General features: G+C 43.1%; 1 protein-coding gene and 1 long non-coding RNA gene across 3 annotated transcripts; one reads left to right on the plus strand and one right to left on the minus strand.

Moving 5' to 3' along the window:
* Positions 1 to 1,281: 1,281 nt before the first annotated feature.
* rbfox1 (RNA binding fox-1 homolog 1) lies at positions 1,282 to 239,518 on the minus strand. 2 transcript variants are annotated; one of them, XM_084036241.1, is made up of 12 exons: positions 239,369 to 239,518; positions 101,054 to 101,335; positions 79,945 to 80,091; positions 79,776 to 79,829; positions 79,072 to 79,164; positions 75,918 to 75,978; positions 51,785 to 51,838; positions 42,616 to 42,751; positions 20,182 to 20,221; positions 16,337 to 16,404; positions 8,681 to 8,756; positions 1,282 to 1,864 (listed from the first exon to the last, which is right to left on the minus strand). In XM_084036241.1, the coding sequence occupies exons 1-12, from the start codon at positions 239,462 to 239,464 to the stop codon at positions 1,742 to 1,744; spliced, it is 1,230 nt and encodes a 409-aa protein (XP_083892367.1). In that variant the 5' UTR covers positions 239,465 to 239,518; the 3' UTR covers positions 1,282 to 1,741. The 2 variants fall into 2 exon arrangements, with proteins under 2 accessions (XP_083892367.1, XP_083892368.1); XM_084036242.1 differs by lacking the exon at positions 1,282 to 1,864 and adding an exon at positions 1,991 to 2,074.
* LOC311030490 lies at positions 200,851 to 201,689 on the plus strand. Its single transcript, XR_014598995.1, has 3 exons — positions 200,851 to 200,969; positions 201,414 to 201,449; positions 201,594 to 201,689. It is a non-coding gene; the product is annotated as an uncharacterized lncRNA (long non-coding RNA).
* Positions 239,519 to 276,220: the final 36,702 nt, after the last annotated feature.

The raw sequence follows: 276,220 nt of genomic DNA on the forward strand, positions 1-276,220 counted from the left end.
TTACATGGAATTTCTTTTTTTGAATTCTGCATTACAAAACCCAATTTCTTCATGTTCCACTCAATGAAATTGGGCTACAATACATGCAGTTTTACGGTCCTATTGCATACAAAGTCAATGCAAAGACGCAAATAGATAAGATTGGTGGGGGGGTGAATGATGCCACCCGAATGGGGCAAAAATGCAACATTCAAATATGTCAGCTAGTGTGAGAAATTGGTGTGATGCTGTATCACAAAATCTTCTCAGCATTGACACCGTCTTCCTGTCGTCACTGATGTTCCTCAATCAGAAATTTAGAAAACAAATGTTGTCTCTTGTGTCTGTGGTCCCCCAGAGGTCTAGGATAGTAGCTCATATTAGTTCAGAAACCAGACCACACTATGTAGAGGAAGCAGAGACTGTCTGTTGTCCCCCAGAGGTCTTGATAGTAGCTCACATTAGTCCAGAGACCAGACCAGACTATGTGGAGAAACCAGAGACTGTCTGTGGTCCCCCAGAGGTCTACGATAGTAGCTCACATTAGTCCAGAGACCAGACCAGACTATGTGGAGAAACCAGAGACTGTCTGTGGTCCAAACAACAAGGTCTCTGCCATATTTAAGTCTAGATTACCTTATTAGGAGTGTTGATGGAGCAGCTACAATGTTAGCACAGCCTAGCTCCCATCAACCAGACTCCATTCAGAAAGCAAGCGTTTTAAAAGTAGTTATCTTGTGGTCTTGCAGACGGACCTAGCAAAGCATGACTTCACACTTTTAACTGATCACAATCATTATGGAGTTATTTCAGCATCATTTTCATCTGGTTATTAAAACACAGCTAAATAGTTTATTCTGGGGTCCTCCAGCTATGGTAAACCAGCTGACTTGTGTCTTGCTAGATCCATTGAATACAGCGTGGTACAAAGCAATAGTGGTGACTTTTGCCATGATGGATGGGACCTGTAGGTGTCGACATGGAAGTAAGCTCTGTCCTCCTAGCCTGAGTGACGTTAATAAAAACGAATCATCCCGTAGTCAAACCTTTGCAAGTAACACGAGTCAAAAATGTGTATTTGGCGTGAACACAGCATAAAGGAAGAAATTAAGTTATCTTGCTTTAGACAGACAGAATATAAGACACTTAAGTTGCAGTCACAAGAAAACAGAAAGTTGAGATCTCAAGACGATGGACTTAATATAGCAATAATGGCTGTTCTCAGCTTCTCTTGCCCGCGAAGGTTCGGAGAGGAACATGGAGAACCTCCCAAACCAAAGGGTGAAAGGTTTGCTAAACTGTCAGAAGTGCCAAAAGAAGACAAACAAAGCAACACCACATCTTACAGAGTTGGACTTGGATATTTTCTTTTTCTCCTAATCGTTACTCGAGCAGCTCTCTATTAGTACCATGGAAAGACCTCTACAGCTGATCATTTGAATTGAAATCTTTAGAAATTAAAAATCCACAATATCAAAATACACGGCACAAAATATCTGAGGTATAAGATGAAAAATATCAGCTGTCATTTTATTATTTTTTAATATACTTCTATCTTCGGAGATGCGGAAATGATGCACAAACTGCATGTATTGCAATACCCAGGCCTCAGTAACGTCTCTCTTCTCGTAACTACCTGTTGTTTTTATTCGCTCACACGCTTTCACGAACACACATACACACACACACACACACACACACACACACACACACACTTTCTTTCTGTCCTATTGGAAAGGGAGGGTATAGGTTGGAGGTGTGGCTAATAGGGTGCGAAGCGGCTGTAGCCTCCCCGGTATATACTAGCCTGCAGAGAGGACAGCACCAGCCCCACATCGTCAGCATGGCTCCGAGTTTTTGCATCTGTCAGTGGGGCAAACGCGTTCTGAAAAACACAGAAAAAACACAGAATGGACACATATATTCATAGAAACATGCAACATAAACCCTCATAAGCCCCCCCTTAGTCCTGCACAAACTAGAGTTTGAACATTACCGTTGTTCCAGTGCAAACCCATGGGGGATGAAAAGACCGGAGCAACCGTCATGCAGCAAGCACAGCGAGACGCTTCATGCCAGGGGAACATGCCAACTGCTATGTGAAAGGATGAAACAGTAGAGCAAAAGATGTATCACAGGAGTCAAGTCAAAAGGTGTTTTAAGCAGAATGTTAACCCTTAATCCTGATCTTTATCATGCTGGTTTTTACTGGGTGGGTGGAGATTTTGCAGCAGGTCAGCTTTCAGCAAAAGTCATTTTAGATACAGGTATAGTATGAGATGTTTCTGTGAAATGTACAATTGAAAGAGACACAGTCTCCTGAAACTGTATTTATGAATCTTTTTAAGAGATCATAAGCTTTTCAGAGTAGGAGTGAAGTTCTAACTGGCGAAACATTCTGAGTGATACCTCTTTTAGACTTAATTACATTTATTTCAATTACATTTATTGATATAGCCCAAAATCACAAATCCTGAGGGGACGATCACACGCGTCACTAGAAACACGCAGGGTGGATTCAAACCCGGGACCGCTGCAGGGAGACTCGGTACATGGGGCGGTAACTCTACCACTGAACTATCATCAATCAGATCTAGAAGGGCTCTTATGATGGGACAGTCACATTTTACGACTATCAACTTACGCATTCACACAGTCGGAGAGTTTTTGTGACTGGAGCAATGTTATTGATGTGAAATATTAATAAGGTCTCGTCCACCTGGTGTGCAATCCTCTCTTGCACTGCTCTTCACAGTTTTCGATAAAGATGCACAGATACCAGAATCGGGATTGGGTCCCATACTGTGTTCATATACTCCAATAAAGCCATACCAGTTACCACTAAGGCAACATGACCTTAACCAAATAAGCTGCAACCATAACCTAATGCACAAATGTTTAATCCATCCTTTATGTGTGCAAAAACAGACACATCACCACATCAGTTAATTTAGCTGTGAAGAATCTGTCAGGGTTTGTAATGTTTGCGAGTCTCCGGTGGAGGGAGTGTGTGTGCCATGAATCTGGTAGTGTAGGTATCGACTGTTTTAAATTACTACGTACAGTTAGATTTAGGCAAAAAAAAAGCAATGTGAGGTTTAGGCAACAACGTTTAGGCATAAAACCAAATTTAGGTTTAGACTACAAAAGCAATGTTAGCTTTAGACAACAAAACTAACGTAAGCTTTAGACAACAAAACCAACATTAGGTTATGACAACAAAACCATTGTTAGGTTTATGTGGCACTGTGTGTTTTAAAAGACAGATAACTATTTGCCCCCCCCCCCCCCCCCCCCTTTAAATATTGAACTGAATGTAGCTAAAGTCTAAGAACATAAACAAACTGTTTCTATAATATTATGCCACATGGTACTCAGAATGAATGTGTTTTGTGTGAGGGATATTATTCCAGTTTAAGTTAGCCTCATCAGCAGAGGGCGCTCTAAGCATTACACTTGACTACGGAAAAGTAGCTAAAGCCAGTACAGACGAAGTAGAAGTCAGTACGTGTGAGCGAGTTAAGTGTGTACGCTATAAAGAGAGCTCCTTGTCTGACCTGTGTTTTCATATTTCCAACAGGTAAGCTGACTATAAATGGCACTCGGGTAATAAATAACACTAGTGTGTTTTATTAGGTCTTCAGTTTGCAACTGTGACATTGGATTTGACCGTGTAACGAGTGTGTGTTAAGGGGCGTTCACACCGGACACGATAGACGCGAATTGAGCGGCGACTCTACATTGAAAATCAATGTAAATGGCGCGATGACACACGATTCAGGCGGAGGCGGCGCAAATGGAGCGTCAGGCGCGATGAGACGCGAATGACGCGAATGGCGCGTCTGAAGCGACGCGAATAAAGTTGAAAATATCGAACTTTTCAGGCGGCATCGCGCCGCGACATCCAATCAGCGACGAGTTCAAGCCGACAGACAGATGAGCTGAGATGGACGGGCTGCATTCCCAAACAACCCGACTCAGGAAGACCGTTACCGGCCTCACACCGTCCATGGGCTGAGCCTCGATCAGAAGGACTCAGGCCCCCGAGCGACACCGGGCAAGCGGTCTTCCGTACGCCACATTTCCCACGTCCGCCCGCCCGTCGGACGGGGATTCGGCACTGGGCTCTTCCCTCTTCGCTCGCCGCTACTGAGGGAATCCTAGATAGTTTATTTTCCTCCGCTTAGTAATATGCTTAAATTCAGCGGGTTGTCTCGTCTGATCTGAGGTCGTAGTCGAATGTGGCCCTGACTCTCCCTGGGGAGAGGTGCGAGGGACGTGGCTCCCGGAGGAGGCTCACGGACTCTGGCATCGGGTACCCCGAGGCGGAGGAGGAGGGTCCGCCGGCGCTGCCCTCGTTTCCCCCGCTAGAGCGGCACCGGTTCAAAAATGAGCGTCATGCGCGAATAGTCCAAAATGATCAAGCGGCGCGATACACGCGTCTCACGCGATTGTATTCGCGTCTATCGCGTCTGGTGTGAACGCTGCATTACGAGTGTACACGTGTGGCTAAGATGGCGGACGCCGTAGTAATGCTCCAGTCGCTAAAGACAAGCTAGTAACTTTCTGTGTGAGGTTAAAGTAGTGAAACACACGTTCATAGCTATATGTAATTTGGACATAGAAGAGAGAGCAAGCGGTGTGAAACGCGATGAACAGAGTTAATGTTTTAGAAAACTGTATTAACCATTTGTATTGTTTATTATTTCTATGCTGACAATACCATCATTTATTTCTGTTCATCATTCATTCATAGGGCTCCGTACGTTTCACTCTGGATGCAGGAACAATGTCACATGTAAAATATGTAAAGCCAAGCTCCGTATCACAGGAGCACGTCAGTAACCCACAAGCATTTGAAGAGTAGGCATGTTGGAGTTCTGGACGATGAGGACACGACTTGGTAAGATATTTAACTTGTTGGCTAACTAGCTAGCTATATGTAGACGCAGTTGGCTTGGCTTCTAACATTAATATGTTACTGTCGTGCTTAAGAAAAAACGATACGCTTGGACTTCACAGTCCCACGTTACAACCAAGCAGTAATCTTTTCAGTTGTTTACTTGGTGCATTACTGCCAGCAGAAACCACCATGTTAAGTCCCTCACCTACAAGTTTATGGTAAAAGTCAAGTATGTGTCTCTTTTCAATGTTTAGATTGTTTTGCATCTCTGGCATATTAAAGTTTAACGGGGTAATGTTAACTCTTGTCAAACTTTTTTTTTTTTTATCAAATGGATGCAGTCCTCCTGAGAAGAGTAAAGGATCCTCAGATGGTTTTCTGCAAAGGGAGCAGATGTGGACTCGGCAGCAAGCAACTGTCAATGATCAATGATCTTTTGTAGTAGTATCCTAAACAGCAGCAATGTATATTGAAATAAATACTTTGAATCAAGTATTTTTATTGTCTGTCTTTATTGTTATTTAGCACATGCCCAAAACAACCTCAAGGTAAAGAGGGAAATTGAAAAAGCTGGTAGCTAAAGAGAGCAATTGAGTAATTGTGTGATTTATTTTTACTGTAATGATTGATAGGTAAGATACAATATACAACACATCATGTGGGCTGTAATCTACCGTAACAAATTGCTGAATTTAATCAGCGAAGGTATCGGCTTATGTCATGCAATTCAGCAATTATGGAAATGATGGGTCATGCATGTTATCCTGCCTATTGTTGTTGATCATAACTATGTAAGAGGTATTAGATAATAAAGTAGAGCCGAAGTAGAAGTCAGTACGTGATGAGCAAGTTTAGAGTGTACGCTACAGAGAGAGAGATCCAGATCTGACCTGTGTTTTCATATTGGCAACAGGAAATAAATGTTATTCCAAGAGTGAGCGGCGCCTTGTTCTTATAAGTGAACTATTTACACAACAAAACCAACGTTAGCTTTACACAACAAAACCTACGTTAGGTTTAGGTAATACATGAAAGAAGATTCTAAATGTACCATCCAGAATGATTTGAGTGCTGAGAGAATCATGTCCCTGTATATGGAACCAAAGGTTCATGGGTTAAGCACAGAAACCTTATTTGAAGCTGTTTCCTTTGATTTAAAGCTGTTTTGTTAGCTCGCAGCTAACCAGTAACTTTTTTAACAATCTTTCCCTGCAGCTTTCATTGCTCACTTCTTTCCTCACCCACCTCCTCCCTGCGGCTGCTGCATCACCACAGATTTAATTATCAAAATGACTAATTATTTCATTACCAGGGAGTGCAGGCTGAGGTGGTATCCACCAAATTAGAAATATAATAACTAACATGGACTGGGCTCCCATGGCATGAAGACATTCATCACCTTTTACAGGTGAGATTAATGTGTCATTTGGACTGCCGTTAGCAGCATAGACAAATTCAATTTAGTTTAAGTGAGGAGATGTTAGCGCTGCAGAAAAGCTTATGCACAGCAACGAAGAAGAGAAGGATGTGGGGGGGGGGGGGGGGGGGGGGGGCAGTATGGAGGTGATGGAGTGTGTGAGGAGACTGGAGTCCAGTTGGTGGAATTAAATTCATACAGTAGCTAGCAATGCAATTGTTTCTGGCGCATGTGAACCAACTCCAGCAAAGCCTATTTATTGGACACACTTGTATACATAGTCAGTTCTAGTCGGCCATGACATCATCAAAGACATCCACGTGGCAGCTGATAGCATGCTTAGGGAGCTATGTTTGTATGGTGCTTTAAGGCTTTCATGATCATTAGGGATCCAGTAAGTACCAGTTTTAGTATTCAGTTATGTTCTAGGAATCCAAGAGATTGACAGCGGGAGATTCAGCAAAACAGTCTCAAGGCAGTTTGTAAAATAGTCACTGAATTCAAATCTAGTGATTATGTGTAGATGAATTTTCGTACTTTTCTCTATGTCAGCTAGCCCCGCTTTGTGACTTTGGGCCGACATTATGCTACAAAACCACTTTAGTTTGGACAAGAAAACCTCTTAGTTAGTTTAGGAGAAACATCATGGTTAGACCTAAAATAACTACCAACATTTTTAAAAACGCAATGTGAGGTTTAGGCAACAAAGTTTAGGCATAAAACCAATGTTAGGTTAGACAACAAAACAAACGTGAGCTGGTTTAGACAACAAAACCATGTTTGCTTTAGACAACAAAACCAACGTGAGCTGGTTTAGACAACAAAACCAACGTTAGATTTAGAAAACAAAACCAATGTTAGGTTTAGACAGCAAAACCAACGTTAGGTTGAGACAATAAAACCAACGTTAGCTTTAGACAACAAAACCAACGTAAGCTTTAGACAACAAAACCACCCGGAGTGTGGTGTGAGAGGGTGTGAAGTCAATCAAATGCGTCTGTTTCACAGACAATGCGTGAGAGTTGGCAGCCCTGTCTTGTGGTTGACAGTCCTGTGTTGTTGGGTCTATCCAGCTTCCTTCTCCCACCATAAGTAATCTTTGTCGATATTTAATACAAACTCTGGACGTTGCTTAGTCACATGGATGTGTTAATTCATATGTCCACCATGAAAAAGGATCCTGATTAACTTTACATTGGCATTTAATGCTGAGAGCCATGAAAAAAAAACGGACGATGGCATGCAGATGATATTAGGGAGATTTAATTAAGATTGACTATATATTTTTGACTTTTTCACAACGGTTACTAAAGCACAAAACAACATCCACACCTCTGCATAACCCTGCAGGAAGGTGCCGCGTTGCGAAGGAGCGGGTAAAACACAGTGATGCAACCCGTTGTCATTCAGCCTGTTGTCACTCCCACCTGATCAAATACAGATGTTGTCCCACCCCTCGGTGCTCGATGCCAACACAGGTCACCCTTAGCGTCTTTCAAGTACCTGCAACATGATCCCGCCCACATCGTTGTTAGGCGCTCTGAGAAAAACCCACACAGGGTGGGAGGGTCAAACAAACAGGACTTTGAACCAGGGCGCTCAGTATATGTGTATTTCTTTTTACATTTTCAGCATAAAGCTTCATTGTTTCAATATAAATATGGCCACAAAACAGTTGCTGTTACAACATCTTTGAAGTTAGATATGCAGAGGACTACTTTTTATGCAATTGCTGTTGTATTGGTCTAAATGACAATATATTCTTTTTTTTATTTATTAACCCTAACCCTTCATTAGCTTCCACTCTACATAAGTGGCCACCAGCCCATTATACTGATATTAATACACAAACATTTTGTTTGCTGCCTGTGATTGTCTTGAATATTGTCAATGCATACAATGTAATGGCAATTTAAAAAAGTGAGTCTTTGAGGTGAGCCTCCACAGTATTGTATTTATTACTCTGTAACAATATGTATTTAGCAAGTTTTAAATTTAGAAAGTTCTAATTCTAAATGCTCAACCCCAAAATAATACTTGATAATCATTATAATAACAAATGTTAATATATTTTTACAATTTTTCAAGAGGTACCACCACAGTTTCAAATTGAAGAACCTCCAAAGGTTCCTCAGGGATCTCCTTGTGTTTACAGTGTAATAAATGAATCTTCTTAACATCACTAAATGGTTAGTCAGGAAGGGTCACTCCTCTCAAAGCTGTTCACTTAGTGCACCTCTAAACAATGTCAGCACCAGCAGGTGACATGCACCACATGCAAGCTAAATTTTAATGTTCAACTTTCGATACTTTTCATCGTTGAGTGAGATAATGCACGATGTGAAGAGGACAGACATGTGTGGCAGGCGTTGTGGTCTTACCATGGCACCAACGCTGTATGTGGCTGCTGGAGTGAGTGTGTGGTTGTAGGGGTCGGCAGCATATACTCGTCCGTAACTGTAGACATACATCAAATAGATAGAATACAAAAGGATGGTTAAATCAGTCGACAAGAGACTGCAATCTGATTAATTAACCTTTCTTATATTATCCAGTGAGGTTAAATACAATGATAGTTTACATAGGAAGTGGACATAATCGTCACAACATCACCCATTAGTTTAGAAGCCTTGAGTTTTGTATTTTGGCTGTCGCCATCTTAGAATTTGGTAGTGAATGGAGATGACCATATTTGGACTGTGGAGGAGTGACAGCTGGATCTGAACATAAGCGGCAGAGTGGCACCCCGAATGGCAACCGTCACAACTAAGTAATCTTAGAAGGTAATTGTATTTGTAGCGGTAGCGTGATAGTGAGACCATTTGGGTTGCTGTGGTAGCGACCTGTCAATCACCATGGAGCCCCACCCTCCTAAAAGCATCCCCTGCTTTCTGGTCTTTTGGACTCGAAGGACCATAATGTACTAAATGAACATCATGCTGGATTGAAGAAGACTTGAAACTAGAGATTGAGACCATAAACTCATGTTTACAATGTTTACTGAGATAATACATCATCATCAAGAGAAGTAGGACCATTTTCTCATAGACTTATATACAACCAGAGAGGAGACCAGGTGGGTTTCACCTCGAACAAGGAGCTGCTGGAGATGCATTGCTCATATACACATCTTTGACTCATTTATTATAAAGTCCAGCAACACTGGGCTCTATTCCCATAATGACTTATTGTATTAGGAGACAGAAGGGTCTGGCCTGGCCTCCTGGTTGATGACATCATCACCAACCCTCAGACTCAACTGGAGGTACGGACATAGTCCCAACATGTACGCACAATCGGCACCTTGAAAAGATGCTAATGTGTTTGGAGACAGCATGTGGTGTTCTGCGTTAAAAACCGGAGAAGGTCGCTGGAATGGTTTTATTCATGCAAAAACATTACAGATATACACTCACCGGCCACTTTATTAGGTACACCTGTCCACCTGTCCAATCACATGGCAGCAACTCAATGCATTTAGGCATGTAGACATGGTCAAGACGATCTGCTGCAGTTCAAACCGAGCATCAGAATGGGGAAGAAAGGTGATTTAAGTGACTTTAAACGTGGCATGGTTGTTGGTGCCAGACCAACAACTGAGTATGTCTGAGTATTTCAGAAACTGCTGATCTACTGGGATTTTCCCGCACAACCATCTCTAGGGTTTACAGAGAATGGTCCGAAAAAAAGAAAATATCCAGTGAGCGGCAGTTCTGTGGGCGCAAATGCCTTGTTGATGCCAGAGGTCAGAGGAGAATGGCCAGACTGGTTCGAGCTGATAGAAAGGCAACAGTAACTCAAATAACCACTCGTTACAACCGAGGTATGCAGAAGAGCATCTCTGAACGCACAACACGTCGAACCTTGATGGGCTACAGCAGCAGAAGACCACACCGGGTGCCACTCCTGTCAGCTAAGAACAGGAAACAGGCTACAATTCGCACAGGCTCACCAAAATTGGACAATAGAAGATTGGAAAAACGTTGCCTGGTCTGATGAGTCTCGATTTCTGCTGCGACATTCGGATGGTAGGGTCAGAATTTGGCGTCAACAACATGAAAGCATGGATCCATCCTGCCTTGTATCAACGGTTCAGGCTGGTGGTGATGGTGTAATGGTGTGGGGGATATTTTCTTTTCATTAGTACCAATTGAGCATCGTGTCAATGCCACAGCCTACCTGAGTATTGTTGCTGACCATGTCCATCCCTTTATGACCACAGTGTACCCATCTTCTGATGGCTACTTCCAGCAGGATAACGCGCCATGTCATAAAGCGCGAATCATCTCAGACTGGTTTCTTGAACATGACAATGAGTTCACTGTACTCAAATGGCCTCCACAGTCACCAGATCTCAATCCAAAGTGGCATCCTTTGGGATGTGGTGGAACGGGAGATCCGCATCATGGATGTGCAGCCGACAAATCTGCAGCAACTGCATGATGCTATCATGTCAATATGGACCAAACTCTCTGAGGAATGTTTCCAGTACCTTGTTGAATATATGCCACAAAGGATTAAGGCAGTTCTGAAGGCAAAAGGGGGTCCAACCCGGTACTAGCAAGGTGTACCTAATAAAGTGGCCGGTGAGTGTACTGTGTATATATATATATACACACACACATGCACACAACAAAAGTGATCCATTGTCTACCGCTTATCCTGTATTTAGGGTCATCGGGGGGCTGGAGCTGATCCCAACTGATATTGGGAGAAGGTAGGGTTCACCCTGGACAGGTAACCAATAACAGGGGTGACATGTAGAGACAGACAGGTAGCCAGTCTATCACAGGGCTGACATGTAAAGACAGACAGGTAACCAGTCTATCACAGGGCTGACAAGTAGAGACAGACAGGTCTACATCCTGCATGTCTTTGGACTGTGTGAGGAAGCCAGAGAACCCGAAGAGAACCCAAACTAACACAGGGAGAACATGCAAACTCCACACAGAAGGAACCTGAACCGGGAATGTAACCCGGGACCCTCTTGCAGTGAGGCGACAGTGCTAGCCACTATATCGACATTCACTGACACATATCTGTCCTTACTTATGATTCATTCTGAGGTAAGTACAGAAGCACATTAACATATATTTGACATGTTGTGAAACTATTATTGCCAATTATTCAAATTGACAGTTATATAACAAATCATTTAAATTAAAATCTTTTTTATCATGTATTCTATGTTCTAGTAATTATTTGAATTACAGTGGAAAATGTGACAGTTAAGGCGGGTCCACACCGGACCGAAAATCGGCGTCTTTGAGAGAGTCGGTGTCCGTGACATAAGTCTCCTTGGTGTGGTCGCTCGAATCGGCCCACGTCGGCGTTCATTTCAGCCGATTCAAATGTGTAATCCGCCATTCGAGTCGGCCATATTAAGTAGCCCGACTTCATTTACTGACGCGAGTCGGGCAGTCAGTGTGGTTCTGGACCCGCCTTTACAGCGATCAAAAAGAAAGAATCACTCGGATCATGCTTATTACATAATTTACTTCACTAATAAGTCGTCTGCTTACAGTGTGCATTTTGAGTTTTTCACACATGAAAAAAACACGAGGCAAGGATGTCATCAGTCTGTGTCTTAGTGACGTTACTGCATTCATGAACATCACAATACTGTTTGAAGCTCCAGTGTAACTACAAACATGCACTTCACTACTATATTACAGTGTATTTGAATTATACACTGCATTGTATTATCATTTGAAAAGTTTTTAAAACTGTAAATTGTGTATCTGTCGGTTTAATTACATTATATTCATATAATAAAAGTCAATTGTGTTTTAATTATACACCTATGAATATAACAGATAAACGTGAATACTACCTTTACCAGTATTATCTATTAAAATAAATACACAGACACAACACTCAACACCATGTTATTTTAGATCCACTACTGGTGCTCATGTGGCATTCACTTCCTGCAGGAGAACCTCCACTTAAGAGCCATTGAATGTTGTTTTTACGCTTGTAATCTGGAGGCCGACTGTGAAGCCAGTTCAACATCCCCAGGAATCTTTAGGTAATCTGGTTTAGATAAACCGGATAAACAACTGTGATCCAGCTAAATGATCCTACGATGGCAGTGATCGATTGGTCAGTAAAATCAAAATTCACCAAATTGATGCATTAAAATTAAATCTATTCAAAATTTTCTCCCAGGGGGCATTCCCGCCGACCCCCAGAGAGGATCGCGAGCCCCCCCACCATAGTCTCCAAAAATCCTGTGGGAAACACTGCTAGGTGCTTACTTTTATGCACCTGTGGCCATGGAAGTGATTGAAACACCTGATTTCAATTATTTGGATGGTTGAGTGAATACTTTTGGCAATATAGGGTATTTATATAAAACCCCATGTGATCAAGTCTGGGAAACAGTGAGAGAAAATGAACCAATAAAGACACAAAACTCACATGATACAGAAAAAGAAATAAAAACCACAAAGCATCAAGGAAAAAGATTAATACAAACAATCAAGAACAGAGAATCAATGAGTTTTCTTATTTTTATTTTTAGATAGAAAAAGACAACAGCAGTGAGCAGCTAGTCTAGTTCACATACCCCTCCCCCAGCTTCCCTCTGTGTCCTAGCCCAGTCATGATAAGGGCCAATAAGGGCCAGGGCCTGAGCCCATAATTGAGCTGATTTGCATAGCGGCCCAGTGGTTGAAGCGATTAGAAGTTAATCCCGATTAGTTTTGGACATTGCTATTCACCATGCAGCACCCCCCAACCCCCACACTCAGCCCAGCACCGCTTTTGACCTATCTTATCTCACAGCACAGAGCCCTAACCCATCATCAGTGTGTGTGTGTGTGTGTGTGTGTGTGTGTGTGTGTTTGTGTGTGTGGTAAGCTGATAGTACAACACAAATTCAAATGCAATTTGAGTCAAATGCAATTTTCAAATGACCCTGAGGTGAGAAGATAAACATGGAAACAACATTTTCAACAGCTCTACAAAATGGTTGGAAGTCTGGTCAAATGCACAAGGTGTGTGGACAGAGTCAAGAAAGAAATCTTTGTAAAAACATGCACCGGTGCATCTTTTCACCAGCTTAAGTACTGCAATCTGATGACCTAAACTTGCAGTTATCATATTAATGTTCAGAATAATAATGCATTTGTTTCGATTCTAGATGAGCAAAAACCTCACATTTGTTGTTCACATAGACTGTATAATCAGAAGTGGATTTGGTCATTGTGATGTCACCCATTGGTTTGTGGACTACAGTCTTGAAGCCTCAGGTGAGGAGTGGGACTTTGGGTCAGTTGTTTCCCTGATAAATGTAACCTCATTACAAAAGGATGTCAACATGCATTTAGTACTTAATTATTGGATTCTGGAAGATTTCTTTCTCTCGTAAATGGCCAAAAAGTCTGTCCTCGGCATCATGCATGTGTGTAGTATAATGTAACTGCATTTGCATTGGTTAGTATGACATGTGAGCCAGGGTGGGTTCGGCCAACTGATGGGGCTTCCATCTGTAACTCTTGTGGCATGAACGTCGGCATGAACGTGACCATCCTGGGGTAGTATCCCGGGTTCCTCCAGTCCACATGTAGAAATCCATCAAATCTACCATCCATCTTCACCTTCCTGCACTTGTGCATCCCACACAAGGGCCCCCATCCAGTCCCTTCTCTGTCCCATTACCACCCATTTCCGCTTGCCCTTTTACATTTTAAAACGGTTAAATCTTGACAAGCTGCCTCTGTGTCTGCTTGGGGGTCTGATCAATAACAAAATTGTAAGAGTATAACCTGGCCACATGGACCCAGAAGAACCAGATCAGCTCCACCAAACCTTAGCCGCCCTGAGGAATCTTGTCTGTCACTACGACAAATCCCCCATTAAGTCATGGAGAACCTCCATTCCCTGAACAGCAGCGTGGCTTTGCTAAGCAGCCAGATGGACAGTGTTGCTACTCACGTCACTTCTCCCCCTGCCTCCAGAGCCAACGCTTCCTCCCTGGATTCATTGGCATCCCTTTCCGCGCTGTCCATGCTCGAACTAGCTTCACGGCTCCCGCCAAGCCACATTTTCCAATCCCTGAACATTACTCCGGTGAGGTAGGAGCTTGGTGCCACTTCCTCCTTCAATGTACTCTCAGTTTTCATCAGCGGCCAGTTATGCCTCTGACAATTTACGTGTTACTTTTATGTTTGGGACTCCACAGGCTTCTTGCAGTGGGCTACAGCCTTGGGATAGGGGCTCCTCTATATGCAATATTTATTACGTGTTTTCTTTGGAGAGGTGTTAAGTGTTTGACCGCCAGTCAACGTTTGCAGCTTTTCCTTTGTTTAAGGCCACAGTCTTTCCCTAAACTCGCTGGATGAGACACTGTTTTTCCCTCTTTTTCCTCTGGTCGTCTCTTTTTTTTTTTATCCTGAGAAGATCACCGCACCACGTGATCTTCCTTGTTTTACCTGCTGAAGGAAGATACACTCCGACCGTTTTGTTAATCTAAAGTCGAGCCAGAGACATCGCAATCCACAGCCCGTCACCCACGCCGCCATACGCACAGGACGGACTCATGCATATATCGACCAAGTAAGAGGCTGTTGTCTGGGCAGAGGCATAGGTTCAATAGTGTAGGATGTGATTGTAATTCTTGTTACCTTGTTTTAAGTTTTGACCATGGACCGCCGAGTCTACGTAATCAGGCCCTTCGAAGTAGGCTACGTAAGATAGCGTCCTCTAGAGGCCTCCCTCCTCCTTTGTTCAGCTGTTCCATCTCTGAACGCTGGGAGAATAGTGCCGCCTAGTAGCTGTAGTCCAACTGCCCCCCTCTCTTTCTCTTCCCTTCCACTCAGGATTGTTTCTTCCAGCAGGACAATGCCACACTGCCAGGTCCATCAAGGTGTGGATGGAGGACTGCCAGCCCAATCTCCAGACCTGAACCCCACTGAAAACCTCTGCAATGTGATCCAGAGGAAGATGGATGGTCATAAGCCATCAAACAAAAACAGGCTGATCTAATGTTTGCAACAGGCATACTGGCATAAAGTCACCCAGGAACAATGTGAGACTGGTGGAGAGATGCGAAGATGCATGAAAGCTGGGATTAAACATCAGCATTATTCCACCAAATATTGCCAAGATCAAGGTAACACAGAGAAGTAAGTCAGCTTTCAGAGCAGTTGTGGTAAGGAAAGAACTACATAGGAAGCAGACTCTCCATACCACTGAGCACTGTCACTCTGGAGACTGAAACATCCCACAGACCAACCTGTGCACACACATGGATTCTGGAATGCTTGGAATGGTACAACATCAAGAGGAAAGACCTTTAATCAACACTCAAGAGGCCAAGTTAAAGCCAATTACACACGTTACCAGCAAGTGTGGTATATACCAAGTATGTAGCATATCTGTCCCCACTGCTGTTCCTCATAAACCTGAACCCCCTTAGCCAGATCCTACCGGTCGGTGGTACAAGCCATGCAGGGACTTGTCCTTCCATGATGCTTCTTCCTTGCCTTAGCAAGTCAGCACTTAGGGCCATCTTCCTGATTTACTCCTGGATAGTGGCCATCTGATTAGTGTACAATCTCAGAGTGCTCCCCTCCATACATGGTGAGGAGCTTTCCTCTAGGATGTTTTTAGCAGCACGGGCAGACTAACAAACCCCAATTCAACCCCTTAAGGAGTCTTTGCAGTAGATCATGTGATGGATATCAGTGAGTCAATGTCACACTCATGCATACTAGCATACAGCTTGATGTCATCCACATACACAAGGTGACTGATGGTTACTTCACTTCATCTAGCAGCAAGTTCCATAATCTCAGTATAAGGAATGCATGAATCAGAAACCAACTTTGGTTTGAACACACAAACACACGATGCTCTGCATTTTTGTCTTGTGAATGCATTTCTAAAGTCACTGCTGTGTAAACAGAGCCAGTGCAACCTTGGTTAAATGACACTATGATTATTGAATAATCCATGGGGTTATGATATCCTATCTGGAACTTAAAACATAATAAGGAATTACCTAATGTGTGAGAGGGTTTATATCTTACCTGTCACTGTATGCAGCAGCTGTGGCAGCAGTAGTAGGCTGTGCATATCTGTAGGCAGTGTAACCACCCTAGAAAAACAAACACAGAGAGAGAGAGAGAGAGAGAGAGAGAGAGAGAGAGAGAGAGAGAGAGAGAGAGAGAGAGAGAGAGAGAGAATACAAATAAGAGTAAAGATTGTGAGTTCAGTTATGAATACCAACAGTTTTCTTTGCAGACACTAACACTATCCTGACAGTAGCACATGAGACAGATAATCTGAAATCAGAAAATCGGCTTCCTCTGCCTCCTGTTAGTGCTCCTTATGGCACTTGTATCTTCTAACAACTATTCAGAGTCAACTCTGACCAAACTAGGCAGCACAAATCAAATACTAATCAAGATTATGTTACTGCGTTGCCTTAATTGTTATCAGAACTTCATTTTAGTGAACTGCTTTAACATTAGGAAGTTTGTGACCTGCCCGCAATGTTGAAAACCATCAAGTAAAATGAAGCCTCGCCCACGAGCCAGCGCAACCTTGCGCCATTTTACATCAAAACTAAAATGTGGCTTGGGGTGTTCTCTCTCTTGCTCTGTCTCTCCGGGCCTTTTTTCAGCAAAAAAGCTAATGCTGTGTTCACACCAAACCTGAAGCAATTGCATAAAAAGTCAATAACAGACACCAATTGATGTGAACAGATGCAAATCGCCAGGTGGTGCAAATATTGGCAACGTGAAAGGGTTGAAATATTTCAGTGTTGAAAAAGCCTATCGGCGCTGAGATTCTCTTCCTGTGGTCACTGATGTCCTGATGTTGCTGAATGATAATCGAGTTAACAAATGTTGTCTCTTGTGTCTGTGGTTCCCCCAGAGGTCTACGATAGTGGCTCACAATAGTCCAGAGACCAGACCAGACTATGTGGAGGAACCAGAGACTTCAAAACATGATTTCAGACTTTTTACTGATCACCATCATTATGGAGTTATTTCAGGATCCTTTTCATCTGGTTATTGATAAAAAATCACAGCTAAATAGTTTATTCTGAGTTCCTCCAGATGTGGTAAACCAGCCCATGTGTGTCTTGCTAGATCCAGTGAATCCAGCTTGGTGAAATCCACCGAGCAGCTCTCGATGATGTCATGAACTCAGGCAGGACAGGGTATGGTTTCCTGGTGTATCTGGGACTTGATCATGTACAAAGCAGCAATAGTGGTGATTTCAGCCGTGATGGTGTAAACATGGTGGGGGTCTACGTGGAGGGAAGCTCCACCTCCTCTCTGGTGCATCAACTTATTTAGTGATATGAACAACCACAAAATATCTACAGACAGCACTGCACCAACACCGTCCTGCTCCAGCAACCAGCACTGTCCATGGTTCTGAAAAAACTGCTGAATGCAGGTCACATGTACTGTATCTCAGCCTTGTTATTATTGTAGTTTTGTGATTTTTCCTCTTATTTTTAAAGTCCCTAACATGTGTAATAAAAGGCAAAATGTACCTTATATTATGAACCGTAATGTACCAACTGAAATCTTATTTTCACTGCCTGTCTTCTAGTGTACGTGGGAGCTGGAAAGTTGACTGTAGTAGTGTTTGTCAGCACAGTACAGTATTGTTTAGGGTCAGCATCGTAGTGTAATCTAACATAATCCGTGAATCCTGCACCATCTCTAGACCTGCAGGATCACTTCCCTCCTGGCACGTCACAAGTACATAATAAACACACACCAACTGGCGTAGATCTATACTCACACATGATATGCCAGCAGCGATGATCACACACACAACAGTTCCATGTTCAACTAAATTTCAGAATACAGAAATAAATAAATAAGGACAAAAGTGGTTCCTAAGGTTTCAAAAATGTTCATATTGAAAACATTGTTTTGGCTTCACAGCCTCTGAACATTTTTTGTAGCTGGTGAACACATTTAACAGCTAACAAGCTCAGGAGTCAGACACCAAACCAGAGCTAAAAGGAAAGGACTCACAATTGCGATAACCACATTCATCATTTCCTCTTACATAGTTTATTTATTTTTTCCGTGTAGTGTCCATCAACACAGAGCCTTTGTGGTGTTTAGGTAACAAAACTACTTGTTAATGTTCAGGAATAGTGGTAGCGACCTCTCAATCACCAGGTAGCCCCACCCCTAAAGCATCCCCTGCTTTTTGGTCTGTTGGACTCTAAATTGACCATAATTGACTAAATGAACATCAGGCTGGATTGAAGAAGACTAATAGCTAAAGCTTTATATCACAAAGAGAAGTATATATATATATATAGCGGACAAGTTCTACAGAATTCAGACAGGACCACGTGGTGTTTCAGTTTATCCAGTGGCCATGTTAACTGGTGACCTCCTTACCCGGCCTCCATTTTCTGTTTAACCACTGAAGCATTTGGCTGAGTCACCAGTTAACATGTTCTCTGGTTAAACCCAAACACTAGCGGTGGTGGCGACAATTGTGTTGACCACCACTGGACTGTTTGTAGAAGTCATCCAGTCAAAGATCTGACTCTCTGTTCTGGTGTTTGACCTTCTCTACATGACAGCAGATAAGGAGTCCTCTAGATCCTCTCGTGATGTGACACTCCTAAGGTCTCAATGGTGGGACATATACAACAAAGACATGTGGCCACGGAATATATACAGGAAGTCTTTTGTTTCAGTTCATTCTCCATCTTTGGTGGTTCATGTTCTTACAGATCAACAACAATTTCTCTTGCCAAAATGCGTGAGACATTTATGGGCATCGTCATTGATGACAAACTATTTGCTCTTGTCATAATCTCTATGGCCAGTAGAGGTCAGCATTGTCTTCTACAGTGATCCACCATCGAATAGATGATAACAGCCTTGTGAAGCCGACCCTTCCACCATTTATCTATGAGGCTTATAACCACTGATTCACTCAGTTGACATTCTCAGTGGGTGTTTTATTACCTGTCTATAATAACCAGCCAAGCCCATCAGTTAAGCAACAGAGTCATGTTTAGTTCACATCAGTTCACTTCTTGCAGCGTTCCTCTCTGTAATGTTTCAAACTGATCTACTCTCATATTGTGTAGAAATATTCATATGGAAGTGTTACGCTGCTAACTGTGCATCGCATTTCCTAAAGCTGTATCACAAAATTCACCCAACATGCTTTTATGAAGCATATTGTTGCATATACTGTAGTAAGTGCATTAATCATTTAATGTGTTAATTCATAAAGACATTTCTCAACTAATATATATGGAAATATGTATACATGTACTCAAATAACTATTATATAATACTATTGATATTATTATTAATGATAATAATAATATTAATATATCATATAATGATAATAATAATAATAGAAAAAGAAGTACCAGTGTGATAACACAGCTAAACCATGTACCATACACCAAACATCAGTTTAGATTGTTACACAGTTTGTAAATTATTAATTAAACACATTAATAACCCCCCATTCACGTTCAGGTTATTATGCTTTACACAGCTATATAATCCTTTGGTTTTTGTATCAATTTTTCATCTTTTACTTTATTCTCTGACTTGGTTTTGCATGCTGTATTAAATAAATTGGGGGAAAAAACAAAAGAAACAGTAATTAATAAAACGTTACACAGTCTAAACTGAGTTGTGTTCAGATGATTTTGTCCAGTTCTTTTTAATTTATTGATGTAATTAGTTTGTTAAATCATCCATAATCTGACCTGCAGCCTCTGACATGACCAGCAATCGGCTGCCTTGGCTGGAGGTGAAACCAGCTGGGAGCATGGAGGCTTGCATTGAAGTAGCAACAGGGCAGAAACCACGGAGATGGCGGTGTAGCATGCCATATCATACCAGGAAATAATACTTACATAAATATCTGCACCATAAAATCCATCCTGGTAAACAACACTGCAGAGGATGCAAACACAAACAAACAGACAAACACAATAAAACAAAAACATCCATATTAGTGCATGTTCACATGCAGGCACTGGACTAGCTAGCAACCAACCCCCATCTCCACAATCCAGAGTAGTACCCGAAATAGAGACATAAGAGGAGAAGTAAAGGTAAAGGGGGGAGAAGCAGGCACCCCTCTGCTCTCCACTGGCTGGGTAGGGAGGCTGGGTAAGGAGGCTGGCTAAAGTTTGAACTGGGCAAATTTAATAATGGACTCCAAACTTTCATGGACAGGAGGATTCAGCACAACAGCACTGTTCTAAAACCCACATAATCAATGATTATGTAATCAATGATAATGTAGTCCATGTGATCATGAGCCAGGAAAAGTGACATAGTATGAAGAGTGAAAAAGTTTGCATAGCAAGGTGGTTCATGTCAGGATGTAACAACGCGTTGTCAACAGTGGCAGGTAGAGAAGGTTTAGAATAACATGACTCGAGAAGAAGTAACAGGTAGTCATCCAAATAGTTACTTGAGTAAGATTAAGAAAGAATTTAATGAAAAAAATACTCAAGTGCTTAGTAACTAATGATTTACTGTTTCAATAATCAGAGCATGAACGTAAAATAGTCCCTTTAACTAAACCAATAATAAATTAAATATTTAAAAAATAACACATATTCAGGCAAAGGGTCCTTCCTCAGAACATTGCACAGTGCATGTGTCATTTCCTGTATTCTGTTGCATTTTTTTTTTCATACATATCTTTATTGGGTTATCAAGACACAAAGTATGTACAATCAGTAAAGATACACTTCACCCGTTTTTTCCCCTTTTGGAACACGAACAGACACCCACCCACCCCCACACCCCCACAACAAAGAAAAACAAAAGTTACCTCGGTTTATCTTAATTAGAACCATCTATCTTAATCATCTAAAGAGGGATTGGAATTGATTAAGGAAAGAATGGGATGCCAAGTTTTATAAAATTTGTCGGCACATCCCCTAAGACTGTACTTGATTTTTTCTAAGTATAGAAATGACATTAAGTCCTTTAGCCAAGAGTTAGGGGAGGGTGGATTCTTATCCTTCCAATGAAGTAAAATACGTCTGCGGGCTATCAGAGATGCGAAAGCGATAGAGTTGCTTTCGCTGTTGGTGAAGAGTGTGGACTCTTCAGGCACACCAAAGATGGAGGTCAAAGGACTGCAAAGCACTGGTTTTTTTAGAGCTTTTGAAAAAGTATCGTAAAAAGAGGACCAGAATGAGCTTAATCTCGGACAGGAAAAAAACATGTGTGTATGACTGGCTGATGACAGAGAGCATCTGTCACATGCATCACTTGTATTAAAAAGTTTTTTAAGTTTAGCTTTCGAAAAATGTATCCTGTGTAAGACCTTGAACTGAATTAATGTCAGACTGGCACAAGATGAGGTGGAGTTAACCCTGTCAAGGGCCCTTTGCCACCATTCGTCTGATAAGGTAAGACCTAGCTCCTTTTCCCATGAATTCCTAGTTGCCAGTGGGGATGACAATGATGACAAGATTAATTTTACCACAATTGAAATGAATCCACGAACCGCAGGGAGAGAAAGAATAACATCAATGAGAGTACGAGGTGGTTTATGGGGGAAATTGGGGAAATTCCGACGAACAAAATCTCTGACTTGAAAATATCTAAATAAATGAGCTTGTGGGAGGGCGAATTTAGTTCGGAAGGTCTCAAAGGACATAAAAATGTCCTTATCAAACAGTTGATCAAAATTCACCAGCCCGTTCTCTTTCCACCGAATGTAAGTTGAGTCAAGTGCCGCGGGTGGAAATAAATGGTTTTCACAGAAGGGCATTAGTGGGGAAAGAGAGGTGATTTTGAAGTGCCGTTCAAACTGTTTCAGGATTTTTATAGTAGCCAAAACAATTGGATTGGAGGTGACTTTAGAAGGGTGTACATTTAAAGGGGCACATACTAAAGCTGATAAAGACATGGAGTTGCATGAGAAGGCTTCCATCTGACACCAGTCTGTGCTGGGGGAATTGTACCAGGTATAGACTTTTTGAATATTGGCTGCCCAATAATATGCCCTGAAATCCGGTAGAGCAAGGCCACCCTCATCCTTGGTTCTTTGCAAAATTGAGTACTTTGCCCTTGGAGTCTTTCCCGCCCAAATAAATTGTGAAATAATCTTATCCAATTCTTTGAAAAAAGTTTTAGGCAGGTAGATAGGTAGACACTGAAAAAGAAATAAAAATTTTGGTAGGACATTCATTTTGATAGAATTGATTCTACCTAGAAGTGACAGTGGGAGGGCATTCCAGCGTAGTAGATCTGATTTAACCTTACTGACCAGTTCCACAATGTTATGTTTATACATTAAAGAGAGACTATTCAAGATATTAATGCCTAAATATTGAAATCTAGAAGAGGCTAAGCGGAACGGTAGTGTTTGAGCCGGGATCTGTCTTGCTGCCTTATTAAGAGGAAAGCATTCACTTTTATTAATGTTCAATTTATAACCAGAAAAGGAACCAAATGTGTGTAAAATGTCCAGAATCTTGTCAATGCAGACAGTGGGGTTCGAGACATAGAGTAAGAGGTCATCGGCATAAAGTGATACTCTGTGCTCAGTCCCATTCCTGTAGACACCGGTAAAAAGCGGGGAGCTCCTAAGGGCAATGGACAGCGGTTCAATTGCAACGGCGAACAGCAATGGTGATAGCGGACAACCTTGGCGGCAGCCGCGTGTTAAAGGAAAGAAATTGGACTGAGTTGAGTTAGTCCTTACACTAGCAGTTGGGGCATTATAAAGCAATTTAATCCACGAGATAAAATTATGACCAAAACCGAACCTATTTAGAACTGAAAATAAATAATTCCACTCCACTCTGTCAAAAGCCTTTTCTGCATCCATAGTGATTACCATTTCAGGGTCTTGTGATTCTGGTTTGGAAAGTATTATGTTGAGCAGACGGCGTATATTTGAGGATAGCTGTCTGCCCCTTATAAAACCAGTCTGGTCTTTTGAGATGATGCTTAGTAGGCAGGGGTCAAGGCGGCCGGCAAGGGTCTTAGCCAACAGTTTAATGTCACTGTTGAGCAAACTGACAGGTCGCCAGCTGCTGCAATCTTCCAGGTCTTTATTTTTCTTTGGGATGAGTGATATTGACGCTTGAGTTAAGGACGGAGGAAGGGTGCCGAATTCAAAGGAGTCCTTAAACATATCCAGTAACAGGGGAGTTAGTTGATCAGAGAATTTCTGGTAAAATTCGGATGGGAAGCCGTCTGGACCTGGTGCCTTGCCGGTTTGCATTAATTTAAGGCTGGCTTTCACCTCTTCCAAGCGGAGAGGAGCATCTAGTGTATTTTTGGAGTTAGTATCAACTGAGGGGAAGACTAAGTTATTTAAGAATTTGTTCATTAAGGTAGTGTCTGAAGAGGCTTCTGATTTATATAAGTCAGAATAATATGAAGCAAAAATATTATTTATCTCGGTTGGGTCTGTAACTAAAGTTTGGGGGTCCTTACGAATTTGTGTTATGAATTGGGAAGAGGATTGTTGTTTAAGTTGCCTTGCTAGTAACCGGCTAGCCTTGTTTCCATATTCATAATAAGTGCCCTTTGTACGCCTTAAAAGAAACTCCGCTTTGTTTGTGGAAATTAGGTCAAATTCAGTCTGTAATTTAAGTCTCTCCGTCTGGAGAGTGGGATTGGCTGTAGTGGAGTGTTGTCTGTCAATTTGAAGAATTGCCTCCATCAGTTCAAGTTGTCTTTGTTTTTCAGCCTTTCGTATCCTGGCGCTGTATGAGATAATCTCTCCACGTATTACCGCTTTAAAGGTTTCCCACAGGAGAGAAGGTCATGTAGAGTCAGATTTGTTATTTTCAAGAAAGCTTGAAATCCTATCAGAGATAAATCTACAAAATTTGTCGGATGATAATAGCCCAGTGTTTAATCTCCATGTTGAGTGGCTTTTGGTTTTAGGGACTAGTTCCAAATCTAATAAGAGGGGGGCATGATCTGAAATAACTATCGATGAGTATTCACATTGTTTCACTGAGGGTAATAAAGTCTTATCAAGAAAAAAGTAGTCTATTCGAGAGTATGTTTGATGAACCTGGGAATAAAATGAAAAATCTTTTGTTGTTGGGTGGAAAAAACGCCACACATCCACACTGCCAATTTGATCTGTGAATACAGACACACATCTAGCTGCCTTGGATTGAGTTAGTTTTCTTAAACACGATCTATCAAGTGTGGGATTGACAGCCAAATTAAGATCCCCTCCAAAGATGAGGTGATGCGTATCTAGGCACGGAATGGATGAGAATAGAGAAGTCATAAAATTAGGGCAGTCCCAATTGGGGGCATAAACACAAACCATAATAACAGGAGTTTGGAACAACACACCAACGACAATAATATAACGGCCATTAGGATCAGATATGACCTGTTCTGATGAGAACTGTACTCGCTTGTGCAGTAAAATAGCTGTGCCTCTTGAACGACTATTGAAATTGGAGTGGAAAACCTGTCCAACCCAGGGTTTTCGTAGTCGGGTGTGGTCACATAAACGAAGGTGGGTTTCTTGTAGAAACGCAATATCTGTCTTCACACTCTTAAGGTGTGAAAGTACTTTGGTCCGTTTAATAGGTCCACCAAGTCCCCTGACATTCCAGCTCGTGAGCCTGATGGTTCGTAGCATGTCTTTCTGGTTTATGTCATAGCATCAGTGGCAAAATATCAAACCTCTAAGTGCTCTGATGGTATGGTGCCTTAGCCAGGTCAACTTAGTACTAGAACGTAAAATAGCAACAACATATACAGTGCCAACGTGAAAATCTAAGGAAAAAAAAAAACGCTCCTCTAATAAAGATATACAGAAAAAGAAAAAAAAGGTCCCAAACACAAAAACAGCAGATGTCCTTAATGACACCTTCAAGTTCAAAAGATACTTACATATTTGTCCTAGCCTCATCTTTAAAACCGATGAGCTTGCAGGAATTACTACTTTACACAACCGATTGAGTTGGTAGGAGTTTGCTTCCTTTTTGACAGTGAAAATGTGTACACCTCTGAAATTTACCATTTGACAGCGTAAAGACTTTAATGTACCAGTTTCCCATTCTTAACAGAAAACAATTGTGCTATTCATATGAAATCTTTGTTAATTAACAGCACAGTCAAATCTGTAATACTAATAATAAATGAATCTTACATATTAAGAGCTTAGTTATAAGTTTGTAGGGGATTTCAGCTGAAAAAACAGGGCTGAATCTTCCAGCTCCGTCTGTGTACCTTTTAATGATCCTTTGACTTCACACAGACATCTCCTTAAAAAAAAATCAGCTGCGTACTCAAAAGGGTAAATTACAGTGAGACACCGTCGGCCCACCAGGTAGACCGGCCTGTCTTTTACTTCAGTCCAGTTCTCATAGAGCACCAAAAAAGTTAAAGGAGATGTGTACAGAGACGTCATGTTATCACTTACTGCTGAGATCACGGTAGAAACGTTCCGCTTCATCCGCGGAGTCAAATATGTGAGACTGTCCGTTAACAGTGGCCCGTAACCGCGCCGGGTAGATCAGCCCGAAGCGTATCCCATCCTTATAGAGGAGAGACTTCACTTTGTTGAATGATGCCCCTTTCTTGGCGAGTGAGGCGCTGAAATCCTCAAAGATCCTTATGGGATAACCCTGGTATGCGATGCTGCGTGTTTTCTTCGCCCATAGCAGCACCCGCTCTTTCTGGATGTACCTGTGAAAGCGAACAAGAATGGGCCGGGAACCCTGTGCTGGCTTCGGTCCCAGACTGCGGTGAGCTCGGTCTAGTTCAAAGCTAGTATCCAGTAAAGCGTCTCCGGTCACCTCCCTGAACAGCGTAGTCATGAAGAGTCGAGCATCGGTCCCTTCCGCTCCCTCGGGGATGCTAATCACACGGAGATTCTGCCGTTTGGATCGTGAAACCAAGTCCTCGACAGCCAATTGCAGCTTTTCGTTCATCTGAGTGGTGGTCTCCACCTTGGACTTTAGTGTGGCCACTTCGTGCTGCAGAGTCGTCAGGTCATCTGATTGAGAAGTGAGGGCAGTTTCCATTGCGGAGATGGTAGCTGTGTGAGAGGCTACGGTGTCAGCGATCTTTTGGAGAGATGCTTGGATTGGAGCCATGGCAGTATTCAGGGAGGTGGCGAGTTCACCTGTTACATCTTTGCGGAGTTTCTCGAGTTCACCAACGAGCATGTCCAGTGTTAGCGGCTGGGCTTCACCTGTTGCTACACTGCTAGCTTCTGCCTTGCTAGCGTCTTTATCGTGCGGGCTGAAGTGTTGAGTCAGCTGAGGCTGGCTTTTGCCGCGGGTCCCGTGGGATTTACTCATTTCAGTTCCAAAATGTTACGCCGAGAAAATAATTAGAAAAGTCTGAGTGTAGATATGTTAAAGTTACAAACGGTCAGGAAGCAAACTCCAGGCGTGTGATCACTCTGCCGCCATTACCGGAAGTCATTCTGTTGCATTTTAACATGGTTTCATACTTTTATCTGGCTACATGAGACAGAAATATGGGTACATTTTGTAAAGTGGTTGGCTCCTGTCTGATCTGAAAATATATAAAAGTTATAATTTCTGTTGATGTTGTCAAATTAATGAGTTTGGTTGAGTAGGTGATTCTATTCAGAAACAATTTCTGTTATATTTGAAATCCTCGTAACATACCGATTGCAATGAATACAATAAATGCTTAAAAATGTCAACTGTGGCCATGGCAGGACTGTAAAAACCCCGTCCAATCAACCCCGTCTGGCCGGAGAAAATAATTAGACGTCCTGCCTGTCTGTCAGTGCTTACTTCCTGATTGCACTCTGCTGATCTCGAGCACTCATTTGGACTCATTTGAACAGAGGTCTGAACGAAGGGGGCAGGACTTTTTTAGCGATGCATTCCAAGTCAAAATCACTGTGGTTTTTCCAAATGACCTACTCAACATTTAAGAGGAGAGGACAACTATAATCAGAGTACTTTCTCCAATAAACTACATGCCTGTTATCCCTTGTGTATTATATTCTTTCCCATTGATAATAACGAATCCGAACAACGTGAGCTGAGCTTCTTTTTAGAGCTAATTTTCTCAAGTGAAATCAACATCCTGGTAACTAACTACAATTGATTCACAACTTAAAGTGAAACTGCAAATAGCACCGAGTGGACAGACTGATGCGCTGACTTTAGACACACTAAAAGTGGGCGGGTCCAAAGTAATGATTTTAAAGTTGCTATTGACAACATTGATAACATCCAGCCACTAGACGTTGCAGTTGCACTCCCCCCTTGCATTGCATTCACGTCACAACACAGCTGCTGCTTGAAGTGCATGTGCCCTCAATGGGTTGCCAGTTCACTGCATAACCTGCGTTTTCATGGTCGAGTGGAGTAACAACACATGGCGGCTGAGCATGTGTTGGAGTTTTCCCCAGTGAACGAGACGGTCGTTTCCCTGCGCCTTCGGGTCGGGGATAGGTCTCTCACTGTTGTTTCGGCCTACGGGCCAAACGGCAGTGCAGAGTACCCGGCCTTCTTGGAGTCCTTGGGAGGGGTACTGGAGAGTGCTCCAACCGGGGACTCCATTGTTCTACTGGGGGACTTCAACGCTCACCTGGGTAACGACAGTGTTACCTGGAGGGGCGTGATTGGGAGGAACGGCCTCCCCGATCTGAACCCCAGTGGGGTTCTGTTATTGGACTGTGCTAGTCACGGTTTGTCCATAACGAACACCATGTTCAAGCATAAGGGTGTTCATCAGTGCACGTGGCACCAGGACACCCTAGGCCGGAGGTCAATGATCGACTTCGTGGTTGTGTCATCTGACCTTCGGCCGTATGTCTTGGACACTCGGGTGAAGAGAGGGGCTGAGCTGTCAACTGATCACCACCTGGTGGTGAGTTGGATCCGCTGGCAGGGGAGGAAGCTGGACAGACTTGGCAGACCTAAACGTGTTGTGAGGGTCTGCTGGGAACGTCTGGTGAAACTCTCTGTCAGGGAGGTCTTCAACTCCCACCTCCGGGAGAGCTTTGACCAGATCCCGAGGGAAGCTGGGGACGTTGAGTCTTAATGGACCTTGTTCTCCACTTCCATTGTGGACGCGGCTGTTCGAAGCTGTGGCCGTAAGGCAATCCCCGAACCCGGTGGTGGACACTGAAAGTAAGGGATGCTGTCAAGCTGAAGAAGGATTCCTACCGAACCTGGTTGGCTCGGGGGACTCCTGAGGCAGCTGCAGGCCAAGCGTGCTGCAGCGCGGGTGGTCGCTGAAGCAAAGGTTCGGGTCTGGGAAGAGTTCGGGGAGGCCATGGAGGAGGACTATCAGTTGGCCTCGAGGAAATTCAGGCAAACCATCCGGCGCCTTAGGAAGGGGAAGCAGCCCTCCACCAACACTGTTTACGGTGGAGGTGGGGAGCTGTTGACTTCGACTGGGGATATCGTCGGGCGGTGGAAGGAATACTTCGAGGATCTCCTCAATCCCACTGACATGTCTTCCATTGAGGAAGCAGAGGCTGGAGTCTTGGAGGTTAATCCACCCATTACCCGGGCTGAAGTCACCGAGGTAGTTAAGAAGCTCCCCGGTGGCAAGGCACCGGGGGTGGATGAGATCCGCCCTGAGTACCTCAAGTCTCTGGATGTTGTGGGGCTGTCTTGGTTGACACGTCTCTGCACCATCACGTGGCAGTCGGGGACAGTGCCTCTGGACTGGCAGACCGGGGTGGTGGTCCCTCTATTCAAAAAGGGGGACCGGAGGGTGTGTTCCAACTATCGGGGGATCACACTGCTCAGCCTCCCTGGGAAAGTCTATTCCAGGGTACTGGAGAGGAGAATTCGGCCGATAGTCAAACATCGGATTCAGGAGGAACAATGCGGTTTTCGTCCTGGCCGTGGAACACTGGACCAGCTCTATACCCTCCGCAGGGTGCTCGAGGGTTCATGGGAGTTTGCCCAACCAGTCCACATGTGTTTTGTGGACTTGGAGAAGGCATTCGACCGTGTCCCTCGCGGCATTCTGTGGGAGGTACTTCGGGAGTACGGGGTCGGGGGCCTTCTGCTAAGGGCTGTTCGGTCCTTGTATGACCTGAGCAGGAGCTTGGTTCGCATTGCCGGCAGTAAGTCAGACCTGTTCCAGGTGCATGTTGGACTCCGGCAGGGCTGCCCTTTGTCACCGGTTCTGTTCATTATTTTTATGGACAGGATTTCTAGGCGCAGCCGTGGGCCAGAGGGGATCTGGTTCGGGAGCCACTGGATTTCATCCCTGCTCTTTGCGGACGATGTGGTCTTGTTGAGCCAGGACCTCCAGCATGTCCTGGGGCGGTTTGCAGCCGAGTGTGAAGCAGCCGGGATGAGGATTAGCACCTCCAAATCTGAGGCCATGGTTCTCGACCGGATAAAGGTGGCTTGCTCCCTCCAGGTCGGGGGGGAGTTCCTGCCTCAAGTGGATGAGTTTAATTATCTTGGGGTCTTGTTCACAAGTGAGGGAAGGATAGAACGTGAGATTGACAGGCGGATCGGTGCAGCGGCTGCAGTGATGCGGTCGTTGTATTGGTCCGTCGTGGTGAAGAGAGAGCTGAGCCGAAAAGGCGAAGCTGTCGATTTACCCGTCAATCTACGTTCCTACCCTCACCTATGGTCATGAACTTTGGGTCGTGACCGAAAGAATAAGATCCCGGATACAAGCGGCCGAAATTAGCTTCCTCCGCAGGGTGGCGGGGCGCTCCCTTAGAGATATGGTGAGGAGCTCCGTCACACGGGAGGAGCTCGGAGTAGAGGCGCTGCTCCTCCACATCGAGAGGAGCCAGTTGAGGTGGCTCGGGCATCTGTATCGGATGCCCCCTGGACGCCTCCCTCGGGAGGTGTTCCAGGCATGCCCCACCGGGAGGAGACCCCGAGGAAGACCCAGGACACGCTGGAGTGACTATGTCACCCGGCTCGCCGGAACACCTTGGGGTCCTCCCGGAGGAGCTAGGGGAAGTGTCCGGGGAGAGGGAAGTCTGGGCGTCCCTGCTCAGGCAGCTGCCCCCGCGACCCGGTCCCGGATAAGCGGAAGACAATGGATGGATGGATGGAGTGAAGTAACACTCATACAGACTCAGTCATGTCAAGTGATGAATCCAAACCAATATACCGTCTTCCGAAAAAAAATTGGGGAGGGGGGGGGATGAGCATGTCAACGAGCGAGTGAAACTGTGAACCTCAAAACCGTAGTCTATAGGATGTCTATGCTCAAAACTACACTCTAGTCCTATGACCTAGACCTATCACCGCCACTCTCTTCTCGTGACAACAAATGACTGACAAGAGTGACGTGGGACGGAAGCACAATTATCACCAATCAGCAATGAGGAGGGCGAACCCCTCTCCATCTCAGCTTCTCACCCGGACCCGGTGGAAATTGCGGCAAGGTAAGGGATTAATGTCAACAGTTGTTAACTTCTTAAAGCTAAAAATTTGAGTGATGGCCTAAAATAGTCTTCATAAATCACTCAATTGTGTCGTTCGATCAATTCCTGCGCTTGTAATGGTGTCTTTAACACAACTACACAAGTATTAGCTTAATTTCTTGATAACTGACTTCAAATAGTCCTCGATATTTCACCGCCTCGTAGAACGCAGTTACTCGAGGTAGCTCTAACTGTGGAGGGGCTAACTAGCGCCTTTCACACAGGGCTTTGCTAGTAAAGTTAGCGAACGTCAGTTGGGATCTGAATTGTCGCCAGTTGGCTTTGTGACGAGTTATTTAAGGCCCCTTTGTAAATTGCTTGTTAACGATAAAAAAATAAATCATGAGCAATGAGGTAACTGTAGAGTGGTGAACTAGTGCCTTCCATACAAGTCATGTTCAGGGCTTTGCTAGTAAAGTTCTGAATGGTCGCCAGTTATTTTTGACAACAAGTTATTTAAGGCCCCTCTATACTCTCCGATAATTGCGGAAAGGGAACAGTTTTGCCTTGTTGCGGAGGTCGTTTCATTTGACAGTTTACCCATCGAGAGTTTATCAATCCGGAGAGCTCCGCTACAGGTCGTATTTGAAAGTATCCCCGCGCTGTTCGTACACACCCCCGTTCATAATGACAGCCTACAGGTGTACTTCTGTTTATCCAGTATGATGCCCTATCAATCGAAGTTAAGGACCATGGGACTAATTGCTTTAGTTGAATGTAAATAAAGTTATGATCACTACAGTTAATGCTTTTGAAGACCTGTGATTTTTGATTATATATATAATCTATATATATATATATATATATATATATATATATCAAACACATAATAGTAAAGTGAATGGAATTGATACTGTACCTGTAAATTCATATTTTATGCTGTACAGCTGTTCTCTGCTTAATGCAAATAGGACATACTGTATATTTCATCATTTATATTTTGTATAATTTGCAACTTAATGCGTCTTATATGTTCTGATTTCGGGATGAGAGATTTAGGAGAGAAGGATGCTATTATAATAAAGCAGCTGGATGCAGGCCTCAGGTGTGCTTGGAACTTGGCCTGGCTTGATTTGGAATATCATGTGGAGGTGAAGGGAAAAGACAGGGCATTCCTGTTATCAGATGTGTTTAGGAAGATCGATAAAGTGGGTCATGCAAGGTGCATTCTGTGCCACAAAGAAATAAATTATGGAAACAAAGGGAGCCATGCTTTGTTGGCACATTGTAAAACAGAGATCCACAAAAAGAAAGTGTGTGACCTGTCAGGAACTCATAGTATAGCCAGCCTTCTGTCCAGTGAAGCAGGGCCATCTACATCAGCTCCAAACCAGGGACCAGAGAACATCAGACAGCAGTGCCAGGCAAAGCTTCCAACTCACATTGCGAATCGCATAGCAAATTCAGAGGTAGGGATAGAGCTTTCAGCTCAGCACAAGCAGCGCCACCAACATCACAAGCCATAACCTGATCCGTGTGTTGGTACACAATTGTCTTTTTTTGTTGTTGTTGTAGGCCATGGTTCTTAGAGTGCTAGCAGAGCGCTCTCTTCCCTTCTCTATTGCACCAGTGATTGTGGAGCTTGCTCAAACCCTTGCTCTGGACAAAGAGGCTTTGCAGGGGATGAAGCTTTCTAGGACCGCAGCAGCTTACAAGATGGTCCATGGACTTGGGCGGACCTACTCCGACAGAACTTTGTCCTACATGAGGAGTAGACCTTTTTCGTTAAATATAGATGAAAGTACAACAAACAACAACAAAAAGGTAATATTCTGAGTTGTTTTCAGTAATGTTTTGAGTTTCATAACACTTTAGCCTTAAATAATATGATGGGCTATATACAATAACCATTTTGCTTCAAAATGTATGATTTAAAATTTGATGATAATGATGTTTATCCACGATGCATTAGTGTTTATGTGTGTGTGTTGTGTTTTTGTTCTGATCCTCCTATAAAGCATCTTTGAGTACCATGAAAAGCGCTATAGAAAACTGATTTATTATTATTATTATTATAATTAAAGGTGCTGTCCATGCTTGTGAGCTACTACCACGATGGCCTGAAGAAAGTTCTTGTCGAGCATTTGGGAACATTGGAGATCTTTAAAGGTACTGCTGCCAGCTTGGAGAGAGAGCTCTGTCAGTTCTTCGACCAGAAAAAAATACCATGGAGAAACCTGGTAAGCATCTTGATGGATTCGTGTGCGGTCATGAGAGGAAGCAAGACTGGCTTGGAGATAAGAATCCATCAGCACTGTCCAGGCCTTCTCGACATCGATGGGGACTCCTGTCACCATATGCACAATTGTGCAAAGAAGTTTGCAGAGCCGTTTGAACGTCACCTGGAGCAGCTATTCAGCGCTCTTCAGATGGACCACCAGTGGTGCCCAGATCAGGTACAAATGAAACTAAATTTAATGTGTATTTTCTTCCTTTAGAGAATATGGAAGTCAATCATCCATCTTAGACAAACCAGAAAAGGGGCTGATATACTGAAAGATTGATTTTTATGTCTATATAACCAGAATATAGCTTTAAGTACTCAGACCTTGGTTCCATAGTTGGAGTAAATGGCAATACATTACTATGTATATTTCCACTTCATTTGGCAGGATGTACGAAACATATTTACAGAGGACTTTAATTGATATCTAAAAGGAACATGCTGGAATGGATATTGGGCCTTTAAATCAGAGAAATTTTAGGTATAGCAATTTAGTAATTTCACAAATTCTCTGTTGGTCAGGTGCAGTACTTTAAAGAGCTATGCCTTTTGATGAACATTCCTGCCTCCAGTCCTCAGAGGGGGTTTGTAAACCATCGCTGGCTCTCAGCGTATGATGCCAGCATGAGCACTTTCAGCATGCTACCAGCTTATAAAGTCCTTTATTATGGGTACTTAAGCGTGGAGGACCAGGAACTGTACCAAGAGCCCCTCGAAGCCTTATACACCCAATACAGTGTGAGTCAGGCAGGAAAGAGCAGGATCAGGTGGATACATGAAGACCTCAAGAGGAAAGGTGAGGAACACTGATCCCCAGTTGCATCTTTCAGACATGCTCATTAAACTTATAAGTTGTGGGTAGTTATCAACATACTACTTTCTTTTTTTATGCCTTTACTTAGGTATGACCCAGCAGGGCAAAGATCGTAAGAAGAGGGTCTGCCAAAAAATCTGGCATCAGGAGACAATCACAAAGCTGCAGCTCAGTGTTTACATTGGTGTCCTGGCCATTTTTAAGGAGTATGTCATGGTTTACTCCTTAAAAATGCTGCATATATGCAGGCAAAGCTTCCCTTGGACAGCCAGCCAGACCCTGAAGGCCCTCTCCGCTCTCGACCCACTTTTGAGAGGCCATTCTCAAGGACCCATCCAACTGAAGAGACTGAGTGGAATGTTGAATCACCTCCTTCCGACAGGCTGTGATGTCCACCAAGAAATCCTGAAGTTCAGTGTTGATCTGGCGTTGCCTGTCTTCAAGGAGGGAGATTGCTTCGTGGAGTGGTGGGATCATGTTTTTCAGAAGGAGAAATATCAGGCCCTCACTGCACTGGTGGAAAGTGCTCTGTCCATCTTCCATGGCCCCAGGGTGGAGTCAGCCTTCAGTCTAATGAATGAAGTGATTGACAGCAAAAGTGGCAATATGAAAATTTCGACCTGCAATGCCATTCAAACTGTAAAATACAACCACCTGGCTAGAGGGAAGTCTGCCGTGGAGTTGTTCAGAAGGGAGAATGTGCGTTATGGAGAGGTGGACCGTGTTCTGTGCAAAAACATCCGGACAGCTGGAACAACCGACAAATGCCAGCGACAACAGTGTTTGAAAAAGGCTGAATGTGGAGTGCTGCAAAGTGCGACAGCAAGTAAAGCCGAGATGGCTGACAAGGAGAAGCAGGCCAGGCTGAGGCACGCAGCTAAGCACAGGAAGAGGGCCTGTGAGACCTTAGTGCAGGCCAAAAAGAAAAAGAAATGAACTTTGTACTGATGTTGATGTTTTTCGTCTATAGTTGTCCAATAAAGACTTGTATATGTTAAGTTATTTTGTACTGTGTTTAATTCGTGATGTCTCTGGTTGCACTACGAAATGCACTTTTCCGCGCATGCCGTGTGTCCATGTTACCTTGTCACCTTTTTCACCCCTAACTAGTTTGCATGTCTGTGATCCGGACTGCACCGATGTTGTGGTCTTGTTTGCCTCTTACCGCCAGTATTTTTAATTAAAGTAATTGACTAAAATCGGCATCTCTACGGTCACTAACTTGACTACTCCCGGGAGTCTGGCTATGCTTTCTGGTCCAGCAGAGTCCACTGAGGTCCTGACCGATGCAGACTGCTAACTGGCCTGATGCTGGAAACACCACATTGTAGCTCCACCTGCCCGCTGTGTGACTGCTCAACTACTCCTGCTTTCTGGTCTACGGCGACGTGGTTGGTGGATGGATCCATCTCGGCGTGGCTGTGCCTGCTGTCATGGACTACTACTGTTGATACTATTGCTTCTGTTAATGCCACCACTACTGTTTCTCACCACTGTCGCTGTAACGCTTGCCCCTGGGTGATGTTGGGAATTTGAAATTGTGTTGACTCTTGCAATTTTGAGCGTATTCTAGTCCTGCTCAATGTGTTAAGTGTCCTGAGATGACTTCTGTTGTGATTTGACACTATAAATAAAATAAAATTGAATTGAATTACTTAGGTAACTTTATCCAAAGAGTCCATGTTACACGTTACTACCCACCTCTGGTTGTCAGGGTTGTGTTCCAATACTCACCTGTTAGAAAATAGAATCAGTAACAAAATCCAAGTATTGCGATAAAAAAATCATTGTAATCTGATTACTTCCCGTCACTTTTGGATAAATGAAATTAAAGCTGGGGTATGTAATGTTGGAAAGCTAGCAAGAGAGTGTCCCCCCCCCCCCCCCCCCCCCTCCCGTCAGTGAGTCGGTCCAAGCTGATTCTTCCGGCATCAGCGAGACGTGAAGGCTGTGCACTCACGGGGGAACACTCTCTTGCTAGCTTTCCAACATTACATACCCCAGCTTTAATTTCATTTATCCAAAAGTGAACAATAATACGTGAAAGGAAGCATATTGTCAGTTTTATGTATGTAAAGCAGAAAAGGGGAACACTTTCATACATAGTCTATATAGGGACTAGTTTTGTGGGCTAACTTCTTTTTAAATCTCAGTTCATTTATAACAAATAATGGTCACTATTGATGGTAGCTTGACCACTCAAAGGCAGTGGTGTCTGTGCAGGATGTCCTGGGTCAGCTGTGTGACCAATCAGTGAAGGTCTGCAGTGTCTTAACTCCACCTTCTAGTATGGACTCACTTGGAACCTGGACTGGAGCTCCAGAACTAAACTGGACTGCTGCTCCACATTTGATCACAATGTCATTACTGTGTGTTCTCCATGATCGGGTCCTGACCTGCAGATCCCAGATCCGACCAAACAAAATCACTGGACAAGTGTTATTGCTGAGATTAAAACGCTCCCTCTGTGTGCAGGTTAGCGTGAGAGACCAATGAAATAAGCAGGAACCAGCTGTTAGCGCTGCATTATCATTGCAGGAGCTTCTCAGAGCCGATGATTCTGATCAGCCTATATCACACTGCTGATAATAAATCCCTTCTCAGGTGTCAAAGTGGCCCAGAGAGCAGGTTCCCTCATTAAAGTGATGGTTCAGAGTGAAATGCACCCTAGGTAATTTCCACCATGACATCCAGCCAAATACCCCCTCAGAAGCATTTTTAGCGATGGTCAGCATTGGTCAAGATAGGGCTATCAGCCGAATGGCTTAGTACTGGCGCTATGGTACAGTGGGTATATCTCGTAAATTACCCCACTAATAATGCAAGGAATGTTACCAAACTTCTGCAGTAGTACACAAAGGGTCTGTACTCACAAAACGAGGCATTTGAAAGTTTGGAAGTACACCAGGGGCCCTAGTTTCGTGGCGCAGGGCGGCGCAGGGTGGCGGAGCCGGCGCAATGCAAGTTTCGACCCGCGCAGCCTTGCGCACCATCAGTTTGGCAGTTTGGTGGATCGCCTGCGCCAAGATGGGTGTGGCGGCGCAGCGGGGGGAGGCGTCACAGATTCAGCTTGGCGTAGCGGAAGTTTCGTGGCAAAAAGCCTCGCCGAGACTGCGCTGAAAGCTCGCCAGCTCCAACCTGGTCTACTTTCGGCGCAAGGCGTAAATAAAGTCCATTCATTCAATGCGAATCACAGCTGGCGGAGTGGAAGTTTGGCTGACGGCGCGCAGTGCGCACACGTCACCGAGACCTCACAGGCAGGTTTCCACAGTTCCAGGCACATTTAAATGCAATAAATAATCACAACAAACACTATTTAATGCAACTAATTGAATCAACACGTGAATTTATATCTATATAGATTGTCCCGTCACATCTGACGTCAGATCAAAGGCGGATGGCACGCGTAACGGAAACTCAGCCTCTTGGACCAAAACATCTCCCTCTCTCTCTCCTGTTTTTTATAATATGGGCATTGTTATAATTATGATACGCGCGCACAGCGTGATGCGCGTGGTGGGAGCAGCGGCGCTGCTTCTGTCATCGGGTTGTCAAGTGACGGATCTTGCACTGAACCTCCCCTAACGCATTAAAGGAGAGGAGAGGAGCTCATTTGATTGGTGAAGATCTGAATCGGCTGTATTAATCCCAGTCCACGCCTCGTCTCCTCCTCGTCTCCCACTCACGCCTTCTTCTCCTCCCTCTTTCCCACTTGCGCCGGTGGGCGAGACGGGAGGTGTGCCTGCGCGAGCCTGCGCGGTGCACGAAACTTGCAAAGTCCAGGCGGACACACCCCGTTGGCGCGGCGCAGGTGCGCTGAAAGCTGACTGCGCCTGGTCTACGAAACTAGGGCCCCAGGAGTTTATTTAAAAGAACACTTGCCTGATAGCTTCTATCCTCGGCTGCTATGCTACCGCAGCGTAGACGCCACTTCCGTGTTTACCCAGCCGATGCCGTGACGCGTGTTTCACGCGAGAGTATGAAAAAGTTTCGCTGAATTTTTATAAATGCTTGTATTATCAGGTCAACACATTTTTATAAATGCTTGTATTATCTGGTTAACAAGTGTTGACAAGTGTTGACCTGATAATACTCGCGTCACGGCATCGGCTGGGTAAACACGGAAGTAGCGTCTACACTGCGGTAGCGTTAGTTAGCGCTAGTAGCCAAGGATAGAAGCTATCAGCCAAGTGTTCTTTTAAATAAACTCCTGGTGTACTTACAAACTTTCAAATGTCTCGATTTGTGAGTACAGACCCTGGGCCCTAGTTTCGTGGCGCAGCGCAGGGCTGCGCAGGGTGGCAGAGCCGGCGCAATGCAAGTTTCGACCCGCGCAGCCTTGCGCACCGTCAGTTTGGCAGTTTGGTGGATCGCCTGCGCCAAGATGGGTGTGGCGGCGCAGCAGGGGGAGGCGTCACAGATTCAGCTTGGCGTAGCGGAAGTTTCGTGGCAAAAAGCCTCGCCGAGACTGCGCTGAAAGCTCGCCAGCTCCAACCTGGTCTACTTTCGGCGCAAGGCGCAAGGTGTAAATAAAGTCCATTCATTCAATGCGAATCACAGCTGGCGGAGTGGAAGTTTGGTTGACGGCGCGCAGTGCGTACACGTCACCGAGACCTCACAGGCAGGTTTCCACAGATCCAGGCACATTTAAATGCAATACATAATCACAACAAACACTATTTAATGCAACTAATTGAATCAACACGTGAATTTATATCTATATAGATTGTCCCGTCACATCTGACGTCAGATCAAAGGCGGATGGCACGCGTAACGGAAACTCAGCCTCTCGGACCAAAACATCTCCCTCTCTCTCTCCTGTTTTTTATAATATGGGCATTGTTATTATTATGATACGCACGCACAGCGCGTGATGAGCATGGTGGGAGCGGCGGTGCTGCTTCTGTCATCGGGTTGTCAAGTGACGGAACTTGCACTGAACCTCCCCTAACGCATTAAAGGTGAGGAGAGGAGCTCATTTGATTGGTGAAGATCTGAATCGGCTGTATTAATCCCAGTCCACGCCTCGTCTCCTCCTCGTCTCCCACTCACGCCTTCTTCTCCTCCCTCTTTCCCACTTGCGCCGGTGGGCGAGACGGGAGGAGTGCCTGCGCGAGCCTGCGCGGTGCACGAAACTTGCAAAGTCCAGGCGGACACACCCCGTCGGCGTGGCGCAGGTGCGCTGAGAGCTGACTGCGCCTGGTCTACGAAACTAGGGCCCCCTATGTGTACTACTGCAGAAGTTTGGTAACATTCCATGCATTATTAGTGGGGTAATTTACGAGATAATCAAGATGTACCATCGCGCTAGTACTAAGCCATTTGGCTGATAGCTCTATCTTGACCAATGCTGACCATCGCTAAAAATGATTCAGAGGGGGTATTTGGCTGGATGTCTTGGTGGAAATGACCTAGGTTGCATTTTACTCCAAACCATCACTTTAAGATGCAGCATCGCTACATGACCACATCGGCTTACTGTCATGTTAAGCCCCCTTAAAGACATGAAGGAACGTTTAATGAACACACACAGAAAGCAAACTTGCTTTCCTCGCTGTGTCACAGGATTTATTTGGAGCCGGCTCATCACTCCAGTTTTAATAAAAATACATCACGCTCCACATTAATAATTCACCGTCCGACTGCCACTGCGGCAATTAAGCAGAGCAGCAGATTAATGAAAGTACACTCTGTGGCACCTACAGTGTCTCTCTATGAAGACCAGGCCAGCTGCTTCACACACACACCCGTCTTCCTGACGCTGTGTGACGCCTCCTTGTGGATGGAGGTATTATTCATCCATCATCTCTGAAACGGCCGTACATCTGCTTTCATCTGTCTGTGTTGGATAGAGGGGGTTTTGTTTTGTGTTAATTCCATTTCTAATTTCCTTTTCAACTAATAAAAAATGTATCAATCTCAAATAGCAGCTTCTACAGGCTAAAGAACGCTTTGTTTGAAACATGAAAGACAATCATTTATTTCTAATACCCCCTGGTTTATATCTGTGTTCTATATATTTGACTTAGAAGGGTGGCATAGTAGTTAGAGGGGCCCGGGTTAGAATAAAGGTTCCTTTTGTGCGGAGTTTGCATGTTCTTATTTGCATGGCTTCTCTCCGGGTTTTCCAGGTTCCTCCCACAGTCCAAAGACAATGGTCTCAATTTCTAATTTCAAGTCTTCTTCAATCCAGCATGATGTTCATTTCGTACATTATAGTCGATTTGGAGTCAAACAGGGGCTGCACGGTGTTGTAGTGGGTAGCACTGTTCTTTCCTTTTGAGCACTGTGGAGTCTGCATTCTCCATGTTAACATGGGTTCTCTCCGGGTTCTCCGGCTTCCTCCCACAGTCCAAAGACATGCAGGGTGGAGACCTGTCTGTCTCTACATGTCAGCCCTGTGATAGACTGGTTACCTCTCTGTCTCTACATGTCGGCCCTGTGATAGACTGGTTATCTGTCTGTCTCTACATGTCAGCCCTGTGATAGACTGGTTACCTGTCTGTCTCTCCATGTCAGCCCTGTGATAGACTGGTTACCTGTCTGTCTCTACATGTCAGCCCTGTGATAGTCTGGTTATGGATGGGTGGATAGAGTCCAACAGACCAAAAAGCAGGGGATGCTTTAGGACGGGGCTACCTGCTGATTGACAGGTCACTTTAACTCTTTAACTGTGTGTTTTCAGTTCATCAAAGTAATCTGTAACATTTTCGATCACTGAAAAAAAGTCTTATTCCACATTGTGTTGTACTTAGCTCTGCCGTCTCAGGTCACTTCTGGTTGCAAAGAAATACCCAAAACCTAAAGCCAAAATGGTGACATCCAAAATGTCAAATTCAATGAGTGACTTGGTACATACAGTCTGTGGATCAAATGTATTTCCACTCCTAATTTCAAATTTTCCAAATTACTGTGCTGCATTAACATGTTTGTCACATGTGATATAACACAATGTACAGGTCCTGCCTTTCCTTAGAAGTATGATATCATTTAAACACTGCATTCATTTTTATAATTTACTGTAAACTCCAAGACTCACATGTGAAGTCCAAGCAGTGTGCATCAAATACAACTGGTATTACTTTAAATTCACAAAGAAATGTTTACAATAAGATTCATTCATATTCTTTTGAACCGTATAAGAAATACATGTTTTACTGGGATTGTTTGAAAAAATAGATTGTAAATCAAAGCAAATTTGCAGGTTTGGTGTTTTTTAAAATACAACTGTGAGGGTTGTTTGTGTGTGTGCCTGCTGTTTCTCCTTCCCCGCTTCTTTTTCTCCCCTACAGGGCGCGGCAGGCGGGGCTGACGAGGCACACCGGTTCTCAATCTCTCATCACCGCTTCACATATAACCTCTGGCTCACCCACTACTACTCTGCCAGATAATTCCGTCTCATCGGTAGAGCTGACACTTCCCGCTTTTCGTAGCAGCATCTCAGTGGTTATTCCTTCGTGAGTTTGACGTGCTCCTTTTTCTTGTTTTCAGTTTGTTCTCCCTCGCCTGCCTGCCTCGGTTGAGATTCCTGAGTTTGGTTTTTTCGCCTTCGTGCCTGAGTTCCTGAGTTTCGTTTTTTCGCCTTGGTGCCTGAGATTTTTGGTTGGTCCAGAGGACGCCGCGCTGTCGGACCGACGGCCTATATTTTTTGTTCTTGTTTTTTCAACTTTCGCTGTTTAATAAACTGTGTAAACTATACTCAGCCTGCTCAGCTGTGCTTCCGGGTCCAACCCCCCTCCAGCCTGCAACAACAACATTCAACAAACAACAACAAATGTATCCTTTCAGCTTGTGAATGTTGTTTTTCTTCGAACAACGATTTATTTAACGAGATAACATCCATTCAGAAGAATGTTGAAAAATGCTGATTTCAAATGTGAAAAAAAATAATTAAATCTTAAAATAACAATTTTGTGATATTCGGTTAGCTAGCTACAGCAATGCTACTTATTTTATTTGCTGCCATACTTTGTATTATATACCGATAAGAAATGCGTTGCTCATTTGTCACTTTCAAATAAATAAACGCTTAACGCCAGTGGAACATATGTTTGAATATTTGTTTCTACAAAGTGTAATGGAAAACACAAATATTGAATAAATATTGACGTAGATGAAGGATGTGACATAAAGCTTTACTTGAAAAGTTGCACATACAGTGTCACAGATCTATCAACCAGTTTTATTTGTCTTTGTCAAAATCAAGTGCTGAAACATGACTTCCTCAATCCATGAAAGTGGCTGTTCCTTTAAAGTAGACCATCGTGTTGTGCTTTCCTTCTCCTTTAATTACATATAACTAGAGAATCAGCGCCTTATATTCACATAACATTAAATCACATTTCCTGTTGCTATTTCATGTACAGTAACAGCAACAGTACGACATTTGAATTTGTAAATCTTGTGTGAGCAGGAACGAAACATCTGCTCCCATCCCTAAATAAACTCCCAACCAGCCTCCTTAGTGTCCATTTGTTTGCAGTCATAAAGAGCAAAACAAATAAACAGAAAAATAGCAAATCAGATCTGAATGCCCACAATGCACAGCTCAGCTTGGCATGTCTCAGAGGATCCAGCCATGGAGGGTCAGCCAGAGTTGCTGCTGGGTCTGGGAACATGCTCTCAGAAAGTGGGAACAAAGGACAGCACAGCCTCTCTGGATGGCACTGCAGTACAAGGCCAGATTGACAATCATTTCCCATGAGTCCGTGCAAAGGCACATGTCTTGAAACATGCCTGTTGGGTTGATTCAGCATGCAGCATGTGGAGTGTGTTATCGCTGGGAGGCGAGGCTGGCATGCACCGCTGACTCAGAGCACAGAGATTCAGGACTTGTCATTGGATAAAGGAAAGAGAGACGGAGAGGCTAAGAGCAAGAAAGAAAGGCTCACCCTCCATAGGCTGGAATGTGGGGAGGAGGAGCAGCAGCCCTGAATGTATTGTACACGGTCCGTCCCCGACCTCGTAGGTGGGCTCCTCTGTATGCTGCTGCTGCTGCACTGGCTGTTGGGTAGGGAAAACCTGGTACTGGAGACACAGAAGAGGACACGATGCACACCTTACCTCACAAAATCCCACAAAATAAAGCACAATTTCCATGTGAGGCAGATTATTTTAGAAGTAGTTAAGAAGTACATGGCATGAAATGAAGAGCTTTGATGCTGTGTTCACACCAAATGCAAAGCATTGAGGCAATATGGCGAAATTTGCTTCAATCGCGAATTAAATTCATGTGAAACTGCCAGCAGATTCTCCTGTTGTGATCAGTGACGTCCTCACGTTGTTGAATCAGAAATGGAGAAAACAATTATTTGATACGTCTGACCCTCCAGAGGTCTACGATAGTATCTATTATTCCAGAGACCAGACCAGACTGTGTGGAAATGTTTTTGTAGAAACCATTGCCACGAATCGCTGCCATATTTAAGTCTAGATTACCTTATTTGGAGTGTTGATGGAGCAGCTGCAATGTTAGCATAGCCTAGCACCCATCAACCAGACTTCAATCAGGAAACTAGCATTTTAAAAGTAGTTATATTGTGGTCTTGCAGACAGACTTACTTTTTACTGATCACCATCATTATGGAGTTATTTCAGCATCCTTTTCATTTGGTTATAGATATTAAATCACAGCTCAATAGTTTATTCTGAGTTCCTCCAGCTGTGGTAAACCAGCCCATGTGGGTCTTGCTAGATCCAGTGAATCCAGCTTGGTGAAATCTACCGAGCACCCCTGGATGATGTCATGAACCCAGACAGTGCGGGGTTTGGTTTCTTGGTGTATCTGGGACTTCAGTATGTACAAAGCAGCAATAGTGGTGATTTCAGCCGTGATGGAGGACACCTGGTTGGGGTCTACATGAAGGGAAGTTCCGCCTTCTCTCCGGGGTATGTGACATGAATAAACACAAATTATCATGTCGTCAAATTTGCGCGAGTTACGCAAATTAGCTTCACAATTGGTGTGAGCACGGCATTAGCATTTGAATTATAGAGAGAATGTGTGAAGTGTTCTCCTATTTCCAGTTGTGTGAAGAGAAATACAGGAGGAATAGAGAGTAGTAGCAGAGTGGAGCTATTGCAGCGGTATTGTTATTAATTTATCATTAATCTTAATTAGAGACAACTGACACAAAGCTTAATTTGAGAGCTTGGGTGAGTGAAGGTTGAGAAGGAGATCGAGGTGCCATATCCAACCCTAATTATACATCTCTCCAAAAAGGAGATCTAATAAAATGCTAATAGAAACAGTAAATCATTCAGTGAACTGCTGAAAAATGGAAAGTTGCAGCCAAAGGATAACAGTTTCTCAAAGGGAGACAAGGAGCTGAGTGAGGCTGGTAATTGTTCCTTTTCATCTTTTGTCACCTTGGTTTTAGGGCCAAGTGGCCGGTGACCCTTAAAGTCACAAAGATGACTCTTCCCAATGCTGCTCCACTCTGCTATTCACACGGCCTGAAAAGGAGTGTCTCATGTATACAGATAGAGAAAACTACAGCTCATGAGTATTTAACAATACTCAGTGATAATGCTGGTGAATGACAAGTATCTGCTACTTTAGCACCCAAGACAACATCATGTTTTCATAAGAACACAGCACAGGTAGGGGACACGATGCACACCTTACCTCACAAAATCCCACAAAATATTGTGATATTTAACTGAGTCTCATGGCAGGTTACGACATTGTCATGAATGGCAGGCTATTGGTTTCTTGTAAGGGATAGCAAATGTCTGGTTGGTTGTCTGTTGGTTTTGATGTCTCTAGCTATCGTTGGTTTTGTTGTCTTTAGCTATCTTTGGTTTTGGTGCTTCTAACAATAGTTGGTTTTGTTGTCTTGAGCTATCGTTGGCTTGTAGCCTCTTATAATAGTTGGTTTTGTTGCCTCTAATAATAGTTGGTTTTGTTGCCTTTAACAATAGTTGGTTTTGTTGTCTCTAGCTATCGTTGGTTTTGTTGTCTCTCGCTATCATTGGTTTTGTTGTCTTTAGCTATCGTTGGTTTTGTTATCTCTAGCTATCGTTGGTTTTGTTGCTTCTAATAATAGTTGATTTTGTTGTCTCTAGCTATCGTGGGTTTTGTTATCTCTAGCTATAGTTGGTTTCATTGTCTCTGTTTGTTTCATTCCATAGCTCTTACGGTGTGTTCAGAGTGTTCAAGGTCTAAAAGGTTTTAATGGAGCAACGGTGTCATAAATTCTGCTCAAAATAAACACTTGTGAACCATCAGTCAAAGAGTCCAACCATCAATCAGCCGGGGACGCGACAGTAAGAGCTTCACCTCATCAGTCCCACCACACTCATGTCCAAGGATGACTGCGGAGAGACTCGATGTGATGGTCTAAGGTTGTGGCGCTCACTCACAAAATGAAAGCATCAGATAACTCACCTCTGGACAGTAGAGACTCAGACCGGCAAACGGATATCTTTAAAGACAGCGAAGAGGAGGAGCTTTGCCGCTCTGGTTGCCAAAGGAACCCAACAGAGAAGATGCTTGCATTTCAGAGAGAGGAGGCTCACAAAAAGGAGAAAAGGCTCACTCACTTTTATGAACTATGGAAAACCCAGGCACGTAAGACTAGAGAGCAATTAAAGTCAAACATTCCTGAGAATGTGATTGCAGCTCTTATAGACACACTAGAGCAAGGAATGGAGGATGTTATTCGCATCTATGTGGAAATCAGAGATCACCTCACTCCATCCAGTGAGACAAGACGTCGTATTGATGCCTGTGAGGCAGTGACAAGGGACATTGTCAAGATTGCATATGAAATGATAGCAGGCATAGATGGAGAATTTGACAGTGAAGCACTAAAACAACGACTGTGTGAACTGCTTAACAGAGACTATGCTCGCTCCAGCTACGGATCCACGGCCTCACCTTCAAGTCAGCACTCCAGCCAACACTCTGTGAGCTCCATCGTAGCAGCTAAAAGGGCAGATGCTGCAGAAGACTTAGCAGCAAAGGAAAGACTAAAGGCAGAAAAGGATATAACAGCTGCCCGAGCTAGATTGGTAACCTATAACCAAGAAGTAATGCAGGGAGCTAGTATCTATTCCGCTGATCACAGCACGAGTGAACAACCGTATGTGTCCCTACAGCAACCTGTGTCTTAAGCTCCCATCCAGCAGTCCACATATGTCACAACGACATCATCAGCTCCAGAGACAGATGTGACCTACCTGGCTCAAGCAGTCCAAGATAGCATAACTCTGAACAGGCTCCCGATGCCAGAACTATCTTTATTCACCGGCGACCCTATCCAGTTCATGGAACGGAAAGCCTCATTCATATCACTAATAGACAAAAGGAATATTTCCTCAGCTGCATTATCTGAGAAAGTATGTGGGAGGTCCAGCCCGAAAGACACTTGATGGCATCTTTTAAAGAAGTGATGAAGATGCCTATAAAGATGCATGGAGCTATCATTGATTTTGTTGCTTCTATCAATAGTTTGTTTTGTTGCCTCTAACAATGGTTCCTTTTGTTGTCTCTTGTTAATGACCTTTAATATGGCACAGTATATTCCCATAAAGTGTTGTTTCAATAGGTATTAATTTCATAAGTAATCTCTTAAAATTAGTTTATTTTTGACTGTTATTTCTTTTAAAGAAGTGATGAAGATGCCTATAAAGATGCATGGAACCGTCTCAACGAAAGGTATGGTCAGCCCTTCATTATACAGAGAGCGTTTAGGGAAAAACTGGCAAAGTGGCCAAGGATCCAGCCAAAGGATGCTGAAGGACTGAGAACATTTGCTGATTTCCTACACTCATGTCTACAAGCCATACCGCATGTTAAAGGGCTTGATATTTTGAATGACTGTAAAGAAAATCAAAAACTGGTTCAAAAACTTCCAGACAGCATCTCAGTGGAACCGAAAAGTCACCCAATCCATGAAAGATAGGCAGGAGTTTCCTAACTTCCAGGATTTTGTCGGCTTCATGTTAATGGAGGCAGAGATCGCCTGTAATCCTATAACCTCATTCCACACCCTCCATTCATCACAGCCCAGTTTAGAGAAGCATTATCTGAAGGAAAGGAAGCCTAAATCCAGTGTTCTCCATACACAGACAGTTACAGAAACTGAAACCCCAGAGCAGTAAAAGCCGATTTAAAGCCACCATGCATGTTCTATCAAGACAATAAACATCGCCTGCAATGCTGTCCTGAGTTTAAAGGAAAATCTCTGGATGAAAGAAGAAAATATGTGAAGGAAAAGAGACTATGCTTTGGTTGTCTGAAGCCAGGACATATTGCAACAAAAGACTGTCGTCACCGACACTCATGTGACAGCTGCAAAGGAAGACATCCTACACTTCTCCGTGACGACGGCTACACTAAAACCAAAACCTTGTCAGTTCCTGATCAGAACAGCAGGGATGAAGCAGCAACCACACTGTCTCTCAGTGTGGAAACGAAGGAACCATCGGTTAACACTTCAATGATTGTGCCAGTGTGGGTTTCCTCCATCAGCAATCCAGGTACAGAAAGGCTTGTTTATGCTCTGCTGGACACTCAAAGTGATACAGTTTTAATTGAACAGGAAGTTAACAACAGCTTACAAACTGAGACACATCCTGTAAGACTGAAGCTAACTACAATGATTGGTAAGGATGCATTAATGCACAGTCAAAGAGTCTCAGGTCTTAGAGTGAGAGGTTACAACTCCACAATACTCATCGATCTCCCTCCTGCATACACGAAGGACTGCATACCAGTGAATAGAACACACATTCCTACCTGTGAAACGGCAAGGCACTGGGATCATCTCAAAACAATAACAGATGAAATCCCACCACAGCTAGAATGTGAATTGGTCTTTTAATAGGCTACAATTGCTCAAGGGCACTGGCACCACGGCAGGTAATAAATGGAGGAGATAGTGAACCATACGCAGTTCGCACAGACTTAGGATCGAGTATTGTAGGTTGTTCATTACCACACCATGACTCACCAAGGTGTTTTTAACCTTGTCACACTCTGTAGCACTTTGTGATTGTTTTTAATAATGAAAAGTGCTTTACAAATAAAATGTATTATTATTATTATTATTACCAACATGTGCCACAGAGTTGTTGTAAAAGAGTTTCCTCCAGTGACTCCAGCAGATGCAATCAGAGTTCTGGAGTCTGACTTTAAGGACACCAGTAAGGATGGAAAGGCTGTGTCTCAGGATGACATCCTCTTTCTGAATATGCTAAAAGAAGGAATTCAGATGAACACTCAAGGTCACTATGAGATGCCACTCTCCTTTAAAGAAAGACCATACCTCCCTGACAATAAACAACTAGCCATTGTCCGGCTCAGTCATGTTAAAAGAAAGCTGCTGAGAGATGAAAGTACAAGGAACATCATGTGAAGTTCATGAACGAGGTGATTGAAAGGGGCGAGGCAGAGGAAGTACATGATCAAGGAAAGGAAGGAGAGGAGTGGTACATTCCCCACCATGGAGTCTATCACTCCAAAAAACCTGACAAACTCTGTGTGGTTTTTGATTGCTCCGCTAAGTACAAGGGAACAAGTCCTGAATGACCATCTTCTGTCAGGCCCAGACCTGCTGAATCGGTGTACTCATCAGATTCAGACAGCCCAGTAGCCCTGATGTGTGATATTGAAAAGATGTTTCATCAGTTCCATGTGTGTGAAGCCGACAGAGACTACGTTTCCTCTGGTGGAAAAATGGCGACCTTAATGCAGACCCACAGGAGTTCCACATGAAAGTTCATCTATTTGTTGCTGCATCCTCACCAGGATATGCCAACTACAGACTAAAACAACTTGCTAAAGACCACAAGAGCCAGTTTTTCCTTGGCTCCCTTTCATCACGAAAGACTTTTATGTTGACGACGGTGTCAACAGCACAGCAAGCGTGGATGATGCTATTCAGCTTGCAAAGGAAGCTCAGGAGCTCTGTTCTATGGGTGGTCTGAGACTGCATACGTTTGTGTGCAACAACAGATCAGTGCTGGAGAGTATTCCACCATCGGAGCGTGCTACTGAAGTGAAGGCTCCGAACCTGGCCTTCAACGATTCAACGCTGGAAAGAGCCTTAGGTATCCATTGGCACATTGAATCAGATAGTTTCAGATTTCGTGTCTGCCTAAAAGACCAGCCAGCAACACGACGTGGCATACTATCCACAGTTGCCTCCCTCTATGATCCACTGGGCGTTGTTGCCCCTTTTGTGCTCACCGGGAAAAAGGTACTTCAGGAAATGTGCAGGCATGGCACAAGCTGGGATGACCCCCTCCCCAGTCAACTGCAACTAGTATGGGAACGCTGTAAGAACAATCTTGCAAACTTGGAGAAAATCACCATACCACGCTGCTATGTGCCTGCTGGCTTTGGACAAGTCCTGAAAAGGGAGCTACACGTCGTTTCCACACATTTTTGTCAAAGCAAGTACAGAAAATACACCTCAGCACAGCTCCCCAGCAGTGGAGACACGTCTCTACCAACAACCCTGCAGATCTTGCCTCCAGAGGTTCAAATGCAAGTGAGATTCTCATGTCAAGGTGGCTCTTAGGACCTCAGTTCTTATGGGAAAAGGAGATACCCCCAGCCAGAGATGTCATCACTGAAGTACAGATTGGAGATCCTGAAGTTAAAAGGATTCAGACACTACACACACCGACATCAGAGCAAGTGAGTCTTTCTGACCGCTTGTCAAAGTTTTCTTCATGGTCAAATGCAACTCAAGCCATCGCTCGTCTCATCCGTCGTGCCAGGGGTAATAAGTCAACAGATCACAGCACTGTACAGGAACGAGAGGATGCGTTGTGCATCATCATAAAAGACCTACAGAGACGATCTGTGTTGCGATCATACCAAAAGATCATCCCATCACAAAGATGATAATTGCACACTGTCATGAAAATGTTCAACGTCAAGGAAAATGTATGACCATCAATGAGATCAGATCAAATGGATACTGGATCCCAGGAATCAACAGAGCAGCGGCAGCACATCTGTATCAATGTGTTACATATTGGAAACTCAGGAGAGTTACAGAAGAACAGAGGATGGCGGATCTGCCTTCAGAGCGTGTCAACCCGTCACCTCCATTCACTTACTCTGGAATGGATTGCTTCGGTCCCTTCCTTACCAAACAAGGACGCAAAGTGCAAAAGCGATACGGTCTCCTTTTCACCTGCCTTTGCTGTCGAGCCATCCACATCGAAATGTTGGACGACATGTCAACAGATGCTTTCATTAATGGCCTCCGTTGTTTCATCGCTATAAGAGGAGCAATACATCAGATAAGATCTGATCAAGGATCTAATTTCATTGGGGCTAACAATGAGCTAAATGAAGCTCTTAAGCAAGTGGATGCAAATCGTCTGACCACGTTTTTGGCTGAGAGGCAGTGTGATTTCATCATGAATGCCCCTCATTCAAGCCATGTCAGAGGGGTATGGGAGAGGCAAATTAGAGCTATAGTGAAGGCTATAGTGAACAGTCGTCCTCTGACAGTCAACAACCTAAGTGATCCAAAGAGTCCAGAGCCACTAATGCTCAATCACCTGCTCACCATGAAACCTATCACAGCCCTACCACCTCCTGGCAGATTCATCAGAGAGGACATGTATGCTCGTAAGAGGTGGCGTCATGTTCAATATCTCGCAGAGCAATTCTGGAGTCGTTGGAGAAGAGAATACCTCTTTGATGTTGCCACCAGACAGCACTGGCATACTCCGAGAAGAAACCTCAAAGTGGGCGACATCGTCATGGAGAAGGCGGATGATCTGCCACGGAACGAGTGGAAGTTGGCAGTAATAGTAATAGAAACAGTGACTGATAAAGATGGACTTGTAAGAAAAGTAAAGGTTTGTGTTGGAGACCAGAAGATGGGAAAGGAGGGACAGCGTTCTACATCTCTAGCTAGCGTTCTACATCTATCGTTGGTTTTGTTGTTTCTAGCTATCGTTGGTTTTGTTGCTTCTAACAATAGTTGGTTTTGCTGTCTCTAGCTATTGTTGGTTTTGTTGTCTCTAGCTATTGTTGGTTTTGTTGTCACTAACTATTGTTGATAGTATCTGTTGCCCAAATTACTTTAATTTTGTAGTCTAATGTCGTGACTGAAATGGTGCAGGCATTAATCATACTTTCAACGGAAATCAATTATTTGTAAAGTTGCGCCGAGGGACAGGGGAAAAAAGTCAAATTCATGTCCATGTACACAAATCAGTAGATTTAATTTTGTAAATATTTCAGAACTGTGAACGTGAGACCTACGTTTGTAGGTGACAGTTATTAGTATTAACAGTTAGCTTAGCCACTGTCTCTGCACATTTCTGCATGTACATCCAGAGAATCAGATTATTTTCATGAGGAGGGTTTATCAATGTCACCTCACTTATTCTGAGACAGTTTAAAAGGACTCTTCAACACTGCCTTGTTAATCGTAATATGCTCTGCTATCAACACATCTGAACCAATTAACCCCAAGAACAGTTCCTGGCCTCTATCGTGAATGGCACAGAAGAGGCCTGAAAAGCTCCTACACTGCTCACGCATGAAAAGCCACACCGACACATGCTGCAATGGCATTCTGGGTACTCGAAAGGTGAAACACAGGTAAGAGGCTTTTTTGTAATTAAAAGAACCTGGGGTGAATTAGGCAAACCACTGTCTGGAGAAATTGAAAATATTGGTTTTAATTTACAAAATATGTTTCACAATGTCCTTGCAGAAATGAACAATCAGATTTCCTTCTCTCGTGCCCTTTCTTTCACTCCTGTCATCTGCCATACTATTTTTTATCTGTCTCTCTTCCTCTTATCAGAATATTCAGGTATTATTCACTGTAATGGCCACGGTTATAGACAGGGTGGGCAGCAGGTGGGGATTGGGCAGGTAACTTGTGAGTTGCAGAATGTGTGTTTGTTTTTCAGGAGTCTGTTTTTGCAAGTCAGCATAGTTGTGAAGAGGGTAGTGGGTGGGAGGAGTAAGGAGAAAAGGAAGATGTCGAAGAAAGTGAAGAACAAAATTAATGAGGAGGCGGAAGACAACACCAAAGAAGATGGTGACAGATGGAGAAGGGCATGTCCTCGTACCTGCATAGAATTCTGGGCTGTAGACAGCACTGACCACTGGATTTAACTTCCAGCCTGAAGCAAGACAAAGAAACAGAAAGTGACATAACAGTGAGCTATGGTCAAATGATACTGAATCTTCTTACTTTTGAGTTGAGAACTTCTTGACATGTCAGTTCCCAACAAATTTTACATTGATACAAATTACATTAATGTACTGTACAGTTCATTTAAATGTTTCCTTTGATTACATTATCAAAGGACACTATAATATTTAGATTTCTAAACTTTTTATGTGGGACACATCTGGAACATTTTCCCTGGCAACCAAAAACGTTCCTGAACATATCTGGAAGTCGAAGCAACTCAATTAACTCGGTCAAAAGGGTACACAGAATGAAACAATGTAGACATTTTAATCCCCACAAGTCAACATGGGACTGTAGCAAGCAGCACCTTCCAGGCACCTTCCTCTCTGATTGTATTGAAGTCTCAGAGAAAATACTTGTTGTCTACTTCTCTCTTGATTTATTATCTCAGTAAACATTGTAAACATTAATGTATGGTCTCATGTCTTCTTCAATCCAGCATGATGTTCATTTCATCAATTATGGTCCATTTGGAGTGAAACAGACCAGAAAGCAGGGGATGCTTTAGGGGCGGGGCTACCTGCTGATGATTGACAGACATCATGACAAGTTAACTAGATTTTGGTCCGTCCTCCTACCTTGATCGCCTCAGGCTGTTCTGAGCGACAGAAGATAGTGATGGTCATCCCTCGGTCTCACAGATTCATAGTTACGTTCGTAAATTACGATCTGTATCAACCTCACTCTGACCGTCACTATGGTCTAAAAAAGGGATGACTTATACCAAAGTGGTCACGAGTAGAGATGCACCGATCCAGTTTTTTCCGATCCAATCTGATACCAATACCTGGGCTGAGCATATCGGCCGATAGCTGATACCGATCCGATACTACTGTTGAATGAATGAACTGTATACCTTGCCATGTGAGTGAAGGCATCAGGCTTGACATAAACATTTAGCCTTGTTAAAAAAAGGTAACAAATTAACACAGATATAAATGTACTTAATATTATTTATTAACAAATAACAAAGTGTACATTAGCAGAAAAAATAAATAAATAACACTTGTAACCATGTAAAGTGCACTGCAAACAGTTATTTTAAAATGTAATATAAAATAGCAGGTGCCTGAAACCCAACAAACAATGGCTTAATTAACCGGCGCTTGCTCCATGTTGCTCTGTTTGCTCATCACTAGCTGCTGTGTGTGATGACTTAACCAGCATTGCAAACATAGAATTGAAGTGATTAGATCGCTGTAACTATATTGCTGTGTATGATATTAATAAAAATGAAATGACTGGATCGGAATGCTGGATCGTCCTCATTCATCCGATATCCGATTCAGCTAATTAGACAATATCGGAGCCGATATCCGATCCGGGCATCTCTAGTCGCGAGGAATGTAGAGCTAATTGTTAAAACCTCACTCTGTCATGGACATGAGGACGGTATCTTCGACCGAAGCTGGGCGAGTTACATCCACCCTATAAAATCTAGTGACCGTGCATGGTGTAGAACACAAGGCCGCTGCACAGATATTGTCTGCTGGCACTCCCCTGAGGTCAGCCCAGGAAGTTACCTTACTTCTGGTTGGAGCTCTTTCACCAGAGATGAGCTCATAAACATCAGGGCAACAACTCCAGCGGATTTAATCCCTACTTTTCTGGCTCCTTCCGTGGATTTATTGGACATTCTGGTAAAAGGTGCACTCACCTTTGCCAATGCATTGAAAACCCGGAGGAGAGGGAAACGAGCGTGCGCACTTGTTCGTCTCCGCAGACGCGGTCTTCGAACACTGTTACCTGGGATATTCCTTTCCAACGTGCGTTCACTGTGCAACAAACTGGACGAACTTCAACTACTGGTGGGGAAAAACAGAGACTTTTCTACATCCTCCGTTTTGTGCTTCACAGAGACATGGCTTAGTGGATTGATTCCAGACTCTGCGCTACAGTTGGCTGGGATCCAGCTACTCAGAGCGGACCGCGACACGGAGCTCTCCGGCAAATCGAAAGGTGGAGGAATCTGTTTTTATACTAACAGTGGTTGGTGCAACGATGTGTCAGTGATCCTACAGTACTGTTCTCCTGATCTGGAAACTTTTTTCATAAACTGCAAACCCTTCTACTCACCTCGTGAGTTTACTTCATTCATTCTGGTCGGAGTGTACATTCCGCCGCTAGCCAATATGCAAGAGGCTCAACGCACGTTAGCAGACCAAATACTGTGCGTGGAGCGGACAACCCCGGACTCCTTAGTTATCGTCCTCTGCGACTTTAACAAAGGTAACCTCAGTCACGAACTTCCCAAATACAGACAGTTTATTAAATGTCCAACCAGAGAGGAGAATATCTTGGATCACTGTTAAGCCCAAGTTATGCTTCCGCGTCGACACAACGGAAGGGGGCTTGCGGACCCCTTACGTCCTTGCGGACCCCTTACGTCCTTGCGGACCCCCCTTACGTCCAACGCAAGGGCCTGACGTGCACCTCCCAAAAATCCTAGACGCGCGTCAAGGCGACGCAACACCAACGCAACACCAACGCAGCGGCATCGGCTGTGATTGGTCCGCTAACTACATCCGCTGGAGACCGCTATCCGGTTTCCACTCATAAACACCGCCATTTAAACTTTTAAAAGGCTACTTTTATTGTTTGCACCTCGTGTTTGCAGCCGGAAAGTAAACAAATAGGCTATAACGAGGCTAACGAAGATATACATCAAGAGTCTCGGTCGGTCAGTCAGTCTTTACAAAAAACATAGCGCCCTTTACCGGTGTGGCATTGAATTGCATTTCAACACGTAAACCCAACGCAGAACCATCACGGTCTCCAAGCAACTGCATGGCCGTTGCGTGATCACTACGCGGAAGCATAATCAGGGCTTTACACTACAGTCAGCGGTGCCTATCACGCCGTGCCTCGTGCTGCACTGGGACACTCTGACCATGTCATGGTCCACCTGATTCCCTCATATAGGCAGAAACTAAAACTTTCTAAACCTATTGTGAGGACATCTAAGAAGTGGACCAGTGAAGCCATGGAGGATCTCCGGGTGTGCTTGGACTGTACAGATTGGGATGTTTTCAGGACTAATACCAACAGTCTGGACAAGTACACAGAGGCTGTGACGTCATACATCAGCTTCTGTGAGGACAGCTGTGTACCATCATGCACTAGGGTGTTTTACAACAACGACAAACCCTGGTTCACAGCCAAACTCGGACAGCTAAGAAGAGGAAAGAGGAAGAGGCGTTTAGGAGTGGGGACAGGGAGTGGTTTAAAGTGTCGAAGTACAGGTTTAGCAAGGCGGTGAGAGATGCTAAAAGACTGTACTCTGAGATACTCCAACAACAATTCTCAACTAACGACTCTGCTTCTGTCTGGAGAGGCCTCAGACAGATCACCAGCTACAAACCAAAAGCCCGCCACTCCATCAACGACCTGCGCCTGGCAAACGGCCTGAACGAGTTCTACTGTCGCTTTGAAAGACAATGGGAATGTCCTGACACCATCCCCCGTGACTCCATTCAACGGCTCTAGCCCTTCAGCCACACCTCAGCCTCTTATTAACTGCCCACCTCAGAGCCCCCCCTCCCCAACAACGGCCCTCACCATCCTGGAAAGAGATGTCAAACGGCTGTTTAAAAGTCAGAACCCCCGCAAAGCAGCCGGACCAGACTCCATCTCTCCTTCCACCCTGAAGCACTGTGCTGATCAGCTGTCTCCGGTGTTCACTGACATCTTTAACACCTCACTGGAGACATGCCACGTACCAGCCTGCCTCAAGACCTCCACCATCATCCCCGTCCCCAAAAAAACAAGGATCGAAGGACTGAATGACTACAGACCCATTGCTCTGACCTCTGTGGTTATGAAGTCCTTTGAGCGCCTTGTGCTGTCTCACCTCAAAACCCTCACTGACCCACTCCTGGACCCCCTGCAGTTCGCCTACAGAGCCAACAGATCTGTAGACGATGCAGTCAACATGGCCCTTCATTCCATCCTCCAGCACCTTGACTCCTCAGGAACCTACGCCAGGATCCTGTTTGTGGACTTCAGCTCTGCTTTCAACACCATCATCCCGGCTCTGCTGCAGTACAAGCTCTCCCAGCTGCACGTGCCTGACTCCACCTGCAGGTGGATCACAGACTTCCTGTCTGACAGGAAGCAGCACGTGAAACTGGGGAAACACGTCTCTGACTCTCGGACCATCAGTACTGGGTTCTCCTCAAGGCTGCGTTCTTTCCCCTCTGCTCTTCTCCCTGTACACCAACAGCTGCACCTCCAGTCATCAGTCCATCAAGCTCCTGAAGTTCGCGGACGACACCACCCTCATTGGACTCATCTCTGGTGGGGATGAGTCCACCTACAGGTGGGAGATTGACCATCTGATGACCTGGTGCAGCCAGAACAACCTGGAGCTAAATGCTCTGAAGACAGTGGAGATTAGGGGTGGGACGATACGGGTAACTCACGATTCGATACTGTGACGATATTTGGCCCACGATAACGATAATATCACAATACACGATATCTGCGATATTCGATATATTGCAAGAAATTTCATCAACGATATATCACGATATGTGACTGAAAAAGAAAAAATATGCATAAAAAATAAATTCCAAACCTTCGTACAATGTACAAATGAATAAACACTGTCCAGCTGGACACATTAAAGTGCATGAACATTAATAACATGTCTTATGTAAACCAGGACAGTGCTTTCTGATACTGAAAAGTCAGTAGCAACTTGTTTTATGTATACTTGGGCCCGTTTTAGTTTAACAATAGCTAAACAAGATAAGAATAACATCAGAATTAAATGAAATATTGGGCACATTTCAGTATGTAACCAATTATATGCAGAGTTATGTTCACCTATCCAGTACCTGGGACGTCGGGCCTCAAACCGCTTGGAGCTCACAGCAACACCGGGCAGCACACGGCGTCGCGGATCCACACATGCGAACCCTCCGGCGGACGGTAAACACGCGCCGCCCGGAATCCTGCCCGTAAATAGGCAATCGAGCCCGGCCGAAAAGTGGGTCCGCATGCTCTCAATGCTGTGTGAAAAGCGCTTGAAGCTCACAACAGCACCAGCCAGCACACGGCCACGCTTACAATTACGCACCGCAAACCCGCAGTTCTGCTCCGTCCGGAGAACCGTAAACTCTAGCGCGCCGCTCGGAATCCTGCCCGTAAATAGGCAATCAAACCCGGCTGAAAAGTCGGCACTCATGCCCTCAAGGCTGTGTGAAACCCGCTTGGAGCTCAGACCGACCCCCGGGCAGCGGGCGGCCCCCGCGGATCCGCTCCGGAGAACCGTAAACTCTTAGACGCACCGACGGGAGTCTAAAAAAACCCGTAGACCCAAAATATAGATATTTGCCGTCAGTGTATCGATTTATTTATTGCGACAGAGAGCACAACAATATATTGCAATATCGATTTTTTTTCCCACCCCTAGTGGAGATGGTTGTGGATTTCAGGAAGAACGCAGCCCCACCCGCCCCCATCACCCTGGCTGACTCCCCAGTCAACACTGTGGAGTCCTTCCGCTTCCTGGGCTCCATCATCTCCCAGGACCTCAAGTGGGAGCTGAACACCAGCTCCCTCACCAAAAAAGCACAACAGAGGATGTACTTCCTGCGGCAGCTGAAGAAGTTCAACCTGCCAAGAACAATGATGGTGCAATTCTACACTGCCATCATTGAGTCCATCCTCACCTCCTCCATCACCATCTGGTACGCTGCTGCCACCACCAAGGACAAGGGCAGACTGCAGCGTATCATCCGCTCTGCGGAGAAGGTGATTGGTTGCAATCTGCCGTTCCTCCAGGACCTGTACCGCTCCAGGACCTGTACCGCTCCAGGACCCTGAGGCGGGCAGGAAAGATAGTGGCCGATCCCTCCCACCCTGGTCACAAACTTTCTGAACCACTCCCCTCTGGCAGGAGGCTGCGGTCCATCAGGACCAAAACCTCACGCCACAAGAACAGCTTCTTCCCGACTGCAGTGGGCCTCATCAACAAGGTTCGGGACCCCCACTGACAGACTCTAACCCCCCACCCAGTAACTACATGTTACACTAACACACATCCTGGACTATTATCCCTGATCATTGCACATATCATCTCTTTATATATTGTATATGTACTGTGAACTTGCACATCCAGTTTTGTTATTTTTTGCACTCCCTGCACAAACTGCACTGCCTCAAAACAGTTATATTGTACGTACATGTTTATGTTATATGTTATAGTGTCTCTTATATATTTTTCAGTGTAAATTTTATTCCAGTACTTTTTCTCTTTTTTATTACATGTTTATTGTATGCACCATACACAACCAAGACAAATTCCTTGCAAGTGAAAACTTACTTTGGCAATAAACCTGATTCTGATTCTGATGAGCTCTTGTACCAGGCGGGACTTGCATCACCCTTGCTCTGTAGGCATGGGAAATAACTTCTACCAGCCAATGGGACAGCCTCTGCTTTAAAAGAGGTAAGCCCCTCTTTGCTGCCCCGTAAAAGACAAACATTTTGGAGTGTGCTCCCCTAAGTGGCTGTGTATGGGTCAGGTAAGCTCTCAAGGCCCTCACTGGGCACAAAGTGAGCAACTTCTCCTGCTCTGCCTGTGAGGCAGAGGCGGGCTGAAATGCATCCACCTCCAGAACCTGGTTGATGGACTGCCTATTAACAACCTTTGGCAGAAAAGCCGGATTTGGCCACAGTGACACACCGGTGCCACCTTCCCTCCACCTGAGGCAATCGTCACTGACAGAGAGGGCACACAGTTCCCCAACCTGTCTTGCTGTGCAGAGGGCTAAAAGGAATGCTGTCTTAAGTGACAAAGAGCATAGTTTGGCATCTGCAATAGGCTCGTACGAAGCTTCAGTGAGTGATGTTAAAACCATAGGGAGGTCCCAGTCTGGTGCCCGTAGGGTACGAGCTGGACGCAACGGCAGTGCAGGAGAACCGGCCCACCAAGGGATGCCTCCTGAGAGGCCTGTTGTCCGTGCCCTGGTGGAAAGCAGAAATGGCTGAAGCGTAGACTTTCACTGTAATAACCGCTTTTTCCTTGGTCCAGCTGGGACTGCAAGAAGCGCAGCACGGGAGGCACAGGGCAAGTGGTTGCTGGCTCAATATCCATATTATGGCACCAGCCTGAAAATTCTCCATCTGCATAGCCGGCTCTAGTAGATGGGGCCCTAGCGTTGTTGAGTGTCTCCTGAATGGACTCATCTAAATGCTCAGTGACAGGCTCTGCACTGGCCAAACCCAAAGGCGCAGGGCAACTGGGTTTGGATGCCATACCTGCCCGCCTACTTGTGCCAGTAGGTCTGCCCTGCTCGACAACTGCCATTGCTGACCTGCAGTAGCTGGAGCAGATCTGAAAACCAGGGTCTCGCTGGCCAACGTGGGGCAACCAGCAGGACTGTGTGTTGGCCCTCCTTGATCCTCTGCAGAACCTGAGGGATGAGAGGGATCGGAGGAAAAGCGTACAATAAGCATGTCAGCCACTCAACTGCCGGCCCAAACTGCCCCCTGAGGCGACCGACGGGTTTTAGGGTGCTGTTTGATTAACCACCTGTACTGTCTACCCAGGTGAAGACAGTAATTGTCTGAATAATGACAACGTGACCAACACTTATCGTAATTCAGTAAGCATAAACACTTACCTGAGCAATACAATTTTCTTTTTAAACAATAATCTCCACTCTTCCTGGCTACTTACCTGGAAATGCCAGTAGTGACAAGCAAAGAACAAGAAAGCAATGTTTTGACGACGGCCAAAATCCTGAACTCGAGGCTTCAAAACCGTAGTCCACAAACAAATTATTAGGACAAAGAGACACGAACACATCACTGTGCTGGCCTGCCTTATATTTTTCAAATTAATTTTAAAATTGTATTACTCACTTTTAAGACCCGAAGAACTGTAGCCCCTAAATACATCTCTGATTTATTGACCTGGTATATTCCCTGTCAACCAATAATGTTTGTGGATGGAGCAGTAAGAGTTTGTGACAAAAGGTGATCAGGTTTTTGCTGTTGGAGTCCCCAAGCTATGGTGCTTTCTATCCCCCTGGTGGCCAGCAGAGAGAATGATAGTTTAAGGCCCCTCAGATTTGCTTTACATTTCAGAAATTGGTCTCTCTACCTTTTAAATCTCATCTTAAAACTTTTCAATTCAATTCAATTCAATTTTATTTATAGTGTCAAATAACAACAGAAGTCATCTCAGGACACTTAACACATTGAGCAGGACTAGAATACGCTCAAAATTTCAAGTCAACACAATTTCAAAGTCCCAACAACACCCAGGGGCAAGTGTTACAGCGACAGTGGTGAGAAAAAACTGCCTTAATAGGCTTTTAGGCAGAAATCTCGTGCAGCCCAGGCCCTTGGGTTCCAACTGCATTTGGTGTTGGTAGTATGGTAGTAGTAGCATTAACAGTAGTGGTGGTATTAACAGAAGCAATAGTATCAACAGTAGTAGTCCATGGCAGCAGGCACAGCCACGCCGAGATGGATCCATCCCAACCACGTCGCCGTAGACCAAAAAGCTGGAGTAGTTGAGCAGTCACACAGCGGGCAGGTGGAGCTACAATGTGGTTTTTCTAGTATCAGGCCAGTTAGCAGTCTGCATCAGTCAGGACCTCAGTTGACTCTGCTGGACCAGAAAGCATAGCCAGACTCCCGGGAGTGATCCCGGGCGTAGTCAAGTTAGTGACAGTAGAGATGCCGATTTTAGTCAATTACTTTAATTAAAAATACTGGCGGTAAGAGGCAAACAAGACCACAACATTGGTGCAGTCCGGATCAGGTTCCACCACGGTCCAGGGAGACCTGCTAGGCAAGAGAGCACAGGGACTCCAGGGGAACATACACAGAGAGAGCGCGAGAGAGAGAGAGAGAGGCTCAGTGTGTCACTATAATCCCCCAGCAGTCTTGGCCTACAGCAGCTTAACCGAGAGCTGGCCAGCCCTAGCTATAAGCGGTGTCAAAGAGAAAGGTTTTAAGCCTACTCTTAAATGTGGGAACAGTGTCTGCCTCACGAACCAGAACCGGAAGACGGTTCCACAGAAGAGGAGCTTGATGGCTGAAAGCTCTGGCCCCTGTTCTAATTTTGGAGACTTTAGGAACTACAAGTAACCCTTTATTCTGAGAGCGTAGTGCTCTAGGAGGACAGTAGGGTTTAATGAGCTCTTGAAGATATGATGGTGCCTGTCCATTAAGAGCCTTGTAAGTGAGGAGAAGGATTTTAAATTCTATTCTGGATTTTACTGGGAGCCAGTGCAGAGAAGCTAATACAGGACAAATGTCATCCCTTCTTCTGGTTTTAGTCAGAACACGCGCTGCAGCATCATGGACCAGCTGGAGAGATTTAAGAGATTTATTAGAGCAGCCTGATAATAAAGAATTACAATAGTCCAGCCTTTAGTAGTCCAGTTTTTCTGCATCTTTTTGAGACAGCATTGGCCTAATTTTAGTAATGTTAAGCAGGTGAAAGTAGGCTTTCCTTGTAGTTTTTTTAATATGCGAGTCAAAGGACAGGTCCTGATCAAAGATAACTCCAAGGTTTCTTACAGTAGCATTTGGCGATGGCAATCCCATCAATAGTCACTATATCTTTAGACAGCGAGCTTCGGAGGAGTTTAGGCCCAAGTACAATAACTTCCGTTTTATCTGAGTTTAACATCAGGAAATTGCAGGTCATCCAGGATTTTATGTCATCAACACATGCCTGCAGTTTAACTAGCTGATTGGTTTCTTCAGGCTTGATCGATAGATATAACTGAGTATCATCAGCATAACAATGGAAGTTTATAGAGTGTCCTCTAATAATGTTGCCTAATGGAAGCATATATAAGTTGAAAAGAATTGGTACGAACACAGAACCTTGAGGAACACCGTATTTAACTTGAGTGTGCCTGGAGGATTTTTCACTGACATGCACAAACTGAGATTGATTGGATAAATAGGACTTAAACCAGCTTAATGCGGTTCCTTTGATGCCAATTGATTTTTCCAGTCTACATATTAGAATCTCATGGTTAATGGTGTCAAATGCAGCACTAAGATCTAGCAGAACAAGTACAGAAACCAGTCCTTTGTCAGAAGCAATAAGAAGGTAATTTGTAATTTTCACCAGAGCTGTCTCTGTGCTATGATGTACTCTAAATCCTGACTGGAAGTCCTCAAGTAGACTGTTATTGTTGAGAAAGTCACACAGCTGATTGGCGACTACTTTCTCAAGGATCTTAGAGAGAAAAGGAAGATTTGATATTGGTCTGTAGTTTGATACCCCTGGATCTAGAGTAGGCTTCTTAACAAGAGGTTTAATTACAGCTACTTTAAATGACTGTGGCACATAGCCTGTTAATAAAGACAAATTGATCATATCTAATAGCGACGCACTAACTAAGGGTAAGACTTCTTTTAGTAGCCTGGTTGGTATCGGGTCTAGGAGACAGGTTGAAGGTTTAGAAGAAGAGATCATTGACGTTAGTTGGTTTAGGTTGATTGGAGAAAAGCAGTCTAAATATATATCAGGTCTTAATGCTAGTTCTAAAACTCCTGAGTTTGAGGGTAACGCAGTTCCAATTGAAGGCAAGATGCAAGTAATTTTGTCGCGGATTGCTAGAATTTTATCATTAAAAAAGTTCATAAAGTCATTACTACTAAGATATCTAGGAATGCATGGCTCAGTAGAGCTGTGACTCTTTGTCAGCCTGGCTACAGTTCCTCTAATAAAGATGAGTAGTAGGCTGCTCTGGCATTACGGAGAGCCTTCTTATACGTTTTAAGACAGTCCTGCCAGACTAGGCGGGATTCTTCCAGTTTGGTGGAGCGCCAGATGGTTTCAAGTTTACGTAATTTTTGTTTTAATTTATGAGTTTGGGAGTTATACCAGGGAGCTAACTTCCTATGCTTTATAGTTTTCTGTTTCTGTTGTAGGCTTCCAGATTCATCTATAAGAGAATCGATCTGGGAGGGACTAAGATTAACTAAGATTAAGTCCTCCGTTTCTGTTGTAGGCTTCCAGATTCATTTATAAGAGAATCGATCTGGGAGGGACTAAGATTAACTAAGATTAAGTCCTCCGTTTCATTAAGACATGGAAGTGAACTCAAGACTGGCGGAATTACTTCCTTAAACTTAGCTACTGCTCTATCCGATAGACACCAAGAGTAGTAGCTTTTTCCTAGAGGAGCGAAGTCCAGCAGCAATAAGTCAAAGGTTATCAAGTAATGGTCAGATAAATAAGAATTTTGAGGAAAGATTATTACGTTTTCGATTTCAACGCCATAAGATAAGACGAGGTCGAGAGTGTGGCTATGACAGTGAGTTGGTTTCTGTACACTCTGACTGAAGCCAATAGAATCTATTAAGGAAGTAAATGTTACACTAAGGCTGTCATTTACAACGTCCACATGGACATTAAAATCCCCCACAATAATTACTTTATCTGATTTAAGGACTAAACTTGATAGCAACTCAGAGAATTCAGATAGGAATTCAGAGTATGGACCAGGAGCACGATACACAATAACAAACACAATTGGCTGCATTGTTTTCCAGTTTGGGTGCGAAAGGCTGAGAATCAGACTCTCAAATGAGTTATAATTTAGTTTTGGTTTCGGATTGATTGACAGGCTTGAATCAAAAATGGCTGCAACTCCTCCTCCACGTCTGCTGCCTCGAGATATATGAGTATTAATATGGCTGGGAGGACTAGCTTCGTTTAAGCAAACATAGTCTTCATCACGCAGCCAGGTTTCAGTCAGACAGAATAAATCAATATGATTATCTGATATTAAATCATTGACTAATACTGCTTTAGATGAGAGAGATCTAATGTTTAAGAGTCCACATTTAATTCTCTTATTTTGTTTTACTACATCGGAAGTGCTAATTTTTATTAGGTTTCATGTGAAATCTCTCTTCTGTTTGACCTAATTAATTTGGTTTGTCGGGGGACAGACACCGTTCTTATGTGGTTTTGGTTTTGGGTGGGTGACTGCTCTAAAGGAGGCGCAGAGAAGTGTGTAAGACTGCAGCTCTGCTTCCTGGTCTCAACACTGGTTTGTCATGTTCTAGGACTACCAATGAGATCAGCGATGTTTCTAGATAGGAGAGCAGCTCCATCCAAAGTGGGGTGGATGCCATCTCTCCTGATCAGACCAGGTTTTCCCCAGAAAGGCTGCCAATTATTAACAAAGCCCACATCGTTATCTGGACACCACCTCGACAGCCAGCGGTGGAAAGATGACATGTGGCTATACATGTCATCACTAGTAAAGTTTGGCAGGGGACAAGAGAAAACTACGGAGTCCAACATCGTTTTTGCATATTCGCACACCGAGCCAACATTCATTTTAGTGACCTCCGATTGGCGTAATCGGGTGTCATTAACGCCGAGGTGAATAACAATCTTGCTGTATTTACGTTTATCCTTAGCCAGCAGTTTCAATTGAGCTTTGATGTCGCCCGCTCTGGCCCCTGGGACACATTTGACTATGGTCGCTGGTGTCGCTATTTTCACGTGTCTCACTATGGAGCTGCCAATGACCAGAGTTGGCTTCTCCGCGGGTGTGTCGCTGAGTGGGGAAAAACGATTAGACACGTGAACATGGTGGTTAACCGTGGGCTTCTGTTTAGAACTATGCCTCCTTCGGACATTCACCCAGCCTCCCGGCTGCTCGGGGTTTGCCGGGGGACGGCTAGCTGCTACGCTATGTCGGTCCGCACCGTGTACAGCTAGCGTCAGCTGGCTGGTTACAGCGGCAGCCGACGGAGGATTGTTGGTGCGGAGCCGCGCTTCCAAATCATTTATCCTCGCCTCCAAAGCAAAAAGTGAACTACATGTATTACATGTACTGTTATCAGTAAAGGAGGCAGAGTAATAGCTGAACATCAGACACACCGGGCAGGAGAGAAGAGAAGGAGGACAGGGAAAGAGAGAAGCCATCGCAGCCACTAGGGTAGCTGTTGCGCTAAAGTAGCTAGCAGAGATAGCGCGTAAACAACAGCAAATTTAGCGAGGCAACTCAGAGAGTGAGCGATGTGTCTGCTTAAGCAGGGATAGCGTGTGCTTAGTTTAAACTTGGCGGTAGTAAGCCGCTGAACAGGGAAACTACGTTAAATTAACAGAGTTAGGCTAGAGAGAAAAACACAGCCTGTAGCGACTATCACGGAGAAACAGGAAATGACGCAAAGCGCTTACCGTCAGAGAAGCTCATAACCTACTGGTGGCGCTGCTCTGCTGGCGACCCGGACGCGTGCTGCTGCCGTTTTTATGCCTTTTTTAAGTGTTTTAACTGTTTGATCGTCTTACTTTTACTGGTCTGTGTCGTGTGACTGCAACAAGTGTATGTTGGACTGATCACCATGGCAAATTTTGCACAAGGAGTACTCTTGGCACTGATTGTTTGGGAACTGCTGACGACTTATCAAACAGCGGCTCAGACACACGAGGAGACGAAGCCGGCACCATCACTGTGCTACTCCAAACATGCACTGATGTCCCTCCGTCCCATGGGATCGATCCCACCGGCTGATCTGCCTGATGATCTGAAAATACAACCGGCCAGGGGCAGACAACGGCGGAGAGGCAGACGAGGCGGAATACGGCAGCGTCTTCGGAGAAGAGGAAATAGACCCCCGCTGCCCAGCCTGCTACTCAGCAACGTCAGATCGCTGAGGAGCAAAATGGAGGAGCTCCGTGTGAACAGCAAAATCTGCTTCGAGTACAGGGAATCGAGCGTGATGGTCTTCACAGAAACGTGGCTCCATCAAGATATTCCAGACTCCCTCATTCGGCTGGACGGGCTCTCGCTCATCCGAGCGGACAGAACAGAGCTGTCAGGGAAGAGCCGAGGGGGCGGGGTCTGTCTGTTTGTGAATGACAGCTGGTGTAAGAATTACACTGTGAGAGAGACTGTATGCACAGCTGACGTAGAGATGCTGTGCCTGTCTCTAAGACCCCATTACTTGCCGAGGGAGTTCGGAAATGTTTTAATATGTGCGGTGTATGTCCCCCCCAGTGGGAACGCAGCAAGAGCTGCTACTACTAATAGCAGACTGCGTTCACCAACTACTGCAACGTACACCGGGAGCCCCGATTGTGGTTCTCGGGGACTTCAATCACTGCAAATTGGAACTATCTCTCCCTGGATTTGAACAATATGTGACATGCGACACACGACAGAACAGATAAATGTCTTAGATAAATGTTACGGAAATATAAAAAATGCATACACTGCAAAACCACTGCCCCCACTGTCTAACTCTGACCATAACACTGTCCAGCTAATTCCAATCTATAAGACTGTCTTTAAAAGGAGCAAACCACAAACTAAGACAGTGACAGTGTGGGACAAGGACAGCATAGAAACACTTAAAGGGTCTTTTCTCTGCACAGACTGGGACATATTCTCTGATTTGGAGATTGATGAGGCTACAGAAGCAATTACAGACTACATTCATTTCTGTGCAGACAATGTGGTTACTAAAAAGGATATTGTTGTGTATCCCAACAACAAGCCTTATATCACCAAGAGTGTGAAGGATTGTATTAATAGGAAAAAGCTAGCTTTTAAAAATAATGACAGAGCAGGATTGAAAATGGTGCAAAGAGAACTCAACCAGAGGCTGAGGGAAGCCAGGAAGCATCACAAGGATATCATAGAGCAGACTTTTATGTCAATGGATTCAAAAAAGCTCTGGGACTCTATGAAAGCAATAACAAATATGAACACCACCAAGAAACGCCTCACTACGGATGATGATCTCGGGAAGGCAAATGAACTAAATGACTTCTTTCTCAGATTTGAAAACCACGACTTCTCTGTGAAATCTAATAATGTCATGGGAACTATCTTAACTGATGTAAACTGTAGGATTATAATTGATCCACTCAGGATTCAGTCTATATTTAAACATGTGTGCACTAAAAAATCCACTGGCCCGGACGGCATTTCTGCACTGCTTTTAAAGGCATGTGCAGAAGAGCTTATTCCAGCTTGGTGCCCCATCTTTCAGTGGTCTGTGGACTCGCACACTGTTCCTGCTTTGTGGAAAAAATCCACCATAGTTCCTGTAGCTAAGAAACCGTGCCCAGTTGATAATAATGATTTCAGACCTGTGGCCTTGACTTCAATTGTAATGAAAAGCTTTGAGAAATACATGCTATCTGTGCTTAAAGCGGAGGTCAACTTGGCACTTGACCCATACCAGTTTGCCTATAGGCAAGGGAGGGGCACTGATGATGCCATTAATAGCATCACTCACTTCACTGTCAAGCACTTGGAATGCCCAAAAGCATATGCACGGATCTTATTTATTGATTTTAGCTCGGCTTTTAATACACTTCAACCCCATCTGCTTATTTCTAAACTGAAGCAGATGAGTGTTAATCCTTTTTTAATCAAGTGGTATTTTTCCTTTTTAACCAATCGAAGTCAGCAGGTGAGAGTCAATAACACGCTCTCAGATTGCAAATCTATCAGCACAGGTGCCCCACAGGGTTGTGTGAGCTCCCCGGTCCTTTTTACATTGTACACTAATGACTGTACAAACAGCCACACAGGGAACCTTGTTTTTAAGTTTTCTGACGATACCGCCATCCTTAGTCTACTGCACAAAGACTCCAGCACTTTAGCCTATTTCTCTGAAATAGAAAACTTCGTGCAATGGTGTGATGCTCACTACCTCTCTCTGAATGTTAAAAAAACTAAAGAGTTGGTCCTGGACCCTAGATCAGTAGGGGACTATAGTCCTGTTGTCATACATGACTCCCCGATTGAGCAGGTCAGCTCTTACAAATACCTTGGAGTTCATTTAGATGACACCTTTAGTTGGTATGTGCATGTGGATAACTTGTGTTCTCGTCTACAGCAGAGATTGTACTTTCTACGCAGACTAAGAGTATATGGGGTAGACAAAAATATCGTGTTTTTATTCTACCAGGCAGTGCTTGAGAGCTTAATCAGATATGGGATGTCATCATGGTATGGCAACCTCTCCACAAAAGTAAAGACTAAGCTTGCTCGCCTAGTAAACACGGCCATGAAGGTCATTGGGAAAAGCGACAATCAGACTCTGCAGTCCATGTACGAGCAAACGGTTTTTAGACAAGCCCTGAGGATAGTGAATGACCCCTCCCACATCCTTCACTCAGAGTTTGACCTCCTACCCTCAGGTAGACGATACAGAGTCCCTCGCTGTAAACTCAACCGTTTTAAGAATTCTTTTATCCCAACTTCTATCAAATTTCTTAACGAGTCTGTGCAATAACTCTTATAGTGCTCTTACCATGGTGAATTTATGAGGTGTATGTATGTGCTATGTTGTGGGATGGGTCTTCCCAATTTTTAAATCAATCGTAATTTACTCGGTTAAAAGTTAATAGAAAAAAATAAGGGCAATTTAATTGGCAGGTACTTAGCATGTGCAGACTGCGACCCTGTGATTAAAGACCAGAAATAAATAATAAATATGGCTAACTTAGGAAATACACTCAACAAAAATATAAACGCAACACTTTTGTTTTTGCTCCCATTTTTCATGAGATGGACTTAAAGATCTAAAATTCATTCCAGATACACAATATTACCATTTCTCTCAAACATTGTTCACAAATCTGTCTAAATGTGTGATAGTGAGCACTTCTGCTTTGCTGAGATAATCCATCCCACCTCACAGGTGTGCCACATCAAGATGCTGATCTGACATCATGATTAGTGCACAGGTGTACCTTATACTGCCCACAATAAAAGGCCACTCTGAAATGTGCAGTTTTGTCTCACAGCAAAATGCCACAGATGCCACAAGCATTGAGGGAGCGTGCAATTGGCATGCTGACAGCAGGAATGTCAACCAGATCTGTTGCTCGTGCATTGAATGTTCATTTCTCCACCATAAGCCGTCTCCAAAGGCGTTTCAGAGAATATGGCAGTACATCCAACCGGCCTCACAACCGCAGACCACGTGTAACCACACCAGCCCAGGACCTCCACATTAGGGGTGTAAAGGTATACCGTATTTCGGTATACCGCGGTGGTGAAAAGCCACGGTGGTGATACCGTGAGATTTCCAAGCTCACGGTGACGGTAATTAATTAATTATTTATAATATTATGCGGCGCTGCAGCGCAACTCCACTTACACGAGTAGGGAACTCACAAATAAAACATTTCACTTCACGTTCACATTAAGATCAGTTGTCAGTTGTCACTCAGTCAGTCACATTATAATCTAATTTTACAGCTGCAGCAGTAGATTGAAAAAGCATTTCCTACCTGTGTGCTGTTCAAATGTATTCCGTTTAGTTCAGGGCGGGCTGCATGGTCAGCGTCTTTGATTCAGTGACAGTCCAATCAAAAAAAGTAGTTTTGGTAAACACACGCGAGACCCACATGATCCAGGAAGCTGGAAAAAAGCATGGCATGATGATGGCAGGCTCCGAACCAGAGGCAGATTTACCCGTGGCCGTGGGCCAGGTTGACCCGGTGTCCGCGACTTCACCACCTCTTTATCCTCCAGCCAAGCGTGTCCGTTCATTTGTTTGGGAGTTTTTTGGCTACCCAAAACAACCGGATGGATCCATAAAAGACGACGGAGAGCCGACTTGCAAACTATGTAACAGAAAAGTAGCTGCAAGATCGGCGAATACATCCAACATGATGTCCCATCTCCGCGAGTGGCATGAAAAAGAATATGCACAGCTCAAGTCCAAGCAGGTAAGATGAATCATTATAAATCCCACTGTAGCCGGTCTACCCTGTTTCATTCAAACAGCATGGTTATTGTTGTTGTACGTCGCTGTCATTCTCCGTGAACGGCATGGTCGTGTTGTCTACAGAATATGCAGATTTACAAGGCATCACTACGTCGCTTTGCAACGCTTTGTTCACTTGTAGATTAGTTGTTTGTTTGGCGCATGGCAGTGACGTCATGCCAGAGAAAAAAAAGATGAAAGAAAGAGAGAGATTGAAGGAAAGAAGGAGAGAGAGAAAGATGGACTATAATAGATATATGCACGGAGAGATGCATAATAGAGGGTGTGTGTGTGTGTGTGTGTGTGTGTGTGTGTGTGTGTGTGTGTGTGTGTGTAATATAAATATATATATATATATATGTGTCTGTGTGTGTAGGCTATTATATATAGAGAGAGACTTTAATGACTGAATATTAATAATTACATTTAGCTGACACTTAAGCATAAACCAAATGTAAGTTGTATTACTTTACATAGAGCATGTACTTAATTTTTTTGATCTCTTGTGTGGAAAAATGTTCTTTTAAAATATACTAATTCAACTGTTTTGTTTTTCTATTAGGAAGGGGATAGAGCTACTACGAGTAGGATGTCAGCGAGTCAGACCAAAATCCAAGAGTCTTTTGCCAAGGGTGGGAAGTGGGATCCAAAATCAAAGAAGGCAATTGAACTCAATCAAGCTGTGGCATATTTTATAGCAAAAGATATGTTACCTTTCCAAGTGGTCGAAAAACCTGGATTCCTAGCCCTGATGAAGAAAGTGGCCCCACAGTACAATGTACCAAGTAGAGTTCACTTTGGCAATAAAGAGATTGAGAAAATGTACAACGAATTACGAGCAACTGTGCAAGAGAAGGTGTCAGATGGGGTGTGGTTTGCAGCGACCACAGACCTGTGGACCAGCAGCTGTGGAGGCGGTGAACCATACATTAGTTTTACCATTCATTATCTCACCTCGGAATGGAAGCTGATGGCTCACTGCTTAGAAACCATGTACTTTCCTGAAGACCACACACATGCCAATATTATTGAGATGGTAGAGAATTTGCTCGGTGCTTGGAACATTAAGATGGAAAACATTGTCTGCTTCACAACAGATAGTGGCTCCAACATGAAGAAGGCGTTTGAAGAGAGCCCTGTGGAGTGGTTAAGCTGCTTTGGCCATAACCTCAACTTGGCCATTAATAAGACCATGAAAATCCGGAGAGTGGAGGATGCAGTCAGGTCCTGCAGAAAGGTGGTGGAAGCCTTTTCACGAAGTTGGAAAAAGAAACGGGAGTTCAAGCAAAAGCAGAAAGACCTGGGGCTGGGGGGCACTACTAGCCAATGTAGCCATTCTCTGATCCATGATGTGGTAACCAGGTGGGGCTCCACCTTTGAAATGCTGTCAAGATTCCTGGAGCAGAAGGAGGCTGTCTCCTCTGTTTTGACTGCAGACAGGAACTCACGCCATCTCATGCCCAGTACTGCAAACATAAATGCCATGGAGGACATCTGCCAGGTCTTTTCCCCCCTTCATGACTTCACAGATGCCCTTGCCTCAGAAAAAAGGGTCACCATATCAGCTCTGAAACCTGTCATGGACCACATCACCACAGAGATCCTGCTAGATTGTGATGAAGATTCTGCTCTCACCAAACAAATCAAGCTGGCAATCAAAAATGACTTGGAAGCACGGTATTCAGAAAATCATCTGCGAGTCATGGATCTCTGTTCTTTCCTCGATCCAAGATTCCAGGCTAGGTTCTCTGCCAATGTTGAAGACACAAAGAGGATCTGCATTGAAGAGGCCATGAAGCTCATTCCTCCCACAGCTGCACCACCAGGTATGTTCAAATGCCAAAGACACAATCAAATCAGTTAGTACAATTAAAACAATTAATTTTCAACAAATAATTTATGATTGTGAATTTGATTGTTACATCTCCAGAGCCTGCACCAGGAGAAGCTCCTATGGACAAGGCAGGGTCTTCAAGCAGTGAGAGACGAGCCAGCATGAAAACACTTTCTGGAATCCTGAAGCACATCACCACCACACGAGCAACAAGACAGGATGACAATCCTGCTGCAAGTGGATTCATGCCAGCATCCCAGAGCCCAGAGCAGAGGGTGACAATGGAAATCAACCTATACCTGTCCCTGCAACCCCTCAATGCAGATAATGATCCCCTGGAGTGGTGGAATTCCAACAAAAATCAGTTTCCACTTCTAGCTAATGTAGCAAAGAAATTCTTATGCATTCCCGCCACAAGTGTACCATCTGAGAGGGCATTTAGCACCAGCGGGCACATCCTCTCTCCCCTAAGGTCACGACTCAGAGTAGACAAGGTCAACATGCTGTCCTTCTTGCATCACAATCTGCCCTAATATGCTCATGATTGGTTTCTGTGTGTAACAGTTCTCTTACATCAGGTCATATTCTTATTTTGCTACAGTTAATGTGTACAGTGCAGTTCTTTAATAGCCTAACAGGGCTTAGTCTCAGGTTTAAGGGGTGTTATTTCAAGTTTTACTGTTGTGTAATGTACAGTAGCTTTTGGCCTGTAGCCCCCCAGGTTTACAATGTTTTATATTTATGTTCCTGATCCTGAGTCTGACTATTGCTTATTTATTCACCTGTGCAGAGCTCTCAGGTTTAAAATGTTTATGGCAGTCGAGTGACACCTCCAACTGTTGGTTGTTTACCTGTAAAAAGAATTCTTCTTCGATCATGATTCATGACCGTAATATTGGTTTCAGTTGAATAATTGTCTGGTGATTTCACACACACATTTTGCTTAAATAAAGCAGTTTTTCTTCTAAGAATGATACTTGTCTGTTTTGTTGGTTATTTCATGGCCCCTAGTACCAAAAAAAATCTTTAAAAAAATAAAATACCGTCACCGTGAAATACCGTGGTATACTGTACTAATACCGTCACCGTACCGTACTGCAAAATCCCATACCGTTACACCCCTACTCCACATCCAGCAGGTTCACCTCCAAGATCGTCTGAGACCAGCCACTCAGACAGCTGCTGAAACAATTGGTTTGCATAACCAAACAATTTCTGCACAAACTGTCAGAAACCGTCTCAGGGAAGCTCAACTGCATGCTCGTCGTCCTCATCGGGGTCTTGACCTGACTCCAGCTCGTCGCCGTAACAGACTTGAGTGGGCAAATGCTCACATTCGATGGCGTCTGGCACGTTGGAGAGGTGTTCTCTTCACGGATGAATCTCGGTTTACATTGTTCAGGGCAGATGGCAGACAGCGTGTGTGGCGTCGTGTGGGTGAGCGCTTTGCTGATGTCAATGTTTTGGATCGAGTGGCCCATGGTGGTGGTGGGGTTATGGTATGGGCAGGCATCTGTTATGGACGAAGAACACAGGTGCATTTTATTGATGGCATTTTGAATGCACAGAGATACCGTGATGAGATCCTGAGGCCCATTGTTGTGCCATACATCCATGAACATCACCTCATGTTTCAGCAAGATAATGCACGGACCCATGTTGCAAGGATCTGTACACAATTCTTGGAAGCTGAAAATGTCCCAGTTCTTGCATGGCCAGCATACTCATCGGACATGTCACCCATTGAGCATGTTTGGGATGTGCTTGACCGGCGTATACGACCGCGTGTACCAGTTCCCACTAATATCCAGCAACTTCGCACAGCCATTGAAGAGGAGTGGACCAACATTCCACAGGCCACAATTGACAATCTGATAAACTCTATGCGAAGAAGATGTGTTGCACTGCATGAGGCAAATGGTGGTCACACCAGATACTGACTGGTTCTGAGTCCCCAGACCCCCAATAAAGCAAAAAAATGCACATTTCAGGGTGGCCTTTTATTGTGGACAGTCTAAGGCACACCTGTGCACTAATCATGATGCCAGATCAGCATCTTGATGTGGCACACCTGTGAGGTGGGATGGATTATCTCAGCAAAGCAGAAGTGCTCACTATCACACATTTAGACTGATTTGTGAACAATGTTTGAGAGAAATGGTAATATTGTGTATCTGGAATGAATTTTAGATCTTTAAGTCCATCTCATGAAAAATGGGAGCAAAAACAAAAGTGTTGCGTTTATATTTTTGTTGAGTGTAGAAAATGTTTTAGATCTTTGAGTTCAGATCATGAAAAATGGGAGCAAAAACAAAAGTGTTAATATTTTTCTATAGCCAGGTTTTTTAACATTTTTAACATTTTGCATTTGTGTCAATCAATTGAATTTGATTGACACAAAATAATCTTAAAGCAACATTGTGATGTAATGATGAATAAGGTATGATAATTATATCTTTTTTTTAAATGTTCCTTTCCTCCCACACAGACAAAAGAAAATGCCAAAAACACCCGGGCAGAAGAATACCTTAGACCGATTTGTTAAAAGATGTAAGAACACAGAGGAGGACAGGGATGGACGAGAGGAGAACAGGAATGGAAGAGAGAACAAGGACAGAGGAGAGGAGAGCAGGAATGACAGACAGGACAGGGACGGAGGAGAGGAGGACAGGAATGACAGACAGGACAGGGACGGAGGAGAGGAGGACAGGAATGACAGACAGGACAGGATCAGAGGAGACGAGGACAGGAATGACAGACAGGACAGGATCAGAGGAGACGAGGACAGGAATGACGGACAGGACAGGGACGGACGATTAGACAGCCTTTGTAAATAAGAATTTGTCACATTTGCATTATCTGATCATAATTCTGTCTGCCTGTCTGTCTGTCTGTCCTTTTTATGTACTTTCAGTGAGTTGAACCCTCTGGAGACCAGCCAGGCCTCCAAAAGGTCAATATATACAGTCAACAACAACATCATGTGATTGTGTATTTGTGTAATTGCACAGTTTAAAACACTATTTATTTTACTTTTTATTCATAAATAAGTGCTCAAATTTTTTTCCTCGCGCTTTGCGCACTCGCATGGTTTTGTACCTCACCAGTTTCATAACCCTGGTTACAGCCCTGCTGGTCAGCGCTTAAGATGAAACTAAACAATCCCAATTTTACACCCTATGAGGACAGACATATCAAGACGGATGTTTTTTTGTCCTTTTTCCAAACCTTAGCGTGCTTAAGCTGCATTGTTCGGGCTTGTACGGGCTGCATTAGGACTGACGGCTGATCCCAAATTTAATGATGTCCACCTGACTGATTTTTCTCTTTTTCTTAAACTGAGCTCTATAATGCGTTTTGTGCTTAAGCTGCATTGCTTGCTTGCTTGTTTGAGGGCAAAAGTTTAAGTGAAATGTGAATACAAAACTGCTGTTTCACTTTTTCAGTGTTTGGTGCTAGTACAACAACACTGGTTTTCAACAAGTTGTACTTAACGTGACAAAATAAAGTGTTGAAAATATTTTGTTTGCTTTGTCTAATAATTAAATGATTATTAAATGTCATTAAAATGTTAAAAAAAACAAAAAAAAAACGAATTGAACGTAATTGTATTATACAAATAAGTTTATTTGTATTAACATAATTTAGTTTAGTTATTTGAAGCTAATAATTATTAGTAATTCTAACTAAAGTATGAGTAAACTATTCAAAATAGTTTAGTAAAATCAACGTAACATTTTTAATAAAGTAAATAAATACATTTTATGTAAAGAAAACTAAAAATATATCTGTATTTAGATGAATTTATTTCATGCAACCACTTATTTATTTGACACTTAATTATATGAAAAGTTAACTAGGATCTTTTTTCGTGGTGTACACATAAATTAAACACATCTTGTGACTATGAAATGCCAGAGTTAGTGATGTAGAATTAAATGTTTGGAAGGGCTACTGATGTTGGGGGGTGGGGCGGTGGCTTGGTCCAAGAACACCGGACTTTAACCACGAGAACAGTTGTTTTGTTGTCTGTACCTAACGTAGGTTTTGTTGTCTGAAGATAACTTTGATTTAAGAAAGAAACCTAAAGATTAAATTTCACAACTGCTTCATAAACTGCCACAATGACTGTTGGAAGTTTTACTTTTGAGGGGGATGTCAAATTATATTAGTGTGTGTGCTTCTAAAAATATGAAGCTTAACACTGCACACATTATAAAACACAACCTCCCCACCACAAACATAACAGCAATAGTAACATCCTGGTGGAAAACCTGATGCCTTTGGCAAGAAATCTGAACAGGTAGAATAGTAGTAGTAGAATAGTTTCCCACTAAACAATTAGCCCTGGCATAAAACCAAAGTCACACAGGAATGGAGTAATAACAACGTTGAGTCAGACTCCAGATCAACGTAAACATTGACTTATCCTTACCGTTTGCATATGGGTTGACAGTCTTCTTATTTGTCATTACTCTGGCTGTTGCATTGTTGACCTACAGTAGATAAAGAGAGATCACAGGTCACCATACTTCCATGTGAGTGCTTCTTAGAGTCACTCTGCATGCATGTTTGCTGATGTAGTCAACAAAGAAAGCAGTACACTGGATCATGGCATGTCATCTGAGTGTTTTTGGAATTGCATTCAGAAACACTTCAAACACATCCAAGACAAATCAGCTTCTTTCTCATTTGCATATTGTCCATCTTCTGATGTTGTGTGGCATGCTCCCCCCAGCTCTAGTGACATTTCAATAACATAAGTAAAGTAAAGAAAGAAGAGATGCAGTTGGCAAAATGATGTTTAGTAAATGTGTAGATGCATGCATTGGGGGTTGGGGGGGGGGGGGCAGTATCTTGGGAGCATTATGCAACATCCAGTCCACCTTCAAACAAACTGTTAAGATGAAAGCAACATGAAGCATTCACACTCAGATTCTCTAATTCATTGTAAGAATAATTCAAATAAAAAACAAAGAAGATAAACCAACCAAGTCAATCAGTCAACCAATCAAATCATTCCAATTTCAAACAACAGCTGACGGGGTAAACAAAAATCTGGGGTGCATTTTCTAATAAAGTCAAACAAAATAAATGAATAAATGGGTTTCCAACAATCTCAGATAGATGTGCAAACGAGTTCAAATGTCAGTCAGTGTGGCTGGCACACGCAGCTTCAGGAGAACACTTAGTGGATGGGAACGCACGCCGCCACGCAAGAACCATGTCAGGATACAGCATCAACCAACCACAACTCAAAAGGAAATGTCACATGAGCGTTAGCGTTGCAAACGTTCCAAAAAGAGAGTGGAAATGCTCCCAGGATGGCTGGTTGGCCCACACTTACCATTCCCAACTTGTTAGTGCACTGTTACCATGGTAACTGTGTTGGATGGGGCCCTAAACAAGCTACCGTTGAAAGGATGGTGGGGAGGAAGGGATGAAAAAGCAATAAGCAGCATCTTACTCAGGTGGCCAAAATTTTTTTGCAATCATTCCACTGCACAAACGCTCTCTTTCAGCAGTTAACTGGTTTCTTAAAGCGGAGGTCCGAGCATTTAGTCGGAACAAGCTGTCTTCGTCCATCACACTGATTTGGACAAAAACTTCTCATATTGGCTCAACTCTTCCATTGTCTCTTATACAACCAGTGAAGAACCTCTGAAGATACCATTTTTTTCAGTACATAATTTTAGGAATGAAACCAAAAATTATATAAATGACGGTCATCTTAACGCATATTGATCAACTACTCCACTGATAGTCGCTACTGGGGGATCTGCCGGTTTTGGTTCGAGGGGCAGACACACATTTAAGAGTAGGATTAAAACTTTCCTCTTTGACAACGCTTATAGTTAGGGCTGGCTCAGGTTTGGCTCTCAGTTATGCTGCTATAGGCCTAGACTGTGTATTTTCCTGTCCCTGTCCCTGTGTTTTCTCGTCTTGCAGGTCTCCCTGGATCATGGACGTGCACCGACGCTGTGGTCTTGTTTGACTCTGACTGCTAGTATTAAAGAGGCTGACTATTGATGAAAGAAATTGATTAAAATCTGTATTGTTACTAACTCAACTCCTCCCAGGATTCCGACGCAGACTGCTAAATGGTCAGTCAATAGTCAGGAGTCAAACAAGACCACAGCATCGGTGCAGTCAGGATCAGGTTCCAACAGCGACAAAATGGCAACAATTAACATAAAATGTCTGCCGTTCTGAACATCCTGCTATGCGGTTTTGAATAAGAATGTCCCTTCTTACTATTTTATTTCTTTGGAAGGAACTCTGGTGGAGAACCCAGGGAAGACCAAGACCAAGCTGGAGGGATTTTCATTTCTGGTTCCCTTAGGAAGAGCTGGAGGAAGTGAACTTGCTATGGTGCCTGGGCATTATAGCCATTATCAGGTACAACCATATAGATGGATGATATTATATCTGTAGGTGTCATAAATGGAGTTATGCTTCAATGCAGGTGGTGTTGGTTCTTCATCTCAGTGGACAAAACACATTGAGATAGCAGTTAACTATGAATCAGGTTAGTTTGGAACCTTGCCTTTCATCTTCAGATGTCTATATTATCCTAGTGACTTCCTCAATGAGTAAGATTAAAGTACATTTTAGGGGGAGAAAAGATCATTATTCATTAAACATTTTTCTTAAAGTCCCAGTCGGCAAATTTTTTTTATCATATTCACTGAAGCTGACACTATGCTCCGATAGAACAAAATAAATCATCCGGTTTTAGAAAAAAAAGCACACCTCTACGTGCACGTAGGGCCTGTTGTTTGTTTTGCAAAAATCCGACAGCGCCCGGATCATCCTGTCCAATCAGCACGCAGGGCTGTGTTTGTGCACACACAGAGCCCCTCCCCCCTCGGGTCGTACCACTATCACAGGGGGGAGGCGGAGGGAAGTAGCAGCAAGCTTCCAATTCCTCGGTTAAAAACCGAAACGAGGAAGTCCAAAACAACCAAGGAAAAGAAAACACCGGTGGAAAATAAGGAAAATAAGAAATATGCAACGGTGCCCATGATAAAACCAAAGTCAACATCGGACCAGCGTTTCAGAGGTGGATTGATCTAAGGGATTTCAAAGGGCACGGATTCGGGGGGAGGAGCGTGAGAGTTGTAAACATTCAAAATCTGACAGAGTGCCCTCGATCCGCCGGACTTGCCGACTGGGACTTTAACATTCATGGCCAAACTCCAAACAATCTTTGGACTTTCTTAAACACATCGATGTGTCTGTATAATGCTGGGTAGTGTCACTTTTAAACCTTTGCTAATGCCAACTGCCTTGCCATTACAAAATCAAGTCAAACAGGAAAAAGGAAAAGAAATGAAACAAACAAACAAACAAACAAACAAACAAAATTCACATACAATTGTGTTGTAGGGTGGTGACATATATTTGTGTTTGGGTTAATGAAAGTGCACAAGGAAAGGGAATTAATGAGTCTAGGATGACTTGACAGTTTGATGTCATGAGAAAGATAAAGAAATTGGATAAAGGCTCATACACACGCACACACACGCACACACACACACAGAGGAAAAGGAGGACAGGGAGAGTGATGGGTATTCGAGAACATGCACCTCTATTTTACGGCCTTCTACCACAGTGCCGTGGAGCTTCTCTCTGGCCCTGTCAGCGTCCACGCTATACTCGAACGTTACGAACCCAAAACCCTGAAAGAGGCAAGAAAAACGTCCACATTATTGTTCACAGATCAACAATTCAACCCCGTCTCTGTTCCCATACAACTAAACTACACTCTCTGTCACGTTAACCAAACACTCTCAGTTTGCAACACGTGGTTAATGAACTGAACCTGAATTTCCAATTGAAATACATTAGTTTGACTGTTAGGGGACACAAAAAATGGCAAATTCATGTCCATGTATGCAAACTGGCATCAGGCTGCGTTTCCTGGTTACATGGTGAAGAACATCAAATACAGAAATGTTATCACTTCTGCAAATTTCATCTTGTTCCCAAATCAATTTTAGATTTTTGACGACCATTTAGATTTCAGTCTATTTATCAACATCACAGCTCCGATGTAAACAGGCTTGTTGGTTTCCTCAAGAGCTGGTCTACATCAAGTGTACCACATTCACTTTGGTTTTACTGAAAATATACATAGTGATAACGGCTGTACAGTTATGTGAAAATGTAATCACCAGAGGCTGAAGCATGAATATATATTCCATTGACAATTTTAATTTAAAGCTGTGTGGTGATTGATTCTGGACCAGAACAGTCAAACAGAAATCAATCCAACAGAAACACCATGTACCTTAGAACCTCGCTCGTTGAAGATAATTTCCACATCCAAGATTTTGCCAAATTGCTGTAAAGACAAACAGAAGATGAAATTAATTATTTTTATTCTTGTCATCAATTCAACAGAAAATTCATTTTTATTCAAATGTTGAGTAAAACATAGTCCTGGGTGTTGTACTTACGCCAAACATTTGCCTGAGGTCTGGGTCTCTGAACCTGAAGGGGATGTTGGAGACGTGGAGTCTCTTGGGTTGGGCCTTGCTGTCTGTGCTTTCAGCTACAGTCTGTGTTGGTGGCTGACTGTCCGTCTGGGCGGCATCGTCTGTCTGCTGGAGACACAGAGGAAAAGACACTGAGACATACGGAATACAAACTATCAAGTTTTTTTGACAAGTGTATGCATTTCAGCAACAAGGAATTCTGTTTTGTCTTTAACTTCCTGTCAGTAGGAATGTGTCCTATTGTGTAGATTGACATCTGCTGTCCGTGATCACATTTTCCTGTATTTTGTCACATATGTTGGCAGGGGCGGTCCTAGACCATTTGGTGCCCTAGGCGAGCTTTACTGATAGTGCCCCATCCCCACGAAAAAAGACCTCATGTTCAAGGGATTGCACATTTATTTAAACAATGATTATCCAAACAATATAAAAATATGTGCAAATGAATACAACTGTTCAATAATAAATACACAAAAAATAAACTTTTAAACATTTTTTTAACAGTAGTGCAACATCTAAGAGCAAAAAGTGCACACTAAAGATTCAAAACAAAAAATGTAACTAACAATACAACATTCTGTGCAAATTAGATAATGTAAAATGTGATTCACCTATTGATCAAAATATAATATACAAAATAAACAAATATGGTTCAAATTCACCCCAAGTGAATAGAATAATAGAATAATATATTCTACTTCACACTTATATCACACTTCACACGCTCAGTGGTAAGAGGCAGGGTGAGGCTGGCAGGAGGAGCAGCATGCTCTTGTAGTGTCTCCTCTGGTGGTTCTTGGGTCCATAAACATAGAGAGAACACACAAGAGCAAATACATTGACTGGATGAGACATCAGACATTGCACAACATATTGTCATTTTCACATAAGTCAATACATTTTTATCATCACAAACATTCACTGACACATTAAACTCACCTGAGGAAACCGGAGCAGCTGAGGTGGATGGTTGTTCCTGGTCTGATGGTTCAGCTGCTGGTGGTCCTAGATATTTTAATAGTGAATCTAAAATGATATAAAAATAAATAAATAAACAAGTGTATTATCAACATGGAGTAAATCATTTCCATTTTTCAAGTGATATTATTATTTAAAGTTGCTAAGCATTTTAATTTTGACATTAATTTTATATAAATTAATTTAGTCCCATATGCTCACAGCTCTATGTGCATACCTCTCTGTATAAACATAACTCTACCTGATTATATAATTTATTATTATTATGCTCAACTTTTTTGATACAATATTCCATCAGTATACTTATCTCCGTTCATCAGTATATAACATGTGCTCATCTTTTGCACCTCTGTCTATAAAGTCCACATGTTGATATCCTCATCTGCATATGAGGCACTGACTCACTCAGTACTTTACTAGTTTGCACTCTGGTTAGATGTAAAACTGTATTTCACGGTATTTGAACTGGACAGTAAAGTTAAAACTAATCCAAAACTGAATCATATCTAATTTTCCTATATGGACAGTAATAATAGACTTTTCCTTTTTAATTTCACAAAACACAATGAGATGCAAAGTGCTATATACTGTAGCTAGTGTCAACTTGTACAGTGTTTTTCTTGAATAATAGCCAGCCAGTCAAGGCCAACTCGGGCCAGCAGTCTGAACCAGTCTTATGACAGTCTTATTATGACAACTTAGCGGCCGACTGCATGTTAATAACGACCAAACCGAGCCAAACGAAGCAGCGTCACACACCTTCATTGCTACTTACTGTTAGCTTACTAGTAAGATGACATTATGCTACTAGCTAGCTAGCATGATTATATCACGAATGCTCTGTGAATTTAAAAAGTGTCTCATCAAAATGACATACCTTTCTCCTTCGCACGTTTCTCCTGCTCTTCTTTTCGGCGCTTACGAAAGTGCGCCCCAGATGGCTTTTGCCGTTTCATTTTTCGTACAGTCTGTAAGCCCTGGACACACAGCCGACCGACCGATCAGTGACTCCATCAGCGCCCACTGATGCGCACACTGTGTGCGCGCTAACATGGTGTGACCGTGAAGTTTAAATTATTTCTTATGTCAAAGTATTGATGTAGATAGAGGGATGGCAAAACCGTTGAAAAATAAATATATTTATAAAATATATATATACAGTATTTTTTTTTCTCGCCGCATTTTTGGCGCCCCTCACTAGATGGCGCCCTCCTAGGCAACCGCCTATGTCGCCTGTAGGAAGGACCGCCACTGTATGTTGGGGTAGTAGCAGGAGCAGATTTGGTTATCAACAGCTAATTATTAATGTAAATATGATAATCGATATTAATAATTATATTTAATATATTATTATGATATAATCATGAATATACGGGACACCACCCTGGGATCAGGGAAAAGATAACCTAAAACTGTATTCAGTCTCAATATAAAGGTTTTATACTCACATGCCAATCACTGTGATCATTGGCATAGAAGTATAAAAACAATCGAACAATTAAAAAGGTGTGAAATTCGAGCACTAGCCTTCACAACCTGCTGTTATCCAGTGACATATACACAACAAGCACAAGAGACCGCTAGTTATAATATAATAAGATTGATTAAAATCAGTAATAATGATCACAATCAATAACACTGCAATTAACAAAGCCTTATTACCTAACTCCCTAACACACAAAGCTAAGCACATGTGTGCTAGCCGGAACAAAGAGAGAGAGAATGCGCGCGTGATACACAAAGGATCAGTAAGCTATTACCATCACACGGGAGCTCGTGAATGAACTGGCGTTCGTTCGGCGGGACCCCGATCCTTTAACTGATGGTAGATCACTTACTGAGCTTGTGAATGTGTCCGAGGTTGGACACACACTGATACCGAAATGAAACCCAGCGGCGTGGGTACATAATCAGCATTCAAATACAACAACACAGAAAGCAACGGACTCGGCGGTCCGTGATCAAAACCTAAAACACGTTAACAAGAATTACAAGCATATTCTACACTATCAAACTTATGTCTCTGCCCAGACAGCTAGCCTCTTACTTTGTCGATGCGCAAAAGTACGGCGGCGGCGGCGGGCTGTGGTTCGCGAGTCCTCGGCGGCAGCGGGGGATGCGACAGGTCGGTTGAGTCCGGACGAGAGCGGGGCGTAGCAGTTATCCTTCCCGTTGATCAACTCGAATGAAGAAAACAGTTTGTGTTCCTTCCTTTCGCAGGCAACAATAGAATCGCACGGCTTGGCGATTTAGTCAGCTGTTTTCAGACAGGAGCGGGGCGCAGAGGTTATCCTTCCTGCTGGTCGCTGAAATAAAGGAACCGTTCGTTCCTCTTCTGCAGGCAAACAAAGAATCGGGCGGTTGCGGCGATCTCAGGATCCAAAAAAAGAAAATAAGAATAAAAAGGCGTGTCGCGGAAAAGGGGAAAAACAGTCTGTTGCTCGTCCAGCGAGTTTGGGAAAAGACTGTGGCCTAAGACAAAGGAAAACGCTGCAGACGTTAAAAGTTCGTCTCCTGTTGCAGCGGTGTGCTGCGGTGGAGGAGCTCACCTCCTGTTGCAACGACGTGTTGCAATGGAAGAGAAAGTTCTTAAGGTGGCGCCAGGTTTTAGACCTCACGGCTGCTCCTGGGGACCCCCTGGGGTACCTGTGGTTGTCAGCCAATAGGGCACCAGTTGTGTGACGTTGCACTTCGCACCTCGGTGAGAAGTGAAATCAAAATGGCGGTTGTAGTTCTTTATCCCCTTTGTCCCTTTGTTCTGACCGCATGTGAAGGCTTTTGGTCTCTGTGTAGGCCGCATTGTAGTCTCAATGGTGAAGTCCCTACACATGTTTAATGACCTGAGGAGCAGCTTCCAAGACAGAGCTGGGAGGAAATAGGAGATTGTATCATGTTGTATCATGTTAGGATCAGATGTTTATGTTACTCACACAATAGCAAATGTGCGACTGTCGCCTACAAAATGACATCCACTTACAACAAAAATATCTATTACGTTTCCAGATTATATTTTTCTGGATCAAACATTCTCAGTTTCAAACAGTTTGAAAGATGTGGTTAATAATCAAACTACTTGGTTAGGTTTAGTTACAGACATCAGGGTTTGGCTTACAATTACAATGACATTGAAACAAAGCAAAAAGGAAACAGAACCACTTGGTTCTAACGGGACACCAACATCAGTTTCCTGTGTTTACTGGCCCATCACTACCCAGACCTCTTCCCTACGTGGTAAGTGTATTTTACCATGCAGGAGAGCAGGCTGCAAGGTGGCTGGTGAAGGAGTCATATCAGTACAAGCCTGAAACTCACACAAGCCCGAGTTGTAACTTTCAGCCAATCGTTGACCTCCTTTATACTTTGGCTCCGCGCTCTGAGCTGTCAATCACAACAGAACCAAGAAAGCCGTTGAACCAAATGTTATCACACCTGGGAAAATAGTTCCGTACAAGAACTGAACTTCTAACTGAATTTGAGCTAGAAGGAGGATTTTAATGATGAGTTGAGTTTGAATGAACCGTCACAAACATTTTCAGGAATAAAGCATAAAGCAACTTTGGTAAACAGTAGAGGTTTTTGTAAGCTAGGTGGCTGATGTTGATGGACGATGACATGTAGTAACTAGGGCCGGGACTCGATTAAAATTTTTTTTGAATTAATTAGAGGCTTTGTAATTAATTAATCAAAATTAATCACATTTTAATCGCATATAAATTTGACCTGAGAACAGTGAGAAGTAATTTTTTTCACATGGATTTTTAGTATACCATTGAATAATGACTGAATACATAATCTTAAGCAACAAAGTATTGTTTATTTTTGTTCAACCAAGTCCAACAGACCAGTGCAATTTTTGCCATTAAGTGTAGCAATAGCATCTGGTGGAGTGTGGGTTGGGTGTGGGTCCTTGTTCTTGGAGTTGGGCTAACGTTCACGCTAGCTACCAGGCTAGCGTCCACGCTAGCTGCTATATGTTTTGCATTGAGGTGATACTTGAGGCTCGATGTGCTGCGGTGATATGCAAATTCCTTGTTGCATAGCTTGTACACAACCATGCTCTTATCGACGCTTCCATCCGTTCGTTTTTTATAACAAAATTTCCCATCCACGGGGCCAACCAAAGCGGTCTCATCAGCTTCTTCTTCGTTCATGTTCGCTGTGGTTTGTTGTTGTCTGAAGTCATGAACGCTAGTTGGTGCTCCAGTATAATCGGTCCGCCTGAAACTCATCCAGTGAGAAACATTCCGCGGTGCAAAAATAAGTGCGATTAAAAATTAATTAATCTTAATTAACGTGTTAGTAGTAACACTTGTCTGGTCCTTTAAAGCGATGTGTGTTCCCAGCTTTGAGAAATCACTGATCCAACCAGTATAAAGAACCTGTTTCACACACACTCACTCACAGAATGTTCCTCGTGCCTTCCTTGCAAGACTCTCCAGCACTCTTTCCCACACTGTTGCTGATCCTGCCTGTCTCTGACCTTAACTCCGGTACTTCACGTCAGCATTCTAACCCTAATCCCATCACAAAATCTGCTTCTGCGTCTTTGTTGTTGCTGAGTACATCTTCATATCCTCTGTTGGTTTTTGGATTTCCAGCCTGGCCTCGACTTCGCTACTGCCTGCTCCCTGCTGGTTTCCGAATCTCTTCCTCCCCATCAATGTTATCTATCTGCCCCTTTAGGATACTGATACTTTCCATTGAACTCACCTGTTTTCCACTTTAGCTGTGGATTCTGGGCCTGCTTAAAGCCTCAAGAGACACTGCTCTGTTTTCTGGAACTGAACAGTTTTGTGATAAATCTGCTCTCACCGGTTTTTGTTGAACTTCTAAAAATTACTGACTGAATCGGTTGTACCGTGTGCTGCAACCAGAAGATCATACATGTATTTCTTATCGCCACCAATCACATCTGGATTAACATATTCTCACACTAATGTGTCAAATACCGACACTTGGTCAGTAACCCTACACTTCACACTATGACGCTCTAGGTTGCTCTCTAGTGTCAATTTTGGTCATGTCAGGGACGGGGTATCACTTTCCACAGGTTACATGTATAGTGTCTTAATAAAGGATGAGAACACGCTCATGATTTTCAAAGTCAATGAAGTCCCAACATCACCAGGAGCAAACCTTACAGTGCAACAGTGGCGAGAAGAAACTGCCTTAACAGACTTTTAGGCAGATATCTGGAGCAGACCAGTATCTTGGGTTCCATCTGCTGCAGTTCATATTTTGTTTTGAATGCAACTTGAACAACTGTCTCCTTGTGAAGTTCAATTTTGTTTGATCCATTTACCTCTCCTCTCACCCACCCTGAGTGCACCTCTCTCTTTACAGTTGCTGGGGCGATAGTCGTTTGGTGATAGCACTACATAGATTTGGGTGTCATCGGCATAGCAATGGTGGTCAATGTTATTATTTTGCATGATTTGTCTGAGGAGGAGCATGTAGATGTTGAATAAAGTCGGCCCCAAGATTGAACCTTGGGGGACTCCACACGTTACATTGGTTGGTTCTGATACAAAGTCGCCAATGGAAAGACTGTGCCTGAGAGCCCCACCCAGTTTTCCAACCTGTCCAAAAGTATTGAGTGGTCGACAGTGTCAAATGCAGCACTGAGGTCTAATAGCATTAATATTGAAGTTTTGCCAGATTCTGTGTTAAGACGGATGTCATTTGCAACTTTAATAAGGGCCATTTAGGTGCTATGAAAAGGTTGAAATCCTGACTGGAAGTTGTTGTGGCAGCCCGTTGAGGCCAGGAAGTGATTTCGTTTTTGGAGGACAACTTTCTCAATTATTTTACTTATGAAGGGTAGATTTGAAATTGTTCTGTAGTTTTTGATAAAAGAGGCATCTAGGCTCCGCTTTTTTAAAGGAGCCTAGATGGGAGGTCCAGACCAAGACCGCGACCAGTCCTGCTAGAGGGAGCTGAGGTGGAGGCTGTGGCATCATACAAATACCTTGGGCTGTGGATGGATAATAAACTGGACTGGACAACACACACCAGCCAACTGTACAGGAAGACACAGAGCAGGTTGTACTTCCTGAGGAGATTGAGGTCTTTTAACATCTGCAGCAAACTGCTGTGGATGTTTTACAAGTCTGTGGTCACCAGTGTCCTCTTTTACACTGTGGTGTGCTGGGGAGGCAGCATAACCAAGAAGGACACCTCCAGATTGGATAAACTGATCAGGTGGGCCGGCTCTGTGGTCGGCATGAAACTGGACTCATTGGTGACGTGGCAGAGAGGAGGACACTGGACAAACTGCTGGACATTATTGACAATGCCAGCCACCCCCTGCACACCGTCATCAGCAACCAGAGGAGCCTGTATAGTGGAAGGCTGAACAGGCTTGTGTAGGACCAGTAGTCTCAAAGAGACTCCTTTGTTCCTCGTGCCATCATACTCTACAACTCCTCACTAGGGGGGAGGAGGAAATAGGGTATAGAGGACAGAAGGGAAGGAGGAGTGGTAGCCACTCACTGTACATTTAAAAATGTAAAAATGTACACATTCTATTTCTATTTTATCTCTATTTATGTATATTTATCCTCTATACATTTTCTCTACATTATATATATTTGTATATATTTAGCTGAGAGTTTATTATTTACTGTCTACTGTTTTCCTTCTATATTTAGCTAGAGTTTTATTGTTTTACTGTTTATTGTTTACTTTCTATTTTTATTTGGCTAAGTTTTTCTGTAAGCTGCTGGAAATACAATTTCCTTACGGGAGTCATCCCAAAGGGATCAATAAAGATAAGTCTAAGTCTAAGTTTAATGACTGCAGTTTTGAAGTCCTTTGGGAAATTGCCTGATTGAATAGAGGTATTAACTATTTGCAATACGTCTATTGATAGGCAGTCAAAGACATTCTTAAAAAAGTTGGTAGGTAAAGCATCAAGGCAGCAGGTGGATGATTTTAGATTTGTCACCATTTCCACTAGAGTTTTAGAGTCTGTGGAATTAAAGCTTGCCATCATTGCTGTGTTACTTTTGCCTTAACAGGGTGGTGATCCAACATCCGATATTGATGGCGCGTCTGATGCCTTCAATTTTATCAGTATAAAAGAATGCAAACTCATTGCATTTCTGCGTGGAATGGAGTTTAGCTGTAATTTGTGTTGGGGGGTTGGTCAGTCTGTCAACAGTTGCAAATAGGGTTTTCGCCTTATTAGTGTTGTTGTTTATGATATTGGAGAAGAATGTTTCTCTCGCACTTTTTAAGACTAAATTGTCTAGACTAAGACTAAAATTCGTTCAGCCTTCCTGCACTCTCTTCGCTGGGCTGTTACAACAGCAGCTTTTCTCCAGGGTTCATTTTGCTTACCAGAAATCATTTTAACCGTAGCAGGTGCAATGACATCTATGACATTCAGAATTTTTTAATTAAAGATGTTTACAAGATCATCAGCATGACATGGGTTTAGAGGTGGTAACGAGGAGATGGCGTTTTTAAAGAGTACATTGGCATGTTCATTGATGTACCACTTTTTGACCTTATTTCATTCTGTTTGTGTGTCAGGAATGAAAGAAATATTAAAGAAAACACAGAAGTGATCAGACAATGAAGGATCAGTCACAAAAACATCAGAAACATTGAGACCTTTTGTGGTGATCAGGTCCAGGGTGTGTCCCTTACAATGAGTAGCCTCTTTCACAGATTGAGAAAGGTCAAATGTGTTTAGAATAGTAATACTCTGGGAGAACATTTCAACACAGCACAAAGGTATTTGAATGATGGAAAAACACCAAGTGACATCTGTTTCCCCTGAAATATATTTTTAATAAATATAGCAGCAACCCCACCAACTCTTCTCCTAGATCTACACTCACCGGCCACTTTATTAGGTACACCTTGCTAGTACCGGGTTGGACCCCCTTTTGCCTTCAGAACTGCCTTAATCCTTCGTGGCATAGATTCAACAAGGTACTGTAAACATTCCTCAGAGAGTTTGGTCCATATTGACATGATAGCATCACGCAGTTGCTGCAGATTTGTCGGCTGCACATCCATGATGCAAATCTCCTGTTCCACCACATCCCAAAGGTGCTCTATTGGATTGAGATCTGGTGACTGTGGAGGCCATTTGAGTGCAGTGAACTCATTGTCATGTTCAAGAAACCAGTCTGAGATGATTTGCGCTTTATGACATGGCGCGTTATCCTGCTGCAAGTAGCCATCAGAAGATGGGTACACTGTGGTCATAAAGGGATGGACTGGTCAGCAACAATACAGCAACAACAGGCTGTGGCGTTGACACGATGCTCAAATGGTACTAATGGGCCCAAAGTGTGCCAAGAAAATATCCCACACACCATTACACCACCACCACCAGCCTGAACCGTTGATAACAAGGCAGGATGGATCCATGCTTTCATGTTGTTGACGCCAAATTCTGACCCTATCATCCGAATGTCGCAGCAGAAATCGAGACTCATCAGACCAGGCAACGTTTTTCCAATCTTCTCTTGTCCAATTTTGGTGAGCCTGTGCGAATTGTAGCCTCAGTTTCCTGTTCTTAGCTGACAGGAGTGGCACCCGGTGTGGTCTTCTGCTGCTGTAGCCCATCCGCCTCAAGGTTCGATGTGTTGTGCGTTCAGAGATGCTCTTCTGCATACCTTGGTTGTAACGAGTGGTTATTTGAGTTGCTGTTTCCTTTCTATCAGCTCGAATCAGTCTGGCCATTCTCCTCTGACCTCTGGCATCAACAAGGCATTTGCGCCCACAGAACTGCTGCTCACTGGATATTTTCTCTTTTTCAGACCATTCTCTGTAAACCTTAGAGATGGTTGTGCGTGAAAATCCCAGTAGATCAGATGTTTCTGAAATACTCAGACCAGCCTGTTGGCACTTAAATCACCTTTCTTCCCCATTCTGATGCTCGGTTTGAACTGCAGCAGATCGTCTTGACCATGTCTACATGCCTAAATGCATTGAGTTGTTGCCATGTGATTGGCTGATTAGAAATTTGCGTGCAACAAGCACAAAAATTTGCTCCAACGAGCAGTTGGACAGGTGTACCTAATAAAGTGGCCGGTGAGTGTACATACATCAATAAAAATATAGTTGGGGGGAATGCTTACACTGTTATTTTGTCCTAGCCATGTTTCAGTTAAAAACATAAAATCAAGTTTAGAAGTGGTAAAAAAAATCATTGACTGCAATTGCGGCGGATCAAGGGCACTTTGTCAGATTTTGAATGTTTACAACTCTCAAGCTCCTCCCCCACGACCACCGAGCTCCTTCCCCTTGACTCTGTGCCCTTTGAAATCCCTTAGATCAGGCCACCTTTGAAACGCGGGTCCGATGTTGACTCTGGTTTTATCACGGGCATCGTCACATCTTTCTTTTTATCCTTATTTTCCACCGGTGTTTTCTTTTCCTTGGTTGTTTTGGACCTCCTCGTTTCTGTTTTTAACCGAGGAATTGGAAGCTTGCTGCTACTTCCCTCCGCCTCCCCCCTGTGATGGTGGAACGACCCGAGGGGGGAGGGGCTCTGTGTGTGCATGAACACAGCCCTGCATGCTGATTGGACAGGATGATCCGGGCACAAAACAAACAACAGGCTCTACGTGCACGTAGAGGCGTGCTTTTTTTTCTAAAACCGGATGATTTATGTTGTTCTTTGGGAGCATAGTGTCGACTTCATGAATATGATCAAAAAAACTGCTGACTGGGACTTTAAAGGGATAGTTCAGAATTTTGGAAATAAGACCTATTTTCCAACTCAGCCGGTGTGTTTGAGACGTCTGGAGACGTTTTCAAGACATTTCATTCAGTTCTTCTAGTTGCCGAGTTCACTTGTGCTATTGCTAGCGCAAGTCAATGGTTCTAGTTAGCATGGCATTAAAAACAGTCTTGCCCACTCCACAGTGCACCCGAGGCAAATCAATTAAAACACTAGACTGTCGATGTACATATCTGTGTTGATAGAATAATATTTGAAACAAAACTAACCTCGCATCGCATGAATCATCCATTTTTTGAGGGACTAGTTTCTCAGCAGCAGCGGAATTTTACTTTGCTCCGTCGGACTCAAAACTCTAAGACGCGCTGCTCGGAATCCATCCGGTAAATACACACCTGAACACCGCCGATTTGTCGGCCCTTAAGCCCCCAAGACTGTCTGAAAAGCCCTCGGAGCTCACTCAAACACCTGGCAGCACACGGCCCTGCGAACCCACAATTACGCACCGCAAACCCGAACCTCTGCTCCGTCCGGGGAACCGTAAACACTCGGACGCGTTGCGGGGGATTCCCTCCTGGTCTCCACAGACGCTTGTTCACGTTCTGCCCTTTGAGCATCCCTCTCGCGCAATTCATCCTCTGTATATTCAGGCTCGTACAGGTACGGTTGGGTTTGGGTGGAAAAAAACTCCTCATCAGAGTCTTCAAAAGTTTCAGTATATTCTCCAAAAGTGGCCATTTCTGTGAGATTGAAGAAACTAGCACTGCAGGCTACTCTGCGTCTGTAGCAATGACAGCAGGTAAACAAACTATTATAGAACCGGTAACTTATAAGTGCTAGGTGATATCAGTCCGCCGCTGCCATAGCCTACTAGGCTGTCATATAAGTATGACACGCTGCTGCTGAGACATAAATCCTTAAAAATGCAAGGTTGGTTTTATTTCAAACATTCTATCAACACAGATATGTACATCGATAGTCTGCCGTTACAATTGATTTGCCTCGGGTGCACTGTGGAGTCGGTATGAGTGTTTTTAATGCCATGCTAAGTAGAACAATTGACTTGCGCTAGCCATAGCACAAGCGAACTTGGCAACTAGAAGAACTGAATGAAATTTCTTGAAAATGTCTCCAGACGTCTCAAACACACCAGCTGAGTTGGAAAATAGGTCTTATGTCCAAAATTGATTGGGGGGAGTGAGCAGCATCACAGCTGGGATGAACCGCTGGAGGTGGACGTTGAGGGCGTGGAGCGGGGGTAGGAGGTAAGAGGGGGGAGTGACGCTGAGGGGGAGATCGTTGAGTAGGGCGGGGGGTTGGCTCTCGGAATCTCCCAAGGGGGAGGAGGGGGGAGAAAGGTTTATTGAAGGGAGGGAGAATGATGGAGACCTGGATGGGGACTTGGGGGGGATCCACATTCAGTCCTCCTTCGACGTTTCTGATAATCTGTGTTTTGTCTTCCTTCTTTGTTGGTTCCTCTTGTCTCTTGTCCTTGGCAGTGTTGACAGATGGATGACGCAGGTAGTAAGACGTGTTGGTAATGAATAGCTTTGCTCCCAGTTTATTTAGGCAAAGTCTGTTTGTTTAAAAAGATGCCTGCGGTCCCAGAAAAAGCTGAAAATGTAAATAAAATGCATTGAGCGAGCAAGAGATGCAGTTGAGAGCCATTTGTTGAGCCAAAACAGTCTACTGAATCTCTCAGCTCCTCTCCCAGTCGGGGGCAGAGGACCACTGATAAAAACCTTAGCATTCACTGAGCTGACTGTTTCAAAGAGTTTATTGAAGTCCTCTCTCAACTCTCTTGATTGTTGTTTTTCAATGTCATTAAAACCAATGTGCAGAATGATATTTGTCACAGTTGGGTATGCAGCCACAATTTCCAGGATTATTTTTTCAAAGTCAGACACCGTATCCTTCGGAAAGCATAGTACTTTGGTGTTATTACTGCTTTTCATATCTTTTACAGACAAGTCACCCACAATCAGATTTCCAGGCCCTGTCGTTTGCTTTCTCTGTGGCTTTAAGTTAGCAGGTCTTACCCTGCTGCGTGGTGGTGGGGGGTTATCCAGGCAATCAGAGGGGGATCCATGGTCCTGCAGCAGTGGAGCAAACCTGTTCTTTAGTTGAACAGTTGTTTGCTGGGGAGGTTTCTTGGTAGCTCTCCTCTTCCCAGCTATCTGCTGCTGTGTCCTACAAGGCAGTGGGGTTGAGGAAGCGCTGTGCCTGGATGGAGGTGGTAAGGCAGGCCAGCTGGTCAGATCACAGATATCGGGGCACTGGGTCCTGCCAGTTATCCGTTCTTCCTTGTCGCAGGGAGATGGTCTTCTCTTTGGCTTTGCACCAAGTGTGTTCCAGTGAGGATTATTGCTGGTAGATTTATTACCGTGTACAGGGTCCTCCTGTTTCTTCATAGCTTCATTATTGCTAGTTAGCTGGGTTCTAGCATGCTACAGTCCACTGTTTTGAGTCAGTGCTAGAGTGGTGCTGTTCCCACATAGTCCATTCACTTCTACATTTACTTTTAACCGATTCATTTTTGTTTCCAACAGTAAAATCTTCTGTAGAAGTTTGTGGTAATCTTCCGTAGAGAAGGGAGGCATCTTCTGCTAATTACCTTTAGCAATGTAGCACAGGCTCAGGCTTATCTTGTTTGGTAGGCCTCCTCGTGGAGTCGTAAAAATATTGAAAAATTCCTGTTTTATCTAAAAGAAAATATAATCCCACTGGATTTGTAAGTATCCAGGAGCTGCTGCTCTTTTTTTCTTAATGAGGAGAAGCAGATAGTAGCAAAAAATAGCAAAATATCGCAGGCAGAGTTGAGAGCAAAGAGGAAAAGTGTCTTCACTGTAGGAAAGCCGGAAGCAAGCAACCAGGCCCAAGAACCCTATAGGGTTCTAGATAGCACCTTTGTTTCACAATTAAAAGAACAGCCAGAATTATACAAAAAAGTCACAATGTATTCTCCCTGCCGTCCCTGCTGTAGTTGGATCGTTCTCCACTGATTCATGGTCTCTTCCCAGTGGATGCTGGGAAAGGTTCTAGACTGGTCCTCACTGGTGGTGTCTCTTGTTCTGGGTCCTTGATGTTTCACTCGTGTATTTTAAAGGGCAGACTGTGATGAGGTATACTCAGTACAATGATCCCCAGAGAATGAACAATTTGTTTTGTGTGTGAATGTGTGTATGAATGGGTGAATGTCAGTCATAACTGTAAAGCGCTTTGGATAACAGCGCTATATAAATGAGGCCATTTACCATTTATCTACATCCCAAATAATCTGTTGAAAATCTGCCATTGCCTTGAAGAATCGGTCCTGTTGAGTCAGATGTGGTGCAAATGGTGTGCAAAGTGCTATTTAATTTGCTGCCACCGTATTACATAATATCTCGGCTATAATTCATACAAGTATACTTGCATATGTTTCTCTCATTCTGAATTGTAATGTGAAAAGAGCTCGAGATTTGAATGTACTATGTGCTGTTTAGTTGATTTTATGAATATAGGATTGGTTCTAACAATAAAAACAACATATTATCAGACCTCAGGTCAGTTCTAAATGGTGTGAACTGGACAGAGTTAATTATGCAGACAGAGACAGAGTAGCAGCAGCAGTCTGTGTTTGTCCTTAGCTCTCAGTGTGAGTGAGATCGATGGCTGTTAAACACGGGAGGACGTTACAGTTTCCCTTTACACTGTGTATGTGCACGTTTGTGTTACACAAGCGGTTGGTATGTCTGTAATGTAATCTATTTATGTGGAAGTCAGAAATGAATAGTGCCATATAGAGATGCCGATAATCAAACATGACAAGACGCGACAATGAGGCTATGTATGTAATATGATTTATTGAGGATGATGCATCCAGTGAGTGACACAAATAAACACAAATGATCCTGTGGTCGAAATCCCGCTGTTGGGTAAAATTGATTGCATTGATTGAAAATGATTGCAACATAGGGGCTGCAAAGTCACAGAGGTGGTGAGGGGTTCTAATGATTGGGTTCCTAGGTTAAGTAATACATGTAGTGAACATGGAGACTGCTTCCATATCCATGTAGGAACATGAAAGACAATGGTTTGCATTCCTCTTCTGTCTTTTGCTCACGAAAACTTCCAGGCTGCTAAAAATACATGTGTATGTGTGTGTGTGTCTGTGTGGGTGTGAGCATAAAATAAGCAGCATAAGGCCAGCAGACTGCAAGTCCATGCAGCACCTAGGTATATACAGCACATATGGAAAGGAGTGTGTACACACACACACATACAGAAGCCATCTGTGCAGAGTCCGTTGTTGGTGGCGACGTCCACCTACAGTCGCAGTGAAGGAATAAGACAAACCGTGAGATAAAGCATCTCATCCTTTTGCTATCAGATTTTTATGTGAGGCTGAATCTAGCGTGGTGTCAGACATATGGGAGATACCACACAGGTCAGGTTCTCACAGAACAGACAATCATATGTAAACTAGAGGAGCAATATCGTGTAAAGCCTGTCTTTCATTAAAAAAAAAACTAAACATGTATCTTGAGAACCTGTTGTTAACAAACAGACCAAAGATAGAAGACCAGAGAACAATGTCATACTAAATCAATGCAAAACAGGAGTGGGCAAAAAATGTGCGGAGGGTGGTGTGAATTTACATTTGAAAAAACATTGAAATATTTCAACTTCAATCACAATTTAATGTGACTCTAAAGTGAAACAGTGTTCAGCATCCTTTTCCTTTTACCAGGGCCCAGTATTTCAAAACTTGTAATCCGGATCAGAATAATCCGGATAATGAAATCCTCCTTTTCTCAGTCATGGATCAAGGTGATCCTGCTGACTTTATCTGAGTATTTCAAAACACTGGCCAGGTAGATCACCGTGATCCCGACCTGGCTGGATACGGATTACTAAATCTTTCACGTCAAATATGTAAATTTACCGTAGTCTAATGTTTAGCGTTTTAAGGACCATATGAACGCCAACCAACCGTACTAGCTAACTGTATGAATTGTCACGTACTTAAAACCAGGCTGTAGCAATCTCTAATTGAGCCGCGACCGTGCTAACGGTAGCTAACGGTAGCTAGCTCCATTGACTTGCGTGTTAAGGGGCTCACACACCGGACCGAAAATCGGCGTCTTTGAGAGAGTCGGCGCCCGTGACATGAGTCTACTTGGTGTGGTCGCTCGAATCGGCCCACGTCGGCGTTCATTTCAGCCGATTCAAATGTGTAATCCGCCATTCGAGTCGGTCATTCTTTTACCATTCTGATTGGTGGAGGCTAGCAGCTTGACTAGCGAATCAGTGAAGCCCGGAAGTGACGATGGTAAACATACCAGATAACCAGTGGAATCGAAGAAGGCGGTCTAGAGAGGACCGCCTACTTCCGGTTTTCGTGTTTTTTGGCCCACAATACAGATTAGCGCCGCCTGTTGTTTTGGAGACATTACATCTCGCGCAAGCGCGGAACGTATGGCGTCGAATTTACCGACGCGAGTCGGGCAGTTCTTCCGGTGTGTGCACAGCTTTAAGCAGCTAGCGGGCTAGCGGTAGCTAGCTTTGTTTACGAATTTTGCGGTCCATGGTTTGATTTACAAGGTAATTAATCTGACGTACATTATACCATAACTGTTTAAACTAACATCAACCTGTGAGTTTATTAGCGTTACGTCATTGGCAACACAGCAGACTTAAAATAGGCTACATGTAAAAAAAACACCTGCTACATGTGTACAGACCAGACTGCTACAGTGCTTTGGAAACCTAACATCACACTGTGTATGTGTGTTGTGTATGAATAATGCAGTTCATTCAGAAGTGTCATGCTGTTATCATCATGCACACAATTTCTGTGACTATTGTGGATTCCAAATGAAGACAAAGATATTACTCATACTCCTTCCCTTTCTTCTACTTTCAGAACCCACTCAGCTATTAAGGACAGGGTCTGTATGAGTGCTGGAAATCCTTGGAAATGCTTCAATTGCAGTGATAAGTTGTTGGATTTTGAATTAAGTGCTGGAAAGTGTGTGAAATTGTAGTTGCATTATTTTCATGTATTATAGCTTGATCAGTGACACAATTAGATACAATTTTTTCCATCCTAATTTGTCTCCCTTTATGTAGAAGGCTCTCACTAAACATAATTGTGGTAATTTAAAGCAAAATAGCATCTGATTTGGTTAAGTAAAATAATCAGTTTGTACACAAACATAGCCAAACACTTTTGCTACATCTTAAATGTTCTTAAATTACTCCAATTTGTTTCAAGTAATGCACTGACAATTTAGATTAAGTGTAATGAACATCTTGAGTAACAATATCTAGGAGAAGCGGAGCTGAGACATTGTCAATCCAAGTCAAATCCACCTCTGAGGTGGGATCCAAATGATCCTGAAATTTTGGTATCAAGCTGATCCAGATCTCTGCCTTACGTTTTGAAATACCCAAATCCAGCCCTTTATCTGGATTCAAGGGAGGATTGGATTACCAAAGCTGAATCCTGATCTTCAGGATCGGGATTCTCTGGATCTGTGTTGAAATACCCAGTTTTCAGATCAGATCACGATTTAATCCAATCCGACCAGGATAATCCAGTCGGATCACTTTTGAAATACTGGGCCCTGGCGATCAAATGGGGATTGAAGCAGACGTGGAGCATCTTTCATCTTCTACATCTACCAGTATCAACACAGGAATGAAGAGGTTGAAAAAAAAAGTTGAATATATTTTAAAGGTCATCTAAAAACGACAAGAAAAATGCAATTCATAGCAATTTGAATTGAATGGAATTCTGTATCAGGATGTAGTCCGGAGGAAAGACTGGAGGCAGTGCGTCAGATGTTTGGCCCAAAACAGTTGAATTTATTTAATTTCAATATGCCATGTCAGGAGAAAAAGAAAATCAATGAAATCAAATAAACAAAAACTCCAAAACCATTCTCAATTAACACTCAAAGTTAGACTTCAAAATCAGAATCCTTCTGTCCATGGTCTAGATACTGGCTCGCTCACCTCAGACCCCTCTCTCCCATAGACCTGTTTAGGCCAAGCCTATATCACCTATGGCCTGACCCATTCCCATCAAAAATCAATTATTTCTAAAAACGTGCATGTCGGTTTTAAACATCACCAAACAGAGTCAACACCTTATCCCCCACATATTTATCCGCCTTACATCATTATACCCAATTTCTAGCCCCCTTAAATATTCCCCTAACACACAACGCCAAAAACACCCCTCTCATCCCACACACTTGAACCCCGCACATCTCTGACGTCACACCCCCCACTGCACAAAGTTCCTCCTGACTTCACGTCGGGTCCTTTCACCGCCTCCAGCACCCAGAAGCCAGCGCAACTGCAGCGTGAGTGTTTCACTGTCTTTGTCCATGCTTGGGAAATGTTTGCACCGTGTTTCCTCAACAGTTGTCCGTAATGTTGTGCCTTATGTTTGTGTTGCAGGCGGCGTCCTGAATGCGCTGGAACGTCATGTTCGTGTGTGCGCCGAGATGCTACGTCTGTGCTAATATAATAAAAATGTGTCCGCGAATCCCGGCATCAGTCCCGTCCAGCTCAGCTGCGCCAGTGGTAGCAGGCAGCCGCACCGTTACACAGGACAACCTCCTTTGTTTCAAGCAGATTGATTGTGAAATAGTGACAGAATTTAAATCTAGTGATTTGTGTACAGGGACACACGTTTTCCATGTTTTTCCAACCATGAATTTTTTCCTTAACCTATCCTTTGTTTTTTAGCATAATGTATTCACGACTCACCTAAAAAAAATGTGGTGTAGGCATGATCCTTACATCCACCTGAAAATATATCTGTTTGAAAGTCACCACAAAAATATGGAAAATTTGTGAAAGAGTAGATTTCAAATTCTTGACGAGTTTACAAAGTGCCATGGGACGTTGTTAATATATAATACACTTTTTGACATATAAAGTTATTTTAAGTAAGGTTAAGGAATAAGTCCACACTTCACTACCCCAGTAAGTTGGTCATCCCGTCATCCAACCCAAAACAACCCACACCCCATCATAACACCCAACACAACCCACACCCCATCATAACACCCAACACAACCCATACCCCATCATCCCACCCAAAACAAACCTCACCCCATCATCCCACACTATCATCTCACCCAAAACAACCCTCTCCCCATCATCCAACCCAAAACAACTCTCACCCCATCATCCCTCCCAACACAACCCTCAACCCATCATCCTATCTAACACAAACCTCAGCCCGTCATCCCAGCCAACACAACCCATTGTTTTAGTTAGAAAGAGTTGTTTGACTTTTGTTAACCTGTGTGAATGCTGCGTGAATCTTTTGCAGACTCATTTTTAGACTGTTAAGCAAGGTTGATCGAGTAATTATTTTTGGTGTTTTTTTTGTGTGTAATTAAATTAAAAATGTAAATACATTTTTTTGACTTAAAGGTTGTATCAGCGATTCTGGGCCGAAACATAAATGATCACATTCATCAGTTTTTACCTCACGATCCGCTAGCTGCCCGCCCCATAAGCAGGCCGTCAAAAAAACGCGTCTCTCTAGGCAGCTTAGGCTCCGAGATCGCACACAAAAACATATGGTACTACCAACACCTCAAAAGCAAAATAAACAGTGTTCCAACCAATCACAGACAAGGGGTGGGTGGCACGTTCATGAAAATGCGCATCCATGATCATTTTCAAAACACGGTTTTCAGAGAAGCATAGATTCAAATGGCCACAACTTCGTCAAATATTATCAGAATCTGTGAATAACTCAAAATGCCCCGAGGCCGACTTGTTCCTGGTTTTGCCGTGGCTGGTCACACACACACATATACACTCACCGGCCACTTTATTAGGTACACCTGTCCAACTGCTCGTTAGCGCACATTTCTAATCAGCCAATCACATGGCAGCAACTCCTGGTCAAGACGATCTGCTGCAGTTCAAACCGAGCATCAGAATGGGGAAGAAAGGTGATTTAAGTGACTTTGAACGTGGCATGGTTGTTGGTACCAGACGGGCTGGTCTGGGTATTTCAGAAACTGCTGATCTACTTGGATTTTCACGCACAACCATCTCTAGGGTTTACAGAGAATGGTCCGGCTACAATTCGCACAGGCTCACCAAAATTGGACAATAGAAGATTGGAAAAACGTTGCCTGGTCTGATGAGTCTCGATTTCTGCTGCGACATTGGTGTGGGGGATATTTTCTTGGCACACTTTGGGCCCATTAGTACCAATTGAGCATCGTGTCAATGCCTACCTGAGTATTGTTGCTGACCATGTCCATCCCTTTATGACCACAGTGTACCCATCTTCTGATGGCTACTTCCAGCAGGATAACGCGCCATGTCATAAAGCGCAAATCATCTCAGACTGGTTTCTTGAACATGACAATGAGTTCACTGTACTCAAATGGCCTCCACAGTCACCAGATCTCAATCCAATAGAGCACCTTTGGGATGTGGTGGAACGGGAGATTTGCATCATGGATGTGCAGCCGACAAATCTGCAGCAACTGCGTGATGCTATCATGTCAATATGGACCAAACTCTCTGAGGAATGTTTCCAGTACCTTGTTGAATCTATGCCATGAAGGATTAAGGCAGTTCTGAAGGCAAAAGGGGGTCCAACCTCCGGTGAGTGTGTATATATATATATATATATATATATATATATATATATATATATATATATAGTATAGCATATATAGCATATATACAGTATATATAGCATATATACAGCATATTTACTTACTATATACACTTAGATGAGTACTGGTATTGAATGGGGCATATTTCCAAAATGCATACCTTCAAAGGTGAATAAGATTTAACATAAATTAGTTGAGAAAATCAAGGAAAAATCCATCCATCGTGTACCGCTTTATCCTGTATTCAGGGTTGTGGAGGGGCTGCAGCCGATCCCAGCTGACATTGGGCGAAGGCAGGGTACACCCTGGACAGGACACCAGGACGTTTATTTTTAGGAGCCCCATATTGGTGGTCGGAGATCAGCATCACTGTGGAAGCTTTCACACCATCCAAACACACAAAATGTGGTGTGTTTGCTTGGAGTGGTGTCAAAGCTGTCAATCAAACCCTGGTGGGGAGCAAACCTCCAAAACCTAAAAAGGTGGGTCTCATTCCTCATTCCAGTCAGAATCTGATGCAGTTTGTTTGTGGCGTAAACAAATAGCCAACCACATTTAATTAGATATGTGATTTTAGCATTGAAAAATTCCCACAGGAAGGGGTAGGACTTAGCCTCTCTGTCGGACAGGATGTATTTGTTAAAATTACTAATAATTAAAAACATGGTACAGCACAGACATTCAATTATACAACCCCGTTACTGCCAATGAAACAGCAGCTTCCCCCGTAATGCCTTACTGTGGCTGTGCCGGTGATCGTCTGACTGCCGGAGTCTGACCCACTCTGCTCACTGTGGCTCTGTGAGGACTGGTACATGTTGAGTGGATGCTCGCTGATGGAGGTCTGGACACCGGGATAGTCCTGTGGTACTGCTGGGTGCTGATGTGGGTGGGAGTGTGGATGTGGGTGTGAGGCTGTGAACTCAGCTGGAATGCTGTTCTGGGGAGGGGGGGCAAACTGGGCTGATGGGTATGCCTGGGCCATGGATGGGTCCGGGGGTGCCGGTGTGTCCTGGTTACCCTGTATGGACAAAGAGATTCACTTTTTATATGAGAGGACCAGTGCTCACTTCATGCACTCCCTACTTTGGAATGCTTTTCGTATGGCTCGCCACCTTGGTCTAGACTGGTCTAACTTGGTCTAAAATGTTCCTCTGGACCAAACAGTCTCAGTTTGAAACACATGGTTAACGGAAAAAAACAAAAAAAAAACAGCTGCATTTAGACTATAAACACTACTTCATTTATAGTATAAACCCCTTAATATTGAGAGTCATGATTCAGTTATATTTTTTCATTTTAAAGGATGGTGCCCTGTTGTTATTAATTTGATTATTAATCATAATAATATCAAGAATTGTATTGATATGAATAATTATCTATTAATATACTAATCTGCTAGTGCCTCAACACTTGGCAACTCCGTCATTAAGTACTCAGCAGAGAAGACCACAGATTAACTTTAAGACATAAATACAATTTTAATAAGCTTTTATACCAACCTGTACTCATCAGAAAAGGACTCGTATCAAGAGGACATCAAGCCATGGCTCAACAGCATTGATTTCCCACAGCTTAATAAAGAACAAACCAATGTACTGGATTCACCACTTCCCTTAATCTGCTGAAAAACAAAGCACTAGGACCGATGACTTCCCTGCTGGGTTCCATAAACACTTCTAGCCCATTCTAGCTCCACTGCTCATTAAGATGACAACAAAAATCACACAAAATTCAAGATTACCAGCAAGCATGAACACGCTACCAATTTATCTCCTAAATGTAGATATTAAAATCATCAGTAAGACACTAGCTGTCAGGATTGAAAAAAGTTACTCCATCAATAATTCATCCAGATCAAACTGGCTTCATCAAAGGTACATCCAGGAACACACAACTATTTAATTTAATGCATTACTCATCATTATATCAAGCAGGAAGCATCATTGACAACTTAGATGCAGAAATATGCCTTTAACAGAGTAAACTGGACATTTTAACCACTTTACAGAAAGATTTGGCTTTGGGGAATAATTAATTAACTATATGCGGATTCACTTCACCTTCAGCCACTGTCATGGACTCACCTCAGTAAGTTTGACACTGCATAGGGAGACTAGGTAAGGATGCCCACTATCTCCCTCTTTTTTCACCATTGTCATTGAACTCCGAGAGGCAGCTATTCATCAGATCATCTACATAAAAGGAATCCAAACACAGAAACACATCATAGGATCAGTCTTTATGCAGATGATTTATTGCTGTTCCTACCTGCTTGTTAACACTCAGCTTCACTCCAATACTCAAAACAATAATTGATGGGAGCCTCCGTTGGATGAATCTACCGCTATCACTTATGGGCCCCTGTTACAATGACAATACATCCTGCAATAAACCATGTATTCACAATGATTCCAACTCAACCCACCCCATCTGGTTCAAATCTCTAGATTCAATGATCTCTACCACAAAATCAACACCAAGCACCACAAATTGATTCTGGGGTTTTTGTTTTTTTTCAACGTTTTTTTGAAATATGAATATTGTTCCGTTCATTCATCTCCGCATAGCACTCTCTCCCCGTTCTTCTCATTCACACACACACACACACACACACTGTGTCGGACCCATCTATGAATAGCCTCTCCTCTCCGTGCAGACTCAGGGGTAGATTTACTAAGAGTGGCGCAGTTTTTGCTGCGTTTGTTATAGCGAGATCGCAAACAGCGCACGCAGTGCTTCCTCATTTTGCATCGTATTTATCATACCTGACAGCCACCGGGCAAACAGCGCATACTCCAGCGTAATTAAGCGCACCTCTAAAAGCAATGAATGGACACGGATCTTGAAACGACAAAAAAGGAAGTGCTAAAAAGCACAGAAAGCGGCAATAGCAAGAGACGAACGATCTGCAGCGATGCAGAGGACCTCCAACGTTCCATCCAGACCTGAGACATGCAGACCTGAGACATCCAGACCTTAGACATGCAAAAGAAAAATACCTGAGCAAACAGTCTAAAATACACCATTCACTAAAAAATAATAAAGGAAGGAATTCTTCCAGGCTGCGTTGATTATTTATTTTCTCACTTTTAGTGTTAGTGGGTCATGCTATGTAGAGTCAAGGTGAAGTCTGAACAGGTGAGTCTTGAGCCTTTTTCGGAAGATGGCAAATGACTCTGCTGTCCTGACATTGGTCGGGAGTTCGTTCCACCACTGAGAAGAGTCTGGACTTTGCTGAGTGACATTTGTTTGATTTCAGCGATGATGGTACGAGCCGGCCAGCTGAAGTAGAGTAGCGTGTGGTTTGACCAGTGTTTGAAGGTAGATGGGTGCCGTTCCATTGATGGCCCTGAAGGCCAGTGCCATCGTCTTGAATTGGATGCGTGCTGCAACAGGAAGCCAGTGGAGGTCACGGAGGAGTGGGGTCACATGGGTTGCATCCTTTGTGAGGAAGGTCCGAATCCTGCGGATATTGTAGAGGGCAAATCTGCAGGATCGGGCCACAGCAGTTGGGGGTGCAGGAAAGTTGGTCATCGAGGATTACACCCAGGTTCCTCGCAGTTGAGGAAGGCAATACTGTGATGCCCTCGACAGTGACCGACAGGTGCATGTGAGGGCAGTCTTTCCCCAGGATGAAGAGGAGTTCAGTTTTATTCAGGTTAAGCTTGAGGTGATGTGCAGTTGTCCAGACAGAGATGTCAGCCAGACAGTCCGAGATACGAGTTGCAATGTGAGTGTCAGAGGTTGGGGGAAAAGAGAGGAACAGCTAGGTGTCATCTGCATAACAATGGTAGGAGAATCCATGTGATGTAATTACAGAACCTAGTGATCTGGTGTAGAGTGAGAACAGAAGCGGTCCCAATACTAAGCCTTGAGGGAAACCCATGTCCAGAGAACAGGGTTTGGACATAGAGCCATTCCATGTCAATGTCAATGTCAGTGCTTTATTTTTGGATAGGGACAGTGCACATTAATGAACATCGATAATTACATATCTCTGTAAATATGCCGGATTATAGCAAAGATGCTAATTTGCATCCGTAGTCCCTACTAAATAAATAGATAAAATACAAATAGAAGAGACAAGACACAGTGCAATACATTACATACTCAGAAGGACACCAGACCCAGACAGGATATAACAATGAAATAAAAAGTAATGTGTAATTTGATTCAAGTCGAGTCAGAGGTCGCACTTTTGATTTGATTTAAGGCACTGTTTCAGTTGTCCTTTAAAAGAGGAATATGTGGGGCGTTCCCTTATTGTAGAGGGAAGACTATTCCAGATTTCCCCCCCTACAACAGACAACACATTCTTCCCAAAACAGTGCGCCTGTGGGGGATCTCACAGTCTGCTCTAACACAAGCCCTGGTGCTCATACCTTCCAGAGTCCTTTTCTTTATGAATTCATTCAGTGGTGGTGGAGCAAGACCATGGAGACTTTTATACACACAACAAGAAAATCTAAATGTTTTAAAATTATGGAAACTTAAAAAATTATGTTTTTTAAGAGTCTTGCAGATGTGGTATGAGAAGGGTTTTTTATCCAGAGTCTTTAGGGCTCTTTTATAGAGAGAGTCTATTGGTTTGAGTGCTGTCGTACATGCCAGTGACCAGCTCGGTAAGCAGTAGTCTATATGTGAGAAGATCATACAATGTAAAAACATCAAAGCTGCACTGCTGGTTAATGAATTCCTAATCTGTTTGAAATTTGCCAGGTTGTATTTGACAGAGTTAGACACTTTTTTGATGTGTTTCCTGAATGAGAGTGTCGAGTCCAGAATAACTCCCAAGTATCTGAACTCGCTCACCAAAGCAAGCTCCTCCCCTCCCAGAAAGACACCAGAATGATCAGTATTTGGCGGCCTTTTAGCAAAATACATACAGACACTTTTTTTAACATTTAAAGAAAGGCATGAATCAGTGAGCCAGCCCTGAACATGAGCCATTGCTGTCGTGAGTATTTGAGCAGCCTCTGTCGTGTTTTTCGCAGGGGTGAAAATCACTGCATCATCCGCGTACAACTGTGCATTTACACCCTTACAGACATCAAAGAAATCATTAATGTAAAATGAAAACAAAATAGGTCCAAGTATGGAACCTTGAGGGACCCCTACTGGACAGTCCAGGTAAGGGGATTTGACACCGCTGACCACCACACACTGCTTTCTATCTGCAAGATATGATCTAAACCAATTGAGGGCCTGTCTAGAAAAATTTAATTTTGACAGCTTAGTTAACAGTACTCGGTGGTCAACGGTGTCAAAGGCCCTTTTAAGATCCAGGAAGACAGCTCCCACACAGCTGTTCCTATCCAGGAGACACTTGGTTTTTTCTACAAACATACTTATGGCCGACTCTGTGGAATGGTGACCTGAAAGGTGCGATTTGTCAGGTATGATGTGAACCAGGTGAGAGCAGAGTCAGTTATGCCAAGTTCAGCCAGGGTGGAGAGGAGGATTTGGTGGTTGACTGTGTCGAATGCAGCAGATAGGTCGAGGAGAATGAGAACGGAGGAGTGTGATGAGGCTCTGGCTTCTCGCAGGGACTCGGTCACTGTGAGGAGGGCCGTCTCAGTGGAGTGAGCAGTCCTGAATCCTGATTGATTAGGGTCAATGAGGTTGTTCTGCGAGAGATAGGATGACAGTTGGTTGTAGGCGGCACGCTCCAAGGTTTTAGAGAGGAATGAAAGAAGAGATACAGGTCTGTAGCTTTGGATGTCAGCAGCGTCTAGGGTGGGTTTTTTAAGGAGTGGCTTCACAGTTTTTGCAGGGTTTTATGTGTATTATTTTGACTGTCGCTGTTTTTTCCCCATACTTTTTGCTGTTATTTTAGTGAGGCCCTCTTGTGCGCTCATAGCTTGGTGGCAGTGTGTGGAAATCTGAATATAGTGTGTCGTGATTTGTGTGTGTGCAGTGATATCTTTTGCCCTTTTGGGTTTTTGTCTTTTTTTTGCCACGTGTGTTGGGTCCTAAATATAATAGCAGCCTCGAACTCCTGTTACTCCAGTACTATATACACCAGTTGTATTAGTGTTTAACTAAATGTCCAGCTTATTGTCTTAACTAGTCCATGTAGAGTATATAGCACAGGTTAGGTCTGCCAAGACTTTGACTAACTGTCCAGCTTATTGTCTTACTAGCCCACGTATATTGCACAGGTTAGGTCTGCCACGACTTTGACTAACTGTCCAGCTTATTGTCTCACTAGCCCACGTATATTGCACAGGTTAGGTCTGCCACGACTTTGACTAACTGTCCAGCTTAATGTCTTAACTAACAAGTGCCTCGTGATGCAGTTAGCTACTGTGTAATTTTAGACTATTTTAATTAGGATATATAAAATTGTGTTTTTATTGGTGATTGAAAATAAAATGTGTTATATTTTTGGAGCCATCAGGCTCTCGTCACGTTTATTCCGGACTGTACCTGGTGTTAAGTGGTGATCTAGAGTGTGAATCCATAACGGATAGCACTTTTTTCCATCACATCATAAGCAGCTAATGAACAATTGAGAGAGCAGCCGCAGGAACACTCACAGGTACCAGACCCAGCCGCAGGGTCGTCGACTGCACCACCTACGGTGGCCTCTATCAGCAGCCTGGCAAGTGGAGCCACAAATCCACGTTATGTTTATGTACCTAGAGAACGTAAATCTTCTAAGTTCACGGGGAAAATGTCAGTTGATCTGTTAACAGTGGAGCAATGGGTCGAAGAAGTATGCAGATGTCTGGAGGTTAGGCATTTGCCATTAGCGGAACAGCTGTTGTTTATCACTGACCATCTACATGGAGGGGCCAAATCTGAGGTTAATTTTCATCCAAGTGCCAACAGAGATACCCCTGAAAAAATCTTTGCCATTTTGACTGAAAACTATAGTTGCACTCAGTCCTATGTAGCAGCACAATTACAGTTTTTTTCAACATATTCAGAAAGAGAGGGAGTCCTTACGCGCTTATTCGCATGTCCTTAAGTCTTTAATGGATGTCGGCATACACAAAACGCCTAGGGGTATTCCAAACTCTGATGTGCTTTTGCGCGATCAATTTACTGAACATGTGCTGGATGACATGTTGTGCAGAGTTGAAGCAATTTGTCATCCAAGAACCAGCCATCTCATTTGTTGTTGTGCTGTTGCTATTAGGTGGGCAGAAACAAGTAAGCAGGAGGGTCAAATTAGGCCACGTGCTTATTTTTGTGATGCATTCTCCCAAGCAGTGGATAGTTTTGAGGCCTGCACAAATATAGTCACCAAGATGAAATAGCTGAAATAAAAGAGTGCCTCCGCAAACAGCAAGCTCAGTTAGATACTATTATGACGCATTTCACTGTTCAGTTCCCACAGCCTGCTCAGTTCCCACAACCTGTTAGTTCCCACAGCCTGTTCAGTTCCCAAAGCCCCCTCAGTTCCCAAAGCCCCCTCAAAATGATACAATCCCTAATTCAGCTCAGCCTTACCGTTTCCAAGCAGATTTTAATAGGGCTGGCCATATTGCCAGGTTCTGTAGGGTAAACCTCACCGCATCTGAAGTGGGGGTGCACAGTCAAATAGTGGGAGGGGGTCCTGACTCTCAGCCGTCGGGAAACTAGGCCCCTCTGGTGCAGAGAACCACCAGAGAACCATCACAAAAGAGTTTTTTGAGCTCACCGGAAGATGAAAGGGACGGCCCCTCTCGACTTATTGGAGACTGCCCTGTCGTCAAAATCAGCATGGGAGGTGTTACAGTACCCTGCCTTCTTGATACTGGGTCAATAGTCACCACAATCAGGGAAAGTTTCTTTGTGGAACACTTCGTGTCAAAAGGTGTCGGGTTGCTAAAAAGATGTCATTGGCTACGTCTGAAAGCTGCAAATGGACTTAAAATCCCTTATAAGGGGTATATGGAGCTGGACGTTACAGTTTTAGGTAGGACTCTGACAAGAATGGGTGTCTTGGTTGTAGAGGACCCCCAAGGTGAGCCCATGGAACAGCAGCAGGCCATGCCTGTTCTCTTAGGAATGAACATCATTGGCCGCTGTTATCGGCTGCTTTTTGAACAGTTGTCTTTTTGAGTCACCTGTCCTCCAAGCTGACAGTAAGGATTGGAAGGAATCTCTTTCCACGTGCCAGCGTATTGAAGCCTTGAACACACAGGGTTACTTGGGAAAAGCCAAAATTCATGGCCGAGCTGTCCGTGTTCCTGCTGGTTCCTTGAAGTGGATACACACTACCTGCCCCTCTGCGGCCAACCTAACATTGCCATCAATGCTTCTTGAACCTCTGGCAGCAGGAAATCACCTTCCAGCAGGTGTTCTTGTGTCATCAGCCCTTTTGTAGAAGTACAGCACAGTTTTCAGTCAGGGAGAAGGAGACCTGGGATGTACTATGCTGGTGGAGCATAAAATTCCTTTAGTGGATGACGCCCCGGTGCGGCAACGCTACCGCAGACTCCCACCATCACAGTATGAACAGGACAAAACCCACATTCAGGAGCTGTTGGACAGAAATGTGGTGCATCCAAGCTGTAGTCCATACTCTTCTCCAATTGTGGTAGTTTTTAAAAAGACTGGAGAAATCAGGTTGTGTGTAGACTACCGTCTGCTTAATGCCAAGACAAGGAAGGATGCATACCCTCTCCCTCGTAATGAGGAGTTGTTGGATGCCCTCACAGGCGCTCAGTGGTTTTCAACATTGGACCTTGCAAGTGGGTATAACCAAGTCCCTGTGGCAGAGAAGGACAAATCAAAGACACCTTTTGGCCTCTTCGAATTTAATCGAATGTCATTTGGCCTTTGTAATGCCCCCAGCACCTTTCAAAGGGTTAATGGAGTGGATCTTTGGAGACCAGAGCTTCCAGTCTTTATTGCTGTACTTGGACGACATTGTCATTTTTTCTTCATCCTTTGACCAGCATCTTCAACGTCTTGACCTGGTTCTGGCTCATCTCCAAGAACACAATCTGAAATTGAAACTGTAAACATTTTCACTTTTTCCAGTCAGAGGTTAAATACTTGGGCCATGTGATTTCAGCAGCTGGCGTTGCCACTGATCCCTCCAAGATCAGTGCAGTGGCTGAATGGGTACGACCTACTACATGCACTGAGCTACAGTCCTTCCTGGGGTTTGCTTCCTATTATCGTCATTTTGTGGAGGGAAAAATATGCCGCCCCACTCCACAGATTGGTAGCTTTAATGGAGGGCACCAAAAAGAAAAACAAAACCCGTGGTAAAAGTGTCATAGGCAACGGTTGGAGTGACGAGTGTGAAAGTGCATTTCAAACATGCTACTTGTGAGTGCACCAGTTCTTGGATATGCTGATTTCACTAAACCATTTGTCCCTCGAAATAGATGCCAGTCATGCTGGACTTGGAGCTGTGTTATCTCAGGATCAAGAGGGAAAAAGACGGCCTATTGTTTTTGCAAGCAGGGGCCTCCGACCCACAGAAAGAAATATGTTCAACTACAGCTCCAGGAAGCTGGAATTCCTAGCCTTGAAATGGGCAGTGACTCAAAAATTGATTGATTTTGAAATCAAGTACCGACCAGGACCAGCGAATCGTAATGCAGATGCTCTGTCACGCCAGTTGCACTCTCGGAGCCTATCTTCTGTATTCCTTGGCTTGTCTGTGCCAAATGAAGTCCATGAACAATAACGATAAACAGCTCTCTAGCTGCTGATGCTGCCAGCTGCCAAGCTATTGCTGCTTTTCCATCATAGCCCAAAGCTGACTTAATGGCTCTACAGGCAGGAGATTCAGTAATTGGTGCATTTTCAAAGTACTGGCGAAGAGGAAAGCCTCCAACAAAACAAGAACTGGCCAGCACTTGCAAAGGAGTGAAGAAATTTGTGCAGCAGTGGGCCCGAATAAGATCAGGAGATGGCGTCCTACACTCACCGGCCACTTTATTAGGTACACTGGTCCAACTGCTCGTTAACGCAAATTTCTAATCAGCCAATCACATGGCAGCAACTCTATGCATTTAGGCATGTAGACATGGTCAAGACGATCTGCTGCAGTTCAAACCGAGCATCAGAATGGGGAAGAAAGGTGATTTAAGTGACTTTGAACGTGGCATGGTTGTTGGTGCCAGACGGGCTGGTCTGAGTATTTCAGAAACTGCTGATCTACTGGGATTTTCACGCACAACCATCTCTAGGGTTTACAGAGAATGGTCCGAAAAAGAGAAAATATCCAGTGAGCGGCAGTTCTGTGGGCGCAAATGCCTTGTTGATGCCAGAGGTCAGAGGAGAATGGCCAGACTGGTTCGAGCTGATAGAAAGGCAACAGTAACTCAAATAACCACTCGTTACAACCGAGGTATGCAGAAGAGCATCTCTGAACGCACAACAAGTCGAACCTTGAGGCGGATGGACTACAGCAGCAGAAGACCACACCGGGTGCCACTCCTGTCAGCTAAGAACAGGAAACTGAGGCTACAATTCGCACAGGCTCACCAAAATTGGACAATAGAAGATTGGAAAAACGTTGCCTGGTCTGATGAGTCTCGATTTCTGCTGCGACATGGTGGTGTAACGGTGTGGGGGATATTTTCTTGGCACACTTTGGGCCCATTAGTACCAATTGAGCATCGTGTCAAGGCCACAGCCTACCTGAGTATTGTTGCTGACCATGTCCATCCCTTTATGACCACAGTGTACCCATCTTCTGATGGCTACTTCCAGCAGGATAACGCGCCATGTCATAAAGCGCGAATCATCTCGGACTGGTTTCTTGAACATGACAATGAGTTCACTGTACTCAAATGGCCTCCACAGTCACCAGATCTCAATCCAATAGAGCACCTTTGGGATGTGGTGGAACGGGAGATTTGCATCATGGATGTGCAGCTGACAAATCTGCAGCAACTGCGTGATGCTATCATGTCAATATGAACCAAACTCTCTGAGGAATGTTTCCAGTACCTTGTTGAATCTATGCCACGAAGTATTAAGGCAGTTCTGAAGGCAAAAGGGGGTCCAACCCGGTACTAGCAAGGTGTACCTAATAAAGTGGCCGGTGAGTGTATATTGCCAAGTGCAGTTCCCAGGAGAGGCTCAAGTTTTATTCCAACTGTTGTTGCCCCAGTGCTTGCAGTAAGAGGTCCTTAAAAGCCTTCATGACGATCATGGCCATCAAGGCATTAAACGAACTACAAGCCTTGTAAGGCAGAGATATTTTTGGCCGTTCATGACACGTGACATTGAACGATATTGTAAAGACTGTAACCGGTGTACGCTGGCAAAAGCAGTACAACCAAAAGTCCATACATTCAGGGGGAGTCTGTCAGCCTCAAAACCACATGAAGTTATCGCCATCGATTTCTCCACATTGGATAAGGCCAGTAATGGACAAGAGAATGTACTGGTAGTCACTGATGTGTTCTCAAAGTTTTCCTAAGCGTACCCAATATCAGATCAACGGGCTAGTACAGTGGCCAAAGTGCTGACAGAAAAGTGGTTCCACACCTATGCATAGCCGTGGGAAGTGGGGGTGCTGGGGGTGCGGCAGCCTGCAGGAAAGCACACGTATTTATGTGTCATACCACTCGCGATCAAAAAATAAATATTAAAAAAATGAATAAAAAGTCTCCGTCCCCCTGTCTATTATGCACTAATATAATGTTACATTAAACCTTGGAGATCTAAACAAAAAGAAAACAAATTAACAAAAAAAAAATCTGAGTGAGATATCCTATGACGCTAAGCCGCTAAGCTTTATGGTACGACAAATACGTCATATTAAGTAGCCGAATATTACAGTGAGTTACGCTCATGGCGGTTACCCTAGATATGTCAGTGAGATATGGCACAGAAAAGAATTTCCGATTTTTTTGATTTTTGAACAGACCCAACACCGATTACGTAATAAATCCATGAAGCTGTTATGTCCATATGTATGACTATGTTACAACATAGCAACGATTGTTTACAGCTAATAACGTGCCGGGTGCGTACTCGTCCCTCCCACTCATCGCAGAAACGAAAACGTTTTCCTCGTAGATTTTGGATCCATAAAGAAACGATCGAGCAGTGCAGTCGCCATGTCCGTCATAAATCCATGAAGCTGTTATGTCCATATGTATGACTGTGTTACAACATAGCAACTATTGCCCTCTGCCGTCTCTCGACTGCCATCTCCCGACTGCCGTCTGCCGTCTCCTGACGTCCTGAGCTGTTTTCAAGCCAGTACAGTGACAAACCTCTTTCTATTGAGCAGTGCCGTCATGTCCATATGACAGTGTAAGGCAAGGCAAGGCAAGGCAACTTTATTTGTATAGCACATTTCATACACAAGGCAGACTCAAAGTGCTTCACATCATAAAACAAAGTGAGAAGAAAAAAAAAATAGAAGAATTTAAAAGAAAATAATAAAAAATTTAAAAATGCATTACAGAAAGAAAAGAGAATAAAAACATATTTGCAATAATTAAAAACAGTGCAGACATTAAAAGATTTAGCAGAAAGCTATGGTGAACATAAAAGTTTTCAGTCTAGTTTTAAAAGTGGTCAGAGTTGGAGCAAGTCTTACATCTTCAGGAAGTTTATTCCAGCCATTTGTTGCATAGTGACTAAATGATGCTCTCCCGTGATTGTTGTTTACTCTGGGAATCACTAACAGATTGGCCTCAGAAGATCTTAGTGGTCTAGAAGGCTTATGTAGTGGGAGCATATCAGTGCATAGGTCTTGGAATTATTTTCCGAGTCCCAGAAAAGCAGATAAAACTTCCCCTATGGGTTAGCATTGGAGCGAGTCTGGAAGGCTGCCAGGCAGGTACAGATCTTGGGCTAGGCAACGTCAATTTTTGTTGGTTTTTTTGCTTCTAATAAGTCAGGATGACCCTGGGGACAACGAAAATGGGGTCAAAAATTACCGGATTTCTCCTTTAAAGTGTAAGACCGGCGAAAATGGACCCCATAATCTTTTTCGCCATGAAAAAACATCCAGACTTTTTTTTTCAGTGATCACCCATGTATCGAGAAAGCCTCGAAAGACGCTAACAGCCCCATAGTGCTAACACTGATTAGATTGGGGCGATGCGCCTAACGCATCCACAACGGCATATTCTAACCACTAATATTGCTCAAAATAGCACTAAACCTCTTCAGTAGCACGATAAGGGTCCTTACACATAAAACTAAGCACCAACAACGTAGTTAGCGAACCCGGAGTTTATTAAAAAAGACTAGTTTACAAGCCTGTGCCTTACCAGTAGGTCCATGTTGACAGGTAGTCCATACAAGTCGAATGCACTGGAGTTCAGTTCAATGAGGAAAGTCTTGGCATTCATAATTCCATGGAAAATGCATTACTTGGCTGTTTGTGATGATGTCTATCGAGTGTTGACACGGAAATGAAAGGAGTTGTACGCAACAAAAACAAATTTTTTCCCTCAAAGATGTGGTTACCGTGGCTAGTGGGTTGAGCTCGTGTTGACACTTTGTTACCGGAAGACGTACAGCACATATGAGTTCAAGCACCGGAAAACACGATTAGCCTACACACCTGGAAGTGCAGAGTGACAGAATGGTTCATGTTTGTGCTTTCCCTGGCTGTGAAACAAAAATGAAAACTTATAATCCAGAATCGTTTCATGGGCTGCCATTGCGGTACAATGACCGGGCTCTGGTGAACCAGTGGCTGATTGTTTTGAAGCTGGATATTGAGACTCCGATCGAGACGCTGAGGCATAAGGATTACCGTGTCTGCAGCAAACATTTCGAAAAGGACGACTTCGTATTTCCCAGAAGAGCTGCTGACCGAGAGAATCCAAAGAAGTCCTTGAAGAAGATTGCTATCCCACGAGTGCATCAACTGGCTACGGAAAGACTGGAGGTAAAGTTGTTTGCTCATTTGTTGTGTAATATACAATGGTTCAAAATTGGTGTGGGGGAGCATACATCACGACACAAAGTGTAGTGCTAGTCATACGTCCTGAAGCCCTAACTTTATTTGCATTGAGACAATCGTGTAAAAAGTGAACGTTTTATATAAAGTGATGACTTTTCTTCCATTACTCTGTTGTATCAATTTGAGAAAGTGAAAGATGATCTTGTGAGTTGTCCAGGGGTCCGTTTCACAAAGCAGGTTTAGTGAAAACCTTGAGTTAGTTAACCCTGAGATGAGGGAAACTCTGGTTTTTCGGTTTCACAAAACCAGTTCAGCATAAATCTGAGTCAGTTACCCGGGTAACATACTCCGTGGACCTAACCTGCTCGCTAGCAGGTTTGCTTCAACAAACCATGAGTTTTCTCCCTACATGTCTCCGCCTTTTTCCGGAATCTGAACCAACTCTGAAAAAATGTGCCGTCCTTTCATGGTCAACCTAATCGATATGGAAATAAAAGTGATTCTTTGCGTCAGGAGAGAATTTTGATTAGCCTACCTTTCCTTCCAATCACATTAGATATTATCTAAACAATATTTTCCGACATTTTCAACATTTCATATCGCGGACATAATCCGCTACCAGATTCTTTGCGGAGCTAGCGTTTTTGCGAACGGGAGATTTATGAAATGTTTAGGTACATTTCTGTGTTGAAATACCTGCTTATATTTACTGTTAAATATGTGAAATATGATTAAAATCATATGCCTTAGTCAACGTATTTGCGCAATATTCTTATGCTTAATTTTCAACTGACACCACTTTCTTTCTGTGCCTGGGGGGATTACACCCAATGAAAATGATCATTTATTTGATGCACTACTTTGTGAACTACGGGAGTTGAACCCCTGTCACCTGCACCGTGGGCGGCGTTGCTAACCATTACACCATAGTGTTGCTCTGCAAGGCCAAACATAAAGACTTATTACCTTTAGATCAATAGACTGTTTCATTCAGTTATACACATTAGATCAGGCAGTAATTGTCTGCCACACCAACTATCGCTACTTTGCTGCAGTTACGTTGCTCCGCTTTCTCAGGATGAGCTTGTTTTCTACATAAACACTCAGTAATATGTAATAACGCTCTCCCCGTTGCAATGGTGAATCGTAGTATCGGAGCTCCATTGATGATGGCTTTATAGAGTCAGCAGGCACGCGCGTAACTCAGAGTTTACATACTCAGAGTTGACTGAACTAATTCAAAACCGCTGTTCTGAAACCGAAAACTCAGAGTTGCCCATCTCAGAGTTGGTCAACTCAGAGTTCAGGGTTAGGTTCAGAGTTTGTTGAACCTGCTTTGTGAAACGGGCCCCAGGTAGGCTAACCTCGATTTATTGTGTAAGGAGTCATGCTGAGATGGATGGGGGATGGGTGCTGAATGATTGAGAGAGTTGTTATGAAGTAGCCTACATGTTGATCCCATTGCTAACAGTGGTCTGCTTAGTTTGCCAAAAGACAGTACACATTACGCATACTAAGTTTTCAGCATTTTACAGTGTAATGTTCAGATTTCCCATCATCAGATACAAGATTGCACTTCTGCATGGCATGGAAGTAGCAGTGGCATTAGTAGGCCTATCTGTTTGAAATGAATCCACTAATGTTATCTAAATAGGTAGTAGGCTACTGATTTCGGTATTGAATATTCTCCTTCAACATTTTAGGCTAGTGGTGTTCAGTCTTCTGGAACACACATGGATGTTTCAGAGCTTGCTGGAGCCACTCAGTCTACCCCAACGAAGACCACTATCCCTTTGGTATTCTCCCTAAAAAGTCCAGAACCAGCCGTGGTCAGGCCATGCACACAGCCCTCGCTATCTGGCATACCAGGCACGGCCTCCAACGTGGAACGTTCAGAGGTAAGCCTTGCATCAAAAGTGTTGCCGTCGATGTTTCAAGCCAACCGAATTGACATTCTGAAATGTTTTTTTGTTATTTTTATTATTGCAAGGTAATGGGTGCTACATCGGCATCATGGACACTCCCTCATGCTGCCCCGGGAGACGTTTCACCAGTGAGTGCATGGCTTGCTTCCCCCCTCTCTAACTGTATGCTTTGATGTCATTGTTGAAACTTCTTTTCATAAAACCACAAATGTACCCCTGTAGATTCGACAGGAAGATGAAGACGACCCTCTACACGAGATGAGAACAAGTTTTAGTGAATTTGGACTGGACAACACAGCTGATGATAGCTTCAAGCCATTGAGCGACACCTCCCCATCTAGTCCAGGATCGGGTTCAGGTTCTACATCCAGTAAAGGCTCTGGGAATAGCTCGGCAACCAGGAGGTGGTTGGTAGACGAACCTAAACTAATGGAACTTTTTAAAACCTGCAGCCAATGCGGAACGGCCATAGAAGAAAAGACAACAACAAAACATGGCAGCCAAATAAAAATTAATTGGACGTGCCTGTATGGACACAGCGGACAATGGGAATCGTGTCCGGACCAGAGGCAGATGGGACGTAACAACATACTGACCTGTGCTGCCATCTTGTATACAGGAGCCACCTTCACAGACATAAATGACTGGGCACAACTTATCAACCTACAACTCCCCAGTAAAACACAATTCTATGTCATCCAATCAAAATACCTTATTCCAGCTATAAACGACGCATACAAGGCTCAGCAAGATCACAACTTGGAGCATGTCAGACAACTGAGTTCTTCCAGACAGAGAGTTGACTTGGGAGGAGATGCCAGGTGTGTCAGCCCAGGTATGCATGATTATTACATCAACTTGAGTGTAATTTTAAACACAATAAGGTACAGCTATATTTATGTGTATGTATTTATTTTACAGGTTTCAGTGCCAAATTCTCCACATACTCCTTCCAGGACGATGCAACTAAAAAAAATCTCCATTTTGAGTGAGTCCAGGTAAATCTGCATGCAAAGATCATGGACAAAAATATATTACCAAGACAATCATGTTCTGTCAAATAAGACAATGTTATTCCATAGGTCACAGAGGCCTCCAGCTCTGTAGCCATGGAGGCAGTGGGATTTGAAAGAGGCCTGAACCATCTTCTTTCTATGGATGTGAATGTTGGTGTCATAACCACTGATCGAGCCCCATCTATATGCAAAATTATGAGGGAGAGCTATGGCCACATCAGTCATGAGTTGGACCCATGGCATGTCAGCAAGAGTAAGTGACACATCTACAACAACCCATATTTTCACACCATATATTTGTTATTTTTGCTGTTGGTAAAATCTACCCTTTTCACCCTTTTTGTTTTATCTAGACATAAAGAAAAAAGTTCTGTCCCTAGGCAACAAAAAAGAAAATAGGGATATACTGCCATGGCTAAAATCAATCTGCAATCACCTCTACTGGTCCTGTAGCTCAAGTCGTGGTGATGGAAAGGTAAGAAGGAACTTATGTATTGTCATTGGGCAGGGGCACAATATTGGAAGTGAAATGTTCCAATTGTGTAACGCAAAACATTCATTACTACTCTGTCTTGCAGGAATGTGTGCGTCGATGGACATCACTGCTGCACCACCTCTGTGGTGTGCATAGATGGGAGGAGGATGGTGTTGAATATACATGTCAGCATGCACCATTGACGGAGGAGGAACAACAAAAGAAGAGGTGGATCAAGGCTGATTCTCCAGCTTTCCGTGCTCTGAAAGGCATAGTCCTGGGAAAGAACCTCCTGCGTGACTTGCTGCAGATGGCCCTTTTCAAGCACACTGGTATGCCTTCAAAATAATTCACTTGAGATTTTGAGAAATGTGTTATTCCTATAACTCAAGTAAGTTTGAGTAAGTAAGTATGCATGACTATCAGTAGCAATGCTCTACTGTGTCACTCGAATAACCAGACACTGTAGTTCTAGAAGTAGTTGTGGTAAATCTAACTTTTCGAACTGTTTCTGAACACGTTATTACCTAATTTTGCCTAATATATATTGATGGGGTAAATTGAACATACACAGGGTCCCTTGAGGTGTATCATTCAGGGATGCTGAAGTACACCCAGAAAAGGCTACACTTCGGGTATGACTGCATGCTGGCCCGCACCCAGCTGGCAGTTATTGACCACAACGCCAATGTTGGCAGGCCACAGGCTAAAACAAGAGAAGGTAAAGAGAAGTCTTCTTCTTTAATCTGTCATAAAGATAATAAACATGTTCTAATACTTGAAAGATGTTGTCAACCTACAATCACCATTCTAGCACCATATAGTCCATAATTGTCCTGTGTAAACATGCTTTACTAACTACTAACTATGATATGTTGTGTGTGTGTGTGTGTGTGTGTGTGTGTGTGTGTGTGTGTGTGTGTGTGTGTGTGTGTGTTAGGACAACCCAGGTACTCATTTGCCTACTCAAGGCAAAGCAGTCGGTTGGTGGCCAGGCCCATATATGAGCCAACCACCCAGCACTTCCGACAAGGCCTGATGGAGAAAGCTTTGAAGCTGAGGGAGGAACACAACATCGGAGAATGGTCCCGACCCCCCGCTCGTCAAAAAAAACTCTTAGTAAACATTGCCCCGATGCCAAGGCCTGATAAATTTGAGCTAATAGCAAAGACTACGTCCCGGTTCAAGGATTTTTGAAGCTTTGATGACAATCACTTGTTTATATTTCTATTATTTTTTACATTTGTAGATTTTGTTTTTGTATATAGTTTGATAACTAACAATTTATTTAAAAAAACTTGGTTGCCGCACACTCAATGTCTTTGGTCTTGTTTATTTGATAACACCAACATTTCAGACTGTCAGCCTTTGTCAAGGTGTCGACATAGGCCCGAAACGTTGATGAGCCCAAGTAAACAATACCAATGGCATTGATTGTGCGGCTATCCAGTCTGTAATCATTTACCTTGCCAGCACCTCTGAGGGTGTGCATTTTATTCCTTATTTACACAATAAACAAGTTCTTGAAATACAACACAAATTACTTGTATTTATAGGTATTATACAAATATTTGCATGAGCATTACAATATGATACAAATGTACATAATACACATGAAATTCACATAGTTGTTATCAAAATGGTTAGAATATTCAGGTGATGTCTTCTGCCTCCTTGAAACCTTGGTACTCTCCAGTGGGGGAGGGGTACTTATTCCTAATGGCTTTCACCAAACAGCTAGGCAGCACTCTCCTTTGACTGCGGCCAAGGCGCTCTCCTCTCAGGGCCCACTCCAAGACTATGCGATAGGCCACCAGTCTGCACTGACTGGGGGTGGGTTGGAGAGGGGGAGGGAGACACAAACAAGGGTCAGAAATAAGCCACTGTAGTCATCTTGATTTACATAACAATAGGCCTGCCATCATAACCTCCTTGGATAAAAAAGGCAAAAGGGTGAGTAGCAGTAGTACCACTTTACCAGTACAAAACGAGCTATGATGAAAAACTAGATGACTAACCATTAGTCTTGACAAATATAAAGCAATCTCACTCATGAAAATGGCTGTGTTAGCTACTTACTTGTTTAATAACTGCCCGTCAGGTCCCTCCGGAATCGGTCCCTTCTTCCGATTGATTTTGGGGACATGGAAAAAAGTGTCCAGGACGGTGCGGTTGATGAAGACGGGGAAATCCTCTGTAGCAGTCACACAGCGTGTTGCGGTATTCAATGATTCCAGGCGACGATGAAAAATGTCACTCTCTTGGCAGCATAAACATTCTTCTTCGGTCCTCCGACTCATTTCATCCTGTTCCTGCAGCTCTTCCTCTGTGTACTCTGGCTCAAATAGGTATGGGCGCCCATCGAAATCGTAGAAGTCATCGGTCTGATTGAAATATGTAGACTCAGCCATTTCAGTTCCTGTGTGTGAGTGTTCAATCTTGCCTTCTAATGCTTGGACACTAACGCGACCCACTGACCCATAGTGACCTAACACTACCTGTAGCCCCTTCCATCAATAGACGGCCACACCCCCTGAGATCTTGTGTGGCATTTCAGTGCTGCAGAGAAAGCTGCTGTCTGGGACTTTTATCAAAGTTTTTTACAAACTATTCCAAACCTTTTACCATCTATTATTAACTAATATTTCAAAAAACTGCCACAAACCACAACGTTTACGTGTTTTGCTGGAACAAATCATCTCCTGTTGCATTGCATTCGATAATCGACTTGTACGGACTATACTACGAGAGTACCTGGAAGTTGGGCAGTGAGTAAGTCTTTAAGGCAGTGAGTAACAGTCCTTTTTAATAAACTCTGGGTTCGCTAACGACGTTGTTGGTGTTGGTTTTATGTGTAAGGACCCTTATCATGCTACTGAAGAGGTTTGGTGTTATTTTGAGCAATATCAGTGGTTAAAATATGCCGTTGTGGATGCGTTAGGTGCATCATCCTAATCTAATCAGTGTTAGCACTATGGGGCTGTTAACGTCTTTCGAGGCTTTCTCGATACATGGGTGATCACTGAAAAAAAATGTCTGGATGGCTTATTTGATGTTTTTTCATGGCGAAAAAGACTATGGGGTCCATTTTCGCTGGTCTTACACTTTAAAGTGTAGCAATGGAGCACTCACTGTCTACACTAGTTAGGGATATTGTGAGAGACTCAGTGGATTTCATACATACGGTGTTTGTTTCACTTCAGAGATTTTTGGGATAGGGAGGCAATTGTATTGGGGTGATAGACACACCTCATTTTGTGTTTTCCACGTAATGGTCTCACTGTGTACAGTGTGCCTTACATATTGGGGCCAATACCAAAAGACCAAAAGACAACCCTTTTCAATGTGGCATCAATTTCAACATTCTGTGGGTATAAAAAGCTGGTATTGTCAGTAAGTCATTCCAAGTTCATCATTCAAACAGCCATGAACACACGACGTCACTTAACGGACGAGCAGCGCCACCTGGCCATAGCACGCCTTTGGGTCGGTGGCAGGCAGTCAGATGTTGCTTGTGAACTTGGTGTGTCTCAAAGTGTCATCAGTAGACTTGCATCAAGACACAGAACTACTGGCAGAGTTCGTGACAGACCCAGGAGTGGAGCCCCACGAGTGACAGACCGCAACGATGACCAGTACCTAAGGACCTATGCACTCAGACATCGTTATGCAACTGCCAGACAGCTGCAGGCCCGTTTACGAGATGTGAGGGGTACTAGGGTTTCCAGACAAACCATTCGCAACCGACTCCACCGCTTTGGCTTGAATGCCAGACGACCGTTGCAGGTGACTCCACTGACACCAAGACACCGCCGTGAACGTTTGCAGTGGGCACAAGACCATGTGACCTGGACAATGCAGCAGTGGTCTACCGTCCTGTTCACTGATGAGTGTCGGGTCACCTTGCACAGAAATGATGGTCGTCAGCGTTGCTGGAGAAGGCGAGGTGAGCGATACGCCGAGGTCAACATGGTCCCCAGGGTTCGCTTTGGTGGAGGAGGTGCAACAGTCTGGGCAGGCATCACCAGTCAGCGCAAACAGATTTGGTTATTGTAGATGGCACAGTCACTGCACGTTCTTACCTCGGAGACATCATAGAACCCATCATCATCCCCCAATTCCACCAGCACACCCCCAACTTTCTGTTCATGGATGATAATGCTCCACCACATCGTGCCAGAATTGTCACAGCTCGACTTCAGGAAGTTGGAGTGCCTCATATGGTATAGCCAGCAATGTCCCCTGACCTGAACCCCATAGAGCACGTCTGCGACCAGCTGAAGCAGAGACTGGATGATCGTACCCCACCCCCATGTGACCTGGCAGAACTGCGTGTAGCACTTGTGGAAGAGTGGAACGCATTGCCTCAGAACAACATCATGAGGCTAGTGAGGAGCATGAGACGTCGCTGTAAAGCTGTCATTGCGGCAAAATGGTGGAAACACCCGCTACTGATATTGTAAATTTTTGTTATTTGGGGCTATCCTTGTTATTGTCTACATTTTTGGGGTAAATATTAAACTAATGAAAATGGTGTTTCTTCTCATTCATTATTAGTAATATCAAAGGGAACTTTTACTTATTTCATTAAAATTCAGACCAAACAGGAAAAGCACTCATGTAAATAACAATATCCCTAACTTATTGTGAGTAGTGTATATTCTTTCAGTTTTTTGACACAAACTGTTGGCAATGGAGCACTGTATATTTTTCAGTTATTTGAAAAAGTGTAGCAATGGAGCACTCACTGTATGTTTTTCACTTAGGCCGATGACACAAGGTGATGCAATGGAGCTGTATATATTGTTCAGTTATTTGTCACAAAGTTCTTGCCAATTAAAATATACAGTGGGTCACCTTATTATTTAATAATTGATTTAAGAAAGCGTGTGCACAACACTTTTGCACCATTCTGTTATGGCATACGCATAATTACCTTCACCCCTATGTTTTGGAAAGACATCACAGAGTCACTTCCTGTCCTCCTGCGCTGCCACATCCCACTATCACCCTCATTATGCTGACTCGGAGTCACAAATCAAGCCGTAGAATACTCCTCATAGCCCGAACTATCTCAAAGAAAACTATCCTCATGAACTGGAAATCAAAGGACACCACATTGCAGACTGGAAAAACATATAGATTACATCTCCATGGAAATGTATCCACCTCCCCCATAAACACAGATACAGAGCCCCACTCCATCTGGTCATCGCTCATGATACTTTTTAATAAAGCTGATTCTACCAACCATATCATTATCATTTTGATGATGTTACTTTTTACTTTTTTTGGAATCCAGCCTTCAATGGGTTGATGATATGGTTTCCATTCAATGTTGTTACATAATTTTGTTCTCAACATATATACATGTGTGAACTTGTACATATGCCTGTGTGTGTGTTTGTGTGTAAATGTTCGTGTGTATTTGAAAGGAAAATAACCCCTCCAAAAAAAAAGCACAGACCTGTGATTAGATGTCATTAACCAGATACACACTGCAAGTTAATATTAGTGACCTGGTGGGTCACGGGCTCAGGGGAAATCAGCGCTTCGACGCAAGATTTTCTTTTTCGATACAAACTAAAGGAATTAATGACTGCCACTCGGTCAGAGTCTTTCAGCATCTGACACTGACGCACCGAGGCCCCCTTTAGTATCTGTCTGAGACACAATGGGCTTTCAACTAATGTCAGTACACACCCATGTCATTTTAGATGCTCAGATCAACTGATGTATTATGAGGCGAGAAAAGGTGGGAGAGGAGGATGGACCGCATGTTCAACCAGGAGATCGCTGTTTTTTAAGGTTTTATGCAGAATTTTCTTTTGTGGGTAATCCGCCATGTTAATGACCAGGCTCGACGTTCCATCCAAACAAGTTTCCTCCCGACACTATTTTGCTGCCGCACCACAGCGGCTTCCGAAGCTTAGCACTACCCAAGACCATTGTGATTGGTTGAAAGAAATACAAACGAGCCAGAGTGTTTTTTTCCCTGATCCGGGAGATGCAATATACTGTAGCCAGACCTTTCTACTGTGGAGAAGGGGCTGGCAAAGCCAGACTAAGTGCTGAGTGACACAGAAAATGTGTGTCCCTGTACACAAAAGGATGTACCCGGTCCTTGACATTAAAGATGGTGAGTTGTGACCATCAGAACGTCACAATCCCTAAAACACCTTCGCAGTGACTGTTTCAGAAATGTGGAGTCAGCTGTAGATGTGATTCATAAAAGAAACACATCGAAGGAAAGGTAAGTCAACATGCCCCAAAAACAGTTAACAGTGTGGTGTGTGTGAGTGAGTGTGCATGTGAGAGATGTTAGTCCTGTGGGATATTTATATCTCAGCCATTACACAGAGTTAGAGAGAGAGAGAGAGAGAGAGAGGTGCAGCCATATGTAGGAAAAAGACGGAGATACAGACAGTGAGTCTTGGCTAAATGCTCTGCTGTGTAATGAGAACCACATTTAGAAGGCTGAAATATGCTTTACGTGGCAGAGCACTGCACACGCACACGCACACACACACACACACATATATACACACACACATGAGGCAACTGCACAAATACAATTAAAATTCTGAATGAACGCACAGAATGAAGAGGAATGTCTCTCCTTCAGAGTAGAAATCATCTTGGGTGTTACTCTACTCCACAACTTTCCCTACTATTTCTCAAAAGACAATTCTACTAAAAGTCTTCTGTATGATATTGTACTGTAACCATCTGTTCAGTCATTGTTCTCGCCAGGTGACTTAAGGAGCGTTACTTTCGTACAATGTGGGCTTCATTTTCACAGCTCTGGCGATCAGCTCCATAACACTGCAGTCAAAGTGATTGCTGAGATCTGCAATGTCACAAAAATTGGTCCAATTGGATGAGGATCACAAACCGTTTACCTGACCTGAAATTATTTTAATAATCCTCATTGCAAAGTTAAAGACTTTACCCAATGCACATCAATTATTTTGATAACTGTTGTTTTTATCATGACTTTCACACGGGTACATGAATATTCCTTACTTGTCTCATGATTTATTATCACAGTAAACATTGCAAACATGAGTTTATGGTCTCAATCGCTAGTTACAGGTTATGCTTTAGAAGGGTGACAGGTCACTACTGCGGCCTCACTACCACGCTACTAATGCAGTTAGCTAATAAGCTGCCTTTAACACTTAGCTGTGAAGTTGACCTTGAATTATGAAGCTAACTTTGTTAGCAGCTTCACACCAGAATCCAGATGGATCCAGATCCAGTAAGATTGCTACTCGGGGGGGCCGCTCTGCTGCTTGTGTTCATCAGATCCTGCCGAGTTATCTTGAGTTACGGGACGTACCCAACCTTCCATTTAATATAGGCTCCTCCCTCTATATGCTATCGCTATTCCTTTAAGGGTGGATCAGAATATAATCAATGTCTCTCCGAGTCCATCTGGTACCACAAGCACAAACACACACTATACAAATAATATGTGTACAAGTGATACAGAAAACGGTCAAGCCGATTGACTGGACCTTACTGGATCTGGATCCATGTGGATTCTAGTGTGTAGCTGCTAACAAAGTTATCTTCATAATTTAAGGTCAACTTTCCAGTTAAGTGTTAAAGTCATCTTAGTAGCAAACTGCATTGGTAGCGACCTGTCAATCAGCAGGTAGCCCCGCCCCTAAAGCATCCCCTGCTTCTTGGTCTGTTGGACTCTAAATGGACCATAATGTACTAAATGAACATCATGCTGGATTGAAGAATACTTGAAACTAGAGATTGAAACCATAAACTCATGTTTACAATGTTTACTGGTACAGATTGCAACAGCTAAACACTCCAAGAGTGTCAGAAAACTACGGTGGCCTACAGGTAATGTAAAAACATGAAAGGCTCTCTCTCAAGCCAGGTTAGTCTTTGCTGGGAAGAAACATGGTGGTGCAACACGATGGTTTCCATGAAGAGGACCTGCTCCCCATGTCTGTGATATGAAGAGCTACTTCAAAGCTAATGAAACTACAATGAATCTTAAGTTTCAGGATTATACACTAATGAAAACATAGTTATGAATATTACATTAAATTTCTGCAAACAGATGCCCCAAATAACAATATTAGATTCCTTGTCAAAAACTGCCCTCTTCATCTAAATATATGAAGCGAGCCACACAATATACTGTTGACATTGGGTGACTAGTCTAATAATGTTTTTCCTAAACTAAGCTAGCGTTGGTTTGGTTGTCTAAACCCAACCTTGGTTTTGTTGTCTAAAGCCAGTACTCGAGTTGAGGGGGGATGCAGGGGGATGGCATCCCCCTTGAAATAAAGATGGTCAAAATCATCCCCCTTCTGAAATGGCCATCCCCCCTTCCCATCCCCTGCATAATTTTATCAATGAATTCGGAAATATTACCACTATTTCAATTTTTATTTTTTGCGCATATTTGAGTAAGCTGAAAATACCGTGGACGAGGGGCACACGCACATATAGGGACTTTTCTTTTTTAATTAAAGTCACGTCAGTCAGCGACATAGCAGCGCCGGTGCTGGTGGTGATTTCAGCATCATGGCCAAGCGACAAGGACAGCTTGATCTACAGGACTTCGGATTTAAGAGGGAAAAAAGTAGCACTTAAGGTAAGTCAGGAGTCAGTTATACTTATATGTCACCAAAGGTGGACTCTCTGGACAGAGGTGATGACAACAGTTAACGATGTACGGTACGTGCATCTAGCTAGCTAACGTCAGGTTAGACTTTATGTAGCCGCCGCGGTCTGCACTTCGCCGATTACTGCGTTGTGTTCCGGTGCACTGAAGACAGGACACTGACGTTCTTTAGCACGTAGGCACTTTATTCTCGACAAATTCAATGAGACAAAAGTTCAGGATTCTATCTTCAGAAGCAGCCTCGCTCAATCAGGTAGAATGCAGAAAACTAAGAACGCGAAAATGCAGCCTATAGCCACCACTATCCAATAGAGGGTGCACTTACCATGAAATGGCTGAACATTTTGGTGAAATAAACTCACATACATAGCCACAAAATAGAAAGGGAAAGGTTACAAGGTTTCACCTGGAATATCTTACTGGAATACTAAGGATTGTTCTAATTGAATATGGGGTTAGGTGACTGCCCTCTTATTTTAACCAAAAAACATAACTATAATAATTACATAAATACAATATTTTGTAAGGTTTTGTTTCAACATTTAATAGATGTATTCCCAATAGATTTATATGTATCATGAGTATGAAGTTGCACTTCCTGTGGGAAAATGTGTCCTCCGCACAACTATGTAGGAGCAGTGGTAGCCATGCCAGCCTGGAGACCAAGCATCATATATCCATAGCATGCATGTTGTTTTAGAGTAATAGAATATAATAATTATCTTTGTGCTTAAACAATAATCAAAAGGGTACACTGTTGGTCTCCCACCATATGCGCCGTCATCAACACAAATGATCTGTCCCTAAACGTTAAAATCCACCATCCCCCCTGATTTTTTTTTACAACTCGAGTACTGTCTAAAGCTAACACTGGTTTTGTTGTCTAAATCTAACTTTGGTTTTGTTGTCTAAAGCTAACGTTGGTTTTGTTATCTAAAGCTAACATTGGTTTTGTTAACTAAACCTTTATGTTGGTTCTGTTGTCTAAAGGTAATGTTTGTTTTGTTGTCTAAAGTTAACGTTGGTGTTGTTATTTAAACCTATTGTTGGTTTGTTGTCTAAAGATAACATTGGTTCTGTTGTCTAAAGTTAACGTTGGTTTTGTCGTCTGAAGTCAAACTTGGTTTGTCGTCTAAACCTAATGTTGGTTTTGTCGTCTAAGCCTAACATTGGTTTTGTTGTCTCAACCTAATGTTGGTTTTGTTGTGTCAACCTAACATTGGTTTTGTTGTCTAAACCTAACATTGGTTTTGTTGTCTAGACCCAAGGTTGGTTTTGTTGAGCAATACAAAAAATGCATAATTTGTGTTGCCCAATAATACAATTTCATGACTAGTTCATGAAATCTTGAGACTCTTATAAATGCCCCTTAATGTAAAAGTAAATTAGATCAAATCAACAGAAATATTTCTCTTCCTCCAGGGGCCTGTACTACGAAGCAAATTCAACATACCCAGGGTATCTTTCAGAGATCCAGCTTAAGTAACCCTAACAAAAGCAATCAGAGATAAGCGGTCACACGAAGCTGGTTCTCAACTCGTTAAGTAAACCCAGGGTTTACCTGTCCAGCTATGAGCGCATGCACATGAAAGAGGTGGCGTTTGCAGCATTTGACCAATCACAAACATGGATCAGTCTACGGCAGTGGAGCGGCGTATTTCACGTACGAGGAACGAACCATAATCTTACAGAAATACGAAGAAGTTAAACATATAATACAAGCAAAAAGCGACAGTTTCATCTGCCAAATGCAGGAAGGACAGCTGGCAAAAACTCGCTGACTGTGTGAATGCGGAAGTCGTATAAATAGTATTAGTAGTAGTATAATCTGAATGCCCCATCATGAGGACACTATTAGATCTGACTGATTGAATGACAGCAGTAACTTCACTGATAGCTTAGTGGTCCCGGTTCGAATCCGCCCTGCCGCTGTCTTTTAAATTATGTCGTCACTCTCTCTCGTCCCTTTAACTCTTATGATGCCCTTCCGCAATAAAAGGCCAAACATATAACTTTAAAATAATTAATTTGTTGCTTGGATGTATTCTTTTAACGTGGTTTATGACAATATCAGCCTCATTATTTCAGCTGCAATCCCGGCGGTGTAAAATAGATTTGGGAGCAAATCAAATAAATATATAAACATAATTCAAAGTGGTAAGTAGGCTGTACGCTGACAAAGAAAAGTCTTTCCCTCCGATGAGAATCTGTATCTCTCATATAAAACATCTTCAGGGACAGAAAAAGGGTTTTGCCGGTCTCTGTCCACTCTATAGTTCTCCTACGAGACCCTCTCACGATCCACAAGCTTCTTTTTTTTTTCTTATTCGCGCACCAAGAGAGCTGATTGGTCAGTCGGCGGTGTGTTTCTCCACGTTGATCTCTTTTCAGGAACATAACCTGCTCCGGAGCAGGTTAGCTCCACAGCGTAAGTTACCATGGCGATCTACCCTGGTAAGAAGTGAACCAGCGTCGTAGGACGGAAAACCCAGAGTTAGCGCTTAAGTTACCTCGCTAAGCCCAAATCCTGCTTAGTAGTACAGGCCCCAGCTCTCTGTTCCTCTCACTGCTGAACATATAGTACATCTATCGCAGCTTGCAGGATTTCTTGGTGTCCTTACGAAAACAAAGCTGCTGCTGCCTCTCTCTCACCCTCTCCTCTCTCTCCTCTCTGCTCGCTTTCTCTTCCTCCCTCTTTGATGCATAAATCCTTTGAGCCTCTCTAGCCTCTACCACACACTAGGATGAAAGAAAAGGAGGTAGAAAAAAGGGGAGACCAAATCTGCCCTGTACATAAAGTAACCCGATACACCTCCACACACACAGACATGCAGCTCTGCAAACCCACATGAACCGCATAATGTACACACACACACACACACACACACACAAAAGGAGCATGCAGCACGCTGCCTTCTGCAGTCGCAGCACAAACCATGTGGAGTGAGTGAATGTGGAAGTACCTGCTCTACCATCTTGCCGTCCGCCGAGCACATCCAGCTGTAAACTCCAGCCGCCAGTGACTGCCTACAGCTAGCATCAATTATGGATGGCTTTGTGTGTTTGTGTGTGTAGTGGGGGAATGAGCAGGAGGAGGAGGAGGTGCCACTGTGAATGAAAGTAGCATTCCCCAAACATGTTTTCACCACGCTCTTCTATTTCCTTTCTCACAATCCTTCTCTCCTTCACTTCCACCATGTCACCCCGCTCACTTTTCTTTGCTTTCTCTTCTTCCACTGTTAAACCATATGTGAGGAAGTGGACATCCGCTACACTTTCGTCTGGCTGTTTTTACTGGTTTCACACCAACAAAGGGAAATGTTAAAGGAGAAATCCGGTCATTTTTGACCCCATTTCCGTTGTCCCCAGGGTCATCCCGACTTATTAGAAGCAAAAAACCAGACAAAAATTGACGTTGCCTAGCCCGAGATCTGTACCTGCCTGGCAGCCTTCCAGACTCGCTCCAATGCTAACCCATTGGGGCAACTTTTATCTGCTTTCCTGGGCCTCAGAAAACAATTCCAAGACCTATGCAACACAGGTTGGGTCCGTACGAGACACCTAGGCGCTCGTTTAGCTCAAATAGTGTGGCAAAACGACATAAATGTGTGTGTTTTTGCATGAAGTTACTCACCTCAAATCACCCTGTAGACATTAGCAGTAGATAGCCGAGCGCCTGTCGTCCCTCCCAGTCACCGCAGAAACGAAAACGTTTTCCAGAGGTTTTGATTTTGTATCCATAAAGAGACGAGCGAGCTGTGCAGTCGTCTTGTCCATAATAAATCCATGAAGCTGTTACGTCCATATGTATGACTATGTTACAACATAGCAACGATAGCTTACAGCTAGTAACGTGCCGGGTGCTCGTCCGTCCCAGTCACCGCAGAAACGAAAACGTTTTCCTCATAGATTTTGTATCCATAAAGAAACGATCGAGCAGTGCAGTCGTCATGTCCGTAATAAATCCATGAAGCTGTTATATCCATATGTATGACTATGTTACAACATAGCAACGACTGCTTACAGCATGGGTGTCAAACTCTGGCCCGCGGGCCAAATTCCGTGTTCTTGCGCAACGCTTCGGCTGAAAGCCGGCCGGCTCACCCCGCCTCCCCGTGCCTCTCTCCCAGACGTGCTGCGGCCTCATACTACAACTGTCAGTGTCACTGTGTTACCCCTACCAAAAATGGCGAAAAGGAAGGGAGAAAACAGAACTTTTCTGGACAGGTGGGAGACAGAATATCTGTTTATATATGTAAAAGACAGACCTGTTTGTCTCGTTTGTGGAGCCAACGTGACGGTAACTAAGGAGTACAACATTAGGCGACACTATGAAACGAAACACCAGGACAAGTACAAGGACCTGGACACGACTCAAAGGAGCCAGAAAGTAGAGGAGATGAAAAGAGGTTTGGTTTCACAACAGAATATGTTCAAAAAAGGCTGCAAATAGAAAAGAGGCATTCAATTTTTATTTAAATTTTATTTGATATGCCATTGATATTCTTTAATTATTATTATTATTATTATTTGAAACTCGATTTTGCATGTCACTATAAAGTTATATAAGCCTTGCTTGTTCAATATTCAATGCAAAACTTGTTTGGGTCCCTATTAAAAGGTTAATTTGTTCAACCTTGGCCCGCGGCTTTGTTCAGTTTTAAATTTTGGCCCACTCTGTATTTGAGTTTGACACCCCTGGCTTACAGCTAAACAGTAGCCGGGAGCCAAAACAATGCAAGTCTTGCGCAAGTTCCCGTCTGCCGTCCTCACTCTGGAGCTGTTTTCAAGCACAGTGACAAACCTTGGACATACGCGCGAGGGTCACTTTGATCTCACTCTGTTGATGAGAGACTGCAGTCTGCACACGCGACTCCCACTCGTGCTGTCAACACAACTAGCCTACTGAGACTGCGCAAGATTTGTTGTCGCTGTAGCAGGTTCAACCGTCACAAAGGCTAAGCAATCTTACTATGTAGGCTAGCGCTAGTTACACTGTCATATGGACATGACGGCACTGCTCGATGGAAAGAAGTTTGTCACTGTATTGGCTTGAAAACAGCTCCAGAGTGAGGACGTCGGGAGACGGGAACTTGCGCAAGACTTTTGGCTCCCGGCTACTGTTTAGCTGTAAGCAGTCTTTGCTATGTTGTAACATAGTCATACATATGGACATAACGGTTTCATGGATTTATTACGGACATGACGACTGCACTGCTCGATCGTTTCTTTATGGATACAAAATCTACGAGGAAAACGTTTTCGTTTCTGCGGTGACTGGGACGGACGAGTGCCCGGCACGTTACTAGCTGAAGCTATCGTTGCTATGTTGTAACATAGTCATACATATGGACATAACAGCTTCATGGATTTATTACGGACATGACCACTGCACTGCTCGGTCGTTTCTTTATGGATACAAAATCAAACTACGAGGAAAACGTTTTCGTTTCTGCGGTGACTGGGACGGACGAGCACCCGGCACGTTACTAGCTGTAAGCTATCGTTGCTATGTTGTAACATAGTCATACATATGGACATAACAGCTTCATGGATTTATTACGGACATGACGACTGCACAGCTCGGTCGTTTCTTTATGGATACAAAATCAAAACTACGTGGAAAACGTTTTCGTTTCTGCGGTGACTGGGAGGGACAACAGGCGCTCGGCTATCTACTGCTAATGTCTACGGGTTGATTTGAGGTGAGTAACTCCATGCAAAAACACACATTTATGTCGTTTTGCCACACTATTTGAGCTAAACGAGCGCCGTTGTGTCTCGTACGGACCCAACCTGTGTTGCATAGGTCTTGGAATTGTTTTCTGAGGCCCAGGAAAGCAGACAAAAGTTGCCCCAATGGGTTAGCATTGGAGCGAGACTGGAAGGATTCCAGGCAGGTACAGATCTCGGACTAGGCAACATCAATTTTTGTCGGGTTTTTTGCTTCGAATAAGTCGGGATGACCCTGGGGACAATGAAAATGGGGTCAAAAATGACCGGATTTCTCCTTTCTCCGCATACAATGGTATTTTAGATGACATGTTTCCTGTTTCAGCCTGAATTTCTATTTCTAGTTTTACTGATATTATTAATTACCCATGGAATTTGGGTGCAAAAGGGTATAATTTTTGTTTTTGTGTCATTTATTTTTTGACGGAAGTCTTTGATTGAAGGAACTTAACAGGAAAGGTACTGGTGATATCCTACAGTTTATTAGCCATAAGACAAAGATACCGTTTCCGAAAGGCTTATTTGTTTGAAAGGAACATGTAGGAAAATCCTGTCATCAGGATACAAAGACTTGCTGCCACAGAGTTATTGAGTGCAACCGCCACTTTCACTGTTCACACAGTGACAATCCTGTCAGGTGAAACCACCTACATCTCTTTGTTATATGTCCTGTAATATGTAATATACCAGGACCGCTACCACAGACACTTCTTTTAAACCTTGTCTGTGGTACAGAGGACATCCTGCACATCAACAGATTTTCCATTTTAGCTTTGAAAGAAATATCTGGAAAATTAATGGAACATTTCTGCCAGGACATTATCTGTTTTACTACAGATCTATTTCTTACAATTTGACCCTCTGCACAAATCCAGCTCCATAATCTTCATCTCCTATTGTTGTTGATGATGGTGATGATAATCATATAATGATGATGATAATTAGCGTGACGGCTATAAACTACATTATACACTGTAAGAAAAAATACAGACTTTTCCGCTAAAACACTATAATGGAAAATTATCTATTTACAGTAAGTGTTCCGTACAATTCAGTTACGCTTCCATAAAAACGACATTACACCATCAAACATTCCTTTGCGTCCAAAAAATGTGTCTTATAAATATTCCTATCATATGTGGTAAAGTCAATAGTACACACAACTCCTTCTAACTAAAATCATACTGAGCTAACTTTAACTCTGTAACACAAATCATTTTGAAAAGATAATTTCTCCTAACCCGAAAATCAATAAAATGTTATGGGATGGCTGCTGCTTCTGGTAACTTTTGAACCAGCAAAGGTTCTTGCTTTCACAATTCAATAAGTAATTAATTAATCGATACAGAAAATTCCTTCATATTCAAATGGTACATTGGCCCATATTTTTCAGTGCACAACTGAAAAAAAATCCCATAATTACTAAATTATGTGGTGTGATAATAAGTGCTATAAGCCACAGTAGCAGGAATGGCTGATTAGAAAGTCAATACTCTCACCACTATAACCTATACCCACATCAACAGAAATCAACTCAGTGTTTTCCTAGTTTCCTACACACACACACCCACACACTGCATGCACAAGCACCAAAGGAAGTTTGCTTCCTGCAGCTACTTGGTCAACGAGTTAACACCAGCAACACAGGCGGACTGGCCATCGGTAATATTTCTATTTCGGATGTCAGATCCAATCATGGACGTATTAAAGCTCTAATCTACGATTTTTCATTTGAGCCAAACTTTACCCAATAGTAGTCATCCGGTCCGCATGGCTACTATTGGCTAAATGTTCTGATCCAATCCTCGCTCACTCTCCTGCTCCTGCTCACGTCTCGTCCCGACTCACTTCCGCGTTTGAAACTACGAGCGGACAAGGCGCTTTTTGCCCTGAGCAGTTCAGGTATGGAGCAGGGCTCTCACGTGATTTTGGCTGAGGCTGCGGCGTCAGCGGGGAGGGGGGGTGGGGGGGATTGTGGCGAGCGATCGCCGAGCAGTTTGGGATCGGGAACGTACTGCAGTCGGGGTGAAAGAGAAATCCGACCGGCACCCGCTGCATTTACACCGATAGTGTTTCATCATTCATGGCCGTAATAAACACAATTACTGCTTTGTACATGTTGTGGAAGTCCCGGACACACCGGGAAACTAAATGGCGTCCTTACGCCATTTAGGTATGAGTTCATACCTGGAGTGAATGTTCCCATTCATTGTCTATGTAAGAAGCCGTGCAATGCTGTCGCAGAGCGGCGAGTTTTGAGAGACGGCGCCGCCGACCGCAAGCTCTCGATAATCTTTCAAACTGACCGTTGTCGATCTAAAATAAAGACAGATTCAGCAACTGCATAGCTTATTTCTCGCCTAAAATGTTTTCAGAAACACATTTCGGTGAACTATTTTCATAAAATAAGAGGGAGGTGAGAGGCTGCAAGGGGAGAACAATACGAGCTTGGAGGAGCACAGAGGGGAGGGGTGGGTGTGTGTGTGTGGGGGGGGGGGGGGTGCTTTTTCAAATCGTAGACTCGAGCTTTAAAGCAGGTGACGGTACAGCCCTCCGCTGCAACACTGACGTTTAACGCATCCGCAGACAACATTTAACACCGGAGGTCTGGCCCGGCAGTCAGACTGGGCCAGTTTAATACTGTCAATTAGAGAGGGGGATGCGACCGGCCCCTCCCTACTTGGACTGCTCCACTATTGTTCAATCTGATTGGCTCAGTCAGACCCTTGGCCGGGTCACTGACTTCCCTCTGGAGTTACACAGAGAAAACGAAACCAACAACATGGGGAGAAGTGGACGATTATTTTTGTAGTCCATTATCGTAGTTTCTCCAGTGCAGACCCACGTCAATCGCCAGTGTGGATCATCAGCTGTCAATCATCAGCAGCATTATAATGACGTAGCTTAGTGAAAGTCCGGTCGGATTCTTCATCTTTTCCTAAATCCTGATGAGTTCTCCTTCCACCTTTCCTTAACCCCATGATGTTTTCCCCCGAGGTCAAGGAAAAGGCTTTAGGAGATGGGACCTCATTTTTTGACTATTTGACCACAGCCATGTTGAAAGGAGAAAAAAAAGGTGGTGGAGATGAGAAAGAAATGGGCGGTGCGGATCATTTAAGTATCTGAAAAAAAACCTTGTGCAAATTAACGATGCACTCTCAGATTAATATTTGGGCTATAATGAATGTATATGCAACTATGTGATATACACTGTGCAAAAGCTTGTTTTGATTCTGTAGTCAGTTGTATAACTACTATTGCAAAGGCATTATAAATGTCAGTATAACAATGATAGGCCTATTTAATTCTCATTTTCATTTCTAGGAACAAGAGACATTAGATAGGGGAGAGACATCTTCTAAAAACATGTTAGAATGCACCAGAATGTGGAAAATTGCGTTAATTCAAAATTTTCTTGGGGACGATCCCCAGACCCCTCGCCTAAACACGACCCCACACATATCAAATGCTGCTGACCCCCCTGATTAAAACTGAATGGCACGTAACATCAACGATAGAAGAAGAATATTTCCGCCTAACTTTTACATATTATCTTGCTGACCTCTCACAGGCACCACCAGGTGGCAAAACCACGTAGCACATTCCCAAATATCAGTACAGTAACACTGCAACCCAATAAGTATATTAATTCCATTGTTTTGCTTTGCATTGTTTGGACAACTTGATAAACTGATTTGTATGTTAGTTCCTTCATCAGTTAGCTACAAACATATAACTGAATTGTTGTTCATACCTAAATATAGTTTTTACTCTGTTCAGTAATTAAATACATAATACTCTCAGGAAAGCTTTACTTTGGTTCTGACTTAGCAAGAAGATTTCTCAGTATCAGAAGGTTCCATCTGAAATTTAACAGATTTAATAAAACATCCTAAAGACAATTCTTTAAAGATTCATTCTCCATCTTTGGTGGTTAATGTTCATATATATCTTGACAAGCTGTTAGACTCCGTCATACTTCTGTTGTTAAACAATGTAAACCCAATAACACACGTCATCATCGGTTAAACACTGTTAAAGGGTCAATAGCTGCAGACAAAAACATCCAATCTGTATGGAGAGATGACAATCACAATATAAGACGACACTGGACTTGACACTGCCTCCAGCTGTTTATCTAATGTCCCCGACACCAAGTTAATTTTCCCGATATATGATTGACAACAGTCATAATTTAGCACCAATAAATACATCCGTAAGATGCTTTATGGGGGACAAAGGCAGGTGTGTGTAATTCTGTGTTCGCGCCAAACATGAAGCAGATTTTCGATATGCTTCTATTTATTTTACGTTTCGGCTTACGCCTTCATCAAGGCCAAATAAATAGAAGCATTTTGAAGTTCTGACTTTACTTTTGATTGCATTGTCTACCGCCGTGATCACCGCACAAGGTTAAAATAAATTAATTGCAATTAATTGCGTTTTGAACACCGTAATTCCCCACCAGTCCATGCGAGGGCGCGCTTGACGCTAGACGTACTTGACGCACATGCGCGAACACAAGCGAAGCAGGGCTCTGACGACGGGTGGTGATTGTCTGGGAGGATGAGGGTTATGGCTGAAAAATCCATCACAAAGGTGACCAACATCATTCCTTTGTAACATGTTTGTTTTGAGCTTTCCTGCTGGTTTGAATGCAATGCTACTGATAACATGTTTACTGTCATACATATTCTTATCATTTCATTGCCTAATTTTCACCCTATGCCTACTTTTTGTTTGTGGGACCATTTAAGTATAACTATAGGTATGGTACGTATAAGATGGCAGGTGTGTGTTGTTAACTCTAAAGCACTGGGGGAAACACTGTATGATTTTGCTTTAATTTGTTGTATGATTTTGCTTTTCATTGCAACAGGTAAGCATTGTTTGCATTATATTAGCATATAATGAGTTCACAGAGTTTGGCCAGACAGGTGGCCTGCAGCACAGGCAGAGCAGGCTGCACAAGAAGCAGCGCGGCTACATCAACATCAGGAACAGCTACAACTGGCAGAGGAGATTGTGGGACACACCTATGGATGATACCAGTGACCCCTACAGCGAGGAAAACAACCCACAATGCTCAGTTAGAAACGTATTACTACATCTGTGACTGTTTTCATTAGTGCAATCTATGGTGCTCTACTTGCCATTCTAATGATGCCTTTATTTATTTATTTATTTATTTCGATCATGTTTACAGTGTACCAACCACTACAACGACCATTTACATCAGGTTGACCGAAAAAAAAAGGTTTAGGCTGAAGCTAATTAGCTTATACATGCCTAACCTTTGTACTTTACAACCTTGTTGCTAAAAACAAAAAAGATTAAACAAACAAAACGCTAACAAACAACCAACAGATATTTAAATATCCAAAAAAGAACTGAACATTCCGTAACATTCAATCCAGTCTGTATTTTTGACGAATCAAGTGCTTTAACTTTTTCTTAAAGTGTCCGACATTCTTACTTTGTTTGATAACCTCAGGCAAACTGTTCCACAGCTTCACCCCACAGACAGAAATACACATTTAGAGTGGTATGTACACTAGGTTGTTTTAAGTTAAATTTGCCTCTCAAGTCATAACCTCCTTTTCTCTCCCTGAACATTTTTTGTATGTTGCCAGGAAGTAAATTATTGATTACTTTGTACATTATTTGTGCCGTTTTAAATTCAACTATGTCCATGAACTTCAATGTCCATAAATTTAAAAACAGTTCATTTGTGTGTTCACGATAACCTACATTACTAACTACTCGTATTGTTCTTTTTTGTATTGTGCATAACGTCTGTAAGTTGCTTTTGTAAGTGTTTCTCCACACCTCCACACAATAAGTCAGATAAGGTAGTATAAGAGTACAGTACAAAGTGAAAAGTGATTTCTGGTTCAGGATATGCCTTGCTTTACCTAGGATTCCAATACTTCTTGCTAACTTTGATCGAACATACTTTATATGGGGTTTCCAGCTGAAACTGCGGTCAATGATTACTCCCAAGAAAGGATTCTCCAAAACCCTTTCTAATCCCACATTATCAATTGTTATCTCAACTTGTGTATTTAAATGTATTTTCCTTTTGTCAAATATGATGAATTTGGTTTTTTTGAGAATTAATGATAACTTATTTGTGTCAAACCACAATTTCAGCTTACACAATTCTGCTTAAACTACTTCCAACAGCTGCTGTAAATTCTCCCCAGAACAAAAAATATTGGTGTCATCGGCAAAAACAACCAGTTTAACAATACTGGAAACTTTACAAATATCATTGATATATAAAATAAATAATTTTGGTCCCAATATAGAACCTTGCGGCACACCACATGTAATGTCTAGGCTAGTTGATCTATATTCACCCATTTGAACAAACTGTTGCCGGTTTCCAATGTAGCTACGTAACCAATCATACCCCACCCCTCTAATTCCAAACCTGTTCATCTTTTGCAATAAAATATCGTGATCGATTGTATCAAATGCTTTCTTCAAGTCAATAAAAACCCCTACAGCATATTTCTTATTGTCAAGTGAACTTGTTAATTCTTCAACTAATTCCATTAAAGCCATTGAAGTTGATCGGTTTGTTCTAAAACCATACTGGCAATCCATTAGTAACTGATGCTTTTCAATGAAACTGTCCAAACGTACAACAAATAATTTCTCCAGAATTTTTGAGAACTGAGAAAGCAAGGAAACTGGCCTGTAATTGGTGAAAAGATGTTTGTCTCCAGCTTTGTATAATGAGATCACCTTAGCGGTTTTCATTTTGCTAGGGAATGAGCCTGATTTAAAAGATAAGTTACAAATGTATGTTAAATGATCTGCAATAGCAATAATTACATTCTTGATCACCATCATATCAATGTCATTCCAATCTTTTGATGTCTTGTTCTTGAACATGTTAACAATATTAATTATTTCGTTTCTATCCGTAGCCCTCAAAAAAATTGTCTCTGGATTTGTTTCACCAAAATATTGAGAGACATCTCCCCCTTGTGGAGGCTTTATTTCTCTTGCTAGTCCGGGTCCCAAGTTCACAAAGAAATTGTTAAACCCCTCAACCACATCATTCATGTTGGTGATTGACTTATCATTATCAATAAAGAGGTCTGGGTAGCTTGAGTTAGTTGTTCTACTTCTAATGATTTTATTTAATATATTCCGTGTACCCTTGATGTTATTTATGTTCTTTTCTAATATATCATTATAATAATCTTTCTTACATTTCCTAATAATATCAGTTAATATATTTTTATATATTTTATATTTGGTTTCTTTATCTCTAGTTCTGTGTTTCATACAATCTCTATATAGGGTATTCTTTTTTTTACAGGCGTTTGACAATCCCCTTGTGAACCAGGGCTTATCTGGACACTTCGGTTTCTTCCTGCATTGTCGTAAAGGACAGTTTTTGTCATATAGGAAAAGGAATGAGTTTAAAAAAGCATCATATGCTGCTTTCAGCAGAGGATGTTGAATCAGCATATGATGCTTTTTTTTTTGTGATCAATTTTTTTTATTTATTTATTCAATCATTATTTGCACATCTTGGAGGGGGAAGCATATTTACAGTCAAAAAGAAACAAAGTGAAAGCAAAATTATAAGAGCATCCTTAGCAGTGATAACGGCAAAGTGAAATATTGCTTGTTCCGATGCCTGCTCCCCCTCTCCTCCCCGCAGTCCCTCCAACCCACCCAATCTATCCCCACCCTCTAAGCCTTAGCATGATGAAATCAGAGTGTTGAGGGAAAAAAAAAAGGGAAACCACACACGCACACATACCACTCTCAACCTTTTCCCCTTGCCACCCCGGAATCTCAGAAGAGAATATATATATATATATATATATATATATATATATATATATATATATATATATATATATATATACATACAGTACATATACACTCATACATACATACATATACATACATCCACATACACAAATACATATATACACACACACATATGTATATACACATACATGCACATACATACATACATACCTACACACATACATACATATATACATCTTCCAGACATAGAAATGTCAAACGAGTGTTAGATTCTTCCATCATATAATGATGATGCTACTTTCCTCCATCATATGATGATATCCACGGAAGTAGCATGAACGTAGAGTGGAATACCCAAGTGATAAACATAGTATACCATGTACATTATGGAGTCCGAACGATATATGGAAAACACAGACCAAATGTAGACAAAAGCTGAGAAGGACAGTTTGACCATAGATATTTAGAACATTTCATTTATTTTCTCTAATAACTTTGACCAGCAATCAATATTAGATGTTTTGGCATAATGTAAACGTGCTGTAGAGAGCTCCAGCTGGGCAATATCCCGATAAGAGGAAAGCCACTCCCTCATCGACAATGCATGTGGTGGTTTCCAGCGGCAGGCTATCATTCTTTGATATGATGCTTTCATATGATGCTTTTTTGAAAGCTTGTTAGGATTAAGCAAGTCTATATTAAAATCACCACAAATGAACATGACCCTTTGCTCCATCTTTGTAAACATGTCTTCCATCACATTCTTAAATATGTCAATATTGGAGCTGGGAGCTCTGTAAACACAGCTGACAATAATATTTTTCTTTTTTTCCATGACAATCTCTATGGTTATACATTCACACACATCCTCAATAGTAGTAGTCATACCCTCTACAATGTTATATGTTAACCTTCTGTCCACATAAAGAGCTGTCCCCCCTCCTATTTTGTTTACTCTGTTCATGAAATTAAAATCATATCCTTCCAACTGAAAGTCGACTCCTTTCTCCAAGTTGAGCCATGTCTCTGAAATTGCAATCACATTGAATGGCGTGCTGAACTGACTTAAATAATCCTTAATACTTTGGAAATTAGCATATAGACTTCTGCTGTTGAAGTGAATAATTGATATACTATTATCTAATTTGATGTTTTTATTTAACTGTTCGTCAGTATAATAACAGCAGTTTTCTGTATTACCATACTTGAAGAAGTTGCTCTCCGGGTCAATATCTTCATCCAAACGCATGTTGAAAGGCCACTGTTCTTCAGTAAGTGTTTTTTGTTCACTAGTCATTGTTCAAGTGTCCTAATTTCACACATGATATGTAAACTCTCCCACCCACCCGCACGAATGCACGCGCACATACACAAACACACACGCACGCGCACACTCAGGAACAAAAAAGAGAAGAAAAAAGCCGGAAGAGGAGCAAGGATCAAAAAAGCAAAACTAGTCCATGCAAAAACATTTCGCCAGGCACCTTTGTCCAGGAGATGTAACAACCCCACTACAAAAAAGACAAAAAAGTCCATGCAAAAAACCTTAGCCGCCAGACTCCTTAAAAGAGCCATATGCCATAACGACAAAAAATAGTCCATACAAAAACCTTTAGCCAGACTCCTTGAACCACGAGATGTAAAAAACATGCCATAACTAAAGCAATCTCCCGTTTTTGAGAAAAACACCAGAAAAACACCAGATGTATTAGATGGTGTTTTTGAGAAAAACACCATCTAATACATCCATTATCCGGCTTACTCATTTATATTTCTCCAAGTCGCTGAGATATCTTACCGCAATGGCTTTAGCTTCCTCGGAAGATCCATTCAACTTAATCCACACCTTACAGTTCCTTGTCCAAGTGGCTTGGATTTTGCCTTGCTTTTTTAAGATACGTGCTTGCATTGCAATTTCGGCGTTTTTTTTCCGTAAGGTGGTCGTTCAGGAACACGTTCGTCCCCTTCAGCTTTCGGGCCTGTCTCAGTAAATCCATTTTGGCTTTTCGGTTCACAAAGCGCATAATGATGACTTGTTTGTTGTTTCTGTCCTTCCTTGGGAGAGTATAACATGCTGAGATCTCGTTTGCTTGTAAGCTCATGTTATGGCTGGCAAAGAACTGGATCACCTGCTTTTCCAAGGAGAGCTGTTCACTTGGTAGAGCGTCTTCTCCTTTCTCTCTGGCTACCACGCGGTAGTAGGTTTGATGTTTTGTCGCCAGTCCGCTTATCAGCAGGTCGTCTATTCGCAAATATTGCTCGAGATCATCCACACGTCTCTCCAGGTCAGATATCTTTTGGTCTTTCTCTTTGATCGTAAGCTTGAGCTGCTGTACTTCCTCCATTAGCCCAAGCAACTTTGTTTGTTGATTTGCCACCTTGCTAACTTCCTCCGACATGAAATTCAGAGACTTCCTAATCTCCTCCATTTCTTCTTCATGTATGTTTTTCTTTGGTGGCATTCTTGTTTGAAAATGACTCAGCAGTGTAAATCTGTGAAGAGACTCTGCTGCTCTGTTAACAGATGGACTTCAGTGTTGTTGAGTTCAACGACAATGCTATTGAGGTTGTGCCAACTACATGGCTCGAAAACCCTGCTGAGGTGTGTGGTTTTGTGTTGACACAATTTGTTTTTCTATTCTAAGTGTCTTTTCACCACATTGTAAGAAAGAAAGGATCTGAAATGAGTTGCATTTTTTTAAACAGCAGGGCTTCCTTTGCTACTGGACACTACTTAACGTGCGAAAGCACGTTATTAGCTGCAGCGAGCCAAACAGAAGCTGGGCTAAACATCCACTGAAGAAAGTATGGTACAGAACAGGTGAGCTATCTTTGCTATGCACTATATAGAATATATTGATAAAGTTTTCTCTGTATGGTAATACTGCTTTGTTCTGCTACTGGCTCATGAAAATGTTTCTCCTTACATAGATTCCTACACCAAAGCAGACCGGATGTGTCTGAAACTGATGGACTCTTCAAGTGTGGAGACGGAAGATGATGCAACTGTTAATCAAACGAGGCAGCGAAGACGCCCAAGGAAGTATTCTTTCGCCTCTAGTGATGGTAAGATCTCTTCAGTGCAGACTACATTATTTTCACAATTCAATGTTGGTTTCCCAATCGGTACACGTTCTTTCTCTCCAGATGATTCCGCTCCACCAGCAGCAAAGCAGCCCAGGACTGTGGGTATGTCTGGAAACCCTGTGGGTAAGTTAACAGTTATCAAGTCATCTTTCATAGCTTCGAGCTAACGTTCATGAGGAATAACCTAATGTATGTTATGTGACTGATCTGATGTGTCAGTACAGACTACATTATGACACAATTCAAAGTTCGTTTCCCAATCGGTACACTGTCTTTCTTTCCAGATGATGCCACTCCAACGGCAAGAAAGCCTTTTTTAGGTCAGCAGAGCCTTTTTTAGGTCAGCAGAGTTCTCTGCCTACACCACCGTAATAATTGTCTGATGTATTAGCATAGGTTCATGTTTTGCAAATACCATGTATAAGAAGCCCACCATATATTAACTGACATTCATGTTCACTTTCTCTACACCACTCAGACATATAGCCAGCACCTCGACCAGACATGTAGCCAGTCCAACACTTCACACCCCAACACGTCAACCAGCCGGATTGGAAGGGTCTTTTACACAACTGGATACATCTCTGAACCCAGTTCAAGGTACAGTGGCTTTGAATTTTCCATTTACAGTCTGAATACAAATTCCTAACAAAGAAGCCGAAAACTAACATTTTCTTTTCTTCTCAAAAACTTCAGCAATGACTCATGACGGAGAGGAAGGGGCCTTAGTCGCGGCCCCGATTGAGAGAAGTAAGTACTTTATACACAATTAAGATGTTCACATAGGAAAATATATTATGGATCAAACTAAAATTAATTCCATCACAAATGTCCCCGTAGTCATGGAAGCACACATTGGCCACCTGATGAGGAGGCTTGATGCTTTGGAGGATACGGTCAAAGCCCTGAACTCAAGAACACACTCGCCTCAGCCTCCTCTGCTTCAGGAAGATCTCTTGTTGGCACCCTGCAGAACACTAAACGAGCTAGAGGAGTTGGACAGGAGTCTGGCTCAACAAGACCGGAGGAACAAAATGGTAATTGGCCATAATCCTGTATAAAATAAATTCTCATTATAACCGTACTGATTTGGCTTATAAAATTAGATTGTATAAGCTCTCCACAAGCATTTTAATTATGTTTTTTTTACAGCAACATTTCCTTGGAACAGTTGGAGGGGCAAGTGCAGGGGATGCCATTCGACGTATATTACGGCGAGTGGCCACAAACAATGTCCTGTCCCAGTACAGCCTGAAGGGGAGAAGGGCCAAAAAGTCCTTCCAGGAACTGGCGCTGTGCAAGATTATAACAGATAAGTGTTTATATATTGTTCACATCAGCTTTGCCAAGCTTGACTGATGAGATTTAGATGTGTAACTTTTTTACTTCTACCTGTAGCGGCCTGTGTGAAGAACTTCCCTGGCCAGACAGAAGCCGAGGTCGAGGAGTGCATTGGGCAAGCGCTCAAGTTTGCTCCACACAGACGGTAAACGGTAAATGCCCTGCAACATTCTGCTCAGATCTGGACACTTTTGCACACTTTCTGCATACATTTACAAAATAACATACTACAGACATTACAACGTTAGGGGAACTTTGATAGAACCAACATTATAAACAACAAGGTTAGGGGAACGTTAGGAGAACATTGAGGGAACCAAACATCTAACAGACAAGGTTAGGGGAACGTTAGGGGAACATTGAGGGAACCAACATTATAAGCAACAAGGTTGGGGGAACGTTAGGAGAACATTGAGGGAACCAAACATGTAACCGACAAGGTTAGGGGCACGTTAGGGGAACATTGAGGGAACCAACATTATAACCAACAAGGTTAGGGGAACATTAGGAGAACATTGAGGGAACCAAACATGTAACCGACAAGGTTAGGGGAACGTTAGGAGAACATTGAGGGAACCAAACATGTAACCAACAGCTAACGTTTAGAGAATGTAACAAAAACTTTCTCTCGCAAGACACATGTGGGCTGGTTTACCACAGATGGAGGAACCCAGAATAAACTATTTAGCTGCAATTTAATATCAATAACCAGATGAAAAGAATGCTGAAATAACATAAAGATGGTGATCCGTAAAACGTTTGAAGTCATGCTTTGTTAGGTCTGTCTGCAAGACCACAAGCTAACTACTTTTAAAATGCTGCTTTTCTGAATGGATTGATGGATAGTCTGCTCTGGTCTCTGGACTAATGTGAGCTACTATCGTAGACCTCTGGGGGACCACAGACAGTCTCTGGTTCCTACAATCTCAACACAGCATCACGTGAATTTTGAGTTTGCAATTGTGCCGCGCAAAAGTTCCCATCGAGGAGAAATCCCCAAGCTGCCACAGAGTTCCTCTTTATTATTCCAGTCAAGTTTTCCACAATAAGTGAAGGTTGTAATTAAGGCTTAATGAGCGTGTTTGTGTGAGGTGTGTCAGAAGAACAATGTGTGTCATTCTTGACTCGTACATAAATTGCTCTGTACGTGTGTGTGTGTGTGTGTACAGCTTCTCTTCTCTTGTGTGTTAACACTTGTTCATTTGCCTAACAAGTTCACAGATGTTGTTCTGCTGTCAGGATCAATGTTTGCACTTTGTTGGAAGTGAAAGCCATTACAGTGGCACATCCAGCGAGCTGAGAGAGCGAGTGGCTGTGAAAACGCTGATGATGGCTCGGTAATACAGAGCCATCTGTTGAGAAGAAATGTTTGTTTATCACAAACCAAACTGTGAACAGTCCTGATAAATAATCTCCTGTAATCGTTTTATTTGCATATGGATATATTTTATCGCCAAGCAATATGTTAATGTAATATTTTGTGATTCAACATTACTTCCCAGTAATGCAGAAATATGTACTGCACAACATTTTTATTCCCATCATCAAAAAACACGACATTATTCAGAGTTTGATTCCAAATGATAATGAGTTATATTGAATCCGTGTATCATTCGTTCATTCGTTTTTCAAAATAAAACCAAAAATAAAAAAAACGAAAAAACGACTCTTATTCTCAGTATTTGTTTCCAAAACCAAAATGAAAAAAACGGATAACGACTCGTTTTTTCGATTTCCGATTTTGTGCTCACATGAAAAATGTAAAAATTGGATTATGGTCGTTATCCGTTTTCGACCAGCTATCCATAGCTATCCGGTTGCTATGGACTCCTCTCCGACCAGAGACCGGCCCTACTCTGCCCCTGATTGGCTAATACCTGCTGTCGGTCGAGGCTGGGGAAGACACAGAGCAGACAGCAAAATAAACCAACGTGGCTAGTATCATGGCCGGACTGGAGGATCATTGTGACATTATCGGACAGCTTTTTGAGGATGGCAAAACGCATGCCGAGATTTCCACCGCGCTGCAGCAGTTAGGTGTTCAGAGATGCTCGGAAATGTCAGTGAGAAGATTCTGTGCTCAACACCAACTCAGGCGAAAAAGACTTGTGTCAGACGCAGAACTGGAATCGGCAATCCTATCATCAATAGAAGAGGTAAGTGTTCACATTTTTAACATGGACAAAAATATATGATTTTCATAGTCATTATTTTATGAAAATAGTTTTATTTTGTTAACACTTGAAGTGCGAAGAAATATGATCGCCAAAAAGTTTGACAAGCGCAGTTTAATGCTGCATTCATGTGGTGTCGGAAGATCTGAGTTCCCAAGTTGGCAAGTCGTTGTGTTCGTTGTGTAAAGGCACAGGTGTGTGTGTGTGTGTGTGTGCGTGCGTGCGTGTGTGTATGTGTGTGTAAGTGTGAGTGTGTTACTCATCAATGACATATCCAAGACTAATAATTCCGATTTGCATTTAGTATATTGGAATTAATCCCCTTTCATGCTTTTTTAACCATTTTTTTTTTACCAGGGACTCTATTTTCTGTCATTGAAGGGGTTAAAAGTCTGAAATTAATTAAATCAATGGTTTGGATCAATGGAGGAGAAGTGGATTAGAGGATGCATGCAAAAAAAAACGGATTTTTTTTTTCTTTTCTTTTTTCTCAAATATGCCTTTTTTATGCCATCAAACGCATTGCACTTTTGTCCAATAACTTACATGACAGCTTTTGTTATAACACTTTTAATGTTAATCTTTAATTAGTCTTAGTTACATGGCTAGGCAGAAGGCTTTTGAATTACTTAATTTAACTTGTTTTTGTCTTGACAGACAGGTCCAACATATGGACGAAAATTCATGACAGGATACCTGTCATCAGTTGGACCTAGGGCAGGTGAACCTCGAGTGGGAAGGATTCTTAGAGAGGTGCACAAGCCATATAATGAGCTGCGTCGCCAGGTAAGTCATCTACATTAATTATATTCGTGAACAAAAAGATGATTTTTGACCTCATGAAAAGTTAAATTTAGACTTAAAGTATGCATATTAGCAGTACATGCATGTATTAGATTTGTAAATATTTTGAATATCTTAGCTGATTTAATGTTATTGCACTTTTCATTTATTGAATTTTACTTGTTTTAGGGAGCACGTAATCTAAATCCAGTTCCTTACCACGCGGAATACATGGGCCACAAACTCCACCTAGACCAAAATGAGAAGCTGGGAATGTTTGGAGTGACACATGTCTTGGCCATTGATGGTTTCAGCAGCAAAATTGTTGCTGAATCCACAATGCCAGTGAAGAACAACCTTATTATTTATGAGGAAGTTTACAGGCAAGTACAGTCAAGGTTTGAAATAAAGTATAATAAGCACTACATAAGGTTATTGTACTGTGTTTACTTTGTGCATTTGAATGTGAAATAAATAAGTAAACAAGGGATTGTATCACCTAGTCCTAAACAGAACTGAACTGAATCTATCATATATCCATATAATTTACACATTTTTCTATTACAGGAAAGCAGTTGCCAACAATGGAATGTGGGACCAGATCAGAGTGGATCATGGCAGGGAGTTTTATTTGACCCTGTACATGCAAGAAAATCTGTCTCAACACAGACATAATGTCAACAAGCTACCTTATGTGCAGACAACTTCTTCAAGGGTGAATTTTGTCCTATTGATTACATATAAAGATAATAAGTATTTTCCATTTCATTTCATTTGTGTATGAAACAAGGACCATGCACAAATACATTAATCTCAAATGAGAATAGATGATGTATGCCAGATCATCGATTAATTGAAAAAATAACCGACCAATTAATCGATTATTAAAATAATCGTTAGTCCCAGGCCTACACAGCAGCCATGATAAAGATTTGATTGCAGGTGATGTTAACTTTTATCACTGCTGACATCAGCTGTTTACCCATTACTTCATTATTCTATTTCACCTCATCATTTGTCCTTAATTATCCCATCCGTCCCAAAATTTTCGGTTGAGGTGCACACTTGCATGGCAGGAATTGATAGATATTTACACATCAATTGAAGCTCAGATATTTGGACTTCACACTGTCTACAACAAAATTCAAGATCAAAGGACATTTACAAATCACTGCTGTCTGCTACCTGTGTTTTACATACCAGAGCAACTTTTTCAGATTTTTTTTTTTTCTAAAAAACATTTTTTGATTTTAAGTGTTTTCAAACAGTCCTTAAGTTTTTCTTGTGTTTAAACAGAACCTGAGAGTGGAGAGAATTTGGCCAGAGGTCAACAATCGGGTAAACTACCCCCTAAAACAGGCCCTGGTTTACCTGCTGGATCAGGAGTTACTCGACATGCAGGATAATCTGACCAAATTCTGTGTCTCCAACCTGGCATGTCAAGTGAGTCAGATAGGACTTGGCAGAGTTGTGCAGTCCTGGAATGCCCATAGGATACCAGGTAAGTCATGACAATATTTGTATGTATGTAGTTTTAAAACAACTGACAACATTTGGTCCAAATCCAAACAAAAATCTTCACACCAATTTTAGGCAGAGGGATCCCAAACCAACTTGCAGCTGCTAGTTGTCCAGCAAGAATTCCCACAGATCTGCTGGCCAGTGCTGCTGAGGCAGCACACATGTACGAGCAGGAGTTGGGGTCCTCCCTGACATGGGTATCTGCCTTTGGCTCTGACCCATTTTCATCAGAGGAAGACCGATGTCGTGCTGAGCAGCTGTTTGGAGAGAGGTTCCCAGACATGTCTCTTATTTTTGGAACAGCGGTTAACCATGACTATAGCATGTTTCAGGAGGCACTGTTCTACCTGATAAATGTTACTGAAAGACATGCAAGATAAAAGTAAATAGTAAATGGAGATGAATAAATAAGAAGTTTGTTCAGAACACTGCATATTCTTTAATGTCCAAATACAAGCACAACAATTGCAAAATCTCATAAAACCTGTACTTACTGAAAAAAAGTGCTTTTTAAGCTTTAACATTAGACACTATTACATTATAACAAACAATTCCCTGAAGAACTGGTATTTGTATCATACCAAGTGCAAAATCTCATAAGAACTCAATACTCAATACTGTATAAAACCGTATAAAAACTTGATATTAAACTATATAAACAAACATTTGTTGCCACTATAACAGACAGAAATTATGGCAGGAATAACTTATCCAGTGCTGCCAGTGCCTCAGAGAGTCCAGCCACTTCATGGATGCTGCCCTCCAAATCCACAGCACGACACTTTGGGCAGTAACTGCATCCTTTGTTCCACTCCATAATACATGCCTTACACCCGATAAGGCTTCTGCAGCAGGTTGAGAACATTGGCTTATCTACAGGACCTGTAGATCAAAAGAAAAACTTTGGCATTTATTTTCATTGTGTTAGAAGAGGGGAAGGAGGAAGGAACTCCTGACAGGAGGGAGGAAGAAAAGAAGGAAGGAGGGAATGAAGCAAGGAAGGGAGGAAAGAAGGAGGGGGGGAGGAAGGAGTAAAAAAGAGGGAAGGAGGGGAAGAAGGAAAGAAAAAAGAAAGTGAGGAATGAAGGAAGGAAGGGAGGAAAAAAGGAAGGAAAGGAGGGAGAGAGGAAGGAAGGACAGAGGAAATGAGGAAGAAAGGGAGGAAAGATGGAAGGAAGAGGGACAGAGGGGAAGAAGGGAGGAAGGAAGAAAGGAGGATGGAGCAAGGAAGGCAGGAAGGAGGGAAAGAGGGACGGAGGGGAGGAAGGAAGGGAGGAGGGAGAGAGGAAAGAAGGAAGGAAGAGGGACAGAGGGGAAGGAAGGACGGAAAGGAGGGAGGAAGGAGGAAAGGGGGACAGTGGGGAAGAAGGAAGTAGTAAAACAGTGCCCACCTTTGCAGACAAGACAGGCGAAGACCATTCTTAAAGAAGCTACTTCAGCCTCTGAAAGAAACAGGGTTGTTGTCATTGCGGAATGTGCAGATCCACTTAAATCCCTGATTATCTCCGATACTTCTTGTAGTCCCTGGGCTGCTTCAACAACCTCCTCGATGTTGGCTATAACCTCTTGAAGGCCAGTATCTTCTTTTCGACTGAAAAACACAAACATTTAAATTTTTTACAATGTAACATTTAGTTAGACTTTAATAATTAGTTCACACATAATGCATACAGTAGTAAGAACCATTGTAGCTTTGCTGACATGTTGTCCAAAAGAAACCACATGGTGTGCAAAAATTTAGAAAGTGATCAAATAATAATATTCAGTTCAGTTACCCCAGCCTCCTTCTTTTGTTGGCTTGTAGCAGCTCCATCTGTGGTTCAGGCACTGCAAATACCTTTCTGGAGTTTTGCTTCCAGTATGCTGACCCTGCCATTGGAAAATTGGACATGATGACTTTCTTATCTTTCAACCAAATATTTTCTGTGTTGTTGAAAATGTATATCCTATAGGTTGTTTAAGAACTTAAAAACAGGACACTAAAAAGATTTGAAGTGCCCAAGCTAGCTATGAATGCAAAATGTACTTTAATGTGAGAATTACACTTAGGTGTATGCACCTCATTTAGCTGTGAACTCTTTGTGCAGAAAATAGCATTTACACAGAAATAATTTCAAACATACCCCTGGTTCCATCAGAATCAACTATTTCGTTGCCCTGACTATCTGTCAAAATAATTGACTCCTGCTGTCCAAGGGCTTCCGTCACTTTAGCAACGATTGACTGCACACAAGCCTCAAACTCTGAGAAGCGGACTGTCACCATCTTGTTGGTCTCCAGCTTTCCATTCACAACTCCAGCAATGAAGACATTCCTGAATATTGATGAGAACACACTTTTTTTTATACATACACAGCCAAGTATATATCAAATAACCAATATGAAACATATGAAACAATATGTCATCTGATGCAAGGTACAATGTCACATGCTGTTTTCATACTAGGAAAGACTATGTATTACAAGTAATTAATCTGTATAATGAAGCAGGTAAGGCTTTTATTTATTTACTGATGTTATTTTTAATACTACTCTGTCAGAGGGTGTACAATCCTGCTCGCTGACATCATCCCACTGAAAATAGCCATGATTTTAGAATGTTAAATTCATGATGGTAATTGAAATGAAAGGTCATTTTTACATTTATTTTTACTGAATGAAATACAAAACTGATGATTATGACGTTGTTGGCCTCATGTTCCTTCATATCTTTAGGATAATCATCTTCAAAGCAGTGTAATGCTTCACTTAGAATGTGATGCTGTGACACATTTTACCTTCATCCAAAAACTAAAGCTCCTGTGATTTGGATATTGCACTTAGCCATATAACAACTACGATAATATTTGGATTAACTATTGAACCATAATATACAGCAATAACAATAACTCCTTAATGTAGGGTTGGTGCCATCAAGCCCTTGGCTTAAGAAGCTTAATTTGGCTGATAAATTGTAAGTGGAGCAGTGAGAGATTATTAATATGCAGGAGATTACCAGCAAACAGAATTGGACACACCTCTGCAAATAATGTAGCACAAAAAAGTAAAAGAAGTAAAAGTTTTCTTTCATCACCTCACAAAAGGTTTAGTGGTGGTGCTCCTTGGAATTGGACAGGAGGAGCTTGTGGCTGTGCTGGTTGGGGCGGTGAAAAGAAAAGCGGGCAGACTGGCCAGTGGGAAGTGCCCCAGCCAATTTCTCTACAGTGGTGCTGTCCCCATGCACTTCATAGTGACTTCTGGTGTTGAGATCAAAGGAGCAGAAGTCACCATCAGGGCGCGGAAATATGGCCACGTTGGTGTCGTCTGTCAAATAGACAGTTTCCTTTTGGACCTATGACAGGTGTGTAGGTTAGAAGAGGCACTGTTCTTATTCATATGAACAAACATGCAACCACGCATTGATATTGCCAGTTTATAAGTTATATAAGGTCATAATGTAACTTTTTAAATACATCATCAAAGTCATGTAACCTAGCTTAAAATGACTGTAAAGACGGCAAAAGTAATACCTCAATAATAACTCAATAATCAGTCCATGAAAAAAGTGTGTTTTCCACCGAATTAGTTACAACACGATTGAGCTAGCAAAGCAGTTGTGTGTTGCTATGTGTGGTATTTATTCAGCTTTGGGAAATCACGATGTCTAGAAAGCTAACTTCTAAGCTCAAGTTGGCCTGACCGCATCACTGTCGTGACAATAATGACGGTAAAGCACACCCTCGAGTGTAATAATGCTTAAATACATACCTGGAAAATGACACTTATTTTTCCCGTGGTCATGTCTTCTGACTTTAGCATGACCCTCTTATTTCCGTAGAAGAGGATGTAAACGTCCATTTCAGTCATCTTGAGCCACGTTGGTTTATTTTGCTGTCTGCTCTGTGTCTTCCTCAGCCTCGACCGACAGCAGGTATTAGCCAATCAGGGGCAGAGTAGGGCCGGTCTCTGCGCGGAGAGGAGTCCATAGCAACCGGATAGCAACGGTCTGGTCGAAAACGGATAACGACCATTATCCAATTTTTACATTTTTCATGTGAGCACAAAATCGGAAATCGAAAAAACGAGTCGTTATCCGTTTTTTTCATTTTGGTTTTGGAAACAAATACTGAGAATAAGAGTAGTTTTTTTATTTTTGGTTTTATTTTGAAAAACGAATGAACGAATGATACACGGATTATATTGCCTTCCAGACCTTCCCATACGGGTTGTTTGCTCAATCTTACTGAATAATACTGTCAGGGACAATACTTTTGTGTCATTGTTCCCATTGTTTCCTTTAAAGTTATCAGCAGAAGTTTGGTCATGTTACCCTTTTACCAATTGTACATTTTTTGAAAATACAAAGGCCAGATGAATGTTATGAGGAAATGTAATTAAATGAGTGGTTATGCACAAAATGTAATAATGATGACATGGAAGGGCTGGACGGTGGTGTAGTGGTTAGTCCTCTACCGGGTTCCTATTGATTTCATCACAGATTTGAGGTTCACAATATGGACTGCAACAAGAAAGTTTTGCAGCTGATTTTCCGCATATTTATACTGAATCGATCCACGGCAGATCAAGTGGACTTGAAGCGAACCGTACTCAGACCAGCCCCTGAGGAGGTCTGAGTACAGCTCATTAAGTTCTTTTAGGGCAGGGGTTCACAAATTTGCAGCCTGCGACCCCCAAAATAATGGTGCCAAAGACCCTGAATGTGTGCGCACAGGACACACTCACTTATAGGCGTATCCAAGCACGGGCGTAATGACAACACAAAGAGAACAGTCTGACAACCATGATATGATTTTACATTTCATTGCCACCATGATCACTGGAGGATGATTGCGTCATAATTTATATGATGAGCTTGTCACCTCTCAATCTGACGGAAGATCCTCACAGATAACATACCATGATACAAGTACATTCCGTGTCCGCCCAGCTGGTCTGATTCTGAGTCGAAAAGACAAAAAACAAAACAAACTTCTCCATATTCAGAGAAAAGGTCACATAAGAAAGGTGGAGTGCTCAGAAAAAAAGAAGCAGGGTGCGAGGTGGCCACACCTCTCCTTATTGGGAAGAACTGTAAAAAGACGCTTGCACTCAGAAAAAGGTGCTGAGTGGATCCAGAACCACTGTGATGTGTGGAGGAGAGCTCAACTGCATTTAGTTGCTATAACTCCACCCCCAACACCAGCTCCAGTTCATTTGACATTCCACGTCCCAAAAGCCGGTGTGCTATGCCAGGGATTGGAAGGCTTAGGTCGCCGCCCGGCTCACAACCCGACCCCAATGCCTGGAGGGGTCCATGTCGATTCTTTGGGCTGAGCCCCATGTGCTAAGGCCACCAGACACATGCCCAAGGCTCCAGACTAACGTTTTCACTGGTGCAACATCAGCACATTATACGTTCGTACCCTTTTTTTGGTTATGGCATGATATGGATCTACACACAATCAATCTTGCATGCTGAAAATTCTCCTAATTTTTTCTTAAATTAGTCTGTGATAGACCATCTTTGAAAACATGATGGTAACTGGATTGTTAAATGGAATGTTTCGCACGTTTCATCAACAGTGTATGTAGACACAGAGAGAGGCCAGACAGGTACACTCTTAGAAATAAGGGTTCCAATAGGGTTCTTCTACAAGGGCTGAGGTTCTACCTGGAACCATTTGCTTCTGAAAAACCCTTTCCCAAAGAAAGGGTTTTAAAAAGGTTCTTGGTAACACTAAGGGTTCCAGTAAGAACTATTTTGATCCAGAGAACCGTTTTTGGAAGGAAGAGTTCTTCAGGGATTGTTGAAAGCATGGGTATAAGATCCTGTGTCACCAGGGACATCTTTCCTGATAACACCTAGCAATAATGGTGCTAAATACAATTCCTTGTGACTACTGATACAAATACTTTTCATATCCATTTTTTTTTGGTTTATTTGTTTTTTCTTCTTCTCCAGATCCTGTTGATCAAATTGTAACATAATTGCCTATCTTGGGATTTGAACACCTGCAGCTAGCTGCATTGAGTCATCAGGTCCACCATACTAGTCTATTACCTTACACCTTCTGATCAGACATACAAATTATGGCAGTCCTATAACTGAAATGTTCTATTACCAATTTATTTTCACAACCATTAATTATAAGAAAGCAAGACCTTCATCAGCAAATCTTGTTGACCCAGGCAAAGATTAGCTGGGCCTGGGATTTTAACCCCCACCCTCCAAATCTAAGGCTGTACCATTACCCACTGAGCTATCCAGCAGAATGTGTAGATCAGGGACTCCTCTGACTCCCCACACTCACTCACAAAGCCAGGTTGACAGCTCCTTCATGTCAGTGGTCAGACAGAGTGAGCTGATCATGTGTCTGTTTAGCTCTGTCTGTACAATGTGTGACTTCTGCTTTTAGGTCACAGGTTCAATTCCCATGTTGAGAGATATCATACCTTGCTGATGGCACTTCCAGACAATAAGCTCAGTTGGCTAGGAGCTGGTTCTTGGTGCCAGAAGATGTGAGTTCAAGCCCCAGAAAGGGTGATAATGGTAATACATCAAAATACCTGGGAGTCTTTGTGAAACAAATGTCCCAAACTTTTAGAGTCATGGTAGATGATGACAAAAACCTATCAGAATTTTACCTCAAAAACAGATTTTTTTTTTTACAGTGGTTTCAAATCTGCCTGCGCGACAGTGAATGGCTTACTCAATTTGAAGCCACAGTTGAGTTGCCACTTGTCAATTAGCTCAGTGCAATAGACAATGGTCTTTGGTTCCAGAAATTGTGGATTTCAGCCTCAACTGGTGCAAAATGAATATTATAATGTCAACTGTCTTGCCTTCCTATTCTCCTGTTTGTTGCTCAGAATTGCCTAAATTTGCCAAAAATAGCCCGAACCTGACCCATCGCTGCGCAGCAGCTATAATTGTGTTTATTTTTTAAAGTTTAGTTACACTACTCCAGGGGTGCCCAACCCCAGTCCTGGAGAGCCCCTGTCCTGCATGTTTTAGGTTTCTCCCTCCTCTGACACACCTGATTCAAATAATTTTCAAACCTGTGACAAGCTTCAGTTGCTTGATAACGAGCACATCATTAGAATTCCTGCACTACTCCCTTCTCCAGGAGGAAAGGACACACAGCAAAGAAGCAGCCAGGGGAATTAAACCCTGGGTCCCTGCAGCAAGGATATAACCCCTCATTCTGTGGCATCTAAGTGAGCTATAGGACTCACTGGACAAAGGCTTTTGAAAGTTTGTTACAAGTCACGTGATCTACAGATACAGTTTGAGGTTGTGAGTTCAAGGCCTGGTTGATGCAGAGTGACCATGTTAATGCCTACTGAGGTGATGTGTGGATTAGTGACAGACAATTTGAAAAATATTAAACACTTATTTTACAGACAATTTTACTCATGTATTTGTCTCCTCCTCATACTTTTCCATGATCAGCCTCATCCCATGGCTGCTGTACCCTGCTGACTGGCTTAGTGAAGTTGTGAAGCTGCACATAAGTTCAGTGATAAAGGAAGGTCTTTGATGTCAGAGGCCAAGCCTTAACTGATGCAAAAATCATATTGTAACACTGACTTTGGGGCTACCGCATCAGGGTTTGTTGATGCTGGGAATTTAACTTTAATCTCCCAGGGGAAGGGCTGAGGTTTGGTGTGTTGGGCCTGGGAGCTGGCCCCATGGTGGCTGTCATGTGTGATGGTTACCCCATGGATTGCACCACATGGTCTGGTCTTCCCCCTCTACAAACCAGGTGTGAAATACCAATAGTGATTACTGTGAACAGAACAGAACAAAGAAGAACAGAAGAAACTCAAGGTGAGCTAAATATAATATCTTATTTCAGCATGCTTGACCCTAGCTGAGGACTTTTATGGTGAAAGTTGGACTAAGCATTTGTTTCTTGTTATGTTTTGTTCGTTTGCTTGTTTGTTTGTTTTCTTGTAGAGATGACTTACACAGCTTGGACAAAAGCCGAAGTGTGCCATTGGCTTGAAAAGGAGGGTTTTGCAGAGATTTCCATTATTGTTACAATACGTAACATTTTGAGTACTTGTTACATAACACTGAAAAGTATTTCAACATTATTTAAATCAATGTGAGAACTTTGTGGGGTTCCCTCGATTTCTCATGATTCTGTTCCACTGTCACAATTAGTACGTACAGTATGTACTCTGATTCCTTTCATTGGACCATGCATTATTTTATTGTTTGTAGATAACTTACAATAAGGCGCAGTAAATGCAATAAGTGCACCTTGGATTGATAGAACTAAAACTCTTTTTTGTCTCCCCTTTCTGCCATGTCACCGTTGCTGGAGATTACACAAATTCACCTACTGAGGACAGCATGTTGTGTCTGGCCTGTCATGTTGCTGATTCCACCGGACCTATGCTGACTTTTGATCTGTTCTCCCTTGGGACCTACACAGCCTGTTCTGTTGGACTATCTTTAAATAAATGTTTTTCTCATTAAAATCTTTTGAATGTTTGTTCAATGTCAACATGATAAGATATGAACTAAACTGATCTGTATAATACATTATACAACAGGTAGTTCCGACCGGTCCCAACCGAGCAATTTGATTGGACAAGAGACGTTCCATGAGTGCTGATATACAGTATAACAGCACTGCGACTTTTTACAGACATAATCACTCCGCTGTACGGGCGTTCTAATAACCGTTATTAGCTAACGTTACATCAGCTGTTAAATAGCCTATCTTACGGACCTCAAACCTGACTCATTCATACTGAAAAGTGACGACAACGGAGCAAAATATTTCACAATGTCGTTCAATGAGGAAACAAAAAATCATAAAGACCCGCTGGAGAGAGACAAGAGAAAACCGGAGGGGCGCTATGTACGAGGAGCGAGGAAATGCGCTCTGCCCGATACAAAGTAGCGGCGGACACAGAGCAGAGCCTATCTCTCTGACACAGAGTAGCGAGCTTGTGTCTAGGAATGTTTATGTACTGTATATGTGTTGCCTGGCAACAGCCTTGTCTCCCTTCAGTTGCGGAACTATTTGTGTTGGCGGAGCCGAATAAATGATTACTAAACAAACAAATCATAATCTCTTGTTTCTTATTACTGTTAACTAATAAAATGTGCTCGTAGCACTGTTGTATAAAAGCAATATCACACTCGAGGTCGTGCTGTTGTACTGTATATCAGCACGGTGTGATTATCTGCGGCACTCGGCCTGCGGCCTCGTGCCTACGACCGAATCACAGCCGTGCTGATATACAGTACAACAGCACTCCCTCTCGTGTGATATTGCTTAAATATGGTTCTTTATAGAACCCTCAGAAGACAAGACGGTTATTTGTGAAAACCTTTGAAAAAGGATTTTTTTTAGAACATGAAACATGAAAGGGTTCTTGGTGGAACTCCTTTTGTGGGTTCTAGATGAAACCCTTGAAACATGAAAGGGTTCTTGGTGGAACCCCCAGTATGGGTTCTTTGTAGAACCTCTCATGGAGGGTTCTGGATGGAATCTTACACACACAGTTCTAGGAATAACCCTTTATGTGGGGTTCTCTACTGAGAACCCCACATTTATAAAAGGGTTTATAAAAGGTTCTACCTGGAGCCAAAAAGGGTTCTCCTATGAGGACAAGCTGAAGAACCTTATATGGTTCTACTCAGCACTTTTATTTCTAAGAGTGTAGTGACGAAAGAACAGTTGAGGAGAGAGCGGAGGGAGTGAGGGATTTCAGGTTGTGGCAGGTGGTGAAAGTTCAAGGCATAGAGGGAGGGACATGGTGGACTTCAAGGGGAGAGAGAAAGTTAGAAACTGGTGGTCGGACACGGTGAGCGGGGTAACAGAGAGTGCCGAGATACCAGAGGACCTTGTGAAGACAAGGTCAAGTTGGTTCCCAGCCCGGTGGGAAACTAGGTAATAACCAAAGCCAGCTTACCAAACATGATGCTGCAGTTGAGCAGCCAGAGCCCTCCAACTCTCCAAAGACATTGGGAGACCGGCCAGGTGCTCCCCTGTACACTAATTTGCCCCGCCTACCAGGAACCTATAACACACACACACACACAAATAATCCCTGCAAAGGAGGGATCTTATTTCATTATGACCCCATGAAACTGGTCTCCTACAAAATGACGTTTCCATACAACTAAACATTACATGTTTAGTTGTAAACATGTAATGTAGTGTACATGTAATGTAAGTAGTGGACGGGTGTTTCTAGGGAAACACCCTAGTAGTGGACGGGTGTTTCCCTAGAAACACCCGTCCACTACCCAGGTTTCATTTGAAAGTAAAGCCCCTTTCGGTGCCTTTTTGTTGCAGGAGCATCGTGCCTTTTTTCTGCTAACTGAGATGGGAAAGGGTGACAGAATGTTACGCTTCTGAGACGCCAAGGTCGTCACAGAGCCGCAACAGAGGCGAAACAAGGCGAAACAAGGCAAGCCAGCGTTCTTTGTAAACGGAGCGAGCCGGCAAGGTGGAAGTGACATGTTGAAGATGTGTTACCAGGGCAACATTCGGATTTAACAAGCTCAAAGCGTAGATCCAAAGAAGATAAAAAGCCGGTAGTTCGTACGAGGCCGCCATTGTACGCATCAACATGTTTATGATGCACAGCAACTTCACTTGCAGTTGAAGAGTTATGTAAATATGTGAGACGAGTAAAAGTTCACCTTTCATTGTTGTTTTGATGCATGTCACACGGGCAGCGGTGCTCTCGTCTGTGAGGTCTCCCTCATTCTGTAACGCCGGGATGCTACGCTGCAAAGCAAAGTTCTTTATGAACGGTTTTCCTCCAAATGTAAGAGAGAATTAGAATTGTGTGGGAAGGTGATCTTTAGGAGAGCTGATTGATGGAATGCACCGAACGGGTCCCCCATTAAGCAAGAATATGGAATTTACATTTCTCCCTTCAGGACATGGAACTCACAGGGCAGATCTGTAGACTGGAGCAGGAAAAAACATGCAAGTGAATTAGTTGTTGGACTAAAAGTTTCAAGGACCTCACTGTGATTTATCACAGAATATAGTTAGAAATATGTAACAGAATAAATCTACCTAATACACCTCGCTGACAGATACATACATCCATTCATGTACATAAACACACACACTCACACACGCATACATTACACATCCTGCAAGGACATAGTACACTTTCTTCCGTTTCCAAGGCAACATGAAGATGAGCTTCCACCTGCTCTGCTCAAAAACATCAGAGCTAACCCATTTGACTTTTCCAAAATCTGATACTTGTTGTTGTTCTGGGGGGAAACAACATTTCATGGAGGTCAGCGTTAACATTTACATGTTATAAAGTAGACCGCTTTTTCATAACCTTTAATTTAAAGACAATAACTCCTCATAAAATTACTGTTAGTAAACAGACGGTGTCATGACAACAAACAACTTTGTGTTAAAGCTGCTGATAAACAGCATATCTCTATTCATAAAACATACTTACTACTCATCACTTCCGATTTACTGAATCACCATACTGTTTGTGTAAAAAATGGGAAACATTTTTTTACTCTTTTTGTATTTTTTCCAGACAGGTAAACAGGTGTGTACAGCAAAAATAATCAAATAACTCAACAAAGATAACAGCAAAGTGAGGATGTGTCTTCATTTGGTTGCACAATCTTAAGTCTTCTTGTTCGTTTAATGCATTAAAGGGATAGTTCGTAATTTTGGACATAAGACCTATTTTCCAACTCAGCCGGTGTGTTCGAGACGTCTGGAGACGTTTTCAAGACATTTCATTCAGTTCTTCTAGTTGCCGAGTTCACTTGAGCTATGGCTAGTGCAAGTCCATGGTTCCCGTTAGCATGGCATTAAAAACAGTCTTGCCCACTCCACAGTGCACCCGAGGCAAATCAATGAAAACACTAGACTGTCGATGTAGATATCTGTGTTGATAGAATAATATTCGAAACAAAACTAACCTTGCATCGCATGAATCATCCATTTTTTGAGGGACTAGTTTCTCAGCAGCAGCAGAATTTTACTTTGCTCCGTCGGACTCAAAACGAGACACGCTGCTCGGAATCCAGCAGGTAAATACACACCTGAACACCGCCGATTTGTCGGCCCTTAAGCCCCCAAGGCTGTCTGAAAAGCCCTCGGAGCTCACTCAAACACCTGGCAGCACACGGCCCCGCGAACCCACAATTACGCACCGCGAACCCGAACCTCTGCTCCGTCAGGAGAACCGTAAACCCTCGGACGCGTTGCGGGGGATTCCCTCCTGGCACCACCAGTCTGGGGCTATCTTGGTCTCCACAGACGCTCGTTCATGTTCTGCCCTTTGAGCATCCCTCTCACGCAATTCTTCCTCTGTATATTCAGGCTCGTACAGGTACAGTTGGGTGGAAAAAAACTCCTCATCAGAGTCCTCAAAAGTTTCAGTATATTCTCCAAAAGTGGCCATTTCTGTGAGATTGAAGAAACTAGCACTGCAGGCTACTCTGCGTCTGTAGCAATGACAGCAGGTAAACAAACTATTATAGAACCGGTAACTTATAAGTGCTAGGTGATATCAGTCCACCGCTGCCATAGCCTACTCGGAAGTATGACACGCTGCTGCTGCTGCTGAGACATAAATCCTTAAAAATGTGTTGGTTTTATTTCAAACATTCTATCAACACAGATATGTACATCGATAGTCTGCCGTTACAATTGATTTGCCTCGGGTGCACTGTGGAGTCGGTATGAGTGTTTTTAATGCCATGCTAACTAGAACGATTGACTTGCGCTAGCCATAGCACAAGCGAACTCGGCAACTAGAAGAACTGAATGAAATTTATTGAAAACGTCTCCAGATGTCTCGAACACACCGGCTGAGTTGGAAAATAGGTCTTATGTCCAAAATTCCGAACTATCCCTTTAATGTTTTGCTAAAAGAATCCGTTAAATCCCTTCAAGGGATTCGTCAGAACCAGATGATGCTGACTTTAATCTAAACCTGTACTCAGACCTGTATGTGATCCTGAACCCTTATCTCTGCTTTTGTCTACCTCTTACCTGCCCTGTTCTTGATCCCCTGTGGAGTCTCACATGTTTGCATTCATGATCCCCAGAGAATGAATCCCAAATATTTTTCTCTAACCTTGCAGTTGTGTCGGTCAGTAAACAGTGTTCAAACCATAAAACATAGAGAGAGACACACACACACACACTATCAAAAAGGCCTGTAATTTATGTACACAACTGTAAAATGTGATGAAGGTGTGTGTGTGTGTGTGTGTGTGTGTGTTGGGGGTTGTCCTACAGTACAGTATGCTAATGCTACATCAGAAATTTGCTTCATTTCCATCACATCTGCTGCAGGCATTAATTCTAATACATGGCTTTGGGGCTTGTAATTGCATGATTTGCATTTTTCTCCTTTATACATAATCCATGCTACACACACACACACACACACACACACACACACACACACACACACGTTCTATGTTGCCTTGATCTGATGTGAACACCACTCACACAGACAACGTACATGTTCATACAAGCAGGCAAAGTGACCAGGAACACGTGTATTTGTTCACATGCACGGACACACATTGTTACGTGCTAATATAAACACACATGCATATACAAAGCTGACATTCTGGCACACAGTCAGCTAGCCACTGTGTAACAGCCACTTGCTTCATTGGGAACTGCTTTGTCAACACACCCCAGCTTGTATGCAGGAGAAACACACACACACACACACACACACACAGACTTCATCTCCATGCAGTAATTTCCATAATCTACAAAAACAGGCTTTTCTTTCCACCACAGCAGGTCTGCCATGAAGACGAGGGATATTCCCTCACCGGAACAGTGACTGTGTGTGTGTGTGGGTGCACGTGTGTGTGTGTGTGTGTTTGTTCAAAGGCAGCTGAGGTATGTGTGTGTGTACGTTCTTCAGGTTTTTCTCGGTTTGTATAATAGACAGTATACTATAAGAAGTACAAGTTGTCATGGTGACATCACCCATTTATTTGTGGACTACCATTTATAAGCCTCCAGTCAGGGCTGTAAACTAGCGGTCGCCACTCGCCAAATGCGACTAAAATAATCCCCTGGCAACTTAATTTTGGAGGGATACATGCCACTGGGGCGGGTAAATGTTTGTCCCGATGGTCGTGCTCTTGCAATAAATTATGCATGATATAACAAAACATTGTAGTAGCTGTAAACGGATAAATTAGGACCGTAGCAAACGTCAACCTAAACCGGTGATTTGTTGTGTGTCACACTGAAGTAGCTCCCCGGTCACCGCTGTAGAAAAAGTTCCCCCGAAGCAACGTAGCGTGCTCGTCACTGCTCGCAGTGAGTGTGATTCACACCGGCCGCGGAAGCGCCGCGAATAGGCGCGGCCGTCCCGTGCCGTGAAGCGATCGTTTCGGCGTCTGCTCTATTTTTTACGCGTGCCGCGAGCGAACGCGTCAATTCTGGCAGTAAATCACACAAAGAAACACGAAACAATCCGGTCAATTTTCAAAATAAAATACCGCGATTGACAAATGCGATCATATTTGTGTATCTAAACTCGCGCTGGGAAACAGGAAGAGAAAATACATTTAATAAATGTGAAGAGTAGATAAATATGCGTATTTCAACCTTATATCCTCTCTCTCTCTCTCTCTCTCTCTCTCTCTCTCTCTCTCTCTCTCTCTCTCTCTCTCTCAGTTCTGATGAGTAATTAATGAGTGTTTCCTTTGTCACAGTTTTGCACTGTTAAAGTTTTCAATTTGCAATGTTTGAGATGAAATGAATGAAATTCAATTAATAATATTAAAATGTATTGCTAAATAATACTTTGGCCTCTTTTTTAAGCATGTACTGCTCTATAATACTGTTATCTCAATGAAAAGTACTGAAACAGATATATATGCAACAAAAGGCAATTTATTATTTGGCCGGTAAAAAATTTACTTGGCCAGTAGATTCTTTCATCTACCGGTCCCCTTGGCAGGTGAGCCAAAAAGTTAGTTTACAGCCCTGCCTCCAGTTCAACATGTTGGCTGTTTTGCAACCAGTGAAGGATGTGACCATATTTTACAGCTGAGTGTTAAGGTCATCTTAGTAGTTAACTGCATTGGTAGCATGGTAGTCAATCAGCAGGTAGCCCCGTCCCTAAAGCATCCCCTGCTTTCTGGTCTGTTGGACTCTACTAAATGGACCATAATTGATGAAATGAAGATCATGCTGGATACAAGAAGACTTGAAACTAGAGATTGAGACCATAAACTCATGTTTACAATGTTTACTGCGATAATAAATAGAGATAAGTAGGCTAATTTTCTCATAGACTATCATTGCCCCCTGATGGCCAGTAGGGAGACTGACAGTTTAAGGCACTTTTGCTTTAGCTTCACTTTTCAGAACCGGAGAATGGATCCTTGGTGAAGCCTTGCTGACAGGTGGAGCTGAGGCAGCACAGCAACCATCACACTGCCAACCAAGGAAACACTCCACAGACATTAAGGAATCACCACCAGTACATGAACTACCTTGAACACAGCTGGCTTTGCAAAAAAAGTTGACTTTGTATCTCAGCATCTAGTGGCCATTTGAATCCACCACCATGGTCTTCCAATAATTTCATCTGAATAACATACACTACACAGGCAGAGTCAGACATCGGGAGGATTTGTGCTGCAGTGTTGGCTCCACTCAGCCCTGAAGTCACACAGGACTGGAAACATTATGCAACGCTCGCTCTACACTTAACACCCACGGAAAATAGCAGGGTTCCCATGCAGGCAGGCTGTTAATAATGCATGTATGGGTAATAACACACACACACTCACTCACACACACACACACACACACACACACTCACTTAAATATTTGTCTTCAACTACCCAACAGAGGCTGGTGTTCCGGCTTTGTACAGTATTTATACCTGTATATTATACGCTTTGTTAAAATTAGTCATCTTGGAAACAAAACCATATAATTTAGGATACAGTTCTTGACTGACTCAGCTTCTCTTACAGGCAGAGCCCAGTCAAACATGATTTACTATTCCTCCACCATTCACATGTACTGAAGCCCCAATGAGACAGGGGGAGGCAAAATAGATTAATTTAATTTTTTTTTTTTATATATATATATCAGACTGCTCATGTGCCGTTTGAAACAAGTAGGTTTGTCTTTTGGTTTTGTTTCAATTTCATAGTTGTTCACAGTTATTCAAACCATATTTTTACTAAACACAATCAAGTAAATGTTTCCAACCCTAACCCTGTAATTCTCCAGCATGTTTTATTTAAATATGTTAAGTAACTTCATGGTTCAAACTGTTTAAATCTGAGACTGTTCCATCTTACATCTCTCATCTCTCATCAGAATCAGCTTTATTGGCCAAGTATGCACACATACAAGGAATTTGACTTTCTCAGACAGTAGACAATAGACATAAATAAAAACATACAAACATACACATACATACGCACAACAATAAAGACATTTTCCACATAGGGAAGATAGACAAATCTTATGTACAAAATATACACAATATATTAATTATGCATATGAAATATGTGACCCGCCACTGCAAAACCAGCAACAAGTCGGGTGGGACGAATTCGGGTAAAAGACGAAATAAGCTTCTTCTTTTTTTCAAAATTAGTGATTTTTTTTGCAGAATATACAAGTTGAGATCATGAAGAAGCCACTCCATGTTTCAGATAACAGTATTGGTTGTCTTAAAAGTAACATTTTGTATTTGTAGTTTCGGAAAAAATCTGCGTTGTCTGTGTCTCTGCAGGGCCGTGTACGGTGATGCAGTTAATTTCCATACTGATCACCGTTGGCCATTCACGCGCTGTTGTTATTTTTTTGGCAAATCAGCTGCACCTTAGAAGCACATGGCTATTTATTCATCGCCGTGTCCCTCGCAGCAGAGGAGTTGGAGCGTAAAAAATCAGACGCTATATCTACGGTTACATTTCAACGGGATAAAGACAGCGAAATGGAGGGAATCCGTAACTTAGACTGCAAATGTTACGGAAGAAGAAAGGAGAACTCTCTCCTTGAAGACATTCATGTAGCGAAAAACTTTCTCAAGAGCTTATGTACAGCATACAGATGGATTCTTTAGCTGCCGAAAGAGAGCAAACAGTCATACAGTAGCTACGTCGGAGATGACTGCATCCACCAAAAAGCCACAGACGAAAAGAAAGTCTGCCCGGACCTCTTATTTCATCTGAGCCAACGAAGTCTGCAGGAATACTTTTCAGGAATACTTTTCTGTTTCTTATGGGGTGAGTTTCCGTTATTATCCAAGTTATCTACTTTGCTTTGCTAGCTAAGCTAGCTCAGTACTGTCGTTTTAAAAGTATATGCACTTCGAAACTAAGCTGTAATGGGAGGTTTTTGGCTCGTAATGTGGGCATCTGATTTAAAAGTAAGGTGCCAACAGGACTGTTGGCATTGCTTGAGTCACAGGGCCAACATGTAGAGACAGACAACCATTCACCCTCACATTCACACCTACGGGCAATTTAGAGTCATCAATTAACCTATCCCCATCCTGCATGTCTTTGGACTGTGGGAGGAAGCCAGAGAACCCAGAGAGAACCCACGCTTACACGGGGAGAACATGCAAACTCCACACAGAAGGAAACCGGGGCCGATCCGGGAATCGAACCTGGGACCCTCTCGCTGTGAGGCGACAGTGCTACTCACTACACCACCGTGCAGCCCGATGTTTATTTAATTTTGTGAAAATGCCACATGCAAAACTGAAAAAAAATTACTTGCTAGGTTACTATTATTATTTTGAAATGCTTACTTTCCCTTTAAGGGACCACCTGATGGAGCAGCGGGGGAGTGGTGAGATTATCTATAAGGGGAGGTGATACAGGTGGGAGGTGAATGGGGAGAGCAGACAGTTGTTTACCGCAAAAAGTTTGAAAGTCTGTATCAAAGTTTGAAAGTCTGTATCGCAAAAGTGACCATTAAATGAGCGAATGATTTTTTCCCTTACGTGGTGATCACCTCTTTCCTTTTGGATCCGTGGATGCACGTAGGCTGAGCTACTCCCGGAGTGGAAGTGGTGTTTCGAATTGTTTGCCAGTATACTAAGTAGACAACTCGCGCATCGGAGCTGAGTCGTCTTGCATGAAGGATATAATCGCTTCAACAAAGACCCAAAGAACACCCCGGCTGCAAGATTTCATCACAAACCATCCAGATTCTATAGCCAATCTACGGGGTCGTGAGTAAATGAATGTATTGCGCAACACCCAGCTGTATGTTTGAATCCCGCGGGGATATTGTGTATGAATGAAACCTGGAACCGGAGTGATTGTGGAAAGCGCAGGCTACCGTGCGTTTAACTCCGATGTGTTTCATATTCTCCACGGTGGCTGCATTTGGTTTTCCGGAGCGCACGGATTGAGAAGCATCCAAGCGCAAATTGAGACATTGTGGCTGGTGAACTGTGGCGTGTTCATGGGAAAACGGAGACAACGTTGCGAGTGGATTGTGGACATGGAAGCTGCTCTTTGTCACACGTTATTGTTAAATTGCAACTGGAATTGACATGACTGAGGATGGTGATGGTGACATTGCAGCTGAGATTAAAATGGCTGATGGTGGACATGCAGAAGGGGCCGAAGATGCCGAGAGAGCCCTGGTGAAAGAAGAAGGGAACAGCTGGAAATGCAAGCAGCAATTGCTGAATCCGATGCAAAATTGAAAGTTCTCGATAAATTTGACAGAATGCATGAGACTGAAAATGAACCCAGAATGCATGAACCCCAAGCTGAGGCCATAAGACTTGAACCCAAGACCCCAAGAGACGCCATGAATCAATACTACGAAGAAATGCGGAAAAGGCAGGAGCAACCCCCTCTGACAATGGACATTTTTGATCCAGGAAGCTTACCCCCTCTGCATGATGGAGATGATGGCTCATGTGGTGATGATGATGATGATGATGATGATGATTGTGGCATACTACAGACCCCCTACCCAGGAGCTAGGTCCAAGGCTTCACATGATCACTCCATGCAAATGATTTACAGTCAACCACTGTCACGGGGCCAACAGTCTAGGCCATCACGTTTTCAACGTCCCAGTAGGAGCCCCAGGGGGAGACATTCAGTCAGGAGGCACCCAGTCATCAGGTGTTCAGCTGGGCAGACCTACATCACATCTGCCCAGACCATCACATCTGCCCAGACCATCACGTGCTGCTAATATCCAAGGAGAGTCACAAGGGGGAGCCATTCAGCCAGGAGGCCTCCACGCAGCAACGTGCAACGTCCAGTCAAGCTCAACTGAATGCTTTAACTGCTGTTATGCACAGACAGTATCAAATGACTGACCTTCTGGTGCACCAACAAAAACAGTACTTGCTACCCGCCAGAAAAATCATGACTTTCGGGGGAGATCCAATGGAATACCAGTCATTTATCAGTGCATTCAAACACGGAATTGAATCCAACACGGATATCAGTAGGGACAGATTCTATTACCTGGAGCAATATACAACTGGCCAACCGAGAGAGCTGGTACGCAGCTGCCAGCACATGGATCCCACAAGAGGATATAATGAAGCAAGGTGACTACTGGAACTGCACTTCAGAGATGAAATAAAAATCTCAACTGCTTATATACAGAAAGCACTAAGCTGGGCTGCTATTAAACCTTAAGACGGTGCAGCATTACAGGCCTACTCATTATTCTTACATGTCTGCAGCAACGCTATGCAAGACCTTCAATACATGTATGAACTAAACAATCCCTCAAACATGAGAATGATCATTTCCAAATTACCCTACAAACTCAGAGATAAGTGGAGATCTGTAGCATGCAGCTATTACGAGCGAACACAGAGAAGGGCAATATTCACAAACCTGGTCGATTTTGTGGAACGACAAGTCAAAGTTTTCCTCGATCCAGTATTAGGGAATATCCAAGATCAGACGCCCAAGGCACAAGTCCCGAAAGCTAAGATGGTCAACAACCATATAATAAGCAATTCCTGAATGTTGCAGCCAAGTCCATAAGAAAAAAAGGTGGTCACTATCATGTGTATGTGTAAATGTAATATATCAGGCTCCTCTTTATTTACCTGTCTAATTCATCTGGGCAAGTGAGCATAAAGGGCTCAAAATGTCTGCGATAGATTCCTCAAGCACTCGTTGATTTGACAGTGGGACAGAACTAAACCCTCATGGACTTTGCGGGACCGCTCCTCAAAGTCTACGAGTCCACAAGTGGGGGATTAGGATTGGGCCATTTTGTCACCAATTCTCTTTATGAATGGACTGCATGTATTATTTTGATCGTTCTGGTAGGCAACGTCATGGTGGACATGTTGCTTTTCTAATGTAAACATCCATCAGCTTGCACCTTTTGTCAGTGCTGAAGTTCGTTGATGAATTGATTTTCATTTGAAGTGAAAATAAATCAAGAAGCAAGCATTTGCCTCTTACAGCTCTCAGTGTGATGTGGAACACCACCGGCCCAGCTGCCTTCTTTAATTTAGGGATGACCCTCTTCAAGAAAGGGCCCCATATTTCTCTTCCTTCAACCCGAATTGTCTGCAACATTCACAGACACTTCTTGGGTACAGAAAATTATACAAATTATCTGCATGCTTTTTGTGCTGTTTGCTTAAGAGGCATATTTACAATGCAAATGTCATTATCATAATTAGAACCAGTCATCAATGGAAGCAAGCAACCAATGGCAACAACAGGAGGTGTACGGCTGCTCCGGTTAGCCGTTATTAAGTCCAGTGTCGCCATGCTATCAGCCTTTCTCAACACACACACACACACACACACACACACACACACACACACACAGTATTGAAAACTAACAGTATTGTTGAAATGATATGACATTTATTAGACGTAATTGGAGGCTATAGGGCGCAGTTTGGACATCATGAAGTTCAGACCGTTTGCTGGAAGGAAATCTTATTAACTTTGGAGTCTTCATTAAATACCCCTTCACGACTGCATAAATCATCTGACATGACAAGGGTCTTATGTGGCAACTCATTTGTGTCTTATCAAAATAGCACAGAGAAAACCTGGGACCAGGTAGTGGGAGCTGCAAGTGGTTGCTTCTTAATTTATCATCATTTATTATGAACAGTGATTTTTTTTCTGCAGATCATACAAATTAATTAATCAAACTGAGTAAAGGTGCAAGTAGATGGATGTAGATGGATGTTTACTTTAGTAAACAAACATGTCTGCCATGACAAAATACAGCTGTCATCGCCAAACAAAAGGATCCAAATAATACATAAAGAGAATTAACAGTATGAGTGAACACAGTGAAAACAAAGCACTTGAGACGGGTTTGGTGGTGTCTCCACGACACCACGCTGCTACTGGCTCATTATTCTGACAGACACGAGTCTCAAACACACGACAGATGCTGACATGATTTGAAGCTTCCAAGTGTCATTAGTCAAATCATAACAGACCATCATTAAGATGTCTTAGTCAGTTTTACCGGCTGATAAAAAAGAGTTGCTGTATAAAATCACATCAGCTAAGATAACGTTACATTAATGATGGAATGGAGCTAAGTTAGCTAGCTATCTAGCAAAACAAGCTAACGCCTGTGTTAATGACGTACCTATCTAAGTTAGCTAGCTATCAATCAAGACGACCTGATGGCCATGGCTGTGTCCGAAATCACTCCCTACTCCCTATATAGTGCACTATATAGGGAGTTCGCCATTTTGTAGGGGTGTCCGAATGTGTAGTGAGCATTACTATTCCCTATATAGTCCACTCAAAGTTTCCCACAATGCATCGTGAAAAGTAGTGTACAGCCGATGGTCACTAGCCGAGCAAATTTTACCATCATGCATTGCGCTGAAAGACAAATCGCGAAGGGACGAGAGGAGAGAGAGCAGGAAAAAGCGGAAGAAATATGAATAATCGTACAATAATAAATGTTAATATTTAATATATGTATTGCAGAGCAGAACAAGACGACACAAACGGCCAAAGTGTGATGTTTTCCTTTATTTACTTACTACGTTACTAAAAAACGCGATATATATTAATTATTTATATGAGACGTTGGGCGAGTGGCGGCCGGCCGGCCGGTGACAGGCGGCAGGGGCCGGCGACAGTTGGCTGGTGGCCGGCGATAGGCGGCGGTTGGCGGCGACAGTTGGCGGTGGCCTTGGCGGATAAGTTGCAGTGGCTGGCGACAGGCTGCGGTGGCCGGCCGGCCGACGAGAGGCGGCGGCGGGGTCTTCGTCCGTCAAAAACCGTCACTCAAACCAAAGCGCCGTATGACAGTCTGAAAACTATAAAGATGCAGGGATGAGGGACAGATTGTGGCAAGCGATCGCCGAGGAGTTTGGGATCGGGGACGGACTGCAGCCTGTTCAGGTCTGGTGGATCGCAGAGATGTAGTGATCGTCTTATTATTGAAAATATTTTTTTTCTCAAGAAATGAGACGGCCACGGAATCCCCCTCTTGCTGGAGGACTCGTTCTTTTGGTTTTGTAAATTTTCGCAACGAATATGTATTAAAAAAATAATTAAAACTGCGAGCAGTGATAACGGGCCCTCGCATGGCACGTAATTCGGTTAGTGCTACGGCCGCCTGACGTGTCGGACCGCCTGGCCTGGCCACCGCCACGGGGCGGGTCGTCCCCGGCCACCGCCACGTTGCCAGTCGTCCCCGGTCGTTCCCGGCCACCGCCACGGCGCGGGTCGTCACCGGCCACCGCCACGGCTGGCGTCTGGCGTCCCCGGCCACCGCCACGGCACGGGTCGTCCCCGGCCACCGCCACGGCGCGGGTTGTCCCCGGCCATCGGCACGCCACTGGTCGTCCCTTGCCTGAATCGTCCCGTCCATCACTGTGTCAGATGAGTGAAGTTTTCATACTCGACTGGGGTGCAAAGTTCCACGACACTGGGACCTTATACGGGTGTAAAAACATGACATTTTATGTCGCCAATAGGTGGCGCTCTGATTGTGAGTCAATATTGCAGTGCAGACATGTTCAGGATGGGACTCTCATCAAACTTGAGAAGTTTGAACCAGATCGGACGATGGACACCGAAGTTATAACAGTTTAGAGTATTGTGGCGAAGCATGAAATTCGTCCATGTTCAGGGCGCCGTAATTGCGCTACCGTAGGACTTTTGGTAAACCTTTCGATGATTTTGCATCGTTGAGGCCTCTAGAACAGTCTCAGCGAGTTTGGCAGGAATCGGATCAACGGTGTAGGAGGAGTTCGTTAAAATACAAAGCCTTCAATTGGCTAAAATGGCCTAAAATGGCTGATTTACTGTAGCGCCCCCGAGTGGTCAATTTTAATAAAACTTTCAGGATATGTTCCAGGGACATATGTCAACATACACTGCAAGTTTCGTGATGATTGGGTTAAATATTGTGGAGTTATGTCTATTGATTTCTAGAGCCCCGCCCCTCTAATGTTCATTGGCCTATAACTGATACGTTCAGGGTGGGACTCTTATCAAACTTGAGAAGTTTGAACCAGATCAGACAATGGACACTGAAGTTATAACAGTTTAGAGTTTTGTGAAGCATGACATTCGTCCGCACTCGTGGCGCCGTCCTGGCCACGCCCTTTGACTTATGTAAGACCTTTTGATGATTTTTAATCATTGCGGCATCAAGAACAGTCTCACAAAGTTTGGTAGGAATCAGATCAACGGTCTAGGAGGAGTTCGTTGAAATACTGCATACAAAAGGCGAAAGATCGGTTAAAATTTCACATTAAATTCAAAATGGCTGGCTTCCTGTACATTTTAGGCTATGGGTCCAAGAGGCTTTTTTGTACATCTCTACATGTTCTATGTACCTACAAAGTTTCATGCGGGTACGTCAAAGCTAAAGGTGATCTTTCTCTTCAGAGGAGCGGTAAAAGTGTAAAAACATGATAGTTCCAGGTACCATCAGGTGGCGCTCTGAACTCATGTCAATATTGCAGTGCACACGTGTTCAGGGTGGGACTCTCATCAACCGTGAGAAGTTTGAACCAGATTGGATTATGGACACTGAAGTTATAACAGTTTAGAGTATTGTGGCGAAGCATGAAATTCGTCCATGTTCATGGCGCTGCCCTGGCCACGCCCTTCGACTTTTGTAAGACCGTTCGATGATTTTGCATCGTTGAGGCCTCTAGAACAGGCTCATAAAGTTTGGTAGGAATCAGATCAGCGGTCTAGGAGGAGTTCGTTAAAATATACTGCATGAAAGAGGCGAAAAATCGCTTAAAATTTCACATTAAATGCAACATGGCTGACTTCCTGTTGGGTTTAGGACATGGGTCCAAGAGGCTTTTTTGTACATCTCTACATGTTCTATGTACCTACAAAGTTTCATGCAGGTACGTGAAAGTTAAAGGTGTTCAATATCCAAAAAGGAGCCGTAAAAGTGTAAAAACATGATATTTCCAGGTACCATCAGGTGGCGCTCTGACCTAAGGTCAATATCACAGTGCATACGTGTTCAGGGTGAGACTCTAATCAAATATGTCAAGTTTTGAGCAGATTGGACATTGTATCCTGAAGTTACAACAACTTCCTGTACACTGGCCAAAACGCAAGCCCTGGCCACGCCCTTTGACTTATATAAGACCTTTCGATGATTTTTCATCATTGAAGTCTTGAGTACATGATGACCAAGTTTGACGTTAATCTGATAAAGCTGCTAGGAAGAGTTCGCTGAAGTATAATATTTAACACTTTCTATCGCCAGTAGGTGGCGCTCTGAATATGAGTCAATATTGCAGTGCTCATGTGTTCAGGGTGGTACTCTTGACAAACATGTGAAGTTTTGATCATATCAGACAATGCACATTGAAGTTATAATAGTTTAGATTTTTGTTGTCGAAGCATGAAATTTGTCCAAGTTCAGGACGCCGTCCTGGCCACGCCCTTAGACTTTTGTAAGACCTTTCGATGATTTTGCATTGTTGAGGCCTCTAGAACAGTCTCAGCGAGTTTGGCATGAATCGGATCAACGGTGTAGGAGGAGTTCGTTAAAATATAAAGCCTACAATTAGCTAAAATGGCCTAAAATGGCCTAAAATAGCTGATTTACTGTAGCGCCCCCGAGTGGTCAATTTTAATAAAACTTTCAGGATATGTTCCAGGGACATATCTCAACATATCCTGCAAGTTTCGTGACAATTGGGTTAAATATTGTGGAGTTATGTGTATTGATTTCTAGAGCCCCGCCCCTCTGATGTTCATTGGCTAATAACTTCAGAACGCAACGACATTTTACAAAGCTTTTGGTGAAACTTGCCCAACGTGTTCTAATGATGACGCACAGCAAATTTGGTGAGAATCGGATTCACGGTTTAGGAGGAATTAGCAAAAACGTGTTTTTCACAAAATTCAAAATGGCGGAAAATGTCGGTAGGCGGACTTTAGTACTCCAAGAGGCTTTTTTGTAGAGCAAACTTGCCTGCACATGTGTCCCAAATTTTGTGTCAATTGGAGTTACGGTGTGCGGGGGCCGACCTAAGACGCGTTAGGTGGCGCTAGAGAGCCACATTTTTGTGGCCGACTATGAAACCTTTAAAATATCAAATTTTTCACCAGTCCCCATGTGCACACCAATTCTTTTAAGCTAATTTTGATGCTAAGGCCTCCAAAATGGCAGCAGAAGTCGTGAAATAATAAAAAACAATACAGTTTCAATAGGGCTTCGCAGCCCGACGTTGTCGGCGCTCGGGCCCTAATAATAAAAAACATTTCAATAAAAACATTTCAATTTCAATAGGGCTTCGCTGCCCGACGTTGTCGGCGCTCGGGCCCTAATTATCCTGGTAATTTCTCTGCGTGAGACTTAAAAGCCGTTGGTGGAATCTGACACGTATTAATTATGCGTCAGGACAACGTCATCAACGGCGCCGAAAGAAATCCCCCAAGTAGTGTCCGAAAGTGTTTTTTCATTTTGCCTTTGAGTTCACTATATAGTGCCCTCCATAGAACTACCCTATATAGGGAGTAGGGAGTAGGGAATGATTTCGGACACAGCCCATGTTGGAAACATACCTAGCTAAGTTAGCTAGCTAGCTAGCAGGCCAAGCTAATGGCCATGTTGGTGTCGTAAGTGGGTTTGTTATCAGATTTATATATCCCACATGCCACGTAACATACGCCCACACACGACCTACCGCTGTCATTGACAGGTTGCTACCGTTGCTTAACCAAAACACTACCATGCTCCCACGCGACCTTGCTACGCTATCACGCTACCTCGCTCACCAAAATGGTGAACTCAAAGCCGTCATCACTGTCACACAAACACACATGATTGTCAACAGCAAGATGCAGCACATCAGAGTTTATGGTTGACAGATTAAAACTCCAAGCCCAGCTGCATCTCTGTCACAAACCTGTCTGTCTGACAGTATATCACTCCTCCAGCTGCCATCACACAATAACATCACCATTAACCTGTCAGCCAATCAATACGTCGTATGACAGACAACATGGACGCCCAGTAGTGACGCCATACAAGAAGGTGAAAAATAATTATACTTTAGTGTATTTCAAATTGATTTGCATATTCAGTATTATGTTGCAAAGAATTGTATTATCTGGAAATATATTGATAGTAAAATAACATCATACTTTTAACTATTTTTCAAAAGAACATGTTTGACACATTTTAAAATGATTGTACAATAGAACACTTTCTACTGATATTTTAGGAGAATATAATTTATGTGAAACTTGCATGAAATCACTAGTGTAGTGTAGGTCAACTTTGTATATTTTTTTCAATATATATTCATAATTATTATTGTAAAAATATACTGTACACACATACACATAAAAAAAAAAAATTGGAATGAGCCAGAAGAATAACTGAGCATAATATTACGACAAGTATAGATTAATGGAAATATTGCTTGTGTATTAGCAAGACACTCAATAATGTTTGATATACTTGTATGACAGACAAAGCAAATTTACATTTCAAGGTTCAATGGAGAGGCGGAGCAGCAGCAACTTATTTAGAGCATCAGGGTGGAAGTGAGAAATATCCACTCATCTGTTAAGATTGTACGTTACTTCGATGCACGCTGATCACAGTCATCTCCGTCCCATTCTCCACCAGACTCATCAAGACAACTCTCCTGACTTCATCCTAAAGGTTTCCCTCAGATTTGGTCCCCCATTTGAAACCGTACCGGGCAGAGGAGCAGAGTTATTTATTACCCTATGTTTTATAGATATTATTAGATTACATTATATGTGTAACATCTGGAGTATATGTCAGAAGCTGTAACGCATTACAGTTTTTTTTCCCATTGCTAAACGACAGTGGGCACATCTGGATTCACATGTGTAAAACTCTAACACAGTCTGCATCATCAACACTCACCTGAGCTAAACAGTTCACGTCACCAGTTTGAACAATCGTCATGGTGACGACACACTGTCTCAGAAAATACTGAGGAAAAACACTAACAGACACGAATACACAAGTTAGACACTGTGAATACTTTGAGTGACTTCACACTAACCATTATTTTCTTGAAAGAAAAGAGTGAAATTCTTTCACATGAACATGTGTGTGTATATATATATTGTCTGTAGTCATCTAGTAATGCTATTGTTGAACAACTATGTCAACAGCATTTCCTGCACATCTGAACATACCCTTCCTCCTGTTTGGTACAATTGTAAAAATAGGTTTTATAGTAAAAAATGTTTGTATATATCAGTGTAAATATTCTATAATTGTAATACAGAAATCAGTTCCTGTAATGTTTTCATTTCCTGTAAGGATGCAACTCTCACCCTCAACCCCCCTCTCTCAATGAGAGACCAGGATCCACAACATGGTCTAGAAGTGTGGTCCTTATTTCATCAGAAGTTACAACTCTAAATGTATTTCTTCTCTTTCCCTATATCTATGCATGTTCACTACCAAGTCTAAAACCACCTGCTGAGGTTTTCAGCTGAAGTTACAACCATCAGTGTTTGAAAGTCACCAGGCTGAAATCATCCTGTGTTGAATGTGAGGTTTACAGTTTGACAGCGGTGTGTTAACATTTGAACAAAGTACTGTAAATCCACAGTGTTGTGCAGGTTGTGGTTAAAGTCAGGAGAGAAGTGTGGAGAGTTTTGAAAACTGTGTTCAAACAATGAAAAGGGAACTAGAGTTTGGTCCACATGAACTGCTGCTGTGCAGATTGTAGTTAAGAGTTTTATACATGTGAATCCAGTTGTGCACGCTAACGTTTAGCAACCGAAAAAACAGAAGGGGTGGAGTCCCCTAGCCCTACTAGTTGTCTGAAGATGTGGCTTGCTGCCCGTCTGACCCTCGTCTATAGCAGTTTTTATTGAAGTTACGTCAGTGGTGTTTTGTTGACAGGATGAGTGGATTGAAATCATGTGACTCAGTCTAACATTAGGACATGTAAGGTCTCTCTCTCTCTCTCTCTCTCTCTCTCTCTCTCTCTCAGTGTTAGTGTATAGTAGTGTCAGTGATGCAGTGTGTGTGCGTGTGTGTGCATGTGTGTTTGTGAGTGAAAGAAAGCCTTCATGATGACACGCCTCCTTGACTGGCTGACACACCTCCTTGACCAGACAGAGAGAGAGAGAGAGAGATTCCAGAAATTACAAAAACAGGAAGGAAAAATATTTTTGATTTTAAGAGCTTGTCCTTTGATTAGAGTAAATTATCACGATGGGATTGCTGCTACAACCCAGCTCACTGTAGATCATGAAACAGTCATTTGTTTTGTTTTATTGTTCAAATTATTGGAAAATAACAATAAATACCTTTTCAACCTCATTCAGACGCTGTTGCCCAATTACATCAAATGTGAAAAATTGGGATTTTAATTTGGGATTTCAGTTTTTTAAATAATACAAAGTGATCCCTTTATCCTGGATATTAGAGGGTCACGCATTGGTTCTTGCTGTGGGGACACATGGAGGTCTTCCTTAGTCCCTGTCTCTTAATGTGCTGTTATGGAAGATCATTTTCATTCATTCTTGAGAAGTAAAAAATTGTTGAATTTAGCACCAAGTCAGTGTAATAAATGGTATCAACCCAAAAAAGGCCACAACACCTCATGTGACCATTACGTCTGATTTAACTCCACACTCTGCTGAGCTGCATCTCAAATCCATCTTCAGATTCTCAGTTTCTCATTACTTCTACAGTTGACCTGATGTCTCCCCCTAAAGACCCTTTGACACCCTGATTTTAAATTGATGAGACACAATCCCCAGACGTGGTGAATATTTAACAATGTAAAGCTGAATAATGACGTATCTGCTACACACACACACACACACACACACACACACACACACACACACTTGCAGAGTATTTAGCATATTGTGGTGCCTGCAGCCAGAAAATTAGTCACATCTGAAACAGCCTAATTAACCCAGAGGAGCTTAACCCACTTATCAGAGTGAGCAGAGGGCGAGAGACATAGACACAAACAAAGAGACTATCTCCTTCACTGATTGATTTCTCTCATCAACAACGTCTGTGTGTATTTATTTTCTTCAGTCTGATTTATTGGCTTGTACAAACCTGCCCTTCCTGTCCAATACATACTAACACACACACACACACACACTGTGGCAAACCGGGGGAACCCGACGAGCCAAACCAGCACAGGGGGCGGATCCCCAAGATCCGGTTAGGGGAGGTTCTGCAGCCGCTGGGCACATGGCACTGGACACACCTACAAACACGCTCACACACACCTTCCTTCATTGCATATTTTCTGTCTGCAGGAACCACATTACATGACATCGTGTTACAACCAAGCCTCTGGGTTGAGGAAACTTCATAACACTTTAGGCCTTGTGGCGTCCAACACCGTCTCAGCTGTCTCTCAATATTTATAGTTTGAGGGCCACACTTCTAGACCATGTTGTGGATCCTGGTCTCTCATTGAGAGAGGGGGGTTGAGGTTAAGAGTTGCATCCTTGCAGTAAATGAAAATATTACAGGAACAGATTTCTGTATTGCAATCATAGAATAGTTTTTACTGTAAAATATATTTTTTACAATTTGACCCAAAGGCCCAACAGGAGGGAGAGGAAGGATATGTTCAAATGTGCAGGAAATTGCTGTTGACATGGTTTTTGTCAACAATAGCATTAGTAGACGACGAGAGATTATACAGGTAAAAGCCAGTAAATTAGAATATTTTGAAAAACTTGATTTATTTCAGTAATTGCATTCAAAAGGTGTAACTTGTACATTATATTTATTCATTGCACACAGACTGATGCATTCAAATGTTTATTTCATTTAATTTTGGTGATTTGAAGTGGCAACAAATGAAAATCCAAAATTCCGTGTGTCACAAAATTAGAATATTACTTAAGGCTAATACAAAAAAGGGATTTTTAGAAATGTTGGCCAACTGAAAAGTATGAAAATGAAAAATATGAGCATGTACAATACTCAATACTTGGTTGGAGCTCCTTTTGCCTCAATTACTGCGTTAATGCGGCGTGGCATGGAGTCGATGAGTTTCTGGCACTGCTCAGGTGTTATGAGAGCCCAGGTTGCTCTGATAGTGGCCTTCAACTCTTCTGCGTTTTTGGGTCTGGCATTCTGCATCTTCCTTTTCACAATACCCCACAGATTTTCTATGGGGCTAAGGTCAGGGGAGTTGGCTGGCCAATTTAGAACAGAAATACCATGGTCCGTAAACCAGGCACGGGTAGATTTTGCGCTGTGTGCAGGCGCCAAGTCCTGTTGGAACTTGAAATCTCCATCTCCATAGAGCAGGTCAGCAGCAGGAAGCATGAAGTGCTCTAAAACTTGCTGGTATACGGCTGCGTTGACCCTGGATCTCAGGAAACAGAGTGGACCGACACCAGCAGATGACATGGCACCCCAAACCATCACTGATGGTGGAAACTTTACACTAGACTTCAGGCAACGTGGATCCTGTGCCTCTCCTGTCCTCCTCCAGACTCTGGGACCTCGATTTCCAAAGGAAATGCAAAATTTGCTTTCGTCAGAAAACATGACTTTGGACCACTCAGCAGCAGTCCAGCTCTTTTTTTCCTTAGCCCAGGTGAGACGCTTTTCGCGCTGTTTCTTGGTCAACAGTGGCTTGACACGAGGTATGCGGCAGTTGAAACCCATGTCTTTCAAGCGTCTCTTGGTGGTGGATCTTGAAGCACTGACTCCAGCAGCTGTCCACTCCTTGTGAATCTCCCCCACATTTTTGAATGGGTTTTTTTTCACAATCTTGACCAGGGCGCGGTGATCCCTATTGCTTGTACACTTTTTCTGACCACAGTTTTCCCTTCCCTTTGCCTCTCCATTAATGTGTTTGGACACAGAGCTCTGAGAACAGCCAGCCTCTTCAGCAATAACCTTTTGTGTCTTTCCCTCCTTGTGCAATGTGTCGATGGTCGCCTTTTGGACAGCTGTCAAATCTGAAGTCTTCCCCATGTTTGTGTAGGCTTCAGAACTGGACTGAGAGACCATTTAAAGCCCTTTGCAGGTGTTTTGAGTTAATCAGCTGATTAGTTTGTGGCACCAGGTATCTTCAAAATTTAACCCTAACACAATATTCTAATTTTGTGACACACGGAATTTTGGATTTTCATTTGTTGCCACTTCAAATCATCAAAATTAAATGAAATAAACATTTGAATGCATCAGTCTGTGTGCAATGAATAAATATAATGTACAAGTTACACCTTTTGAATGCAATTACTGAAATAAATCAAGTTTTTCAAAATATTCTAATTTACTGGCTTTTACCTGTATATACACTCAACAAAAATATAAACGCAACACTTTTGTTTTTGCTCCCATTTTTCATGAGATGGACTTAAAGATCTAAAATTCATTCCAGATACACAATATTACCATTTCTCTCAAACATTGTTCACAAACCAGTCTAAATGTGTGATAGTGAGCACTTCTGCTTTGCTGAGATAATCCATCCCACCTCACAGGTGTGCCACATCAAGATGCTGATCTAACATCATGATTAGTGCACAGGTGTGCCTTAGACTGTCCACAATAAAAGGCCACCCTGAAATGTGCATTTTTTTTGCTTTATTGGGGGTCTGGGGACTCAGAACCAGTCAGTATCTGGTGTGACCACCATTTGCCTCATGCAGTGCAACACATCTTCTTCGCATAGAGTTTATCAGATTGTCAATTGTGGCCTGTGGAATGTTGGTCCACTCCTCTTCAATGGCTGTGCGAAGTTGCTGGATATTAGTGGGAACTGGTACACGCTGTCGTATACGCCGGTCAAGCACATCCCAAACATGCTCAATGGGTGACATGTCCGGTGAGTATGCTGGCCATGCAAGAACTGGGACATTTTCAGCTTCCAAGAATTGTGTACAGATCCTTGCAACATGGGGCCGTGCATTATCTTGCTGAAACATGAGGTGATGTTCATGGATGTATGGCACAACAATGGGCCTCAGGATCTCATCACGGTATCTCTGTGCATTCAAAATGCCATCAATAAAATGCACCTGTGTTCTTCGTCCATAACAGATGCCTGCCCATACCATAACCCCACCACCACCATGGGCCACTCGATCCACAACATTGACATCAGCAAAGCGCTCACCCACACGACGCCACACACGCTGTCTGCCATCTGCCCTGAACAATGTAAACCGAGATTCATCCGTGAAGAGAACACCTCTCCAACGTGTCAGACGCCATCGAATGTGAGCATTTGCCCACTCGAGTCTGTTACGGCGACGAGCTGGAGTCAGGTCAAGACCCCGATGAGGACGACGAGCATGCAGTTGAGCTTCCCTGAGACGGTTTCTGACAGTTTGTGCAGAAATTGTTTGGTTATGCAAACCAATTGTTTCAGCAGCTGTCTGAGTGGCTGGTCTCAGACAATCTTGGAGGTGAACCTGCTGGATGTGGAGGTCCTGGGCTGGTGTGGTTACATGTGGTCTGCGGTTGTGAGGCTGGTTGGATGTACTGCCATATTCTCTGAAAAGCCTTTGGAGACGGCTTATGGTGGAGAAATGAACATGCACGAGAAATTGTGGATTTCAGCCTCAACTGGTGCAAAATGTGCAACATTACAATGTCAACTGTCTTGCCTTCCTATTCTCCTGTTTGTTGCTCAGAATTGCCTAAAGTTGCCAAAAATAGTCCGGACCCGACCCATTGCTGCGCAGCAGCTATAATTGTGTTCATTTTTTAAAGTTTAGTTACACTACTCCCTTCTTCAGGAGGAAATGACACACAGCAAAGAAGCAGCAAGGGGAATCGAACCCTGGGTCCCTACAGCAAGGATATAACCCCTCTTTCTGGGGCATCTAAGTGAGCTATTCTACTCACTGGACAAAGGCTTTTGAAAGTTTGTTACAAGTCAGGTGATCTCATACTTTTCCATGATCGGCCTCATCCCATGGCTGCTGTACCCTGCTGACTGGCTTAGTCAAGTTGTGAAGCTGCCCAAAAGTTCAGTGATAAAGGAAGGTCTTTGATGTCAGAGGCCAAGCCTTAACTGATGTTAAAAAAAAAAATCATATTGTAATGCTGACTTTGGGGCTACTACATCAGGGTTTGTTGATGCCGGGGATTGAACCTTGATCTCCCAGGGGAAAGGGCGAGGTTTGGTGTGTTGGGCCTGGGAGCAGGCCCCATGGTGGCTGTCATGTGTGAGTTAAGAGCTGGTTGCCCCATGGATTGCACCATATAGTCTGGTCTTCACCCTCTACAAACCAGGTGTGACGTACCAATAGTGATTACTGCGAACAGAACAGAACAAAGAAGAACAGAAGAGAGAGAGACCAGAAGAAACTTCAGAGAATCAAGGTAAGCTAAATATAATATTTTATTTCAGTATGCTTGACCCTAGCTGAGGACTTTTATGGTGAAAGGTGAACTAAGCATTTGTTTCTTGTTATGTTTTGTTCGTTTGCTTGTTTGTTTGTTTTCTTGTAGAAATGACTTACACAGCTTGGACGAAAGCCGAAGTGTGCCATTGGCTTGAAAAAGAGGGTTTTGCTGAGATTTCCATTATTGTTACAATACGTAACATTTTGAGTACTTGTTACATAACACTGAAAAGTATTTTAACATTATTTAAATCAATGTGAAAACTTTGTGGGGTTCCCTCACTTTCTCTTGATTCTGTTCCACTGTCACGATTACTACGTAGAGTATGTACTCTGATTCCTTTCATTGGACCATGCATTATTTTATTGTTTGTAGATAGCTTACAATAAGGCGAAGTAAGTGCACCTTGGATTGATGGAACTAAAACTCTTTTTTGTCTCCCCTTTCTGCCATGTCACCATTGCTGGAGATTACACAAGTTCACCTACTGAGGACAGCATGATGGCCTGTCATGTTGCTGATTCCACCGGACCTATGATGACTTTTGACCTGTTCTACACAGCCTGTTCTGTTGGACTATCTTTAAATAAATGTTTTTGTCATTAAAATGTTTTGAATGTTTGTTTAATGTCAACATGATAAATGACCACAATATAATATGAACTAAACTGATCTGTAGAATACAATATGGTTCTTTATAGAACCCTCAGAGGACAAGACAGTTATTTGTGAAAACCTTTGAAAAGGGATGTTTTTAGAACCCCCTGTGTGAGGTCTAGATGAAAACCTTGAAACATGAAAGGGTTCTTGGCGGAACTCCTTTGTAGGTTCTAGATGAAACCCTTGAAAAACGAAAGGGTTCTTAGTGGAACTCCCTGTGTGGGTTCTAGATGAAACCCTTGAAATATGAAAGGGTTCTTAGTGGAACTCCCTGTGTGGGTTCTAGATGAAACCCTTGAAACATGAAAGGGTTCTTGGTGGAACTCCTTTTTGGGTTCTAGATGAAACCCTTGAAATATGAAAGGGTTCTTAGTGGAACTCCTTGTGTGGGTTCTAGATGAAACCCTTGAAATACGAAAGGGTTCTTAGTGGAACTCCCTGTGTGGGTTCTAGATGAAACCCTTGAAATATGAAAGGGTTCTTGGTGGAACCCCCAGTATGAGTTCTTTGTAGAACCTCTCATTGAGGGTTCTGGATGGAACCTTACACACACAGTTCTAGGTATAACCCTTTATGTGGGGTTCTCGGTAGAACCCTCTAAAAGGGTTCCAGGTGGAACCTTTATAAAAGGTTCTACCTGCAGCCAAAAAGGGTTCTCCTATGAGGACAAGCCGAAGAACCTTAGATGCCCCCAAAAAAGAGTTTTAGTTCCATCAATCCAAGGTGCACTTACTGCGCTGTAGGGGCCACAGCCCCACGATTCTCGGATGTGACTTCTCAACGAACGAAAGATGAACTATTCACCTTTAAAAGATATACAGACAAAGGTCCCTCGCAGCAGATGAGTAAACATTCTCCTTCAGGTCACTGGACCGACCTGGAGGAAATGGAGGCCACTTTATGGCTCGGTTAAAGGATTTACGAACCCCGAAGTCAGAGCATCAACGAGTTCCCCACGCACCCCGGATGAGAAGAGGGGGGGGCAAAACCTTCAGAAACACCAGACTTTGTGGCACCATTAACACATTAGTGGTTGATTTAACACCTTGATTCCACAGAGAAACCTGGTCAGGTTTACAGATTACGACCTCCTGTCCCCCTCTCCGGACCTTCTCAGAGATATAAGGTCTGGTTAGAATCCAGTGGGAGTCTGCTGTGTGGGTCATATAAATACCTTTGACACTTGAAGCCACTTATGTAGATAAGGAACACCATATGTTGTTCCTTTGAAGTAATGGTAGACATTTCCTCAGTCGAGACCACTTTTAGAGCAAGGCTACGAAATGCTCATGGACACTCCGAATTACAGTCTAGATTCATTATGGTTACGTATCAGTTGATAATTGTGACTGTCTGTTCAAACCCTAAGTTTCTGCGACGCAGAAGTACGCAGCTCAGAAACTGTGATTCATCCACAAAATGTATGTAGACCTCTACTGCCCTCAAGTGGCCAGAGGTGAAATGGATCATCTCCCAGTCATCGTTAAGGAGATCAGAAAGAAAATCAATAGGTGTTGAATTCCGATGTATACCTATCAATATACGAGAATGTGTAAACTAGCTTCCATGGAACTATAGTGACTCCAGCGTATTATGTTAATCCATATCAATGCCATTTTATTTTAGGAAAATGTGAGGACATTCATTTAATAATATGGTAAAGGATCTTGGACGTACTTTCAGTTTCATTACAAATGTGCCATGTTACGTAATGACGCGAAATGTAGCCTACTATTGGAGTATATCAGTTTGACCATAACGGCGAGATGGTGTTCACATGTATAGTTATAGGATCGCATGTATTTTTATAGTCTAATCGTATAAATCTCCGACCGCCACCCGAGAGGGTTGCCCCGAACACGACCCCTTTCAGACAACATAAAACGGCGCGTTCTTCCCTCCCGGGCGCTTCTTGCCTCCCGGGGCTCCCCTCCCGGCTCTGGCCTCCCCGCTCGTACCACCAGGCGCTGGCCATCCGGCCTTCGCCTCTCTTCTCTCTTTTTACCCTCTTCAAGTTTCGTACTTTTCTTAGTTCCCAATTTTTACTCCTTTTAGTAGAATAGTTCGTTGGACGTTAGATTCTTCAATTTTGCATTTTTAGCTTTTCTTTTTCCGCAAGCCTTTTTGATCAATGCTAATTCAACCAGCGGCCGCAAGATTTGGAATATTGACTAATGCTTATACCTAAGCCACCCAAGGCCGAATTCAAGGAGAAGACAGCTGTTTAACTAAGACGGATTACGGCAAAGACGGACGCCCGCTACGAAACTATCACAGATCGGCGCTAACGGTTCCCTCGGTCCACGGCAAGGAAGATCCCTTCGGGTCTACGTCACCGACGGAAGAGCGACCGATTGGAGTTTCAGTCAGCCGAGAAGAAGCATCCCAAAGTAAGACCGAATCCGCATTCAACAGTAATGACCGAGTTGCAGGGTGAAACTAAGTATAGCGTCTGTTAATATCTAATATCTGTGAGGTCATTTATCCCATTATTCACTTTTTCCTCTTACTAAGGAGTCCAAATTCTTAGGAAGAACCCACTTGCCTTTATCGCCAAACGTGCTAGATGAGCTGTTAATCACATTTCCAGTTATATTTCTGGCGTTGTATTGGTGTTTTGTTTATTAGGGCCACGGGGCAATCGCACCGAGCACTGGTCCCCTCAGCTATTACTATTGTTATTCATAGGATTTCTTCCTAGTTTTTATTATTTTTCCTACGGAATTTCGAGGGCCTAAAACTTCTACAGCTATAAGAGTTGTAGGACAAATTATATATCAAAACGTGCGGTTCGATCGGGATCAGCGTGCCATTACTTTTCTTAGCCGGACACGAAAAACCACCGAAATTTTCCCATTAAAATGAATGGGACGAGTGAAAAAAAAAAAGCAGAAATCGTAGCTTTTCAAACGCCTGCTGCTCAGGCATACTTTCACCTAGAAAGTCCATTTAAACTTTAAAACGTAGACACAAGTCTTGTGTCCTGGTGTGTCAATCCACGTTTTAATAGGTCATATAGTTTTTGATCAATCACTGTTCAATGACCATGATCGTTTTGGGAGAAATCATGAGATTATAATGGGTGTGTATTGCGCGGAACCTTCTGGGCTAGAGTGGATGACATCATCGCTTAGAGTGTGAGGGCTTCTCAGATTTTTTTCCTGTCCAAACTCCTCCCGGCCACAATCTTCACTCTACAGACGTGATATTTTCCAATTTTGTAGACAAACTTGTCCTGTCTCTCTGTGAGATTTACAGAATTTGAACTAGCAACCTCTAAGCGCGGCCAAGTCTGTTTTTCTCCTCATCCGCTCCAATGTTAATTGAGAAGCAGATTTTCAAAGAAACCTGAAATGAACAGCATTTCTAACTCGCCCTAGCGTCCACATTTCTGACACTAGGAAAAAATAAAAGTCATCAGTGTCTTCAGCCGAGTCTTGTGGCGCTAACGGTGCGAAAATCTTGGCGATAGGAAAGGGGGAATGGAGCGATAGAGAGAAGCAGAGAGAGGCTCCAAAGCAGTCATACACATGCAGCAAGGGCCGTTGCTATGGTGACAGCACTGTGGGGCTCTGATCTTCATAACTGACAGCAGGTGTGCTCTGATTGGTGGACAGGAAGGAGCAGTCCGTGGGAAATGTAGTCCATCGTCAACTCAGCCATACTTTCACCTAGACACTACATTTAAACTTTAAAATGGAGACTATCACCGTTTCTCAATATGCGTTCTTCTCTTCTCTGTACTTGAGAAACTCTCTGGACTTGAGAAACGTCATCAGCGTCGGACCGAGTACTGTTCCAATTCAAAGTTCGCATCTGGCCAAGTACGGTCAAATACCCCGGATGTGTTCTTGCCCCGCCCATTTCACCGAGGATGCATCGGAGGAGACTTGTGTGGACTTTGGGCAGTTACGTATCCCAGAATGCATTTCAATAAAGCAATGGCGGAGGAGAAGACGCACAATTGTAAGTTAACGTTAGAAGTTTTGAAAAAACATCATATTATATCCTCATATAATATATAATAAAATATACAAATGAAACGGAGTTGTTTTTTATAGTGTTTATTTTATTTAAACCAGTGAAAATAACCGGAAGTTGAACGCCGTCAACCGGCAAAAACAATGACGTCATCAAGTACGTTCCTGTTCCAAATGCAGAAAAAACACCGTCCTCCCGTTCTCCCGTCCTCCCGTACCCCGGGAGTTCGTTCTTCCAACTGAACTCCGCAAGTCTAGACTCCCGGAGTTCACGAGTTCGAACTTGGCGTACTGGGTATTGAGAAACGGCCTATCTGTCTCTGTCTCACTCAGAAGTGATAGCAGGTGCGCTCTGATTGGCAGAGTTGTAGTTTTTCAAACAATACATAGTACGTACTTGTCAGTACTTGAGTCTTGGTAGTATTCGGTAGTACTCGGTAGTACTCGGTAGTACTTGGTAGTACTTGGTAGTACTCTGTAGTACTTGAGTGACAGCTGAGCCTGGTGACATGTACTGGCAAACAGTTGAGTGCAAAGCACTCAACTGTTTGACAATACATAGTACCTAGTAGTTCTCAGTACTTGAGTCTCAGTAGTACTCGGTAGTACTCGGTAGTACTTGGTAGTACTTGGTAGTACTTGAGTGACAGCTGACCATGATGACATGTACTGCAAACAGTTGAGTGCGAAGCACTCAACTGTTTGACAATACATAGTACTTAGTAGTTCTCGGTATTTGAGTCTCAGAAGTACTTGGTAGTACTCAGTAGTATTCGGTAGTACTTGAGTGACAGCTGAGCTCAGTGTCTGTTTTTCTCCCAATCGACTGCAATCGAAGCACTCAACTGTACAACAATACATAGTACCTAGTAGTTCTCAGTACTTGAGTCTCAGTAGTACTCGGTAGTAGTCGGTAGTACTCGGTAGTACTTGAGTGACAGCTGAGCTCAGTGACATAGTACCTAGTAGTATTCCAAAATGGAGCGATAGAGAGAGGCTTGAAGGCATTCATACACACGCGCTCAGGGCCGTTGCTACGGTGACGGCCCTCTGTGGGTTTGATCTTGAGAAGTGACAGCAGGTGTTCTCTGATTGGTGGACAGGAATGTACTAAAAACTACATTTAGTAGTGGGAAATGTAGTTTTTTTTAGTCAAACGTCTTCTGCTCGGCAATACTTTCACCTAGAAACTCCATTTAAACTTTAAAATGGAGACACGAGTGGTGTGCTCTGATTGGTGGACAGGAATGTTCTAAAAACTACATTTAGTCGTGGGAAATGTAGTTTTTTTAGTCAAACGTCTTCTGCTCGGGCATACTTTCACCTAGAAATTCCATTTAAACTTTAAAATGGAGACACGAGTGGTGTGCTCTGATTGGTGGACAGGAATGTACTAAAAACTACATTTAGTAGTGGGAAATGTAGTTTTTTCAGTCAACGTCTTCTGCTCGGGCATACTTTCACCTAGAAAGTCCGTTTAAACTTTAAACTTTTCCAGACACACCCCCGGGCGGCGTCCCACTGCTTCCCTCTCAAAATTTCCCGGCGGATATACAAATTTTAATATCGTAATTTCCTTACATACACAGTTTACGTAGGTACCATTAGGTATTAACCCTTATCTTCCTACAGCGCCTTATTGTAAGCTATCTACAAACAATAAAATAATGCATGGTCCAACGAAAGGAATCAGAGTACATACTGTACTTACTAATTCTGACAGTGGAACAGAATCATGAGAAAGTGAGGGAACCCCACAAAGTTTTCACATTGATTTAAATCATGTTAAAATACTTTTCAGTGTTATGTAACAAGTACTCCAAATGTTACGTATTGTAACAATAATAGAAATCTCGGCAAAACCCTCTTTTTCAAGCCAATGGCACACTTCGGCTTTCGTCCAAGCTGTGTAAGTCATTTCTACAAGAAAACAAACAAACAAGCAAACGAACAAAACATAACAAGAAACAAATGCTTAGTCCACCTTTCACCATAAAAGTCCTCAGCTAGGGTCAAGCATGCTAAAATAAGATATTATATTTAGCTCACCTTGATTCTCTGAAGTTTCTTCTGTTCTTCTTTGTTCTGTTCTGTTTGCAGTAATCACTATTGGTATGTCACACCTGGTTTGTAGAGGGTGAACCAGACCATATGGTGCAATCCATGGGGCAACCAGATCTTTACTCTCACATGACAGCCACCATGGGGCCAGCTCCCAGGCCCAACACACCAAACCTCGCCCTTTTCCCTGGGAGATTAAGGTTCAATTCCCGGCATCAACAAACCCTGATGCGGTAGCCCCAAAGTCAGTGTTACAATATGATTTTTGCATCAGTTAAGGCTTGGCCTCTGACGTCAAATACCTTCCTTTATCACTGAACTTTTGTGCAGCTTCACAACTTGACTAAGCCCGTCAGCAGGGTACAGCAGCCATGGGATGAGGCCGATCATGGAAAAGTATGAGGAGACAAATACATGATTAAAATTGTCTGTAAAAGAATATTTTTCAAATTGTCTGTCTTTAATCCACACATGACCTCAGTAGGCATTAACATGGTCACTCTGCATCAACCAGGCCTTGAACTCACAACCTCAAACTGTATCTGTAGATCACGTGACTTGTTACAAACTTTCAAAAGCCTTTGTCCAGCAAGCCGTACAGCTCACTTAGATGCCCCAGAAAGAGGGGTTATATCCTTGCTGTAGGTACCCAGGGTTCAATTCCCCCAGCAACTTCTTTGCTGTGTGTCAATTCCCTCCTGAAGAAGGGAGTAGTGCAGGGGTGCCCAACTCCGGTCCTGGAGAGCCCCTGTCCTGCATGTTTTAGGTTTCTCCCTGCTCCTACACACCTGATTCTAATGATGCGCTCGTTATCAAGCAACTGAAGCTTGTCACAGGTTTGAAAATCGTTCGAATCAGGTGTGTTAGAGTAGGGAGAAACCTAAAACATGCAGGACAGGGGCTCTCCAGGACCGGGGTTGGGCACCCCTGGTGTAACTAAACTTTAAAAAATAAACACAATTATAGCTGCTGCGCAGCGATGGGTCGGGTCCGGGCTATTTTTAGCATATTTTGGCAATTCTGAGCAACAAATAAGAGAATAGGAAGGCAAGACAGTTGACATTATAATGTTCATTTTGCACCAGTTGAGGCTGAAATCCACAATTTTTGGAACCAAAGACCATTGTCTATCGCACTGAGCTAATTGGCAAGTGGCATTTCACCTGTGGCTACACAAATTGAGTAAGCCATTCACTGTCAAGCAGGTAGATTTGAAACCACTGTAAAAGAAAAATCTGTTTTTGTGGTAAAATTCTGATATGTTTTTGTCAAACATCATCTACCATGACTCTAAAGTTTTGTACATTTGTTTCACAACGACTAGAAGGTATTTTGATGTATTACCATTATCACCTTTTCTGGGGCTTGAACACACACCATCTGGCTCTAAGAACCAGCTCCTAGCCAACTGAGCTAATTGTCTGGAAGTGCAAGTAGCAAGGTATGATATCTGTCAACATGGGAATTGAACCTGTGACCTAAATGCAGAAGTCACACATTGTAAGGTAATAGACTAGTATGGTGGACCTGATAACTCAATGCAGCTAGCTGGTTAGCTACTGTCTACAGTCACTACTGCCAGTGACTGTAGACTGGGTGGCAGGTGTTCAAATCCCAAGAGGGGCAATTATATTACAGTTTGATCAACAGGATCTGGACAAGAAGAAAAAAACAAATGAACAAAAGAAATGGAAATGAAAATTATTTGTATCAGTAGTCACAAGGAATTGTATTTTAAACCATTATTGGTAAGTGTTATCAGGAAGTATGTCCCTGGTGACACAGGATCCATGTTTTCAACTATCCCTGAAGAACTCTTTCTTCCAAAAACGGTTCTCTGGATAAAAATAGTTCTTACTGGAACCCTTAGTGATACCAAGAACCCTTTTAAAACCCTTTATTCAGGAAAGGGGTTTAAAGGGTTCTCTGGATCAAAATGGTTCTTACTGGAACCATGAGTGTTTCTTCGGGAAACGGTTTTTCAGAAGCAAATGGTTCCAGGTAGAACCTCAGCCCTTGTAGAAGAACCCTATTGGAACCCTTATTTCTAAGAGTGTAGAACAGACAGTTTGCATGCTCACTAATCCAACTTTCCTAATGGCTCTAATTATACACATATATAGAAACCTGTACTCCAGACAGGGCCACATGGCCTCCCACAAAGAACAACCCCACTCCACATGGCTGACTGGTCGACACCCACAGCCACCATCTTGTAACACACACACACACACACACACACACACACACACACACACACACACACACACACACACACACACACACACGTATAGTATTTAGTTAGACAGGCTTCGACTTAGTGCATGCTTCTTTGTTTATTGTTACTCCTTTTGAACATACTGATGTGTTTATTAATGCTGTATAAGAATGAATGATATCAACTTCTTCTCTGCAAAGAATTCACAAATCCTTCAACTGTTTGTACTCATATGCTAATAGTTATTATTAGTTATTGATATTTGAGTACAAACCCCTTTATATTGAGACTGAGTGCAGGTTCGGTCATCTTTTCCCTGATTTCAGAGTGGTTCCCCTGTTTATTATTTATTTAAAATGACTAAAACCCACAAACAAAGCCAGAAACTTAGGTGTAGTCATGGACTCAGACCTGAACTTCAACAGCCACATTAAAGCAGTTACGAAGTCAGCCTACTATCACCTAAATAATATATCAAGGATTAAAGGCCTTATGTTCCAGCAGGATTTGGAAAAAATTGTCCATGCTTTTATCTTCAGCAGGCTCGACCACTACAGTAACGGTGTCTTTACAGGTCTCCCTAAAAAGTCGATCAGACAGCTGCAGTTAATTCAGAATGCTGCTGCTCGAGTCCTGACTAAGACCAAAAAAGTGGATCATATTACTCCGGTTCTCAGATCTTTACACTGGCTTCCTGTCTGTGAAAAAATGTATTTCAAAATACTACTGCTGGTTTACAAAGCATTGAATAATTTAGGGCCAAGATACATTTCTAATCTTCTGCTTAGCTACGAACCATCCAGACCTCTCAGATGGTCTGTGACAGGTCTGCTCTGTGTCCCCACAGTCAGAACCAAACATGGAGAGGCAGCCTTCCGTTTTTATGCACCACATATCTGGAACCAACTTCCAGAAAGCTGCAGGTCTGCTGCAAATCTCAGCTCTTTTAGATCAAGACTGAAGACTTCTCTGTTTGCCGCTGCTTTTTTTTTTAAATTTCTATTCCTTGATATTCTTGTTTTTATTTATTTATAATCTTAATTTTTTTTTTCTTGGATTGTTTATATATATTTTTCTCAAGTGATTTTAATGTTTTATGTCAAGCACTTTGAATTGCCCTGTTGTTGAAAGGAGGATACAAATATACAGAGAGCAGACCAGACTATGTGGAGAAACCAGAGACCGTCTGTGGTCCCCCAGAGGTCTAGATAGTAGCTCACATTAGTCCAGAGACCAGATAAGACTATGTGGAGAAACCAGAGACTCGGTCCCCCAGAGGTCTAGGATAGTAGCTCACATTAGTCCAGAGACCAGACCAGGTGGAGAAACCGACAGAGAGACTGTCTGTGGTCCAAACAACAAGGTCTCTGCCATATTTATATCTTGATGACCTTATTTGGAGTGTTGATGGAGCAGCTGCATTGTTAGCGTAGCCTAGCAACCACCAACAAGACTCTATTCAGAAAACAAGCATTTTAAAAGTAGTTAGCTTGTAGCTTAGCATCCTTTTTATTTTGTGTTTTATTTTTGGTATTTGTGGTTTCCCAGTTTCACATAAAGCAGCAATAGTGGTGATTTCAGCCGTCATGGAGGAAACAATGCCTTTTTTCCATTAAATTGTTTTTCCAACTCTACATTTCCTTATCATGATCACCAGTGAGTGTCATGCTGGAGTACACACAAGGCCCTGTATGAATACGTCCATCAGTGGATTTTACACATAGATGGGGATTATACACCGCAGGGACCAAAGGAAGAGGGAAAGACCGAGAGATGAATGCGGAATGGAAAGGGAAAAATGCCAGAAATACATACAAAAATACAAACAGGACCAGGTGTGTGTGTGCGTGTGTGTGTATGTGTGTGTAGTATTGCTGACCTCAGCATTTTCCTTCACATTATTCTTGGTCATTTGATTTGAGAGGCTCTTCGGATGAACCTGCCGATGCAAGCACTCTTGCAGCCAAGCCACGCAGACACACACACACACACACACACACGCACAAATTCTTATACAACAGTCAGTACTGTACTGCAGAAAACTGATCACTGCGTTTCCTATGTAGCTGGAATCAACTCGACATCCACTGCAAAAACCTTGTAACCCCATTTGATCTTATTGATTCAAACAAAAATCATGATAAAACTATTTAATAAATTCCATTTTTGAAAAGCAAAAAAATATATACATTTTGATCTGTGTTTTAAATATTTATATATTATATTAAGAAAAGTCCCTAAAATAGGTCGCCAGTCCATCACAGGGCTGACATATAGAGACAAACAACCATCCATGCTCACATTCACACCTACGGGCAATTTAGAGTCATCAATTAACCTATCCCCATCCTGCATGTCTTTGGACTGTGGGAGGAAGTCGGAGAACCCGGGGAGATCCCACGCTTACACGGGGAGAACATGCAAACTCCACACAGAAGGAACCCGAACCGACCCGGGAATCGAACCCAGGACCCTCTTGCTGTGAGGCGACAGTGCTACCCACTACACCACCGTGCAGCCCCCACTTCAAAATATGAATTATTAATTAACGGTATCATTTATGGAAGTCTGTTTTTTTGTGTGTGTAAGTTATAGCATAAATACATACCTATAGAAACTGAGAAAATCGTAATAATACAATAAGTAATAATAAGTATGGAAAATGACACACACAAAGACATAGTGAGTTATATAATATATGAAATGAATAAAGTCTAATTCATCTCATTGTTTTATTTCATATTTTCCTGTGACATAATAGTATTGATGGAAATGTATGGCCTTCATACTCAGTAGACAAGGCATCTTCATTTGTATCACACATTTCATACACAAGGTCAATTTAATGTGCTTTACAGTGTAACAAAATACAGTCAAAGTTTATAATTTGAAGTGTAAAAGTGCAGGCAAGAGACACAACCAGTTAAAGTAACTAAAGTACCACTACTAAACTAAACCATCAAATAAACCATAGCGTCATCGCACCTTCTTCAACACCAATGATGCACGAAGGTGTTCTTTTTGACATCAGAAAGACTCATTCATATACTTTTTAATGTTTTCTTAAATGTCATCAACCTGCCAGAGACTGCAGATGAAAATTAGCCTGTATGGCTAAATCTGGCACATTTACGTGTGTGACTTTGTTGCTCCTGTTAATTAATGTGCATTGTCCCTTTTTAAATAAATAAATCAAATCAAATTCTTTTGTGCTCCTCCCTCACAGAACACCCCTCTGCTCAGTTCACCTCACAGCTGATGAACTCTGCCTTTCAGTTTCATTATGCAATGAGAAGCAACATTTTTCAGTACAGTTATACAACTGAGCAAACAGAGAGCAGAGAGCCTGGAGGAAAAGAAGGCCATCAACGTGCACACATGTACACTAGGCCACATGACTGAGAAGATCACACAGTGAGGTCCCTGAAAACAACTGTAACCCAGGTCAGCACCACGGACAGAGGCTTCTCTCAAACAACAGTAACCCATTTCAACACTTGAATCAAATCAACTACAACAGAAATAACACAGCTGGATATTATACATTCTCTCATTCCCTGTGTGTGTGTATGTGTGTGTGTGTGTGTGTGTGTGTGTGTGTGTGTGTGACAGACTTACGTACTGGTGTTATGACATTATAGATAGATATATGTCCCCAAATAGGTATGAGTAGCGTGTGTGTGTGTTTGGAACGACCCCAAATGTAATAAAAATATATATATTTTTTTTTTCCCTTTTCCAACAGCAATTGGCACCTGATGTTAGCCAGCCGATTGTGGAAGAAAGCGACAGACCTCAGGTAGGGGCCAGTTTATAAAGTACTTAAAGAACTGAATTTCTTCATTGAAAAGGCAGACAATTCTCCAAAAATGGTCCTACTCATTCATTCCTGTGTGACAGTGTGTGTGTCCACAGAGAGCCTGCCTTCCACTTGTATTTTCTTATTTCTTAGTGTTGGGGGTGTATGCCTGCCACCTAAACCACTGCTGAATCCTTTTATATTAGTATGTATTATTGCTGCCTTTATGAAGCACTTTATGAAGCACTTTGTAACATGGATTTAGAAGAGTGCTCTAAAAATACAGATAATAATAATTATAATAATAATAATTATTATTATTATTATTATTATTATTATTATTATTATTATTATTATTATTATTATCATATTACTTTTGGGCCCTGTTTTCTTTGTTTTTACAAATTCCTTGCTGAATCAGAGATCACCTTTAAGTCCCTTCTTAAAACATACTTTCTATTTCATCCTTACTGACCGCCAGAGGCAGTGCTTAACACTGGATATCTTCTGTCTCGTGCATGCGCAGGTCGAGTATTAATATCAACAAAGTCACCTGTGACCTCGGATGACCCCCGGCTCAGGTATAAGTTCCGGTGTCATCCGCGAGATCGCTTCCTTTTCATCTTCTCGCTTTGCAGGTTACCGCTTGTTTCTGCGGTATCATTAGCTTTAGCTAAAGCCCTATATTATATACTATTCGGCTCGTAGCCTCGTGGTCTCTAGATCGGAGTTGCGTATTCTTCGCCCTCCAGAGGCTGCGACAAGCCACCCTTATAGGAGGATCGGTGAGTACAGGCCGTTCGGCCTCTGCCGGGACGGACGGATCCTCCGCTCATCACTCATCACTATCTCCACCAGCCGGTAAGGTCGATTGGTTTATGGTGTTGTGTTATGCTAGCGGGAGCTAGGAAATGCTGATATGGCGTCAGTGAAGTGAGTGCCCTCGCTCCCCTCTCCTTGCCCGTATCGTTTTTCGGCTTATTTCATGGCGTGTTTCGCTAATGAAGCAAGCTAACTTAATGTGGAGAAGACGGAGAGTATTGTCTGCTCTCCTCTCACTGGCATTTATTTCATAAGTGACACGTCCTGCGTTCACGGTTAGCGGAGTGCTCTCGCTCTGGCTGCCCTGAAAGGACGCTAGCAGGAGCGCGTGCCCCGCGCTAGCTTTAGATCGATAACTGCCATATCAGTGAAGGTGGGTGTCCTCGCTCCCCTCTCTCGGTAGTATTGATCACCGTTTTTCGGGTCCTGTGTTCACGGTTAGCGGAGTGCTCTCGATCTGGCTGCCCTGAAGTGTGCCTCGGCGCTAGCTTATGCGAAGGGGTGTGTCCCCCCTTGTCCGAAACCTGTAGGAGGACCTTTCGCAAGTTTCCAGTGGAACCAGGGGAATTGTTCGGCGCAGCCGCTCTGCAGGCACTCGAGCGGACGGTCCAGGCTGATCGTACCAGGCAGCAGTTCTCGGGTCTTAGCAGGGGCATGCCCCCCCCCCTCCGGCAGGGCTGGGGGCTCGGCATCTGCCCCAAGGGGCGACCCCCGGCCACCGTCTCACCCCAGGGGCTACTATGGGCCTCTGCAATCTGCCGAGAGGCCTGTCCGCTGCCATCAGGAGCTTGCCCACTTTACCTCCGGACAACCTCGGGCCACGGTGCATAACCGTCGCCCCCCCAAGGCCCCTAAAGGCCGGGGGGGCAGGAATTGAAGTTTCAGGGCCGGCTGTCGGACATTTCTCCCAGCAGCAGCTGGACTGCTGGGCAGCGCAAACTCTGGATCCCTGGGTTTCCACCCTAGCCCAGGGTTACACACTTCAGTTCCGACGCCGGCCCCCTGCCTTTGGCCGGGTCAAGGTGACCGTCATCCACGACCCGGCAAAAAACCTAGCCCTAGATCGGGAGTTATCCGCCCTCCTGACCAAGGGGGCAATCGAGCCAGTGGATCCCCGGCTTCAGCCCGGGGGGTTCTACTCGACTTACTTCCTGGTCACAAAGAAATGCGGCGGGCTGCAGCCAGTCCTCGATCTAAGGGGCCTCAACAAGTTTTTAAAAGTCTTGCCATTCCACATGCTGCGCACAGCAGATGTCCTTCATGCCGTCGCCGAAGGAGACTGGTTCACCTCAGTCGACTTGAAGGACGCCTACTTTCATGTTCCTATTGTGCCTCATCACAGGAAGTTTCTTCGTTTTGCTTTCCAAGGCCGTCATTTTCAGTTCAGGGTGCTCCCGTTTGGGCTCTCCCTCTCCCCACGGGTATTCACCAGGTGCGTCGAGGCAGCTCTCTCGCCTCTGCAGTCGCAGGGCTTGAAGATCCTACCATACCTGGACGATTGGCTAATTTGTGCCCCGACCCGGCTTCAGGCCGCAGAGGACACGGCTCGCCTTCTCTTTCACGTGTCTCAGCTCGGTCTGAGGGTGCACTTGGAGAAGAGCTCTCTATATTGAGCTATATTGATATCCTATTGCCATGGAGGGAGGAGTCATACCTGACGAGAGGTGTGCCCATGGGCTCTGTTCCATTTCGTCGCGAACTCGTCGCGACGGATGCCTGCCTCTCCGGATGGGGTGCGGTGTGGCAGAACAGGGCGGTTCAGGGGCAATGGTCTGCTTGGGACGGCACAGAGCATGTCAATGTGCTCGAGCTACGGGCCGTGCACCTAGCACTCAAGCACTTCCTGCCATATCTGAAAGGCAAACGTGCTTGTCCGGTCGGACAACACTGCGACGGTCTTCCACATAAACCATCAAGGGGGCACCAGGTCCACACGGCTACTGCAGGTGTCCCAGGCTCTCCTAACGTGGGCAGCCCCTCGCCTGACCAGCCTACGGGCGGCGTATTTACCGGGGGATCGGAATCAGGTCGCAGACTTTCTCTCCCGTCACAGGCCTCCACCAGGAGAGTGGCGGCTCCACCCAGAGGTGGTGCACAACATTTGGGGTCTCTTCGGCAGAGCAGAGGTGGACCTCTTTGCCTCGGAAGAGTCAGCCCACTGCCCACTCTGGTTCTCCTTAATGGAGATGACCAGCCCTCTGGGTCAGGATGCTCTGGCCCACGCATGGCCAGACAGCCTTCTCTATGCCTTCCCGCCACTTCCCCTGATCCTCCAAACGCTTCTCAGGGTGCTTCACCAGGGGCACAGCCTGCTCCTGGTGGCCCCCTTCTGGCCTGCCAGGACCTGGTTTCCCCTACTGCACAAACTCTGCTGCGGGACACCCTGGCGCCTTCCAGAGAGGACAGACCTCTTGTCCCAGCTGGGGGGTCGGATTTGGCATCCCAACCCTGGCCGCCTTCGGTTGTGGGTTTGGCCGCTGCAGGGCCCAACCCGCTGCTGAGCGATCGCATAGAACCCGTCAGGAGAACTATTGCTAGAGCACCTTCTACCCGCCCGCAGTATCAGAACAGGTGGAAACTATTTTCCAACTGGTGTTCAGTGGTGAACGTTGATCCAGTGCACTGCTCCGTGCCTACCATCCTTAAGTTTCTGCAATCGCTCCTAGACAGTGATCGGCCTGTTATTTCATCGCAGCACTTCAGAGTCGACAATGACACAGTGGGGAGCCACAGGCTGGTGTCCCTCTTCTTGAAAGGGGCGCTGAGATTGTACCCTCCTAGCGCCCCTAGAGCTCCTGCATGGGACCTGCCCTTGGACACCCTATGCTCACCACCCTTTGAACCCTTGGCACAGGCAGAGCTGAGGTGGCTGTCTGCCAAAACTGCGTTTCTCCTTGCCATCACTTCAGCAAAACGTGTAGGTGAGCTGCACGCCCTGTCCGTGAGCAATTCATGCCTGAGATGGAACTCGGATGGCTCTGGCGTTACCTTGTGGCCGAACACGGCTTTTCTTCCTAAGGTGCTGGCGTGCTCGCACCTCAACCAGCCTATACAACTGGCATGGTCTGAACCCCCATTAGGGGAGGGGGGTGATAACCCTGAGCTGTTGTGCCCGGTACGGGCCCTTAGAGCCTACGTAGACGCTACTGCAGGCATAAGGCTGTCCGACCAGCTCTTTGTCAGTCACGGTGGACCCAGGAGGGGTCGTGCTCTGTCCAGATAGCGCCTGTCCCACTGGATTGTTGACGTCATAGCCTCGGCATATGGGGCGAGTGGCCTCTCTTTACCATCTGGAGTAAAATGCCACTCTACTAGGAGTGTCCACATCATGGGCTGTCCTGAGAGGAGTGCCCTTGGAGCTCATATGTGCTGCAGCCTCATGGGCATCACCAAGCACATTCTCCAGATATTACAGCGTGAATGTGGCTACCCCCCATCCATTGGGCGTGGTTCTCCGCCGGACTCCCTCCACCTCATCCCGTATAGGTGGGTATTCCGGATTCCTTGTGACTCTGTTGGTATGAGTCATCCAGTGTTAAGCACTGCCTCTGGCGGTCGGTAAGGATGAAATAGAACGAAAGTTACGACTGTAACTACGGTTCTATGAATCCTGGATGACCGCCAGAAATCCAGGTCACTCAGAATCTCGTGAGCCGCAAGAAGATTCTGTAGGAAGCGATCTCGCGGATGACACCGGAACTTATACCTGAGCCGGGGGTCATCCGAGGTCACGGGTGACTTTGTTGATATTAATACTCGACCTGCGTATGCGCGAGACAGAAGATATCCAGTGTTAAGCACTGCCTCTGGCGGTCATCCAGGATTCATAGAACCGTAGTTACAGTCGTAACTTTCGTTCCTGATTTTACTTAAGTTTTAATTTCCTTTGAACTGTTTTTTATTTTCTTGACATGTATTGTTTTTTACACACTATATTTTCTTTTTTCTTTTGAAACTTGATTCGATGATTTTATGACTTTTATGTTGATGCCTTCATGAACCACTTTCTGACATGGATTTAGAAAAGTGCTCCTTATGTAAAGATTATTATTATTATTACTATACTATTACTTTTGTGGTTGTTCCAAACACACACACACACAAGCTATTCATGCCTCAATGGGGTCATGCAGCACCTTTATCTCAATGTGTCTTGAGATTGAGCTGTATCAAGGAGGTTGATCATATATTTATTTTATCCGGTTTCCTTTTCCAGCAGAAAATGGCACCTGATGTCAGCGAGCAACTGACACTTGATGTCAGGGACAAACCTCTGGTAGGTGGTCACGGGGTCATCACACTAGTCTCTGAAGTCTCCAGTTCAGTGTGCCCTCCCGTTTAATCTGAAAAACACTTGGGGAAAAAAACCATGAGGTTTTGTCTCACTGTGACGACATTAACACAATATAATTTTGTATGATCAATTTAGCCAATCCTTGCCACCATAAACACCACGATTCTTCAGCATTAACGGTTGGTGTTAGTATGTAGCTAATGTTTGCTTTTCCCTAGGATAACAACTGAATGACATCAGTTGGTGTTGGTGTTAACATTAAACAAAAATCATGTGGGCCGCACACACAATTTCAATTACTTTTTTTTTCTAGCTGTCATCTAGTCCTGTGGATGCATCTCAGGTGTATGATGAGATCAACATAAACAGCAGCAATCCAGCAGCAGATACAGCAAGAGCCCATTTTCATCTTTAAATGTGATCACTATTGCTCATTTTTGGCTGTGAAGTGTTATAATTTGTAGTTGTATTCACAAACTGTCTTTGAAACAATCAGTTATTTATTAAATTGCTGTCATTACAGTCTCAAATGGCCAAATATAGACAGCACCATGAGAAATGCTTCAATCGTCACAAAATTACAGAAGAGAAGCGAAATGCTAAAGAAAGACAGCATACAATTAATTTGTTTAAGCGTGCACAACTGGTTCAACAATTGGCACAACTGGATATACTAGTGAGTAATATACTTGAACATCTTGCAGAAATTACTCTCTGTTCCCAACCTCTTTTCGTTCATTACTAGGAGCTTGATTGCGTGATTGTGTTTTTTTTATTACTTGTTATTCAATGCAGCAGTCAAAGCAGGGTTCTTCAACTGACGGCCAGTGGGGCGTATATGGCCCTCTGAATAATTCCCATGAACCCAGAGAAAAACTTTTGGCCTATTATATTTCATCTGTATGCACTTGGACTTTTACTGCAAAAGTCCATTTGTCCTGAAATTTTGTTATCTTGCTAACTTTTAGACATTAGAAAGGCAATGATGAGTAGTCTACATTTCTATGCCAAATGACCATTTGTCTAATTTTATTTTGTTTTTGTGCTGGAGTCAACTATCTTGTTTCCTTTTATCACTTTCTCAGCTTTTGACATGCCTTTCTTTCCTTTCCTCTCTTAGCTAACTTCGCAATCCCCATTGCATGATGATATTCAGGTATGTCTACAACTTCAAACAAGTTTTAAAAGGGAAGCTACTGTGTACATCAAGCAGTGATAACGGGGCAATTATTTGGCATGTTTTTTTAAATGCAAATTAAATTTGAATATTGCACATAATACGTTGGATTCGTCTTTGTAGTCACTAGCCTCATCAGATACCTCGTCCCCGGATGAATCAACGATAACCAGTGATCCGTTGGAAGATGGAGAGCCAGCAACAAAAACACAGGTAACACTGCATTGCTTGATGCATTTGAACAATAGCCCATTATTTACTTTTCAATTGTACAAGTATATTCAGTGTGGATAATATCGCTATTATTATTTGGCATCATTAAGTAAACCATCATTAATCCAATCATTTTCATGATGCTCTTCAAAAATACACCTCATATAGTTTGTTAATTTACCAATTTATTATCCCTGAAAAAGAGTGAAGTTGATTAATCCTTGATCATTATAGTGAGTGGAATTTGTCATAAATCACATCCTCAAAACATCAGTATATTTTTCAATCATAACAGTGTTTATTATTTATTATGTTATTTAATATAAGGTCAAAATTGCATGTGAATGAACTTTTTTTGCTGAGTAATTTGTACTTAATGGAATGCTTTTATCTTTTTGTCCTTTTTTGTCATGACTGTGGGGTTTTGTTGTTTTTGTTTCTGGGGTTATTTTGTAGTCATTCTGAGAACTTGGGCGACTATTACTTGTGGCTAAGAAGAATACTCCCATCTGGAAGGCAGAGGAACTCATCTATCCTGCAAACTTCAATTGTGTGATATCTACAGTGAAAGAGTTGGCTGGGTACAATCCAGAGAATTACACATTCTGCACACATTCCTTAGCCCTCAAAAGTAGAGAGTGATAATTTGTCCACAGTTGACTCGAGAATTCAAGACCATTAAACAATTCATATGGAAGGGATTGATTACCAGAGGAGCAACAACCTCTCTGAGAGAGTCAAAGTGGAATGCACCACAGATTATACCTCTCACTGAAGATGTCAAACTTTTGGACTTGAAGTTGTTGCTGAAAGAATGCTGAGACTGTGTCCCTCTGCAAAGAACTATGCAACACTTGCTAAAGTGACACTTCACATCATTTTCAACTGAAGAAGAGAAGGAGAGGTGTCAAGAATGGAGTTGGCCACTTTCAAAGCAAGGAGAAAGTCAAAACTCAATGAGAACATGGGAAGGAGTCCCTGTGCTGCTAAAACCATCATTAGTGTCAGCTATGGAGCTTCTAGCTGACACTCGTGAGTTGTGTGGAGTCTCCAAAGAGAACATCTATATGTTTGCTAGACCAGGAGCATCATCAGCTTACAGAGGGCGAGAATGCATTCAAACATTTGCAAGGGAGAGTGGTGCCAAACATCCCAAGGTCTTAACCTCAACAAGGCTCCGGAAGCACATAGCAACAATGTCTCAAGTTCTCAATCTTCAAGAAACTGAAGGAGACCAGCCAACTTTAGTTCAGATGCTGGGGCAACCCATGGTTATTGCCTCATGAGAAATGCATCATCAGTACTCTTTAACAGTAAGGTAATGTTTATGCTGTATTTGGCAATTCCATCCATCCATCCATTGTCTATCCTGTAAGCAATCATTGGGCGAAGGCAGGGCACACCCTGGACAGGTCGCCAGTCTATCGCAGGGCTGAGACATGTAGAGACAGACAACTATTCACACTCACATTCACACCTACGGGCAATTTAACCTATCCCCATCCTGCATGTCTTTGGACTGTGGGAGGAAGCCAGAGAACTCAGAGATAACCCACGCTTACACGGGTAGAACATGCAAACCCCACACAGAAGGAACCCGGGAATCGAACCCGGGACCCTCTTGCTGTGAGGCGAGAGTGCTACCCACTACACCACCGTGCAGCCCCTGTATTTCGTCAGGAGCAATTGGGGTGAGGTATCTTGCTCAGGGACACCAGGCACTCAGCTATGAGGAACCGGGGATCGAACCGGCAATCTTGCGGTTGCCAGCCAAACGCTCTACCTCCTGAGCTAAACCCCCTCAAACACTTTAAAATACAACGTTCTATAAATCTGAAGCAGTGCAGTGTGTTTACATAATAATAATAATCCTATTCATCAGTGGATGGCAGAAGTCCCCAAGTCCAACCCATTCTCCATCGCAAGATGAGGGAAAATGACACCAGCCAAAACAGACAGCAATGTAGCAATTGCTCATCTCTCATATACAGGAAATTCAGGAACAATTTAACTTATTTCTGCAAAAGATTTTAATTAAATAATTGTACCAAATTATAGAGAGTAGTATCAACTAGAAAATTCCCCCGCCGGGAAATTTTGAAAGGGCCACGGGGGCTACTGCCGGAGTGTATATACATTACGATGAGATTCTTCGAGATTTCAAACGAGACGGAGTTGTTTTAGAGGCAAATACAGAGACTGCTTGCTGACTGAGCTGTCAGAGTAGTCCGTTTTGAGTATTGTGATGTACTTCAAAAACTGTCCACCAATCAGAGCACACCACTCGTGTCTCCATTTTAAAGTTTAAATGGAGTTTCTAGGTGAAAGTATGACTGAGCAGAAGACGTTTGACTAAAAAAACTACATTTCCCACCGACTGCTCCTTCCTGTCCACCAATCAGAGCCCACCACTCGTGTCTCCATTTTAAAGTTTAAATGGGGTTTCTAGGTGAAAGTATGGCTGAGCTGAAGATGTTTGACTAAAAAAACTACATTTCCCACTGACTGCTCATTCCTGTCCACCAATCAGAGCCCACCATTCGTGTCTCCATTTTAAAGTTTAAATGGAGTTTCTAGGTGAAAGTATGACTGAGCAGAAGACGTTTGACTAAAAAAACTACATTTCCCATTACTCAATGTAGTTTTTAGTACATTCCTGTCCACCAATCAGAGCACACCACTCGTGTCTCCATTTTAAAGTTTAAATGGAGTTTCTAGGTGAAAGTATGCGGCCGTAACATAGTGATTTTCGTTTTTTTGCAGAATATGCAAGTTGAGATCATGAAGAAGCCACTCCATGTTTCAGATAACAGTATTAGTTGCCTTAAAAGTATACATTTGGTATTTGTAGTTTCGAAAAAAATCTGCATTGTCTGTGTCTCTGCAGGGCCGTGTACGGCAATGCAGTTAATTTCCACACTGATCACCGTTGGCCATTCACGCGCTGTTGTTATTTTTTCGGCAAATCAGCTGCATGTTAGAAGCGAAACACATGGCTACTTATTCATCGCCTGTGTCCCTTGCAGCGCATCAGCTGGAGCGTAATATATCAGAGGCTACATCTATGGTTATATTTTCAACGGGATAAAGACAGTGAAATGGAGGAAATCCATAACTTTGACTGCAAATGCTATGGAAGAAGAAAGGAGAACTCTCTCCTTGAAAGACATGCATGTAGCGACAAACTTTCTCAAGAGCTTATGTACAGCATACGGATGGATTCTTTAGCTGCTGAAAGAGAGCAAACGGACATACAGTAGTTACGTCGGAGATGACTGCATCCACCAAAAAGCTGCAGACGAAAAGAAAGTACGCCCGGACCTCTTATTTCATCGGAGCCAACAAAGTCTGCAGGAATTCTTTTCAGGAATACTTTTCAGTTTCTTATGGGGTGAGTTTCCGTTAACATCCAAGTTATCTACTTTGCTTAGCTAGCTAAGCTAGCTCAGTACTGTCGTTTTAAAAGTATATGCACATCGAAACTAAGCTGTAATGGGAGGTTTTTGGCTCGTAATGTGGGCATCCGATTTAACAGTAAGGAGCAAAGGGGCCTGTTGGCATTGCTTGAATTGACTGTGATGCTAATAGTTTAGCAACTAGCCTACCTGAGGACAATAGGCTAGTTGCTAAATCATTAGCACTAGCTACTTAGACGGTGCCTGCCGGCTAACAGATACCAGATATCACTGAGTGACATCTGTAGGGGGGAGGGCTTATCTGATTCACTGTAACGCTTGCCCCTGGGTGATGTTGGGAATTTGAAATTGTGTTGACTCTTGAAATTTTGAGCGTATTCTAGTCCTGCTCAATGTGTTAAGTGTCCTGAGATGACTTCTGTTGTGATTTGACACTATAAATAAAATAAAATTGAATTGAATTGAATTGAATAGATGCAAATGAGCACCATTGTGTTTCCTTTCTGGCCAGGTTTCTCAGTGAACGGTTTTCAGAGAAGCATACATTCAAATGGCCACAACTTCGTCAAATATTATCAGATTCCATGTGTTAGACATCATTGGAAAGCTTAGAAACTACACTTTCAGAATCTATGAATAACTCAAAATGACCCGAGGTCGACTTGTCCCTGGTTTTGCAGTGGCTGGTCACATATGTTAACTTCTTTTAGAGGCTAATCTTAAATTTGTTTGCGCACAAAAGGTTGTAGTTTGGAGCACCACATGCTATTATCATGTTGTGAGCGAGCCCAAGAAATTGTTTCTCTGAACATTCTCTAGTCTATGTTAACTGACTGCTGTCCAGATGCATTCATTTGAAAGCTAGCCAAGTTTGTGGCGACCTGTAATTTTCAAGGAAATTCCATTTGAGCTGTGTGGTGTGTACATGATGATGTTCATGCAATGTTACTAATACACAAGTCAACAGCAAACGCAAGTCTGTTTGGTGAATTATTATTTCATGCAGAATTTGGTTGTGGTGCAACTACGACATGTTCAGTCAACCTCTTAATCTGCATTATTCTATGGTCTGGGTGAGTACTCATTTCTGATTGGCCGACAGGTGTGTGTTAATTAAGCAACAGCTCACAAAATTCTGTATGGGCAAAATATGTTTAAAACTAAAATCTCAAGTGATTTTCATAATCTGGAGACTCCCAGTAAAATATTCTACTTGCCAGCATCTCTCTAAACCATTCAGAAAGTGGTGTTGAAATGTGCACCCCCAAAGAGGACATAAGTAAGTGTGTGTGTGTGTGTGTGTGTGTGTGAGAGAGAGAGAGAGAAAGAGAGAGGCAGGGTGAACAGCACATGAAAGGAAGGGCCAGAACCATATGTTAATTATGTAAATGATTGGCTTTAATCAGGCTCAGCCATGTAGCGAGTTAGTGGGTAAGGAGAATGTCTATCCAGCACAATCCCAATTAATATTCATCTGGAAGTCTCTTGTTGCGGAGCTGTGGACTGAGTGAGGATGAATTAATATGTTGATGAGCGATGAAAGACTTTGAGTGGCTCGGTTCTGCTCCCTATCTGTCTTCACCTCAGCTGCCTTTGAACACACACACACACACACACAAACACACACACACACAGCCATACAGAGGGGTGTTTATGTCCAGTCAGAGGTGACTATATATATAGGGTGAAGTAAACATCAAAGATGCTTTACCACAAGCTACAACAAGGAACTACGCTAACTACAATGATGCAGATCTTCTTCCAAAATGGAATTCCTTTGAGCATCCTTTGAGCAGGAAGTAGCCTAGTTCACCGATTTTGCTGGGAACCCACTGCAGCCAACTTCAATGGGATAGCTGGTTGCATGCCGCCCCTTTAACACAGCTTTGTCGACTAGGTCCAGGTATTTGGCTTTCTTCAGTTGGTGGGATGTGGCCAGCCTCTCTTCCCAGGGTACCGTGAGCTCAGAAACAATGATTGTTTATGTGCTCCTGGATAGCAAGACCATATCTGGTCGAAGGGAGGTCACTGCCCCATCCTGTGGGAAGACAAGTTTTCTCTTCAGGTCCACACTCAACAATTTCTGTAAGGACCTTGTAATGCCTCCATTTATAGCGCCCTTCTGCCAATGCCTTTGGACAGCCGGTCCGGATATGGTTCAGTGTGCATGAAGCTGCGCCACACTGCTTGCAAAATGGGTCTTCCTCTCTGCCCCAGATCTTCAGGTTTCTTGGGGTTGGCAGCAGGCCAGCCACAGAGTGCAAGAAAAAGCCCAACTTCCCTTAGTCGGTCTGCCACAACTCCTTCCAAAATAGTGGTCGCTCCTGGTCTCATTGCGTCCATCGGCTCTGGGGGGCAAGTCCAATGGCTTTGACCTGGTGCTCCTCCTCTACTGCCTCTCGGACTCTTTGCACCACAAGACCTCTTCTGGCTCTGGCATTAGCCCTGCTCCACCTCTTCTCGCTGTAATGACCCAGGCCCAGTTGTCCCTTACATACCACACCCATGATTTCCTGGTGTTTCCAGTGAGATTCCGCTTCCCTTACGGCTTGTTGGGGCTTCCACTTTCTGCCGCATTTGATGGTCTTGCTTGTGTGTCTTACTTTCCCATCCCCAGACGAAAGGAGTGTACTAACTGCCCTTTCCTTGGTAGCTTTAAACTCCTCCACCACCGATGAGACTGGCAGAGGAAGCTTGGAGGTCTTGCTGTACAGGTTAATTGTACTGAAGGATGGGGGGGCTGCAAATCATTTCTGCAACTGGCTGCACAGTCTTTCCATTCCTTCCACTTGGGACATGGTAAATGGTCCTCATTTATATAGCGCTTTTATCCAAAGTGCTTTACAGTGTTGACTGACATTCACCCATTCATACACACATTCACACACAGACGGCAGAGTCAACCACGCAGCCTCGAGCCAGGTGTTCAGCTGGGCTTTGGTGCTAGCAAGATTGTCGCTGTCATTGAGGGAGCTGTTGTACTGCTTTTTCAAGGACCAAATCAAGGCTAGAGTCTCCTTTTCAATTACTGAATAATTCAGCTGATGACAGTTAAACTTACGTGAAAAATAGCACACCGGATGGTCAACTCCCCCCTCCCCTTCTTTCAGGAGCACGGCCCCAGCACCAATGTCGCTTGCATCCACCTGGATTTTGAAAGGTTTGTAGAAGACTGGAGCAGACAGGAGCAGAGCATGTAAAACCTTTTACACACTCAATGATTCGATCCGATTTCGATCCTAAGGGTCACAATTCAAAATCGATTCTTGATTCAACTGATTCTCGATTCAACCGATTCTCGATTAAAAAATTGATACAATGCATAGTGTGTGAAGGCAAATTATTATTATTATTATTATTATTATTATTATTATTATTATATAAAAACAATACAGTTTGTATAAGATAATGTGACTTTTAAATAAACTGATTCCAGTGATGTTATCACACATAACAAAGGAAACTTAAGACAAAAGGTAACATTTATTCATGCTGAACAAATAATAAACAAATTAGGCTGGCTGCCTTTCTCTCTCATAAAAGGTGCCCATTTCAGAATACACAACATTGAAACTGGTGTTTTCTCCGATATTTCAAAAACAATATTGTACAAATAACACTGCAAACTTTAACTGCTATTTTGTGTGATTTCTCAACAAATCACGTAACAAGGGTGGACACATCTTGGGCTTGGTGTGTAGGATTACACAGTCCATAATTGTCCATGTGGGATTACTGTCCATCAGGAACATCTAGGTTCTTTTGCAGAAAAAGAAGCTGATCTACGTGTTCTGGACTGAAATTGCTTCGCTGTGCTGTCACAATATATTCAGCGGTGGAGAATACTCTTTTCGCTGCAACACTAGTACCAGGGATGCATAGGTAGTGTTTAGCTAATTTGGCTTGTAGAGGGAAAGCTGTCTCATGGTCCCTCCACCAATGAAGGGGGTCTTCTGAGAGAGACAGTGGATCAGCCACCAGGTACTTATTCAGCTCCTCCTCAGCTCTGGTGCTGGCAGATTTAGGTGCAACTCTTACCTCAGTAAATGTCTTGCCCAACAGATTAAACAGCGCACATTATTTTTTAGAAGCAGGGCCTTCTTCGGGATCTGACTCTGGATCCTTCTCAGGATTGTACTCAGCCTCGCCTGGTATCACCTCTTTTTGCCTTAAAAGTCTGCTAAGGGACTAGATGCAAATTAACTTGAAGATGCAATCTGGTGTGGTGCATCAAATGCTTACATTTATGTGTGAGCTGTACTCTGTCCCTTTTTAAATAAAATGAAATGAAAATGAAAGCTATATGCACCTTCATGCACCTGCACCTTCGCCTAATCCTCCCAAGCAGCCACGACACCGACACTTCAGAGCTTGCTGAGCGGCGAGGTTTAGAGTATGTGCGAAACACTTGCTGTGTGTCAAATTGTCCATCTGTGCCGCAGCAAGCATATTGTTGTGACAATCACCAAATTAGCCAAGCTAACGTTAGCTTCCATTCCTCGGTGACAGAGTGAAACAACTAATTCATGTTCACAGCCGTGTGGCTTTCATGCATCACCCTCGTTTGTAAAACACGAGACCCAAGCTGCCAGGCATCCATGATAAAATGAGAGGTGAATGTAACGAAAGCCTGGGTCGCTCTGGATGTCCAGGCATCACAGGTCAGAGTTACTCTGGTTGCTTTGGCCAGGGCTTCCGCCACTTTTGCCTTTGTATCATTGTAAAGCTCAGGTACTGCTTGCTCTGTAACAAGCTGACATGATGGTATGACATACTTTGGCTCAATAGTCTTGATCAGGAATCTAAAGCCTGCGTTCTCGACGATGCTGTAGGGACGCAGGTCCTTCGACATAAAACAGCCGATGGATTTCGTTTTTTTTTCTGGCCCGTTCAGAGTTGGCTGGGAGCTTGTTGAGAATTTGGTGTAATGTACGTTGGCTGGCTGCTGGAGGTGGCTGTTCCGCTGTCGCTCCTTTTAACTCTGGGTGGTGACGTGCTATGTGTACCCAGGCATTTGTAGTGTTTCAAAAGTATTTCACTTTAGTTTTGGAAACCTTGCAAACAGAATGTTTGTTGTCATTGTCGAGCTGCTGTCTCCCAGGGAGATAACAAAACCCAAAATGAGCCCAAACTCCTGCCATCATTGAAGATGGGACTGGATGCTCCTTCATAGCTCCTGCCCCTCTTCACAGTAGAGTCGTGACGCGTCCTTTTTCAAGCTTACTGCAACGCTGTGTACGGAAGCCCGTGGGGGCGCACAGAGTAGAGGTAAGATCGGGCCTAAAAAATCCAGCCCGACCCGACCCAGGCCCGCGGGATTAAAGCCCGACCCGGCCCGAACCCGAGCAATTAACTTGATTTGCAGGCCCGAGCCCGAACCAAACCCGAAATTTCATATTTTATTTGTGAGGACTCAGAGTACGTCCTTAAGAATCTAGCGCGGCACTTTAAGAGAGAGAGAGAGAGAGAGAGAGAGAGAGAGAGAGAGCGCAGAGAGAGAGACGGGGAGAGGGAGAGAGAGAGAGCGCAGAGAGAGAGACGGGGAGAGGGAGAGAAAGAGAGCGCGCAGAGAGAGAGAGCGCGCAGAGAGACAAAGAAGAGCAATGACGGGGTGGATAATAGACATTTAAATAGAATAATGCAAATAAATGTGAATATAAAAAAAAAAAAAAAAAAGTCAGCGAGAGAGAAGCCCGGCCCGACCCGACCCGAACGTAATGATTGACATTTTATACCCGACCCGACCCGAAATTCGGGTCGGGTCGGGCTCGGGCTCGGGCTCGGGCTTAAGATCTTACCTCTAGCACAGAGAGACGGGGGAACGTTAAGAAAAAAATCTATTTTTGCAGTTTATGCATCGATGATGATTAGAATCGCGATTCTTATGCGAATCAATTTTTCCCCCACCCCTACTGAACACGGGTGGCGGAGCCGGCGCAATGCAAGTTTCGACCAGCGCAGCCTTGCGCATGGTCAGTTTGGTAGTTTGGTGGATCGCCTGCACCGAGATGGGTGTGGCAGCGCAGCAGGGGGAGGCGTCACAGATTCAGCTTGGCGTAGTGGAAGTTTCGTGCCAAAAAGCCACACCAAGACTGCTCCGAAAGCCCGCCAGCTCCAACCTGGTCTACTCTTGGCGCAAGGGGAATTACAGCTGGCGGAGTGGATCACCGGCGCGCAGTGCGCACACGTCACCAAGACCTCACAGGCAGGTTTACACAGTTCCAGGCATATTAAAATGCAATAAATAATCACAACAAACACTATTTAATGCAACTAATTGAATCAACATGTGAATTTATATCTATATAAATTGTCCCGTCACATCTGACGTCAGATCAAAGGCACGCGTAACGGAAACTCAGCCTGACTGAATTAACACAGCTGAAACTGTGATGCAAACTAACGAGTTCACATCTCTCTCAGCCATCTGGCGCTGCTGCTGCTGTCTTCTGTCATTGGGTTGTCAAGTGACGAAACTTGCACTGCACCTCACCTCGGCGCATTAAAGGTGAGGAGAGGAGCTCATTTGATTGGTGAAGATCTGATTCGGCTGTGTTAATCCCACTCCACGCCTTCTCTCCTCCTCGTCTCCCACTCACGCCTTCTCGGGAGGAGTGCCTGCGCCGGACTGTGCCATGCACGAATCTTGCAAAGTCCAGGCGGACACACCCCGTCGGCGCAGCGCAAGCCCCGACTGCACCTGGTGTACGAAACTAGGGCCCCAAAAGGCATCACAGAATAGGAAAACAAGCCCCACAGGGTAACAAAATGAAATTTCTTTGGCCCTGGCTGTCAATGGCACCTGCCAATAACCTTTCAAAAGATCCAGTTTTGTCACAAACTTTGCCCCACCCACTTGATCAATGCAGTACTCAATGCGAGGGAGGGGATAACAGTCAGGCTTGGTGACTGCATTGACCGGTCTGAAATCTGTGCAAAATCTGTGCAAAACCTGTCCGACCCATCGGCCTTATCTACCAACAGACATGGAGAGGACCAGCCTGAGCATGATGGTTCTGCTAACCCGTGTTGCAGCAAATACTCAACCTCCTTCTCCATACGGCCATGCTTTTCCACTGGCAGCCTGTTAGCACGCTGCCTCACAGGCGGAGCATCCCCCACCTCTATATCGTGCTTGATCATGTTCGTGCGTTATGGTACATCTTACTCTTCGGAAGCGGGCCCACTGAGTCAAGCAACAGATATTCAAAAGGCTTATCCACCACACAAATTGGGTACAGGGGAGCTGGCTTCAGGTTGGGCTTTCCTGTTAATTGACATGTTTTACAGGTGTTGGGACCTCACCATTAGGACTACACAATGTGGCCTACACAAGCCCTCACATGCAGTCAGAATAAAGGAACAAAGGAGATAAAAACTACAACCACCATTTTAGTGTCACCTCGCACCTAGGTGCGAAGTGCAACGTCACACAACTGGTGCCCTATTGGCTGACAACCACAGGTACCCCAGGGGGTCCCCGGGAGCAGCCGTGAGCTATATCAACCGGCGCCGCCTGAAGAACTTCCTCTCTCCACCGTAACACACGTTACAACAGGAGGTGAACGTTACGTCTGCAGCATTTTCCTTTGTCCTAGGCCTAGGCTTTGTCTTTTCCCCAAGCTCGCTGGACGAGCAACAGACTGTTTTCCCTCTCTTTTTCTCTACTCGCTTTATTTTTCTTTTTGTTTATCATTTTGGATCCTGAGGACACCGCCGCGACTGCACGACTCCCCTGTTTACCCGCGGAAGGAAGAAAAACACTTTCTTCGTCCCAGCTGCCACCAGAACGGATAACTTCTAACGACCCGTTTTTGTCTGAAGTCAGCTGACTAAATCGCCGAGCCCTGCGATTGTATTGTTGCCTGCAGAAGGGAGAAAACACTAACTGTTTTCTTCAACTAATTTGATCCGCGAGGAGGATAACTTCTACGACCCAAACTCGCCTGGATTCAGCCGCTCGTCTGCACCCTCCGGCGCTGAACGAGCGCTCGCGAACCACCGTCCGTCGCCGGCGTCAAGAAACACCATTACCGCACGGGACGGAAACCTCACATCGACACACCTCACATCGACAAAAGTAAGAGGCTATTTGTCTGGGCAGAAGCAGAGATTCGATAGTGTAGGACATGCTTGTAATTCTTGTTAACGAGTTTTAAGTTTGTTCACGGACCGCCGAGTCCGTGGCTTTCTGTATTGTTGTATTCGAAGGCTGATTGTGTACCCACGCCGCTGGGTTGATTTCTGTAACGGTGTTTTGACTAACCTCAGCCATATTCGCGAGCTCAATAAGCGTCTACTATCAGTTAAAAGGCCGGGGTCCCGCTGAACGAACGCCAGTTCATTCACAAGCTCCCGTGTGATAGTAACTTAGAATATTGTGCGCGCATTCTCCCCCTCTCTTTGTTTGTGTCCCGCTAACACACACACGCACACATACACCGCCCCCCACACGTAACCTCCACCAGCTGTTTCCGTCTCCGGACGCTGAGGACATAGCTCCATCTGGTGGCTGTACCCGGCCATCTCTAGCTCGCTCTCTCTCTCTCGCGATCCTATCGGACGTCAGTGGCTCCGCCCTTGAACGCTGTGAGGAATAGCTCCATCTGGTGGTCGCGCCCGGCCATATCTCTCTCTCTCTCTCGCTCTCTCTACACACACATGCACACACACACACACACACACCCGCACTCCACGTGTGTCTCTTCCTTTGTTTAGCTTAGCTTTGTGTGTTAGGTAGTTAGGTAATAAGGTTTTGTTAATTGCAGTGTTATTGATTGTGATAATTATTACTGATTTTAATAAATCGTATTATATTATAACTAGCGGTCTCTTGTGCTTGTTGTGTATATGTCACTGGATAACAGCAGGTTGTGAAGGCTAGTGCTCGAATTTCACGCCTTTATAAATGTTCGATTGTTTTATACTTCTATGCCAATGATCACGATGATTGGCATGTGAGTGTAAAACCTTTTATTTTGAGACTGAATACAGTTTTAGGTTATCTTTTCCCTGATCCCAGGGTGGTGCCCCGTTTATTCATGATTATATCATGATAATATATTAAATATAATTATTAATATCGATAATCATATTGAAATTAATAATTAGCTGTTGATAACCAAATCTGCTCCTGCTACTACCCCAACACAGGTATTACAATATTTAGCAACATCCTTTTTCGATCGAAGCCAAAAAATGGCAAAGCACTTTATCATAAGTTTTCTTTACACCAAGATGGCCTGCCACCCAATCATGTGAAGTGCTCAACACCACATCTCTGAACTTGGAAGGAACCTCAACCTGTACCCCACTCACCACACAAGCCTACTTCCTCAACAGTAAACCATCACTGAGAAAATAACCACTAGAGAGGCCCTCTTGACATCACTCTCTGGATCAACCATCGCAAACACAGGTCTCAGTGTAGGATCCACAGCCTGTTCTTTAACACACTCCTCCCTAGAAAACACAGGCAAAGGCATGGAAAAAAAATTACACAATTCCTGTCCCTCAGAAAGACCTGCCTGAGAAGACTGTCCCTGTTCAGAAAGCTCAAACTGTTCTGACAGAGCCTTACTCCTAGCCCGGGTCACAACACAGGAAGAAAACAATGTAGGGCTCCCTTAAGCCCCTCACTCAGGCTTTTTAGGCAGCTGCAAGACTGAACCCACATACACACATGGTGCACCATCCTTCCAGATCTTTGACCCTGCCAAATCATTGCCCAAGATGACATCAACCCCCTGAATTAGCAGCTGGGGACGGATGGCCATGTCAACTTCACCACACACCAAATCAGAATCAAGATGGAAACGATGCACAGGAACCAAGAGTGTAACCATCCCAACACCCAGTACAGGAGCTTTCCCACCAGTAGCTGTATGGGCTGAAAAGGGCAGGACACTATTTTTGATGTGTATTTTGTCATCCTAAGGACCTTAACGAGGCGTTGTCACGTGATGGATTCATTAGAAAAATAAATGCGTTGGTTGTTTGTTAGCATCGGGAAAAAGTATTATGCAACTTTTTCCCGGAATATCGCCCCCCTCTCTCGGCCCCGTTTTTTTCATACAGTGGCCCTAATATGTACAGATATAGCCGTACAGAGGAGCAGAATATCTGCTGCAGCACGTTCACGAGCACGTAGGCAGCTGTTGTTGTTGCGAGACGTCACAGGGGAAGAAGTCATGCTCAAGGGTCGAGGAGCGGGGCGATGACGTCATCGTATGTGTTTTTGCCGTCTACATGAAAACGAACACTAAATGGAGGGGTGCCGTTTCTTCCTTTTTTACCCTGGGAACTGGTTTCAAAAAAGTGTGTTTTCAGGCCCCAAAAACGCTGGATCCGTAAGGACGGCCGACCGAAACGTACAAGACAAAAAACATTTCCGTGTGGACGGTGTCTAAAAACAGTTCCGTAATTAATTCGCACGGCTGTTTTATTTATTTTTATATATATTATTCTCCGTGTAAATCCACGCACCGAACCATGACCCCCGTACCGTTTTGGTTCAATACGAATACATGTATCGTTACACCCCTAATGTTTATATATATATTAGTGCTGTCAATCAATTAAAAACAAATGATTAATTGCACAATTTGCCGTAATTAATCGCAATTAATCGCTTTCTTTCTTCTTAAGAATAAAGTATGTTATAATGGATATTTAAATGTAAAATGATGGAATTTATGTAGAATCAACACAAAGGAAGTATTTAAATTAAAATACTATTGTTAAATAGCAGCTTTTTTTTAACTTTAAGCACAGATTCTCTCATGTGAACTACAGATTTCCAAAGAAACCATCAAGGCCATCAAAATTAACTGTCAGCTTGGAGAGGCATATTTCTTATATGCACTAACAGAATATTTCAAAAAGGAAAGACCATCTGCTGCAGTTCAAACCGAGCATCAGAATGGGGAAGAAAGGTGATTTATGACCACAGTGTACCGATCTTCTGATGGCTACTTCCAGCAGGATAACGTGCCATGTCATAAAGCGCAAATCATCTCAGACTGGTTTCTTGAACATGACAATGAGTTCACTGAACTCAAATGGCCTCCACAGTCACCAGATCTCAATCCAATAGAGCACCTTTGGGATGTGGTGGAACGGGAGATTCATGTCATGGATGTGCAGCCGACAAATCTGCAGCAACTGCGTGATGCTATCATGTCAATATGGACCAAACTCTCTGAGGAATGTTTCCAGTACCTTGTTGAATCTATGCCACGAAGGACTAAGGCAGTTCTGAAGGCAAAAGGGGGTCCAACCCAGTACTAGCAAGGTGTACCTAATAAAGTAAACCACGATTCGATTCAGTTACTTGTAACCAAAATTCTATATCCATGAAATAAACATGCAATAATGCAAGTGAGACTATCTGTATTCTTCTGGAATGTGAAAAATAACATATTTATACATTTATAGTCCTGCATAATATTTTATGCTGAATACAAAAATGTAATTAAACATTGCTCAGTTATTTTGAACATTATTCAATAGACTACATGCTGGCAGGGGAGAGTGTGTCTTAAACGTATTAAAATATTAATCAAAAGTAAGAATCACGATTCATCCGATTAAATGCATTTATATCGATTATTGGTGAAGCCAAAACGATTCATTCTATTTATTTATTTGAGCAGATCGATTTAGTAGAATCTATAGGACTGACTATCGACACACATTGATTAATCGAATGAATCGTTACACCTCTATATATATATATATATATATATATATATATATATATAAAGTTCACACCAGTGGCGCCGCCAGCCGGAATCCTGTACGCACTGTGCATACTTTTTTTGAAGGTGAAAAAAAAATTGAAGCAATATTTTTTTTTTTCTTCAGCGGGCTAGATATTTAAATTATGCAAATCAGCGGGTGACACCAAACAACGTCTGCCCAAGCAAGTCAGAGCTTTTCTTTCTCTCACACAGTGACCTGGAGAGACGCAGCCGCATTTGAGAGGACGATCGCGCGTGTGTGCGCAATTGCGCATAGCCTGTGTTGGCCCCTCTCCACTACACAATACAGCTCGGCTCTAGTCTCGTCACCTCTCTGCTGCTGAGCACTGTGGGCCGAGCCGATGCATGTCTCTCTCCCCGGGCCGGGAGAGTTATCATACCGTACTGTGCGTGTGTGTCCAAGCGTGCGTGGAGTGCTCACAAGCGTGCGCTTGTGTTTAGGGCGGGGATGGAGGGCACAAAAAAAATATTTGCACCGGGGCCTATCACCATGATATACACTATTGATTTCACTGATACTGAAAACTTTAGATTTTGTCTTAAAAAAGTATTTTTCCATTTGTTGTTGTATTTGCCGTTTCTGTGCGTACATTGAAATTGAATCCTGGCGGCGCCACTGGTTCAGACAAATCAAGAGTGAACAGACCAGTTTTTTAGGTTAACAGGAAGAAATAAAATGCATCAACAGATATGTTTCTTTTTTCTGTAGTCATGTTTGAAAAAAGGTTACAAACTAAAGGTAAAAATTAGTAACAAAGCATTGCATGTAAATAGCTATATATGTGGAATGTTCATTTTCATCAGCCATGTAAACAGATGAATATTGTGAGTATTGTCTTAATCTAAAATCAGTACTATATGTGGTGCATGTAAACATAGTCATTGATGTGTTTCTGTGGAGCTCTGTGACTCAGAGGAAGAAGCGCTATCAGCCACAATCTCTCCTTCCACCCAACAGGAGCGTCAGTGACACACTTGTAATCATAGAGCAGCATTATTGTTATCATCTCAACATAAGCATTATATTGCATCAACAAACACATCTTCAATATCACCAGCCCGGTTTAGTTCCTAGTGTGTGTTGGTGTGTGTATGTGTGAGAGAGAGAGAGAGAGAGAGAGAGATAATATCCCTGTGCTCTATTGCTCGCCCAGGTGAGGCCGCAGATGGAATGTTAAACAGTTTTCAGATCGATGTCAGTGAACGCAACTCAACTGCGCCATTTGTTCAGCCGTGAGAGATGTCAATAAACCCATGGGGGTCATCCGTCTCTGTGATTTCCCACAGAGACACACACCACACACAATGTGTGTGTGGTGTGTGTGTGTGTGTGTGTGTGTGTGTGTGTGTGTGTGTGTGTGTGTGTGTGTGTGTGTGTGTGCGCAGAGATGAGTGTAACTCAAGCTGCCGTTGATCGATTGTGAAACAGGAATTCGATTGGAAGCTTCAGAGCTCTGGATTCTTTTAAATAATATCAAGCAATTATGTGAACAGCATTGATTTTCTTTCTGTCTTCGCAGGGATGTCAAAGGTGAGACTGAGCCTCCAAACTGCACCTGGAGCCAACGCAATATTTCAATAAATAATTGATATGATATTCATATAACAGACACCAGTCTCTTTTCTTCAAACTGCCATCTGACTGTAGTCTTAACATGTACATTTACATGTACATTAAGCAGACGCTTTTATCCAAAGTGACTTAAATAAGTACATTAGTGTGAAGAAACTGCAAAAGTATATCAGTATACAGTATATGTAGTGGGTAGCAAGGTCGCCTCACAGCGAGAGGGTCCCGGGTTCGATTCCCAAACACGGACCAGGAATCGAACTCAGGACCAGTGTGGGTTCTCTCCGGGTTCCACGGCTTCCTTCCACAGTCTAAAGACATGCAGGATGGAGACCTGTCTGTCTCTACATCTCGGCACTGTGATAGACAGGTTACCTGTCCGTCTCTACATGTCAGCCCTCTGATAGACTGGTTATCTGTCCAGGGGGTACCCTGCCTTCGCCTAATGGCAGCTGGAATCGCCTTAAAGTGTTCCGGCACCGTGCTGGATTTCCTGTGTACGCCATTTGGCTGCGGGATAAAAAAAAATCCTATATTTAAAAAAAATCTAACTTTCGAGTTCATGAGTTCGCCTGCCAATGATATTAAAGGAACGCAACTCTCCCTCGCTCAAACTAACATTATTAGCCAATCAGAAGTAGAATGGGGCAAGTCTTGGAAAAATGTGCTTCAACCAAGTTCTGCATAGATGCTTGACTGCCCGAGCAGAGACGTCAGACATAGGAAAGTAGGATATGTGGAAACAGCCACGCACCTCCACAGGGGGTCTTTTCCCCTCCCCCATCTGCCTGCAGGTCTGTGTCACTGAAAGTGACACGTACCTGTGAACTCTAGATTCCATTCTGATTGGTCAACTGCAGTGGAAGTGTTGCTTCCTACCAAGCAGACCAAGTTGGAATCTTTCTCTTTCTACTGAGATGTCGACCTGAACAGGTCTCCTCTTTCTCCTGGTATTCCGCCCGGACAAGTGGTCTCCCCTCCTCCTTCTTTCTCCTGGGATTTGGACCACAGGCCTCAAGTGTCGTGAACGAGGCTACAGATGTGCTGGACAAATGCAGGACACAGGACTGGAGACAAGCAGGGTGTATTCCAAAACAAGCAGAGGTCCGTACACAGGAGATCAGTCAGCACAGGCAGAGGTATCCAAAAATGTGAGGCAAAAAGATAAGGTCGAAAAAAGACAAGCAAGGTTCAAACACGGCCTTACAATGACTATGACTATGAGAAAAACGCTGGGACAAGGACTTGACATACAACAAACTGGCGACAAAACAGACGGAGACATGAGGTTAAATACAAGAGGTAATGAGGGTGATGGAAAACAGGTGGGAATGAATAATCAGGGCGGAGCAGACAATCAGACCAAGGGAAGCACACGAGGAAGGGGGTGTGACCTGAAAAGAGACGAGAGGTAAGTAACACAAACAGAAAATTACATACAACATTCATTAAATAAAGTAACAGGGGCAGCACAACAGACCGAGAGATGACATCAAGTCCCCAAGCAGCACCCTCAAAACAGCCAACAAGCTGGCTACTGTGGAAGAAAACTCTTCAGGTCCAATTCTGTGGCTGGTTCAAATGAGGTTTAATTACTGACAGTGGAGAAAGGACAATGTCGCGTTGCCACACAGTCCATTCTAAATTATGTGAGGTGAGGGATTACTTTATACACAGAACCAAAGGGGCAGGTCTAAACAGTGGATTTACATAGATTCATTACACATCTCTCCCAAGAGGAAGAGACGTCCTGAGACAACATAAAGGTGTGACTTCCCTCGGAACAGCTGGGTTCTTTCTACATAGTGTCACAACAGGGGCCATTCATGAAGGCCTTGATCAAGTATGTGAGATGAAGGTGTTTCGGAGACGGTCCAGGAAGGGGGACAGATCAAAGGGTCTTTTCATCAACATGGCAAGGGTTACATACAATGAATGCAGCTCAGCAGGACATTTGATGTTCCCGAGAGAAAGGAACATTATATGGGATACAAATAAGAAATGTAAGGTAACACATTTTCTTCTACACTACCTACGTCTCTAAGTAATCAGGCCCTTCGAAGTCGGTTATGTAAGATAGCCCCCGCTAGGGGCCTCCCTCCTCCTTTGTTCAGCTGTTCCGTCAGAAGAATAGCGCCACCTAGTCGCTGTAGTCCAACTGGTCCTCTCTCTCTCTCGCCTTTTATCACACACGGACACACACAAACACACACTTGTATAGTGTTTAGTTTGATAGGCTACTTAGACTTAGTGTATGTTTATTTTTTTATTGTTAATAAATACTTTTGAATATACTGTTTTTATTAATGTTGTATAAGAGTGAATGATATCCTCTTCTCTGCAAAGAATTCACAAATCATTCAACTGTTTGTACTGTATGCTAATAGTTATTAATTATTGGCATTTGAGTACAAACCACTTTATATTGAGACTGAGTACAGGTTATCTTTTCCCTGTGCCCCGTTTTTAATAATTATATTAATAATCCTATTAAAATCAATAATTAAATTGACATTAATAATTATTAATAACCGAATCTGCTCCTGCTAGTACCCCAACAGTATGATCTTCTTTCTTTCTCCAGTATATTCCCATAGAGTACAGGTAGTATATTCGCAATATACCATTGAAAATGTAAATCTATATGAATTTGCGTGAGACTGGGCTGTGAGCAGATAATGTAGAGGAAGCTGAGCTGGAATGTTGTGAACCCCCCCCCCCCCCAGCTGATGAAGGCTGCTTTGGGAGAAGTGGATCCTCGTGGTACGAGTTCTCCGAGTGTCGGTGCTGCGTTCAGGTGTCCACGTAGGTTCTTCTGCTGTTCACGTGGCCGTGTTGCATTCAGGGTGCTGTCGGGAAGATGGTTCTGCTCAAAGGAAGCTGCAGTGCTGGACAGGTAGTCTGTCTACACAATGCATCCCATAACCTCCTGCAGCACAAACTGAGATGAACGAATGAAGAAACCAGCAGGTTGTGTGTGTGTGTGTGTGTTCGTGTGTGTGTGCGCGTGTGCGTTTGTTTCTTCAGCCTCGAAGGCACACTGTGACCCAGATAGCATAAAGGATTTCACGCATTCGGGATCCCTCTAAATTAAAGACACTCACTTCTCTTTCTTCTCTTCACTGTCATGGAGGGGGGGGGGAGGGGGGCGATTGGAATGGAGGAGAGAACACATCTCCCCTCCTCCTCCATCCCCCCCTTTTTACTAAATCCTCAAAAGGAGTTAAAATGCCAACAGACATAATGAGGTTGTAGAATCCCCCCCCCCCCCCCTTATTCCTCTCTCACCTCCTTGCTCTCTCTCTCTCTCTCTCTCTCTCTTTACCACTTCATTCTTCATGCATCTTCTCTTTCTCTGGTCGGTAAAACATTGAAACAAACATTTAAACAGACATACCGTAAATCCTCTAACATAGGCCGGTTCTATTACCCGGTCTCTAACATTGGCTGGTCTCGCTGTCGGCGGAGGTAAATAAAGGCCGGTCTCTAATGGAGGCCGGGGCTATTAATAGAACCAACGTTTTTCTGGGCAGGCCTCAACATTATGCTTGTGATTGTAACATGCAAGTACCACAAGGGCGCAATGTTTGCTAACGAATCCAAGCCATTGTTATGGTGGGGCTCTCAAGTTTTTAACTTAGTTCAGCGTGAGATTTTGGCTGAAGGTACGTGTTCACAGGCAGCGTTATTTCCACGCTTCCCATACATCGTCAGCCATGCAATGCCTTCACTTTGCGGAGATTTTGGCTGAAGGTACGTGTCCACAGGCAGCGTTATATCCATGCTTCCCATTCATTGTCTATGGAAGAAGCCGTACAATGCCGTCGTGGCTAGTTTCGAGAGATGGGGCGCCACGAGCTGTCGAAAATCTTTTAAACTGACTTGTCGATCTAAAATGAAGACAGATTCAGCAACTGCATAGCTTATTTCTGGCATAAAATGTTTTCAGAAACACATTTCGGTGAACTATTTTCGTAAAAATAAGAAGCTGATCCCAGATCAGTCTGATGGCAGCTTGTGAGATAGAAACACAATTAAAATCAAGTGATTTGTGTACAGGGAAATGCATCCAGAATATGTGTGTGTGTGTGTGTGTGTGTTGGGGGGGGGGGGGGGGTGCAATCCGACCGGCAGCCCTTTCTGCATGTCCTCCCACTCTTTCTCCCCCTTTCACTCTCACGCTGTCCTATCTAAATAAAGGCCCAAAATAAAAAAATTGTGTCTAAAGCTAACGGTTTTGATGTCTAAAGCTAACAAAAAAGTGCTTTTGTTGAACATTCATTTTGTAGTGTCCCAACTGACAGAAAAATAACTTGTTGCAGTTATGGGTGATACATTAGAATTTAATGTCTAAATCAATAAAAAAAAGCGACTATTTCATAAAAGCTGCTGCTCCTGTGTTTGGGGCTTGGGGGGCTGGAGCCGATCCCAGCTGACAAATAATACATAATTGAATGAATAAACAAATACAGAGAGATTGTGTAAAAATATTCAGCTCAGCTCAGGCACCAGGACCTTTTTTATGGTGGAGCCAGTTTCTCCCAGCACCATAGAACGTTACAGCACAGCGTTCTTCCAACACATGCTGCATGTTCTTCACCCACGCAGCCGCCTGGCCTCTTTATTCATTAGTCTTACAATGATCTCCATCAGTGCAACTGGGTTTTCTGTTGAGTATTTATTTTTTCTATTTAAAGTCCCAAGACCTGGCAGGTAGAAAAAGTACCCTCTTCCCATGATGCATCACTGCTGACTGAACATCTTGGAATAATAAAGATATAACTCATGTGTCTCATAAGATACTCAGAGAAGCATAGCTTTACCAAACAGCAATTAAACACATTTGCAAAAGAACTGCTTTGGTCAGCAACAGTTTAGAGGAGCTGTCCATTCAGCACCACAACAACATGAGGCAAAACAGAAGTTTCAAAACCGTGTTTCCCGTTCCCTCCTTCCTGAATGTAAATAGCAAATAGCTAACGCATGAATCAATGCTTTGCACTATATATATATATATATATATATATATATATATATGAAGCCTAACTGAAGCCTAACCGAGAACTAACTGTACACTAGCATCTCTGAGGACGCTGACAGCGGCTGCCAACAGGAAGTGAGTGTCCTTCCTGTCCACAGCGGCCTACCTGACGCTTTAAACACAGATGACTGAAGTTGTTTGTCCTACTTCACTATTCTTTCTCTTTTCTAATCCTCTCTCATCCCACCCTCCACTAATCCATGCAGCGCTGGCATGTCATTACATGAACACAACCCTGAACTGTGTGTGTGAGGGGGAGAGAGAGAGAGAGAGAGAGAGAGAGAGAGAGAGAGAGAGCAAGTGCAATGATCAGCAAACGGCACAGCACCTCAGTACAGGAAATACATTTAGCCGTATCCATGACACACATGCACACACACACACACTTTCATTTGGAGGAACGAATCTCCGGTTAATATTATAAAATTGCTTCATGTCATGTCAGATTTGAAAACACACCAGTAAGTTTGCACACTTATTTTAAATATTCAATATTTTATTCTACTGTCGTTGTTGTAGTTTGGTATGTTTATAGTTTATTCTATTATCATTTTTATATTGTCTATTCTAGGTATATATGTGATAGTAGATATGTAGACCATCCATCCATCATCCATTCATCCACCCATCATCCATGGGTTCAGGTCTGAAGAGGGACCCTTATGGCATCCCGGTTCAGGTCCAGCCAAGGACCTTTGTGGCGTCCCGGTACAGGTCTGGCCATGGACCTTTGTGGCATCCCGGTTCAGGTCTGGCTCCCTTATTTCCATTCAGTGGTTCACTCGTTGCTTCCTACTCAGCTTTTCTCAGGTGATTAACACAACGGCAGGTCATCCATCCATCATCCATCCACCATCCATCCATCCATCTGCCATCCATCCATCCATCATACATCCATCCAGCCGTCATCCATCCATCCACCATCCATCCATCCATCCATCTGCCATCCATCCATCCATCCATCCATCTATCCATCATACATCCATCCAGCCGTCATACATCCATCCATCCACCTTCCATCCATCATCCATGGGTACAGGTCTGAAGAGGGACCTTTGTGGTGTCCTGGTTCAGGTCCAGCCAGGGACCTTTGTGGCATCCCAGTTCAGGTCCAGCCTGGGACCTTTGTGGTGTGCCCGGTTCAGGTCTGGCCATGGACCTTTGTGGTGTCACTCTCCCTTATTTCCATTCAGTGCTTCACTCGTTGCTTCCTACTCAGCTTTACTCAGGTGATTAACACAACGGCTCTTTTCTTCTTCTGTGTTTCCATAATATCTTGATGGAGCATTCTAACTGAAGGGCTTTATTAATCTTGGTTCTTTTTCTCCCCTCCTACAGCTGTACACAGCCAGCCAGTTCAAGAACAAGTGGCTCTTCAACCACTCTCTTTACTGCAAGTGGGCTGTGTTTGCTTTTCAAAGAGCCGCGTGTTATTGGAGGGAAGCGAGTACTTGTTGAGAGGCAGCTCTTGTTCAGGTCCATTTTACAATTTTTTTTTTCGTTATTTATTTTAAGACTCACCGGAGGGATTTTCGGACCTCTGATCACTTTATGCATAACCCCCCCCTCTCCCCCCCCCCCCGGCAATATATTTTATTTTAACTTGACCCTGCAATCGACATGGCAGAAATAATATGACCACCCCCCACCCCGGACAATTTATCAACCCAATATGTCACATTACAAATATTGAGTGACAAATGGTCAGTTATTAATATTTCACATCAATAATATTGTGTGACGAACAGGGTGGGAATTTCACGATGGCCACGACAGCCAAATTCTTTGTGCCCCTGTCAAAGTTCCAGTGTAAACAACGCTAGTGACACATGGTGGGCTTTTATGGAATTACAGCCACTAGTGCGCACAGTAGGCTCGACGTGTGTCAACTGTTCAGAGCGATTGCTCTGCTGTGATTGTTCCAATATTCAACTTCCGCAACTTCGAGAGTAACGCAGGTGAAGTATCAACATCACATGTAAGAAGAACGTCAACCGTTCGTCAGCTTAATTACAGCCACCCGAGTGGAGCTGAGTGAGCAGGCAGTGAAAGCACACAGCTGCATTTTTATTCGAAAAGTACTGGTCCAGTTCCCGTCCAGTTCCCGTCCGGTTCTGCTCCGGCGTCATATTTCTAGTCAACCACAAGCGGGAAGCGAATTTTGCAGCGGTATTTTTATTATAAAAGTACCGACCGGTTCCACTCCAGTCCCGCTCACACCACGAGTCTGAAGCCCAAGCCCGACCCAGAATCACGCTGTGTCCTACACAGTCATCAACAGTATTTTCAGTCATAAAACGTTTCGATGGCGAACACTGAGCGATAATGAGAGGGACTGCCTATCAATGAAAGTCATGTCCACATTGCGTACCCGTGTATGTGCTTGTGCATCTTTGTATATATATAAAGATTTCATACAGAATGTTTTATTGGACCCCACAATATCCACCCACAATAAAAGGCCAAAAATATAACTTTAAAAATGAATGTGTTGCTGAGATGTATTTTTATATTATTTGAAATGTTGCTGTTTTCATGACAAAAGCTGAGGAAACCCCCTTAGACTAAAAATTGTTGGGTGACCCACCCCTCAACAAAGAATATTAAGACATACCCCCCCCCCCATTCATTTTCCTCCGGTGGTCCATTCCATAAATACCCAACAGTTCGTAATAACCTGCATTTGTAGTTGAAAGAAGAATATTAGATCTCCACATTAAAAGCCTTACATCAGCTCAGAGCAAGCTGTCCACCCTCTAGGCTCTTATTGTGAGCAACAGGAAGGGTTGGCTTTGATATGCAATGACTGTACATACATAGAGAGGGAACGATCATTCCTATTGAATAGAGAGCTCAAGTGACCCCTTTGTGAACAGCATATGGAACAATAACAGCTACAATGCAGTGCAGTTACGCTCATGACACCAGCACTAATATTTCACAAAGGTCACACTTCTTCTTTACTCTTGGCTCAGTGCATAATTGATTTTCCCCAACAACATTCACACACTAACACACACACACACACACACACACACACACACACACAGGAGCAGCAGACCACAATGTGTACATGATTAAACCTGGCTGCATTGACTCTTGTACAGAATGATTTCTGTGATGGACTGACATATGACGATGAAAAATGTATCTGAGTAATCATTGAGGGGTGAATCAAAATGTAGATCAGAAACCAATGCATGTGCAGCGCGGTCTGAAAACGTATCCACACACACAATCCCTGAAGGCCTTCAGATGTATTCAAAATGTCTTACATGGCTCGCCTATATATAGCTTCAAAGACCCAGCTTCCCCACACACACACCTACTCACACGCACACACACGCACCTATACACACACGCACGCACCTACACACACGCACACACACACGCATACACACACACACACACCTACACGCACGCTCGGGCATAACATGCCAACACATTAGCACAATCTGGAATCCTCCAACGTTGCGCCGTGAAAACAAAAGCTCTTGCAGCAGCGAGGGATGAAAGCGCCAGATAAAGGAACGAGACTAATGGAGTAAAGTTGCTTAATGACGAATTGTCAGATTGCAGAAGTAATATTCTCTGCTCGTCATTTTGCCATTTCATCCTAAAACACCATTCCAATATTCCCCTGCTTCAGGCTTTTGCTCGGTCACACTTTCATTTTCCTCTTGCATCTTCTTCCTCCCTCGCTGCTTCCAGATGTGGCAACGGCCCACAATGCCGATGTGGTGGAGAAGTGGGTCACAGAAACAATGTACGATGGAAATAGAATTCATTGCAAGGTTGGGATATTAACAGCAGCTCATAAAAGCTATTTCACTTTCTTCTTGTAACGCTTGTCTGATTGTATTAGCCATTATTATATTTAGGTATGGCCTTTGCATTTGCATGTATGTGACAGAAAGTGCACTTTCAATTACGTTTCAAGACAAAACAGCTTTTTTAAACTGTTTAGAACACCTGGTTCAAACAAAACAACAACGTTGTAGGTTTATTAAAAATAAAAAAATATCATGGTTTGATTTAAAATGGTTATGAAATTGAAACAAAACATAAACGCAATAAAACTTGCGGTACTAAAAGGGACACTAACATCAGTCTGCTGGTTTACGAGACATAAAAATGAAACAAGATTCATAGTGCACTTTAGTCGTAGAAAGTACTATGTTTTAGGAGAGCTTTCTGAACTGCCGTTCCATATTTGGGTTTGCCAGGAGACAAATCTAAAAGACATTCAAATCTGTTTTGCGAAAAATATTTTGAACATGATTAAAGCTGCAGTCGGCAAGTCTGGCAGATCGAGTTGACTCAGTCAAATTTGGAATGTTTCCAACACTCAGGCCCCTCCCACTCTACCACCAAGCTCCTCCCTCCCTCCCATCGAGTGCTCGTCAGTGCGAGTGCACCAGATTCTGTGAACACGGCCGTGTCGTCTCTCATCGATAAACGGCAAGGAGTACACGCTACACAGTGGTAGGCTGGCTAACTTACTCATAGATAGCAACTGCTAACGTCATTTAGCGTGTGCCTAGCTTGAGGCGTGTGCCTGTGATATTGTTCGCAACTGCTTCGCCTGCTTGTGGATTCTGCCTGCACGCTGTCTCAATCTCCTGTGTTTCCCTGCAAAGAGAGTACGCACGAGAGGACGGACCTCACCACGCCTCGCCGCACCACAACACCTTCACCCTCGTCACTGGTGAACGTACAAGTCACGTCAGGACCTAGGACCTCGCACTATTTCCACTTGCTGTTCATTTAAAGACTTCCTATTCACTGTCATCAGTGGTTTGAGTTGTGCTTTTGGGGCTGGATCAAATCCAGTTCATAACATGAACACTGACAATAACTGAGGCAAGTGAGGCCTGCAGTTCTTTAGATGTTATTCCGGGCTCTTTTGGGACCTCCTGGATAAGTTGCCGATGTGGTGTGGTGGAGTTTTGGTGGCTGGTGGATCCTGAGAAGGTTCACCTCTGTTCCATGTTGTCTCCATTTGTTAATAATGGCTCTCACTAGGGCTGGGTATTGTTTAGAATCTCACGATTCGATTCGATTTCGATTCGTTGGGTCACGATTTGATTCAATATCGATTCGATTCGATATTGATTGAAATGCTTCGATATCAGCAGACGCCGAAACGATCGCTTCACGGCGCGGGACGGCCGCGCGTATTCGCGGCGCTCCGTGTCTGGTGTGAACTACACTATCGCTTAACAAGGGAGCCGAAAGGAAGCGGGCTCCGCTACGCGCCTATTCGCGGCGCTTCCGCGGCCGGTGTGAACGCTGTACTCACTCCGGTCGCCATATTGTAATGGTTTGGTCTAGTGCGGCCCCCGTCCGTACAGCGCGAATCACACGAGGGTGTCGGTCACAGCGTCCCCACTGGCCAGGGGCTTGAATCGATTCAGAAGATGGCTGAATCAATATTGAATTGCGGGGAAAAGAATCGCAATGCATTGCTGAATCGATATTTTTACCCATCCCTAGCTCTCACTGTGGTTCGCTGGAGTCCAGAGCCGGAGAAATGACTTTGTAACCCATTCCAGATAAATGGAATGATTTCTTTCCTCATTTGTACTTTTGCATCATGTGCTGCGTTTTGAGACCTTTTAGCTTCACATTGCCAGACAGGTTCTATTTAAGTGGTCAGATAGGACAGGTCTGGCAGGAATCATTCCTGGTGTGTTTTGTGTAATTTAACCCAATTATCAATTCAATTTGGTCTTTGGGTTGATTGAAGGGCTGCAGCTATCGAATCTTTTTATAATCGAGTAATCTACCAATTATTCCATCGATTAATCAATTAATCGGATAAAAATTAACATTGTATATAGTTCCCATATACACTGTTAATTTCTTAACGCATTCGGTCAATGACAGGAATAAAGATACGAAAAAAAGAGGGGGGAAAAAAGCTAAAGATAAATGAGGATTTTTTTCTTTATTTAAATATCACACAAACAAATAATAGTTTAAAAATAAACTTAAATGCTTGTGTAACCGGATGATATATGGCGTCTATTCATTTCGGTTCTTTGATGTCCTCGTTTGTCTGTTTTGCGACAGGCAGGGCGATCGCGGCAGGTGTGACACGCCCCTTTCCGGCACCTGTAGTGCCGCCGTGGCCTCGGCCGCTAATGCGGGGTGGTTTATATACCCCCCGGTTATTTAGTCTCTCTCTCCCTTCTGCCGAAGCGGGTGCTGCGTGTTGGCAGCTCCGCCGAGCCATCATATCCCGGCGTCTGTGCGGTTTTCCGCAGGTATGTAGCGCAGTCTCACGACGTGACGAGGTAATAAGATGCTGCGCTGACGGTCCTTTGTTGTAGGTTGGCGCGGTGGGCCGGGATGGTGTGGGTGTGTGTGTCCCCCTGTCCGGTTAGCTCTCCGCTGCTGCCGCCGTAGCTGCTAACGGCTATTAGCGCTGATGCGTGCTCGATGCAGGTAACCCGTGCTATGAGCTAAGTGCTATTTTTCTCTGCTAAGTGTGTTTAGGTGTTGTCACTAACGATTGCTTTTGTTTTTGAAGCTTGTCTGGCGTTGGGCTGCTGTGTGCCCTGTCTTGCCTCCAAACTCTTGCCTCCAAACTTTTGCCTTTAATGCCTAGCCTCTCCTTTTACTAGCCTTGCTCTGTGTATTTAGCCTCTGTTTTATTAGTGTTGCTCTGGGTAGTTAGCCTCTGTTTTATTAGCCTCGCTTTGATTAATTAGCGTTGCTCTGTTTAGTTGTAACCAGTCGCGTTGCTCTGCGTACTTAGCGTAACCAGTCCATAGACAAGCTTTGAAGCTACTGGAGTTAAATCTTGTCTGACATTAAAGAAAAGAACTATATAAATGTTTTAGAGCTAACTTAATAAAATTGTTTACTGCAAGAAATAAAGATTGTTAACTTATACATCATACGTGCCTGTATTCATTTGTGTGCGGACCTGTGTATGGGATGTTTTCGGGAAACCCCCCTCTGAGATATTAAAGTTAAAGGAGTATACTCTTTAGGTGAAAGTCCTAAGGTGCCGTTGTCGGTGTTATATAGATTCTCTAGATCTGCTGCTCACAGTTAGACGGGCCACACTCGTCTTTGGTGATATTATCATGTTAAATGTTGTTATCATGTCTGACTCCTCACTGCTCCGGTTTGTGCCTGCCTGACGCTGAGATGAGGCAGAGTTTTTGCCTCAAGCATTTTTGGAATCGAGTTACTCCAATAACTCGAGTAATCGTTTCAGCCCTAGTTGATTGAGTAACCGAGGGGGCAATTGTTGTTTCACAGAGGGCCCGGTAGGGTTGGATAGTTTTTTCCTTCAATAAATAAAATTATTTTGTGTTCACTCTGTCTTTATCTTGTATGTAAAATGAGTTTGATGATCTGAAACATTTAAGTGTGTTAAATATGCAGAAAACTATCAACTATTTTGTCTATATTAACTATTCAATAATTCAATAGGAATTTCTAGTCAAATTCCTTATTGACTAGAAAATCCTCCTTTACTGCCAAATCTCAGAGTTCAGTTACATGTCTCTAATATGAATTGGTCTTATACTTTTACTCCTAATTTGCTTGACTCACTTAGATGTTGTTTTTAATTTACATCACATATTTTCTTTCATTGCAGGACATCCAGTTACATTTTCAGTGTTGCTGTTCAGTCTGCCTGATGTCTGCACTTAATGATACCATATAGAATGCACAGTGTAACAATGTAGCCCCACCTACTGGGACTGATCACAACTGATGATTGATCTGTGGGTTGTGTAATGATCAAGGAATATGAGGACAGTGTAGGGAAGCAGCCTGCAACACGTGATTGTGTTTCCTTCCACAGCTTCTTTATTCACACAGACACACACACACAAACACACACACACAGTATCATAGTATGCTGTACACTATGTAGTCTACAAACACTATCACACTACGCCTTACACTATGTAGACTATAAACACTATCACACTACAACTTAGTCTACAAACACTATCACACTATGCCTTACACCAGGGATGCCAGGGTTACGGCCCGCGAGCCGGACCCGGCCCGACTGTACGCAGGGCTTGAAGACCTCCGGCACGGTGCCGGAAATCCGGCGTAGCAATATTTTGGTGAAGTGTTTTTTGTTTTTTTTTTAACTGTAACCAGTCGTTTAAAGTGATAGTTCCAACTACCAATGGTACTCAAGGTAACCAAGGAGTTCTAGCCAATCAGAGCAGAGTAGGGCGGGCCTTAAGTTTCCAGGCACCTCGGACCGGGACAACGTAGCCAGAGCGATTGATAACATCAGCCCAAAGGCAGCCCTGCACACTTTTCATTCAGACAAACTAATGCGACTGCCACAGTTGTTAGATTTCATCAATGAGACCAACATTAATCTAATAAAAATAATTTAACCAGCCAGCGGCAAACCTCTAAAAGCGTGCGGATAAGTTACTTGGCTCGTTTTTCTCCCCCGGGATGACGACAGAGGTTGGCCCTGGGCGATCAGATCAGTAGACCGGCGCTGCCGCCGCTGTGACAGCCGTTGCCCTGGTCACCGGTCGCGGCTCCCACAGACTCTGCACTGGATTAAACTGTGACTTTCTCGCATGAAAAATATTAAAACTGTGACGTGTTAACAGCGCTAAAGCCAGAATTAAAACAGCTTTTAGCAGCTTTACTGCTATCGCTGTCGATTGCCGCGAACTAGCGATAGCGATGCTCATAGGCGTAATTTATGGGGGGGATGGGTGGGTTGCAACCCACCCAATAATCCAAACCAGCCACCACAACCCACCCAATATGATATCACAATTATTGATATTGAATGTTCAGCATTATAATCACAACAGTGTGGTAGATTTTCTCAATTTACCAGTAAAAAATAGTGACGTTTGTCTGTGCCCCCTCCCGCTCTGAGATTTGGTTTCGCCCACCTTGCCGGACCTGCGCTTCTCTACTGTCTCTCCCGGTCTCTCCCGGTCTCTCCCCGCATCAGCGGTGGTATGAAGAAAGCACGCGAAAAAAAGCAAAAGAATAAAAGTATCTTCCCAACAGGAGGTAGCTACTGCTAGGGCTCCAGTGCCACCACTCACGGTTGCCCCCCCCCCCAGCTGGCGAGTTCGACAGTGCGTGCGCGTATAGCCCCGTTCACATACGTCGCTACTCGCCCGTCACTCGCTTTCTCGCTGAATTGTACTCGCTGGCAAAAAAAACTCACTGCCACCGGCGGCGACTTCAAGCGACAACTCTCTGTGGAACTCTCTGTTGACGGCAACTGTCGATCATCTCTATTCTACATTGTGATTGGTACTCGCTTCACTCGCATCGCAGAAAGTTAAAATTATTTTATCTCCGATCGACCACATCACATCGCCTGTCCTGGTCCACATTCCGCTAGAACACATTCACATTCATTGACAGTTGTCTCTCAGAGATGGGCGAGTGACGACGTATGTGAACGAGGCTTCAGTCAAAACCAAAACACCAAGGAAGGCTGAGGAATAGTCACCCACTTTTATTATTATTATTATTATTATTATCATTAATAATAATAATAATAATAAACGAATTGTGTTTTAGTCATTTTTGTTCTCATCTTTTCTTGAATGCTTAAACTCCTCAACCCCATTTAGTATGTCAACATTTGTATCAGTACCAGCAGTTTGTAAGAAATTGGTCAGTAATTGATATGTCATATTTTGTTTCTCAGAATTCACCAAATTGATGCATTAAAATGAAATTATTCAAAATTTTCTCCTGGGGGGGCATGCCCCCGGACCCCCCTAGAGGATCGCAATCCCCCCACCATAGTCTCCAAAGATCCTGTGGGAAACACTACAAACCCATTTGTAATCGGGACAAAATACTTAAAGTTAGAGACAATTAAGGACCATGAGTCCTAACAAGAACACTTGCACACACTTTAATGTGTATTTTGTACACGTTCAAGAAACATTTTTATGCATTTTCTGAGTCGGTCAACTTTATTTTAGGCACAAACTATATATCTGGGCTGGTAAACCCAAACCTGCCGCAGTGGCTGGTGGCCAAAGAATATATATATATATATATATATATATATACCTGCTTCACAGGTGGAAATCTCAACCACCCCAATGTTCAACTCAAAGTTACGCCCTTGGTGATGCTAATTTCTGAGGTATTATACGTTAGCATTAAGCTAGCGGACTTTATGCTTAGTGATACTGGCTGTGTGTGTTTTGAATGTTGTTTCAAACTATAATGTGGGTTTACTCTCAAAGTGCACCAGGGGCCCGTTTCACAAAGCAGGTTCAACAAACTCTGAACCTAACACTGAACTCTGAGTTGATCAACTCTGAGATGGGCAACTCTGAGTTTTCAGTTTCAGAACAGCGGATTTGAATTAGTTCAGTCAACTCTGAGTATGTAAACTCTGAGTTACACGCGTGCCTGCCGACTCTATAAAGCCATCATCAATGGAGCTCCGATACTACGATTCACCATGGCAACCGGGAGAGCGTTATTAGATATTACTGAGTGTTTATGTAGAAAATGAGCTCATCCTGAGAAAGCGACACTGTGGTGTAATGGTTAGCAACGCTGCCCACAGCGCAGGCGACAGAGGTTCAACTCCCGTAGTTCACAAAGTAGCGCACTGAATGAATTATCATTTTCATTGGGTGTAATCCCAATCTCAGTTGAAAATTAAGCGTAAGAATATTGCGCAAATACGTTGACTAAGGCATATGATTTGAATCATATTTCACTTAAACAGTAAATATAAGCAGGTATTTCAACACAGAAATGTACTTAAACATTTCATAAATCTCCCGTTCGCAAAAACACTACCTCCGCAAAGAATCTGGTTGCGGATTATGTCCGCAATATGAAATGTTGAAAATGTCGGAGAATATTGTGTAGATAATATCTAATGTGATTGGAAGGAAAGGTAATCAAAATTGTCTCCCAACGCAAAGCTGCTAGAATCACTTTTATTTCCATATCGATTAGGTTGACGATGAAAGGACGGCACATTTTTTTCAGAGTTGGTTCAGATTCCGGAAAAAGGCGGAGACATGTAGGGAGAAACTCAGGGTTTGTTGAAGCAAACCTGCTAGCGAGCAGGTTAGGTTCACAGAGTATGTTACCCGGGTAACTGACTCAGATTTATGCTGAACTGGCTTTGTGAAACCGAAAAAACAGAGTTTCCCTCATCTCAGGGTTAACTAACTCAAGGTTTTCACTAAACCTGCTTTGTGAAACGGACCCCAGATTAATTCATTTAGATTGCAAATGTTCAGAATTTTCTTCTCCCCAATGCATAAAAAAATTTCAGGCACAGGATTTTTTCCTGCTTCAAGCCCTGTGTACGTCACATCCGGCCCGCGGGTGATAAGGGGAGAATATTTTTTTTAATTATTATTTTATCTATTTAAAAAAATATATATATACTGTAAATCCTCTAATACTGGCCTGTATTCTATTACCGGCCAGTCACATTGGCCGGGGCAAGTGTCGACAGGCAGCGTTATTTCCACCCTTCCCATTCATTCAGTCAGGTTCGCGTCGCGAAGATTTTGGCTGAGTTCTATATTAAAGGATTTACGGTATGCCCTGCAATGCATTCGACTCACGGAGAGTGTGGAGAGACGGTGTGCCGCTGCCTCCCGCAAGCTCTCGAAAATCTTTTAAACTGAATGTTGTCGATCTAATATAAAGACAGCAACTGCATAGCTTATTTCTCGCTTAAAATGTTTTCAGAAACACATTTTCGGTGAACTATTGTCATAAAATAAGACGTTTTCAAACGAGCCGCCATGTTGGTCGGTTTGAAATCCGGGAGCAGACAGGACAGCTGTGAAAGCAATAGTCCAATCAGGTGCAGCCATGTAGTGTGCATGTGATTGTATGAAGGAGAGCGCCTGTCAATCATCGTCCTTTGTAATGTATGTAATTTAGGCCTCACTGTGAGGCTATTTTGGTGCCAATGCAATTTCTTTTTGATGTGTAGGCCTACCTATCCATGTGTTGAGTCAATGTTTGGCCTTTTCAGTCCGAAAGTGTAATCCGGCCCCCTGAGGTCTCACTTGAAAAAAATCTGGCCCCCTGTCCAATTTGACCCTGGCATCCCTGCCTTACACTATGTACTCTTCAAACACTATCACACTACGCCTTACACTATGTAGTCTACAAACACTATCACACTACGCCTTACACTATGTAGTCTACAAACACTATCACACTACACCTTACACTATGTAGTCTACAAACACTATCACACTACACCTTACACTATGTAGTCTACAAACACTATCACGCTACACCTTACACTATGGAGTCTACAAACACTATCACGCTACACCTTACACTATGTAGTCTACAAACACTATCACACTACGCCTTACACTATGTAGTCTACAAACACTATCACACTACGCCTTACACTGTGTAGTCTACTAACAATATCACAGTACGCCTTACACTATGTAGTCTACAAACTATCACACTACACCTTACACTATGTAGACTGTAAACACTATCGCACTACACCTTACACTATGTAGTCTACAAACACTATCGCACTACATCATACACAACATGGTCTATAAACACTATCATACTACAACGTAGTCTATAAACATTATCACACTGCGTTGTACACTATGTAGTATACAAACACTATCATACTACGACATAATCTAAACATTATCACACTACGTTGTACACTACGTAGTCTACAATCACTATCACACTACGACGTAGTCTATAAACAGTATCACACTAAATTGTACACTATGTAGTCTACAAACACTATCACACTACAATGTAGTCTATAAACATTATCACACTACGTTGTACACTATGTAGTCTATAAACACTATCACACTACGTTGTACATTATAAAGTCTATAAACACTATCACACTACAACGTAGTCTATAAACACTATCACACTACGTTATACACTATGTTGTCTACAAACACTATCACACTACGACGTAGTCTATAAACACTATCACACTACGTTGTACACTACGACGTAGTCTATAAACACTATCACACTACGTTGTACACTATGTTGTCTACAAACACTATCACACTACAACGTAGTCTATAAACACTATCACACTACGTTGTACACTATGTAGTCTATACACTATCACACTACGTTGTACACTGTTGTCTACAAACACTATCACACTACGTTGTACACTATGTTGTCTACAGACACTATCACACTACAACAGTCTATAAACACTATCACACTACGTTGTACACTATGTTGTCTACAAACACGATCACACTACGATGTAGTCTATAAACATTATCACACTACGTTGTACACTATGTAGTCTATAAACACTATCACACTAGGTTGTACACTATGTAGTCTACAAACACTATCACCCTACGATATACACGATGTAGTCTACGCACACTATCCCTATGCTGTACACTGTAGTCTACACACACTATGACACTACGCTGTACACTTTGTAAATGAATGTATTCATGAATCACTTTATTGATCTGACTTTCTCTGTGACAATTGTGGAACATTGCAAAGTATAAAAAGGATAATTGGATAGTCATCACAAAAGTACACATACAATACTTGTATACTTTTTAATCAGGCTTTTAACTGAATTGTTTTATTCATTCTAATTCCTTTTATGCTTCTTACATTTTTTATTATGATTCTATTTTACATTATTTATTTTAGCTTATCCTGTTTTACTGTTTTATATATTATATTTATTTATTTATTTTTATTGTTTCATTTATTGGGTCTATTTTATAGATTTTGATGCATTTTACTGTTTTTATTCCCTCAGTTTTTAGCTTCTACCTTTTTATCTTATTTTACTGTTTTAGCCCCTCGGTTTTCCAGTGTTTTCCTCCTGGGGGCCGACCGCCTCTGGTCCACCGTTGGGGGTGCTGTCCCGTGGACGGCCCTGGCCCGGGTGGCTGGAGAGCTCTACACCTTGGTGTGGAGCCTCCTGTCTGCCTAGGCTGGGGTGGTCCCTGTGGTGGCGCCCCCTGCAGTCATGGACCATGATTCCTCTCGGTGTGCGTCGGCCCCCAAAGGTAGCTTCTTCCTCACCTCAGATCTTGGTGCCCAGCCATGTCTCTTCAGTGACAGATAGTGTATGTCTGTGCATTTGGCAATATGTGTGCGTGAGTGTGTATGTCTCTGTGTATCTCTGTGTATATTTGTGGGGGTGGGAGGTTTGGGTTTCATGGTGTTTCTTTGTTGTTCACATTTTGTTTTGTTTTTTGTTTTGTTCACTCTTATTTTCTGTAGGGCACTTTGTGTTACTGCAGAGTATGAAAGGTGCCATATAAATAAAGCTTGATTTGATTTGATTTGAATACATATTAATATACTGGAAGGAAGGAAGATACAATAAAATAATACATTAACAAATAAATACATTTATGTGATATACATGTGTTAATTATGCATAATATAAGTCTGTGTATGTGTATTAATTAATATATTTATATATATATTACTGATAAAGCATTTTATTTTTCAAAATATGTACAATTTAAACTTGAAATTCTAAAGTAATTTCTGCATTACCATTTAAAATATTTGTTGATTTGATTTAAATTCTGGTTGAAAACAAATCAAAACAAAAATCACAGTGTTAGTATTCTCTCATCTCTTCTGAGTAATATGACTAGTCCATCCATCACTCCATTTTCAATCAGCGCATATCCAGGTTCACCTGGATCAGTCTCCAGACCATCACAGGGCTACAGACATGTAGAGACAGATAACCATTCACACTCACAACTACAGGACATTTAGAGTAATCCATTAACCTGCGGTAACGAGGACATGCAAACTCCACACAGAAGGAACCCAGACTCAAACCTGGGACCCTCTTGCTGTGAGGCACCCTATTACTCCAGTGATTCTCTAATCAACATATTTTTTTTAATTATCATAAAGTAACAGCTACATTCATTTAATGTTCATGTAATACACAAAGTAAATCAAATGAGCCCACAATTGAAATTCAAAGGTTAAAGTCCAGTTCAAAGAGCATCCAGCACCACAACACTGACTGACATACTGGGCTGACTGGACAGCAAACAACCCAACAACAAAGTCAACAATAATAATAATAATTTGCATGATGATGATGATGATGATGATGATACAATACTGATACGCCTTTAAAAAAAAAACTCTAGTTTAAACTTCTCAAAGATAACATTCTTAGTAGAGGATCATTCCTCACAAAAAGAATATGTAATAATAATAATAATAATAATAATCCCTTTGGTTGTTATTATAAGTGTCATTTTTTCTATTAATATATTAGTCCTATAAAAAAAACTTTCCAAAAAGTCTAAAAAATAAAAGACTTTGTTGCAGCACGAAGGTTATCCACATAAAAAGAAGTGCAGGTGCTGACCTCGAACTCATCAATTTCATCGTTCTTTTGCAAAAGATTTCCCTTTTTATGATTGAAGACACATTATTTAAGTCACAGCACAATAACACAACGCGTTTGGAGTTGTGAACCCGGCAATAATGGGTTGAACGTAATGAAATGAAGGCAAAGCATTCTGCTAATATGATGTTTTTAATGGGACAGAAACCAACTGTAATGTCGCTGAGGCAAGTCCTGACCCCGACCCTCGGGAGAACACCAAACCTTCCCCACACCTGCCTTACATTCACAGGAGTGGAGCAGAGCCCAGGATCAGCTCCCCACAGTTCAACCATACTCTTAAAACTGGTACAAACTGATGCTACGCATTTACAGATGCTACATTCACTCTTCGTATTTCTCTTTTGCCCTGCGAGTCAGAGCATGCAGTCATTCTGTTCCATGCTGCTTCCCAGCAGCAGCAGACAATGGCATGTGCACAAGATTTATGTGCAAACACACATGCGCGCACGCACACACACACACTCACCTGCTGTAAATACATGAAGGTGAGGGCGGCGCAGGACAGCTGAGGACAGGCGTCCACATTGGGTAATGCCACGCATGTTCCTCCAGGATGCTGCATGTTCTCCTCCTCGAGCTGACAACACAAACCCCCCCGACAATAGACAATCCGGATCTTAACTGGGAGGCAGCAGCAGCAGGATGAGCAGAGAGAGAGAGAGAGGAAAGAAAAAGAGAAAGAATAATTGGTAGAGAGTGAGCTGAGAGATGGAGCTTCAAAGGAAGCAGCAGCCGGTCCCGTACGATGGAGACCCGAGTGTTTCTGCTCGCAAGAAGGCGGGATGAGAGAGAGAGATAGAGAGAGAGAGAGAGGGAGCGAGCGAGAGAGAGAGAGACGGGGGATGCTGCAGTGTGTGTGACTCAGAATGTGTGTGAGAGACAATAAGTGTGAGTCAGTGTGTGTGTGTGTGTGTGTGTGTGTGTGTGTGAAAGCAAGCCAGCAGTCACTGTGACTGCAATCGCTGGAGCGTGAGGGAGCCAGAAAATTGTCTGTTTCCAATGTGGTGTGTGTGTGTCCGTGTGTTAGAGCGAGAACTGTGTGTAGGTGCATTTTTTTCTTACACAAAACGCTGATCTCTCTCTCCCTCTCCCTCCTCCTGATGAATTGAAGTTCTCTGACATGTGTTCCTGGGGCGATCGAGGATGCTGACTGCAGCCACAATAAAAGTGCCATCATTTGCTGGCAAAACTTTTTGACTCATGCAAAATACAAAACTGTAAATAATTAAACAAAATGAATCTACAGGACATAGACATTTTTGTTACTGTATAAAATATCAAATGAAAGCTTATGAAAAATAAAAATGCCCACAGTTAGGATGAAAAAACTATCAATTTAACATGCCATATAGATATAGCGACCCTGAATACAGGATAAGCGGTAGACGATGGATGGATATGTATATATATATATATTGTACTTATTTTAATGCTTACTTACTTACTTATTGTAACTGTTTTATGTAAACGTGTTCTGTTTTGCCTTGTTACACACCTTGCTGCAGTAATTCCCCTCCATGGGACTAATAAAGGATTATTTATTTAACTTGAAATAATCTTAACTTTGCTCAAGCATATACAGTATATATAAGGGCCGGGACTCGATTAAAAAAAATAATCAAATTAATAAGAGGCCTTGTAATTAATTAATCGAAATTAATCGCATTTTAATCGCATATAAATATTTGAACTGAGAACAGTGAGAAGTAATTTTTTTCACATGGATTTTTTAGTATACCATTGAATAATGACTGTGAGATTTTTGCCATTAAGTGTAGCAATAGCATAGAAATATAGTACATTTCAGAAATTCAGGTAGCCTATAGGTAGGTAGACCTGTAAACTATAACACTTTGTTTTTTTAATTAAAACACAATACTTTCAAGTACATTCAGAACATTGGAAACCCTGACTATTGGAAAACATCTCTGTTGGCGAGGGTTTAACCCTCTGACGCTAGCTACCAGGCTAGCGTCCACGCTAGCTGCTATATGTTTTGCATTGAGGTGATACTTGAAGCTCGATGTGCTGCGGTGATATGCGAATTCCTTGTTGCATAGCTTGCACACAACCATGCTCTTACCGACGCTTAAATCTGTTCGTTTTTTATGACAAAATTTCCCATCCACGGGGCTAACCAAAGCAGTCTCATTAGCTTCTTCGTTCATGTTCACTGTGGTTTGTTGTTGTCTGAAGTCATGAACGCTAGTTGGTGCTCCAGTATAATCAGTCCGCCTGAAACTCCTCCAGTGAGAAACGTTCCGCGGTGCAAAAATAAGTGCAATTAAAATGCGTCAATTTTTTTAACGCGTTAATGTTTGTGTAATTAATTAATCTTAATTAATGCGTTAAAGTCCCGGCCCTAATATATATATATATATATACTACATTTTGTCTGAAGAAAGGAAGGAAGCTGCTTTGTATCTTGTTGGTAAATCAGAAACTAATTGTAGATTTGGGTTTAGGCATATACAGTATATTAGGCATTCTGTGAGTAGAACTAGTTGAAATTTAGTCTTGTCTAGATAGCTTGTTGTTTAAAGTCTTGTAAAGCTGTTCATACTGAGTGGGCAATTAACTAGTTTCAGCCATCTCAGCTGTAGTGAATAGACTTGATTGGAGGGAGGGGCTAACCCTGCATGAGGTAAACCAAGTACTTAAGAGCTCGTCACTACAGCATCAGCTGCAGCGTCAGGACAGCCGAACGAAGACAAGAGAGTCTATCTGTGGGAGTCTAGACAGCTGAACAAAGACAAGAGAGTCTATCTGTGAGAGTCAGGACAGCTGAATAAAGACAAGGGAGTCTATCTGTGTGAGTCCATCGAGGAAGTCCATTGAGGTAGGCATAACATCTCAACCACCACCCATCGCAGTGTAGGGGCCACAGCCCCACGATTCTCGGATATGACCTCTCAATGAACTGAAGGTGAATTATTCACCCTTAATGGATATGCAAATAAGGTCCCACCGCAACAGATGAGTAAACATTCTCCTTCAAGTCACTGGACCGACCTGAAGGAAATGTGAGGCCGCTTTATGGCTCGGTTAGAGGATTTACGAACCCTTAAATCAGAGCATCTACAAGTTCTCCTCGCACCCCCGAACGAGGAGGACCAGACCTTCAGAGTCACCAGACTTTGAGGCACCTAAACACAGCTGGAAATTGATTAACACCTTTGTTTGACAGAGAGCCTGATTGAATTATGAAGGATAACACCTTATCTCTTCCTCACCATTTGCTCCTAAGTCATGGTGAAGACCCCTTCCTCCCCTCTTGGAGTCATAAACTAATGACCTGGTCTGCTGGCATGCAGAGAGAGGTCACATGAACTCTGCAGGAAATCATGTTCACATTTTGACCAATCCAAGAAAAGGATGAGATATGTGTTCAACATTAGTTTAAAACCACCCATAATAATCATTGAGGAATTATAAGCAGAGAAGTTACCAAAATTGCTAAAAATTAACATTGTCATTGTAATGGACTTAACTACTGCACTCACGCAGTCAGACGAAAATATGTTTGCTCATTAATCTGCCCGCATCACCAAGGACAAAATGCTTACTAAGTTACCCAAACTTGTTTGGGCTAGCTTGATAGGTTTGCATTGTATGTGTTGGATCAAAGTTCCTTTCAACTCTACCAAAAATGATTTGTACAGAGAAATGTTTACAGTTCATGTTTCATTTGTTTTGACCTATCATTCTATGTGCCAACTTTGACCATAACGGCGAGATGGTGTTCAAACGTTCTAGTCATATGATTGCATTTCGTTTTGTTTAACAGTGTAAATCACAAAGATTTCGGACTGTAACTCGAACGGGTCCCTCCTGGACACGCCCCCTCGGTCAGCATAAAAGACATAAAAGACACCCGCAGCGCTCTTCCCTCCCAGAGTCTGGCCTCCTGGCTCTTGCCTCCCCGCTCGTGCCACCAGGCGCTGGCCATCCGGCCTTCGTCTTTGCTCTTACCCTCTTCAAGTTTCGTACTTTTCTTAGTTCCCAATTTTTACACCTTTTATTAGAATAGTTTGTTCGACGTTAGATTCTCCATTTTTGCATTTTTAGCTTTTCTCTTCCGCAAGAATTTTTGATCAATGCTAACTCAACCGGCGGCCGCAAAGATTTGGCATATTGACTAACGCTTATACCTAAGTCACCCAAGGCCGAATTCAAGGAGAAGACAGCTGTTTAACTAAGACGGATTATGGCAAAGACGGACGCCCGCTACTAAACTACCGCAGATCGGCGCTAACGGTTCCCTCGGACCACGGCAAGGAAGATCCCCTCGGGTCTACGTCACCAACGGAAGAGCAACCGTTTGGAGTTTCAGTAAGCCTAAGTGAGGAAATAAAATCTAAAATGTACAAATCTTAGTCAATTTAAAAAAATGTTTAAAAAATACATAATGAGTATGTATCAGGAAGAGATTTGAGAGCGTGATGCCCTAATAAACGGGCACATGCACACTGCATGTGTATGGGTCTGGGTATGTGTGATAAACCAATTTGATAACTGTATTCATAATGTAGAAATGTTGTATTTATTACTTTGTATTTGTGTTTAGTGGATTTCATATGTCCATTTAACTGTACAGGTACAAATGAATGAATATTGTAAATATAAATGTATGCGCAATTTTGAACAGTGAGCCAGTGGAGCTACACACTTGAGTTCTGTTTACTGTTTATCATGTATTTTCATGGGGCAGAGGGGTGTATGGTCAGAGTGTTTGGGGCCTGTCTTTGTCTTGTGTTTCTGTTTATTGTATGTTTTGTATAGTGTGGTGTGAGTGGGGGTTTGGAATCGAATAAGCGCAAGCTTCTTCCATCTCCCTTTCAAGTGACATGATTGTAATTGACTGTGAATGTTATTCCTGTTTTCCCTTGAAATAAACAAACAAACAAACAAGAAGCGTCCCAAAGTAAGACAGAATCCGCATTCAACAGTAATGAACGAGTTGCAGGGTGAAACTGGGTATAGCGTCTGTTAAGATCTAATATCTGTGAGGTCATTTATCCCATTATTCACTTTTTCCTCTTACTAAGGAGTCCAAACTCTTAGGAAGAACACACTCGCCTTTATCGCCAAACGTGCTAGATGAGCTGTTAATCACATTTCCAGTTATATTTCTAGCGTTGTATTGGTGTTTTGTTTATCACATCTGTTATTGTTTTATTCACTTTTGTTTAATCCCTAGTTAATCAATAAATAACCTTATAGCATAAAGTCGTTGTCCGTGGATATTTCTTCTGTGCAGAGTACAAAGATCCCTATTTCAAGAACTTATGATCTAAGGAAATGAAACTGATTTATTAAATATATTGATTAATTGTTAATTAATAAGTGGTCATTAGAGTCATTAACGTGAATTCTATAAAGTTCTGTCTGACCAACAGATGGTGCCCCTTTTACAAGAGCAGGTATTAAAATTGTAGATTAATACACATTGATATACATATTTTGATATCGTCCTTAGTTTCCTTACATACACAGTTTACGTAGGTACCATTGGGTATTACCCTTGTTGTCCTACAGCAGCCATGTGTCCTATCCCAGTCAGGACATCAAGCCGGAGAAGATTTCGCCAGAGACCCATCGGTCGAGGCTGTAACCCATCCAATCTCTGCTACCCACCACTCTCCACCGGTACCGAACTTGAAGTACTAGGGGGGCTATGGAACTGCCAGTCTGCAAGAAAGCGCCATTTCAACGTATGACTCCCTGCAGACTCTGCACGTCCTGGCCCTTACTGAGACCCGGATCACCACAGAAAAAACTGCCACTTCAGCTGCCCTCTCAACTGCCTACTCATTTTCACACTCCCCAAGACGAAAAGGTCAAGGAAGAGGAACTGGACTCCTTCCCTGGACCACCTACCCCGATCTGCACTTGAATTCCACGCCGTCCCTGTCACCCTTCCTTTCAAGCTCAACATCATAATGATCTATCGCCCACCTGGTCCTCTCCGTGACTTTTTAGATGAGATGGATGCCCTCCTTAGCTGTTCCCCTGATGATGGCACACCACTTGTCATCCTCGACTTGAACATCCCCCCGGGAAAGCTGCACTCATCTGAATTCGTTGACGTCTTCTCCACATTTGACGTCACACTCTCCCCCTCTCCACCCACCGGGCCGGGAACCAACTTGACCTTGTCTTCACAAGATCTTGTGGCATCTCGGCATTCTCTGTTACCCCACCATGTCCAACCACCACTTTGTGACTTTCTTCCTCCCCATGAAGTCCGCCATGTCTGTTCCCTCGAACTGTCACCACCTGCCGCAACCTGAAATCCCTCACTCCCTCACCTCAACTGTTCTTTCCTCACTACCATCCACAAAACAATTCTCCCTAATGCCTACTGAGGAAGCTTCCTCCATCCTGATGTCCTCACTCTCCTCTTCTTTGGACACTCTCTGTCCCCCTACCTGATGACCAGCGCGATCATCTCCCGCCCCCCCCCCCCCCCCCCCTCCCTGGCTGTCCGAATCTCTGCGAACCAAAAGATCAGCGTTGCAAGCGGCAGAGAGTAAATGGAAGAAATCAGGCCAGGATGAAGACCTTGTTCACTACTCTGACTTCACCTCAACTGTTTCGGCGGCTAAATCTGCCTTCTACCTGTCAAGCATCAACTCACATCATACCTGACAAATCACACCTTTCAGGGCACATGGAATGGCTCTATGTCCAAACCCTATTCTCTTGACACGGGTGTCCCTCAAGGCTCAGTATTAGGGCCACTTCTGTTCTCATTATACACCAGATCACTGGGCTCTGTAATCACATCATATGGATTCTCTTACCATTGTTATGCAGATGACACCCAGCTATTCCTTTCTTTTCCCCCAACCTTCGACACTCACATTGCAACTTGCATCTCGGAATGTCTGGCTGACATCTCTGTCTGGACAACTGCGCATCACCTCAAGCTTAACCTGAATAAAACCAAACTCCTCTTCATCCCGGGGAACTGTGACCTGTGGGGCATCACAGTATATCAACTGCAAGGAACCTGGGTGTAATCCTCGATGATCAACTATCCTGCACCCCCAACATCACTGCTGTGGCCTGATCCGGCAGATTTGCCCTCTACAATATCCGCAGGATTCACACTTTGCTCATAAAGGATGCAACGCAACTCCTGGTCCAAGCACTGGTCATCTCCCGCCTTGACTACTGCAACTCTCTCCTGGCCGGACTCCCGGCCTGGCCGACTAAACCATTGCAGCGTATCCAGAACGCTGCAGCACGCCTTGTCTTCAATCTACCCAAATTCTCCCATGTGACCACTCTCCTCCGTGACCTCCACTGGCTCCCTGTTGCAGCACACATCCAATTCAAGACGAGGGCACTGGCCTTCAAGGCCATCAATGGAACTGCACCCATCTACCTCCAAACACAGGTCAAACCACACGCCCCGACGCAAGCACTTCGCTCCTCTACTTCAGCTGGTCGGCTGGTACCACCATCGCTGAAATCAAACAAATGTCGCTCAGCAAAGTCCAGACTCTTCTCTGTTCTGGCGCCTCAGTGGTGGAACGAACTCCCGACCAATGTCAGGACAGCAGAGTAATTTGCCATCTTCCGAAAAAGACTCAAGACTCACCTGTTCAGACTTCACCTCGACTCTGCATAGCATGACCCACTAACAACACCCCCCCCCCCCCAAAAAATAGCACTTCCATGCTCTTACCTATAGGACTTTGATCATAGCACTGTTGTTCTTAAGGTATGTTTGCTGAACAGCTACTACTTTACTCAGACGAGGACCTAACACTTAGAGGTTTCGGGCGCACATGCGACCAAAAAGTGCGGCTAAATATGTTCCTTGGTCACATTGGTGGTCCATTCAGCAGGTCTGTTTAATGTGTGTCGCGTAATATTTTTTTCCCCACAGCATATGGTGATGAATCACCACAGTCTGAGCCAATCAGAGGCTGAGTAGGGGTGGGCCTTCGTCTCTGATTGGCTATGACCCCAGTCTCTTCTTTTGTGAATGTTTGTGAGGAAAAGTAATCGGGCGGAGTGAGTTGAGCGTCAAAAATGAAGACAACTGTCGAACGTTTTTTTCGTACAGAAAGTTGCTGTGCCCGTAACACTTGTCTCCCCTCCGGTAAGATGCCAGTCCTGTCTCACTGTCTCCCCTAGCACTGTAAGATACCAGTCCTGTCTCACTGCCTCCCCTCGCACCGTAAGATACCGGTCCTCTCTCACTGTCTCCGTCCGAGCTGGTGTCGAGAACCAGGCAGTCCGGTCCAGTTTTAAGAACCGGTCGTTTGATTCGGTCTCCAATTCGCTGCAGGCGGGCCGGCATTGTGCAGTATTGCCAGAGCCAGGCTGGGAACGCTGCCTTTACTGTCGGAGCGTTGTCATTCTGAATCGTCACAAACCGGAGTAGCGAGGAGTCGAAATGATAATAACATTTAACAGTGCTTATAATATCACCAAAGACGAGCATTTTAAGTTGATTTATAAACAATTAAGGTTATTTTGATTTCTTGTTTGTGTTGAGATTTAAATTTAAAAAGCTTTTTTTTTTCCCCTTTCTTTTTTTCTTATATTTATTCCTGTTTCTAGTCATTGACGGAATGTGTTAAGGAATAAACAGTGTATATGAGAACTATATACAATGTTAATTTTTTATCCGATTACTCGATTAATCGATGGAATAATCAGTAGGTTGCTCGATGATATATATAGCAGTGTTTCCCACACCGCCATAGTCTAATTCAGGCCGCCATAGTCTCAATAATCGCCCAAAATTATTTTATCAAGGCAAATGGGCTTAACTAGCGGCTCTAATGATAGGCCTAAACAGGAGGGCAGCAGCGCTTATTATAAGTGGAAATATTCGTGGCTGGTTTGGCTCATCAACGTTCTGTTTCCCCCATGCCATGGCAAGGTGTCCCCTGCACCTACCCGTCCACAGCTGCGCAAGTTTGACAGCGCATGCACACATAGCCCCGTTTACATACGTTGCTACTCACCCGTCGCCCCTCGCTTTCTCGCTGAATTCTACTCGCTGGCGAAAAAAATCACTGCGGCAACTCACTGTGGAACTCTCTGTTGACGTCAACTGTCAATCATCTCTATTCTACATTCTGATTGGTACTCGCTTGGTACTCACTTGACTCGCATCACAGACAGTTAAAATGATTGTATCTCCGTACCCGCCCACGTCGCATCGCCTGTCCTGGCCACATTCCGCTACGACATACGTCGCTAGATGGGCGAGTGGCGACGTATGTGAACGGGGCTTGAGTCAAAACCAAAACACCAAGGAAGGCTGAGGAATAGTCACCCACTTATATTATAATTATTAATAATAATAATAATAATAATAATAATAATAATAATAATAGTCATAATAAACTAATATTATAATTAATAATAATAATAATAATAATAATAATAGTCATAATAAACTAATAGTATAAAGGCTCAGCACTTAATGCTTAAACTCCTCAGCCCCATTCAGTATGTCAACATTTGTATCAGAACCAGCAGTTTGTAGAAATTGGTCAGTAATTGATATGTCATATTTTGGTTCTCAAAATTCACCAAATTGATGCATTAAAATTAAATCTATTCAAAATGTTCTCCCGTCTCTAGTTCTCTAGTCTCCTATCCTATGGGATACACTGTCTACACTATATTGCCAAAAGTATTCACTCACCATCCAAATAATATAAATCAGGTGTTCCAATCACTTCCACGGCCACAGGTTTATTAAAGCAAGCACCAAGGCATGCAGACTGTTTCTACAAACATTTGTGAAAGAATGGGTCGCTCTCAGGAGCTCAGTGAATTCCAGCGTGGTACTGTGATAGGATGCCACCTGTGCAACAAGTCCAGTCATGAAATTTCCTCACTCCTAAATATTCCACAGTCAACTCTCAGTGGGATTATAACAAAGTGGAAGCAATTGGGAACAACAGCAACTCAGCCAAGAAGTGGTAGGCCACGTAAAATGACAGACCAGGTGGTAGCCAGCTGCGGTGTTGACCGTAGTGAAGCAGCTGTGGACAACGAGAACCAGCGTGCTCAGCTTAAAGCAGGGATCTCAAACTCAAATGAGCTGGGGGCCACTGCTGGCACTGCCATCTCAGTGGGGGGCCACTTGTTCGAGACGAGTATAAAAAAAAATCACAAATATTTCAGAAAACAGGGTTTATTTTCAAATATTATATGATAATATTACAAAACTATTAAATTCACAGTAAATGCAAATGTATTTGGCCTCATTCTTAAATAACTAATCAAAGCCTTTCATGAACTGACAGCACTTATGTTCATGTTTAATTGTTGTGTTATATCCACAAGGAATGCCAAATCCATTATCCATTCTGGATCATCTAGTTCAGGAACAGCCAGTCTGCCATCTTCCATGAATCTTTTTACTTCAGCTCTTAGCTCAAAAAATATCTTCAGCACGTTCCCCCTGCTGAGCCACCACACCTCAGTAAAATACAGTACATCACCATACAAGGCTTCGATTTCTTCCAAAAAGGCACGGAACTGGCGGTGTTGCAATCCTCTGGACCTGGGGCCCGTTTCACAAAGCAGGTTCAACAAACTCTGAACCTAACCCTGAACTCTGAGTTGACCAACTCTGAGATGGGCAACTCTGAGTTTTCAGTTTCAGAACAGTGGTTTTGAATTAGTTCAGTCAACTCTGAGTATGTAAACCCTGAGTTACGCGCCTGCCTGCCGACTCTATAAAGCCATCATCAATGGAGCTCCGATACTACGATTCACCATGGCAACCGGGAGAGCGTCATTAGATATTACTGAGTGTTTATGTAGAAAACGAGCTCATCCTGAGACATGTCCAAAACCTACACTAATAAATAAATATATATATATATATATATATATATATATATATATATATATAAAATCAGCTGGATAGTACAGTGGTTATGATCACTGAATTGAACACGGGAGACCGGGGTTCGAATCCCGGTCAGGACAAAAAAACATCATCCAGTAAGGGTCCTTAGGCAAGACCCCTCATGAAATACCGGCCTACCTCAAGCATGAGTGAACACAAAAATGATAGAGTCATACTGGCTCAGACGTCGCCCGGGTCAACAAGGTCTGCGTCAGTTGCTAGGGGACCAGGGCAAACTGATGAAAAATGGGCTGAAAACACAGATGGACGAGGGCAGAAAATACGGAGTTGTTGGAGTGCTACTATACAAGCAATCCCAGAGAGAGGGGTTACATGCAGCGAATGTGGGACCATTGGATACTTGGTCTAACAAAGAAACAACTGTTAGACCAGTGTTCCAAAATCCGTAACCGAAATCTACTATCACGACTAGAGATTAATGAAATGCAACAACGATGCTGCCGCAAGGGGGAGCCAGGACGACAGGTTAGCGGGGGGGGACCTGAGAAGGAAGATCGTGACCCAACTAAAAACCTGGAGCCCCCGACGAATACCGAAGCTGAGTTGCCAAATACCTTCAGAAGATCTACTAGTGGATGTGAACGCTGCTCTGAAGACAATCCCCACAGGAACCATCACTGAGACCAACAAGCTGATACACAGTACAGCAATAGTAATCATGGAGATGCTCGGGACATAACAAACAGTGCCCACCATGGAAGAGACGGTTAGAGGCCAAGATAAAGGCAACACGGAGAGAAGTTAGCCAGCTCGCTAAACTGCAGAAGGGGAACAAATAAAGGGGCACCCAGGAAGTACAACTCACTCTCCATACCAGAGGCACTTGAAACTGCCAAACAACAACTAACAGCTCTGGCCACCCAGTTGAAGAGATACACCAAGGAGGGAGAGGCCAGGAGATAAACAAGCTGTTCTCCACTGAACCAGCCAAGGTGTACTCTCAGTGGCAGGGAACAACCAGTCAGACCCACCAAGAGCTGAGATGGAAAAGTACTGGAAAGACATGGGAAAAAGAAGCATCACACAACACCAATGCCCAATGATTAGTGGACCTAAGAGCTGACCACAGCAACCTCCCAGAACAAGAACCAGTAACCATCTCAATGGCAGACATCCAAGAAAGAGTGTCAAAGATGAAGAGCTGGACAGCACCAGGCCCAGATATGATCCATACGTACTGGCTGAAGAAGCTAACTGCACTCCATGAACGCCTAGCAGCACAGATGAACCAGCTGCTGAAGGATGGGACCCACCCAGAGTGGCTCACCCAGGGCAGGACAGTCCTAATCCTGAAAGACCCCCAGAAGGGACCCGTCCCATCCAACTACCAGCCAATTACCTGTCTCTGCACAACATGGAAGGCCCTGTCAGGCATCATTGCGGCAGAGATGAGTAAGCATATGGCTCAATACATGAGCGAGGCACAGAAAGGAATTGGCAGTAACACCAGAGGAGCCAAGCACCAGCTACTGGTTGATAGAACAGTCGCCCGAGAAGAGACAAACCAACCTGTGCACTGCCTGGATTGACTTCAAGAAAGCCTACGACTCAATGCCGCACACATGGATACTGGAATGTCTGGAACTATATAAGATCAGGAACAGGAACCTAAGGGCCTTCATCCAGAACTCGATGGAAATGTGGAAGACAACCCTAGAGGCCAATTCAAAGCCGATTGCCCAAGTCAACATCAAGTGTGGCATATATCAGGGAGATGCACTATCACCACTGCTGTTCTGCATAGGCCTGAACCCCCTCAGTCAGATCATCACGAAGAGTGGCTACAGGTGAATTCTGTAGTGGGGCAACAATCAGCCACCTGCTCTACATTGATGACATCAAGCTGTACGCCAGGAGCGAGCGAGAAATAGACTCACTGATCCACAGGATCTACAGCAATGACATAGGGATGTCATTCGGATCGGACAAGTGTGGCCGGATGGTCTCAAAGAGAGGCAAGATGATCAGGACTGAGGGGATCGACCTACCAGAGGGCAACATAGGTGATATCCAAGACAGCTACAAGTACCTTGGCATCCCACAGGCTAATGGAAACCATGAAGAGGCCACAATGAAATCAACCTCAGCCAAATACCTCCAGAGAGTAAGGCAGGTCCTGAAAAGTCAGCTGAATGGTAAGAACAAGGTCCGAGCCATCAACATGTACGCACTACCAGTCATCAGATACCCTGCTGGTATCATAAGCTGGCCAAAGGAGGAGATAGAAGCCACAGATATCAGGACTAGAAAGCTCCTCACCATGCACGGAGGGTTCCACCCCAAGTCCAGCACCCTGAGGCTATACACTAAGCGGATAGAGGGAGGCCGAGGGCTAGTGAGCGTCAAGGCCACGGTCCAGGATGAAACATCGAAAAAATGTCCCAGAAGGATGAACTGCTAAGTGAATGTCTCAGGCAGCAGAAACCTGATGAGAGTGCAGAGGAGGAGGAGCAGACAACCTGGAGAGACAAGCCCCCTACATGGCATGTCCCACTGTCAGATAGAGGAAGTGGCTGATATCAAGGAATCCTACCAGTGGCTGGAAAATGCAGGACTGACAGACAGCACAGAGGCACTAATCATGGCAGCACAAGAAAATACATTTAGGGCATTTAGCAGACGCTTTTGTCCAAAGCGACTTACAATAAGTACATTTGTCAAAAGAAAGAAACAACAACATATCATTGCAGATAAAGTAAGTGCGAAAAAAATAGAAACAAGTGTTCGGTCCTCGTCTGAGTAAAGTAGTAGCTGTTCAGCAAACATACCTTAAGAACAACAGTGCTATGATCGAAGTGCTATAGGTAAGAACATAAAAGTGCTTTATGTGTTTTTGTTTTTATTTTTTGTTGTTTTATTTGTGAATACTGAAATCTCTCACAGCACCCACTGGGAAGAGGTCAAAAGTCAATGTACATAGGCTATGTCACAGACATGCCACCTGCCCCATATTCAACCATTTTTTATCCTTAGACGTTGGTAACGCCAACTTAAACCACCTCCTTAACCCTCTATGGTACGCATTATGATGCGAGTTGGGAAAAAAATGTTTGAAGTGTTTTTATGTCTTAAAATAGACTAAATAAACATAATCCAAAGAAATTTTATATATTTTTTTATTTTTGGAAGTCTTTGGGGTTTGTTGCCTGTAGGCAACATTGTAGCCTACCATAATGGTAATAAATGAAAAAGAGTTTTATTTTCAATTTGAACATAATTTATTTCATTGACATGTGTAAAATATATAAAAACATCAACAGGTTACATTAATTTCATTTTAAACACAAAAGCAACATGAAAATAACTCATTTAAATGGTTTCTGGTCTAAATGTTGCCTAAAGGCAATGAATGCCCCTCACTGCTTATGGTACTGCACAAAGCAGTTTTTTTCTGGTGTGAAGCACATGTAGCTCACACACTTGAGCTTTCACAATACCTTTACAGCCAGGGTTTTTGCAGCGGCCCTTCTTCTCCACCCAAATAGGCCAATGGCCAGTATTGTCCTGATGCACAGGTGGTGCAGGCACTGGTGTAGTAGGGCCTCTTAGCCTCTTTTCAGCCAGGTCGACGTTGTTGGATGGTCTTCCCCTCTTCCTTGTGACCTTCCTTTCATTGCAAAGGCAATCTGCAACTTCAGCTTTGAATTTCAGCAAGCTGTACTGAACTCTCTTCTTGATGCCGCAGTCAATGCAATCCCTGCGGTACAACAGCCATGCATTCACTAGAGTGAAATCCAGCATGTGGAACACGATCCTGTGATACCACTTCTTGGACCTGATCTTTGTTCTGTAGAGAGCAATGAGTGAGTCCAGAAGATCCACTCCACCCATACTTTTGTTGTATGTCTGGACAATGGCTGGGCAGGTAACCTGGCAAGGCAAACCAAGGCAAGTTTAGTTGAATAGCACATTTCAGACATGGAGGCAATTCAAGGTGCAGAAAAATACAGAAAAGGAAAGCACAGAGAGAGTGATTATTAGAATAAAATAAAATTACCTGCACTGCTGCTTTTTTGCTCTTATCCCATCTTTGGAAAGAGGTTGTTGGGTTGGCTGAGGCAAATGTAGACAGGAGGTGGACAGCACGATTATCATGCCATTTCACAGCCCTGAGTTGCACTCCATCATGGCTTGCAGCTTTCTCTTCAAAGGTTCCCCGGCCCTTCTTCTTCATGTCTTTGTCAGTGGAGAAGTTGCACCCTGCTAGCCGATTTGGGCGTACAGTGCCGACACATTGGATCTTCTTCTTTTCGAGAATCGTCTGGAGATCCACACTGGTGAACCAGTTATCGAAGAAGAGCTTGTGGTACTGGTTGTCTGGGACAATGCTTGTAAGTCGCAAAACAATGTTGCCACTTGCCCCTATATCTGGCATGCCATTCATTGGTAAGATTGGGCCAGTGTGGACCTCAAAGTTGTAGGCAATCCCACTGCTGTCAGTCAAGACATATATCTTGTAACCCCAGCGCTTTGGTTTTCTCGGGTTGTACTGCTTCAGGCCACTTTTCCCTTTGAATGGCACAATTTGCTCATCGACACAGAGCTGCTCCTTCATTGGAATCCTTTTAAAGCTTTCCAGGAGTGATGACAGGAGGGGACGCACCTTGTAAAGCCTGTCATGGCCAGGTGTCCCAAGAGGAATTTGCTGCGAATTATCTGAGAAGTGGATGTTGCGTTTTATCGCCTCCCAACGATGCATCGGCATGACATCAGCCACACAGTCAACCCTAGTGGTTGAATTCCAATACATGCGGGTACCTGGCAGCCCATAAATGGACATATAGAAACAGATGCCAATGAACTGCTCCATTTCCTGGCAGGTAACATTTAATGGCTTGTGTGGATCACATTGAATGGCGTAGAGATACAGTCGTGGGTTAATAGATCATCCAAAAAGTATTCAATTGGAGTCTTCACTTTTGTGGCTTTCGGGAGGCTGCCTTTCCATTGCTGGATTGGAAGGATCTGCCTGCATTTTCTCCATCCCAGATCCTTGGCTTTCTTTATTACTTCAGTCTTACACACCTCTCTGTGCCTCCTTTAGAGCAGTCACCCACCCAAAACCAAAACCACATAAGAACGGTGTCTGTCCCCCGACCAACCAAATTAATCAGGTCAAACAGAAGAGAGTTTTCACATGAAAACCTAATAAAAATTAGCACTTCCGATGTAGTAAAACAAAATAAGAGAATTACATGTGGACTCTTAAACATTAGATCTCTCTCATCCAAAGCAGTATTAGTCAACGACTTAATATCAGATAATCATATTGATTTATTCTGCCTGACTGAAACCTGGCTGCGTGATGAAGACTATGTTTGCTTAAACGAAGCTAGTCCTCCCAGCCATATTAATACTCATATATCTCGAGGCAGCAGACGTGGAGGAGGAGTTGCAGCCATTTTTGATTCAAGCCTGTCAATCAATCCTAAGCCAAAACTAAACTATAACTCATTTGAGAGTCTGATTCTCAGCCTTTCGCACTCAAACTGGAAAACAATGCAGCCAATTCTGTTTGTTATTGTGTATCGTGCTCCTGGTCTCTACTCTGAATTCCTATCTGAATTCTCTGAGTTGCTATCAAGTTTAGTCCTTAAATCAGATAAAGTAATGATTGTGGGGGATTTTAATGTCCATGTGGACGTTGTAAATGACAGCCTTAGTGTAGCATTTACTTCCTTAATAGATTCTATTGGCTTCAGTCAGAGTGTACATAAACCGACTCACTGTCATAGCCACACTCTCGAACTCGTCTTATCTTATGGTGTTGAAATCGAAAACTTAATAATCTTTCCTCAAAATTCTTCTTTATCTGACCATTACTTGATAACCTTTGAATTATTGTTGCTGGACTTCACTCTAGGGATGAGCGAGTACAACATTATCTGTATCTGTATCTGTTAACCATATGAATTATCTGTATCTGTATCTGTACTCGGAGTGGGCGGGGCCTAACCAGGAAATGGGCGGGGCCTTAACCCGGAAGTGGGTCTGGTTGTCTTGAAATGAGCGAGGTTTTAACTGGTATGTTATTTTAAGCATGCAATTGATATGGGCTGATCAGAAATTGTTATTTATTGCTGATTAGAAAACTATTTACAGGACAGCATCAGCATTGAGCTTCAGATCAATGGTTTTGATCACGATAGCAAACGAACTATTTACAGAACAAGTTTTGCAACAATGAATACAACACATGCGGTTGCAATTATCAAGTAAAATGTAATGAACAAGAGTTTTCATACTCAACAATAACTTTTTTCTTTTAACTTTAATTTTTTTTATGATCAGTGTGATCTTTTTTTTTTTTATACCGGTATATATATATATATATATATATATTTTTTTTTTTCCCACACCAGGTGTGTGTGTGTGTGTGTGTGTGTGTAGCTTGATTTCCAATATTTATACCACTACTAGCTTTATTTTTTCACGAAATACAGCAAGAAAGTGTTAGAGCCAGGCAGCCAGATGACGGTTAAAAAAAGAAAAAGAAAAATCTCCGACAGGCAGAGACGCAACGCGAATCGGCACCACGTCTGAACGAAGTACCAGAACTCTACTAGTTCATAAGTAAGTACCAACCTAAGTAATAACAAACTTGAAGCTGAAGAAAGAAACCCTAAACATTAACGGAAAACGACCCGCGAACCTGAGTGACTGAGGGAGAGACAGAGAGCTGTTCTGTGTGTGATTGATCAGAGCGGACACAACAACACATCTGTGAGTGTGTAGGGGAGGGGCTGTAGCATATCACAGGACGCAGACACAGTCAGCTACCCAATGAGGATTTTTATTTAATCCGAGCACAGATATTGACTCGTATTACTCGTATAATACTCGTACTCGGCAAAAGTGCTTTATCCGTACCGGATACTCGTTTCAGCCGAGTATCCGGCTCAACTCTACTTCACTCCTCTAGGAAAAAGCTACCCTAGATTTCTTTTCAGTACTGTAGCCAGGCTGACAAAGAGTCACAGCTCTACTGAGCCATGCATTCCTAGAGATCTTAGTAGTAACGACTTTATGAACTTTTTTAATGATAAAATTCTTGCAATCCGCAACAAAATTACTTGCATCTTGCCTTCAATTGGAACCGCGTTACCCTCAAACTCAGGAGTTTTAGAACTAGCATTAAGACCTGATATATATTTAGACTGCTTTTCTCCAATCAACCTAAACCAACTAACGTCAATGATCTCTTCTTCTAAACCTTCAACCTGTCTCCTAGACCCGATACCAACCAGGCTACTGAAAGAAGTCTTACCCTTAGTTAGCGCGTCGCTATTAGATATGATCAATGTGTCTTTATTAAAAGGCATTTAAAGTAGCTGTAATTAAACCTCTTCTTAAGAAGCCTACTCTAGATCCAGGGGTTTTATCAAACTACAGACCAATATCAAATCTTCCTTTTCTCTCTAAGATCCTTGAGAAAGTAGTCGCCAATCAACTGTGTGACTTTCTCAACAATAACAGTCTACTTGAGGACTTCCAGTCAGGATTTAGAGTACATCATAGCACAGAGACAGCTCTGGTAAAAATTACAAATGACCTTCTTATTGCTTCTGACAAAGGACTGGTTTCTGTACTTGTTCTGCTAGATCTTAGTGCTGCATTTGACACCATTAACCATGAGATTCTAATATGTAGACTGGAAAAATTAATTGGCATCAAAGGAAACGCATTAAGGTGGTTTAAGTCCTATTTATCCAATCGATCTCAGTTTGTGCATGTCAATGAAAAATCCTCCAGGCACACTGAAGTTAAATACGGTGTTCCTCAAGGTTCTGTGCTCGGACCAATTCTTTTCAACTTATATATGCTTCCTCTAGGCAACATTATTAGAGGACACTCTATAAACTTCCATTGTTATGCTGATGATACTCAGTTATATCTATCGATCAAGCCTGAAGAAACCAATCAGCTAGTTAAACTCCAGGCATGTGTGGATGACATAAAATCCTGGATGACCTGCAATTTCCTGATGTTAAACTCCGATAAAACGGAAGTTATTGTACTTGGGCCTAAACTCCTCCAAAGCTCGCTGTCTAAAGATATAGTGACTATTGATGGGATTGCCATCACCTCAAATACTACTGTAAGAAACCTTGGAGTTATCTTTGATCAGGACCTGTCCTTTGACTCGCATATTAAACAAACCACGAGGACAACCTACTTTCACCTGCGTAACATTACTAAAATTAGGCCAATGCTGTCTCAAAAAGATGCAGAAAAACTCGTCCATGCATTTGTTACCTCAAGGCTGGACTATTGTAATTCTTTATTATCAGGCTGCTCTAATAAATCTCTTAAATCTCTCCAGCTGGTCCAGAATGCTGCAGCTCGTGTTCTGACTAAAACCAGAAGAAGGGATCACATTTCTCCTGTATTAGCTTCTCTGCACTGGCTGCCAGTAAAATCCAGAATAGAATTTAAAATCCTTCTCCTCACTTACAAGGCTCTTAATGGACTGGCACCATCATATCTTAAAGAGCTCATTAAACCCTACTGTCCTCCTAGAGCACTACGCTCTCACAATAAAGGGTTACTTAAAGTCTCCAAAATTAGAACAGGGGCCAGAGCTTTCAGCCATCAAGCTCCTCTTCTGTGGAACCGTCTTCCGGTTCTGGTTCGTGAGGCAGACACTGTTCCCACATTTAAGAGTAGGCTTAAAACCTTTATCTTTGACACCGCTTATAGCTAGGGCTTCTTCCGGGATCACTCCCGGGAGTCTGGCTATACTTTCTGGTCCAGCAGAGTCCACTGAGGTCCTGACCGATGCAGACTGCTAACTGGCCTGATGCTGGAAACACCACATTGTAGTTCCACCTGCCCGCTGTGTGACTGCTCAACTACTCCTGCTTTCTGGTCTACGGCGACGTGGTTGGGATGGATCCATCTCGGCGTGGCTGTGCCTGCTGCCATGGACTACTACTGTTGATACTATTGCTTCTGTTAATACCACCACTACTGTTAATGCTACAACTACCATACTACCAACACCAAATGCAGTTGGAACCCAAGGGCCTGGGCTGCATGAGATTTCTGCCTAAAAGCCTATTAAGGCAGTTTTTTCTCGCCACTGTCGCTGTAACGCTTGCCCCTGGGTGATGTTGGGAATTTGAAATTGTGTTGACTCTTGAAATTTTGAGCGTATTCTAGTCCTGCTCAATGTGTTAAGTGTCCTGAGATGACTTCTGTTGTGATTTGACACTATAAATAAAATTGAGTTGAATTGAATTCTCTCTGTTACGTCTCGGTCACTTGAGCGCCAAAGTTTAACCCACAAGCTAGCAAAATGAGTAAGAAACAGACATCTATGGAAAATTTCTTTGCGAAGGGGAAAAGGCCCAGTGAAGAGACAGGAGAAGAGCCTACGACTTCCAAGAAAAAAAAAGCTTTTAACAGACAATACCACGAGTCCTATTTGAAATGTGGATTTATCGCGGTAGGTGATTCCCACGCCCCAAGCCCGCTCTGCATAATATGCGGCGACCGGCTCTCTAATGAGGCAATGAAACCTTCAAAACTGCTTCGCCACTTGGAGTCCAAGAATCCTGGATTAAAAGACAAGCCCCTTGAGTATTTTGAAACAAAAAAACAGGAACACGAAGGACAGAAGAAATTACTGAGGGCCACCACATCAGTAAATGCTAATGCACTGAGAGCATTGTACTTGGTGGCTAACCGGATTGCTAAGGCTAAAAAGCCATTCACTATTGGTGAAGAATTGATCTTGCCCGCCACTAAAGACATTTGCCGTGATCTTCTAGGAGAGAATGCTGTTAAAAAGATAGCACAGGTGCCTCTGTCGGCGAGCACTGTGACTCGGCGCATTGAGGAAATAGCCGAAGACATTGAGACACAATTGTTGGAGAGGATTAATACATCACCATGGTACGCCTCCAGGTTGACGAATCTACAGATGTTGACAACTAGGCAATACTACCTGTTTATGTGCGATATCTTTATCAGGAGGATGTGCATGAGGATATGTTGTGTGCACTATCGTTGCCAAACAACACCACAACCGCAGAACTGTTCAAGGCGCTGGATGGCTATATATCAGGAAAACTGAAATGGTCCTTTTGTGTCTGCATATGCACAGACGGAGCTGCTGCCATGACCGGACGGCTGTCCGGTTTAACTGCTCGGATTAATGATGTTGCACCTGAGTGTGAATCTACGCATGGTATCATTCACAGGGAAATGCTGGCAAGCCAAAAAATGCCACGTCAAAGCACATGCCCTTAGCTCACGCCTGTTTGAGCAGCTTTGCGAGGAGATGGACGCAGAGCACAGACGCCTTCTCTTATACACTCGCTGACCAGAGTGTTTGAACTACGAGAGCCGCTGCAAAGATTTCTCTCAGAAAAGAAGTCACCGCTGGCAGCATTTCAGTGACGAGGAATGGGTCACAAAACTGGCTTACCTGTGCGACATATTCAACCTGCTCAATTAACTAAATCTGTCACTTCAAGGAAAAATGATAACTGTCTTCAAGTTGGCAGATAAAGTAGCTGCATTTAAAGCCAAACTGGATTTGTGGGGACGGCACGTGAAGAGAGGCATATTGGACATGTTTCAAACAGGCGGGGATTTTGGGTGAGAGCGAGCCTGAGCCTTCATTCTCCCAGCTGGTGCACGATCACCTGTCTTTGCTTTTAAAGGAGTTAGAGCGCTACTTCCCAACCACAAAGGACCCACGAACTGGCAAGGACTGGATCCGCGACCCATTTGTCAACAAACCAGGTGAATCTAACATGTCTGTGAAAGAAGAAGATGAACTGCTGGAGATCGCAAATGACGGCGGCCTTAAAAGTATGTTCGAAACAACAACTCTGCCGGTATTCTGGATTAAAGTCATGGCAGAATACCCTGAGATCGCCACCACAGCACTGAAAACTCATCCCATTTCCGACATCCTATCTGTGTGAAATGGGGTTTTCTGCAGTGACTGCAACCAAAACAAAACAACGGAGTAGACTGGACATAAGTAACACACTTCGGGTGTCACTGTCTCCCATCACTCCCAGATGGCACCGTCTCGTTGCAGAGAAACAAGCTCAGGGCTCCCATTGATTTGGCGTTATTGTGAGTTAAAATTTTCTTTCACTTTCACTTTCACCCCCCCCCCCCGGCCGCGGTAAAATTGTCAAGCGTTGACCGGTCCGCGGTGATAAAAAGGTTGGGGACCACTGGTCTAAACCCAACTTTAATTTTGTTGACGAAACCTAACGTTAGTTTTGTTGTCTAAAAATAATAAATAAAAATAATAACCTAATGTTGGTTTTATTGTCTAAAGCTAATGTCGGTTTTGATGTCTTAAGCTAAAAATGGATTTGTTGTCCATATCTAATGTTGGTTTTGTATTCTAAACCTAACATCAGTTTTGTTTTCTAAACCTAACATTGGTTTTGTTGTCTACAGTGTAGGGACCTCACCATTGAGACTACACAATGCGGCCTACACAGAGACCAAAAGCCTTCACATGCGGTCAGAATAAAGGGACAAAGGGGACAAAAGAACTACAACCTCCATTTTGTTTTACTTCTCACCGAGGTGCGAAGTGCAACGTCATACAACTGGTGCCCTATTGGCTGACAACCACAGGTACCCCAGGGGGGTCCCCGGGAGCAGCTGTGAGGTATAAAACCCGGCGCCGCCTTAAGAACTTCCTCTCTCCACCGTGACACGCGGTTACAACAGGAGGTAAACTTTTAACGTCTGCAGCATTTTCTTTTGTCTTAGGCCGCAGTCTTTCCCCCAAACTCGCTGGATTTTTTGTTTTCTGTTTTTCATTTTTCTTTTCTTTTTTATCATTTTGGATCTTGAGGAGATCGCCGTGACCGCGCGACTCTCCTGTTTGCCCGCGGAAGGAAGAATAAACACTTTTTTTCGTCCCAGCTGCCAGCAAGAAGGATAACTTCTACGACCCGCTCTTGTCTGAAGTCAGCTGACTAAATCGCCGAGCCCCGCGACTTTATTGTTGCCTGCAGAAGGGAGAAAAAACGAACTGTTTTCTTCAACTAAGTTGATCCGCGAGATGGATAACTTCTACGCCCCGCCCTCGTTTGGATTCAACCGACTCGTTGTATCCTCCGTCGCCGAACAAGGACTCGCGAACCACCTTCGGTCGCCGGCGTCAAGAAACGCCATCACCACATGCTGATTGTGTACCCACGCCGCTGGGTTGATTTCTGTAACGGTGTTTTGACTAACCTCAGCCACATTGGCGAGCTCAGTAAGCGGTCTACTATCAGTTAAAGGACTGGGGTCCCGCTGAACGAATGCCAGTTCATTCACGAGCTCCCGTGTGATAGTAACACGCCTCCTGAGCCTTGGAATATTGCGCGCGCATTCTCTCCCTCTCTTTGTTTGTGTCCCGCTAACACACACACGCACACATACGACCCCCCCCCCCCCCACACGTATCCTCCCCCAGCTAAACTTATAGCCCGAATGAGGATGGATTGTGTGAACGATCGAGTTCAGTTCCTAGTGCGCGCTTGGACAACTCGAAGATTTTGGAGAACTTGGAAGTAGAACTTTTGAACTTGTGTGATTCGGTTAAACATGACATTTGTGGCCTCATTCGTGGTCATGCTGCATTGTTCGGCGATAAGCCCACCCGGACCACCGTTCTGACGCATGACATAGATGTGGGAGACCACAGACCGATTAAGCAGCACGCATACCGTGTAAACCTGGTAAAACGGGAGGTAATGCAGTCCGAGGTTGAGTATCTCTTAGAGAATGGTTTCGCTGTGCCAAGCTCCAGTCCGTGGAGCGCTCCTTCGTTATTAGTGCCAAACGCTGTTACAAAGCCCGATTCATTTCCTTTGCCTTGCATGGACGACTGTGTGGATAAAGTAGCATCTGCCAAATATCAGATATCAATTGTATTGTATTCAGCTTAAATAAAGCTTGCTTTTTGTTTCTCCCTATCTTGCCCCCTTGTCTGAGTAACTGAACTTGGGTCCTCCTCCCATTTCCATAGTTTTCCCTTTTTTCTGACATGACAACGGGTCTTATTGAGGGTGCAATTTTAGGTCACTTTGCAAATCTACCACATGATACCTTACTTAATGGAACAAGATATGTTTTATTATTAGTAGAACATGTTGGTGGTCTATGCATGCAACAATAATAATGCAAATTTAACTCTTCCTCCATGTTGACCCGTTGTCTTGGTAAATGTAGTATTATGTACATCTATGCAGCAACAATTCCAAGTAGAGTCATGTCAGACTCAATTTCACACACACTTTTATTCACTGAGGCATCATTCTTACATTGACTGCAGAAAATTACAGACGAATCAGATTTTGATCTAATAATTGTACCAGATGCAGTTATTACAGTTCATCCTGTCATGTAGGACAGGAAAGTCTGCATCATACATCATGCAATCCATCACAAATTGAAACATTTCCCACAAAACTAAATTATGGCGCTATAGGGATTGTAGGAGAACGAATGACATCATTTAGGATCATCCTTTTGGGTATCATGAATGCTCATTGTCAGATATGTAAGTGGTGAAACTGACTGATGCAAGATTTGGTCACATAATTGCATACAAAAATGACTGCAATACTCTCACTGTAATGAATGAATGTATCAGGTCTCACATACCCCTTTTCCACCAACGAGAAACTAGTTCAAGAACTGGGCCGGTGCCTGTGCTGGTTCGCAGTTGGTTTAACTTGCGAACCTTTTGAGAACCTGTTTGCATTTACACAGGCTACAGAGCATCAGATCCACCCGTCACTCCTCCACAGTTCATATATGGTACTTCCTTCACTGGTTGCAAACATCCAAGATGGAGATGACCAAATTGCCGAACTTGAGCCTTCAATATCGTAGTCCACAATACTGTACTCTCTCTGCCAGAAGGGAGAGACAAAGATGCACGGCAGCTTTAAATATAAATATTATATTGATTTTTAAATAATCTTTCTTTCATAAACAACACTGCCTGTATGTTTCTTTTTAATTCACTTATAAATCCCTGAACAACATATGAATAAAGTGTTGAATATAGCTCTTCATGCTCTATGAAGTAAATAATCGTATAGATAATGAAGCTTATACATTAGCGAGCAGTGTCTGTTCCCATTCGAGTTGTAAAATCCAAATAAATGGTAGAAATGCATCTGACACCGAGCTTCCTGAAAACGGTCTCCCCACTGTGCAGAGCCAGCAAACATTTCAACCCAGCTATTCCAATTGACTGCCATAATTGGCTGTCTGTGTAAAGAAAAAGTGGCCATATCTCAGGGTTTTCCTCCTTCCTTCCCTGTAATTAGAGGAAGGAAAGAGTCTGTTCCCTCATTGAAACAATGGTGCAGCAGGAAGAAGGTTTGCCCTCTTCTTGTCAAGTGGACTTAAGGAACAGCAAAATTAATATGGCACAGTGTAATGAGGTAAGCGGCGTGTATATGTGTGCATGTGTGCGTGTGTGGATGTGCGTGTGTGTGTGCGTGTTTGTGTGCCTGAGTGCATTGGGTAAATATCGGTTGTTATTTAAGCTGGTTAAAGTAATTGATGATCTAATTTGTGAGAGCTGGGTGGAGGCTAAAGGAGATTGAAGAAACCTCTGCTTCCTTCCCAACTCTTAAATGTGATCTACATTTTCTTGTACGGGGAATGGAAAACCAGTTTACTCGAAGCTGCTCACATGTCGCCCTACAGGAGTTGACCAAGCAGGTGTGTGTGACTTTTCTTCTTAGTATCCAGATATACATACCAACATTTTCCTCCATTTGAAAAGAGACCAGAATGAGGCTTATGAGCATGCCCACAGTTCCAGATAGCAAGATAACTTCCAACAGCTACTATAAATGCAACAATACATTTGAGGTACATCTTAAATCCCTCAATGTAATTTATAATAGTCTTTGCAGATTTATTTTAAGGTGTCCATATCTAACTCACCACTGTTCTATGTACCAAACACTAAACTGGTTATCCCCCCATGCTCGAAGATGCTACCACTCAATCAATCAATCAATCAATCAATCAATCAATCAATCAATCAATCAATCAATCAATCAATCAAACACTTTATTTGTCCCCAAGGGGCAATTTAAAAAGGCATAAAGAGCAGCATTAGGACAAACAGGACATCAGACAACATAAAAACAGGTTCCAGTTCATCTTTAAATGCATCCATTTCAACTACCCTTCTTATTTAAAACAATCCCTGTTACCATACACACCCTCATACCCACTAAGACATATTCAGCAACCTTTTTTCTTTATCCCAAGAACCAACAAAGACATTGGGAGACGTTCATTTAAATGTAAAGCTCCTTCTGACTGGAACACCCTGCCTAGTTCCATAAGAACTATTAGCTCATTTCGTCTATTTAAAAATACACTTTTGCCCTTCCTTGTGGAACCATGTACCTGCTACTAGTGTTAGAATCTTCGAGCTCCTCCTATCATATGTGTGTGATTATCTGACATGGCTATTGTGTATACATGGCCATTGTACTTTTGTGTTATTGTGTTGCATATTGCAACAGTCTTGTATTATATTGTGTCACAATGCCATGAAAAGATTTGTCATGCAGTAGTGTTGATCGTCTGCATTGGTGTGTGTTGTGTGGTTGTATATGTCAAGTCAATTGCAGCAGGTGGGGATGGAGGGGTTTTGGGATTGGTGTCTGGATAGGTGGGTTGATGAGAGCCTCTATGTTTCTATGTATTTATGTATGTTATGTCTGTTGCTGTAACAATGTCTTGTCTTGTATTATTGTATGTTGGACCCCCTTGAAAACGAGATGACTGTTCATCTCAAGGGGTTATCCATAAATAAACTTCAACACCCAATGCTCACTGCACAGGAAACAAACAGAAGTATGTGCTGTAATAGTAGTCTATTATTTATTTTAGAGGAAATAAAATACATGTGGAGATTCAGGGCTTAACCCAGACCTCTTGTATGGAATTCCAGGCTGATCAAGTTCTATTTTTATGCTTTTTATTCACTCTGACTCTTGGTGCAGGAGGTGGAATGGTACCAACTAGATATAGTTGTGATCACCTCCACGCATGGCACTGGTTCTGGAATGTGAGAGGACAGGCGGGTTGGTGCATCGGCAGCAGTGATGCAGGACTTGAACTGGACCGTTGGAAGGTGGAGCTGAGTTGGAAGGCAAAGCTCTCAATTTACTTGTCCATATACGTTCCAAACCTCACCGATGGTCATTAGTTTTGATTAGTGACTGAAAGAATGAAGTTGCAGATACAAGCAGCTTAAATGAGCTTCCTCCGTTGGGTGGCAGGGTCAGCCTTAGAGAGGGGGAGGAGCTCAGACATCTGGAGGGAGCTCGGAGTAGAGCCGTTGCTCTTTTGCCTCCCAGAGGTTAGAGGTGTACCAGACATGTCCAGCTGTCCTGGGGTAGACCCAGAAAACACTGGAGCGATTATAGAGTCAATCAATACAGACCTCCAAACTTCATGTGGCCTTCAGATTAGCTCAAGAACAATGTGTAGAGAGCTTCATGGAATGGTTTCCATGGCTGAGCAGCTGCCATGGATCAGCAAGTACAATGCAAAGCGTTGGATGCAGTGGTGTAGCACGCCACCACTGGACTCTAGAGCACTGGAGACGCATTCTCTGGAGTGACAAATCATGCTTCTCCATCTGGCAATTTGATGGACGAGTCTGGGTTTGGCGGTTGCCAGGACAACGGTACTTGTCTGACTGCATTGTGCCACGTGTAAAGTTTGGTGGAGGGGATTATGGTGTGGAGTTGTTTTTCAGGAGCTGGGCTTGGCCCCTTAGTTCCAGTAAAAGGAACTCTGAATGCTTCAGCATACCAAGAGATGTTGGACAATTCAATGCTCCCAACTTTGTGGACCAGTTTGGGGATGGCCCCTTCCTGTTTCAACATGACTGTACACCAGTGCACAAAGCAAGGTCCATAAAGACATGGATGAGAGAGTTTGGTGTGGATGAACTTGACTGGCCTGCACAGAGTCCTGACCTCAACCCGATAGAACACCTTTGGGATGAATTAGAGTGGAGACTGAGAGCCAGGCCCAACATCAATGTGTGACCTCACAAATACGATTCTGGAAGAATGATCAAAAATTCCCATAAACACACTACTAAACCTTGTGGAAAGCCTTCCCAGAAGAGTTGATAAAGTTATAGCTGCAAAGTGTGGACCAATTTCATATTAAACCCTATGGATTAAGAATGGGGTGTCACTTAAATTCATAATCAAGGCAAGTGAGCGGATACATTTGGCAATATGGTGTATGTTTCCTTCGAAACATAATTCACAATGTAGTTAAAGGTCCGATATTATGAAAAGCACGTTTTCTCTGGTCTCTACACCTATAAACTGGTCCTTGAAATGCTGACACAGTATTTTAGGTGCCGACTGTGTGTGCGTGTGTCTAATTGTGTTTGCAGTGTATTCAGAGTGTGATTGTACATCCATTTGTGGCTGTGTGGTCTTTTACCTGCTACGCATGGCGGACCAAGGCAATTGAACATTGGCGGCAACAGTCATTCAGTCTGTTTGTGGAACTCAAATGTCAGCATCAGAGGCTGTGAGCTGCAGCTATAGAATCATGTTAAAGCAGTGTGTCTGTTGTCCACCACGTTTCCATGTGGAGGCAGATGTTAGCCTACTGTAAGAAACAGCAGGCCAACATCGCAACTTCCAAGCTTACTATTACAATTTCAAAAGAAAGGGATAAATATTTAACAGGAAATCTTTGAGGTCAGTCAGAGGATCTTTAATATTTTCTTTTGTGTCTTGATGTGTGCTGTATAAAATGTGTCTGCTCAAATTAATTGAATATACAGTATTTATATTGCATTACATATTTATTCCGTAGAAACCATATACTAGTAGTGGAAGTAGTTATTCTAATACGGTTTTATTCAAAGCGATTTACAATACCAGCATGTACAAAGTACATTTGTTGGAAAAAAGTGAGTATATCACTACTATCAGTAGAGTAAGGTTTTTACGAGAACAAGTTTCAAGCACGCCCAATTGCTGCTATAGGCATCAACAAGCAATGAGTACTACTTATTTTAAATGTTTTTTAATGGGGGGGGGGGGGGGGGGGGGGGGGGGTGTAGAGGGAGGCAGACGTGGACACAGACGTGGACGACGTGAACAAATGCACAAACACAGACATGAACACATGCAAGGACACAGATGTGAACACATGCAAGGACACAGACGTGGACAGATGTGGGCACAGATGTGAACACATGCACAAACACAGACATGAACACATGCACGAACACAGACGTGAACACATGCACGGACACAGACATGAACACAGACGTGAACACAGACATGAACACTGATGTGGGTACATACGTGAACACATGCACAGACACAGGCATGAACACAGACGTGAACACATGCACGGACACAAACATGAACACAGACTTGAAGGCAAGGCAACTTTATTTGTATAGCACATTTCATACACAAGGCAGTCTCAAAGTGCTTCACATCATAAAATGTCATACAATAAAGTGAAAAAAAGATAGAAGAATTAAAAGAAAATAAAGGCAAAATTAAAATGCATAGAAAAACCCTCATTAAAACCAGCCAATAATAAAATGTTAAATATTTAATAATAATAAAATAAAATAAAAATAAATCATTAAAAACAAGAATATCAAGGAATAGAAAATACAGTGCAGCATAAGAAGTTCACAGATAGTATTGATTACTGAAAGGCAGCGACAAAACAGAAAAGTCTTCAGTCTTGATTTAAAACAGCTGATATTTGCAGCAGACCTGCAGCTTTCTGGAAGTTGGTTCCAGATATGTGGTGCGTAAAAACTGAAGGCTGCCTCTCCATGTTTGGTTCTGACTCTGGGGACACAAAGCAGACCTGTCCCAGATGATCTGAGAGGTCTGGATGCTTCGTAGCTAAGCAGAAGATCAGAAATGTATTTTGGTCCTAATTCATTCAGTGCTTTGTAAACCAGCAGTAGTATTCAAAAGTCAATTCTTTGACAGACAGGAAGCCAGTGTGAAGATGTGAGAACCGGAGTAATGTGATCCACTTTTTTGGTATTAGTGAGACTCCAGCAGCAGCGTTCTGAATTAACTGCAGCTGTCTGATGGACTTTTTAGGGAGACCTGTGAAGACACCGTTACAGTAGTCGAGCCTGCTGAAGATAAATGCATGGACAAGTTTTTCCAAATCCTGCTGAGTCATAAGTCCTTTAATCCTTGATATATTCTTTAGGTGATAACTATGTAACTGATTTAATGTGGCTGTTGAAGTTCAGGTCTGAGTCCATGACTAAACCTAAGTTTCTGGCTTTGTTCGTGGTTTTTAGCATTACCGCTTGAAGCTGGGTGCTAACTTTTGACCGTTTTTTTCTTGGCTCCAAAAACAATGATTTCAGTTTTGTCTTTGTTTAATTTGAGAAAATTCTGCTCCATCCAATTATTGATTTGCTCAATGCATCTAATCAGTACTGGAATTGGACTATAGTCCCCTGGTGATATTGTTATGTAAATTGTGTATTGTCTGCGTAGTTATGGTAACATATTTTGTTGTTTTTCATGATCTGAGCCAGTGGAAGCATGTAGATATTGAACAGAAGAGGGCCCAGAATGGAGCCTTAGGGAACTCCACGTGTAATATTTGCCCGCTCAGATGTGTAATTATCTATAGACACAAAGTAGTCCCTGTCCTTCAAGTAGGATTCAAACCATTTTAATACTGTGCCAGAGAGTCCCACCCAGTTTTCCAGACGGTCTAGGAGTATGTTGTGATCGACTGTGTCGAATGCAGCACTGAGATTAAGTAATACTAAGACTGAAATTCTACCATTGTCTATGTTTAAGTTGATGTCATTGAAGACCTTAACAAGAGCTGTCTCGGTGCTGTGGTGTGGTCTAAATCCTGACTGGAAGACATCAAAACAGTCGTTCATTACCATGAAGTCGTTCAGCTGCTTAAAAACTGCTTTTTCGATTATTTTACTCAGAAATGGGAGGTTTGATATTGGTCTATAATTGTTCATTAGTGAAGTGTCTAAATTGTCCTTTTTTAAGAGAGGCTTGATAACAGCAGTTTTCAAGGCCTGTGGGAAGACACCTAACAGAAGAGACGTGTTTACAATCTGTAAAAGATCTGGGGTCATGCAGTTTGATGCATTTTTGAAAAGGCCTGTTGGCAGAATATCAAGGCAGCAGGAAGATTTCAGATGTTGTATGATGTCCTCCAAGGTTTTATGGTTAATCACATGAAATTGTGCCATGGTTTCTGAATTGACCTGGATGGAAACATGGACAACACATGTCCTGCACCTGATGTTGAGGCGCTGACTGCTTGCCTAATTTTCTGGATTTTTTCTGTGAAGAAGGAAGCAAAATCATTGCAGGCCCTGGTGGAAAGCAGTTCAGGGGCTACTGACACAGGAGGGTTTGTTAGCCTGTTGACAGTAGCAAACAAGGTCCGTGCGTTATTGTTGTTTTTGGCAATGATTTCCGAGAAGAAAGATTGTCTTGCATTTTTCAGTTCCAGGTTGTAGTCTTTCTTTATAGATATCATGGTGAACCTGGAGATTTGTTTTACGCCACCTACGTTCAGCTTTCTGACACTCTCTATTTTCTGTTCTTACCAACGTGGCATTTCTCCATGAAACCTTTTTTTTTGCCAGGGACCAGTTTCAGCTTAGTGGGCACAATGGCATCAATAACATTTGTGATTTTCACATTGAAATTGTCAACAAGCTCATTTACTGAGACCCAAGGGAGGGAGGGTGTGGAGGAGAACACCTGGATAAATGTTTCACAGGTGTTTTCTGTGATATACCATTTTTTTGATTACTTGTCTTTGAATATTTGTCTGCACAGAGATAGCACTCTCAAAGAAAACACAGGAATGATCAGAAAGAGCAACGTCAGTCACAACAACCTTAGAAATGCTAACACCCTTGGACATGATCAAGTCCAGGGTGTGACCTTTGTTATGAGTGGGCTCTGTCACATGCTGAATCAGTCCATAGTTATCAATGACACAACACAGTTCTTTAGTGCCCCTGTCATGGAGTTTGTCAACATGAATGTTAAAATCACCAACAATAACCACACAGTCAAAGTCAATACAGATTATAGACAGTAGTTCAGAAAAATCTTCAAAAAAGGTTGCACAGTATTTAGGTGGCCTGTAGACATTTAGGAACATAACTCGGGAAGAAGAATTCAACTGAAGAGCCACATATTCAAAGGATGCAAAGTTTCCATAAGATATCTGCTTGCATTGGAGGGAATCGTTAAACAAAACAGCCACTCCCCCTCCTTTCTTATGCACTCTAGCTTCACTCATAAAACTGAAGTTGGGAGGAGCTGATTCAATAAGAACAGCAGCACTGTTATTTTGATCTAACCAGGTTTCAGTTAAGAACAAACAATCAAGATTGTGCTTGGTGATAAAATCATTGATTAAAAATGTTTTTCCTGCCAGAGACCTGATATTTAATAAAGCTAGCTTTAGTGTGTTAAAATCATTATCTTCACAATGTTTTGGGACTGGCTGTGGTTGATGAGGAATGGATGCTAGATTTGATATATTTGCAGAATAGGTTGGGTGTTTCTTGCTTAGCTTTTTTCGATTTCTTATCAAGACCGGAACTGAGGAAGCTTCCAGCGTATAGGGCCCTGACTTATCCTGGAAAAAGTCATGAGTGCAATCCGTCCGGTAGCCTGAGCCCAGCACATATCAGTTAGAGCTTGCTGTATTTTGCACACAAGTAACTGAACATGCTGAACTGTTATCAGGCTGTGGAGACAGAAGATGATTTTGCCGTCCTTGTAGAGGTGGGGGTGGTGCAGGTCGTGCCTTCTGTGATTTTGTCAGAACTGGATGACGACTTAGAGCCAGTGGTGGAAGAGGAGGTGGGGCAGGATGCAGTGGGGCATTTGAGGGATAGAACCTGGGAGTAGTGTGGGGTGTGGATCTGGTCCCAGCAGTGACCAGCTCTTTCATTTGGTCAGTGAACTCCATGAGAGGGGAGGAGGGGGAAAGGGTGGCTGTAGAGAAGGGGTTTGGCGAGGGGAGGAAGGTGGATTTGTTGGTGAGGTGGGAGGTGGGGACACTTCCTCTCGGCACTGATAACTGACATGGTCGAAGCTCTCTTCAGGCGGGGGCCGAACAGGCTCTCTTTCAGGGCTTGTGTCATGTTTTGTTTTGGCGTCTTCCTGTCTCGTGTCCTTGGCAGAGGGAACAGATGGGTGACGCAGGAGATAAAATAGGTTGGAGATGAAAAGTTTTATTCCAAGCCTATTTAGGCACAGTCCATCTGCTTTAAAAAGATGTCGGCGATCCCAGAAAAAGTTGAAATTGTCCATAAAATGATACCATGTCCTTGGGGAAGCATAAAACCTAGGTGTTTTTACTGCAAAAGCGTCTCACATCTTTAACAGCAGAGTCACCCACAATCAGAGTCTCAGGCCCAGTCGTAAGCTTGCCCTGTAGCCTTTTACTCACTGAGTTTCTTTCAGCTCCTTCAGCTCTTACCCCATTTTGAGTCGATGAAAAAGTATCCAAGTTTTTGGACGGGGATCCAGGATCCTGCAGCAGGGGAGCAAATCTGTTCTCCAGTTGCACACATGGTTGTTTAGGAAGTTTGTTGTTATTCCTCCCTTTAGCAGCTGTCCAGGGCCCTGTCCTGCTAGGAGCAGGGGTTGAGGAGGTGCTATGCCGGGATGGTAAAGCAGGCCAGCCGGTCGCATCACAAATCTCACTGCACTGGGCTCTGCCTGTTAATCGCCCTTGCATTTCTCTGGGAGGAGATTTACTTTTAGGCTTAGCACCAAGAGAGTTCCAGAGATAACTTGTAGATTTATTACCTTGCACACGGCTCCCTGTTTCTCTGTAGTGCTAACTAGCAGTGTGTTAGCATTATCTTGTCCACTGTTTTGGATCCATGGTACAGTGGTGTCGTTCCCACAATGTCCATTTACTTCCACATTCACTTCTAACCTGTGCATTTTAGTTTCCAGTACTGCAATCTTCTGTAGAAGTTTGTGGTAGTCATCTGCAGAGAACACTGCATGAAAAGTGGGATTTTCGTCAGTTAGCGGCCCTGTAAATTGCCGTGGAAGTTCAGGTTTACGACTGCTCACGGCAATTTGCAGGAAACACCGAAAACTGACGTGAATTGCCGGGAATTGATGTGGGCCTTGCTTGGCAGTTGTCCCCCCCATGACCCCCCTCCCCGTAATCCTAGGGGAGGCTTTAACATGTAAATGAAAATGCTGTGAGCTATACAAATGCAAATCAGGGTAGCAGGGGGAGTTTTACCCCAGGTGACATTTTTCTGAAAGGTGTTAACTTCATTTCATCTTCATTCAAAGATATAACTTCATTTCATCTTCATTCAAAGATACACAAAACAATTCATGCAAACAACATCACAGTCTCCTAGAGCTCAACCACTGTGCATAGTGGCATGACTACAGTGACCCTTTCTTTGGTCTTGCTTAAATGCACAGTGGATGTGTTAACCACACATCTCCCAGCAATTCGCTCAACAGGCAGAAATGATGCTGGGTATGACGTGTCTGTTCCCTGCAAGCTCCAAACTTCTATTGGCTTTCCATAAAAATGTCTGTCCGGATGGGGATGAAGCCAGGAAACTTGTGCAATAACATGTTTAAATGCAGTACCTTTTGACACAACATTAACAACTATTAACTGCTTTATAATGGCTGGTCGTAGTTCTGCTAGAGGGTCAAGGATGGATTCATAGATCATAGATCTCAGCTGTGTTCGAAATGCCATACTAACGTCCTACTCCTACTTAATTGTGACGTAAATTTGAGTACGTAGTGCGTTCACATACAATAGTATGTGAATTTGTGTACGCGAGAAATGCCCGGATGTATACTGCATTGGCAAGAATTTCTGAGTATACAGCGGACCTTGGTAAATCTACTCAACTTCCCCAAAATGCATTGCGGCTCGTCTGACTTCTGAAAAGTTTTGGATAATGGCGGACGACTGCGGTGATTCTGGCGACACAAACCGCGTACACATGTAAGTATACTGTAACACGATTTTTATGTTTCCAGCTGACTTTTAAATCGTATTGATAATGAACGTTACATTAATGTTGTTGGCATTGTACGTTAACGTTACGAATCGAAGGTCCTGCCAGCCGTCTAGCCTACTGACGGTAATTTACCATAGGGGTTAGCGAGCGCAAGCGAAGCCGTTTTTACCGACGTTAACTAATAATATAGTGCTTATGTTAAACCGTGGTTATATATTTACTAACGGTGATTAATAACGCCGTGCACCGTTGTCCGTTAAAGGGACGGATGCAGACACCGGGCGCCTCATTCAGTGGAGGGAACGATGAGGAGAAGTTCACCGGCAGGAGGAATGCTGCTCTGAGAGGCTTCACTTAAGAAAATGTGGTTTAAATGTTATAATTCTTATATCCAGGACTGCTGTTGCCTCTGAGGATGTCCCAGGACTGCTGGAGTGGCTGGGCTTCGTCGCTGTCACCCCCATCACCACCGTGGAACTATGAACATGGAACCCATCTGTTCTGTTAGTAAGCAGTGGACGAGGTTCTCCGTAGAACGCCTTGAAAGACAGAAGTCCTTCCTTAAAGAGACTAACGTTAACTCGAAGAAGAGAAGACGGGTGAACAATCCCAAGATTGCAGTAAGAATATGTTCGGTGACTGCTAGCTAAGCTAAAATTAGCAAAGCAGGCCCAAGCTAAAAGTAGCATAGTAGCCTTGTAAAAGAACAAGAGAGAGGAACCAGTGTAACGTTAAGTTGCTTTGTTAAGTGTATGTTGTTGGTCTTTTACAGGAAGCAGTACGCCGTCTTCACAACTCGGAGACAAATTGTAGGCGCTACGAACCGGAGCAAGGGTACGATTTAAAGAATATGCTTTCATTCTGCTGTATAAGGAAATAGATGCGTTAACAGTAGATACCGATCTTAACTGTTCATTTTGTTTTCACAGACGAACCTCGCCTCATAACGAAGCTGTGACCTCTTACTTGCTCGGAGCTTTGTCCGCAAGTCCGGATTTCTATGACGCTGATAGTGATGCCATTGTGCGTAAGTAACTTTTACTGTTTTCTTCTTCCTTGTTTTAATTTTACTGTGACTTAAGTTTTCTTATTCATACCACTCATTTAATTGTTTTCCAGCTGCCTGTAAGACATACTATGAAACGGTACGCAGGAGCTTCAGACACACACAGCCTGATCTCGCATCGCAGGCGGAAGCTGTGAAGAGGTCAGCTCGGAGTCGTTCCAGGAGAAAGAGGGTAAGACTTATTAGATTTATTAGATCTGTTTTTGGTCAATGTGACCAAACCTACCTAAACCTATTTTTCAGGTGCATTAATAGATGTGTTGTGTCCATGCGCAGTGCATCGCGCAGTACTGATTGTCTTTATTGATTGTTTTACAGCTGCTGGAAGCGAGACGGAGTGTGCTTGCTGGCGATGAGGTGGACCGTTGGAAGTGCGCCACCACAGACATGATGTCTGATGAGGAGGACGGCGTCGTTGGCGGGGTGTCTGGATGGATTGTGCGACCTCCATCCTCTCGTAGCCAGGAGCTTACCGAGCTCTGTGCGACTCTACAGTCGCGATTAGAGAAGACTCCCAAGTACAGGGCCACGCACCGCAGGCGGCTGTAAAATTGACCAAATTCGGACAGAATGTCGCCAGTTCATTTGTTTGTTGTGTGGGCAAATTTGTACAGTTGTGTGTTGTGTTGTCAATAAAGCTCTTTCTTTGAATACTTCCTCCTGGCAATTTTTCCTTTCCTCAATAAATTCATTCATATTTATATTTATAAATATATAAATAAATAAAAATAAATATATGTGTGTGTATATATATGTATAAATATACATATATATATATATAAACATATGTATATTATGTATATGTATATATGTGTGTGTGTATATATATATATATATATATATATATATATATATATATATATATATATATATATATATGTATATATATATATATAGTGATAGATCTGCTAACCAATCACTAGTGATTATTCTTGTTTAAAAGACCCAGTGTGACCAATTGTAACACATCTGCCAACGGGGGTGGGGTTTACATTTATAATGACTCATCAGGTTGACCAATAGTGACAGATCTGCCAACGTGGGTTGGCTTTACATTTATAATGACCAGATCTGCCAACCAATCACGAGCGATTATACTTGTTTAAAACTAGTGGTTTCATCCAATCCTGAGTGAGGATATTCAAGCCATCTCTGGCCAGGCGCGGTTTTTCTGCTATTCATATGCTAATTAGAGCCTTCGCTGTGGTTCGTTTCCGACCATTTTCGGCACAGACGAACGCGAAAATTAGGGAGATTTCCGGGC

This window comes from Eutrigla gurnardus (genome assembly GCF_963514095.1).
Source record: "Eutrigla gurnardus genome assembly, chromosome: 20".
Classification (NCBI taxonomy): Eukaryota; Metazoa; Chordata; class Actinopteri; order Perciformes; family Triglidae; genus Eutrigla; species Eutrigla gurnardus.

Coding starts and splice junctions, on each gene's coding strand:
- rbfox1 (XM_084036241.1), bottom strand. CDS start 239,464: ATGCAGCATCCTGGAGGAACATGCGTGGCATTACCCAATGTGGACGCC. Junction 75,979..79,071: donor TAGAAGGCCGTAAAATAGAG/GTGCATGTTCTC, acceptor TATCTACTGTAG/GTCAACAATGCAACAGCCAG. Junction 20,222..42,615: donor CACATTCCAGCCTATGGAGG/GTGAGCCTTTCT, acceptor CATCCTCTGCAG/TGTTGTTTACCAGGATGGAT.